Source organism: Hippocampus guttulatus, chromosome 14 (assembly GCF_054856545.1).
Source record: "Hippocampus guttulatus isolate MCC_2025c chromosome 14, RoL_Hgut_1.0, whole genome shotgun sequence".
In the NCBI taxonomy this organism is placed as follows: domain Eukaryota; kingdom Metazoa; phylum Chordata; class Actinopteri; order Syngnathiformes; family Syngnathidae; genus Hippocampus; species Hippocampus guttulatus.
This window is the reverse complement of record NC_141274.1, coordinates 7,340,928-7,544,891: the sequence shown is the minus strand read 5'-3', so window position 1 is coordinate 7,544,891 and position 203,964 is coordinate 7,340,928. Positions and strand designations below refer to the sequence as shown.

The window sequence follows — 203,964 nt, the reverse complement described above, 5'->3', positions numbered from 1 at the left end:
TTTGTAGTTTGAAGCAGTTATAGATAAAAGACGAGCGTATCAAAGTGTCCTTTCACCAGTGGATCAAAGACGTGCTGAAAATGTGCACACGTCTGCTACAAGCTCAGTTTGAAAGCGAACAAGAAGCTGTAGCGTCCATTGACGAAAAAGAGATTGGCTCATATCTCCTGTCACATGTAAATCCACTTCAATTCCAAGCCGCGACTCCCAGTTCCACATATGCATCGTCGCTCTGCGCTAATTTCTTCTCATCGTCGGCCCCACAAGTCGTCCATCCATCCGGCCGCAGACTGTCCAACAGCACCGACATTACCGTTGAACAAAGCGGGGCTGTGAAAAACGCTGCCCATTTCAGGCGCAAAAACACAAGCGCCACGGGGCTGTCCAGCAACGACAGATGGCACCGACATTCCTCCCAATCAAAATCAGTGCTTGTATACGCATGCTGCCGAGAAGGCGCAACCACCAAGCACAGATTCTTAGTGTTTGTTAGAGCCCTGTAGTTGACCACAAAACACCTTCTTCAAACCAAACTGGCAGACTTTTCAAGAATGGGTCCTTGAATTTTTCATACATTGTTATATTAGCTCGCAACATGGAGTTGGGTGTACAAATGGAACTAGCTTTGGGAGGCAACATTTGTTGTAACTTTCCAGGGCTTTGGGGGTTCATGTTTGAATCCCTGGCTGGCACGGTGGTTGAGGTCCTGGTTAGTCCGCCTCACAGTGCAGAGGTCATGCGTTCGATTCCAGGCCCTGGATTTCCTGTGTGGAGTTTGCACCTTCTACCCGTACCTGCGTGGGTTTTCTCCAGGTACTCCGGTTTCTCCTCACATTCCAAAAACACGCACGGTAGGTTAATTTAACACTATAAATTGTCCCAAGGTGTGATTGTGAGCGCATATGGTTGTTTGTGTATGCGTGCGTTGGCTGGCAACCAGTTCAGCCAGCTCTAATTGAACTAGAACATTTAAGGGTCGAACACTGAAATTTTGCCGTTAAGCTTCTCGTTAGTGAACAGCAACTTGTGCACAAGGTATTGAAACATTTACCAGTTGGACATGTGCATTTAAAAGCTGAGAGGTCACATCAAGTTCAGCTGTAAAGGTTTGAATGCATTTTAGGCTCATTCCAAAATTTCACCCAAAAGATCCCGAACCTTTTGTGAATGGTGGGTGTATTTTAGATCAATGGTTAGAATAATGGATGGGTGGTCTTTTCTTGTTGAACTGTTTTTTCAAGTAAAAGACCAGAGGCTTTACATTTTTGAGAATTGAGTGGTGGGCAAAATTAAAGGCTCTCTAAAGGCCCACGTGCCATAGGTTTCCCACCACAACGCGAGTCCCAGAAATGATCCATATCGCACTTGTTTCTGTTATGACGTGTTTTATTAACCGGAGAAGGAAACTGCAATTCAAAACAGATACACGTCTGTCACATTTCTCAACCATCTGGACGTTGAAACGTATACTCGGCGACGGAGACGGGTAGTGCTACGAGGGGCTGGCGTAGAGCGGACACATTCAAAACCTGCACAGACTCATTCACAACATTTCCTTGGCGTCTTGCTGATGAAAAGCCTTGTCAGAGCTTCGATGCGAACACACACAAAATAAAATACTGATATTTAATGTGATTTAAAAAAAAAAAGCATTTCAAGTAAAAATGACAAAAACAGAATAAAATCAACAGAGATCAATAAACATGGCCCGTGTTTGTATTTAGTGGCATACCTGATGGAAAATCCATCGACAGGAAGGTTAAATAGTGCACACGCTGAACGTTTCTGCAGCCTCTGTGAGGAGTGATGGCTTTTACTTCATAAATAAAAAACAAAAAAAGCTGGCTTCAATTATTTTCATTAAAAATGCTTTAAAGTCATAAGGCAGTGAAAGCAACTTGCTTTAATGATTATTCTTACTTAAAAAAAATTGTACAGCTTTTTATGAAAGAACCTCACATGGGTGTCCGATGGTAATAATAATAATGCCATATTGTGTCCTTCGCGCATGCGTTCCATTTTTTTACTTTGCAGGTTGGATGGTTGCGACTAGCGGGCAAGCTGGAGGATGAGGAAGGGAGAGGAAGAGTTTCAGGTCCCGCAGTCGAATGTGGAATTCGGGGGTGACGCGGTTACTCCTGGAAAAGCAAAAGAAACCGCAGGTCAGTGCGCGAATGTCAGCGCAATGCCACTACGGCAGCCATTTGGGTCGCAAATGGTGTGAACAATGCGGAAAATCCTTTCCACAGGGTGTGCGCAAAATGGCCGCATCAGGGGTGAAGGTGATCTGACATTCGGCTACAAGATCATAAGATGATGCCAGAGCCACCATCGGTTGTGGCGCGTCAACATTTGGCCGCTGACCCAGCAATATTTTGACCTCTGACATAATAACAGAGGCAGGGCGAGGTCTTGTGTTGAAGCGTGTTCCACAATGCCGGAACGAGGAAAATGTAACATGTAGCACTTACTTCTCCAGCCAAACTGTGTTGAAAGTAAAGTCAGCGTCACGGCAGATGCCGGAACTTCCTTACAATTCTTAATGCGGCAATTTTGCGGGCTCTCTGTGTGAAAGCGAATACTGACATAGCATTGCACAGAACACCAGTGTCAAATTAAGACAAGTACTTGAAATGCATTTTGTTAGTTCCACCAGGTCAGAACAAGATGGACACAACAAAGCAGAACCTCTATAGTCAAACATCAATAAGGTCGAAACGTTATATTCTATAGTACAATCAGGTCATTGTGTTGATGGTTTTAACTTCTTTTTACACTCGGCAACATGTGCTGAGAAGTTAAAAAACAAGATGCGTGAGACACACATCAAAAATTTGTTTTTTTGTCTTAATGCGACCAACACTAAATATCCTTTCCGATATTCCCCCAGGTATGCATTTGTTTCAGTTTCCTTGATCGACCTTACGAGGTTCCACTTTATGAGGTTGATAGCAGTGTTGAGCTTTCAGGTCTTTGAAGTAAAAAACAAAAATCTATTCAGCAGAGATAGCACATGTGTCTGGGGCGCTGGGCAAAGGTGGCATCAAACCAATTTGACATTTAGGCGAGTATGAGACAAGTTAGCTCATGTTTGTTCATAATTAGATGACAAAATCCATCAATGCGGGGGTTGAATTTCAAGTTGACATCAGCTCTTTGGCCATTCTTTGACCGCCCCGGCACCCGTGTGTGCATCTATGCTCTGCAAAGGAAACTTTGAAGATCAGGTTAGTAGATCTATTTTGAAGTCAACAGACACTATTGCACCGAGCATAAGGCAGCAGAGACAAAAGGCAAACATTCCCATGTGTTGAGTCACTCTAGCACACGCACGCACACTGGCTCATCCCAAACCAGCAACACATTTGAGATTGTTGCTGTATTCATGGTTCAGGAAAGTTGCACTAAAAAAAAAACAGATGGGACAAAACAGGACTGAGTGGGGTCCACACATATTGGGTTCAAAGGAAACATTTTCTCCCTTCTCCCTCTCAGTTAGCAAAAGCCTGATTATCGGATATCTGAAGATTATCCCGAGCGCTAATCCTGTGGTGTGGGCTATGTTACGAGCAACTTTGTTTCTGTCCACGAGCTGCTGGGAAAATGGTCAGCAATCATTAATGTTAAACCTGTTCAATATTCACGATCAGAAATCCTTACGTTTAGTTAAAATGGTACAGAGTATGTGCTGACTCCCGTTTAAAATTGAGTATGAATGTGACTGGTTGATTCTGGAGCTGCCCCCGTCTGATCATTTAACTCATAGGTGTCAAACTCAGGTCCTGGAGGGCCCGCTGCCCTGCATGTTTTCCAAGTCTCCCTGTTGCAACACACCTGATTCAAATGAACAGCTTCAATGTCAGGCTTGCGCAGAGCTTGCTGATGATCTGATCATTTGAATCAGGTGTGTTGCAACAGGGAGACTTGGAAAACATGCAGGGCAGCGGGCCCTCCAGGACCTGAGTTTGACACCTATGATTTAACTCATTCAGTACCAGCCAATTCTAGACCAAGTCTGAAAAGACGTTTAAAAACGTCTTTGGGAGTGAATGAATGAGTTAATCGGAAATTAGGGCTGATCACGTAATTTCCATCTGACCGGCTGAAAAATGTAAATGTTTTCTTATTTTTGGGGTTAACAGCTGGCTTCATGCCTTGGTGTATGCATCTGCTCAGTGCTTTGTAGTGGACAGCACCTTGGTCCCCAAAAATGTATTCTGAGGGAGAAAGATATGGCCACATCTGCAGCTCATTTAGAAAAAAAGAGGCGCAGAGTGAAACGTGCAAACGTTTCGCTTACATGTCCAACAATTAGGACAAGCCGGAAGATACTACACATGTCTGCAGACCACAGCGGGGGAACAGGATTGTCAAACAGCTCGCTGAGCGGCATCGTCGGAGTTGGAAGTGACAGATAATGTGATGCATTTAAATAACTTTGGATCAAAGTATTTTAATATGTGCAAGAATATGATTAGTAGTAGATACAACTGAATATTTTGTGACCAACAAACTTGTGCCGGTTGCATTTGAGGAGGCCAAAGAATGTTTGTAGATGAGCAGAGTAGGAAACCGATTTCCCTAAGAGCAAACAGTTAAAAGCAATGCCGTCTTTGACTCCATTTTCCTGCACCGTAGTTTCCGAGACAGCTTTTGGCCAACTGAGGCACGCCCGTGTGTGTTACAGATCAGATTCTGCTGAATGTCGGTATGTTTGCAGGAGCCGGTCGAGCAGGTATTTTATCTCTCAGAAACTGCTGGTGCCTCTTTTGGCAAAGCCACACAATCTATGTCAAGAAATCAGTACTTTCAAACTTCTCTCATGTTTATATGAACAAAAAAAGTCATTTGGACTCAATCCTTAAATTGCGAGTGAAGTGTTCTGCGGTGTGTGGCGTTCTATGCGTTCTATTCGTGTCCAGCTGGGGGAGCGTTTCCCACCACATGGGACTGCATGAGAAAGACAGCGGCATTAGTAGAGAGGGATTGTCGGGCTTGTCGGTACAAGTTTGAGAGCGTAATATCCCTTGTGTGCGTGCGCCCCGCCTGACCTCTTTCTATCCCGGCATCAACAACAAAATGCATTAGCATAGAAGCGCTATGGAAAAAAATAAAAGGAAGAGAGCGACTGCTGGGTGATGGGAGAAAAAGCGGGCATGCCAGAAGCGGGGAGCAGGACTGCACTGGCTGGCTTACCTGGGTCAGTCCTCCCCCTCGTCTGGCGTGATCTCTGTCTCTTTATGTACCACTACTTTGGTCACTGACATGTCAGGGTGCTGCTCTTTAGCCTCCTTTATGGCCTGAGCCAGAGCCTACATTCGCACGGGTGCAGCGCCGCAAGTGGGGGGGATCACCAGGAGGGCGGCAGAGAACGGTGGGTGGGGTAAGGTGAGGGGGGTGGGGTGGTGGTGGGTAGAGCAGGGATAGGAAGTCACTGTTATCCAAATTTTAAAATCAAAAGTGAACAAATTCATTCGTTTTGAGGCTGCATGCTCTGCCCCTTTGATTGCAAGTGGCTCAAATTGGGCCCCTGAGAAGGACTGATGGCTTCATTCAAAAGCCGTTAAATAAATCCAACAAAAATGAGCATTTTAAAGGAAAATACCTCATCATGGTCGATATCGGAATCTCCCGTGATGACGATCCTTTTCTCGATTCTTGTTTCTGAAATGCCTCCTTTTACAGTCTGACAGATTAGAGAAAAAAAACTATTTATTTTGTCTACATTATATCACAAAACACTAAAGTCAGTCATTTTACTCGATGCTGAATGTCAACGATGAAGTCCGACCTTCGTGATGTGCGTAGTGGTGGTGGTGCTGGTGGTTTCCGAGGTGATCGTCTGGGCGCTCAGCAACACGCCGGGGTCTGTGTCGCCATTCATGTCGCCCTGTTGACAAAGTAAGGGACAAATTTCGAGACGCAACCCGGGCCAAGTTTGAAGGCTAAACAGCGAAAGCTATGAGCCAGCAGCATTTGATCATGGAAGATCGCAATTAGCACGGACCACTCCAGATTCATATGTGATGGTCTTAGTCTCTGTATGAACCACGGGCATCTCTTTGGTGCAGAGCACGTCCTCTTCCGTACGCTGCCGGACAAAAAAAAAAGATATCACCATCTGAGCTCTAGGTGGCGAGGCAGCAACAGCATATTTCTACATCGCGATTCTTAACCTTGTTACCGAATCCAACCCGTTCATATGCACGTTCACCGAACCCTTCATTAGTGAAAAATAAAAATAGGATTTTTTTTTTACATATTCAAGACATTTGTAAAAAAACACATTTATTAAAAACAGAAAAAAAGTAAATAACATTTCAAGACATAAGTATACGTTTTTTTTTAATTTTACGACTATCACGACAGTCACACGGTGACGACTGAGCAAAGTAAATTTCCCGCAGCACTGATTGGACAAGCAATGTCATGTGATCATCCGCAGCCAGCCGGCGTGTCATAACTATTTGACATCTTGAGTCGGGTGTGTCTTAACCTCCATGGCAGAGGCTTCGTCGAACGCCTGAGACGATTCACCGAACCCCGAGGTCTTCTATTCTGGTTTAACACCATTATTAATTTGTGCGTTGCCATCTTTGTTTTGGATACTCACTGCAGATTTTTCCGGCGCTGTGTCCATCTCCATGGCAACAGGTTTCTTTTGCTCCGAGTCAGGTGACGCCTGTGAATGAAAATGACGATTGTGTGATTGAAGTGATTTGCATCATCAAAGTGGATGATGCATTCGGAACACACTGAAAAAAAAAATGACTTCAATATGTGAAAAAAGTTGTAATTTCATGAACGAAGTCAAAAGTTTAAAGTAAAGATGTATACTTTTATAATGAAAAAAAGTTTTTTAAAAACCCAAGTCATAATTATATATATATTTTTTCACGAATAAAATGAGGATACACATTTTGAGGGTAAAGTAACAGCTTCACAAGAAAAAAGTCAAGACAATCTGCTCGATTCTATGAGAATAAATGATAATGACAAGTTGTACTTTAACGAAAATTAGGGAAAAGTCAAATTGTCATGACTGAAGTTATATTGCAACAAAAATTAGCAATTTGAAGTGCTTACGATAACATTTTTTGTGATTGTAATCCTTTGGGGGTTGCAATTTTTCAACTGAATGGATGACAGACTAACACATGACTATTTGTAAAAAAAATAGTAATGTTAACAAATAGTTAAGTGAGATTCCCCCCCCCCCCCCCCCCCCCGTAACTAATAAAAGAAATGTAATTCAAAAGAAAATCTGAATTTACAAGAAAAAAAAGTTAACATTTTTATGAGAAGATATTTTTAACCAAGTTTTTTTTTTTTTTTTTTTAAATAGCAGTAATTGAAACAGAATACAGTCATAATATTCTGGGTCACAGCCTCTTTTATTGGGCTCTTTACTTCGGGAAGAGATTCTTTTTCAACACCAGCGTGGTCAAATAAAAACACCTGCTCATTTCCACGCATCACCCGCGAGGGAGATGAGATGCATTTTGATGACAAAACACATCAACGTCAGCTCACGACCGACCAACAAAGTGTGGTCACCTTTTCGGAAGTCACAGAAGAAGAAACCCATCCGAGAGTCGACTGGCAAGGACAAGACGAAGGATACGAGGAAAGAAGGAAGAGACAGTTGAGATGGAATATCAGAGCAATGAGAGGAGACAAGAGACGGGGGGGGAGAACTGAGGAAGTTTATGGTGGATTGTATGAAATAGCAGAACTAAGCACTGTTTGATTTGTGTCTTCTTGCAGGTAGAAAACATTGTTATACAATGTTTTCAGGGACAAGGGGAGGTGAGGTGGGAGAAAAGCTGCAGTGGTGGCTGCGGGCCAGGTGGCGCCATTGAGTACGTCAGAGTGCTGCTTCACAAAATAAATAAATAAAAGTAAAACTGAAGGGGGGGGGGGGGGGGGGAGAGATTGTTGCAGCACAGCAAAAGCGTGTCCCACCTGACCGCCCAGCCGTTTGTTTTCTATCTCGGCTGTGGGAGCAGCTTCTAACTAGGCAAGTCCAGGCGTTTTGAGCCAACCCAAAACAAACGCGGGCTGTCCAAAAACAAGCAAAGGAAATTGGTGGCGTGAAGGTAAATGGTGGATGTTAAGGGACGAGATAGCGAGTTGGCCATGCACAGCACCGGATGAAATTCTTATTTTTATTATTGTTATTATTAGTAGGAGGCTGTGTTGGCTGCTGCCGGGGGCAGGGGAGGTAATGAGTGGATGTTTTTCATACAGTTACCACTGCTAAGGGCGCGGTCTCCGAGAGCGTTATCGGAGCCATGTCGGGCTTTGGTTGCTCAAAGGTCTTTGTCACCTCCTCCGTCAACACTCTGAAGACCTCCGACTCCTCCGCTCTCGCCACCTCCGACACCCACGAGGCCATGGCCTTCTTGGGCGAGCCTTTGACCTGAGACATGTCCTCAAGCAGTGCCTCCATCTTGGTTATGGGGAGCTTTTCCATCTCTTCTTTCACTTCTGTTTCCACCTCGGCCTCCTTCAAGATGATGAGCATGCCCCTTTTGTCGGTGATGGCCTGGGACACTTCCTCCCTTACGGAGCCCGGGCTCATCCTAGCCGCGGACTTCTCAGAAAACTCTTCTTGGGAGTCGGGGGTTTTCTCCTCCGCTGAGAAAACGTCATCATCCAGAGCGCCCAGTGGGCTAATCCCCTTCGGCCCTGTTGGGGGCGCTCTGTCCACTAGGGTACTATCTGCAGCGCAATTCAGCAGATATTTCGCCGCCTGGGGAGACACTTGCCTTATTGGAAATGCTATTGAGAAAAACAAGGCATCTCTGCAGCTATATACTTTTAAAGATCTACCTCGAACAAATTTAAAGGAGCGTTTTTTTTTTCTTGTTTGAAACATGTCTGTCATATGATTGTCTGTTTGAGAGGGATGAAATTTCATCTGTGCTGTATGTTGCACATACTGTGTTTTTTGCATATTATTGAAATCGTAGGGTGTGAAATAATGAACACCGAAACATGATATTTTTTACGCACTGTCCCATTGAGACTTTGAAACAGCACATGTAAGCTTTTACATGTCATTTTGGAAAACAATTCGGGGCAATCGATGTGCATTTAAGTCTTCAAATAATGCTGGACATCCATGTCTTGACACAGTTCCGCTGCCGAGCCCCCCAACCCCCCATTTTTAGTACACAACGAAGAGGAGAAGGAACGTAACAGAGCCAAAGAGAAGAAGACAGTGCCAGCTTTGCAGAAACACAATGCAAAAAGAAAAAATAAGTCAGGAAAACAAATATGAGCAAAACGTCACCTCAGTGGCTTTAGGCTCCGCCTTTGTCTCGTCTCTAGTGCCGGGCTCCTGATCTTCTTCCTGCAGAAAAGGAAAAAAAAATAGGTGAGACATAAATAAACCCTGCGATTGGCTGGCAACTGATTCAGGGTGTCCCCCGCCTACTGCCCGGAGATGGCTGGGATAGGCTCCAGCACCCCCCGCGACCCTAGTGAGGATCAAGCGGTTCGGAAAATGGATGGATGGATAAATAAACACTTGGGGATCCGGGAAACTCAAAGTGTCATTTTTAGACTGACAAGTCTGGTGTCAGTGATCAGGAAATAGTCCAGAAATAATGCCGGAGTGAGCACAAGAAGAGATCAATAAAATAAAGATGAGAACCATCGAGAAATGTCATCAAGCCACTGGTGCTAAAGACTCGTTGGATTTAATATGCAGCGCTCTAACCCCTGTCTGTTATCCAAGTGCCTGTATTCTCATTTCATGTGCACCGACATCAAATATATTGCTCCAGACACACACTCCTCGCTTTAAACACACACGTCATTATTATTCATCCCATGCTTACATCCTGCAGGTCCAGAGGTTCTATCATGGGCGGCTCATCCATTCGGGGCGAGCGCGCCGGGGACGAGGAGAGCCTCCGCTCCCACTCGGTGAGGCCTGGGACGCCGGTGTCCGTCTCCAGGAAGGAGCGCTTCAGCTCGTTGATGTTGGTCTGGTGCTTGACCATCTCGGTGGGGGGCTCGGTGTCCTACAGTGTGTGTGGCCCAGTGACCATAATAAGAGGGGTAAGGGCCGGGACCGAGCAGCATTGCCATGCTTCAAGTATGTCAAGTCATCTTGCAAATGTTTAAAAAAAAAAAAAAGGCAAAAATGGGGATCGGAAAAACAAAACAACAAAATAATAAAATGGGAGTCAAAATGGAACCTGAGTGAAGATGCTTTGTAAGCTACTCATGAAATACAGTGAAACCTCCCAATGTCAACCACAATTAGTAATGTTAGCCATTGCCCTAATTCTAAAAAAAATAAATAAATAAAGAAAACAAATCGGAATTTCCAGTTTGTTTATATTTTGCAACAAAAAAAGCTGCAATTTTACCAGGGTAAAAGAAACTGAAGAATAGTTTCTGAGCAGAGTTTTGACAAAATAATTGTTACAAGTTTGATTTTTTTTTTTATGATAAAGAGTTTTGTGAAGGGAAGTTTACAGGAATGATCAGAAAACACGTAATTTTAAGAATTGATGTATATTTTTCACATGTAAATTTCTGACAAAGTTCATTTGTAATTTGATGTAAATACAGTTGAATGAAAAAGTATGTAAACCCTTTGGATTTACCTGGAATTCGGAGCAGACTGCGTTTGTCCATTGTTGTGATTTAAATGAAGATTAAAACAATGCAGAAATCCATTTCATTCCAAAGTGTTCATACTTTTACTTACAACTGGATGTTGAATTAAATCATTTTAAAAGAATGACATTCATTTAAAATAATTAAATCAAAAATAAAATGCATATTTTACGGCAGATAATTATACAGGGAGGGAGGGAAGTTGTAATTCCTGCTTAGAAAAGCTCATAAAATTAAAAATGTAAACCCTGTGAAATTACTGAGTAAAATACAGTACATTAAATCTGATCTTTTTTGCATTTATCTCTACAATCAACCAGACTTCAGGCCTTTTAACCTCTGAACTTCTATGCATTTTTCAGCGTTGAATCTTCCCAAAAACAACTGGCTTCCAGATTTTACAACTTCAGCGTAGAGATTCCGCTGTAGTGTGAAACCAAGAGTATAAATTCAACAAAAAGCAGCCACAATGCATTCAAACTTGGACTCGATGCGATAATAAAACACATGCAGTGAGTCACAGAGCAACAGACACAACACTCCCAACTCCTGTTAGCGTTATAACGAACGATTAAGTTCCTGGCGTTTCATCTCTGAATGCTCACAGGAGCAACTCGAGATGCTCGTATCCACAATAGGGAATCCGAGACACTGCACACAACAATGCTGGAAATTAGTACTGGTAGGATGAATACGATTTTCTTACCAACCTCCAGCATCAGATTACTGTGCTTGACAAATACGTTTTCCCCTTTCACTGGTCTTACAACACTACACTGCCGGGGGGGGGGGGGGGGGGGGGGGACAAACAGTAGTGGTTGGTTTCAGACTCTGGGAGGTACAGCATGGCTACAAACCAAACATGGATGGAAAAAAACTGCAATCAGGAAGCCCGTTTCATTGACCAAAAACAAGGCAAGTCAACTGAGTCGACTGGTACGGAAGAAGCCGAAGTGTGGGGAAAGATCATGAATTCAGGCAGTCAAGTGTGTGGCGCAGTGGCAGCAGGCAGCGGAGAGACGCGACGCGGCGTTACCTGTGTGGGCATCTCAGAGTCGTCGTCTGCATCCGACTGGACAGCGAGTGAGGAAATAGTGACGGGATCAAACGGGAGGTGGTAAATGGTGGTGACAAGATAGGAAAAGCAGGATATGGGAATAGGTGGCAAGAAAGGTGGTCGAAGAGAGGAAAGTCAGTGTCCGCGACGTTTTCGTGAGAAACTGTGCATTGATGAATTGTGCAGTGGAGAAGTAATGAGGCCACACTGAAGAAAAAAGAAAAAGGTACGAAACGCGACCATTTTTACCAGATCTAGCCTCAAAAACAACTCATCTTTTTTTCACAAAGTTACGACGATCTCACTCATTCCAACCTTATTCCCCTCACTTTTCTTTTCTCTAAAATTGACACCATGATTTTTTTCCCCCACATGGTATCACAACTTTTCTGATAACGTTATTCCCTTAATAAAGGCGTTTCTTGTAATCCGACGATGCAATTATCCAACTTCAATCTGCTAACACTGAACGTTTCTCTCACAATATTACAACTATTTTCGAACAAAAGTCCCAGTTTTTGTTTCCCAAAAATTTTGATTTTTTTTTCAAGTCAAAGGCCGCCCCCCCATATAAATCTTTCTACTCACAATATATCAACACCATTCACAACTAAATTAGGGCTAATAAATTGAATCTACTGTATTATTTTTTTATCATGAACATTAGTTTTTATTTTCAGTGTGGCCCTTTGCAGTTATCATGTGTTGGGACTCATACCCAGTCTAAAAATATTTCACGTGCATTAAAATCCATAAACGTCAATTAAAATGCAACATTACAGCAACAACAGTACATGGCTTATTCATGTGCAGTGTCCCCCTGCCTCTCTCGACATACAGACCTCCGTGGCAGTTATATCTCCATCGAAGGCAAAGTCAGTTTGTTCGCTGTCTGTCTGCTTTGTCAAAGCCACGGAAAGCATTCCGAGCGGCAAAAAAGGAGGAATACAAACAGAACAGCACCCCAACATTGTAAAAAGCGCTTTGAAACGACACGCGTGTCTTCAGCCTTTATAACGACAGATGGAAACAAAATGGAAATGCACAGTTTGCTCTTCCGAGTCAGACAAACGCTCCAGAGAAGGTTGGCAAAACGGCAGCGAAAGAAAATTCAAAGAAGAGCAAATAAAAACAACACTGTAGCAAGCAGAACAAACTCGGAGAAAGCAGAGACCTTCAGTCAGTCGATTTATGTGGCGGAATTGAAAACCTGACTTCCAAGGCTCTCCTCTCCGTGCATATTTGACACTTCTCTGCATTACATCACGGAGATCACGTGAGATCCAAGGGCTTGCCCTTATCTTGGCACTGCTTACCGTCGGGGAAAATTAGCATTTCAATCCGGAGCAATGCAGAGAGTCAAGAATAATGGAAGTGTTTTCATGCGGTCTATAAGGAAAGGAGTCATGGATCGGAACAATGACACAGAGACGGACGGTTAGGCACAAAGCTGTGTGTTTAAATGGGATTTAGCCAGGGATTAGTAACTAAGCATAGGGTACTCAAAAGGGGACATATTATGGAAAAGTGACTTTTTGATGTTTGTGTAAGAATCGGTGGGTCTTTGGAGTGTATGCCCATCCATCAGGTGTGAAACCCTCAAAGACAGAATAGGCAAACAGATTAAAATTCAGCGCAGATTAGTTTGTTAGGATATGATAATAAGGGAAAAAAGCTCGGTCATAAATGGAGGAGTCCCTTTTGCTCGCTTTTTGTCTTCACATTTTGAATGGCGGCCTTCACGCAAATAGTGGCCACTTGCCTCGTGGCAATGCCTTAGCTTCGCTCTGGTTGTCATGATAACAAATGACACACACACACCATTTTGGCAAGAATATGTTCAGCAACACTAAAAAGAAGAAAAAGAAATAGTGCCTGATAATTCTTGATCCTACGGGTATGGACACAAAAGCGTGTCACAGTCATTAGTTAGACATGTGAGAAATGTTTTAAAAACTGAAAATGCATAATATGTCTCCTTTAAAGTAAAAAAGAAAAAATAAAGAAAAAGCTGGCCTTGAGTGTCTAACTCTCTTATTAGGCCAGTCAAACATGAAATGGTGACTTCTCTGGATGACGATGAGCGATGGAGAATGTGAGGTTCTGAAAGTAGGACAGACACTGGGACACCACAAGTCTCCAGGTCGGCTCTGGACTGGCGAAAACAGCAGAGCGCCGTACGGGACAGGCGCCAAAGGGGTTCAACTCTTACACACCTCCTCTTCCTCTGAACTGTCATAGTCATGGTAGCCCTGGGCTATGCAGGCGGTCAGCGAGGCTGCCTTGGGCTCCAGGTAGCAGAGGCACAGCGCCAAGGGGAAGGAAAGAGTGAGGGCGTAGGGCACAGAGAAGGAGGTGGAGAGCAGAAAGAAGAAGATGAAGAGGAAGCAGGGGATGAGCGACGGGGACTTGATGGGCAAAAAGTTCTGCGCGCACTCTGGCAGGAAGCGCATCTCCGACAGGTCGGGGAAGCTGAGGTACCCGTCCTCGTCCAGGACAGCTGACAGGTCGGGCAGGTGCAGGGAGAAAGAGAAGAGCGTGCCGCCGCGCACCCTGGCGCTCTGCTCCAGCCGCTGCTTGCGGGCCGACAGCAGAAGCGCCCGCTCCGCCAGCAGGGCCGCTTGGCGATCCGAGCGGGCCTGCTGGCGGCGCCGGCCGGCGCTGTCCTTGACCGGGCTTACCGAGGAGGCCCGCTTGCGCGTGTTTTCCCTGCACCGTCGCCGCACTTTTGTTGATGACACGGGGGATGAGGGGAGTGAGAGCTCAGAGCCAAGCGGGCTGGTGGTTAAGGCACAGGGGGAGCACTAATGGATGGAGAGGACGCGTGGGTGCGCGTGAGTGGCGATGGGGAAAGGAGGCCAATACGCATGAGCACACATGAGTAAAAGTGTGGGGTTAAAAGGAAGGACAGGAGGAAAAAGCAAATTAGTAAAGCATAGAGAGGATGAAAAGCAAAATCTAAGCTAGAAGCACGTGGGTTATTTTCATCAGCCACAAGGAAATCTCCAAACGGAAATGGATTTCAAAGTTGTGGAATATAAACACTACCGCGGCCTCGAAACGCTTCTTTGTCTCATGGCGCCGAGCCTGCTGCATGGCGGTGGTTTACCTTTGCTTCTTGTCTGAGCGGCGTCAGGGTGCCGGCGGCGGCGGCGGCGGCTTCCGTCGTCTCCGCACGGGCATCCTCCCGCTCCGCCTTCTCTTCCTCTGCCTTCTTCTCGGTGGTCACCGTGGTGATGATGTCTCCCCTGGCGTTGGCGGCGATGCCGCTGTCCTTCATCAGAGTCTCGTGATTCTCGGTGATGGGCGCTGGAACGGGCAGAAAGACGGATGAGATCTGGAAGGTTGTGGGCATTTTGTTATCGGGATGGAAACAGCACAGTGGTGAGAGCTCAGCAGCTCCCGCGATACCAGTTTCCCTTACTCACGATTTCTTAGGCAGCTCTATTATGAGTTAGACCCATATAAAAAAGCTCCAAAACCTATTCCTGAAAAGACACATGGAATTTGGAATTTGACTTTGAAGCAACCATTTAACTCATTCACTCCCAAAGACGTTTTTAAACGTCTTTTCAGACTTGGTCCAGAATTGGCTGGTACTGAGTACTGGTAATGAGTTAAAGGCATCCTGAAAGAAGCCATTTTGGCTATTTCCAGCCCCACTTCAAAGACCACTAGACTTTGTCCGATTTGAACCACCTGAACTGGACAGATGTGCGATAACTGCATCATTTTTCTTTTTGTCTTGAGTGTGGACAAAGCAAGGCGACAAAGTCTGAAGACCCGCCGCAAGTCTCATGCGATGACCTTACCTCCGTCCAAGCTGCGTGACATGTTGTAACGTTTGCTGGCGGAGCGCTCGAAGAAGGGGGCAGGGCGAATGATCTGCGAGCTGGCCCTGCGAGTTTGAGCCTGCGTCCTGCCGCTGTAGCGGAACTTGGAGCCGAGGGTGAGGAACTTCTTTGGGGGCGCCTCAGGTGACACCAACCTGTTAAAAGTTACACGCTACAAATCAAAGCCATAGTAATGTCGAAAGCATTTGGTTGAGTGCTTAAAAATGGTCTTCGAGTGACCAGGATGTGTCGAATTGCTTGCAAGTCTTACCTGAAGAAGGTGTGGTGTTCAACACAGACCTTCCACAGCCGTTTGGCAGCACGGTGGTTGGGAAGCTTGAAGCCGATGGTGCTTTCAAACTGCTCAAACTTGAAACCAAAAAAACGATGATCAGATCGACTAAAACAAGTGAAAAGCGTCTTATTGTAGAAGTTAGAAGAGTTCTTTACCTCGCCGGGCCGGATTTTGATGTAGAAGTTGTTCCTCTTGTAGGAGATCTTGAGGATTTTGGGCCAGGCGAAACGGTTGATACGCAGCCTGTCCCTGTAGATGAGGAGACCACTGGCACACACTCCTAACATGATCTCCACGCCTTCCGAGTCCTAAGAACAAACACACCGGAGGACGATAAATGACACACAGTACCACACTATGTATAGGACAGCACTGACTGTTATCAGGATGAAGCAGGCAGGTGGCGAGTGGAATCAAGCAAATGGTTCTGCTACCTCAAAAGTAGGACTGGAGGGGTGCCTAAGCAAGAATGGCGGATGACATTATGCTCTCAGGTGGAAGCCATTTGCTAGGGGAGAGCCGATCCAAAGCGGGAAGTCTTACAGGGATATTGAAAAGTGTGTTCAACCACATGCACATGTGGAAACTGCACACACGTACACACAATAAGCAGCCGCTTACCTCTCCCTCGGCACGAGCCAAGCCTTGATAGAGACGCCCTACCAACTTTGCATTCGGTGAGAGAGGAGACAAAAGAGGGAGGCCGGTCTCATACACTGTGTAACTTCTTGTCATTTATTCAACAGGATAATACTGGACCGGACATTGACAGTGAGCAACGACGCTCACTCGGTCTCATCAAGACTACTTTATCGACTCGGGTCGTCTTGATATAAATCCGCGAATGTAACAATCTCTCGCTCGGTTGTACTTGACTGGTGATAAGAGATCCACGTATGATGGCATGGTCTCAACAGATGCCAACTCGGCTCCTCGCAAGCCAAAGTAGAAGAGGTGAAATGATGAGTCAGCAGTGCAGTAGCGGTGGTGGTGATGGCGCAAGTGAGGCATCGCAGTGGCAGCCATGACTGCTGATAGTGTGCATCAAATGCATTTGTCTCATGTTGCCTTGAATTAATCATCATGTATAATCAAGACAGAAACACACCTTACTCAAACCAATGACCCCTTTTCCACTCATCAGGAAAAAAAACCCAGAAATGAACTATCACTCCAGTAAGTTAGGGACCGCCCAGTCTTCCACGTTTCTTGACATGTCGCCACAATAGTGTTTAACTTGACATGAATTGGACAGTATTATTACTGGTAACGTTGTCCGATATTATTCTCAAAAAGCTCTGACCCATTCACCCCCCGCTGCAGTTGAGTAAGTAAAACAAAAATGCATGAGCCCCCTCCAGTTGTGCACAGTGACTAAAGCAAACCTAAGACTATAATCGAAGCATTCTGGTTACCTTGGCGTGGTGGAGATCCACACCGTACATGGACAGTTTCTTTGCATTTTCCAAGAAATGCATTTCGGCTTCAGCCGGAGTCATCCCCCTGATTGAACGACAACAGCACACACGAGGAATATTGAAGAAAGGACTGTGAAAAGCAGATAACACTGTAGAATTCAATCAATTTCAACAGGAAGCGGACCTAATTCGGTTGTATCGCATAAACTCCAAAGTGAATCAATTTCCTCTTGTTGTGTTTGTGGATGTTTTCAGTGGAAACAAGCAGCTGTGACTACATCCATTTTTAGTACGGGCGGCCTTTTGTGAGAGCCTCACACTGACTGCTCCTGTGCTGCGCCCTCAACTGCACCAAATTACTCACAAATCGTTGCGATGCAGAGGGAATATGGGGCTAAGATGCACAACAGATGCCCCCCGCCCCCATTTGTGGAAAGACGCAAATCCATTTATGAGGAAGGTGTGGTGCCTTCCTGAGCGTTATCACAGATGCTAAAACAAAACAAAACAAAACAAAACAACAGCATAACTTAAAATGGTCCAGTTCTTAAGAAATCGCATTGGACTAGTTTACTAATTCCAACAATTCCTCATATGGTGGTTGTTACAGATTTGTTTTTTATTCAACTAAGTGCTCGGTATTTCTTGGAAATAAACCATATAATGGGGAGAGGCTTTATTTATACAAAAACAACCCAAACAGAGGTACAATGAGGAACTGATTAAAAACTCATTCACTTCCAAAGACGTTTTTAAACGTCTTTTCAGACTTAGTCCAGAATTGGCTGGTACTGAATGAGTTAATCAAAATGAAAACTTTTTGGGGGATCTGATTCACTGATTAACCGACATAACAATCACCGGTAGTTGCAGCCCTATAATTTACTATCAAATAAAATTTCCTCCCTGACTGAAGGAGGCGTCTATTTGCGGTGCTGCATTTAGTTATTCACATGGTCATTATTAGAGGAAATACGGCATTTTACAGCCCTTTTCTACTGGTCCCAGTATAGGCAAACGTATCATTGGACCTGAGATTGCATTTGCATTTACCAAAACAAATGGAGAAAGGTCATTCTAGCCAACTTTACAAGGCAAAAAAAATTGGCATCAGAAGAGTGCCGATGATTCATTTACTGCAAGTGGGCACTCTTTCAGGAAATACTTGATGACGGCTCTTTTGTCACCTAGCTCACAAGACTTACTTGTAGGTCTTGTGGAGCTCCATGACTTTCTCCTCCAGCTCTTTGGTCTGGTTGGGTGCGAAGCGTAGTTCGCTGATGTAGTCGCTGCCCAGCTCCTCCGGATCAAAGTCGCCCAGCTCTGACTGCGCGGTGTACGAGCCCAGAACGGTGTGGGTGGCGAAGGAACAAGGGAGACGGCCTGAAACGACGTCATCTCGAAGCTGCAGGCACAGGTAGTACCTACGAGGATGGAGACAACGGGATTAGAATGTCACTTAAAAAGAAATGAGATTCTTATCATGCTGTGCCAGTGACAATCAAAGAAAATGTCAAAAAAAAAAAAAAGAAACAAGCCAATGCACCTTGTGATATCCTCGGTCAGCTGGGAGGGGTCCGGAGGGTAAAACTTCACGTTAAAAGCAAAGTTCCAGGGGCCGGCTGAGAAGCAGAAGGAAGTTTGGATAAATTTTATCGAGCAGCATTTACAGTCTTCGTCTGCTTGTCCCTGTAATACATGAGTTGTGCTATTGGAACATGAGCTGTGTTATTGTTTTGGAAATGGAGTCATGAAAAAGCATTGTATTGGATATACATAAAGACACATACTCCTGATCTGCTTCTTTAGGTCCTTGGTGGGATCCAGCCAATTCTGCCATAGACAGAGAGGAAAAAAATAGATCACGTTCTATTTTTGAAACGGAACCGACACATGGGTCTTGACATTCACGGTTGTCACAATACCTTCTGTTTCTCCACATCTCTGTACGTAATGCCAAAGTAGTCCTTCTCCAACAGATTAAGGTGATCACAGACTTTGTCAAAGAGAAATTGGCCTTTGACCCGCTTCTGTGAGGGGAGAACAAACATGTAAAGTCAAACGTCTAAAGTCAACCGATGAGTGCAGTGATCCCTGGCCGCTTTGAGCGTCAACTTTTGCGGCTTCAGTGTTTCACGTTTGTTTGTTTTTTCAAATACCAAAATTAAGACAAAAAATTCAAAAATTAAGCTAAGCTGCGCTCCAACCCCGCCAAAGCAATGTGTACCGACTGTGGGGGAGAATGTAAGGCCGCTTGTCGGCAACGGGAGGTTGGTTCGCAGCCTTGACTGTGTTGGGAGTCTTATTTTGAAGGTCTCATAATTATATATATGTTTTTGTCAGCGGCAAATCCTACCTTGCAGTTTTCATCTTTTGCCGGGGGGTGAAGGGGTAGGGGGGGGGGGGGTCTGGTTCCCATCAACCGTGACAAATAAGGGATTCCTGTATACATATTTCATCTTACTACGCCATCAACTGGGACCTTCGATGCGGGTTAAGCGGGACCCATATATACCGATAAAGTGAGCATTTTCTTCTCTTTCCGATCAAAGTCAGCGATGGCCCGATTATCGGATGTCTTTGAAAGGTCTCAGGTTAGTCTTTTGAAGGCCATGGATAAACCTGTGGCGAGGGGTGTGTTTAGAGGGATCCACGCTGATCTGCTGAGTCGGGACTGACATTCATAAAAGTTAAAGCGGTTCGAATATTTACGATATTTAATTCCTTATGCGGATGGTGAAGACCGAATTAGTCCGAGCCGGGGCTCCCTGGATGTGCGGCGAGACGTAATAATAGTAAAACAGGAAACATGTGTACATCTATACGGTTGTCTCATTGTAGCAGTCAGTTGAGCCATTAGCTTAGCACCACTCACGATCGTAACCACACTGAGTGCACAGATCTCCTGAGAACTGTGCAGTGTTCCTGTGTGATCGTGTAAGAGCCACAGGAACAATTGGTGGGAAATTTAATCCCACCAGGATGTCTCTGAGAGTATTAGCAGAGTCCTGTCAGACTAATGCTTGCTGCTGCGGCATTGATGGCACTGCTCAACACTTTTAACCCACACACCGCACTGGCATTGCCTTCACGCCCACACAAGGGTTTTTCAAGAGCTACTTTTGTTGAATATTTTCCTAGCACAGTGTTTAATTTACATAAACCACACCCACACCAAGTTTCGCTGCCCATGACATGGCAACAGGCCGGGCAAAGATCCAGAGCTACAATCAAGCGAAGGCTATAGCCCAGCATACGGACGACACTGTCTAAAACACTCTCGCAAAGAGGTACTGTCATGCAGAAACATATGCCTCTTGGGATAGTCGAATCACCGAAACTTCGTTCCACATTTCCTAAACCTTTGTAGAGAACGTCGTCGGGCTAACATTGTTGGTCATGAATTATCTAAGCTAAAGTTGCATCATAGAGGCAACTCTACTAAGCATTTTAAGTATTTAAACACCCTTTCTTTTAAGTATTTCCAGGCCATCTTGCTTAGATAAGAATGTTCCGAAGCATTAAAAAAAAGAAAAAAAAATTCAAAAAGGTCCACATGCTTTCACCAAAGCCAAGGTAAGCAGAGCTGTACTAAATTTTGTTGGCTGAATGGCTTAGCGTTAACAAACAGCATTGGATTCTGATAATTGGCCCACATATGATTGCTTGGTTACGTTGTCCACACAGTGGAGGTGGGGAGTGTTTGATGATGTGTCCAGTCGCACCACATACACACGATAGAGTGTATGAAATGCTGTTTCCATGAGTAAAAAATGCTTTTATTGTCATTATAAGCACTATAAATTGTAAATCACAGGAAAAGACTATAAATTCATTTGCGTCCCTAACTCCATCCAGTGGGTCTCACCTCCACATTCAAAGTGTAGTCAGAACCGTCCAGTAGTGTCACCTTGCATTGCATGATCTTCACCTTCTTCACTCCTTTTAAAGGAGACCTAGAGAGACGACTGGTGGATGACTGGCGGGATTCTTGGTCGTCTTCTTGCGTCTCCTGATGGGTGAAGATCATACATATTTTAGTTTCTCAAAATTAACACACATAAAAAAAACAACAACAACAACAACAAATTCTAGGAGGGGTAAACTGAAATCATGAATATGTGTCACATTGTATAGAACAAGGGTCACCAGTGCGGTAGCCGTCAATGACCACATGACTAGCTCAAGGACTTTTTCTACAAATAGATCACCAATGAAAATGTAAACACTGGCTTGCCTGTTCATATCTATCCATTCCCAAATTTCAGTGAGAAATTGTTAACATGATCACAGTGTCTTCAGAATAAATTAACATTTTATAGCAATAAAAATATTCACGGTAACTTGAGAAAATTTGCTTTTTCAAAAATCTGTATCAAAGTGGTAGTGCTTTGCATCAATCAGTCCCCAAGAAGTAGCTCTCATATTCAAAAAGGCTAATGACGCCTGGTTGTTTAAAAAAAAAAAAAAATTGTACTTTCGTTCCAATATATTTAATGGTTCTATCAAATTACTATTTGGATAATAAAAAATTTTTAAACATGCATATCAGCAAATCAGGGGACCATATAATAGATGACTGCAGAGGGGAAAAAAACTTGCGTTTGAAAGGTGATTTGAGGAAGAGGGTGAAATATCTCATGGCATGTTATTGTTTTTAGCTGAATGAATGACTTTACATTGCGAAGAACAATGACTGGCGAACAGAAACCCGATCCAACTTCCACTTTCATGGCGACGTCTTAAACTTACCACCAGTTCTGTCACATGTCTGCCAGCTAAAAATAGAGCGCGCTTCTCCAAATAAGTTTCTGTCGCTACATGATAATCAAACACTATTCACAGACGCTTTCAATTATAGGTCCAGGCCAAAACGTCTGGATCAATCACAGAAAACTACCGAGGCCTAAAGAAAAAAAAAAAAAGGTTCGTATCAAACTTGGATTATGTAAGTATTATAAGCCTGTGTTCATTCATATTCAAGGCATGAAAGCAACTCTTCCGTAATTCCGTCCTGGCAAGAAAAGCCACATAGCTTGGGTCAGTGGGTTTGAGCACCAACACTTTTTTTGCATTCAGCACTTAAAATTGGGACACTGACCAAAAGAAGTCATGCTGTCATCATTCTTGTATTTTTGCTCAATCTTCAGCCAAAATTTGACACAAAAAGGGAACAGCTGCATCCTCATAGCAAACGCTGTTAACCAGGAGTGTGCATTTCATTTTGGCAGCTTTGGTAAGGATGATAAAATACAAGCTTGAAACCAGCTGTGATGGGTGAACAAGAAGCCACAGATGTACAACATGTTCACACATTTGTGCAGCTGCTCTTAACATGAGCTCATGATTGAATTAATATAGTCAGATGATTGGAAGAAAGTATACAAAGGGGTGGAAATTTTGTCGAAACTCTCTCGAAAATGTTGGTACATTTTTGGTAATGATTATTCCTAAAGCATTGTTGTTGTTTTTTAAATGTAACAGATACAAATATAAGCCAATATGCGAGCAAACAAATGTTATCTTTTTTAAATAAAAATGTGTGAGAGCAACAAACAAAAAAACTATTTTTGATGCCTATTTAAGTTGGTGCTATTTACAATATAGACATGCTCATGCCCATAATTATGATAAAATACAAAAACACTTTGGGAATTAATGATACAGGAACTAAATAGAAATGTCTTGTATATTTTACATTTTTAGTTTAAATTTTAATACATACATAAAACACAACAAGCATAACTTTGTTAAATGTTTGTTAAAAAAAGAAGAAGATAATGCTATGACATTGTAGTCCCATTTATATTATTCACTTTATAGAGTCCTGTTTGAGTTTGAAAACATTAAAATTTGAAATGTTGTAACTCCAGGCAGTTTGCATTTGCACCGTGCGGAAAAACTTCTGGATTCGTTCGCCAGTCTTCTAACAATGTTGCAAGGTAGAATTGAGAGGCGGCTGGGTTTGTAGGGAATCCCAACAACCACGAAATGCACTAAGGTAACTTCTATAGGTAAATTCTATTAATACGTGAATCTCAATACTAAAGTGTGTAACCGAAGTCATCATTTACCAGTGGAAAGCGAACACCTCCCCTCTTTGTCATGTGTTCCTCTGCATCTGCTCCAGGCAGAGAATGATGACTTTTCCCCACACAAAGGCACAATTGACTCAGGCTGAGCCGCCGGGATTTACGAGCAAGATATGATAGAAGTCGGCCATATGACCTGTTCTTTCCTGGACGGCGTGCTGTGTCCCACGGCGGCCGGAAGCTGCTCAAGCTGGTTCTGAGGCGTAGTGGGTTCAGCGGCTTTCGGGTTCTCCCTGGGAGTCTCTGTGCTCTCCTCTTGCTGCTGCTGCTGCTGCTTGGCCTCAGAGTCTGCGCCTGATTCGGTTGTCATGGTAAATTACGCTGGAGCGGAAGAAGAAGAGGATGAGTCAGCTGACTACTTAAGGGGTACGGCGCACTCCATTTGTTTCAGCTCTGTTAACCGAACAGAAATTCGAGACACAAGCAAAGATTTCGAGATAGGGCTGGAGAATGAACAGGTGATATGAATAACCCATAGATGTTTAGTACTGCTTTGTTGTTTGTTTGTTTGTTTCTACTTCCCGTTTTGGTTCTTGTCACCTGTACTGACGAACAGTTTGTCAACAAGAAGACTTCCATTTGGATATTGTGATGGATGTTCAACATTTCAGTTCACATGTGGTTTTATTTTGGCGGGTTTTTATAATCCCCATTTTGGTTCACATTTCAGTTGGTTTGATAGGAAACCAGAGCCGGTATTGACGAACATTTTGTGAACAAAAGGACTTCGATTTTGATACTTCTGATTTCGGAGTGCCATTTGTTTTTGCTGTTTGACACGACAGAAAGAAGGAGACGACTACATGAGCTTCTTGCACAAACAGTCGGCGGGGCTCCCTGCCATAAACGTGTCGCTTGTGATGAAATCGTGTTCCATGTGTGCATTTAGTTTTGTCTTACATGACAGCAGTTGAGTTTATTTTATACTTTTATACCCATGTTAAAAAAGTGGTATGTGAAGTTTAGGACATTTTGTGAGATCTCACAAAGCTACCTCGGGATTGAAGGGCAGGTCAGAAAAGAAAACCACACGCGTTATGTCCCACAGGTCCTAATCTGAGCTAATGAGAGGAAACAAATGACGGCACGTTTTGCCAAACAAGAGTGACAGATAGTATTTGGTGCTCTGGGGCCCCACTGATGTTAGCTAACCCACGGTCTGTGCTCGAGAGATCAGAGGGCATGTGTGCAAGATTTGTGGGTGTCTTGATGTTGCGGGGGTTGCTAGTGGTGGACGATTACCATTCTGCGGCCGCCCTTCTCTTACTCCCTTCGGCTCTATTTATAGGGCTCTGTTTATTCCGGGCTCGGGAGGATGTCGGGGACACCGGATCAACAAAGGCAGCACTGTCGTGTGAGGTATTCCCCCGAAAAATGCTTTGCACCAAAGATCAAACTCAAAAGGATAACGAGATTGCAAAGCATAGCGCTATATAAAGAAACAAAACTAAAAGTGGCCCCCACGACTGCTTTTTACATTAACAACGCTACCATATGTTTTAATGCTATAGGCATAAACCTTTCACGTTTCAGGCTTCCCGCACGGGTCCATATGTCCTTCAGAACCTGGACCAAAACGTAAGGAGCCTGGCTGCACAGACAGGTTACACGATTACAATAACGCTGTGATTCAGCAATAATCAAGGACGACACTTGATATCAGCGTGCAAAAATATCTTTGCTCAAAACAGAAACAATCTAACAACTCCAAACTGTAACGATATTACGTACTGCACAGTTTACTCAGGTTTCCATTTCTGGACTTCAGCTTTGAATTATTTAGTGCAAAAGTACATAAATGACTTCAAATGTGAACTAGAAATAAGTATACAGGAATAATGAAAGAATAACTTGAGATCAGAGAATAGTCCATATATTCACACACATTGAAAATAATATTGTGAAAATCATAAACGGTGGTACAAAAATCTCTGTTGAAAGGCGTGACTACGTGATTAACTCATTCAGTACCAGCCAATTCTGGACCAAGTCTGAAAAGACGTTTAAAAACGTCTTTGGGAGTGAATGAGTTAATAAAGTACTTTATATTGACATATTGATAGCGATACTAACGCCACTGGTGTCAGTATTTCTTTTTCATGCGATAATAAAGAGACTAAACAGATCCCAACATGAGCTCACACTTTAACAGCCTCTTTAACTCCCAAACTAAAGCGCATTACACGTGTATATCAATGTCAAGGGCTACCAAAACAAAATGAACTTCCACTCCTGAAATGAACGGTAAGGAATTTCAAAGCGGCTGTAAATCCCGCCTCAGGGCATTTATAGCAATTCTGAAATTGCTTTCCCTGAGTGGATTTAATTTTGGTCCTTCCAAACATGCTGATTGGGTTGCTTTCAAATACCCAGACGATGTATCACACCGCAAGGTTGCAAGGAGTTGATTAATAACATATCATTTACAAGCTTCTGCAGCAGGAAGTGATCAAGTCACATGATCCAAATGGTAGGGCAGCGAACCTTTGCCTTCCACAAACTATTAGGATAGAGAAAAGTGGATCTCAGCATGACAGAAATGTGGAGGAAGAATAGGTTCAGTCACACAACCCAACAAAGCACACAAGTCGTCTTGTGCGTGGACCACTACAGGCATTATGCGTAAAAGAAAGATGCCTTCACCAGCCATTTTAAGATGGTATAAAGAGAGGAAGGCGATCCAATTCAATCACAACAAAAGTCACTGCAGTCTTACGCTTTGACAAGGCACTTTTAGAAATTGCTTGAGTGTGTTGAAATCAGAGCTCAGCGTTTATCGCATTTAGAATTTCAGCATGTCCAGATAGCCATTGGAGTGTTCAACAAATGCCAGCTTTGCTTCATTTGCTGTTTATTTGCGCGCCTATCACTTGATAGCTCGTACAGCATACTTCCTCCTTACATTCTTATGACTAATATGTGATCTGTAGGTATTTTTTTTCAACACCAGAATTGATTTTTCTTTGCCAACTACATTTCAAACTATTCGAATAAGAGTCAAGTAGGCAAAATCAAAAGCACAATAAAAGCGCTCGCATGTCTCCCCTACATATACAAAGCATGAAGTTTTCACCAGGGCCCAAAATAATCCCAACGATCGAAATATTCAAATATATCAGATATCTACCAAATACAGTGAAACTCCTCTACAACGAAATCATGTTTGCAGCAAGACATTTTTCACAACAGGGGACTTTTCACGTTAGCAAATTTATCTCAGATGTAAACACAAAAAAAAAGGGAAAGAAATTGCGAAATTTACGATCAGCATTCACTTTCACGTACATCAATTTCTTGCATAATGACTTTTACTTTGCTTTCTCCATCTTTCATTTTTATTGCTTTTATCCTCTCTTCGAGCGTTAAAGCTTTTCTTTTCTTCACTCCTTGGTCTGCAAAGGTATGTTTTTGTAGCCATTTTAGCAATGCAACGTTCGTGCTGCGTCTGAAACTAACAATAACAAATACTTCCTGTACTACTGCGCATGTGTAAACCACTGTGGTGTTTGCTGTTGCCATTTCCGAGCTAAGCAGTAGGAGTCGCTGTAGGCTGAGGTTGGATTAGACCAGTGATGGGCAAACTACGGCCCGCGGGCCGAATCCGGCCCGTTGGTCTTTTTAATCCGGCCCGCCGAAGGTTGGTCCACAATTAAGGTTCGATGTGAATGATTGCATTCATTTCAATTGGACTTGTAATGACAGGCACTTCACCGCCAGGTGGCGCATTGACTTGAAGTTGCAGAACATGGGGGGGGGGGCAATCTTTTCGACCACCTAGTACCTCTGTATCGATCTACTTCTACTGGTCTGATCACAACCCATCTGCAGCGATGCACAGGCTAAAATAGGTCATCAACAACACTTTTGTCATTTAAAAAAAGTATATTAATACCGTACTTTCATGCTTTTGTTCTGTTGATGTTTGATATGGACTGTCAACAAATGCATTTTTTTTTTAATGTACCATAGCTCGTGCTGACCTGGCCCTTCTGTCAAATTTTAAAAGTCAATGCCGCCCCCGAGCCAAAAAGTTTGCCCACCCCTGGATTAGACTCTTGCGGAAGGCTTGTTTTCATTATAGCGAATCTCGTTGCGGCAGAGAAAAATATTTCGTATAACGCAACAGGGGGATTTTTCTTTGTAGGGGGAGCAGAAAAGTGGGAATGGCTTTAATGCATGAAGATTTTTTTCACACTAGGGGGTATTTTCACCCATGTAGGTTTCGTTGTAGAGGAGTTTCACTGTATCTCCCAACAGTGCAGGTTTATGTACAGTGTATGGCTACATTACATCGGTGTCACTGAACGTGTCAGTGCTAGTGAATGGATGGACATTTTGAAAGTTCCATTTGAGATCACCTCACATATGCATGCACAGGATGAGGCATGGCCATCTGTGCCGAGTGCCATTAGCCCGTGTACAACACAGCTGGGCCCCCGCCCCCCATACCCCTCACTCCCAAGCACCCCGGAGGCGCGCGGGGTTTGCATCGCCGGCGTTTTTCTGACACATCACTCCAGCTGAATGGCAAGCCGGCCCCTCCCCGACATGGCCGCTGGGGGCTGACAGCTGCCGCGCACAATCCTAGCCACTGTAACAGGAAACCATGTTGCTGGGTCTGGACGTTTGGATTAAGAGTTTCCAGATCCCTAAAGTGCTTTTAAGTGGCCTGAATTGCAAACAGAAGGGAGGGCTGCGCGATTTGATTAGTTTGGTCCGAAACGACCTGTTTTCTTGTCTGTAGTCATGAGACTATCACACAATCTCCATTTAAACCCAGTTAATGTCTTTTTACATTGAATTTGAGATAGTCAACTATTCTCCATCTCTAATTGCGATGCTGGTCAACTTCAGATTATAATGAGACGAGACAGAATTTAACAACGGGACTGGGTGATTCCAGATTTAGGAACGTAACGCGAAACATCATGTAAGGTACCAACCAAACTGAATGAAAACATACGCGGCTATCTGAATGGGTCAGATAGTTATGGAAAAAAAATACATGTACCACACCGCACTGTACTGTGCCTTACTTGAATGTCAACAGTGCAGTAAATGTTCGTATTTACATCACAGCTATACCCATTGAAGTGGACGGTGGGCACTTGTGACATCAATTTTAGTCGACAGCAGATGGTAGTACAGGACAAAATCTCAGTCTAACCTAAACGTGGCAGAGCAAGGACTGAGATCTGGGGGTGGTTAAGAGGGATAAAAAAACTCCACAACAGTCTGCCTCAGTTATGGTGATCCGTGACTATTTCATGTAAGTCTCGGTCCATAATCAATTCCACTCTAAGAAGTGTCACAAAAACAACGATGACTTTTGCAAGCATGCTGGCAGTCAAATTCAAAAGTTGATTCAACTTTGAGGGCATTTTTTTAAAGGTACAACTTTGGGGAGCGTTCAACGGATTGCGTTTCGGCTTCCTTTCCAAGAGGACATGTGTAAAACATTGCGGGGCTACGCTTTCAAAATCCTGCTGCTTAGCGCGATGCGTCGTACCGGCCTTAACAATTCCAGCTATCCAAACAAGCCGTGCTTTCGTCTTCAGCGTCTTCTGCCAGGACACTCAAGTCTGCTCTCAATCCAAGTGAAACCGTATTTCACACACGAAAAGTACAAGGTCGTCCAAAAGGTCCAAATCTCCCTCATTCCCTTTTTGCATGCGCAACAAAATACCACCATATAAATATCGGCAAGTCGGCAAAGGGGCTCTTGCGGATGCCTCGCCAACCTTGCTTTGGTCTATCTTTGTGACAACCCAACTTTAAAATGGAAACTACAAAGTGGCACGCTTTGATCACACAACGCTAGCTTGCTGCAGTAACAACATCACAACACCACGTCCTCACCTGCAGTGATAAAGTGGGCCAGGCTATTTGGTCACCCTTTATGTTGGAAATGCATACAGTGCTGAACTCAATTGTTTGGTGGAAAATGGGTTTACTGTACCTCCCAATAAAGCAGTTTCTTGGGAGGCTGGTACAAATGACTGACACTTAAATTCCTTTCAAAATTGGAAAATTAGTTGTTATACGAGTACACTGGCCAATGATCAGCCGGTCACAGAACAAATGAAACTTGTAAGTCAAGGAACTACTGTAGTAGAATATAAAATAGTTTAACAGTTTATGCATCACGATGTAATGCTTTACTGGCCATTAAGATTGTGCTCATTCTCATGTACGTGCCATCACCATCAGGGGGCCGCACAATATATACATGCTACGAGAATAAGAGGTTCACAACTATTGTTTTTTTTCCGCAGAGGATAAAGAATGCATGCCATTGAGAATTGTTATATCGTCTGCCTACATGTGTGCCTGTGCCAGTTGCTTGTTGTCAAATACTACGGCAACCTAACTAATACTTTTGTTCGCCCGTCTATGGCATTTCCATTGCACATTAAGCAAGAAGACCTTCAAAAATTGGGTCTAATCCTCAACCACTATTTAGTTCTCGAAGCTGAAAATTTCGATTCCCTCTCTGGGCGACCCCCCCCCCCACACACACACACACAATAGCCAAGTCATATCAAAAACAAAAAATAAATCTGAAATTGAGGTACCACTGTATAAGGAGTCAATCCGATGAGACTTAATTATCCTAAAAATTGAGCACATCATTCCTTTTGGTTTAGCCACAAAATGAGAATCCACAGACATACTCATTAAGCAGATGAATGGAAAACAAAGCCTACAATGTTGAACATCAACAGGCCAGTGTGCATTTGTCCACTGACTCGAGATCAGCTCCTGGGAGGATGCGAGGATGCAAAAGCAGCCACACCGAGTGAGTGTCACCCTGACCACGCCTACCCGCACTGCAGATCACAAACAGCCCCACAAAATGTGTGTCGTCCTGGCAGCCGATAACCTTGCACATTACACCCCCCCCCCACACACACACATTTACACACACCACCACGCCGAACCACCACTGGAGACGTCATTTTGAATCAAAGTTGCTGTCGCCAGTTGTTTTCTTTCACTTATTTTTCTTTCGCCTCGAGGCTACATCAAACAAGCTAGCTCACCTTTTAACGTACAGCCTTGTAGCTTTAGCCACACATCAACTTTAGCTTTTTATGCTAACGTTTAGACAGCAAAATGACTTATTTGAACGCAGCTCTCCTGACAGAAACGTCACTGTGTGTCACCAACGTACGTCCACGACCGTGAAAGCGGCGGATCTGACGTGACGACGAGCACCCCTCCCCTATTTACCGTGACGAAACATACAAAAAAATGTGACAAAACTGTTTTCATTACCAGAACCGTTCCTCGCTGGGCTGGTTACGCGGGTTGCATACGCCGTGCGTAGGCTTGTGTTCCCTGACAGCTCCGCCGATCTACCGCCGTTCGCTCTCCCTCCGCCCTCAGCTGCGTCCGTGCCGCCCCGAGGAGAATTGTGGGAAATCGAGGCGCACGTACGCACACACTGGCGTTGCGTGCGCACGCTCACGCGCGCTGTCTCTCATCTTGCGCGCGCGCGCCCACGCACGCACGGGTAATTAATGGACGAGGCTGATTTTTATTGGGAATGATACAGCACTGTTCAAAAGGAAATGCGTGACGTCACCAAGTGGCCTCTCGTCAAACGGTGCGTTGAGTGGGCACAACAGTGGAATATGCACTATTAATGTGGTCATTTTCATCATCAAAAATGTAACATATAATATAATATATAATCAGCAAGAATTCCTGTCATATTTGCTGTGTTAATTTTTCCTAATTTTTTAACTTGATAAATGCAACATTGATTTATCGAGAATAATGAAATAAAGACAGGTAAAATAAACTGTTACATTTCATTTATTAATTTGAATTTGATTAATTACACCAAATTTATGAAAAATAATTTTAATAACACTTAAAGCCACAACATTATGACCACATTCAAATGCAGTTGTGGCCAAAATATGGCTAGCGGGCCACGTATGGCCCACTCTGTCTTTAATCTGACCCACGGAGGAGTTAGCAAGAGTCGCTGTCATATTTGTTGTTTTCTCTAAAATGGATTCATTCAAATGTACAATTTTTTTTAAATGTGTTGTCTTCATTTATTTCATTAAATATTTGGTAAACGGATTTATTGTAAATAAAACAATCAATAAACATCACGGTCCTAAATGGCTAATTAATTATAATTGAATTTATTGGAAATAATACAATTTCTACTGGTAGAATATGGGCTGCTGCCTTCCTGTGTAGAGTTTGCATGTACTCCCTCCCATACAGTGCTTGCATGGTTTTGCCCCAGGTACCCTGGCTTCATACCACATTCCAAAAACATGTACTCACATTCACACCTATGGAAAAGATTAGTGTCTTAAATGAACCAAAGAGGCATATTTTTAAAAGCTGGGGGGAAGCTGGAGTAATCCCATGCAAGCACTTGTATAACTCCATCACAGAAGGTCAGAGCCAAGATTCAAACCGGGACTGCAAAAATGTGAGGCAGACATGTGAAACCGCTATACAGTTCACCGTGCTGCTGACCAGAAGTTCCAGTGCAACAATACATATCACACAAAATTTTTACTCTGCGTCCAAATATCACAAATATCAGATTTCATGTCAGCATGTCAGTGTTTTGCTTGTTGATAGAAAACCTTCAGAAGTTCACTTGCAGAATAACAACTTCTATATACAAAATATAGTCATTTGTAGATCATTCAGAGTAGCTTATAAGATATGTATGACATTCTGGGCCTGTGGAGTCAACGCTGGCAAATGTAAGTAAACCACAGGCACACAACTCGGCCAAACTAAAAGCAGTCATCAATCACTGCTGCGTCCCTGGAGGTGTCAGGCAATGAGGTTGACCACAGCTCTCGACTAGAGTGCCTCCATCACGCCCATGCATTATGCCTTTGCCATTCAACATAAATTTAGACTGGGTGATTGATTGTTTCCCCTCCCCTACATTTGACAGCGCCTAACTTCTTTTTACACTTGTGTGGCCACAAAGAATGTACCGTACACTACAAGTTATGCGATTATAGCCGGAGGAAACCCAGACAGGCATGGGGAGAACATGCAAACTCCACAAAGAAAGAATTGAACTCTGCACCTCTGCACTGTGAGGTGGACATGCTAACCAGTCGTCCACCGTGCGGAGGTTTTTATTATTATTATTATTAAAACCAGGCATGAGAGTAAAAAATGAGGCGAGATCCGGAATCACGGCAAAATAATCTCGAAAAGTTTACTTTCATCTATGCTTTAAACATTGTCAAATTTTGTTAAGTGCACCAAAAAAAGGTTTTGTTTGAATTGACTCAATTTTATTTCATCAAGGGGTTAAAAAACTTTAAAAAAAAATGTATCTGGATGCAGATGATTTTATTTCGTGCACCAACTTGACGAACTAAAATTCAGTCACTTCAACACACAATTTTTTTTCAGTGTGTAATTACCAGATTGTGTGTCACTGCTGACGCAAAATTAACCGCACTACTTAGTTGCAACCAGCAGAAGTGCCGTTGATACAGTCTTGCTTTCTGAATGTCACCGGATTCTTGTGATGAGCGCATGCATGAAACACGACAATATTGCATCATTAGAAACTCATGCTTTGAAAGCTCATCTACATGTAACTTTCATAAATAAAGCAAACCACTCAAAGTGCTGCTGATGAACTTCAAAGACACACTCAGAAAATCAAAGAGGTGCGACAAAAATCCTATGTAGAGTACACAAACGCATCGCCATCATCATCTGCTGCTGGCCAGAACATGTGCACGATAACACACAAATACACACAGAGCACGTTTTTAATTAGGTTGCTCCCTCTGGGTGTTTTTGTGCCTTTTTGCCTCCTGCCTCCCAGAGGGAACCTGACCAAACTGGGTCAAACGTTTGACTTTTATTTCATTTAATTGCTGACATGTTGCGTGCCAGCACATACTCATGTCGAACACATTACCGCTCCACTTTAGAGCACAACTTCAGTGAACAGCAACAAAGACGTGCTCGAAATAGGTGATTCCTAAGCAGCCGCCGAGCTAATTGTAGCATGCATCATAAAGCAAGGAGAGTGCGAGGAAGAGCTAGAAATGCACAGTTGTACAAAGATATGAACACAATGCAGGGGCTGAGTGGGACTCAACTTCAGTCTTGGAGTTTCAGGACTCAGACCAGCCCACTTTAGTTCACTGTGTTTTAATCAAGTGATACACTTTAACCTTTATTAGTGTATCAATCTGAACTATCTTAATATTCTCTCTAATGATATTTATATGGTATTTGATCAGAAATCTAATTTACAATTGCAATCACGATCGGTGTTTAATTGAATAAGTATGGGAACAAAAATAGTTAAAATGGGCAAAATGATATATGACGATAAATGATATACATAACATGACATGGCACATTTTACAATTAACAAGGCAGATAAACGCTGTTAACGCTGTTAAAACGGTACGATTAAGGGAGCTGGAACTGCACTTCCTGTTTGTGTTTTTATTTTGAAACCTATTCACGTCACTTCTGGTTTAATACTTAGCTGGTTGATGCTAACCCTATGACAGCTCCAGTAATCGGAGGAGACTTACCCATCATGCTTTGTTGCCGTTACAAGTAACACTTGTGCCTGTGCTGTGCTATGCCTCTTTAATGTGTTATTTTCGCTTGTGAGTACTGTAATGCCGATAACCCAAAATCTTCATAAATATGATGGGCTATTTCTCTACGTGGTTCAGATTTAGTAGCAATCACAAAATAAATTTCATTGTCGCGTCTGTTTGAAGGCAAGAATTCAACTAAAATGTTGCTCAATGAAACTGGATTCGGGGACGTTTTATGGAGAGGCATCAAACGTTACCGCTATATTCAATTTCATGGCAATCTTGAGGACAACATTGTCTTCGAAGGACCCCTTGAAATGGCCCAAATGTCATTAAAATGGTCGCTTCCCATCAAAAAGGCGTGTCATCAAACTTCACCCACAGGCAATGATGAAATTCTTGAAAATACAAATGATAACACTTGTAATAAAGTACACGTGTCAGCTGCGTTTATGTGCGGCGTGACTACGGGGGGGGGGTGTGTACGTGCGCAGATCACTGCCTCGTCACACATGCTGGCTCAGCACAACGACACAGGACATGTGATGTTCGGACTCTGTTAGCTTATGTGGCTGCTTAAGTCGTCATTTTTTTGTTTTATGCTGCATACACACGCTTCCCTGTTCCTGTTCCTGCTGTTCAGCAGCCAACCTTGACCTAGTTTAACCCCGAACCAGTCCTTTTTACGGCAAAGTCTCGGTGCCGATCAAACGATCCATGTGGACAACATCACACTGAACAACAGATTACACAACCTGGTTAAACAATTTCACAGATGAACCGGTCGCAGTTTCCTTTCAAAACCATCACACCAGACCACCAAATCCATCCCCCATGACAAAAATGTGCCATACAGTCGATCACACCCCGGCCAAAACCATTCGCAACACCTCCGAATAAAATTTTTACAACCAAGGACCGACTGTGCCCTGCTGTGGCTGAGTTCTCTGAACATCAAATCACACCCGCCTGGCTCACAACATTGTGTCACACTGAACATATGTTTTATGTTCAATAAACAAACAAACAAACACCCGATCCCACACCCCCGCATTAACTTCACATCTAATAATCAATCGCACCCCCCCCCCCGTCAAGAACTATGTGCCAAAAAAAAGATCTCACCCTGATACCAACTTCATACCGATCACACTGAACACCCGCCCACACCCATCTCGTTGCCAATTGTGGGCCAAACTACTGGTCAAGTTAATTCTCCAAAAACCCTTTGTGAGCGACGACTGAAAGAAATCAATCTGTTGTGGCAAAGAACAGATCGCACTCCTGTCTACAACTACAGTATTTATTTATAATGTCCAAGGTCATCTTCCTCCTTGTTGTACACAATAGCATTTTTTGGGGGGGAGACTCTGAGTGTCATTGAGCTTGGAGTCTGGAGCTTGAACTGGATGAACCCCAAACAAGTTGGCTCCCAGCCTGCTTGTTTGTATTCCACCTCCCAATTAGTCAAAGCTACTGCCCCCTGCTGTCCAGCTCCATTCAGTAAGGCAGGTCAGCGAGCACACAAATGGCAACATTAAAACCTGATTTGGATGCGACAAACTGGGCCAAAGGTCCTGCAGCATCCCACTGCCGCTTCGGGGGAACGGGATGTGAACACACAGTCAGCATAAGGAAAGCGTGTCTTATCACAAAGGGTTATAAAGAATGTTTTTGCAACCTTTGGAAAGTGACCCGCTCATGAGTGTGATTGTCAAGGAAGCAGTTTTGAAGGAAAGGGCGGTGCTGAAAAACGGAGTACTAGGAATCATTTGATCTTCAATCAAGGTTACGGTTATGGAGGAGACAAGCCACCAAGTGTATCACTACATCAGCGACTCTTCAAAAACACTTACAAATAATCATACTTATTGTCCTTTTCCGTTAACATGTAAGACAATAAAAATCTTAACTGAAACTCAAAAATATAGAGCTCGAAGTTTTTCGTGAAATCAAAGACAATTCTAATCTTAAAAAAAACCAGACAGTTTTGAGTCTAACATGGAGCTAGCATACTTTTTACATCAGAGAAAATTGAAAGTCCTCAATGAACTTAGCATTGTTTTGTTTTGTTTTTTAAAAACAAAAACAGCAGCTGTGTCCAAATTACAAAGGCGGCGTCCTCGGAAGTAACCTTCGCACGCTGGGGTGTAGCCTCCGCGGACCACATAAACAGTGGCGAATTTGAACAAGCCTTACTGTTGTGTTATTTTTGTTATTTTGACTTCAAAATGGCGCCGCGAGAGTGGCTGCCTTTCCAGCAGGTCCTATATTTTGTTGTTCTACTTCTTCCTTTCATAACTTTGCTGCTGTGAATTGGGAATTTATCCATTGCGAGACTAATAAAGGTTTTCTTATCTTATCTTATCTAATTTAAACTCAGCTGCGCGTGTGTTCTTCGGGAGCGGAAACAGAAATGCAGAGTCTGTCACTTACTCGTGATTCATCGCAAACCACCGATCAGCAGCTAGCGTCAGCGGACGGGATGGGTCGTGGGGTGGACTTTACTGAATGGACTGCCGTGCTATTGTCATTGCCAAGTCAGCGTAGAAGAAGAGCAGAGCGACGCAGGCTGCGAATGTGTGCTCCGAAGCTGCCTTCGCTCAGGGCCCATCTCCATGGAAACCAAAGCCAGATTTGAAGGCTGTGTGAATCTGGACCACGGTGTGCGGTCGAGGCGCACCGGAAGTTACGTCGTGTGGCCGACAAATTCGGCCTTTGGGAGGACGCGATTTACTAATTCGGACACACCCACTACTGTACATTCTTCAAGATTAAGCAGGGATAGTTATGAATCTTGAATTTTTTTTTAATTCCAAAAACAATTTAGAGAACCTTGGATAATTTCTCAAAAACATCCAAAGTCTTAGAACAACAAAAACCCATGTTGGTAAACTTCAAAAGATTTTTTAATCTTCAGTGAATCAAAAAGTTTTTTTGTCAACATTCAAAGAGAGCACAGTGTCAAACTCAAGGCCCGGGGGCCAGATCGGGCCCACAACATCATTTTTTGTGGCCCGTGAAGGCAAATCATGTTCATTGACTTCATGTTTCTTGCAAATTGTCTTCAGTTTGTATGTTGCACATACAGGGCATTTGACAATAAAGTTGTACTTGACTTGACAACACTGACATATGAGATACTGGAAACTTTTTTTTGTTCAGAATCCTCTTTTAAAATAAACGGAAGCATTGTTGAACAAACAATTTACTGGCTTCTGATTTCAAAAATTCTTATCCATCGATTAGTTGTATAAGTGATAACATCAGGTGATCATACATTTATATGGGTTCACAGACATAACGGCCTTCCAAGGGAAACCATAGCTACAGTGTGGCACCACTGGTTTGGAGTCTTTGCTGGAATACTTCTCATATTTTGTTAAAATCTACTTTTTAAATCATCAGAGACATCTATGAGGAGCTAAAAAACCTTTGGTAAACATCAGAGAAAAGTTTGACACTTCCAAAAAATAAACGTGTGTCGAATTAAAATTATCCAATCCCAGGCTAATCCTCATTCGCGCTATAAATAAATTACTCGCACTGTCAAGTTCCGTAAATGGCCAAACTTTTTATATCACCGTCAAGTGATGAGACCTACGCAGGTGGTGAGATAACACCTCTCACAAATGGCTTATCTCACCGCTCGCCAGGATTGAGTCATAAGCGTTATCTCCCACGGGCATTGAAGGCATCCCGCACACCAGTTTGACTTCGGACTGCTTTCTATTCACATTTCCAATACGCCCAGTGGTGTGATCAGGATGACAAACTGTTGATCACTTCATTAGGTATGCACTATTCACGACTATTTTGACCCATTTATGTCATCAACGTATGAATAACAATAATAATAATGATACATCATAATAAAAATAGCAAATTTGGTAGGTGGTACACACAGTGGACGACTGGTTAGCACGTTTGCTTCACAGGTTCATGTTTCGATTCCAGGCTCTGGCATTCCTGTGTAGAATTTGCATATTCTCCCTGTGCCTGCATGGGTTTTCTCCAGGTGTTCCATTCAATAACCTTTATTTTGTGCGCCGCGCTACGCCTCCTCATTTTCCTTCTCCTCCACCTCCAGCACAATGGCAAACGTATTGATCGTGACCTGACGTGACAGCGGTATTGATCGGCATTCCCGAGATGAGCGGTGAGAGACAGGCAGATCGCCTTCAATGCTGACAACATCGCAGCAAAGTGAAAGTCTGTAGACATCCGGCGGTTAAAATGCGACAAAATACCGCACTGCAGGCCAAAATGGGAACCAGGGAATTCCCTGATTTCAGTCCCCGTAATTATAAAACTCCCTGTGTCTCAGTGGACTCCTTGGGAACGGGGAAAAAAACTTTAATCCACCTTTGCTTCCGTCGCCTTCATTTTCTCTGTGCTTTATTTCTTGTTTAAACATGAAATGTGCTAAATGTATTTTTACACTTGCATGAGTGTTTAAGTGCATGTGACTCAACCCCTGCCCCGATTTGAAACCCAACAGCAGCGATGGACAACTGGCGGCCTGTGTCCCCACCTGGAGTGGCCCTCGATTAATTTTTGAAAATAAAAATAGCAGAGCAGTTTTAAGTTGTATTAACAATGACCACGAAATTGAAACCCTGACTTCAAACCCTATTTTGAAAACCTAACCCTGGATTCAAATACTAACCTGGCTTAAAAGTCTACTTTTTGAAACCCTAAGCCTTGCTAGAAAATTGAACCCTGACTTGAAACCCTACTTTGAAATGCTAAGCTTTGTTAAAAAGCCTACTTATGGCTTGGAACTGTTTTTAGAAATTGTAACTCTAATTTGAAACCCTTAACCTTATTTAAAATCATAACACAAAACCCTAATGCGAAATCCAAGTAATTGCTTGAAATCCTACTCTGAAACCCTAACCCTACTTTGAAACCCTAATCTTGGTTTCAAACTAACACGGGCTGGAAGTCTTCATTTGAAACTTTAACACTGAGTTGAAACACTAAATTGAAAAGCTTAACCCATTTGAAACCTTACCTCGCTTGAAACCTTAACTCTAGCTTGACACTCTAATTTGAAACCTTCGCCCTCACCAAACTATTCATTGAAAACCTAATTATGTGATGAAAGGCAGACAAACTAAGAAAAAGTCTCTCCCACCAGCACACCCTAACTCAAAACTCAAATTGTCCACTGGCGAACACTCAAAGAGGAACAAGCTTGACAGAGCACAGATGGGTGATGGGTGCCACAATAACTCTCACGGAATTTGCACCTCTTTTATCTCTCTGGCCCTGTACATTCACCTTCATCGGTTACTTCACTCATAAACTAGCAGAAGGTTCACGTGTCCATGGACACATCACCCAGCAATAAAAAAATGTTCAGTCAGTCAATAACTTTCTTACTTTTGATCCATTCACAGTTTCTATGGTAGCCAGCGGAAACACACACGCTGAGCAAACATCCCATTTCCACAGGAAACATCTGATCAAGAATGTGTGTGTGTGTGTGTGTGAGAGAGAGAGAGACAGAGAGAGACACAGAGAGAGAGAGAGAGAGAGAGAGAGAGAGAGAGAGAAAGAGAGAAAACAAAAACCGTCCACTCAGTACTGTCAGTCACCAAAGTATTTAAAAAAACAATGCATTAGACACTAGAAAGGCAAGTGTTGCTAATATTTGTTTCTCCAACAAATGTTCATGGGTCAATATGACGACACGCTACATTTTAATTGTCATTAAAAAAAAAATCCCCTGAACTGGTTGCTAGCCACTCGCAGGACACATATAGACAAATAACCATTCACTCTCACAATTATACCTAAGGACTACTATGTTACATTAACCTACTATGCATGTTTTTGGAATGTGGGAGGAAACTGGAGTACCCGGAGAAAACCCACACAGGCATGGGGAGAACATCCAAACTCCACAAAGGAAAGCCAGGACCTGCCTGGAATCGAACCCATGACTTCTGTGCTGCGAGGCAGACGTCCTAACCAGTCGGTCATCTATCTATCTATCTATCTATCTATCTATATCTATACCTATAGATATAGATTCTCTCTCTTTCTATATATATATATATATATATATATATACTGTATATATATACATATATATATATATATATATATATATATATACATATATATATATATATATATATATATATATATATATATATATAATTTAAAGATCAGTCATAACATCAGAAAAAGTTTTTCGCCCGTTACCTTTTATGCATGTTTAACACTGCATGGCCTCGTAAAATTGTATATGGCCACCTGTTGACATGGCGTGACAAGTGCCTATATGCTCGAGTCTATTTTGCTCCTGTGAATAAATGAGGACTCACCATTTCACATTCCAGGAGGTCAGGAAGGGTGGGCCGGCGAGAGTGGGGATCGTAGGTCACATTATGCAGGAGAAGGCACAGCAACAGAAGCACACATTAAAAATAAAGTCAGAATCGGATTGTGTATTCATGCCCCCAAGTAGAATGGTATAAAAACAGCTAGTACAGCACCTCTACATGTACTATGATTTATGTGCATAAATTAAACAGACGAATAAAAATATAGTTTGTACCTGACTCTTCCAAAAAAAACCCCCCTCCGGGCTGTGTTGGGGTCTCCTGGCAGAAGAAAGGAGTAGGCACCTGTAAAGTCAGCTGCATTCACTTTACAGTCAGGAGGAACCAAGCCGGCCTTAACCACGCCCCCTCCTATTCTCAAAACGCCCCTCTGCGGTGCTCCAAAACAGGCACTCCCACCCCCCAGTCACAGCGGTACAACTATTTAAAGGCGACTTGAAGGAGCGCTGCAAAAAAAGGAAAAAAAAATCCGCTGCAGATTTTGTCCACTAGAGGGCAGTCATGCTGCGAATGAGATATTCATACGCCATGGAATAGGGAAAAAAACTTCTCAGACACATTCATTCCATTTGCTGTTCTATGGTTGTGTGACACATTAAACAACAGTTAGCAAGTAATTTCATTGGCAGAGTCAGTCCATGAATGATGATATGCAGTACAACAGAACTGAGACTTGAAGCATATCACTCCGCCTCACAGGTTCTCTAGTACTATCCCCAAAATGTTTTAACTCTCCAAGTAACACGACCATGACTAATGTTAAAACACATTAGCGTAATTCACCTAAATGTCCATAAAAATGAGAGAGGTTTTATTCTTAAAAAGTATTAATATTATTGTAACTAACTAAAGTTATGCAGTTTGAAGATTAACACTGCGCTTGAACATAAAACCTGGACATAAATGGTTGATGAATTAAAATCTGTGTCCCACATTAAAAAAAAAGTACCCACATAAATGTTGAAAACCCCCCGAATTATTACAGATTAAATGCTAATTCACTTCAATTGAAAGTTAAAAACAACTGAACTGTACTGTACTTAGGCAGTGCTTCTTTCACATACCACTAGAGGGAACCCGCGGACAACTGCCTATCTTGACTGCACTAAGAATCTCTGTTCTAAACTGTTAATTTGGCCTACATCAACATTGGGTTGTTAAAACTTAGCATTGCAAAGGTGATCCATATTTCCAGAAATAACATTTCATTTGGAGTATGAATGTTTGCAGTGAGATAACTGCAAACCTCCGGGTGTGCTCATGTAATTAAATGTTAAAAAAAGTAAATTAAATATTAGGTGGAAGAACAGGAGTGGACACTCTGCTAACATGCTAATGAGGCTAACAAGTACACACTTGCCACGTCAGGTGGCTTCCCTTTGCATTCTTTGAATCTATTGCTTGTTGTGAAGTGCTTGCAAAATGTAAAACAGTAAATAAAGCATTTGTTTCTTTTTTTTGTTGTTAGTTAACAAGTCACGGCAATGGCTAACTGCTAGTTCCACGGTTTGCTTCTATGTGTATGCATAACTGATTAAATAAACACATAATTACATAAACAAACAAAAAAAAATCAAGTCTCTCAAACTTATTTTGTTATCTTTTAATGCTTTTCCATGATGCAAGTGAAACTATTTGGCGCAAACAATCTACTTCGCATTCGCTTGTGCACAATAGGACGCTAGTGTTAGGAGAAGAGGGGCCAAAAGGGGAGGGTTGGTGGGGATTGTAGTTGTAGTTCAAAAGTTTGTCCACCATGTAGTGAAGTGTGCAGAGAAGACGCCGTCCCCCTCATGGAGGTCCACGCCGGCTCCTAAATCAAGCGTCTACCTGAGTTTCATCTTGACAAGTGTAGACTTTTAAGTTTGATGCTACAGGTGCTTCAGTCAGTCGCCTTCCAGTAACGTCTGTGCTTGTAACAAGCTACAGTCCGCCCCAACCTCAACTGCAATACCAAAATAAAAGGTAAAATCCAATCCTGCATTTTGTTTTAAAGTCCATTCAACAATCATTAGTATTGCTCTTGCTACATTGAAAAAATAGAAAACTCACATCTGAACGGTTGAGTTGTGGTGTGTGCGGAAAAGGAGGTGCCTTGCCCTTTCAATCTTCATGACGATGATGTCAAGTCTCGCTTCCGGAAAATGTGAAGCAAAGACAGACTGTAGCTCCTTTCACACTGGCCATCTCTGCAGGCATTTTCTCGCTCTCCTCCGCGTCAAGTACAGTTGTGTCATCTGCGAACTCGCCAGCTTCGTAGTCTCAACGATTAGTGGAAAGGACCACCACTTTGTGTCCAAAGCCCGTTACACACTGCCCATGTCAACTGTTTTCCCAGCTCACTGCTCTTTGTGTAAGTTACTGGGATAATCGTCAGGTGAGGTAAACCCACACATCTGATGGCATTTGATGTAGTAGATGAGTGGCAGAATGGCAGCTATGTGAAAAGGACTATCCCCTTGGGTTAAAATCTCTTTTAACACTGGCCATCTATGGTAATTTTTTGTTTTGTTTTGTTCTGCTTACTATTCTGTATGTTGGGAACTGATGCTAAATGCAGCGGTGTTGATGTCAACCGGAAATTAGTTGGTTTCAGAGACCTAAAGGTTCCACAAAGCAATTTTTGTGTTGTCTTACCCACTTCAATCAGCTTTATTCTAAATTCGCTATTCTATGTTCAATGCATCTCAGATTGCAGTTGTCCCACAGATTTGTTGACTCCTGACATAGTATCGAAGGAAGCATTCCTTTGCGTGAACAGCCCCATTCACAATGACAATCTCAGCCTTTTCCTGGCTTACTGTCCTGCGTGTAGGCTACAGATGCTGGTGGGTTCACCTCAACTTGTGAATTTGTCGGCTCAACAGTTGGGCAGTGTGAAAGAGGCTTATGAGAGTTTTTAAGGGCTTTGAACACAGGTGCCTAACTCCGGTTCTAGAGGCGACCTGCCCTGCATGTTTTATATTTCTTCCTTCTCTAACAACTCTTAATTCACTTGACTAACTAATCAGCAAGCTCTGCAGGAGCCCGATAACAATCCTGATCATTTGAATCAGCTACGTTGGAGAAGGCAAAACATTCTGGATAGTGACCCTCAAGGACACCTGCTGCTTCGAATTTGCTAGCTTTCAACAAAATATTCGAGCTATAACACCAGTTGTGTATAAGGATCAATACCCGAAAACCACTGGCCACACTCCCTTTTGTGGTGAAAGAAGTTGTATCTGTCTGATGCTAACCATGCATCTAATTATCTGAGGGTGTGAACCTACAGTGGCTATGTGGATATGGCCATATACCAGAGCTGAAGAAATGCCGTTTCAATGGTTAACAGTGTGAAAGGGGCTTCTAAGAGTTTCTTAGGATTCTGTAGAAGTGCTGGGTATCGCTTGTCCCTTGCCTTCCTGAGCATCCTCCTCCACGGTTGCCGCCGTGTCCGTCACTGCTACTTCCTGCTCGCCGTCCCTCTCTAAAGAAGTGTCGGGTGCTTCGAAAGACTCGCCCCCAAGATCGCTTAGTTTGAAGTAGCCCTTACTGTTGGAGCGCTCCAGGCGAGGACAGCTGAAGCGCCTGACCCGCTCACTCTGGTGGCACACGTTCACCGACAGGCTGCAGCGACGCGCTGACCTCGGATGGTCCGTGAGTGAGTTGAGGGACAGGCGTGAGCCCATCGCCCTGACAACCGGGGACGGTGGGAACAACTGGGGCGGCTCAGGGGCAGGTACGTCCTCAGGCAGAGGAATCGTCTTTTCTTCGTCACCCTGCGCTTCCTCGTGGTTATCCTGCGCCTCGATTACCACGTCTTCCTCCGCCTCGCAGTTATTGAGCTTGATGACCGGCAGGGTGAAGGCGTTGACCGAGGAGGTGACGATGGAGGTGGGGTCCCACTGGCGGGGCTGAGGGGCCTCTTCGCTGCCGTTGCTGTAGTCCTTGTAGATGCTGTACACTGTGTCAGTGAAGGTCTGTACGTCCTTGGACCAACTACGCGACGGACGCCGGAACACCTCGTCACTACCCAATGCGGCAGAGGAGGGCCAGGAACTGCGGCCCGGCAGGTGGCCCCCCGATGAACCCTCTGCGCTCTTGGACTGGGTGTAGTTTACCAAACCGTTGAGAGGTGAATACTCCTTGGAGCGAACGCTGTGCAGGTCTATAACCGTGGAGTAAATATCCCTCAGGTTGATGATTTTAGTCTTCTTGTCACGGTTCTCGTGAAGGACAGCATTGGCGCAGATGAAGAGGAAAATCCCGATGCCCATCACCAGTGGTCCAAAGACTTTGAGGTTGTCGGAGTACAGGTAGTTGTCGAGGAAGCCGCACAGAAAGCCGCAGTGGGCATGGGACGGAGCCAGGTCGCTGCCGTTGGAGTGGCTCTGGTTCAGCAGGTTGAGAGAATCTCGGCCTACGTTGGAGGATGCGTTGGGGCTTTGGGAGTAACTCATCCTGCCATGGTGCACCCCCGTCCGGCGGCGCTCTTGATATTTCGCCTGGTTCTGGCTGGGCCAGTACCCTAGAACAGCCATGGAAATGCCCACCATGAGGACAAAAAGCCCGACGGCCGCTACCAGGCCAGCAGGTGAGCATAGGTTCAGTTTGCCTTTCACTACCACCACGTCATTCTTCTTCTTCTTCTTTGATTTCCGTTTCTTCTTGTTCTCGGCGCGGTTCTTGGAGCGCAGGGAATCCTGGCGCCGGTTCATACGCAGCAGGCCGCCCGTGGCAATCATGGTGGCGCTCGGGGAGCGGGCTTGTCACTGGACCTGGAGGGGGCGGCACAAAAGGCAGAACATGAGGGTCGACATCGAGCAGATGGCAGACGCTTGCTGTAAACTAGAGATTATATGCATAATCCTGATTTATCACAGCGGATGGATGGATTAGCAAATGAGGTTCCGCCAGCAGATGTTCAGAGGGAACTATTGTTTATTATACTATATATATTCTACTATTATTATTGCTATTGTAAAAAACATTGTATTTATCCATTATAATAAAAAGTAGTGCATAAATTGTGATTTGCTTTGGTCATCACTGAACTTCCCAGGAGCACAACACACTCAGACTATAATTTGGCATTTACACAACCTTCTGGGCAGCATTCACATAATTATGCACATTTTGTCACTGACAAAGCGGTTACGACTCTGAAGCCCCATTTGTAAAATGATTACATATGAAGCAATCTTGATTCTTACAGCTGTTTTTTTGGAGTGACTTCCAATGTGCTTTTGCCCCATGGTGACTCACTCGCTCCACTGCCAAGTGATTTTTAAAAAAGAATCATAAGTAATAAAGAGCATTACTGTTTGCCATGAGAGATCATCAACTTGGCCGCGGGAAATGATCCAGTTTCATTTAATTGGTCCAAAATTATTTATTTATGACCAACTGTATATCTTTGTCAATATCTCCATGCGAGCAACAACTGGTGACAGGCAAAACAATTCAAAGCTTTTCCACTAGAAGACAGAAGGTCCAATTAACCTGGGTAACCATTTGTTGCCAGTTATACAACGGAATGTGTTCAACGAAGCCGGCTCAGATTTTACATTGAGTAACTTCATTTGTGAGTAAAATGAGATGAGATCATTGATTTTGAAATGTGTTTTGAAAGGAAGATTAGCCCTCCTTTTTTGGAGTAACATATTTGTCATTGCAATCCTTGAGAGAAGCATATCAGACAGTAGGTGGTAGTACTACTGGGTCACCTTCTGCTCGGTGCTTTTCACACAGAATGGGGAAAAAAAAAAAAGCCTAGCAACCAGTGACTCAAAAAAAAAAATCATGTCGACCACCGTTTTTTAAATGTTTTACATCAAGTTCCACAAACAAATATAACCGGTTCTTCAAACACCGCCATCGAGCAATATTAAAAGGCAGTAGCGTAGTAGGCCTAAGTGTTCACTCCCTCCCAATAAAAAGACACAGAGGTTTTAACCAGAAAACATCCATTCAATAATATTTTAAGCCACCGTAACACTAGTTACAGTTACTAATCAATTTTCACAAAGCCTACATAATAATAAAATTTATGTATACTGCACATAAATGTTGAATAAAAATTGTACTGAAATTCATGCTTAAGACCAGAGAATCCTGACAGATGCAAATGTAAATGCAACTTAAGTTAAATACATCTGAACTGTATTTGGATAGTGATTTTGTCTCAGCATCACTTGAGGGAGTTGGCATAACACTGCGGCAAGACTATTTATCGTCTGTGAGATTGAGTACATATGATAGATTGGGGGATATGGATGGGTGATTCCACAATTACTTATACCGATTCAGTAAACTGTTCCCGATACCGATACTGATGCTGATACTTCACAACATGTCTCGTAAGAAGAGGATGAACCACAGTGCTCCCATTACCCATTATCATCTTTGTCATTATAGTCCAATATCAGGAATGCCAGTATCGGCTTCTTGACTCACTCTTGTTTTGATCAACGCTATTGGCAGAGGGACAGAAAGTAGGCTCGAGATTTCCGGCAACCATTGACACAAAGTCAACAAGTACAGCCTCAGGGAGCGCTTTAAAAGCGTATATCATGCAAAAATAGAACTGCAAATGTTTATTTTTAGCTTTCGTGGGCGAGTCACTCCAGTCGGGTTTAACCTCCCCGGCGGTAAACGCACCACCTCAGCTATATTAGTCATCAAAAAGCCAATCTGATACCACTGGATCTGTATGGCGAAAAGAGGGAACAAGGAGTGCTTGGCTGTCTGGCTGCTGCTACACGTCTATCTGTATGTTTATCTAAATATCCAAGTCGGGCCTTGGCAGCCGTGAGTGGATGTGATGTGTCCAGACAGGAGGCCAGCGGGAGTGTTGAGCCCACCTACGCCCTTTACGCCCTCCCACCCACTCTCCTTCCTAGTCTCTGAGCGAATCAATCTCAGCACCAGGTTGCCTTGAGATGACACATACACACACACACACACACTGTATACCCTCACAGAACAATGCTCATATGTTAGGGTTACGTCGCAACACTGTCGTATTGTAATTCGCGAGGTTAGGCCACATTATTAGGTACACAAGCACAACCTGATGCAATGTAAATTATATATATATACATTTTTTTTTTTTTACAGTGGTAATACTGCTCACTTTTGACCGGCGCTGTCATATGTATTTGAGGCTTACTGGGTGTGGGAGGAAACCGTAGTGCCCGGAGAAAACTCACGCAGGCACGGGGAGAACATCAAGTCAAGTCAAGTCAACTTTATTGTCAAATGTGCTCTATGTGCAATATACAGCACAGATGAAATTTCTTTCCTCTCAACCACAGGAGAGATAGGAGCCACGAACATGCAAACTACACACGGTAAGGCCGCAGGCGGAATCGAACCCTGCACCTCCGCACTGTGAGGCCGACATGCTAATCCAGTCAACAGCCAGCTTTTCCTAATAAACATAATAATTTGAGACACATGCATGCACACGCATGCAGTTGTTTGTAGGGCAATAATAATTGCCACTGCCATGCATTTCCTGTGCCCTTTCTAAAGACTGAGATCTGAGGACGCCCGCACCAGAAGGAGCAGCAGAATTTCTATTGAATTGAAATAATTTTTTTTTTTTTGTGTGTAGACTGGAACAGATTAATCGCACTTCCATCAATTTCTATGGGGAAAGATTATTTGAGAGTGTTTCAGGTTACGAGGGTGGTCAACGTGCGAATGAAACTGGCATCTACAATTTACAAAATGACAGAGATCGCTAAACTTTTTACCAATCGCCTCCTTCATATCGTGTCTTCTCTCATTTTGCCCATTCTCATCTGCTTACCACGTAGTCCATGGACGATAAGCACACTTAAAGCAGCATCTCCGTGACATCTGTCAATCAAAATCTAATTTGTGAAGGCAAATTATTCACATTTGACCTCATCAGCTTGTGCAGGCAAATCTAATGGAGTGTCTCATGCACACATGTAGGGGCGTAATGACTCTATATCAACCTTATCTGGTGATTACACCATCATAATTAATCTGGAGGTGGGCAAACTACTATCCAGCTTCCCGAAATATGTATTCATGTTTTTTTTTAATTGACTCGGGGGAGTTAAATGAAGGGGCATCTTGAGTGGGTGTGGACCGTTTGGCGTGTCTGCAACGCGGCTTGGTTCGGGTCGGGTCTATATGTTGGAAGACGATGAAGAAGAGGAGGAGGAAGAGGAGGAGGGTCGGAGGGGGTCTTTAATTTAGCGCGATGTTGCACGCGTATGTTCTGTTGACATGACAGCATATCTGTTTCCCCTCCGAATGTGCTGTATATCTGTGAGCGCGTGTGTGTCGAGCTGAAAATGTCCAGAACCGAGGCTCCAAGCACGACCGAATTTGGGAGCACAAGACGCGGCAAAATAAATAAATAAATAGATAAATAAAACCAAAACAAAAAAAAGCGTACGCATCAGCTGCACGCGTGTGAAACATTAAATGCATGATGAAAGAACCGCAAAAAAAAAACAAAAAAAAGTTCGGCTGCATCGCTCGGAACCGCGGTGCATTCAAGGTCTTCCATAAATGCGGCACGGGCACTCCAATCCAACATGGTGTTTCTTTTAAAACCCCAAATAAAAATCATTAGAGTAGCTATTCGAGATGGATGTAAATCGGGTTTACCTGCTTAGAAATTGGGGACATCCTCAAAAGGTGGCATCATCGTCGATGTGCGCCACTTTGGTGGCGGCGGAGCTGCAAGGCAGAGAGAGAGAAAGGGGAATCGAAGAGGGAGCGAGGGAGAGAGCTCCGTGCTCGCCACAATGGATGCGCCTCAAGCTCAAAGGCAAAAGGAAGCAAAGCAAGTCAGGCGAAGCAGGGGCGGGCCGAGCAGGAGAGGAGAAGAGAGGAGCTGCTCTCCGTGATGCCCATTTGTCATCTTCGACTTTTACGTATGATGGCAAGAATCCATTGTTTTGTCTCAGTAATGCACAGTTAGAAACGGGAACATTTATTTTGTGAATGCAAACATCTTCTTTCTTCTTTCTACCCACAATCTTGCTGCTGTAGAGTGTAAATTTCCCAACTAAAGGATATCTTATCTTATTTGTTTATTTATGAACTGATATAGCATTTATTTAGTACTGTGTTTCCATTATTATCATTCATTTGTTTATAAGCCGACAGTATATTTATCCATGTGTTTTTATGTTGGAGTCTGTTTGATATAGCCTACTATCCCTTATAATAAAAATGATTATTAATATTGTTATTATTTTCATTGGGCGGCCCGGTAGTCCAGTGGTTAGCACGTTGACTTCACAGTGCAGAGGTGTCGGGTTCAATTCCAGCTCAGGCCTCCCTGTGTGGAGTTTGCATGTTCTCCCCGGTTCTGCGTGGGGTTTCTCCGGGTACGCCGGTTTCCTCCCACATTCCAAAAACATGCATGGCAGGCTGTTTGAACACTCTAAATTGTCCCTAGGTGTGCGTGTGGGCGTGTATGGTTGTTCGTCTCTCTGTGCCCTGCGATTGGCTGGCAACCGATTCAGGGTGTCCCCCGCCGACTGCCCGAAGACAGCTGGGGTAGGCTCCAGCACCCCCCGTGACCCTAGTGAGGATGAAGCGGTTCGGAAAATGAATGAATGAATGATTTTCATGATTATTTTCATTGTTATTATTATCCTTTCATCCATTTTCTAATCTGCGTATCCTCACAAGGGTCGCGGGGCGCGCTGGATCCTAACCCAGCTCTTTTCGAGCAATAGGCAGGAGAGACGCTGAATTGGTTGCCAGCCAATCGCAGGGCACACATCGACAAACAAGCTTTCGCCCTCACAGTCACACCTATGGACAATTTTAGAGTGTTTCATTAACCTGCCATGCATGTTTTTGGAATATGGGAGGAAACCGGAGTACCCGGAGAAAACCCACACAGGCACGGGAAGAACATGCATACTCCACACAGGAAGGCCGGATATAACTGAGATTGATGGTCAGCCATATTCAACACTAGTGAAGAATTATGTGGAATTGACTGACAGGTTCTATCATTTATGAGTCAATAAAGTGAAAAAAATTTGTCATTTGGTACTAGGTCGCACAGTAAGAATACATAACTTGCATTACTTTCGTTTTTATTTATTTTGGACTCTGAAAGATGTTTTATTTTGAAAAATTACCGGATCCTCTGTTACATCCGTCAACAATGTCACTTATGACGCAGGTCAAGGCACACTTCTAGGTCACATGATACCTTACCGCTAAAATGAAACCCGGGAGCTAGCAAAATGAGTAAAAAAACAAACGTCTTTGGGAAGGGGAAAATGCCTAGCCAGGAGACAGAAGAAGGCTAAATTTAATAGACAGTATAAGTCTACTTAAAATGCGGATTTATCTCAACAGGAGATTCCCACTCACCAACCCTACTCTGCGTAACATGTGGCGATGGCGAGTCGCATTTTTCATGCACTTTGTATTTACGGCGTATATTTTGAAAGCACGTTTAAACGTTACCATAGCGACCAGAGAGTGTTGCGGCCAGATAGGACATTCCTCGTATTTATTATTATGTTTCGAAAATACCACCGTTTTCATGCGGGTCATATCATATTATTTTGTTGTATTTATCCGTCACACCTTAAAGGCCGGCTCCTGAAAATATCGTCTGACATTAAACCGGTCTGTGGGGCAAAAAAGGTTGGGCACTGCTGTTCTAGACTAAAATATAGAATGGTATTCCCATTCATTTCAATGGAAAAATAGGATTGAGATACCAAATCCACACCCATCACACATCACGCATCATAATGGGACATGTCTGCTCCTTGCCGCATTCCGTTTTTTTCTCTCTAACCCAATTACTGCCCTGCTCCATTTCCAGCCGTGCTCGCCTGCTGTCAGAGACGCATGGCTGCCCCCGACCAACCTCCCCCAAAACGTCTACCTCCCTCCGTGGCCCGCATCGCTCGACTGGCCCCTCTGTGTATCTCATGAAGCCGGATGGAACTCGCAAGGACTTGAGGTGTTTGATTTACGAGCAGGTTACACAGTGAGCACAGATTGCATGCGGCGATGAAGGTCAAGCCTATTGAAGTGCTTTGGTGAAGCTACTCGCAGACATTTATGCTCGCCTCGCGGGATTTGTTGACACATCCAGGAATGTGGCACACTGGGAAATAATCACTGGGAGGCTGGCGTTGACTTATCGGACTGCCGCTGCAGCGAATGAAATAAATCCACAGTGTGAGACGCGTGTGACACAATTAAAAGTTCCTTCCCCGGCGAAGGCCTTACTTTCTAGGCCGGCTCAGGTGAATGTAATTACACCGGGACGTCTCGCTGTAAATTATTCAAAGTCATTACGACAAGTGGGAAAAGTCCACAGAGTCAAGTAGTCCTGTTCTCTTTGCGACTGCCGCAAGGCCCTTAGACCGATGGTCTTTTTTTTCCGCCAAGGACCGATTCATGGTAGGAAAGATTTTTTGATTTTTGGCAAGCCCGCAACCAATTGTTGACAGCCAGGTGGGGTTTGCAGACGTATATTTTCGCCACTAATGTAATCGCGAAGAATGTTGATGGGGGGGGGGGGCAATGGTGCTAACACATATTGTAGATTAAGCCGTATAAACTGTATATATGTATATTAGTGCTGCCATGTGATTAGGTTTTTTTTTAGCGAATAATCACACAATTTTCCATAATTGTGGTTAATCACATTTTTCTACTTCTATCTTCTATGAAGCAAATATTTTAGTTTTCTAAAACCTTGAAATTAATGATCAACGAGAAAGTATTGTGAGATTCAAAAACTGTTCTAATCTTCTTCCCTGATCCTTGAATGCAATTCTCCTGCAAAACTCAACGGCTGAAGAAAATGATCAAAACTGACTGACAGCTTTACTGGCATGTTACTTGTACAGTATTTTTCTCAGAGGAACAATTTTTCAAAACCTCTCACATTCAGGTTCAATTCTGCCCATAAACAGCACACTCCAGAAGTGTTGATTTCCTGCAGGGTATTTCTTTCTCTTTCTCTCTCTCGCTCTCTTTTAACTGCCCAAATATGACTTTTCTTGTAAAACTGAACGTAAAAGTCTATCCATCTTAGTGAAGTATGCTGTGGTGAAGAGATGGTGCTTAAAAACCAGACAAGCAATATCATGATTTTTTTTGATCAGAAGAGTGCTTCATAAATTGGGAGGCTGAGTCTGTATTTTTGGAATTGGGGACGGAGATTGGGCTAGAGAGCGCATCCAACTTTTGCGAGAATTCTCCATAAAAGCTGAGTTTGCGCAGACTAATTAGAATCCTCATCAACAGGATTCTCTTGGCCATGTTTTTGTTTCGTTTTCTTTGAGTGCAGCGAGGCCACACTTGTGCAATCAGGGAATTATTCTCGCCTGGCCGCCAAGACGCCAGTGGAAAAAAAAATAGAGTCTTCTTTCATCTCTATATAATATAGGTCATCTCTTCAGGGATAAACAACAAACATCAAATGAGACGGGGGGGGGGGGAGACTTTTCCACATGTATTGTATGTGCACGCATTCACCATCTGCCTCTCTTCATAAATTCCAAGTTTTAAACTGGCTATACCAGTGGGCCGTTTGCATGTCGATAATGACGGCTGCGATAGTCAAATAAAGAATTTTGCATGTACATTTAATTTTAAAAAAAATGTTAGCTGTCAAAATAATTGTACTAATGCATCATAAACAATTCTATTTTAAAAAGGAAATTAATTATTTTATGATTCAAAATAGTTGGTTTTAACCTGAAATAAATAAAAAACTTACTGCATTGCAAAAATTTATATATATATATATATATATATATATACACACACCCCTCCGTGAGTCGTCACCTTACCGTGGTGGAGGGGTTTGTGTGTCCCAATGATCCTAGGAGCTAAGTTGTCTGGGGCTTTATGCCCCTGGCTGTCACGTAGCGAGGTGGTGGTGGACCCAAAAAAACAGGCAGGAGGGAGGAGCAGGGTGTATTTGACGAATTATATTTAATAAAACAGAGAAAACTGAATCCAAAACAAACAAAGTGCTAACAAGCAAAACTAATCCAAAGTAGCAAAACAAAACCATGACAAAAAACTAACAGGAACAGAACCATGACAGTTGCAAGCAAACAGCAACACACATGACAGTAGCAAGAAGCAAACACTGACCCGACACAGAGTGTTCGGGCAGGAGTCCTTTTATACAACTAATTACCAAATGACCAACAGGTGTGCAGCTGCCGGCGGAGCCCTACAGTGCCACCCGTTGGTCCCTAAACCGAATCATGACAGTACCCCTCCCTCAAGGGACGGATCCCAGACGTCCCAAAGTTGTCCAAAAGCTTGCCTCGCCGGGGAACAGGAACTAAAAGCGACGGCGACCTTCGCCTCGCCGAAATACAATACAAGAAGCGACGGTGACCTTCACCTCGCCAGGGAACAGGAACAAAAGCGATGGCAATCCTTTGGCTGGGCGTGGCCTGACGTGGACGGAGCTCGACGTAACGGGGGACAAGAAACAGCCGGACATGAACAGGGGCTCGGCCTGACGGGGGCGTGGACGTGGCACGGCTCGTCGTCAACGTGAATGTGACTCAACTCCAACAGACACGTGACGAGCCTCGGCTCAACGTAGACGCGGACGGGGCTCGGCCCACCGTAGACGCGGCTTGACGAGACGAAAACAGGACAGCCGCATCACCAGCGCTGCCTGAAAGGGGAGAGGGGTGTCGGCCGCAGACGCACTCCGCCAGGCACATGGTGGAACAGGGACCAATCCGTAGTACCTGCGGGGTCCAGGTGGTCGGGTCATTCTGTCACGTTTGCGAGGTGGTGGTGGACCCCAAAAAGCAGGCAGGAGGGAGGAGCAGGGTGTATTTGACGAATTATATTTAATAAAACAGAGAAAACTGAATCCAAAACAAACAAAGTGCTAACAAGCAAAACTAATCCAAAGTAGCAAAACAAAACCATGACAAAAAACTAACAGGAACAGAACCATGACAGTTGCAAGCAAACAGCAACACACATGACAGTAGCAAGAAGCAAACACTGACCCGACACAGAGTGTTCGGGCAGGAGTCCTTTTATACAACTAATTACCAAATGACCAACAGGTGTGCAGCTGCCGGCGGAGCCCTACAGTGCCACCCGTTGGTCCCTAAACCGAATCATGACACTGGCAGGGTCACCCATGGCAAACAGGTTCTAGGTGAGGGGCCAGACAAAGCACGGCTCAAAGACCCTTATGATGAGAAAAATATATGGACCAAGGTTTCCCTTGCCCGGACGCGGGTCACCGGGGCCCCCCTCTGGAGCCAGGCCTGGAGGTGGGGCTCGTTGGCAAGCGCCTGGTGGCCGGGCCTACACCCATGGGGCCCGGCCGGGCACAGCCCGAAGAGGCAACGTGGGTCCCCCTTCCCATGGGCTCACCACCCATGAGAGGGGCCAAAGGGGTCGGGTGCAATGTGAGCTGGGCGGCAGCCAAAGGCGGGGACCCTGGCGGTCCGATCCTCGGCTGCAGAAGCTAGCTCTTGGGACATGGAATGTCACCTCTCTGGCAGGGAAGGAGCCCAAGCTGGTGTGTGAGGCAGAGAATTTCCGACTGGATATAGTCGGACTTGCCTCCACACACAGCCTGGGTTCTGGTACCAGTTCTCTCGAGAGGGGTTGGACTCTCTTCCACTCTGGAGTTGCTCACGGTGAGAGGCGCAGAGCAGGTGTGGGCATACTCATTGCCCCCCGGCTCAGTGCCTGCACATTGGGGTTCACACCGGTAGACGAGAGGGTTGCCTCCCTCCGCCTTCGGGTGGGTGGATGGGTCCTGATTGTTGTTTGTGCATATGCACCAAACAGCAGCTCAGCATACCCACCCTTTTTGGAGTCCTTGGAGGGTGTGCTGGAGAGTACTCCTGCTGGGGACTCCCTTGTTCTGCTGGGGGACTTCAATGCTCACGTGGGCAATGACAGTGAGACCTGGAGGGGCGTGATTGGGAGGAACGGCCCCCCCGTTCAGAACTCGAGTGGTGTTTTGTTATTGGACTTCTGTGCTCGCCACGGATTGTCCATAACGAACACCTTGTTCAAACATAAGGGTGTCCATATGTGCACTTGGCACCAGGACACCCGAGGCCGCAGTTCGATGATCGACTTTGTAGTTGTATCATCGGATTTGCGGCCGCATGTTCTGGACACTCGGGTGAAGAGAGGGGCGGAGCTGTCAACTGATCACCACCTGGTGGTGAGTAGGCTCCGATGGTGGGGGAAGATGCCGGTCCGTCCTGGCAGACCCAAACGTATTGTGAGGGTTTGTTGGGAGCGTCTGGCGGAATCCTCTGTCAGAAGGAGTTTCAACTCCCACCTCCGACAGAGCTTTTCCCATGTTCCGGGGGAGGCGGGGGACATTGAGCCCGAGTGGACCATGTTCCGTGCCTCTATTGTTGAGGCGGCCAATCTGAGTTGTGGCCGTAAGGTGGTTGGTGCCTGTCGTGGCGGCGACCCCCGTACTCGCTGGTGGACACCAGCAGTAAGGGATGCCGTCAAGCTGAAGAAGGAGTCCTATCGAGCCTTTATGGCCTGTGGGACCCCAGAGGCAGATGACGGGTATCGACTGGCCAAGCGGAACGCAGCTTCGGTGGTTGCCGAGGCAAAAACCAGAGCGTGGGAGGAGTTCGGTGAGGCCATGGAAGCCGACTTCCGGATGGCTTCGAGGAAATTCTGGTCCACCATCCGACGTCTCAGGAGGGGGAAGCAGTGCACCACTAACACTGTGTACAGTGGGGATGGGGCGCTGCTGACTTCGACTCGGGACGTTGTGAACCGGTGGGCAGAGTACTTCGAAGACCTCCTCAACTCCACCAACACGCCTTCCTTGGAGGAAACAGAGCCTGGGGACTCTGAGGTGGGCTCTCCTATCTCTGTGGTTGAAGTCACCGATGTGGTTAAAAAGCTCCTCGGTGGCAAGGCCCCAGGGGTGGATGAGATCCGCCCGGAGTTCCTCAAGGCTCTGGATGTTGTGGGGCTGTCCTGGTTGACACGCCTCTGCAACATCGCCTGGTCAACAGGGAGAGTGCCTCTGGATTGGCAGACCCCCCACAGTTCTGTGGGGGGTGCTTCGTGGGTATGGGGTACCGAACCCCCTGATACGGGCGGTTCGGTCACTATACCACCGATGTCAGAGTCTGGTTCGCATTGCCGGCAGTAAGTCGGAATCGTTTCCAGTGGGGGTAGGACTCCGCCAAGGCTGCCCTTTGTCGCCGATTCTGTTCATAACCTTTATGGACAGACTTTCTAGGCGCAGCCGAAGCGTTGAGGGGGTCCGTTTTGGGGGCCTCAGTATTGCATCCCTGCTTTTTGCAGATGATGTGGTGCTGTTGGCTCCTTCAAACAGGGCTCTCCAACTCTCACTGGAGCGTTTCGCAGCCGAGTGTGAAGCGGCTGGGATGAAGATCAGCACCTCCAAATCTGAAACCATGGTCCTCAGTCGGAAAAGGGTGGAGTGCCCCCTCCGGGTCGGGGAGGAGATCTTGCCCCAAGTGGAGGAGTTCAAGTATCTTGGGGTCTTGTTCACGAGTGGGGGCAGGAGGGAGCGAGAGATCGACAGGCGGATCGGTGCAGCGTCTGCTGTGATGCGGACGTTGTATCGGTCTGTCGTGGTGAAGAAGGAGCTGAGCCAAAGGGCGAAGCTCTCAATTTACCGGTCGATCTACGTCCCAACCCTCATCTATGGTCACGAGCTATGGGTCGTGACCGAAAGAACGAGATCCCGGTTACAAGCGGCCGAAATGAGTTTTCTCCGCAGGGTGTCCGGGCTCTCCCTTAGAGATAAGGTGAGAAGCTCGGTCATCCGGGAGGGGCTCAGAGTCGAGCCGCTTCTCCTCCACATCGAGAGGAGCCAGATGAGGTGGCTTGGGCATCTGATTCGGATGCCTCCTGAGCGCCCCCCTGGTGAGGTGTTCCGGGCATGTCCCACCGGGAGGAGACCCCGAGGAAGACCCAGGACACGCTGGAGAGACTATGTCACCCAGCTGGCCTGGGAACGTCTCGGGATCCCCCGGGGAGAGCTGGAAGAAGTAGCTAGGGAGAGGGAAGTCTGGGCTTCCCTGCTAAAGCTGTTGCCCCCGCGACCCGGCCCCGGATAAGCGGTAGATGATGGATGGATCGATGGATATATATATATATATATATTGACTGTAGTTGCTGATGCTGGTCTGTCTCTACATGCGCCCCGTGAATGACTGATGACCAGTCCAGGGTATGCCCCGCCCCTCACCCCAAGTCAACTGGGACAGTTTCCAGGTCACCTGTGACCAAATGTAGATACTGTAAGCACTTGAGAAAATGGATGAATACATTTTCCAAATGTTGCATGCCTTCCTTCTCTTCTCTGTTGCCTTTGGAATAGGAGATGGGTGCTGGGTTACCATGGCAACCGTTTCACAATGCTCGGCAAACTACCTCAGAACACGTTGCCTTTTTATCTGGGCCTCGGGGCATAAGTGACGGCTGATGAGGGGGGGGGGGAGTTATTTCTCTTGCTCCTCAACATGCACACTGTGCAAAAAAAACAAACAAAAAAAAAAGCACAGTGGAGATTAGGCGGGAAAAGTGATGATGTAGGGGAAATGTCGGATTGACACAATCTGCTGCTGAATTTACATATTTTTGACGGCTTGCGCAGGAAGTTGGCCAGGAAGCCTGTCTATGTAAGTGTGTGTTTATGCTCATACTGGAAAAGGCCCAATAAGCAGAAAACAGAGCAAGATCAGGCCCTGACGAGGGGTGGGGTGGGGGGGGGGCTGTGTGGAGGAGTTGGCTGCCATGGATACGGCGTCACCTGAGCAGGTTAACTTGTTGCTAGCTGTGACCTTTGGTAGCCTTGCACCTGTGTCGTTTCGCACGCTTTTGAATTGAACCTCATGGTATCAAATTAAACTGTGTCATATGGAATTATATACAATCAAATTGTAGCATACCAAATTGTACCGAATGTATCAAATCTTGTCGAATTGACTTTTATGGCAGCAAACTGCATTAAACAGAACTGTGTCGTATCAATTGGAATTGTATGGCATCTTCTTGTAAACTGTATTGTACTGAAACTGTGTCCTACCAAATCAAACTCGTTGGTATCTACTCGTAAGCCTGCACCTGGATGGTATCAAATTCTAATCTAACACACCCTACTGAATGTAACTGTTTTGTAGCGCATTGAGCACAAGCACATAACTTATGAAACATTTAGACAGTAAAAGTTTTGTATAATCATTGAATAGGCTAAAAGTGAAGTCACATTGCACCATGCGGTATCACATTGCATCGTACTGTATCGCTGTATCTGTTTCTCAAGTGAACATGAATTGCAAATTACATATCTTATTTGATAGATTTGTGATGAGTTTTTTTGGCCGTCTACGTCGCGGCGGTCGACCTGACACAGATTCTTGACTGCTTTTATGCGTAGCAGCTTTTAAGCTGTGGCTCATCTTTTCACATGCTAATAACTTCATCAACATTAAAGCTCACCAGTGTTATTAACCTTCACGAGTGGAAGGACACTGAAATTGCTAGGAGATACTGTCGCGGGAGAGAGCCTTTGTCAGTGTTTGACAAGGAGTACACATGGTAATACTGTCCAGAGTCTCAAAAAGCTCATGGCAGCAGACGGCAGTGATGTAATGCTGCACTTGACCATATCCGCCACAGTGGCAGCACATAATACCTATCGACTATCTGTCATCTACGCACCTTCATGGGGTCACGGGAGGGTCGATGCTTTCACTGGCACACGTAAGGGCAGGAAACACATATATTTATATATATGCTGTTGAATTGTGTTTACTTGGTATGGTATTGAATTGTAGAGTATGATATCAATGATAACGAACCGTATCAGAAAGTAACTGCATATATTGTATTTCCCTGTATCGTATTTCAAATGAATGTATCAAATTCAACTGTATAGTTGAAGGGACTGGTATCGAACAATAATATATCGTATCAAAATCAAGTGCATGGTATCTACTTGTATTGAACTCTGTCTATTGAATTTAATCGACTTAACTGTATCGTGCTGGAGTGAAACAGACGGTATTGAGCTTAGTGTATGACACTCCATGTACCACATGAATTGTATGGTATCAAATCGTATCGAGAGTAACTGTACTATCTATAAATTTGAAGTATATGGTATTAGCTGTATGGTACAGAATTGAAATGCACGGTATCAAAATGTATCACACTGAACGGTGTCAGACCAAATTAACTGCATGGAAATTAATTGTGTCCTATTGAACTCTAAGGTACTGAAATGCGTCAAATTAAACCGTATGTCCAGGGATGCTACTTTTCCCCATGCTGGGAAGAAGACAAATAGTGGTGGCGGGAGGGACAAATCAACAAAAACAAAGGAAGGTGACCGTTAGCTGGCACAGGCCCAAATGCCGATTCATCACCTTTCGCGCCGCCCTCAAGAACGCAAACCAAGCAAGCAGGTGACGCGTGTCTGGCGGGGGGAATGAGCGATGGGCTGCGTCACCTCCACTGCGTAGGGAGACAACAACATCGCTTCTCGGCAGTTGACGACAGCGATGCATTGTAAATGTTCCGAGGGCACCAAGTGGCCTCATAAACACTTTTTGTTTGCAACATGACTTTCTTTGTGGTTCCGACTTGTTTGCCAAAAATAAGGCAGTGTTGTAAATGACCAGGCTACATTGTGGTTATCTACTAGTGCAGATATCGGGCGGCCCGGTAGTCCAGTGGTTAGCACGTCGACTTCACAGTGCAGAGGTACCGGGTTCGATTCCAGCTCCGGCCTCCCTGTGTGGAGTTTGCATGTTCTCCCCGGGCCGGCGTGGGTTTTCTCTGGGTACTCCGGTTTCCTCCCACATTCCAAAAACATGCGTGGCAGGCTGGTTGAACGCTCTACATTGTCCCTAGGTGTGAATGTGAGCGTGGATGGTTGTTCGTCTCTGTGTGCCCTGCGATTGGCTGGCAACCGATTCAGGGTGTCCCCCGCCTACTGCCCGAAGACGGCTGGGATAGGCTCCAGCACCCCCTGCGACCCTAGTGAGGATCAAGCGGTTCGGAAAATGGATGGATGGATACTAGTGCCGATATCAGGTTGATAAAACATCCGCTAGCCCTTTAAAGAACCATATTTGCAAACCAATTGGGCTGCGACAAGAAAAATCTGAGTGTTACAGAACTCACTGAAAAAAACCCCCTTAGATCTACACAAAATACAATCATTGAATTCTATTTTATATAATTTATAGATAAAACGTGATGGAATTGTTTGTTTGTGTGTGTGTGTGTGTGTGTGTGTGTGTGTGTGTGTGTGTGTGTGTGTGTGAAATATTCACAACTACAAAAAAAAGTACAAAAAAATTCTTGCAATCTACCTCAATAATTGACTAATTAAATTTTAATTTTAGAGCGATCTAGAGAGAGACACGATTCTAAAAATCAATGATTAATGATTCAAAATGAGAAAAATAAGCCACATTATAAATTATTTGCCGATAAACTCCTTACTCCTAATGAACACAACATGAAAACTAATATATCAATCACTTACAAAAACATTGAAAAAATATTCTGTAAACATATATGAAAAGTATGCCCTGAAAAAGGCCTCACCTGTAATAATAATAATAATAATAAATAATAATAATAATAATAAATAATAATAAACACCTTCTGTCTATCAAACACCTGATCAAAAATAATACAAGAACAAGAAGCTGCGCAGGAAAAATAAATGAAATCATATTTTAAATGACAGACACAAACCTCGAATTACTGTAGCATGACTAATATAGATGCATCATAAGTGTGATCACAAAGTAAAGTAAATCCTAATCTTTGTCCATGCAAGTAATGACAAACAGAAATAAAAGATAACAATAAAACGTTTCAGAGCGTTCCCTGGGTCGACTTTTCATAAGGAACAACGGTGTTGTGAGAGGCTCATGAATGCGCCATGGTGGTCATGCGGGTCACTTGCATGCCGGCAAGTTTCAGGCAACTGAACAAGCAAACGCGCTTCCGCATCGCCACCTCGCCCGATTGCACTTCCTCTCCTTTGAAGGCCGCTTGCCAGATCAAGAAACAGACTCCTCATTGCCGGCCGCGATGGATCTATCGGTCAAAACGCAACGCTTGTCGCCCTGGCAACAGATGAATACACGCGGTCCTCGCCGGATGAGGGGGGGCACTGCTGGTTCACCCATCAGAAAAAGCTCGGCGGGGCTGCCATGGCAACAGACTGATCACACGTAAGGGAGGAAGAGAAGGCTGGCTACCACGGCAACGTGGAGGGCCGGGCAGGAAGTGACATGAGCTTCGACAAGGACTTTGACCCCGGCCGTACTGCCGCCACGGACAAAGCGATGGAGAGAGATGCATAGAATACGAGTGCCGCAAGTGGCGACATCTCTTGTTGCTAGGCAGAACTTTTGAAAAATAGAAGGGGGAGGGGGGAAAAAATGCTACACTAACACTCCTTGTCCTTTTTTTTGCCACATTGGGCAGCGCAGTCCTGTGCCCCAGATTGCAGGAAAAGGACAAGAGCACGCCTGCCGGAGAAAAATGACAAATCTAGATTATATAGATGAGCACCAATTAAATATTCAATGTTTTTTAATTATAAAAAAATATTCACAAATGTCATACAATTTTTGAATAAATAAAATACTAAAAATGAAGATGATCACTGATAAACATCTAATTAAAAATACATATACAAACATTATTTAAAGATTAGAAAATGTTATGAAAGATGGAAACAAATGAAATATTCAAAATGAATAAATCAACACTACCTCGAATAAACACCGGATTAAAAATGTTTCCATATAAATCTAAATAAAATAAAAAAATAAAAATGCCATTGAAAACGATCTGTCAACTGAAACTGACCTCTAATAGAAATCTGGCTAAAATAAAATAATAAATACATCTTAACTTTGATGTTAAAAGCGCCTTTTTGCAAAGACCCTCTGCCAAATAAACACCTTACCCCTAAGAAACACCTCCTGCTCTCTGTCTCCGAGTACATCAACAGGCCATTTTGAATCTTGCCTCCCGTGGGGCAAAAGAATTGATTTTACAGACATGTGAGCACTTGATGCGCTTATTGTACATCTGCACCGCATGAGTGATCCCACTCCTGGCTGCCAATCGCTCGATGGCAAGACTGTGGGCCAAAGCGAAGACCACGGAATCATCGGAAGGCGGCGACCAGCACCTGCGACCGCCGTCTGCCCAAAAGAGCGGCCTGGTCTTTGGGGAATCAGGCGATGCTATTTGCAGGTTAGGCTGGATCATGTGACCAGTCCAAATGGGGAAAATTGGGGCAGTAAAAAAATCCAGCTTGTCATGATAATCCGCAAGAAAGAATGGCATCACACATTACATACATTATCTAGAATGTGATCTCATTATATAAATGTGTCATTATGGTGTGGGGGAGGGGTTGGGGGGTGTCTCTGCTCTTGCACAAGTGAAATAAACAATCGAAATAATCTATACTGTTAAAAAAAAAAATCAAAGGCACACCATGTACAATGCGTCTCATATACTAAATGGGATGTTCCACAATCGAAATAAACAACCCGAAAAAACAATCCAAAGAATAAGAAAAAGAAAAATAACTCGACAGCAGGTAATGTGCAAATTGTATCACGTACGTGATGTCTCCTTGGGTCATTACTGCCAATTTGCACACTAGAAATAAGCATAACAACTAGAAATAATCCATAAAGCTAAAAAAACAACAACTCCCTTTCACGCACATGGATCCGCTCATTAGTTATTCATCATAACATCTACCACGCACAATAGAAATAAACATGACTAGAAATAATCTATAAAGTTAAAAAAAAAGGCAATGCAAAAATTGGACAGTACGTGCCATGCAAGAAATGTGACGCTTCCATTTGTCAGTCATTCATAACAACCACCTTGCAACATAGCAATAAACATCAATGGAGATTTCAAAGAAGAAATAAATAATTGGCACCCAATGTACATGCTGCATCATTAACGTGATGCCTGATGATAACAACTTGCACAATCGAAATAAACCTTACTAGAAATAATCCATTTAGTAAAACTGACAACTCCCTTATGGGCTCTCACGAGTTATTCATCATCACTGCCACCTTAGCCCAATAGAAATGAACATAGTGTGTGTGTGTGTGTGTGTGCGCACACCAAAATGAAAAGCATCGTAAGCCACTTCCTCTTTGATCGCTCAATTATTCATGTCTGGATTCATTGCGTTGGAGAGGAGAGCGCGCGTGTGGAAATATCCTGTTGTGCCCATTAAATCTGCACAAACTCATTCGAAACACCTCACTTTCATTGTCAGCCTCTTTGCATATTTGAGGGTATATGCAAATGAGGGCGCAGAGACTCAATGCACCTGATGATCTTAATTTGACTCAATGCTGTAAAATCATGAAAAATTCAGCCATTGAAGTCATGACGGCTATTTTGGGAGAAAGTGGATTGTTGCAATGGCAAGGGAAGGCGAAGGTGTCACCTTTGTGAGTGTTTTCGGTTCTATGGTTGTCATCACAGAACCTAGTATTGTATTTCACCAATTAATTGAGTATTCAGATAAATATGGATTTGCATTTGTAAACAACAATGCCACACGTGAGATGCAGGTATTCACCATCTCCACTTGATATTGGTGACTTTGAATGTGTATGGCTACAAAAGGCGGGGTCAGGAATGGTGAGTGATGTGGGTGTCAAGGATTTCAATTAAAAATGACAGTTGGCTGGTTGTTTAGCTCTGATTAGTCGCTGTCGGAGTACCATTTCCTGTTCGGTGGTTATCATCATACTTCCAAACACCCTTGCAAAGACCACATTTTCATGCTCACTGATGTGAAGTTTTGTGAGGATTGCAGATTAAGTCATGGTTTTTATATATATACATATATTCATTTATATGTACAGTATATATATGTATTTTTGACTTGTTAATTAGTTGGATCCGAGATCGACTTCCTGTTCATTGGTTATTGACATAATTGCAGCATGGATCCAAACTGATGTGGTCACTCAGCTGGAGTCTCACAAGCTTTGATCAATGACACAACATGAATAGCTTTTTTTTTTTTTTTTTAACCTGTATGTATTTTTACATTTTAGTTATGAGTTCAATAGTCTGTTCCATGGTTACTGTCACACAATAAAAATAATTTCCGAAATTAATTCACATTTCCATTCTCGCTGAACTGCAGTCTTGTGATAATTACAAACGTGATGATGGGTTGAATTCCAATTTCTTTAATCCTTATAATTTTCCAATTTGTTGGTTCTGCTATTAGCTTCCTGTTGTTAACTTCACACTTGTGGTATGGAGCGAAATTGACGTGCTTGAGATTTGCAAACAAACTGGAACGCTTCCCGTGCAGAAGCATCCATTTGTTTCCTGGGTTTCTTGTGGACGTACAGGCTCAGGCAACATTTTGTCTTTTGCCCCTTCTATCAACACTTTCCTCATCCTCTTTTTTGCCTTTTGCTTCCTGCTCGCCATCTTCCCTTGGGTTCAGTGTGCGCGCATAATAATTCGCAAAGCAGTTCAGCGATGAAAAATGAAAGACATCCGCGCGGCAGCATCTCCGGAAGCGGATGGATTTAGACAAATGCGAGAAGTTTCAAGTTAGCGCAACAAAGTCAATCAAGTCGTCGGTGGGCATGGAAATAGAAAATGGCCGCTCATTAGCAGCATTCGGTGCAGCAGCCGCATCCTTTGCATTAATACACACGCTTCATTAAGCACCCCGCCCAATAAAACTGGAATAGCATTGTAGTGTGGGGTTGTACTGCCCTCCTGTGGTGAAATGGCTCACATCGGCTTCCAAATTCTTTTTCCAAATGTAAATTAGGCCAGTAAATACACAAACATTAATATATTATCTCAGAATAAATGAATAAATAAATAAGTTATAAAAGTCAAAGAATAATGAAAAAAAATTCAAATCCTGAAATGTAATTAGAAAAATACGAATAAAACATAATTCAAACCTAAAAAGATCTCCAAAGCAAAACTCGGTTGTTTCAAAGTTTCTCAAAATAGTTGAGTTGAAGAAAAAATGCAATAATGAAATTAAATGAATCATAATATATAAATCATAAATCATGTGCAGTCCCAAAATTGTCCAACAGATGCCCTTATCATGCCATCTTCCACACACCGACAAAAAAAAGACACGTGACACGCTTCATGTTAGAGAACATGTTATAGAAGTTTTTCTCTTTACAAGCAGTTATACAGGAAGCCCAAAAGAAAACACACGATACGGTCCGTAAACCCAAAACTATGAAAACATATGATTGTCACTCACTTACTGCCAGTCACAAATAAAGTTGAGAAATAATAAATAATCTACAGAAATCTGTACAATATGCATACAAAGAGAAAAGAGAGTAGCTTTGGGTCCCCCGTACAATGAAAAGAAGCGGACGTACACGAGTCGCGACTTCACAGCAACATTCAGCCACTTATTTTTCCTTTTGCTTCTTTTTATTTTGACCTTTTAATCAATTCATGGGAGCTTGAAAAAAGCAGAAAAGGGCGGGGGGGGGGCAACATGATAATAAGAAAAGGAGGACATTTCATTATTTACATGCGGAACAACCTGTTCCCATTCCATAAATGTTTGGTGCTTGTTGTCTGGTCGGGATCAAGGCAACAAGCGCGGGACGATGAGGAGAGGAGCAAACCAGTGTGTAAGTGTGTGTGTGTGTGCGTGTGTGTGTGTGTGTGTGTGTGTGTGTGTGTGTGTGTGTGTGTGTGTGTGTGTGTGTGTCGGCTTGCTGCCGAACAACACATTTGGCACGTCGGACACGTCGTCAAAGTCTTTGGAGTGTCACTCTCCGAATTAGCCGGAATTCAAGTATTCCAGGGCCACTTCGTAGCAGAACTTGTACTGCTCCTGCAATGGGGAGAAGGCGTTGAGGGGGAGTTGAAAATCAACAGGGTTCTTCAACCGGTCGACACAACATGGTGACTGAATGTGTCATTACAATTTCTGTGTTTAAAACAAACGGGCCACTATCTTAATGCTAATGCTAATTAGCATCTACGTCGCAATGCCTGTTAAACCTTTAAGCAACGAATTGAATGGTGGTTCATGTACAACCTGGAGGTAGACAATATATAAGGACTCACGGCCATATACTCTTTATCCTCTGCATAGAACAACTAATTTTAGTCCTGCACGAGCAGTGTACTACTTTCAACAGGAAAAATATACCTTGCTGAATAATGACAACGCTCTCCTCTTCTCAGTAGATGAAAGCAGGGAAATGTGTAAATAATGTGCATGAAATAATATATGAGAATGTAATCATACCATCCGAATTGAGTTCGCAAATACGCAAATACATTTTGGTAGCAACACACTAATAATGCACTCCTAACAATAAAATAAACCTCAAAGAATAAATATTTGTACTTACAGACATTGCGTCTTAAAAGATGCAATTCACAGAGAAAAACGTTCTGTCAGCCATGCATGTCAGTATCGGTGGCTGGTATCGGCAGTATTCATGAGCCTCGATACATTGCAATAATGTTGGTACCAGTAGTCAGGGTGCGCGTCAGGTGTATTAAAAATCCAAAGGAAAATGAAATAAATGAAACGATGAAGATGAGTTTCAAGTCACATTATGGCGCGGCAGCTGCTCTGATAATGTTGATTGCTGCAAATCAAGAGGTTTCCCGCCGTCATTGCCCTAATTTAAAAGTGTGGAGTTGAGGGGCGGGGGCCTCACCAGCAGGTCCACCATGTTGGGCTTGTTGTTCCTCAATGTCTTGACAGCATGAAAGACGTCAACGGCACGCTGGTGCTGCAGCATCTCGCACACGATGCTGATGGCGCAAAAGGTCCCGCTGCGCCCGCCGCCGTTCCTAACAGAGAATTCGTCAGTTCCACGTTCAAACTGCCGCCATTGGAAAACTTGAACGATGTCCCGTAACATTTTCGGCACGGCCGATCGTCATCGTTGCCAAGTGTGAAAAGAAGAAAAATATCAATGTAAAGGGCAAATAGATTAAATTAGCGAAATAAATTCACTTGATAAAATTTGATTTACCAATGGTAAGAGAGATATTTTTTAATTAATTAAAAACCAATAGTTTTTATTGGTTTTTAAATAATAAAATATAATAATAATAATAATAATCAATAGTTTTTATTATTTCTTTTCTTATTATTGTTGTCTATTATATACTATATATTTACTTCTATATCTATATGTATATAGATATAAAATTTGTTTTCTGTTAATTATATATATATATATATATACAGTATAGTTTACAACACAGTATATAAAATCTGATATTTTATTATAAACCATGTATAATTTTTTATTACAATAAATTAATTGATTTAATTTGACATCATGCGTTTATTATTTTACAATACTATAATACATTTGTATTATGGTTACATTTTACTTATCGTTACATGTCACTTGGATAGACAAAGTGCAGGTGCAGTAAACGTGTACGGCCACTAGATAGAGCCGTTTCCTCTCTAACCTGATGCTGTGAGTTGATGAACTTACAAACAGTGAACCACAGTGCGTCCCTCGCCGCCGTCGTATTCGTCCTGCCACTTGTCCACCTGCCGGATGAGCTTGAGGAAGGAGCGCTTGGACATGGGCGTGTCTCGGTACATGGGCCAGCCCAGGAACTGGAACTGCTGCACCATGCGGTAGCCGTCCTGAGGCTGACCAGGCCGAAACAGCAAAAAAGAAGACGGGTCAGAACCACAAAGCAGGTGTGAGTGTGGGGCTGCTTGTAGACCAGGGGCGGAGCCCCAAGTGAGAGAGATTTTGGTCTGATTTTGGTCATGTGCCATTCTCAAGCTGAGCCCCTTGGACTCAGTGATGTCAATTTCAGGCGACAGCAGATGGCAGCACAAGGCAAAATGGCCGCCCTCTGATTGAAATTGATGGATGTTACTGTTTCATTCATAATCTACAAAGATAATATAAATCAGAATGCTGTGTTTAGACTAATGCAAGCGTACAGAACATATTGTCAAGTAAAATTTTGACATGACTTCCCTTTTAAAATTTAATTTTAGGCCCGTCACACGACTATTATGGAAAAAAAAATGAACAGTTGGTGGACTCTTCGCCATATGCCAAGCAAGTGCATACTGCACATTGTCCGGTTTTCTGGCTCCACAGACAAAAAACTATTTCGTTTAAAAATTTTTTTTAATTGAACCACAAAAACATGGCACAAATTGTCAAGGAGGGAGCGTATGAACACAAAGAAAGAAAACGGGTCATAATGAAGGTTTTGAGAACTGCAATTTGCGTAACAGTGCAATATCGGAGCATTTTTAACAATACCAAGTGCTGGATAAATGTACAGTATCCATCACGATACTGGTATCAAAATCAGTGCGTTCCTAATATGGACCAATAATTACCGATTCGTCTCGCAGGCCCCAATTCAGCTCAGGATGCGAGGCAATTGTCTAAGTTGCCTGACTTGTTAGGTCACGTGCATGTGTGTGTGTGTGTGTGCGTGTGAGAGAAATGCGAAGGCTAAGTGCGTCGTCTCTCCTGGGAGACGAACATTGATGGATGAGCACGGTTACTGCGGGAGACGCGCAGTTAAGCAATCAGCAAAGATCCAGACGATCTAAATCGCACCCAGACACGTCGATCAATATCTGCTGTCAGCGATCGCATGTGATTGGATGGGCCCAGACGCAGCACGCACGCACAGAACGTTTGGTGTCATCAAAGCTTTTAAACAGTGGACAGGTCGCGTGTGAAGTCAGCTTTCACCGTTGTTGATGGACATGGAAGTAGAAAAAGAGGTTTGAAACTATTTTGGGGGATTTTGCTATTTGGTCATTTCAGTCAATTTCATGACGCATCTGCACAATCAACTGGATTAAGGATTCTATTTAGAAAAGAAAAAAAAAACATGAAAATTAGAAGAAAAAAAATGTTATGTTTTTCCAAGTAAAAAATACATCTTGAAAGTATTTTTTCAAGGGAAAACCCCCCCCCCACGAGCAAGCGATCGGGGTGGCGCCGTCAAAGAACAGAAGGCCTCGGCCTCTGCACAGCTTGAACGGACAAATGGTGGCGACTGAGTGGGACGTGTGAGGTGTGTACGGGCAGAATAACTTGCTGGGAGAAGAAAACAAGCTCATTGGAAAGCCGGCAAAAAGACACGAGAGAGAAAAAACGAGCAACTTTTCTTGCACTTACCCGTGCTGCATTGTAGATGCGGAATATTCTGCTGATGATGTCCTCTTCCAGGTCGGCGGACACAAATTCCACCTGGATGGGGCCGTGACGGTGGACGCCGTTTTCGGGCCAATACTGCGGGCACAACTGCAAACAAACGCAACACGAAGCGAGTCGAGACATTTGTCAGACAAACTTGCTTGCCTCCAAATGGAGAGTTTTGGCGAAGAGATTCAATTTGTGAAAAAATACGTAACGTCGAGTGAAACTGACGTCACGTTCTCCGCGATTCGTCTCGCGGCCGTCATGGCTCACCCGTCACCTGTTTTCTCGGTCTGTTCACATGACTTTTGGCAATGTGATCCCATGGGCTCATTTCAACAGAAGGTAGCAGTACAAGACAAAACGGGCGGTCCTTAAAGTTGATTTTGCTGCTTAATTCTTATTCTACAAACGCAATAATAATCCAATTACAATATTTAACCCTTTCATGCACCCTATAACCTGATAACATGATAAGCTGTCCACTGTAGTAACCGCTGTCCTTGAAAGGGTTAAACTAGTGGGGGCACATATAACCTACTGTTGCAAAAATAACTTTGGACTTATTTTTACTTAAAAAAAAATAGCTCAAATGAAGGCATCAGTCATATTTGTCTGTTCCAAATTAGGCTTCCATCGCTTCCCAGGAGATGGCTGAGTGTGTGTAGGTTGGGCGTGTGTGTCCCACTTGTGGATCACTTACACGCGAACGGCCAATACTGAGAGATGCTCGGTCACACGGCGGCGAACAAACAAGAGAAAACAAGCCCACTTGAGAAGAGTTGACAATGCACACACTCCCAAGCGCGGGTATAATGTGTGTGTGCGTGTGTGGGGGAGAGAGACAGACACCAATACAGACAGTGATGGTGAACACAGTACGCTGCCTCGCCGCCGTCGACAGCTGCACTTCCTGCCTTTCCACATTGGTGGGCTACAGTGAGAATATTGAATGAAAGATATATATCCCCCCCCCCCCCTCCACCCGCCACCCCCGTTTCACTCAGGGAGGGAGGAAGACACGAGGAGGAAGAGTGGGAGGAACGCTGGGCTTTGATGGGCGGGTGTTATGACAGAGCCTCGGGCTGAGAAATATGGAGAGCGACCGGAGTTGCTCGTTCAGCTCATTGACAACACACGCACACCGCTATTTTCCCACAGTGCACTGCTACACAACACGCCGAGGCCTCCGCTGGGACCACATTTCCAAACTTCTCAAAATGTATTTTGACCTTTTCAGATTTTAAGATCAATTTTACTGTCTTACATATCAACATTTTTATATATATCTCCCCTCATTCAATATCAAAATCATATTCACACATTCAAAATTATTCAACAATGTTGACATTAAAAATGAAGCCTCAGACTAAAAATTAACGTTAAAATTCCCAAAAACAAAACAAAAAAAAAAGTTCAAAAAAATAAAATAACTATTCAAGCTGACGCCTTACTCAGGGATGGGCATGAAAATTGATTAGTAATTATAAATCATTCAAATAAACATGAATAAATACCCGAGATTACAAATTAAATTGAAACCAAGCCATTTATCTCTTCGTTTCTTTGATATCACAAAACCTTGGGGTGTGTAGATTTTTAATATCCACTTGACCTGATGCCCCGTCTCCATTACGGCTCAGACTATGTGAAAAGCGCTTTTTTTGCGTACCTGGGCGGGGTCGACGTCATTGAGCATGACGATCGAGGTGCAGTGGTAGTCCAGCACCAGCCTCCAGAAGTCTTTGACCGTGTTGGGTAGAGGATGCTGCGTGACGATGAACGCCGACGGCTGCTTGTAGCTCTGCCGGGATTGGAAGACGGCAACAGATAGATGTTTGAAAGATTTCGGACAAAGTTGGAAGAACACAAACGTTAGCGCATAATGTACAAACTCCATAATGCAGTGTTCAGTTGGATGAGATGTGATGTTTCTCCAAAACACAGCCACCATCTGGCAGTCAAAGCTGACGCGCCAGACGGTCGCTTTGACCAAAGCGACACGTAAGAGACAGAAACCTCTTTCCAGGCCATGACTGTTCACCAACTCTTTTTTTTTGCTATCTTTTATCAAGTCAAGTCAAGTATCAAGTACAACTTTATTGTCAAATGTGCTGTATGTGCAACATACAGCTCAGATGAAATTTCTTCCCTCTCATAACATACAAGAGGAGCCGCTGCGGGTGCCCGCGCCGCCATTTTTAGCTCAAACTGCTGCTAACACACGAGCTACATTGTTTCAAAAGTCTTTGCTCGTCTTTACGTATAACACATACCCCCCAAAAAATGTTTTCATTGCTGCTCGCTGCTAAATACTCATGCTAACCCCCCCGGGGCTACCAGTCCTTCGCGCTGGTGAAAAAAGTCACGTCTTACGTCCATGAGGGCGGCGTTGATGTAGTTAGAGCTCTCGCCGTCTATGGTGATGAGGAAGGGCAGGCAGCGGTCGGGCGGCAGCACGTCCATGCAGCGGTTCTTCTCGTGGTTCCTCGGCAGCAGCGCGATGCTGCAGTCCTCTACCCTCAGCGTGGGTGTCACCATGTTCAACGTCTGGACCCATGGAAAGAAAAAAAAAATAACTAGCATGCTAACAGTGTGCAGTTATTGGGAATGTGACAATTTGGGCCTACCCGGAATTCTTCCTTGATGGGGCTGGAGTTGGTCTGCGGGTCAAGGCGGTTCATGTCGTAGTAGACGGAGCGAAACTGTCCGGCGGGGATGGTGGTGTCGCCGCACAGGCACGCTTCCAAGATGGCGTCGTGGATGAAAACGTACTGCTCCTGCGAGACAGGGCATCCTCATTGCGAAGCCGTCAGGGAATCGAGTACGGTACAGGATAGCGAGCCCAAAACTGAGCGCCTTCTTTAAAATGGCGCAACGATGCCCCTTTCGAGACCTTTCCATGAACCGACCATGTTGGTCCCCGTGCACATCCCCAGGCTGTTTACTCTGACTAATGTTTGTCTTTGGTTGCATTTTTTAAAGGTCACATGACATATTTTGCTGCGCTTGGTGATCACTGCAGGACCTACAGTACCGCCAATACTTTGACCTTTTAAGAACCCCCCCTGACCCAAATTCACACTGACAACCAACCCCGTTGCTAGTTTGCATTTTGAGTGCCTCTCTTACTGTTCTGTTCAAGGCCACGCACCCACTTTTATATTCGACAGTTGGTGCACCCCCTCTACGCCTGTTTAAAAATGATAAAAACATGAAAATAGGGCAATTAAGGGATAAAGATGATTTTTTTTTGGTTTGTTTTGAGGTATTCATTAATTAAACCAAATGTTTATTGTTGTGCTTGTAGATGCAAATAAAGGACAGGGAGATGCAACAGGAATACAGTCAGGATTTTTAAGCATTTATACGTGATTGGTATATATTTTTTATATTTATTCATTCATATTATTCATTGATGATAATCAAGGAAACCAACAAATCAAGGGGACAGTACAAGAAAATCCAGCTTTTTAGGGTCATTTTTTTGGGGGACGTATCATCTTTAGAGATGTCTTGTATCAAATTGAAATTTGAACCCAGAAAGCAAAGCAAGCTTGTTTTGCACAGAGCATAAATGAACATTTTCCTGATTACATTTACAAAATGTTCGAAACATGAAAAATCTGTTCTTAACCCTTTCAGGGACAGCAGTTACTACTGTGGACAACTTATCATGTTATCAGGTTACAGGTTATCATTATTGGTGCATGAAAGGGCAGATTTTTGATCGAGTTTGAATATGAGGGTGAACCTAATGAAGTGGCCCGTGACAATAGGACGCAAAACACGTTAAAAGGAGCAGGCTTCCTTTTCCTCGTGCAGCCATCAGTCAAGCCGCTGTCACGGTGACAGCGCTCGGGGCTTGATGGAAATCTGCTCTGAAGTGACATTTTCAGCCGACACCCGCTTGTCGTCTTCCGGTAAAATCTGCACGCACGCACAAGGTCGGCGATGAGCGGGATTCACGAGAAAACACGTGTCGCTATTTAGCTAAACCTCATGTGGAATGCGACCTTTTGACCGCGGCGCAGTTGTCGCTGCGGCGCTCGAGCCGCAATCCACCGAGCGGCACATCGCTACAAACTAGCTAGCAGCCAATCACGGTAGGGCAGGCAGACGAGTGACAAACACCTGCAAGGCTGAAGGAAAAAAAAAAAGACTTTTTTGGTATACTTTGAAGGTCACTGAACATGAGGAGTTAGTCAGCATGGGTGCAGGAGCACCTCTGAAACATTTTTTCTGATTTTGTTTTTTTATTTTGTGTATTTAAAAAATGCAAATATTGCAGGAATACCAGAAAACGATAATAGATAAGTAGATCAATAAAAACGTAATACATAAATAGATAAAAAATAATAATGAAAATAAATATGAATTAAATTCAATTATTTTGATAAATTTACACATATTGTTAAACATTGGAGTTTTTTTATGACTACTTTTTATTTAGAAAATCTAGAAAAAAAAGTATAGTTTTCTACACTATTTTATTTTGTTATTATTTCATACTTTTGCCTTTATTCTACGATATTATATATTCCAAAACTTAAAAATGAAAAACCTCAAAATAAATATATAAATCAATATACAATGATTAACAAAACAAACATTTTCAATGTGTTTTAGATAATGGTATACATTATATATTATTACTTTTTTATTATATATTTTATTTTGTGATTTTCTATACAACAAAAAATGAAACAACACAAATCAGAAAAAAAGCACTATAAGAATTAAAAGCAAAAAATTCAAATGCAAAATATTTTGCTTCAAACTCTGCGCATGCCAGTGAAGAAACGGAAAATGGTAGACGGGGGTTCACTTTGAAGGTCACTGAACTTGAAGAAAAGTGAGTCGGGGCGAGCGGCACTCGGGCAGCAGCGGCGCTGACACGTTTTGCCATTAAGAGCAACGACGCTTGCCGATTTAAAAGGGAATTATGAGCTAACGATGCGTTCAAGTGGTGCCAGATGGCCAACGTTCAGGAAAGTCGCCTTATAAGCCTCGAAAGCTCTTTTATGACAGCGGGACATGCCAAGCGAGCGTGAGGCGCAATAAACACTTTTTTTGTGAGGTGCGTTCAGGTAAAAATGGGAACCCACATCTATGTGAATTTAAAAAAATAAATTCTGATGAGGTCATGAATTAATTATGTAAAATTGATTTGTCTCTTCCCTGTGGCCATTTCACATGTGAGGAACATGGAGGAGATGGTGGAAAAAGCTTTCACAATATTTTGTATTTAATACAGAGTAGTGATGAGTGGGTTCCTTCCGGTTTTCCCTGTTCTTTCTCTGCTGTGTGGGCCAGCTGAGCCCATTGCCCCAAGTTGTCAATCAAACCGTTCTGTGCATCACTCAACATTAAAAAAAAAATAAAAATCCATATATATACTGTATGTATATATATATATATGTATATATACATACAGTATATATATATGTATATATATATATACAGTATATATGGAAATGTGCCCCATGATTTCCACCTAGCAACAAGTGACATTTGAGACATAAATGCCATTTCACAGCAGATGGTAGAAAAAGCTTTGACATTTTATCTTGAACGTATTGTGAACATGACTGATATAGTCTCCTTTTTCAGAATAATTAAATGGCGCCTCATAAATTCTGCCCAGTAACAAGTGACAAGGCATTGAGCAGATATGGCAGCATTTCATTGTCAATGGTTCTGAGCAGGAACGTGGTGGGCATCGGAAATTTGGAGAAAATATGTTTCCCGAACGGCCGGTGTATTTCCGGGTGGGTCCCGGCCACTAGCGACCCTCGTGCCCCCCGTCGACGATTATGCCACAGTTTCAGCCCAAGATGTCCGAATCCCCACATACCCCTCTCCCTGGGTGCTTGAAGCCGCCTACCTCGGTCTGGACCATGTTGACCCGACGCGATCGTAGCTCCCGGACACAGTTGTAGATGTCCACCACGCCTTCGCGCTCCGCCATGTCCAGCATGATGTCGATGACAATGAAGCAGCCCGTCCGACCGGCGCCGGCGCTGAGAAGTGAAGGAAAACTTTCAAGCCAGACGACTCGTGATATGTTACCTCAAAACATGAGCGTGAAATCGTTTTTTTGAAGGTGACCTGGTGGTACTGACTAATTGCTGGTTGACATATCATTTCAACATTTTGTGAGACTTCCACTTACACCAGAGCAGAAATAGCAGAAGGTTGCCTCTCAAGCAAGACAGAAGGAATGTATCTCGCACGAATGGAGTTGTATGTGTCCTACGGTCCAGTATTGACTGTTTTTCAAACACACACTTGAGTGTTAATTGGTGACTTTGCTCGGCGTACCTGCAGTGCACCACCATGGGCCCGGCATTGCTCAAGGTCTTGGACTTGACGCGGCGGATGAAGCCCAGCAGCCCGGTGGAGTGGTATGGCACGCCGTGATCTGGCCAGCCGGTGAAGTGGAACTGACGGATCTCCCGGATCTCGTGAGCGCCTCGCTGAAGAGACGGTGACGGACAGGCGGTCGCCATGGTAACACACACACGCGCACATGTGGACACCCGTTTAAAAAAAAAAAATAGGCCTGCAGTTGTGAGTAATTACACTGGTCAAGAGCAAATTTTAATCAGGGAAGACTTTGTGACCCTAAATTTTAAAAACGTCTTCACCTTTTTCGATCACATCAGGTTTTTGAGATATCTTCATGTTTCATCTCTGAGTGGGTTAACAACAGGTGAGGGGCGGGGCCAATGTGGTCGTGCAGCATCAAGCGTAAGGTCGACTCTTTTTGGACTGTGGATTATTTATTCGCGTTCTGTTGATTTCGACTGTGCAAGTTGGCGTGAACCCTTGTCGGGGCGTCACCGTACCTTCTCCACGGCGAAGGTGCGGATGACGTACTCTGAGAGGAGTTCGGTCTCGATGAGCGTCACCTTGATGTCTCTGTAGATCTCTGTGTCGTCCGGCCAGTATTTACAACACTTCACCTAAAACAGACAAAGACGCACATAAATCGCATCTGATGAGCGCAGTAAAGCCGCACAGTGCGCCGGTTGTAAAAAGGATAATTGGCACGACACGCCGCCGCCTGATGTCTCGGCTCTTCGGTCACGTCAGAATGAGCCGGGCGGCCCCTTGTAAAACCCCATCAGCAAAGAGGGGGGAGGAGGGGGAGGAGGTGCGAGGGCGTCTCCATTCGCACGTTATTGCTTCTCATCCGACGGTGCTTCGGCCATGGCGAAAATGAGTTAAATGGTACAGAACTTGAGCGGCCGGGGAGAGAGAGGACATGAAAAAATGCATGAGGGAAGGGAGGTGGCAGTCCAATAATGATGTGAAATAATAAACCCTGGGTTGTTAAGAACAGATTTCCCTGCAGGAATCTAAAACACTCCAGTGGAAATATTACTGGTATTAGCCATAATAAGAGTGCAGAGTTACCCGCCCTCCTCCTCCTCCTCTTCTTCAATTAAACTGTTGCTGGTGAGGGAGATGGAGAGATGACGAAGACCCGCGTTCACTGCTCCTCTGAGGAGCCCGTGAACTGGTTAGCATTGAAATGAGAATTTGAGAGTATGCGCACACGCACGCACGCACACACACTAAAGTAGGGGGTGACTAAACCCTGCGTCGACGGCCACTTACAGCCATTCAGATGTCGCAATGACCTGTTCCACTCGGTAACAATTGGCCTCATTAAAGGTTCCATCCTCCATCCGGACTGGATTATTTCCAGTCATTCTGCTTGTTTCTAACCAGAAAGTTTGTAGTGGTTATGAGTGATAAGAGGAGGGATTGCATAATGGTGCCATTTCCACATGCGACCACAGTGTTATGGATCATTGTTTTATTTATTTATTTATTTTTTGCGCTGTGGATTATCTCCAGGCATTTCGTTTATTTCTAACGTGCAAGGTGGCCGGTTATGGCAACTAACGGACAAGCACAGATCACGTCCCAGTAACTGAGAGGGTGTGTGGGTTTAGTTTGACATTTCCGAGTGACTCTCTTATTTCCACTCATCATATTTCTTTCTATTGAGCATGCCGATTGTCACGTGTTGAGAGCAGCAATCACAATTGCGTGACATGGATTCGTGTTTATTTGTATTGTGCAAGCTGGCTGTTATCATTGACAACTAGACAAGAAATGACTGTGCTATAGTAACTCTGCATGTGTGTATTACTGTTTCTGTTGCGAATTCTAAAGTGACTGGATTATTTTTTTCCCTCGAATAAACGTGTGTATTTCTATTGGGCAAGGTGGCGGCTAACAGATTATTTCCTATGGGGTCAAAACTGCGGGAATGAAAGTGATATTTGCTTGCTTCTTCCAAATGAAAATCTGACTCTCTCATACATCAAGGTGCACCACGGCCCGCCTCCTTGTGCCGTGGAGTGTGTGCGGCAGGATTTCCCAAAATCCATCAGGCCAGCGCAGCGAGCAGATGGCCCGTCGCGCTACGCTTCGGCAACTTTACGAGCAAGCCCGACTGTGCGGCGGCAGCCGCCATTGGCCGGGATCATAGAGCAGAAGCTCATGGGACCGCCGCGGGGCCGCAGAGGACGCCGCCCGACGCCGCTAAGCAGGTGTGCAAAAAGGTGAGGGGCGGGGGCTCGGCGGGCGCGGAAGCGGCCTAATGAGGTACCAGGAGAGCGGCGGGCGGGCGCCGTGAATCATAGAGCAGCTCTGCTCCGCTGCAGAATCAGCAGAATGGGAAGAGGTGCACTTGTTTCTCAGCACCTTTCGGCCACCAGGCGCTTAAATTAACTGCTTTATGCCGCTCTTCGACCCTGCTCAGCGAGCCAAGTCCAACACATTAAGGCCGGGGGATATAATAACATGGAGTGCAATATTTAAAGAATACCAATTGTTCTCCTCACTCAATGAGAACGCTCCCCGGCTGCCTTCAATTTGGTCACACCCACACCAGGAGCCCAGGAGGGGGCACGTGACCAGAATTGGCAGTGTAGCATGCATGCTACTCACCCGGCCGACTTCCACCAGGTTGGTCACCATGACGATGGCCGCCGTGTTCTCCTGCCACACCATCCGCCAGAAGTCCAACACCGTCTCCTGCATGGGGCCTGCAGATGCAGAAGAAACTCAAGGAAACCGACCACAAAAACAAAACAAACAAACTAACAAACAAACACCCCCCTGCAATTTGCGTATTTGTCCAGGAGATGGCAGTAACTGCCATTCATAGCATTTTTCCCCCCCCAATAACTTTTATCATGATTGAAGAAGGTTTCTGGTACAACGATTAATGGATTCACTGCCAACCAATGGATGATCAAATAATTGGATAACTACTTTGATAAACGATTAATCGTTTAGAACCCTCGTTTAATTTAAAACGGCCAAAACCCTCGGAATGTCAGCCTTTCAATAGAAAACAGACTGACTATCTTTGTGTGCTTTTTTTTTTTTTTTGTGCAGACATCAGCTTTTACTTTGGAAAACAATGTTCAACATATTTGCCAATTTTCGGAAATTTTACAGACCAAACCACAACCTGAAATAATACTTAATTTATGTATGTGTTTTTTCTACACTGTCAATAAAAATTGAAATCATTTTCTGGTTTTCAACAAAGAGAAGGAAATTATATATTTTTAAATCCGATTCATTAATCAATCTCCAAAATCATCAACAGATTAATCAATGATTAAAAGCGCTCTATCGTGTAGTGTTTCATTCATTCTCGGCAAGACAGTTTCCATGTCATCAATTGTCAATGAATGAGGAGCTCACACTTTGGAATTATTCAGGTTAATTAGAACGATGATCATTAGTTTAATTGAATATGCTGGTTCGAAATTATTACAAATTAATTAGGGTATGCAAATCAAGTCAATGCGCAAGGCCCCCAATCAACAGCAATTACCTGGAGAAATGAGTAAAATTACGCAAAGTTGATTATTAATGAACTGATTGTTTTACTTGTAGACAGCGTGCATATTAATTATATATGATGAGAACCGGGGGCAAAATGTGACACAAGATCTAAATAAACACACCATCGTCCGACACGTTCTTGGCCAGGACCTTTTGCACAAACCAGTAACAAGTGTGAAATGTTGCTGCATGCTTTACATGGAGGGGGAAAGTACCATTTGGTTGATAAATTCAAGATATTGATGATTTTCATGCTTCCTGAAGGTCAACATCAGCAAGTATATTTAAAACTCATTCAGTACCAGCCAATTCTAGACCAAGTCTGAAAAGAGGTTTAAAAACGTCTTTGGGAGTGAATGAGTTCATGTTATGATTTCAATTTGAAGTGCCAGATTTTTTTTTTATTACGCTCCGCCATTCAAAGCATGCAGCAAAACTGTTATGCCTTGCTGTGTTTTCTACAAGGCTGCCTCGCTGTATGCCTTTGATCTGTTTGCGTGTCACACCTCTTTTTTTTGTGTACTTCATTGTCACACTCCAATCTGTCACTTTTGTGTGATATTTTTTTTTTTTTACTCCTGCCAGCGTGTGCTTTTGAAAACCAAATTGAACGGTTATATTTTCAAAAGACAAGCGAGAGGTGACCTTGTGTTTTATTCTCACTTTTTTTTTAAACCCACATATGTAAAACAAACACCCTGTGCTCATCTTCTTCTTCGTCTTCTTTTTTTAACAACAAAAGAAGAACTTTGGACAATCCGCAGCGTCGCACCCGACTACCTCCCACACTTCTCATGCCCGTGGGAGGGAGGACGAATAAGGAGTTTGGGCGACGAAGAAGCGAGACAGCTGGTGTGTAGGTAGCACATGAGCACTTGGCATTGTTATGATTATTGCAAAAAATCATCATCATCATTCAGTGTGGTTCTGGTGCCAAGTTGTGACATGGAGGACTTTATTGTTCCATATGCGTGCGGGGACCGGTAGAGGAAGACTCTTTGATATCAACAACTCAAATGAGATTTTATTTTAATATTATGAGAAAAAAAATGAAGTTACTCATACTCCTAATATCTCGCGGGCGTTTTGAACTCTGTTGCTCATTAAAACCGCAGAACCGTGGTAAGATCGCCTTGCAACAGAAAACAATCCCAACGGTCACCCGTGACCTCGGTTTCGAAGTGATATTTTTGCATCGAAGAATTAATGGCTGAGTCCATTTTAACTCTGTTGCTAGCCAAAACAACAGCACCGAGCAAGTCATGTGAACGGCGTCTCAGGTGCCTTAAAGCAGCAATAAAAATGAAGTGGACGATGACGTGGGGTCATGTGATTTTCGGGCTCGAGTCATTGACATTTTTTTGGTGGGTCACATCACGATGGACGATGCCGTCAAATCCTTCCTTGAGGACTTTGATGGACACGATGGAGCAGGATATTGGGCTTTGCCCAAGATTTATGAGCAGACAAAACCATCGAGTACATCCACTCCAGGTTCCAGGAACAGTGGAATGTGTTCCAGGAATGACTCACCAAAAAAAAATCCATGCCTGAGAAGATCCAGAGACATTTTGATCTAAGCGACCATTTCAAGATTTACGTGTGGTAGCAGCCCCTGAAATATTTTGAACAATTCAACCTGAGAAAACAGTTTTCCTCAGCAACATAAAATTTACAGGTAATCGTAACACCTATCATGAGAAGACCCACCGAAAAGTTTCAAGAGGCTATGCCCGGAAAGACACAAGGAGTCTGGTTTGCAGAGATGCGAAATTGCGAGGATTTTGAGTTTTAGTTATTGCGTGTGGCCTTGGCATTGAGCCCAAGTTTGATGAATTTCTTTATTTCGGGTGAATTTTTCAGCGATGAAGTCAGCCCCGCGCTTATGCAAGCACATTAGTGCCACTAATGAAACACGTGTGCCTATTTTGCTCTTTCTCAGTGGAGAACCTTGCCGACGGGCCGCTCGCTCACACTCTCTGAGATAGAAGAGGAAGAAGCGGAAACGTTTGAACGCTCGCTCGCTTGGGGAACGCCAAGGTAAGAGCGGCAGTTTTTTTTTCCTGCTAAGTTTGAAGATAACTTCCTCTCAACTGGGAGGGCTGTCGTTAGCATTGTGAGGGATGCTGCTACGTTTTTGTTTTTTTTTTCGTCACAGGCAAGGAGATGTGACGGCGGTGCAACTAACGGTAGCCGGCCTGGTACGGCAGTGACATGGATCAATGATTTTGACAACACTAAACTAAACCGCTGGAGGTCGTTAACAATACGGCCGGCAGAACGTAGCAATGCAGAGATGTTTCATTCATATCGGAGGAGATATTGTACAATATGTACAAATATCTGAACTCGACAACGGGGCTTTTTCTTGGCATTTCCGTTCCCTCTCCATTACAGTGAATCTGTTCATCCTTTAAGAGTGAGCATTTTTCTTTTTTTTTGTTTTAATAGATAGTAGTATCAACAAACTGCCAACCTCATGAGACCTCCGTCAACGGAACAGCTCAAACTGGAAGGGAGTGAACATGACAGATGGCACTTTTAATTCAGTTCACTGCCTGGCTTTAGTTGAAAAAAAAAAATTGTATCAGGTAAACTGGAAGTAAGTCTGACTTTTTGCGAGAGGCGCAGTACACCCTGATTTAGCCGCCATCCAATTACAGATGAAAAATTTTAATTGCTCAGCACACACAATTACACTCCACGACCATGTGTTGAATTTCTGGAATCCATATTACAAATTTCAACTGAAAATAATATGCAGTCTTCTGGGAGTTACTCTTGGTTGTTCCCCAAAACTTGTTGGTGCCATGACCCGGATTTGAACATAAACACCTCTGGGCAGTCTAGAGCAGGGGTCACCAATGTGGTGCCGGCAGGTACAAGTTAGCCCCCGAGGACCAGATGAGTAGCTCGTGGACCCGTTCTAAAAATGAACATTGTGATTTCCTCGGAATCTTGTAGAAGTCATCGTTTGAAAATATGAACATTCGAAGACATTTTTAGACAGAAAAAATGTTTCATCTTGATGTTTATCTGTTGCCTTATTGTGAGAACTCAGCATCGTCAGTGACGTCATATTAATGAATATCGGTCATTATTAATAACAACATATAATAATACCATCAATAACAGTGATTAAAATTTTTTGCCAAAGTAAAAGTTTCAAACATGCATTTCTTGGATTTAATGCAAATGTATTGTTCTCAACAGTTAAAACTGAATAGTGCTTAAGCAGTGTTTCTTTTGCATTCCACTAGAGGGAGCTACACTTTGAAAATCACTGGAATGCTCCAAATTTGTGCTGATTTGAGGCATTTTGTCAATACTTCCAGTCCATCATCCTGGTCGATGGATGAAACTGATACAAAAGAAAGGAAAAAAAGGTGGTGGTGTGGTGCTTGAAAGGATCCACACCGCATAAAAATGGAACAAGGTGAGAGACATTTACCGTGGTGGGTAAATGAGCCGCAGTGCGAATACATCAAAATACGTAATGAGCAGGAGAGCTCGGGCAATGAGGACTTTTTAATAGAGTGACAGCTGCTGCACCTGTCGTCATCACCTTGACGCCGCCGAGGGACTCGTCGGTGGCCCCCGAAAGCTAATGAGCGACGCTCTTGGCAATTATTTGGCATTGAGCTTTGTTGCCCCTTTTTGACGTTTTGCTTCTGTGTCAGGCTTCCTCATTGCCAAAAATTCCTAAAATGAGGTTGCTATATTTCTCCCGCAGAGTACAAATGTCTGCATTTGTGTTGGAGGCAAAAAAAAGACAAATTAACGAGCAAAATAAGTCGGGCTTGAATGAAAAGTGCTCGACATTTTGCCATTCCAATTTCATGCACTCCATAATTACTTTGGGTTTTGATTTCTAGAGCCCATTTCGGCAGTCAGCTAGATTTTTTATTTTTAATTTTAAAAAAATGTCCCCACTCCAAACCTTACTCGCATCCTTTTCATTTTTCGTTTCGAGTTCTACATCAGCCCATTTAGGCAGCAAACTAGTCTGACGCCAATTCAACGTGTCGTTCTTTGCATTCTTTTAGCTCAAAATGTTCCCGTAGCAAATTCTAATTGGTTCCTTTTTACCTTTCGATTTCTACAGCAGCCCGTTTAGGTGGAATATAAGTCAAGTCCAAAATGTTTTTGCACTAAACTTCCCTTACTTCCAATTCCGTTTTAACTTTCACGGTGGGCTGTTTAGGCGGCAAATACACCGCAATGAACAACTTGTCAGACCCTGATTGAAAAGTGCCTTCTGCCATGTTTTTTTTCTTCTTCTAACTCAAAATGTTGCCGCAACAAACTTGAGCCCTACAATTTCACTTTCTGTATATTTGTCCGCCGTGAATTAAAAGCTCAATATTTTTCTGTGACAAAATGTCGCCTTTCGTTTTAGTCTAACAAATCTGTTAAGGCAGCAAACTAGCCAGGCCCGAATGAAAACTTTTTTGTTGACAACTATTTCAGGCAGCACACTCGTCGTGTTGTTGTTCTTCTTTCAGCTCAACTTCCCCACCCGCATTCGATTTGTACAACAGGCAGTTCAGGCGGAAAACCACTCGTGCCAACACCACATGTCACGTGATCGGCCAAATCTCTCAAGCCATCAAAAAAATCGATAAATTGATCCCGAGGAGACGGATTAGTCACGTACGTGTGTTCGGCAGGACAGTCAGCGTGATGCGAGCACGTCTGGTAAGCAAACAGAGGCTCGGCTTTAATTGAGACGCTGAGGAGTAGCGGCGCCGCGCTAATGAACAGCTAATTATGCAACTCCCAGCACCCCCCGAGCAGCTTGTGAATGCATTAAGGCCTTCTCTTCGCTCAACAACAAATGAAAAACAAAAACCAAAAAAAAAACCCCGCCTCACTATTCTTTCTTTATTTATGTGACTTTTTTATTTATTTATTTTTATTATTATTAAAGTAGTGTGCGCAAACATCCAAACGTGGCACGCAACCCAGCACTGGCTACATGAGGGACTAAATTGGTAACGATTGAGCATCAGTCAATGGTTAACCTCCAGGGTGGCGCTAAGTGCTCGTCGCCTTGCAAATCCACCAGCCGGAGGATCACAGTGACAAAATGTGCCCGCACATGTCAGATAATCCATTTTATTTATTTATCGTTCATCCTCCAGCCCGATTAATTGCTCCTGCCACACAAATGGAAGAAAGAGCTTGACAAGGCATGCCGCAGCGTCCCTGAGTGCTCACGCACAAGACGACCGAGCATATTTTCATATTTTAGATGGATTTCGATTTGCCTTTGGTTTCATCATAAACGTTTACGGCCACAAACTAGTCGGATCTGAATCAAAAGTGCCCTCCGTCATGGTCAGCTCAAACTGGACCACTCATTCACTTGCCGTTTACTCTTTGGGTTGATTTGCGAAACAGCCCGTTTAGGCAGCAAACTAGTCGGGTCTGAATAGAAAAACCTCCGGCTATGCTCATTTCACCTTTTAGCGCTAAAGTGTTCCAACGTGAAATCTTCACTCACTTCCTGTTTACCTTTGATTTTTACATTGGGCAGATGAGTCGCTTTTAGCCTTTTTGTTTCAGCAGCGACCTAGTCGGGGATGAATTTAAAGGTAGCCTCAGCCATTCTGTTATTTTTACTGAAGCTCACATTGTTCCAACATCAAACTTACTTAACTTTATTTCTTGCTCACTTTTGGTTTCCGACAGCAGCCCGTTTAGTCAGAAAATTAGTTGGGCCGAATCAAAAGCGGCCTTTGACATGTCATGTAAAGAGCAAAGTATTTGTGCACCAATCATCATTCACTTCTTCTAAACCTTCGGCTTCTATTTTGTTTCACTTTTTTAAGCCTGCTCTTTGAAGCAGCACATTAGTCGACCCTGAATTGCAGGTGCCTTCTGCCGTGTTATTCTTTTTCATTTAGCTCAACATTTTTTAACACCAAACTACACTCATTGGTTTCACGATTCTCAAGACAGCTTGTTTAGGCAGCACACTAGTGGATCAAAAGTACGGCGATGGTTATTTTATCCCATGCAGGCCGGACCCTACTTTGTTTATCTTCCACTTGTATCAGACGATACAAGCGCCGACTAGTTGGGCATAAAACAAAGGGGCCCATTGCTATTTCAAATACTTCCTTTTACATGTTTCAACACCAAACTTTATTGACTCTACTTCTTTGATTACTTTGTTTTGATTTCTAAAGCAGCCCGTTTAGGCAGAAACTGAATCAGGCCTCAAACAGAAAACCCTCTTTTGTTATTTTCTTTCCTTTTAGCTTGAAATGATCCTGCCCCAAACTTTGCTCAACTCCCCTAACTTGCCGTTTCAATGTTTAAAACATTGAAGCGGTCCATGAGTCGGGCCTGAATCGAAAGTGGCCTCAGACAGGTTATTTTCTTTTTAACTTGTGATTGTTGTGCAACCAAACTTCACTCCCGTTCCATTTACAGTATATATCGATTTTTGAAATTGGCCATTTAGGAATCATAACTGTCAGGCTTGAATCAAACATCGTCTTACCTTGAGTGGCAATGTAGTGATTTGGCCTGTGGTATCCCTGAAGAGAAAAAAAACCCATTAGAAAAACATTGTTTTGTTTTCATCTGGTAATACGTGCATTTGTGCAGACATGGCCAAGTACACATCTATCATGAATGTGTGCTTACACACACACACACACACACAAACACACACACACATATACGCGCACCTCTGGAGCGAGGCGCCAAAGTGTCGATAATCCCTGCGATACGACTAAACAGCATCCCTCTTCACAATGAGTTTCCAATCCGCGAGATTACGCTAATCCCTTCAAAATGCGCTCGCCCAATTCCTTGTCTTCTCCCCGGAGACGCCAGGCGGGAAACAAAACATCAGGAGGACTTAAAGGCTTCCTTCCCCCATCATCATCATCATCACCTTCCTCCCTCATATACAATTGAGCCTGGACTCTGCCGAACGCACGCGGACGCAAAAAAGGATGCCTCCCTTTCTCCCCTTCCATTTTTAATGATTTCTTTATCCTGTTTGTGCTTTCATGTGACGTCCTGTCAGGCGGCGTTGCCGCATTAGACACTTGTCAGGTGAGGAAATGGACGCCAAAGAAGAAGGTCATGAGTGGAATAAATCAGGTGTCGAAATGGGAATAAAACAAGTTTCATGGTTTGTTTGTGTTTTCTTGCACTGCTGTGATCATTTACATGTTGTTTCTAGTATCGCCACGCATTTTTGCCAGTTATCAGCGCGGCCTGTCTGAAACGTTCAGCGGGCAGGAGCGTCCACCCGCAGGGCTTTATTTATTGTTGGGTTTTTTTCTGACTGAATTAGCACATGTCTGCAACTGGGAGCTTCAAAGCCGCAACCGTAACTGTTACATGCATCTCACTTTTTCTACAAATAAACGCTGGAAGGAATGGACTAAATAAGACTACTGTGAACGGTCACAAAAAACTGCAGCGGTGGAAAACGAGTACTAGATAATATGAACTCCAAAAAAGCTACACTGGTTAAAGTAAGATTGCCTTGAATTAAAAAATATTTGCGCAAGCTAAAATAGGACTATGGGCAGCCCCCGTTGGTCGACTGGTTAGCGCAACAGCCTCATAGTTTAGAGGTGCAGGGTTCCATTCTGGTTTTTGTGTGTGGAGTTTGCATGTTCTCCTCGTGCATGTGTGGGTTTTCTCTGGGTACTCCAGTTTCCCCCCACAGCTGGCAACCAGCTCTGGGTGTACAGACGCACAACCAATTACAGTCACACCAAGGGCCAATTTAGAGTGTTCCATCAACCTGCCATGCATGTTTTTGATATGTGGGAAGAAACCGGAACACCCAGCAAAAACCCACACAGGCATGGGGAGAACAAGCAAAAACTTCACACAGGAAGGCCGGAGGCTTAATCAAACCCTGCAACTCTGCACGTGCTAACCAGTCGACCACCGTGCTGCCCAGGGGTTAATTATGGCTACAATAAATTCTTCAAGATTGCACTAGTTGAACTAGAATTAATTTAAATCCCATAAAAAAATTGTGCGGATTAAAATTAGACTACCATAACTCACCCCCAAAATTGGGCAGGTTAAAACAAGACCATCATTAATGCCAGACGTGTTCTCCAAAAGTTGCAATACTTAAGACGATCCAAAATTGTTCGAGTTCAAATAGGACTACCTTCAATTCCGTAAACCTTGTACAGGCAATCATTAATCTCGTAACCAATATTAGCAGAAGTAGCCCGCATGCTGAGGAGATGTTTAAGGAATTTATTTATTTATTGTGGCAAAATATGACTTAGGTCATTATTTTAAGAGGCTGACAAGATGCTAAAAGAAGGCTCATCATGTAATTGCCCCCAAAATTCCACTGGTGAATGCTAATGCTAATAATGCTAATAAGTAGCCCATTTACACCAAAATATAAAAATTACCAACATGCTTGATTTAAGGCGAGTGCTTTTGCATTTACTACTACGTATGCTAATATGCAATCAGAGCGCCGATGCTGTTTCTTAGCCTAATGTTTACCGGTATATTGAGTCGCTTACTACCGAGCCCTTGCTAAGACCATCATCATTATCATCTGGTGGCTTCGACGCAATAACAAAAGCAGCGGGGACGTTGCCCGCACAGGTTTTTTATTACCGCGTTCTGATGAGTTAAAGAGTAAAAAAAAAAAAAAAAAAACCCTAACCAACAACAAAAACAAACAAAATAAAAACCATCGTTAGCCATCTGTCTGCACTCTCTTCAATATGCACGTGTTCATGACTTTAAGTAGGCGCGGCTTTGTATGGTGCAGCATAATGGACCATAAAACCAATAGCAGCCAAAGGTAAATAATTGAAGGCGCACCTTGCATTATGAATTGATGTGAGGAGAGCATAACAAGAAATTACAAATGAGCACATCGGGCAAGTACATCACCAGGCTATTAGCGGCCCATCTTCCTCATGGCGGCGTTTGAGGGGGGGAAACGGCTCATATAAGCCAGTTAGGATGCTCCGCAACACGCTTTTCATGTGTCTTTTTTAATGACTTTAACGGAGCATAAAAGCTGCGTCGAGACACTGGAGTTCATGTCAGTGCTGAAATACAAGTGCGGCTTAGCATGCAAGGGATGGCTCAGACAGATTGGAGAATCCTGTGATTCTGTTCCAAATTGAACATGTGGATGTTGAAAGTACGCCTGGACAAGTCATGTCCACTTCCCAACCCAGGCTAAACTTGGCTGCCTCTACAACAAACAAAGCTTATCTCTCAGTGAAGATACAAACTGTACATCATCACAACGTACTTCCTTGAGACCAATTTTCTATTTGGAGAGGGATTTGGATTTCAGCGAATAGCTGCAGATCGGCTCCCCATGACTACTTTGTAAATACCGTATTTTCCACACTAAAAGGCGCACTGGATTATGAGGCACACCTTCAACTAATGGCCTATTTTGTAATTTTTATCATACTTTAGGCGCAATCTACAATGCATCCACTAGATGGAGCTCCGCTCAAGGAAACTCCAACAGAACGATCAGATGTCAGTAAAACGTATTTAATAAAGCAGCGACACAGTTCACTTAACCAACAGCAAGTTATAAGATTGACTCGTTAACGGTGAACTCTCTTGCCGCTGCTCTATTTCCGTGTTCAACTGCGTAACCGATTGCCTTAAGTTTGAACTCTGTTGTCAGCATCGGATTTTAAAGGCGCGCTGTGAGCTTTTAAGAAAATGGAAATGGCTTTTAGGTGCCTCCTTTTCGTGCGGAAAATACGATAGTAAACCGTAACTATGTGAGGGAACTCTGAACATTACATGGCATGTCGTACTACAAATTGCAGTGACTTTTGTGTTCCAGGTAAAGCCTCGGTGGAGGTCCTCTTTCTTCCCCTCTTTAGTATCAAGCTCTTTTCCTAGCATGTGTTTGCTCTTTTTTCTCTCGATACGAGTGCTGTCATCCTCTGATCTTTATTGCTCTTAATTTAACACACACACAGATAGAGCAGGTTGCTACAGTGTGTGTGTGTGTGTGTGTGTGCGTGTGTGACCAGTCCCGTTCCCTCAGGGGCCCCTGTGACGGCGGCACCGGCACCCTCTCTGCCACCCCCAAGAGGAAGCGCGGTGACCTTTTTGTGTCGGTGGTGCTGGCTGGTGCATGTGTCTGTGTGTGTGTGTGTGTGTGTGTGTGTGTGTGTATGCGTGCGTGGGTGTACTTACATCAACGTAATTTGCATTAATGTAATCGGAGCTCTGTTCGCCCTCCAGGGCCTGCAGCCTGACACGCGAGTGATCATCTGGAAAAAGAGAGGAAGAAGAAAGCAGCCTGGAATTAATGACATTAACCAGGCCACAACATGGTGAGGAGGAGGAGGAGCAGGGGGAGGAGGAAGAGGAGAAGTATGACTGACCGCCACTCTCGATGGCTTCAAAGCATCGTGGCCACCTATTGCGAAGCGGTTTTCTTGTCCGCGCTCAAGTTTGAGGCCTGCTGCGTGACGAGCAAAACCGGATCTGTCGTGCAGTCTTGCCACCCAGTTTTGTAATGTCGCTTTTAATGTCTTATTTGTTTTCAATGTATCTAATCCTGACAAATAAGGCCCGTACCATTTTGTAGGAATATCTACAAAATTCAACAAGCATTTTAGGGGAAGTAACTGCGGCAAGATAAATATGCAACCATGGAGCAGAAAGGTCAAAGCTGCTTTGGCTGTGCTGATAAAACTCTTTTGTTTCTTATTTCGCATCGCAAAGAGCGTGTCGCAATAAATCAGCCGGCAAGGAAAAAATAAAAAATAAATCCTGGGCGAGGAGGAGTTGTGGGGTACGCACATGCAATAATGTTGCCGTATCGGTTTTTCATGCGGTTCTCGTCTTTCTTCGCCGAGTCCCACGGCGCCGACTGTCCCTCGAAGAAGCGCTGCAAACAAAGACACAACAGCAGGAAGTGAAACACGGTGGCGGCATCGGGAAACACTTGAGTGCAAAAAGACAGTCAGTAGAAATTGTATGCTATAAATCGTATGGTATTGGGATTGCTTTTTAAAACATTGAATGTCTATCAGTGGTTTTTGAAGATTTTTTTTGGGGGGGGGGGGAGTGGTTCAACCCAAAAAAATCCCACGTGCATTTCAAAGGACGTCAATTATATACAGATTTTTGAGGAGTGTAGTCGGTAAACAAATAGCGGCCCCCTGAAGCGGATAAAAACGGATGGATTTTGTTGCTTAATTCATATTCCACAAACACAATATATCTCAAAGTTCTGTCTTTAGACTAACAGGGGGCGAATAGAACATATTGTAAGGTAAATTTGTGACTTGACTACCCCTGCTCCCGCAAAATGGATGACAGCCAGAAGAACTTGGCGAATTGCTGGGCTTATACTTTGACCAAGATTTACTTGGGAATTCGCCAAAAATAAAGCTAATCGGAATCAGGCATCCTCGACAAAGGGTCGACACTAAATTCTGAAGCTTTTCCTTGCTAAGGCGGGGGGGAAAAGCATCAAAGCTTGAGGATGATTACAATGAATTCATTTCAAAAGCTTTACACTAGCACATTTGACATGGCACAGGTGTCGCACATTCCAACCATTAAAATGCGTGTGTGTGTGTGTGTGGGGGGGGGTGAAGTTGGTTACTTGGTAAATGCCCTTTTACTTGTGCATCTGCTTACATTTGCCATCTACTGCACATTTAACATGATTTCAAAACAACAACAATAACAGCAGTGGTCTTACCTCATTAATCTGATCCAAAGTTAAGGTACAAGAAAAAGCAGGGGGTCAGAGAGAGATAAAAGTACAATGTTCAGTCAACGGGCGCCACACGCTCCAGTTCACTCATCAGTAAAGAAGATGGGGAAAAAGGGCATTAACCCGAGGACATGATGATGTCATGGTGGAGATGCAACATGCAAGCAGGGGGGAGCGGGTGGGGGCGTAAGAGTTCTTTTTTTTTCTTTTTCATGTGGAGGCGGCAACATGAAACCAAAACACGCGCCTGGAGGGATGCCCATGGCGGAACAATGATCCTCTTGGCACAGGTGGTCACGTGTGTTGTTGAACCCTCTAAAGGGTCATTTTCTGAAATATGCCAGGGGTTAAAAAAATATATATTTTTTGTACTTTTGTCGTTACTTTTTTGTCTTAATAGGTAATATGAGGGGGTGTAGTTGTGAATGCTAAAACAAAACAACAGAATAAAAATGTTCAAAATATGACATACACAAGTTACATACGAGGACCGATTTTTATATATGAATAAATATTTCCAATTTTTTTGTGTCTTCAATTTATTGTTCATCTTAGTGTTGCTATATTTAACTTACTATTATTCACTAGCCTAATAGTAACAATTGCGTGGGTATTTTTTTTTTAATTTACTGTCAAAAGTTCAATCAAAAAAAAAACCCCAAAAAATGTTCAAGCTAAATCTTTTTTTTTTCCCCCCTGTATTTCGCATTCATCCAAGTCACAGGAAGCCGCAAAAGTGGACTCAAGTCAACCTGACACTTTTTGTCCCTTGGACTTGTTGCGTTTTATATTGTCTTGTCTTCTCTTCTTTTGTTATTTTAGTTACCGGTAATTTTTTGTTATTTGTTTGTAGACTTTTAACACTTCCAGGCTGACACGAAAAGAGTCTATGAACTATGACAAGCCATAATAGAGCATATATTTAAAACATCGGAAATGTTTTATATGGGCCTTGGCACTCTGGTTTTGTGAGGCTATCTTGATGTTGATTTTGGGGGAGATTGGATGATTCAAGGCAGGTAAGGACACAGTTCTGCAAGGGGAAATGGGAAGAAGGCAGCATTTGACACAAAAGTGCACAAACACTGATAACAACGAAGGAAAAAAAACCCCACAGACAACAAAAGACAGTGTAAACATACTGAGCCAGGAGAAACATGAACAATTCATTCTAAAAGTGCAGCTACGAAAAAGTAGGCAACACAGAGAACACAGATGAAGAGAGGCGGACACGTTTTCAAAGCATGACCGCATGTCCAGAGACCCACACAAGGCTTTTTAAATAGGTATTGTATAAAATCATATTTTCTTTAATAATTGTCATTTAATAATCATTCAAGAATGGTCTTGAATTTTTTAGTAGAATTGAGTTTTTTGTTTGTTTTTTTACATTTTTTTTAGAATGCATTTACATATTCATTAGAATAGCATTATGACTACAGTATTTTGATTATTTTTTTTAATGGAATAATGTTCAGGTGTCTTCATTTGTTCAACTGTTGTGAAATTTGTCTTGATTTTTTTTCCACAAACCTTTTACTCAGATTTCTATAGATTTTTTTTTTCTCGAAAAATGAACTAAGGTGAACTTGCACCAAAGAGTTACTTGGACCCGTTGTGTAACTAACCGAAAACAAATATTCACAGTGAGCTTCCTTTCAAGAGAATAATTTAGCTAATGTGTTGGAGTGTCCTGATGATTCCATGGAACTGAGTGATTACCTCAAATTGTACACTGGGTATGGGATGTTTAAAAAGTCTCTGATAAAGGTCAGAGGCAGAGGTGTCAGATCCAGGTCCAGAAAGTTAAAAACCCCGCCACCGTTTGGCTTTAGCCACAGATGCTTCCACGAAAGAGCTCACTTACCTGCCGGTTGAGGAGAAACCTGTGGCTAAAGCTAACCTGTCGCTAAAGCCAACCTGTGGCTAAAGCTAACCTGTGGCTAAAGGCAACTTGTGGCTAAAGCTAACCTGTGACGAAAGCCAAACTGTGACAAGGCTTTTATTTTCTGGACCTGGATTTGAGATTTCTAACTGCCCGTGTTTGTGTTTTATCCAGCCATTTATTTATGCAGGACACTTGCTTGATGATTCCGACTGGCTAATGGTTGTTATGGTGCCTTTTCCACAAATTACTATCTTCATGATTGTGATTGACGAAAATTCCTTATTTTTAGTTTGTAAATTCATCAGCATACAATACCCCAAGACATCACTTTCTTCCTGATCCTGATTGGTTTATTGTTTTGCTACGTTTAGCCTTAAAAATGCTTTTAAAGATGCCGGTAGCCATGTGGACATGCGGGCTTGGCTTTTGGGACAGCAGTCCACCGACCTCGTACTCCTCCTTGAAGCCGTAGCCCTCGGCGCATTTCATCTGCGTGATGTGCTGAAGCAGGTCGGCCACGCGGATGGCCGGGTGCAGCTGGCCGCTCTGGTACGGCACGTCCACCGCCTCGCGCTTCCTCAGCGAGTGCGACTGCACCAAGCTGCTGGTGTCGCTGCCCATGTTCTGGCTCTCGTCTGCTTCGCAAAGCACAAGGGACAAGGCCCGCAAGTGAGCGCCAATGCGGTGAAAAGCAAAGCAGGGCGACTGGGTGACACGACGCTTGAAAGCGGTAAATGTTGTGACATTGCAGGTTGCTGCAGATGGCCGCTTATCTCATATACTGCTCAGCATTGTCACCAGCCTCCAGATTGACAAACAACTCTCCAAAAGTAGTAATCTGCATGTAATGGATGGTCACAACAACACAACGCCATTGAGTAAGAGGATGAGTCATGTGGTGGGAAGGTTTAGGTCCATCTGTTTCAGAACACAGTTTACGAACCGAAAGCAATCGCGTCAGCATTTAGACTTTTGGTTTGATGAAATATGTTGTACTACTATTCTGATAATGGGTTTCGTTTGGCCATGTATGACGACGACCGTATGAACCCTCGTGCGCTTTGGGTCACTTGAACTTCATGTTGTGTCTACATTGTTACATGATCTGTTAAAAACAAACGATACCATTTGTACCATTGCTTTGCTAGCGCGCTTCATTTGGGTGTGAACGAAGCTCGGTGTGGTCACACTTTTGGTTTGGTTTAAAATGCTTGAAGTGGTGCTGTCAGTTCACTTGACCACCAGACAAGCTTTTAACACAAAAAAAAAAAAGTTGCGTCACATAAATAGTCAAGTGTAAATCATGTGTATCACCTGAACCCTATTGTGGTTTTGGTTCAGTTCCGCTTAAAGGGGAAGTCAACCCCCAGAGTTTGTTTTGGTTCACCTTTTAAACCAGTCAGTGGCAGACGTGAGGCACAGATGTAGTTGGCGGGGAGGTGGAGGTGGAGGTGGTGGTGGCGGTGGCGGTGGGGTGGGGGTGCACCCAAAAACATGGAGGAAGGGGAACTGGTGGAGTGGTAGTGGTGCGAAGGGGTTTTCGTGGGAAAGCATCACACAAAGACAGCATTGATTCCACCCCAGCTGACCTGATCTTCTGATAAAAAATAAAATTAAAAATAAAGAAAAGAGCCCGGGAGGGAGGCGGAGATGAAAATGACGCTACCATATGGCACTCAGCTCATGCTGTGTTAATGTTGCTAATGACGGCATAGGATGGAGAGGACTTTTGTGGGTGGGGGTGTGAAATGCTAACACTGGTCATGCAAGGGATGTCACAAAACGTCAGAAGCGCTCAATCGCAGTCCGACAGAACAACGACCCCATTCCCCCAACCCCGGCCCACCCAGGGGCCCGCATGGGAGAACTTACCATTAATGGGCACTTTTTAGATAGCAGATACATAAGAGGTGATGGATGTGGGAAACGAGAGAGCGAGGGAGAAAGGAGGAAGGAGAGAGAGAGTGAGAGAGAGAGAGAGAAAGAGGGCATAAGCAACAATCCAGCATGAGAACCTGTTACAGTGTTTGAGTGCTACGCTATACACGGACCAGCTTCGGTCCAGTCAGGGTGGGAGGAGGTTGGGGGCTGACTGATGGATGGTGGGGCAATATAAATGACAAAAGTAAAAAGAATCAAACGAGGGAATCGTGGATTTAAGGGAGGGGGGTGGGGGACGAAAATGAATCAAACAAGGATATCGTGGATTTTAAGGAGGGAGAAGAAAATGCTGGCTTTGTGAAAGAGTGCCACATAAATTTAGTAGGAATTTATTAAAAAATGGAGCGTGTTTTGGGGTTGGATAAAGATACACACACACGAATAATTATGTCGCTTATCCTTTCCCGCTTTGAAAGATTTTTTAGGGGCTGGGGTGGCAAAATATTTTTTTGCCATGCATATCGGACATATTTGGGGACAAAATGGCAGATTTGGGGTTGTGGGAATTGTGAATGGTGGCATCAGACAAAAATGAATGGCAAAGTTGAAGAATAACTGAAAAATGACCCTGCAACGCTGTCAATTTTCAAATGATAAAATAATAATAATAATAATAACCTGCCATTTTCTTTAATGGCAAAATATTTGTGCTTAGCATGTCGCCATATTTGTGGAGCACGTCTTCAACGACTTAGCGACCTGCATATAATCATGAAGAGTTGTTCATTTAGTTGGACACTTCTATGACAAATAATGTTATTTATAATTTAAAGTAGAAGGAGTAACATGAGCTTTATGAAGTATGGTGTCAAATAATTTAGGTGGACTTCTTTGGGATAATGGTGCAAGTATATTGGAAGTGTCTTTGGAAGTAAAATATTTTTTCAGTATTTTTTTAAATCTTAGCATATACTGTATTTGCGGAAAATGGCGGGATGGGGAATTTTTGGAATTGTGAATGTCGGCTTTACCATAATTTTGTGGCAATTCATATAAAAATGACGGCATTTGGGGGTTAAATGAAAGTAAATATCCCCTCTCAAATTACATCAACAAAATACTAAAAATAGCTTATCATGTCGCGTCAATTCTGTTCACCAGCAACAGTGGTTAACTCCTTTTTGCACTTGTTTGACAGTTAAAATTATTTCTATAACATTTTTATTTATTATTATTTTTTTTAATTTGACAAAGTTGTATTTGACTTTACTTAATAAAACATTTGAAATGGTGACAGTTTGAAGTCTGGAACACATTTTTTTTCAAATTCTTGATGCCATTAATTTTCTTAATTACTTTGACAACTGTCACCGCTGCAACCTCGTGCCAAGCGGGCCCCGTCCCGCTTCATTAAAAACTAACGGCGGCATATGGCGGTGATGAAAGACGCCCCTTTAAGTTACGCGCGCTGTTAAACTCCCCTTCTCTTTCTTCTGGAGAACTCAAAAGTGTGGCGCGACGCCCCCAATTTGTCATTGTGTGATGCGTTACGGGGGCCGCGTCGTTTTATCATTCCATTTCATCGGGAAGCGAGAAGCAAAACACAAACAAGTAGGCCGCCGACGGCGCGGGCGACGATGACATTAAAAAGAATAATAGAATAGCTCGTTGTGTCGCGGGGTGCGAGGGGGTGGGGGGGTGTCTAAATGAAGAGGAGGGAGGGGAAGACATGGATGTTTTTGTTGAAGGGGAAGGTGGTAAGACTTGTTTCCGCCTCCCAAGCTGCATTTACTTGTGTCTAAAAAAAAATAATGCTAAAATGTCAACCTCGCCCAACCCCGCCTCACACACCTGCCGGTCCACACGTCTGTCCATGCATATGACAGGTCAAACACATATGTGACATCACACGCGGATGGGATGCAGCAAAGCCAGCCACCCCCCCCCCCCCCCATCCCCCGTCCACCAACACGGGAGAGACACTGGTTTGAGCGGGAAGGTGGGGATGAGAATGAGGACGGGTGAGCAGGCAGCTATGATGAAGGGGAGGATATTTGGAAGAAAATAAAAGAAATCAGGAAAAAGCTCAACAAAACTGAAATGATGGTGTGGAGGGGGCGGGGGGGGGGGGAGAGGGGATAAATCTGTGCTTTTCAGTCCCCAATTGTGTAAATGAGTCATTGCAGGTGTGACAACAAAGAAACAAGATTCACTGCCAATGGGCTAACTGTTGATGTCAAAGGTGTTGCACAACATCTCGCTCTTATTCTGCAAGCACAATGATCACTTCAGCGCTTCTTCTACTGGCATTTGTGTAGCGCACAATTTCCACCCACACTGTTAAGACTTCTATCACTCTTACAGATGAGAATTTGAAATTTTGGTACACATTTTAGCAAGCATCATGCAAGTTGATTTGCTTTCGCGGACCACATAAAATGATGTGGCGGGCCAGATCTGGCCCCCGGGCCTTGAGTTTGACATCAATTAGTGAAACAGAGCAACAAACCCACTCGAAAAATTAATCGAAACAAACTGAAGTGAGAAAACAAAAGTCAAAACCAAATATAAATAAACGATAACGAAAATCCTCAACTATTACAACCCTGCACTGGATCGATGCTCAAAGTCGCCTAACCGATAATCAACCTGTCTTCAGAATCTCGTCTTCCCATCGACCAATTTACAAGGGACTCAAGACTAGCCCATATGCTATCGTCCCCAGACTATAACGCTCTGTGCAGCGGCGAAATGTCCAGCCAACAAGACACCAGTTTTCATTTGTCAGCGTGGGGCCGAAAATAAGAAAATCGTGGATGAGGATAGCGGTTAGCCACTGATATATTTAGCTAGTCTTTAAAATACCGTGTACGCCCTTCCATCACGGGTTCCGGAGAAAAAAGCCAGAAGGAAGCTTGAGAGAAGTGAACAATTTTCTTGAAGAACAACAGCGAGATGTTGTCTGGCGTTTCGGTTGTGACGTCTAACACAGTACATAAAACGGGTCCTCAGTGTCATCTAGCAAAATGGCGGAAAGGAATTCTCACCTAAAATGGCAGTCGGCACAAAGGGGTCTGAGGGCGCGAGTTTGAGGAGGAAACAAATAGTTGCAGTCAATATCAATCCAGAGTGGGTTTAGCTTAGCGTCTCTAGCGACAAATTCGGTGTGGGAAGGTTACCTGGGTAGAAGGCGCTGGTCGGGATGGACGTGCTCAGCGTGTTGGCTTTGGGCAGCGTGAAAGAGGAGGGCGATGATCCCGCTGCAAAAAAAAAACCCAGTGGGATTTAGGAGGAAATTGTAAAAACAAAACAAAACATTAAAAATAGGAAGCGTTTAAATGCTTTATGTTCCTTTTTCAGGGTTTTGTGTTGGACACCACCATCGCGCTTTGTATGTGAGCATCTTTTTCAAGCTTTTTTGTAGCTTTCTAGTTGTTATTCTTTTTTGTTTGTTTGTTTGGCTTAACACTGTCAGGCTTTGTCACCGTCTGTGCATCTTTTTCAGGATTTTATTTAAAACCAAATCGGAGTAATGGACTGCTCAGATTGACCATAAATAATTTTTCATGACAAGGTGGTCACATGATGAGCTCTGGTTTGTGGTCTCATTAACTTTAATTTGGCGTTGGGTGACTTTTCCATCTTTTGAAGGATTTCAAAATGCATACGCCTTCAATGCAGCACGCGCTTATCTCACTTTGCGTGACTCTGTGCATTGTTGCTCACCACTGTCTCACGTTGTCTTGCTCTGTGCTTCCTCTTCGTCACACTCTGTGTGTATGTCACTTAGCATACCGCTGTCCCGCTTTTGTCACGCTCTCATGTTGCGCTTCTTATTCAGGCTCGGTGCATTACTTGAGAACATCCTAGAAGCTTGTTAGCCTCTGCCGTCAAGGTTGATTTGCTCATTTTAAGAAGTCAGCTAAGTGGCCACAGTCACCATCAAGTGAACATGTGGATTTCAAAAGGGCATGTATGGTCGAGATTAAGCACAAAAATAAAGTGGATGGCGGATCAAACTAAATTCCAGAGTCAATATGCTCAACGTTGAGGCGCAAACACTGTTATTACGACTCGTGTCTAATCTATCACGTCTTAATCCCAAACAGCACTGTCACTTAAGGTCGCCGGCAGCGACGCCGATCATGAATCAGCCGTTTAAACCTGAAAAGCTAGCAGACAACAGATCTGCAGTCCACCCCGACAGACAGTTAATCAAGGTCAGCGCATCATTGGGGCTCCTGCCTGGCAGGGGTGTGTGTGTGTGTGTGTGTGTGTGTGTGTGTGTGTGTCTGTCTATGTGTGCTGGAGGAGGGCTGCTCTGGTTGCTTAATCTGACGCTCAGGAGGCGGGATTATGGCGAGTGGAGCCCCCCCAGGCGCCGATTTAGCCCAGCTGCCCATCAATGGAGGATTAAACGGACCCTGCGAGAAGCCGAAATGAAGAGGTCACCGCATTGTGATTGTGTGCGGGTGTCATAGTTTAAGGGGCAGAAGTGATTTGAAAAAGTGCATCCCTGTTCATTTATGGAACAGAATTGAAAAGGTGTGAATCACTCGCTGTGCTCGGAAAAAAAAAAAGTTTAAATCCATAGTAGAACAAAACATATAAACATTCATTCATTTTCCGAGCCGCTTTATCCTCATTAGGGTCGCGGCGGGTGCTGGAGCCTATCCCAGCTGTCTTCGGGGAGTAGGCGGGGGGACACCCTGAACCGGTTGCCAGCCAATCGCAGGGCACACAGAGACAAACAACTATCCGCACTCACACTCACACCCAGGGACAATTTAGAGTGTTCAATCAGTCTGACATGCATGTTTTTGGAATGAGGGAGGAAACCGGAACACCCGAAGAAAACCCACGCAAGCACGGGGAGAACATGCAAACCCCACACAGGAAGGCCGGAGCCGAACCCGGTACCTCTGCACTGTGAAGTCGACGTGCTAACCACTCGACTACCGGGCCGCCCGATATATAAACAACTATACTATAATATAAAAAGAAGGACAGAGGGATAGGAGTCAACAATATTAAACTTTTTCTTCCTGTCGTACCTCGGCCATTGAGGGTGAGCGCGCACTCGCTGCGCGCGTTGAGGGTGAGCGCGCACTCGCTGCGCGCGTTGACGGTGGTGAGCACGCACTCGCTGCGCGCGTTGAGCGTGTGGCTGTGCGTGTCCATGAAGGAGAGTGCTTCGTCGCAGTTGGTGCCCTGCTCCGTGTAGCTCTTGTCCATGGAGTTGACCATCACCGTCATCTCCTGCCGAGTGCTGTTCAGCGTCTCTTTGCGCTTCTTGGCCAGTTTCCTTCCAAAAAAACAAAACAAAATCAAAGTAAAGGACTGCTCCCATCGACCCGTAAAGTCATTTTTCATGAGAAGGCGGCTGGCATCATGAGCTGCGGTTTGTGGTCACAGTAACTCTTATGAGGCGTTAGATGACTTTCCCTCATCTTTAAGATCAACAAAAAATGCGTAAAGATGTTGAAAGGGGTTGGACTTCCTGACCCAAATCCATCAGAGGTCATCATGATTGAACGTCCGTCCACCATCTTGGACATCATGATGTGAACTCACAACATTATGTAGTGACCCACTTTGAGCCCTTTTTTTTCCTCACTATTACAACTGCCATGCACTCATTCCCCCATAATGACCAAGTCCATATTTAATTCATATTTTTTTTAAATGTGGCGAGTTATTTTTCTTTTTTATGTATCCTAAACCTCAGATGGGTAAAAGCTCCAAATATTTCTTTTTATGATCATAAAAACTTGGTCAAGTGATTTATTTTATTTATCGATACAGTGGTGCCTCGGTTTTTGAGATTAATCCGTTCCAGTAAATCGGAGTAAAACAGAATCGTACGAAAACTAAAGCAGTGTTTCCTATCAGAACATCCCCCAAATTAGCCTCAAGTTGGCCAAAATCGGATCAATCCATCTCAGACATTCATAAATCAACAAAAAATACATTCATGCAGAATAACTGTGGTTTTGCATACAGATAAGTGTGAAATGAATACGAATAACTAATCAAGCGGATGTTTCCCTTTAAGACTTGATGGCGTAAGGAATGCAAGAGGAGTAAAGAAAGCGAGTTCGTTTCCTGAGGTTTTTTTTCCCTTGGATTCCATTGTGTTTCTGAACTTCTTTATCAAACGGCTGGCACTCAGAACTTTCTGTTATATTGTGTAAAAAAAGGGTTGAACACAAGGCAAGGCTCCTTCCTCAATGCGAGTTTTTACAAACAATTCAATCAGCCAACATTCTGTCAAAAGTCAGGCCTTCAACTACCTTTGCTTGTCTATTGAGTAGAACCGCTAAATAAGCCAACTTGCGGCCAAAGAAAGTGAGGGCAAACTGCGTTATTACAGTGTGTGCTTTTATTTTGAAGGTCGGACATTTGACAGGATTTATCATAAATTTTGCCCGAACGTCAATACACCTCGGTGCTTCCAAAGACTACACATCAATTCCAGGAAATCAATGGCCGAGTCAGGCATTTCTTTTTTTTTAAATATATTTTTGTTTAAAAACAAACAAACGGATGTATGAAAATTGAAACAAAATTTTGATGACATTTTTTTGGTGACAACTGAATCTTATGAAAATTAGGGAATAGGAAAACCACGGTTCCATTGTAACTATATGATAGTCATTACATTAACGAATTAAGTTTGCTATTTATTCCATATTTGCTGTGCAAAAAAACAGTTTAGATTTTATGTTGTTTTTTTATAGCAAAATAAACTCTCAAAATTAATAAGAAACTATTTTAAAAAAGCAAACATCAAAGTAAATGTGACTTAAACTGTGTCTGCATTACATTTTGTATGTGCCATCCTGTCAATGATGGTTAAAAGTTAAAAGTAAAAAAAAAAAAAAAGATGAGTAGACCCACCGAGAGCGAATAGAGGAGAGGGATTCCTTCCTTAATCATTGTCATTTCTTTTGTTGCATTTCTTCTTTTTAATTAGAAATGCTGATTGTTTCCCTCTTTGATTTCAAGCCCTCAGCTCCTCTCTTTCTGAATATTTAAATGTGTTTTTTTTTCTTCTTAGCTAATCACACCACTCATACGTGGGAAAGCTTAAAAAATGGAAAGTCATTCGAACTTCAAAATGTGGAATTTCTTTCCCCCCCTTTTTGACAGAGTAAAAGGGAGATTTCCCACCGGAGCATCTCTCTGAAGCAGAGCCTGACCTCAACGACGAAGGAAGAAGAGAATAGAAGAGCGTCCCCGCGGTGATTAATAAAACATGGAGTCAACGCTGCGTTATTCCACGAAACGGAGCTGGGATGCCGTCTGGAACGATCGCCTCGCCTTGATGACCCCTCCGCTGTGCTCTCCCGCTGCTTTTGTTGCCGCAAATCTCCTCTGTTTGTTCAATTTCCTGGCATATGGCGCCGTATGGGGAGACCCCCCATGGGCCCCCTTGCTCCGAGGGCCTCGGCGTGACGCTAATGGCGCGAGCCGTTTTCCTCGGCGAGCGAGAAATTGACAAAGATGTGACATTTTGACGCCGCCGGATGCGCTCACTCTTTTTAATCTCCAATTAAGTGAGCCAACAACAACAACAAAAAAAAAGAGGTCGTGGGTAAGTGCGGCGCAGGGGGAGGTGGCGGAAGAGCGCTTTCATAAAAAGCTAGTAGGCTTTACACAATCGGGATTTTGGAGTTAAAAAAAGAAAAAGAAAAAATAAACATGATAACCAAATCGATGAGTGAATTGGACCAATCTATCTAATCTATTTAAACAATTTATTTGTTTATTCGAAAGTCAACCACAGGTTATCATGGGAGATTGGGACCAGCTCGGAACCACCAAAAGCCAAAATTCTTGGACAACTGACACCCACTAAAATGCACTGGCGAAAAAAATAAAACTAACCAATACATGGGAAATGGAGGGGCGAAACCCAACACCTGCCCCAAAAAGCTCCAAATGATTGAAAAAAATTGGAAATTACTCTCGACTGTATATGATGAGAAATCTTGGATTATTGACGAGAGAGCATCCTCCTTGAGTAGGAGATTGTTTTGGGTGTAATGCCTTATTTTTCAGATCTCATCAATGATGTTGGTGATCGATGTGCCAAATCAACTATTTTGTGTAAAATGCGAAATATCTGCTGATCTTGTCCAACTGATCAGACCTGTGTAAAGTCTGGAAAATAGCACTGCAATATTGTATATGATAAAAAAAACATACAATGGTAACATTTACATTTAAGAATGAAAACAGTTTTGCCATAATTTTTCCTGTAATTCGTTGCTTGTCTTGGTCATCGAAGGGCAAATATTACAACCACACATTGATCCGCTCCACAGTACCCAGCTGTAATATTAGTCATTCTTTTAATTATCTGTCTACATGTGTTGCTCCATAGTTTATGTTCAAATATGCGTTGCTTACCCCTTTCATGTACCCTGTCACCTGATAACATGATAAGCTGTCCACTGTAGTAACCGCTGTCCCTGAAAGGGTTAAAGGGATATTTGTTAGCCCATCAATGGCGTTTTGCACTGTTAGCATTTTGCCAAAAAAAGACTATATGGTTGTTTCAGGGAGGGTATGTTCTTAGTGCCACGGGATGACACCCAATTCAGATTAATGTTAAATCCGGTCTGTTTATATCATTGTTCATATTACAAAACCAAACGTGACTTCTAATGTGAATGGAATATGAAGTGCATGCTCACAAAACGAAAAACGTCACATGACACCGCTAAGTGACATTCTCGTTTCGTTTCAGCATCTGCTACCAGTGGAAGAGGCGCGGGGCGGCGCGGCACAGATGAAGGGAAGCTGCTTGCTCGGCAGCGCGGCTGATGAAGATGAACGACGGCGCTAATGCTGCGCTAATTTATATGAGGGGGGAGTTTAATGATGGATGACTGGATTAACGACTTTAATGTGCCACCAGAGATAAGTTGGAGAAAAGTGTGCAGTAAAATGTTTGCGCGACTTGATAAATGGGGACCATTCGTCATGTCGCGATACCAACAACAAGAGCACTCAGATGAGCGTCAATCTGCGTCAGGGATCGTGAAATCCATGTGAGTGAACGGCAACGGTCTACGCGTAACGTTAGATCATTTTTAACGCTGCCCATGCTCGCAATAAAAACTTCATACTACTTGAAAAGGCTGACGTATGTGGTTGTGTAGGTGTTGCTGTTTTGGTTAGCGCTATAGAGATAATGGGAATAACGAGTAGTAACCTGCCAGTTGTTTATGTGAACTGCAAATTTGAGCAAAATAAATAATGACTACAGGTAATCGACTACAGGTAATCAACTAAGTCAACCCCCCCCCCCCCCCGCCCCCAAAACGTCATTGTCATTGTATGTCATACAAATGCAATGCTAATGACAGGCTACTGTCAAACTAAACATCAACTAAAGATAACATGCTTTCTATTTAAAGCGCCCGCAGCCCCCGCTACTTGAATGCTAGCAAACAACGGCACATTCAAATTTGCTGACGGCGGGTCGAAATCTCCTCATTCACAATTTGGGCAAATTAATGTTTTTCTTTTGGGGGGGGGGGTTGTCCACATGTGTGGGTGTTAATTTTACAAATTACTGACAAATCTAAAGTGTTCCAATGGCTTGCTCTCTTTAATGATGCAATGGTCGTGGTTGAACAACGCGGTTTTTTTTGGGGGGGGGGGGTCTCCTGAGAAATGAATATTTTGGAGGTACAAGGTTTCGGCCCGACGCCAGCAATATTACATAAAATTCCGGGTTCTGGTTTTAAAGAGGCTGGAAGATTCATGGCGTTTCCATTCATTTCAATGGTGAAAGATGATTTGAGATACAACTATATTTAATTCAGAATGTGGTCAGGTGACTCGTATCTCAAGGCACCACCGTCGTCAGCAAAAACATTGCTAAAATCCATGCTGAGTCGCAGGGATTTGAAGCTCCGCCTTGAAAGCGTCATTTCCTGCTGTCGCCGTTTCCCCCGTTCGTTCAGTTGTGGGCTGAACTCCTGCAGCTCCGAGCCGCAGACACTGGTGCTAATGAGGCGCGACTGATGTCATCGCCCGTGGCGTTTTTTTTATTTTGCCTCCGCAAACACCTCTGTGCACTCTCACGCTTGTCTACTGTTATCCATATACTTAGTATGATATATATTTTTCACCTCCGCCAAGTAAAGTTTGTCTTGATTAGATTCGTTTTGATTGTGTGCGAGTTCCAGTCGTTTAATTTAGACGACACGTGGAATTGATCACACCCTTGCCAAATTTTGAGATGTTTTTGAGCCCGTCATAAAAAATAAAATAGAATTAAAAAAAAACAACATTCGAGTGCTTTAATGCGGATTCTTTCCATTTCAGTGCGCTCTCACCGCTTTCTTTTTGGGCGTGGAACGGGCAAGTTCCGAGTGAATTCATCTTTTTATACGCACATTTAAAATCTGCAAATGAACTATAGAAATAGAGAGACGATCTAGAAATAATCCACACTAAAAATAAAATATTCATGCAATGTACAGTAGGTGCCATGTACTTCTTGCATTGGGTCCTCTTGCCAGTTGTTCCAAGATAATGGAATGGCCATATTGTGCAATGTGAATAAAGAGAAAGATGAATCCAAAGGCAAAAAGCACACCGTTAGATTGTGTCACACAATTACAGTAATGCTGTTGTTGCACAATGGAAAGAAACAGAACGACTAAAAATGACCCTGCCTGTAAGAAAACAAGTCCACGGTCGTTCACAATGCGACACGTGTCCTGTAATTAATGTGATCACTCCTCTTCTTTCTCCAGTTATTTATGTTCAACAGAGATACTTTCCTGATAAATAAGGTACCAATTGTCGTTCCTGTCCCCTTTCACGATGAACCAAATACAGTGGTACCTCTACTTACAAAATTAATTGGTTCTGGAAGAGATTTCTGAACTCGAAAATTTTGTAAGTAGAGACATGTTTCCAATGTAAATGCTCTAATCCGTTCCAAGCCCCCACAAAATTCAGACATAAATGTTTTCTAAAGCATACAAATGCATCAAAATACGTCACAAATATATGTTACAATTAGATCATTGTACAATAAATGAGAGTTGTGCATCATTTAAAAAACAGAGAAGAGAGTAAAGAATAAAAATGATGGTCATTTAACTTTTAACTGCGTCCTCATCGTTTTTTGCCCTCTTTAGTCCATGTTCTCTCTCAGAAGTGGTTTTTGCCGGTAAAGAACTGATCCAAGGACGTTTACTTTTGTCGGCTTTTAACAAGCCTTCAAAAATGTCCAAGGCAAACGTCAGCATAGTGAGCGATCGCCCGGCTGGTGAACACTTTTTCTGCGTGAGTCACATTTACATGAAACTATCGGAACACTTCATGGCCCGAGGGGCGAATAACGAGGACGCTGCAGATACACAGATCTATCTATCTACACACAGACACATACGGTAGAAGTCCCTCTTAGCCGATGGGATGCCAGGATGATGCTCGGTAACAGCCAATGGCAGAGCAGCTATAAGTATGTTGTGTTCAGGAAACTTTTTATCTTTCGTATCTTGAAATTTCTTTCGTAAAAAGAGGCAATATTTTCCCGTTGAGATGTTTCCCAACTTGAAAATTTCGCATGAATGCGCTAAATTTAATTCATGACCAGTAAACATACCAAAAATTATGGATGGGTAAAGAACCAAAATGGCTCCCTTCCTCGTGCTCCTATGATACATAAGATGCCAAAAACTGTTTTTCAAACTAAACGATCACCATTTAACAGTTAATAAAGACGGCAACATCATAACATTGTTCATAACAAGAACTCAAGGCTTCCCTTCTAATAAACGGCTCCCCGCCACTGTCCCACAGGCTCGGGCCCCTTCCTTTCCAATTCCTCGTCCTGCCCGCTCATCATCATGCAGTGCCGCTACACCACTGGATCTGCCAGGCTGCTTGTACCAATTAGCGCGAGTCTTACTGCACGCTCGCCGCGCGCCGCCTTTAATGAAGGCGTTTGCTCACCCGCCTCGAGCGCGCTTGGGTTTCACACACGCAGCGTTTAGCACACCTCCCGTCTCCCGACGCTGTACTACCAGTTGTTTATGACATGGTTATGTACGAGCGCTGTAAAAACAAAGCAAGGGCATAAGCTTGAACTTGCCGCTTGTGTTGGTGTCTTCAGCAGTCAGTTACTCTAAATTAACAGTATCAAGGGGTCTAAGAACATTGCAGCCACCTGAAAGTGGTAGAAAAGTCACAGATATCAAAATCACCTCCTTCCAGGGGGATGGCCAGAGCGTGGTGGTCATGGCCACCCTTTTTGCCAAGATGTAACTCCACCCCTGGCCGTGCCAAATGTTTTTTGTTTTGTCTAAGCTGCTGGTTTCTCAAAAAAGATGGCGGACTGCAAATGGCCCCCGGGGCCGCAGTTTGGTCATCCCTGATCTAAAGGAATCTATACATTCAGATAAGCTTTAGGATCACTCTTCTTGGAAAGCAGTTAGTTTCGCTACTGTTTGCTCACGGGGCCTCGGCAGCCCTTGAACGTCCGACTGCCACGCTACCACGCCAATAACGCCCCGTGCGCCGGGGGGCCGGCCAGTTGATTAAAGGCCACGCTTTTGACACCGCATATGAGGGCACATGTGAACGCATGCCTAACGAGTATGCCGAGCGACTTCAGTTGGTTGCCACCTCTGGCGGCATTGGCTGAAGCGCATATTTTGGTGACGGAGCCTTTGATGCGTGCGTAGAAATATTCGCGGGATTCATCAATCATACAGATGACTGCTTGCATGTAGGGAAGAAAGACCCCCTAATAGCTAGTTTTTATTAATTAGGCATTAAAAGATTGATAAGAACAGCTGCCATAAGGCAAAAAGCGTCCATCCAATAAATTTGTCAAGTAATGCGCTTGCCAGCACAGCACGCCTACTCTGGGAGCGTCTTAGCTACGACATGCTAGCTAGTTTAGTTTTTTTTTTAAAAATTAAGGGTAAAAAAAAAAAAAAAAGAATAAGAACAGGTGTCACAAGGCAAAAAGTTTGGATTTCATCAAATTAACCAGACTGTGCGATGCTAACATATATCTCCACGGTCTCATGTATAGGGTGATGGCCAGCATGCAGGGAAAACACACCCAGAGAAGGAAATGTATTCCGTTTTTATTCATTTAAGAAACATGAATAAGAACTCACATGAGGTAAAATTTAGCATTTCATAAAATAAAAATGACAGTCCAATGCTAATCACATAGATTCATCAAATGACATGTACCATGACGGCCAGCATGTAGGTGAGATGCTAATCGTGAAGCGCCTGTAGCTGTTTATTAATTATGCGTTGAATCGTGTTCCGCATATGTACTGGCAAAAGTCTGTAGCTGAGATACCAATGAAAAGGTGGTTAAAAAAGTGAATGTTTTGAAAAAGTATTTTCACTGGTGGCCAGAACTAGCCTGAAAAACATTTAGACTGGCGATGATGCCCCAGAAAGTTCGTCATTATTTATTAGACCTAAAAAAGTTTGCATTTCATCCAAAAAAAATACATATGGTCAGCGGGAATCTGCCGTATGATGTGTCATGTAACTGCTATCATGCAGTGAAACTGCTTCCACAATGGCCTGTAGCAATTTTTTATGAATAAGGCGTGATCCTGACTGTAGTCACTTTTAAAAGTGTATACCAGTTAGCTGAAAATCCAATGGAAAGGTCGTTTCTAAGGACATTTTTTAACAAGTGGTCCCCAGAACGGTCCTTAAAAACACATAAATCCACTTTAAACTCGGGAGAATCCAGAGGAGGACCCAGTGATGGTTAAGAATTTGCCATTAACCCTTTCATGCACCCTGCAGCCGGATAACATGATAAGCTTTCCACTGTAGTAACCGCCGTGTCTGAAAGGGTTAAAAATGTGCTCTCCCTGGATGTTAACCGGCCATAAAAAAAATGAGTTAAAACTGTCATGTTTTGAACAACAACCTCCATCGGCCACCCTTAAATTCTTTTTTTTTTTTAGACTAGTCATGATGCTCCAGAAGAGGTTCTCTTGTAAATTCTTTAAATTATTAAGTCGATTTTAAAACAGGAATGAGAGCCTTTCAGCCAATAAATGCACAGAATTTCAACCAATTCACTTCAGCAAGGCAACGTGAGCGACATGCCGAATGTATTATCTGCAGGTGCATTGTGGGATGTCCTTTTGAAGCGAGGCAGCCACTGTGCCATCTCTGCGATCACCGCAGATTAGCCACACACAAAAACAAAACAAAACAAAACAAAAAAAACCCCGCTTCGCTGCAAAACGTAAGCCTCTTCACCGCATTCGCTATTTTGGATTGTTTTTTGCCTGTATGTGACATTTAAACTAGAAACTGGAAGAATAAAGTCACGAGTACACGTGCAGTAAGTCGGAGTGTGGTGGGGGGGAAAAAGAAAATCAGGTAAGCCAAACAAAAACGCATGAGATGGGAAATGTGGGAGGATGACGTGGGGGAGGGGGGGGGGTGAAGAAGAACTGCATGCTAAGTATGCGAGAAGCGCTAAAGCGGCTAATCCTGAAATGAAGCGTGGCACGTCCAAGAACGTGAAATAAGGAGGGTGTGGTGCCACTAGCATGCGTGCGGCTCAGAGAGAAAGCATGGCGACGAACATGGACGCCGAGTTTGGTTACTTACAGGTAGTAAGTGTAGGAGTGATAGGTTCTTCTGCCGAGTGGGGTGGTGGTGGTGTTGGTGGTGGAGGTGACGGTGACGGTGGTGGTGGTGGTGGTGGTGTTGGTGGTGGTAGGTTTTAAGCAGTGGAGGACGAGGAGAGAAAGGGGAAAAGGACGGGGATGGAATGGAAAGAAAAAGTAAAAATAGATTAATGTTATTGGAACCAAAAAAAAAAGAAAAGAAAAAAAATCAGGCATGGTGGCAACACGAGGATGCTCGGCTTTGTGAGGTGAGCGCGATGATCGCCGCGCAAGTTCACCATCGTATCGCTATTTACCTGCCATAGCTGTCCTTAAAAAAAAAAAATGGATATCCACTTTCAACAAGGCATAGTCATTGTGCTGATGATGTTCTTGGTTTGATTAAATGGAAAAAATAATGAGCAATTGTTCTTGTGTATTATTTAAAACTTAACGATTTTAACGAGTATCGCCACACTGTAAAAAACATAACTTGTATTCATTTGCATTTCGGTGAATTGCCCCAACTTAAAATTTCTGAATTTTGTTGCCTTGAAATTTTGACTTCAACCATTTTTTAAACCGTTTTTTTTGGAGGGGGGGGGGGGGGGTTATGAGAACTGTTGTTCAAAACATAAACATCTGAGGATTGAGAATAGCAATGAGCATTTGACGAATCCCCTTAATCGATTCGATGAGCAAATGAATGATTGACTGTGATCACTTTTAAGATTTAAAATGCTGCATTTTGCACAAATCGCCATTGGCCATCGTCTACCTCGTTACGGATCGTCATTCATTAAAAACATGAATGAGAATGCCTGTCATGATTTCACCCAATCACAATATAAATCCAGCATATGATCCATTTTTACTTCTGAACATCATTTGACTCCTTGCTAGCCTAAATGTATTATTTCTAGCATGTTGCTGAAGAACCAATTAAAAAAAAAAAGACGTCTCATCATGCCGTGCTTTTAACAAGTCTCCTTTTGGCTTGCCAGAACCATCCTTCAAAACTTGCATGGCAGCGAAGGCATTACTTTTCTCGTGTACGTTATTCTTTCTTTTTTTTTTTCATGCAAACTGTCGGACGGAAATGTGATACACACATTATTCATAATAATAAAAAAGGTCCACATCTGACCTCCCAGGTTGGAACTTAACGAGACGCTTGCATGTCACCGCACGCAACTTAGATTCGCCTCCCCGACACCCTGGATGGCCCGAGTTATTTGCGGCAAATTCTCCTGCCTCGGCTTCGATTGAGCCTAAGTGAAAACAATTACCGCTCGGATGGGAACCCGCACGAAAAAATGAAAACTCTTCATTAGCGGCCGACACAACACAAATCAATGGACGGGTTCCATTTTTACCTGTCTTCTGCTATGTTTCAACCCATTTAGCGCAAAAGGAATAAAGAGTTCAAGCACAAGAGAAAAAAAAAATCTCCCGTCCCTGTGGTACTACACCACAGACGTAATTTGGCAATTTAGATTGCTCGTGAGTAGTTTTTCTGCTTCCAGTTGGAGCTCATCAAGGTGAATTTTCTCATCGGAGATGGTGAAGCTCAAGTTCTGAAATTGGCCCAAAATGGCTGCTTTAAAACAAAATGGCCGACTTTCTGTTAACTGTGGCTTTTTCATGTGTTCTGTTATGATAGACACATCCAGCCAATTTTATGTCGATCAGGGAAACTTCTTGATCTACTTTCCATGGGGCGCGACTGAGTGATCCAGGGTGGTCGAAGATTTCAGGCATTTTAAGGTCCTCCTTACCTCTTTTCCAATGTATTTCGCCGCATTTATGTCACCGACATCATCAGAATTACAGAACATGAACAAATCTTCTGTCCCCGGCACAACGTGACGACACACATGGCAGCAGGATGGGAATAAAAAGTATAAACAGTCACCGTGGAGGGGAAAAGACGCTTGATATTTGCAGAGCTTTGCGTCTTATTATCGCAGCCATATGAGCAAGGGGCCTTATGTAAACGTACCCTTTAGCTACGCATCCATACACTTTCAGAATATTTTATAGACGGGATTTTTTTTTTTTTTTTTTTTTTACGGCTTATCTCCCTCGCAGGGCTTCTCAAGCTCCCCGCCGACGGCGTTTGTTGGCGGGTACGGCGTAAAGCGATTAATATTTCCTCAATGGGGCGTGACTGCCTGATTGAATTCATTCTTCACACCAAACAATGCAGTCGCACGAGAAATGACCGCTTACCTTTTTTTCATGAGGAGCACCACGCCGAGGAATATGATGACAAAGAGCAGGATGCCGGCGATGACCCCGGCGATTTTCACCGTGTGGTCTGTCTGCTTTTCTGGCTCTACGGCGTCGGGTTTGCGGGTGGCGGCGCCTGCCAGCCCAAAAAAACAAAAACGTAATTATATGAATTTGGTGGCACTAAACATGATCACCATGGTTGGGAAATTTTATGTTGCTCACGGAAACTTGCTCATTAAACTTTGCCACCATAGACATGACCAAAATGAACCTAAAATGGCCACTTTGTAACCAAAGTAGCAAACTTCCCGTCTCATTTGGTTCTGATTTCTTTGAGACATTTTGTAGGTCTCCTCATGACAGACATTAAAAGCAATGAGAACAGACCCTCCTTGGTGGAGGTAATAAATAAAAAGCAGATCTTGTTAAAATTCCGCTGGCTTCCCACTAGCTGCGCGAGCCGCTCGGAGAATCTCAATCCCGCCGGGTGGGGGTTCGAGATGGGAATACAGACGAGCCTCTTCCACTTTCCCGACGAGCTCAAAGGGTGGATTTGTCACACGTTTGTGGTCAAGGAACCCCCCCCCCCCCAAAACCCTGATGTGTGTTATCAGCTCCATCTATTCGCATCTGATTGCTAAGATGTCAATGCGACCAATGGAATGAGGAAAAAGAAGAAAATCTATTGATAGCGTCGCACCGAAGAGAGAACAATATGTCAGTGGGATGGATATGCATCTTTTGCCTTGATAAGGAGACAACACCGAGTCACGATTGACTGTCGTGACAATTCATCATTCTAAATTTAGGAACACAGATAATCAGGTGCAAGACGCATTGCGTCTTATCACCTTAAAACTCTATTCCTCACGATTGAGTCTGGGCAATATCTCGGCCAAGTCCGGCTGACACGTGGTGTTTTGGTTATTTCAGGCTTTAAAAAAAAAAAAAAAAGTAAAAGTATCTTTTGGGGTTTTATCTTTCCCCTCCCACTGGTCTGCCTCCAGCATCTTTTGTCAAGTGCGCTCGGAGAGTGCCGGCCGCAAACGTGATTAAGCGAGGGTGAACTTATCTCGCATTGAGCTTCGCGCAGGATGCGGCGAAAGGTTGCGCGTCTCCAAGAGGACAATACGGAGTTGCAGACATTTATCTAAGCCGCTATAAAGCTTTGAATATGTTTGCGGTTTTCAACATAAATGCGTGTTGACTGTTTCACCTCAGCACATTGGCGCACAAAAGAGATGGTTAAAAATCTAAAATGCTGTCTCATTTCAGCAATTTTGAAAGATATATAATGTCGCAAATAAATATAATAACTTGTCTTGCGGGAAATTTTCCATTTTCACCTAACCGGGCCAATATTTTGTGTTTATTTATCACAAAGGTGCTTAAGAATTTTTTGTGCGTCTGCTTATAATGGAAAACAATCAGGCCAGTTTTGTGAAATTGGAATCACTGGTCTAGGTCATCATTGTTCATTTTGAGACTTTTTTTTTCTCGTGTGTATTGTTATAATAGACTTGTCCCACCCAATTTCATGTTGTGAAGTGAAACTGGCTTTGGGGGATGAATTAAAAAAAAAAAAAAGTCATAAGCCTTTTCATGGCTAATCCTGAAAACGACAATCATCTTCGACACCACGCTCTAAGGCAAAAGAGTTTCCCAATTTAGCATTGCCCACCGGACGAGGATGCCTGCTTGGAATTGATGCTCAGTTGGAAGAATTCCTGAGGAAAAGTTTGTCAAACTATGTGAGAGCCAGTATTGAGAATATTTTGGGGAAGGGGATCCTGCTATTTCATTCAGTGAAATTGCTTTCGAAGCAGAATTTCCCTCAAAGCGAATCTTCAGCCCACGTGACCAACTTGAATGCAGGCTGTGCCATTTCTGACCTGTGAGCTGGTGGTCACCGGCCGCTGGGGCGATGCGGAGGTACGGCGTGGTCAGCTGAGTCACCAGAATGGCGGCTGAGCGTGACACGGGGTGAGTAGATCCACGATGTCATGCAGCAGGTAGAGAGAGACACACACGCACACACACACACATGCATGTAAAAAGAGAAACCACAACTCACAACTCTGCTGAGGTGTCCTCATAATTTTGTCTATGCAATGTAAGGCTGCTGAAACGAACATTCTGTGGCAAATGGAAAACGTAGTTGTTCTCCTTCACAGCAGCCTGCCTGCTTTGGCATGGACGAGACAATTCTATTGATTTTTCATTTGACAAACAACACAAAACCAAATTGGCTGTGGGTCAAACGTTGCGTTTAGGGTAGTTGGGAATATCCGAACTAAATAGATGCAAGCATCCTTGAGAATTTGAATGATAGCTAACAGTGGAGGGTTCAGGAATCGTGAAAAATCCATTGGGCCCATGAACCGTGAAGGCACGTAAAGCGGGTTGACAACTGCCAAAATATGAACCATGTCATTGATTAATCAAAGTCAACTCAACTATCCTTGCCTTAAGTGTCGACTAGTGGTTCAACTTCTACAACTGAAACATCTCTGTTCAAATGTGTTAATTTGTTAGAGGCGACCACACACAACATTTTAGAACGTGGTCCTACCTTTGGTAGCGACTCGGACGCAGTCGATTTTGGTCTCCTGTACAAAAGAAAGAAAAGAAGGTCAGAAAAAAGGGATTACAAAGAATGACAAAAATGCATCTTAAGCAGGGTACATACGGAGCCACTCACAATTCGCTCAGAGACTGCGACAAAGGCATGTACTTGAACAGGAAAACCTTTGATGCACATTAGCGCCAGCGAGCTAGCTGACAGCAACGTGTGTTTGGTTCCTGCGACAGACCTTGTGTTTGAATATATAATAAATAGCCAGTTATGACCTCGGCAAAGTTTAGCCCTCACAGAGCAAGTGAGCGAGAGCGAGAGAGAGAGAGAGACGTTTACAAAAAACACTTGTGCTAAAAGGAAGAAAGGACACATGCAGGGACAAGGAGGTTTGTGAGCGACACAAAGGACACCGATGTTGTGTCCCTGAGCTGGGCCTGCCTGCTAAGGTTGACCAATGATGAGCCAGACACTCACCGGCCACTTTAATAGCCAAGCGCAAAACATTCTGTCCTTAAAATCAGAATTGTAGCACTTAATTGAAGTTGGTGCTTCATGGCGGGAAAAATAATCGCATATTACATCGCAGTAGAGGTTATTAAAAAAAATAAAAAGAATGATTTTGTATTTATTTATTTTTAATTGTCCCTGAATCAGTTGGTTTGTGGTTTTGACACTCATTGACTGGTGCAGGAAAAGTTTGAGTACGCGTTGTATTCTGGAGTGCCAACTAGCTAATTGAATTCAACCCGGGCCTCACACGTTATTACCGCTGCCCTCCCGCAACGAACGTGCTGCCGCTGCTCAAGGAGGCCAGCGGTGGCACATTCTCATTCAGCTCTATCGACTGGCGTGCTCTGCAAATTGCTATCGAGCGGCAAGCGAGGAGGGACGGTGGAGTGAGGGTCACGTAGCATCCACTTGAAGACAGGGGGCTGGCGACCTGTACGATCGGTTGGCTGGCTTTCCTACCGCCGCGCTCGCAAAGCCACGCGACGATTACCGGAAATCCAACCAATGCACTAAATTTAAGTCTGGGATTTGGCAATAAATCCAAAACGCAGACACTGCTAGCTCTGGGTAGTATGGCTGAAAAGTGTATCATGATACAAATATTTCACATGAGGCGATAAATCTGCACGATATATCAATAAAATAACGTCACCACAATAACGGCACAGGAAATATGCATATCGCTGCAGCAGCACATGTAGACAGACAATAGAACAATATTCAAAGGCATCTATTATTTAACCTCTGTGAAGAACAAATAATTCTGCATATGACTGTGTCACTTACTTTAGTTGAGTGAAATGCTTTGTTTGTCTGCATGAGTAATTTAGACTGCCGCTCGGCGGACACACACACCAGAAGGCGCCGCAATGAATTCATCATGAAGTTCAAACTGTTTAATCCTACTATTCGATGTAATTATGTTCTTATTACAATGTGTTTTTATGAACCGCTATTTTCCCCTGGTCACCGGCACTAAGCATCTGCTTTGTCGCAAAATGTCGGTCCCACTGAGTGACTGTCGTTGACATCAATGCGTCTCACCCCGTTCGCAGTGCTGACGGCCTGGTAGTAGATGCTGTAGCTCTTCTGGGGCAGCAGTGGCGCATTCCAGTATCCGCTGTAGGTCTTGTTGTCGCCCACAGTGAAGGGTTGCGGCCCGTGGATGCCGCCGGCGGGGAACTGGGCGGCGAAGTAGTAATGCGAGTTGAGCTGCGTGGCGTTCTGGAAGTGGATAGGCACCGGGTAGCAGCGCAGGATCTCGGCCGTGCCCCGCACCCGTCTCGGACGCTCCTCCTCCACCACCATCTGGTAGGCACTGCGAAAACAGCGCAACACAGACACCAACATCTTCACAAAGAGCAGGGGGCGGCAAGACAAAATGTTGAAAGATCCATAAAAACAAACAACAAATATGTCTGGAGCCGCAAAAAATTAAAAGCCTTTTGAAGCCTTATAATGAAGGCGACACATGCTGTATGTATCTATTTTAGCTATATTAGCCTACTGTCAAAATGACTACGTTGGCTACAAATATACAATGTGACTTCATGATTCAATTTTTTTCTCCCTGCTGTTCATCCTGTAGTGCGGGAGTGCCCAAACAAATTTGACCGAAGATTTACTTTTCGATCTACTAGGGCGCCGCTAAAGAGCCGCATGGGGCTCTGAAGCTGTCGGTTGCCGACCCCCGACGTTGAGAGATCGGCATCCATGCATTTACATATTGGCGGGGAAGGGCGGTAGTTTTTAAAGGATAATAAATAAATATTCAACACATGTTGAATATTTATCCTTCATTTAAAAAAAAAAAAATTTGGTTTAATTTTTCAAAAACAATTTTTATGGATTTTTATGAGCTGCAATTACATGCGCATTTGCTACTTGGGATTTCTCCCAAATAACCCCAGTTGATAGATCCTGGACACATGAGCCGTCTTGCCTATGCCATACATAGGGCCGGAACATGGTCTCAAAGTTGGACTATCACTTCACTGGCCCCTTCAGTTGCTCCCGTGTGCAGTCCCTCTTTACCCTTTGTCCCGCCCGCCACTGTAATTAGAGGCATAACCCGCTTTCCTGACAGGATTAAATATTTCATCACATATCTAGCCACCGCTAAACAGGCAAGCCGCTGTGAACTTTGCCAATGGCGGCGCGAACGAGGGCCCTCGTGATTAAATGTCGGGTGAAAGCGTGCATGCTGTAAACGCTAAGGCGCACTTCATCATCCTCGCACCAACCGCAGGGAACAATTGATCATCTGCGCTGCGTGTTTGCCCGTGACCATCCGAGAGTACCTTAGCTAGCACATTCTGTTGATTTGATTCAAATCTGTCGCAGAAACCATTCAGCTATAAAGATTGATACAAATGCTTCAGTTGTGCGTCAGGATCCGAATATTGCATGCTATCAAACTGCCAACCGCAACAGAAGATCGAATCATTCGTAGCATTTAAGTTGTTGTTGTTGTTGTTGTCAAATAATGGACAAGTTCAAATGCCAAATAAACTATTTTAGAATGTTCAGCCCGACAAAAAACAATAGGGCACCCTTATTCTGAAATCAATACAGGTTAAGAAGGCGCTGCACATTTTGTTGTAAATTACACTTGACTCGCCGCTAGTACATTTTATCTACAAGTGCATAAAAATGCCGAGAGATGTTTTTTGGAAAATGTAAATGCCAATTCAATAAATATGAGAATAGTTTCAGCTCGTTAGATTTGAGAAAAACAATAGGGCACCTGATGGAGGAGCTATATATTTTGTCTTAGATTCAATTTGACTCTCTAGAATGGTTGCGGCTATTATACTTTTGAGCAATGAGTCCAACTTGTTTTTAAGTAATAACAAAAAAAAATGCTTAGAAATAAATTAGAAAATAGTTAAAAAAATAACAATAGCTCACCTATATTTCTAAATCAATAAACATTTAGAAGAGATTACATTTTGACTTCGTATAATGAAGGCTGCCTGAAAAGGTTGTAGTTTTTTTTGTTTTCGTGACAGGCATTTTTGTTATTGCGATTGTTAACATTCAAAAATCACAAATAATTTGAGAATTTTGGGACCAAGTAACGTTTCATCATAACACTCGGTGGAAGTTTCACACACTACACTGTTAAGTGGCACAGTTTCACAACACAAACACGTTTTCATGCATGTAACATTTCCGCATTTAACATTTCGGTAGTCATGAAGCCGTAATCACGACCACGGCGCAAACATCGGCGGCAGCTGCGAGCGGGCTCTTTGTCAGTGGGCAGCTTGCTGACCTCCGTTGGCACGCCGCACGCATAATAAACCGGACCGTCGACGAGACGAGCAAGTCTCTGGTCCGACCCCAGTTGGTCGACCCAGCGGACAAAGTGGTCTCTGTCAGACGTACAGAGGCTCCGCAGTGGTGATCCAGTTGGATACACCCGAACGTAAGGAAGGGAAGGAGAAAATGCAAAGCAAATAATACAAAGTTGCAGACATAGTTGACATTCTTTTGACTTAGCAACGGTTGAGATTCTTCATGCAATATGATTTTTTTTTTTTAAATACACGTGTTAAGGGAAAATTTACTGTAGTGCCTACATGAAAAGTATTTCAAAAAAAACTATCCCTGCATCCATTTTCGGATCCGTTTATCCTCACAAGGGTCGTGGGGCGTACTGAAGCCTATCCCAGCTGTCTTCGGGCAGTTGGTGGGGGACACCCTGAACTGATTGCCAGCCAATCGCAGGGTACATCACACCTAGGGACAATTTAGAGTGTGCAATCAGCCTGCCATGCGTGTTTTTGCAATGTGGGAGGAAATTGGAGTACCCGGAGAAAACCCACGCAGGCCTGGAGAGAACATGCAACCTCCACACAGGAAGGCCGTTTAAAAAATAAACATGCATCATGGAAAAAAAAAAACAATTCAAATAAAAGTGTGCTGGGGTAAAATTATTTAAATTTTTATTATATAAAATACAAAACAAATCTGTTTGGACAAAGTAAGTATAATATATTGAAAACAGACTGCAATGCAAATAATATTAGCGGTAAATATATCCAACTGTTGGAATTCGTTCACGGGAAAAAAACTAAAACTATCTTAAAAATGTTGGTATCGCAATAAATCAGGATGCTTTTCAGTATGTTGGTGGCATCTGAGAGTTGCCTAAGGACTGTTGCAATTGAAAGTACGAATAAACCAAGACCGCACGGAACAACCGGATGTTGTTCTTGTCAGGTAGTTTAAACCAAAGACACATCAGTTGGATACTTGTGAAGGTTTGGCTCGGGAAATGAATTTCTACTCTTGCTCGAATGACTTCATCCAACGGTGGGCATATAACAACTCTTTCGAACAAAACAGCTGAAAAAGACGAAGTGAATCTGTACTTTCTGTTCCGCCTATCTGCATCTTGCAGGGAGGGGCGGGGGGGGGAAAGACAGCCTCAAAAATAAAAATGAGGCTCCCGCAGGTGTCTTTCTCTGCTGCTCCATGCGTCATTTAATGCTAGAGCACAGGGAAGGCAGCTTTTCCTTTCCCGCGGCAAAGTCGAGAGCGCCAAAGGCTAGGAGGCTCTCAAGGTTAAGAACTCATGTCATGTGCAAATCTCAACCTGCTGCTTCGCGTCTGCGGCAGCTGCAGACGCAAACGTACGATTTCGGAAGGATCGGGGACAATGATGACAAACCTTTTTCAGGAGTTTGTTTACATGGAAAAGCAACAACTTCACGAGACGATTTGGGGGAGGGGGGTGGAGGATGCACATATTCTGCTTTTGTTTTTCAAAAATAATCACTGCTGTCATATTCATGTGATTTGCTTGTCATCAGCTCACAGTTGCAAAGGATGACTCACTTGGACAGGCCCGAGGCTGAGGACACAAACACAAGGATGCCGGAAGACATGAAAACAAACAAGCCTCATAGCCCCGTTTTTTCATGGTGAAGTCTCCCCCCCAAAAAATCTAATTGGCACTCATATTAGCTGAGCCAAAATGATTCAAAATTCCAAGGTTGGGGATCGTTTGGCTAAATTACTTTGAAAGAGTTCAAGAAATTCGCAAAATAGATTCTTCAAGGCAAAATGGCTGACTTCCTGGTTCAAGTTCAAGCGTGGGTCTTTGAGATTTTTTGTATTCGTCACCTTGTCATAGACACATCCACCAGATTTTATGTTGATCGGTGAAACGACAGGTGGGGCGGATTTCTTTTCCAACTTTCAGAGGGAGCATTAGAGAGTGAGTTTTCGGCATGGTGTTCAGGACCAAGATTTTTGCTACTAACAAACAAAAAAAAGTTTTGTGGGTCAATTCATCAGTCCTTGCAGCCAACAAGAAGACCAGTTTCACCAATGAACATGACATTTGGTGGATGTGCATATCATAACAAAACAGAAGAAAATATCTCACGGACCCATGCCAGAAATTTAACAGGATTTCAGCTATTTTGGGGTCAACAGGTCAGGCAAACTTAAAGACCTTTGAAGTACTTTGGGGCTCATTTGGAAATCAGTCAAACGGAAGCAGGTATCCTTTTTTTCCCCCAATGCCTTCAAAGTTTGATCATTTTGACATCACTGCTAATATTATTTTGTTGATCTTTTTATTCTTTCCTGATTACATTTCCTCAATTTGCCATTGTTACTTTCCTGTGTGGCTGAAAAGGACCTAATAGTTAATAAGGCATTATAGCAAAATCTTAAAACCATCATGTGTATACGAATAGATTTATTTGATCTCAGCTGTTAAAAGTGGCCTGACGGAGGCCCGAATGATACGGCCACAACCTGCGCCGACACCAATTAGCCCCCCTAGCCTCTCTACACAGCTCATCGCATAGATTTCCCCTCCGTGGACCCATTATGCCGGATTGACTCGCCATTGAGCGGACAGTGGCCACGGGAGTCAGATTTATTTTTCATGTGGGCTGATAACAGGGGCGCCGGCCTCTCCATCACCATTTTGACTCACGCTACTGCTAACGGGGGCTGATTTAAAGCGGCCGTAAACCAAACAACTCCGAAACCGTCATCGGTGCTGCTCACAAGGTGCGAGAAGACGATGATTTTTGTCACGTGTTTAGTCACAGCTCTTAGTGCGTGCCAAGCCTCCGGCAAAGAAAGTTATTGCTCATTTTAGGGGTGTCTCAAATCACTTGCCGTGCTCTAGTGCAGATAATCTGGTGCTACAGGGCAGGCGGGGGGGCGGGGGGGTGTTACGCACATGGCGCACATTTGCAAATCAAAAGGAGTTTAGCATGATTAAGAATATTATTTTCAAAATATAGCAAGGTAAAAAACACATCTGTTAAGGAATTCTCTCTCTCTCTCTCTTGATACATATATATCATTTCAATTGGAAAATTGGTTTTGATTTCAAAGATTTAATTGCATCTAATCATTCCACACAAATATAACGAGATGTTTTTTTTTTTTAAAACTGTCACACCACAGTGATTTATTTTATTTTATTTTTTTAAGCACCGAGCATACTCCGGTGCAGATTATCTGACGCTGCAGGGGACAAAAAAAGCATCTCATTTGCAAAACCACGCATCGTATTTGAAACATCTCCGCTGGCTGGAGGCAAAGGTGACGCCGGCAGAAGAGGTCTAATTTCGTGGCAGCAAAGATAAGCGGAGGCATCGCCAATCATTTATTGCCGCACAAGCTTGTAAACATTTATTTTGATGTGAGGTGGGTGGATTCTGGCCGCTGACGAACGGGGCAAACGATACAGCGACATTATTGATAGACAGTCGCCTTAATCCTCTTAAAGGAACACTGTCCCCTCTGGTGAGAAATGTTCCCGGAGATTAGCGTCCCAATCCAAGCGGTATATATTTTACATATGATAGCAATTAGCTTCTCCTCGGATAATCTCCGCTATGACTTGAAATCCGGACGGAGTGGCGGATGCTTGACGGACAGTCATCATGGCGTTATCGTGTCATCTTCTAGCGGACTTCCTGCAAAACATTTCGAAAACGCCCGCCAGCGCTATCAGCTAAAATAACCAAATCAGCGTGTCACATGATCAAATCAAATCTGCTTCTGCTGATTCTGCTGCTGCCGCTCTGCGTTGCTGCTAGAAACATCACGGCCCCCCCCCCCAAAAAAGTGAACAAATCCCTCTCACTCATCTTCCCTCACGAGGGCTTTAAAAGTGATTTCCTAAAGTGTTCCATTTCAGAATTGAATTAAACATCATCTGAATGAAAGACCTTTTCCAAAATCACATGCAAGGTCTTCTGTTTCACCGAGGTCATTTTCTGTTATTGGGTTTTTGTGAGGGTGACGCGAAGTTTGTGAGTGTAACCCCCCACGCTAAGATGTCTATGTCTTTCCTTACCATGGCAACGAGGGGCGACGTTAGATTTGTAAAATTGTTTTATATTATGAACTTTGACAAATCTATTTTAATTGCCTATTGATTTCAGAGAAAAATAATTTCTAGCTTTAAATCTGCACATTTTTAAATATACGAAAATATTTATACACTATTTACATTTGGTTTTGCTGTTTTTTTGTTATATATTTTTTTGTTTTACATTTTGTAAAATCCCGAAAAAAATAATTTCACATAAAAAACAACGAGATCATTTGAAAATAATAATAATTTGCATTTGAAAGAAACTACCCAAAGAATAACAACTGATCGTGACCGACGAGGTGTCAATAATCTGCGGTGCACTCGCGTGTACGCTCGTAGCCCCCCCCCCCACCCCTCCCCTCTGAGAGCGGTGAATTCAAATCTGTGCAGCTATGCCTAATATTGGAGTCAAAGAATATGCTTGGACAAAGATTATGAAGGTCTGAAATCAAGAAAAGAAGAAAAAAGTTGGCCTGAGTCGGCTGAAGTTAGCCTCTCCAAAGAATTTTTGGTGGGCTGGCTGTAAACAAAAGCAGCAGCCTGCTGTGCTAATTAACGGAGGTTGCAATTCACCACGCGCTTTGTCATCATTTGAGCTTTGTAATTGGCCCGCCGAAGAGACGCCAGGCGGAGCGGGTCCTCCTGGACGGTACCTGCGAAGCGATTAAAAAGCCATCTTTCTTTCTGCGAAGGCACGCCTCGCTAAACACTGAAATTGTCACGACTCGGAACTGCAACTTTGAGTCTCTTGAGTTTTGCTGCCTCCCCAAGAGGGACTGTGCTGCTGGGCACTCATTTGTCACCCGGTCCCCGCCTCAAAGTCTGGTTCTTCAGAGCTTAGTGCCGAGCTAGGCTTGCTCAAATTGTTGCCCACCGAGGACAGGTATCACTTTATGCTCACCTACACCTAAAAAATAAAGAATGTGGAGCTTTCTTTTTTGTTTGTTTGTTTTTTCTATTTTATTTTAATGAGAGGATGAAAAGACTTTTGGATCTTTTAAAAAATGGTTATCGCTGCATTCACATGCAGAAGACCGACTGTAGCAAGTTCCATAGACTGATACCGTCTATTTAAAAAAATGATGAAGCAGGTATTTATCCTTCAGCAAATGAAAATGATGACTTTGCTTAAGTCCCGCCACAGAGGCGCTAGCTAACAATGCCCTGTAAACGTTCCAACAAAACGAGTTCAAACGAGTTCCTCGGCCGCTCGGAAGCCCATCGAGGTTCAGGGTGAGACTCCCCGCTAACATAAAAGACTCGCAGAGGCGAGACATCCTGCAGCTAGCTTGCCGAGTAATTCTTCTGATCTTCAAAGCCAAAACGTTCGAAGCTCCAAGGACTAAGTTCTTTGATAATTTTCCTAGCGTCGTCATAACGTGTACTAATGTGGTTGTTTTGGGGTTGGAGGTGCTTTTACTGCCCTACCTGACTGGAGCGCCTCTGCTCTGGGCGGGCTTCAGCAAGACAGTCACTGTGCTGTCCGTCTGGTTTAGCGATGTCTCCTGGTCGTACGTCGGCATGGACGGAGCTGAGGGAGGAAGCCAAGATGGGTTTATATTAGTGCATAAGCATACAGCAGCATGAAAATAATCATTAAAACATCATACAATTTAATCTTGCGCTTCCGTGACTTGAACAGGGGTTGGAAACTCGCGCCATGACTTATTCAACAGGCCCACAGAAACTGACCTGAAATCTTGGTGGTGAACTGGGTGGCCACGGCGGGGCCGTAGCCCTTGGCTGTGCTGGCACGCAGTGTGAAGGAATACGTGGAGCCCGGGTGAAGGCCCGCAAAGGCGTGGGTGGTCTCGTTGCCCGCCTTGGCCACTTTGCCGCTCTGGTTGGAGAGGTCCAGCTCGGGGTCGAAGGAGCTCACCGCCTTGTAGGAGATCTATGAAGGAGATGAATATTCAGTGGGGAGAGTGTGTTGCTGCTGCTGCTGCTGCTCCAGGGTCTGCGCTTGAAAACAGCTCCTACCATTTAGCCTGTTCTTGTGAGAATCTAGTCGGATTGAGAAAAAACAAACGAACACACAAAAAATCCTAGCAAAAAACGGCACTCCATTGCTTTGTGAATGTTCAACAGTTTATATAACATATGTATTTATCTTAATATTTAAGCATCCATCCATTTTTTGTAACCAAAGACAATTTAGTCTTCGCATATTTCCATCCATCCATCCATTTTCCGCTTTATCCTCACAAGAGTCGCGGGGGGTGCAGGAGCCGATCTCAGCCGTCTTCGGGCAGTGGGCGGGTGACACCCTGAACCGGTCGCCAGACAATCGCAGGTCACACAGAGACGAACAACCATCCGCGCTCACACTCACACCTAGGCACAATTTAGAGTGCCCAATCAGCCTGCCATGCATGTTTTTGGAATGAGGGAGGAAACCGGAATACCCGGAGAAAACCCACGCAGGCCCCGGGGGAACATGCAAACTCCACACAGGAAGGCCAGAGCCGGGATCGAATCCACGACCTCTGCACTGTGAGGTCAACACGCTAACCGCTGGACCACCGGGCCACCAGAAATCAAGTATGTCTTTGCAGATGCCGTGAACAGGATTCGAACCAGGATCGTTCATACCCACCACAACGCTGGGTACGAACCACTACACGATGCACATTATATTGGACTACAAAATGGTGTCATTTTTAAAACTGCTCTAACTGTCAATCAAAACTTGAAAGGCTTCCTATATGCCGACAAAGTGTGGCTAATGAAGCCGGTGCCGCTAAGTGCTAAGCTGATCGCTCCCTGCTCATTTTTTTCCGCCATAAGTCACTGCTTTACCCGACTCGTTTATTTAGAGCATAAGTGGCGAGGTTACAGCCCATTTATTCACCCCCCCCCTTCCTCCGACACCGCACGCGCCGAAGGTGTTGATGATGGCATACGTATTTATATTTTATGCATTTGAGATGCTTCATAAATCCCGAAACCCAGCGTTGAGGTAAAAAAAAATTGTAAACCAATATTACGCGGAATGGGATTTGCCGACATGTTTTCCATTATTTCTGCTGTCACATTCATTAAGGACGTCGGGAGAGGCGGTGACGGGTAATTTCAAACTGAAACATGGCGATATGCGCTTGGGTGGCGCAGACAAAAGGACTTAAATGAGAGAAGGCTTCCGAGCATTTCCAAACTTGATGGACACAAATTATGAGGCGCTCCCAACTCCCTTTTGTGTGCCTTAATTGGAATGATAATGGAGCTTTTTCCTTTTTACGAGCGGCGCGTGTGGTGTTTTCTTGAAGTGGGGACTTGAGTTATTCTGAATGGATATTAGTGAAAGCACTTGCCTTAATGCCTCCCCGCAGAACCCACACAAAGAAAGCCACTGCCACTTGCAGGACGCCGAAACTCGTACCTGACAATCACAGCGCCGTTGCCGCCATAACTGGCCTCGTTTCGGGGATGTTGGGGAAACAAAAGCTTCTGACATTACGTTTGCGGCTGATTGAACTTTTAAACGCTGTGGGCAAGTCCGGAATATATGAACAACAGATCCGGGATTGTTACCAGGAAGAATAGCCAGCAGGCTTGTACGTTATGGAAAAAAAACCCAACAGAATATACATATGGAAATGGACACTACCTCACTGACTAGAGACGGAAAGGTGAAAAGCCGCAATAATAGTCAGAGGCACTACCATATTTTCCGCACTAAAAGGCGCACTTAAAAGCCTTCCATTTTCTGAAAAGCTCACAGCGCGCCTTAAAATCCGATGCGCCTTGTGTACGGTCATTGCGGTAATATTTGGACCCAAAAATGACTCCTTGCTCGAGACATGCTGACAGAGTTCAAACTTAAGGCGATCGGTTACACAGTTGAACACGGAAATAGAGCAGCGGCAAGATAGTTCAACGTTAACGAGTCAATGTTATAACTTGCTGTTGGTGAAGTGAACTATGTCGCCGCTTTATTAAGTAAGTTTTACTGACATTTGATCATTCTGTTGGCCTTTCCTTGAGCGTAGCTCCATCTAGTGGATGCATTGTAGATTGCGTCTTATAATGCGGTGCGCCCAATGTATGAAAAAAAAAAGACAAAATAGGCCATTCGTTGAAGGTGCGCTTCATAGTCCAGTGCGCCTTTTAGTGTGGAAAATACGGTACAGTGACTGCAGCACAAAAAGTTCTACATCTATCAATAGCGACGGTATTTGCTATCGCTATACATTCTGTTTACAGTATACGAATCACAAACCGCGCATGAATATTCGATACCATGCATACCCGGAGGTCGGTGTGAAAAGCAAGAATCGGAAGCGCCGTATGTCGGAAGCGCGAAATATATGAATTTGCATCATAAGCAGATATAAATATGAACAGCAGAAAGAATAGTCAGCAGCATTATAGGCAACAAGGAAATAAAAGACTGAATTGGGGGTGACTATACATGTACAATAATAATAATAATAATAATAATATACAAACAATGACGCTACGCGGATGTGAACGTGAAAAGAAGGAGGCAAAATCAGTTAGCTCGATTGTATTAAATTAAAAGCTGTGTTAACAGATTTTAAGGGGGGGTTTCCAAGCGAACAAATGAACAAAAAGCCTATTGTTTACGGGTAGTAGCAGTAAGTGGTGTGTTGTGAGAGCCGGGAGGCGGTTATGTTCCATAAAGTGGATCTCACACACACAAACACGGGCACGCACGGGAACACACTTCCCATTTACGTGTCGTATGAAATTTTAAAGAAGATAAACAGCCGAGAAGTGTCGCTCTTGAAGCCATTAAGCCAACCTGCTGCGTGTGGTGTATTTTTCGCTCTCCTTTTTTTTTTAATTTTTTTTTTTATGGACATTGTTTCTGCATCCACTCGACTAAACAAAGACCCCCGCCGCCGCCGCCGCCGCTCAATCCTCGTTCTTGTCCAATGAGAGGAGACCCCCGCTAACCCAGTCAAAATAACGTAGCGCGGTGAGCAAACACCAACCAGAGAGGGAATCAATCTGTGGGAAAGGCGGCGGGATTACTTCCCAAACCAAAGGCTTGGTTAAGATCAATGTGTGTGTGTGTGTGTATTTGCCTTGTGGAGGCGTGCACAAGGGTGGCGAGCGGTCATGAGTCAACATTGACTCGCCACCGCAGCCTCGGCGAGAGAGAAATTGTGCTTTCAATACAGTTAGTTCAAAGAGCGAAATACGACTTGATACACAGTATTGTTTTTACTGTCAGTCACTTGTACGTGTGTCTTCATTTCACAGGTTCGGGTTGAAAGTGGTTCGCTTATATTTGGACTTGTATAAGTGCATTTTATATTCACGCATCACACTTGAGAGTGTCTTTTTGATTTCGCATGTTAATAACTGAGGGTTGATCACTTATTTTTAGACTTGGACTTATGCCTCATTGTTTATCTTATCTTATTGTTGCACAAGTACAAGAGTGTTTCTATCACACTTAAAAGACTGTCTTACTGTTTTTTAGCGACGCAAATGAAAGTGGTTAGAGTGTCTTATTGTTGTTAACGCCTAATGATTGAGAATGGTGAGCTTATTTTTGCACTTGCACAAGAATGAATGACGCCTTTTAAAATAAATCATTAAAAAAAGATTAGTGAACTTTTATTATTAACTATAATTGTGTTTTATAAAACGCGTGGACCTGCCTCCTATTGATAATATTATGTTATTTTATTCGCAACAATAATAATACATGCGTTGGAGCCTAATTGGACAAAAATGAATTGAGACGAATTTTTGGGGGATGTGCGCGTACCTCATACTGCGTGATGACGCCGTACGTCTGCGCCGGTTCTCGCCACGTAACCACAATCTTCTCCTCGTAGGCGCTGCCCTGGATGGAGTCCAGGGGAACGGCGCCGGGCACTGCGGGGGACACCCACACGCGGCACAGATTAGTGACACCGATGAATAAAAGTGGCACGCATTGGCTTCGCTGTGATTTATCCCGCCGTTGACAATCATCCAAAGAGCTTTTCAAGGACGTCCATTACACAAATGGCCGACGGCCAAAGTCAAAGATATTTTAATGGGAATATTTCAAGTCGTTGACAATAACGATACGCATGCTGCATGTCATATGGCGGAGATGAGTGGCATGCGGGCGCACATAAATAAAAGGAGACCGAGCGCCATCTCTGACGGGACGTTGACGGGGGTCCGTGACATTGTTGTAGATTTTTTCGCTAGCTACAAATTTTGATCCAATATGTTTATCAATGGGCTGCTTCTATAGAGGGGGTGTCAAACTCATTCCACATTGTGGGTCACATACGGACTCGGTAGATGTCAAATGGGCCGAACCATTAACATTATACCATATTGTGCTATAAATCACCAAAATATCATCACTTTCCTTTGCTTTGGAATTAAGAGGCATTGATTGGCACTTTCCTATCATTTGCTGCGTTAGGTCTATCTCAGTGACAGACTGAGACTGCTGTTTTCGCCACTAATCAAACCAATGTTGTCTTCTACTGTGATCAAAACAGTGTGCCCCCTAGCGGATAATCCACAAATTGCATTTTATTTAAAATATTCATTCTGTCTTTAATGCATTTTTTTCACTTTTAATTTATCCTGCAGGCCGGATCGAACCTCCTTGGGGGGCCGCTTACGGCCCGCGGGCCGTAGGTTTGACACCACATATTCTATAAGAATGCTGAAGGGGAGGCGTGGCTAAAAGGTTTGGTTTTGAGCCACTAAATTAACAATCAAGTGTGCCTTGCTTGAGGTAGCTAATTTCTGGGACTCTTTTCAGGGGGTGTGTCATCTCGGACAGGAAGTTGTACGTAGCTTCAAAAGTTCCTCAAAAAAAAATTAATAATTTAACTCTGCTGACTCTCCGAACAGGCTCTCGAGCTCACCGTCTTCATCCGTCTGCACCTCCAGCTCGGCGCTCTCCTTGACGCCCTCCGAGTTGCGCAGCACCAGCTTGACGCTGAGGTTGGTGTAGGGCGTCAGGTTGTGGATGGTGTGCTGCGGGTCGCGGCCCTGTGCCTCGTAGCACACCTCCTCGCGGGTCTCGTCTTTGCCGCCCACCCGCGAGCGGTACTGCGCCGTCAGGTTGTAGCTGTGGCAGCGCGTCACGTTGTAGCCTAGCGGCTCCCAGCGCACCGTCACCTGCTTGGATTGGATGTCCAGCACCTCCAGACGGCGCGGCCCGTGCATGGGCTCTGCGGGGACGAGATGGAGGGGAGAGTGTGAGGCCACATGCAGACAATCAATTAGGCCTCATGAAACGCCAGGTGGTGCGCATTAGTCTCGGCGAAACTAGGCGAATGGATGATATGTATGCGACCGCACAGCCTCCGCCGCTGTTCTTTTCTCTTTTCTCAACGTTTTGACACCTGGTCAAATTTCATCCGTTTGAAGTCGATGCGTTTCCTGTTTCAAAGGCGCAGCGCAATGGGGAGCAAAGAGGCAAAGGCACATCCCATCGCGGCGCCGCGTGCATGCCGACGCACCGGCAGCACTGCTGCTGGTGCAAGGCCTCTGCAGGGGGGCGCGTCATCCCTTCAGAGAACGCCATCTTTTCAAATGGCAGGTGGCTATTAATGGCGCCGTGCCGAAACGGAATAGGTCACTCGGACTGGAGGTACATTATCACAAGGAGTGTGCAACCCCCCCCCCCCCCCCAAAAAAAAGACGATTCAATGCGTTACATGAGGTGCGATAGGATTCATGCAGGGGTCATTGAATGACTCCATTGGATTTAGTGGAATTACGCTTCGATTCAATATGGGATATGTACATACATTCATTCATTCATTCAGCCGTCTTCGGGTAGTAGGCGGGGGACACCCTGAACCAGTTGCCAGCCAATCACAGGACAGGGCACACAGAGACGAACAACCATCCATGCTCACGCTGACAATTTAGAGTGTTCAATCAGCCTGCCATGCATGTTTTTGGAATGTGGGAGAAAACCGGAGAACCCGGAGAAAACCCACGAAGGCCCGGGGAGAACATGCAAACTCCACACAGGGAGGCCAGAGCCAAGACCTCCGCACTGTGAGGTCGACATGCTAACCACTAGTCCACCGGGCCGCCCCATGTAAATACGTATATCCATAAATACACAATGTGTGTGTGTGTGTTTGTGTGTCTTCTTGATCCAAATGCAAACCTAAATGACGTGATGCTTGCATATAACCGAGAACATCACACATCTGTAAAATGGCTGTTGCCACGTAAATACCAGTTTGGAATAGATCACGTCACATGCACGTAAACAGTTGAGATGAGATCTTCAGTCAGAAGGATTTCTGTAGCAATGACAAAAAGTCTGCATGTCAATATTTAATGCTGGTATGTAGATTCTGTGCCGATACTGGTATTGATATTTTGTCCCTCCCCTATAGGACAGCACCAGTCACCCTTCCTTCCTGCTCCATCTCTTGCTATTCATTCCCGCTGATAAGGAGTTGGTGTACCCCGGGATGGGACATGACTCCCCCCCCCCCCCCCCCCCCCATTCCTATCACCTCTAACCATTCTTGCTTTAGCCGCTGCCTTTTCCGTGCCTTTCCCCTCCATTCCTAATCCCTATTTTGCTGCCGTCCCGCCTCTCCGACAAGGATGTGAAGGCGGACGGCCTTGAGATAATGGGATCAATTTCCATTCCAGGTTAAATTTGCAGCCCATTTTCTCTGGAACTTAACACTTTAGCAGCTATTACGGAGGAGACAGGGGCTCCATTTCGGCTCCCATTCGCCCCTGGGGATACGCAACCCTGGCGGCGGATTGGGTGGGCGGCCATGTTTAACATTCATAGGGTGTATCCAGGTGGTTGATTGTGTGGAGGAATCTACGCCGAAAAACACTTTGGGACGCCTTCGGAAGGAACACGGCAACATCTGGAAAGAGAAGTTACTAAACACGGAGAACATCGAGGGTAACGTTGGAGAAACGAGGTCATCACGTTAGCTCGGGAGGCGCTAACGCTTGAAGAAAGGCTGAGCGACAGACGCAACAGCTGCGAAGCGGCGGATGCGTTCCCTCCCGAAAGAGAAGATGAAACAGCTTCACAAACTACCACCCTGCGGGCGCTGTAGCGGCACAGTGACGGTGGTTCACGTTGAGCTAGAGCGCTACAAACGTACCAGTCTGCATAGTGAAAAACATCTGTCTGGAAGGTGGGGGGGGGGGGGGGGGATGTCTGAGCCAATGATTTTATATATCAGTTTGAAAAATAGTTTGAAACTGAAGTAAAAGGCAATACTGCGAACAGTAACAGTAGCCTAAACTTTGCAAGATATTTGAGAAAGATCCAGATTGCGGTGGTGAAGTTAAAAGCTGATCAATTATGTATCACTTCCGCCGTTTTCAGACGACACAAATGTAGTCCAATTTTGAGCCGACAGAAGTGTCGCAGACAAACGTGGCGTCTTATGGCCCGTTTTGAGTAGCCTTGATGCGTCGTAGCGCATGTAGTGCGACATACTCAACGATTGGCATGTCAGGATTTTTTTTCCCCCGTTTTGCCGCATCGTGTGACACGACCGAGGTCGTTCTTCGATCGGTTCTTCTTAGGAAGACAGCGTCTTCCGACTTGTGAAGAGAGAGACTGAACGTGGCCCCACACAATTATAATGTGGTGTATTGTGTTTAAAAAGTGACTGGAACAAAAGGGGGAATATTACAAAAGTATGGGTATCATTTCTAATCATGCTACGTTGGCTAATTGCAAAGCTAGAAGGCGATTAGCAAACATGGTGCCGAAATGACTACAGCTGCGTGGCCCACTGAATTTTAACCTAAGCATGTGATGATTGGCTGGGGTCTGGTTGGAGATGGACTGACTTGTAGCGTCCAAGACGCCGAATCTTGGTTCGCTGACAGCGCGGCCATTGGGAATGGCAAAAATTGTGTCGACGTATGTCAAAAAAGTCGTAGTAAAATTGCTGGAAAAGTTCCATCCATCCATTTTCCGATCGGCTTATCTTCACAAGGGGGGGAGCTGGAGCCGATCCCAGCTGTCTTTGGGCGGTATGCGGAGGGACACCCTGAACTGGTTGCCAGCCAATCACAGTGGGGCGAGAAGTTTGAGTTCTTAAAACTGCAAAATATTTTACTGTAAATAGAAACTTTGCTTGCATTTATCAATTCCCTTAATGTACTTTTACTTGCAGCTTTAAAAACGTGTAAATTGGGTCACTCGTAACTCAAGGCACCACTGCATTTTTCATTTAGTTTTTTTTTTTGCATTTTTCTTTTATCGATTAAAAACAATCCCAATAATGATTTCGTATTTCATCTAATATTTTAGCATTTTTTTCTTCAATTTCTCACTGTCAGCATGAAATACTGTCCTGTTATTTTTTAAGAAAGGGATGAAAATGAAACATGTTTTTCAATCCGATTCATTGATGAATCGACAAAATAATGGACAGACTCATCGATTGACATCATGCCGAGTGCCGTCGCACAAGTTGTTCAGAACACGGCTAATAGCTCTCTTGACACCGAAAAGCAAACGTTCAGCTCTTGTGATATTTCCTCCATGTCTGCAGTTTGTTGACACACGGGCCCATTTATCAGAGGCGTTCCACCTAGATGCAAGTGTGACACCCCGCACAAATCACAGCGCCCGGGCTTGTCGGCTTGAGATTCACACGTTGCCGCTTTCTTCCCTTTATTTATTTATTTACCCCCCTCTTCCTCAAAGCGTTAATTTGATTTGTGTGGCCGGCCACCGTGCAATTTTGCCGCCGTTAAGCGCGTCCCTTTTGGCCCGCCTGAGTGCAGCCTCCAGATAGTTCCGCAAATAAAGGGGCTTAAAACTTGCATTTTCTGCTCGACTCACCGCGATCAGACGCTTTTGAATTCCGTTTTTTCCTTTGTTGCGTTTTAGACTTTGTCTCTTTTTCACCGCATGATAGCAAGCTCGAGGTGGTACTACTTCTTAAATTAGGCTAGTGGACAATTTTATATTGAGATTTATCAAATTGTTTTCAGTCAAATTTTTTTCTTTGAATATTGTACTCTTTTTTTCATTTTTATTTCCATCAATTTTTTTTGAATATTTTTTTAAACACCGAATAATTGTGTATTTAAATTATACAGCAAAAAAAAGCGAATATTTTATATTACAGGTACTTTGTTCCAGTTTATTGTAATTGATGTAATGCTCTATTTTGGTCAAATATTTATTCTAATTGGTTTCTGTTTTTGTGACTTGAAAAGTTCCATATATTTTGAGTAGTAGTAGTCTATTAGATTTTTCTGTTTGTCAAGGTATTTGTGTACTGTTTGTCTATTTTTGTCATTTTTCTAAGTGGTATGTATTTGTTTGTTTGTTTGTTTATTGAACATAAAACATATATACAGTAATAATTTGACAGAAAATAAGGTAGATAAAAAAAGTAAAAAGAAAGAAATCAATCTTCATTCAACACAGTTATTATGTTCAAGGGAGTCAATTGTCATATGTCACCGAATATGCTTCAAAATGTTCCTCGCATGTGTACAATTTTGATTTACTTGAATACAGTATTTCTTGAATGAATTTCAGAATTGTTTACTTTTTGCAGGATTTACAACTTAGCAGTTTTATGGAGCACTTTCCAAAAAAAGAAACGTTTTAAGCCGTTTTATCCGATTTTTTTTTTAAATTGTTCAATAAATGATTCACTTCATTTGTGAATTTCATTTGAATTTTTGATTTCATTGTGGCCCTCACTATGTTCCTCGTTAGATCAAAGAAGCCACTTTTTATGGTTAGCATTTTGTGACCTAAAATACGATTTTTACCATTATACCCCAAATATATCCAAGTGTACCATCGATATAATTTTCTAGTCAATTTTTGAAACCCCAGTGAATCTTCTTTCACATCCCATACAAGCCCCGTAGGCTTCATCGAAGTAAAAGTACTGACAATGCGAGTGGAATACATCCCAACATGGCCTGAATCGTATCTCTTCTGACAAAGACCACAAAGGTACAGACAAGAACATCTTCGGGTTTAGAAAAGAGCTCCAGTGAACAAATGTTATCACCGCCGCGTCGCTGATAGAAGTGAATCATTTGAATTTGGCATTTACATTCCCCCTCCCTCATCGCCACCATCATCATCATTATGGTATGACATTTGAATCGCGTTTGTCACAAATTAGCGGCACATTAGCGCACCCTGGTCAAACAATTCCCCAACCGCTCAAGTTTGCGCACCTGTTTCAAAGAACGACAAAGCTTTAAATGTGATGACACAGGTAAAATTAAGGAAAGGAAAAAAAACCCATTTCTTTCACGGATCTTTGCCGCTAGTGAACTTAAAGCGCTCTCTGCGTAGCATCTGGTTCTGCCTGGATTTTGAACGGAAGAGCAATTAGCTTATCAGATCATCCTCGGGCGCCACAAGCACACGGAGTCTTTATCGGATCCGCATCGATTAAGTGCAGAGACGCCGTCGACTCCCAAACAAGGACGAGAACACTTTGCCGGTGATTAGACAACAGTGTGCAGTCGAGACAACAGCTCCGAGGCTAGTCGCTATCTTGTTGCTAGAGTAACGACGCGCTGTTTGCGTATACTGAAATACGACACCATACATTGCAAAACAGAAGAGCAGAAAGGTCTCTTTTGATATTTGTCCCTGCAGCAAATGAAAATGGCTCAGCGTTTGTCGATTGATACTGTATTGTGACAGGACAGGATGTGACTCATTGCTATCTATCAAGCGACAGAATCAATCCATCCATCCATCCGCCTACCTGCGCCCTCTCGATTAATATTTAGTGTTTATGTCTATACCGCATTAGAATAGAAACAGTACCATAATCGACACCAATATGATACATTGCAATATCAATATTTTGCTCATCCCCCTTAATAAACTGATAGTTGACACTGTGTCATAAAAGAATTTGATGTCACAAAGTCATTATTTTCCTCTAAGTTAAAAAGGAGTAAAAAAAATAAAATAAAAAAAGATATCACACGTGTATCGTTACATTGATACAATATATTACGATACAAGGATTATGTACTACTGCAGTGTACTTATTCGTGACAACATAGCAATAGTTTGTTCCACGCCTGGCTAAAAATGAACAACATGAGATGAGTGTATCAATACTGATACAATATGTGAACTAGAAGACGAGTGTGCATGTGGCTTGCCGATGGGGAGGGGGAAGAGAAATTGGATGGATTTTGCATCCTGGCAGGAGCAGAAAACATGTGGATGGGCAACATTAAATCACTGTCAGGTTTTTTTTTTCACCGCCTTTGGTGAATATGAATAAATGTTCAAAAAAAAAACTAATGACCCCCACCCACTCCCCCCAAAGAAAGGCTTTGCAGATTCGATTGCACTGCGGTGGTAGCAGCGGTGGCTATTGAGGTAATGACACAGCTTGAACACTCAGGAAATCATTTTCATATCCCACAGAAGCGAGACACGATGATAGCCTGCGATAACCGACAATCAGAGCACCCATCACCTGTCTTCGAGTGCTCAAGAAGAGGCTCAGGCGGGTGGGGTGGGGTGACGAAATGGAAGTCACGAATGCTTACGTGGATGAAAATATCATATGATGTGATTTTCTTTCTTTTATGAAACAGTAACGTGACGCAAAGGTAGTTTTTTTTTTTTTTAACTGGGGCCGAGACCAAATATCAACATTGGGGCGCATCATTTCATTTGTTATGATACATCGAAGTGGGATAACTTATCCCAATTTGAGGGGTTATACAATAGTGATACACAAATACGTCCGCTCTGCTTACCGTATTTTTTCTGCTTATAAGTTGCTAGTAGAAGTCGCACCAGTCAAAAAAATAAATGCATCATGAAACACAAAAAAACAAAAACAAAGGGCAACTTTTAGTTCTGAATATGGAGATGGGATTCGGCCGCTGTTAAGTGCATAGCTGGATCGAGACAAGTGAGACAGAGGCCCGCAGGTCACCAAAAAGTCTGAACACCCCCGTTTGACCGTATTGATACACAACCCCCATTTCCCCATTGCAGGATTCACTGAACTGTGTTTGATTGTCTCCCCCAAGGACAAGGTTTGTGTTGGCATCAACGGCAACAAGTGCAAGCCTTCATTCAGCCTGACAGGCGTGCATGTCTTCTAACAGATGGCATTTAGGAAGGCGGCGCATGTGTTCCTGCGCGGCTCTTACATCAGCCTCTACATCCATTACCAAGTCAAAGACAAATGCTCAGCAGTTCGGGGGGGGGGGGGGCGGCAGTACACCCCACCCGCACACCTATATACAATATCCATATACACACAGAGGCTGGGCGGTACACCTTGAGGGCGGGGATAATCACCAGGATTTATTGAATGGTGCCAGCCGCTCCTCACTCTATCAAGTCCTTCTTTATAGGCCCGCTGATAAATGACACTGCCACCCTGACTGAGGTTGGCGGAGGTGTTTGGAGGATGGGGGTGATATGGGTGGGGCGGGCTGGTGGTGGGGGGGGGGGGGGGGGGTGCTGAGCTGTCTGATGAGCCGTCCCCCTCATTCCACCCACCACTAAACTGTGAAGGTGGCAATGGATGGCTGATTGTCTGCCTTCAAAACAATCGAAATGGACCTCAAGTCTTGTTTTGACACAACACGTGTCACCAGATCAGTGACTTCGCGGCACAGGGATTATTCATCTATTTTGTCCCACCCCTATTTTGGGCTGAAAAATCAATCGAGATCAATCAAATGTAATACCACGACATTAATGTGAATCATTTATGGCGTTTTGCATTGTGTGTTAGCACCTGAGCTGACTTTTTTTCCAAGACAACACAATGTGGTTGTTTTAAATAGACAAAGTGTGGATCTCTTTGTTTGATGTTTACTTGGACAGTAAACGAAAACTTGGGAGTGACATTAAACAGCTTGACGCCTCTGTTTTGCGCACGGCAACTTGTCAAACATTTCTCTGATACTCGCGGCAAACATCGATCACTTTTAAGCAGGGAAAATATTTTCTGTCGTCATACAGGATCGACACGGCATTCAATTTTAATTTTAACTCGAGGTGCTACATAATGATGTCATGCGAAATCTGGGCCTTTTTTAAGACATGAAAATCTACAAGTGAATACGCGGTTTAGTTGTACCGCACTTTCTGCTATCGAGGGGAAGAGCGTTTTAGTGTTCTGCTGTCACTATATGTCACTGACATAGATGGATGAGCAAAGCTACATTATTTGTAGGAGATAATAGTTTTTGGACTGATCAAGAAAACTTGGATCTTTTCCCGCAGCAACCATGATGAACGCACAGTGGTTGCAAATCACAACCTTAGAGAATTGCTTCCATGACATTTTACAAATTAGCCAACAAAATTCCCATGTTGCACTGGGGCGGGGGGGGGGCACGACACTCCTCACGTCATCATTTTTAAGAGGCTGCAAGACTATTTTGGTGTCCGCGCAAAAATGAGATTTCGTTGCCTTCTCGCAGGCGCTGAAGGTCACGAGATTATTCATGTTTAGTCGGGACAGATCGGGATGGATGGCCCCAACCTGAGCCGCCCCGCGAAGCCCGTCGGCCGGGCCGCCAGTCAAACGGCGCAAGATGGATGACGCCGGCTGCCGAGGAAGCGGCTCTTGATCTCGTCCGGCTTCTCTCCCTGACAGGGCCTAGCGTCAGCCTCGGCTCCTAATTGAGCGGTTAGGACTGGCAGGGTGGGGTACGATACATCACAGCGGCCCAAGACAGGACGGGACAGTTCCTCGCTCTCCCTCTCGCTCATCTGGGACGCGCTAATGAAAATCTGCAGGGCCGCATCTGTCGCTTTGCAAATTGAGCAATGTTTGTCAGGACAAAAAAGAAATAGGACGCTTTAATGCCAGGGCAAGGACATCCAACATTCACTAAGCAGGGCGGCCTTGAGAGGTTTCACCTCTAAAGCGGGGGCCCACGCCATTGTTGTCTGCCGCTCTTTTTTTTCTTTCCTTTCAAGGGTTTGCACGAGTATTTTATTCTTGTTATCCTCTTCGCTTAAGTGCACAGATTTCACAGCTTGCTAACATTTTCCAAATGCCTCCATTTTTCAGCATTTGGCAATAGCACTCTCGCCTCCATTTTCCTGTGAAGTTTAACAAGCCCTCTCTCCACAAATGATCAGGCGGTGGCCCCGGCAGAGCAGCACCCGGGGTGGTAACTCACACTTTTTTCGGCAACACTGTCGAGGGGCCGTCGTCGCATGGAGGAAACCATTTCCAGCCCCGAGCGAGGAGGCGTATTAAACTTTTAACAACATTGCAGTGGAGTTGTGTTGTTGAGTCCCAGCAGCGGCAAACATAAAACCTCACAAATACAAAATAGCTATATAATATACAGCGGTGTCTTCAGTGACCCAATTCGGTTTTTCAAGATACAGGCCCTCGTCGTATGGTGACACTTTGGCAGATTGTAAACACTTCATCAAAAAAAGAGGCTTCAAGTTGTGTATTGCCACTCCCGGTCGAAGTTTACAGTCAAACCAAAAGTGAATGATCTTGTGTATTTAAGACAAACTCATAACTTCTTAAAGTCTGTTTAGCTTAATGCTAACAAACAATGCACAAAGCCATTGATGGGCTAACAGTTGTTAAAACCTTTTAACTCATTCACTCCCAAAGACGTTTTTAAACGTCTTTTCAGACTTGGTGTAGAATTGGCTGGTACTGAATGAGTCGCTCCAAGTATATTTTTAGGTGGGGAGGGGGGGTTACTCCCACGCACACTTTTTGAGGAAAATGCAAACCGGAGATGTTTTATTGAAGGGTGGTTAAATTTAAGTTCCCCCAATGCAGTTCAATAGGCGACAATTATCGGCCGCTTTTCGCTATTTGCAGGTTGGCCATATCCCCACCTGCGGCGAATAGCGAAGGTCCACGAGAATATTATTGCAGCTTACTTTGTGAGTGTCGATTTTTTTACTGCCACCATATGCGGCCAAGACCACAAGGAGCAGCGAAATGACCACTAATTTGAAGAAAATAGGAAGCGTCGTCACAAGGTTTGCCCTGTGACATTTTGAAAGGCTTGAACTGTTTTACCGTGTGAACACCAACCACAAATGTTGACAAACTCATCGACTGATTCAGAGCAGAGAAAACGAACCGCAAGCGTGAAAGCAGCCGAAGTCTGCCTTCCCGTGTAAAGGTTGGAGATGAACTCCATCCATCTACTTGTTGTCTGCCCGGTGAGACGTGTCTAATTAACGCTGCCCTGAATGAAAAGCCTCCTCAACGTCCACGTACAATGTGGAGCGGCCATGTGACATCACATTGACGAGATGGGTTGAAAAGACCCTCATAATTTATTGGCCCTGGCAAAAAAAAAAAAAAAAAAGCAGGCGAGATTGAGTTCTGTAGGAGGTTGTGGGAGGACGACAAAAGTCTATTTTTTTTCTAACTATTATCACAGCCAGTAAGAAGTAGAAAGGAGAACTGGGCTCCTATAATGTCGGTTCTGCAAAAAGGTGATTTGCGCATCACTCAAGGACGCGTCTTCAAACAAGCGGCGGCGGAGAGCAAACGGTATAGACTCTGCCTTATTGTTACTTCCCTCCTCTTCAGACGCCAACTCATCTGTTGACTTGAAGCTGAGCGACCCAGGCAAGCACATGTACGACACTCAATGGATTAAGTTGTTGCCGTTTGCAATTCAGGGACCAGAAACATTTCAGCAGGTCTCAAAATCTTTTTTAATGGTTTCTATGGAAGGTAACATTATGGGAAATATCACGTTTCTGTGCATACCTTGGTGTCAAAATCACAGTTGAACTCCTTGAATCAAGCTTTTCCTTTTAGGAAAGGGCAACATCAATAGTTGGTGTTCTTTTTAAGAAAGTTATGCACCTTTTAAACCTACGTGTAACATGTTTTTTTTGGGGGGGGGGGGGTCAACGTCATTATTTTCGGAAAGAACATCAGTTATCTGTTTTTTTTCTTATGAGGAATTTTTGTTAGTGTGTCACACTGTCACACTGCCAAAAGCATTATGACTAACTGTCACATCCGCTAGCCAAAGCCTGAGCTGCACAGTGTTTGTTTTCAGTTCTTACAAATACACATTTTGTTCGACTCCTACAGTTCTCTGTCTGGATGTTTCAAGTGATTGTTTGTTATTAAATTATATTAAATCCTGATAGGAAGTGACATACGTTTGGATTTGAAAAATAGATAGCATCAATGTTGTTTTGGCTAGTCCTGGAGCCTAAACATGCTAACATTTGAAAATGTTTTTTTAAAAACCATTTGTATGTCATTTGGCCAAGAATAGAATTGTAAACTACAAGGACAATTGTGGATTTACTGTGCATACATTTGGGAACATCTCAAGCACATTTATGAGAATTACTAAAGAATGATTAAAGCCAACGACTAGCCGAGTATGCACATGACATCTTTTTCAGGTCTGCCGTCAAGTAAGATGGTACACATTCTTGCTAGCTTCTTTCCAATCATGCTTGCTAAATAAAACTCATCACGGCAGCTGTTTGTCACCTCAACTCGGGAGCCACCGGAGAACTCAAGTAGCATTAATTTAGTGGCACTCCTTGGTGCCATCTCCTCATATTTATAAATTCAAACAGAAGAGCTTCTCAAGGTCTTTAAATGTTTTCCATTCACCCCCTTTAATTATTCATGTGCTATCTGCTGTAATTTTTCAGATTTTTTTTTAACCACCCCTGCCTCTCCCGCCATGCTTTTTGCTAAATTATGGATGTTGCGCTCCCCTCGCTCGCTCGGAAGCTCTCATTCAGTCGGCTCGCGTCGCTCATAACATCTCCCCAAACAGGCCAGCCGACATGCGATTTATTCGCCGTTTTTCAGTCCCACCCATAAAAGCTTTATCTCAGATTTCACGCGTCTCCTGAGTGGGGAGGCGGTGAGCGCTTGGCAAAGTGCTTGATTTTGATTTACGCTCTTGACGGGGCGGATTGTTTTTTTGTAAATGACAGTACATGAAGAATTACACCGAGTGTGGTGTTTGTGTCGTGAAAAATAAGGACTTGTTGGCATCCCGAGTTTTTTGACTGTTGAAGATTTCACGCCTACATTAGTTACTTATGTTAGTCCTTAACTAGCTAGCCATCTCAGCTTTTGAACTGATTATGTACAACTTCACATGAGAAGTGAATATAAAAGGTTTTGACTGAGTGAAGATGTACTCAATGTCAACCAGAATAGTGATTTTTGACATACAGCTACCCCCACAGAAAAGACTCTTTCCTTGTACTCAGCCTTGTGACCTTTTTTGTGGCAGTACACTACATCCACGCTGACTCCAAACACCTGCTCAGACTCCACATCTATCACGCCAGTGACTTTGCTCCCATCTGGCTGGGCCGCGCCACGTGGGAGTCGGCCTCATCTGCTTGTTTTGGGGTTTGGCGTCAAAGGCGATGTGGGAGGGAATCTGCTTTTTAATCAGGGATCGGACCTCGCTCGGAGGGAGCGGATGGAGTTTGTGGTCAGTCACATCAAACTGGTGACTTCAACAAAACATCAGTACGTCACACGTGTTTGACAAAATGAAGGCACAAACCGTGGTGTTAGCTTCTCAAATGACTTGCCACCATAGCCGCTAACAAGCTAGTCATGACAGCCTTTGAACTGCAAATGGACGACCAGGCCCAAGACATCAGTGTACACCACAATTTTTTTATTAGCTGCTAACTAACTAGCCACTTCGGAGATGTTAGCATACATCCCATTTTTTTTGACCGAGTAAAGACAGAAAACCATGAGTTTACTGCGCTAACTATTAAGTAGTTTGCCATTTCATGTAGGCTACAGCCTTGTGAGAAACAGCAGCATATTTCGCAAAGTTTTAACAGAGTGGAGACAAAAACGGACTAGTTAGATTCTTACATCGGCCTCTCATAGGTAGCAACTTTATGTACGACCTATAGCGAGACAACTCCGTACAAGTCTTTGCCAAACAATCAGACAAACGTTCTCACAAAGTGACAGTTACAGGAGTGTAAACTCACCGGCACATTTGGTCCGCGCCCTCAGGGGTGGTCCGGGTGCACCGGTGCCACCCTCCAGAGGCCTGGTGAGCAGAACGCTGATCTCGTATTCAGTGTCAGGGTCCAGGTGTCCGATTTTATGCGTGGTTTTATCAACAGGCTGCAGGTCGTACATGGTGCCCGACACAGTGCGGTATTCAACCTCCCGGTCAACGATGGGGCCGTCGCCGTTGATGGAATTGGCGTTGAGCTGGATCCACAGGTAAGTGGCACCCACGGCGGTCAGCTGTGGCGGCGCGATGGGCACCGGAGGCTCTGGAGGAGTAAAAGGGTTTTAGTTGGATATCTGATGACCATCTTCACTCTTGTCACCCTTTTGTACCAAAAGCATTTGTCACTGATTTGTCCTACAACTATTTTATACTTCACACCAGACACTGAAAACATTCCTCCTTTGGAGGTAGTATTGGCTCTGGAAGACAGAATTAACAGAGGATGGATAGGTTGAACAGCAGTGCAAATTTTAACCCAAGACTCTGGCTTCTTTCGCCCCAGCGCTTTGAAAGGAATTGTTGCTGACCAATTTTAAACCTTGACAGGTAGTATCAAAACCTGAACAGGGGTAGGAGAGTGGAAAACTAGAACAAAGGTGAAAAGTTTAACTCCTGACACTCCCTTCTTGGGCCTTGTTGCGTTGAAAGCTATTTCTGCTGTCCAATTTAATACTTAGCAGACACTGAAAAGTTTTCGCCCTTTGGAGGTAGGATCAGAATCTTAACGGGCTCGACACCGTCTGCCTGTTAGTGGATTCAGCAGTGCTGGGGCAATGGTGCACCTTATGCTCACTTCTCCTTCCTTTTTGTGTCAAAACAGTTGTTTTTTAAAAATATATATAGATTAAATGTTATACGCCACACCACATGCTGCCATTTAACGCCTTTGGAGCTCGTGTCAAAACCACAACAAAGGCGTGACGCGACCAACGTGTAAAGGTATGCCGCAAAGCCGGAACTGGAGTGTCAAGTTCAAATTAATTTCTCCCACCCTGTTGTGATGGAAGCAATTACCGCTGCCGGACAATTATTTCATCCATCACGGAAATATCCAACTCTGTCGGGCTTTGTGTGAAAGACGTGGTAGTAAACATATGACGACTTTGACAGTGACTTTTTACTCCATCGCATTCCAAATATTTGCCTAATCTGTTTTAAACCTTATGGCATCTCGGCCTTAATGAGCCTTCTCCACATGCCAGCACAGGTCCTTTCATCTATTTCTGACATTTTAATGTGCCAACATGATATCATATTCAATTTTCTATCCAACTATACGTAATGTCGAGACTTTTTTTTTATCACATTGAACGTTCTATACAAATGTTATGCACCTCTAATTGACCTTTCTTACCTCAAAGAATGTTCTACCGAATACAACTCTAATCTACCATATGTAGAACATATTTAACGGTCTATACAATTCTAGAATACCATATTTAATTAATATTGAATGTCCTATACAGGGGCGGCCCGGTAGTCCAGTGGTTAGCACGTCGGCTTCACAGTGCAGAGGTACCGGGTTCAATTCCAGCTCCGGCCTCCCTGTGTGGAGTTTGCATGTTCTCCCCGGGCCTGCGTGGGTTTTCTCCGGGTGCTCCGGTTTCCTCCCACATTCCAAAAACATGCATGTCAGGCTGATTGGACGCTCTAAATTGTCCCTAGGTGTGAGTGTGGGCGTGGATGGTTGTTCGTCTCTGTGTGCCCTGCGATTGGCTGGCAACTGATTCAGGGTGTCCCCCGCCTACTGCCCGAAGACGGCTGGGATAGGCTCCAGCACCCCCCGCGACCCTAGTGAGGATCAAGCGGTTCGGAAAATGGATGGATGGATGTCCTATACAGTTCTAATGTGCCGTGTGTACACTGTACATCATATACAGTGGTACCTCTACTTACGAACATCTCTTCATACGAAATTTTCAAGTCATGAAATGCCTCAACAGGAAAATATTGCCTCTAGTAACGAAAGAAATTTCAAGATATGAAAGGTATGAGCTGCTACTCGCAGCTCCGAGTTTCCTGAACGCAACATACTTGTAGCTGCTCTGCCATTGGCTATTACCTAGCATCTTCCTGGCATTCCATCCACCGTATGTGTCTATGCGTGTAAATAGATATGCGTCTATGCAGTGTCTTGAGGCGTTCTGATAGTTTTACGTAAATGTGAATCTCCCAGAAAAAGTGTTCACCAGTCAGGCGATCGCTCATTATGCTGATGTTTGCCTTGGACATTTTCGAAGGATTGTTAAAAGCCGACAAAAGCAAACGTCCTTGGATCAATTTTTTTACAAACCACTTCTGAGAGAGAACATGAACTGAAGAGGGCAAAAAACGATGAGGACGCAGTTAAAAGTTAAATGACAATTTTTATTCTTTGCTCTATTCTGTTTTTTACATTATGCAGAAACCTCATTTATTGATCAATAATCTAATTGTAACATGTATTTGTTACGTATTTTGATGCATTTTTATGCTTCATAAAATATTTATGTCTGAATTTTGGGGGCTTGGAACGGATTAAGGCATTTGCATGGAAAACGCGTCTTTACTTACTACTTTACTTACTTTTCGAGTCAAGAATTTTTTTTCCAGAACCAATTAATTCCGAAATAGAGGTACCACTGTATTTAATGTTCTGTACTGAACAATCAGTGCACCAAATTTACATTACATTTAATGTTTGACACAATTGAATGTCATATTTAAATCGCATTTAATGTTCTATAAAACTAATGAACTGCGTCTAACCGCGTCGTGAGAAATTGCATGCATTTTTTTTCCAGGTCTCAACTCTCATTTGCATACTTAAAAATCTTCCACATTCTCGAGTAGAATCCTCGAGGATGACCTCCCACGTAGTCATCACAGAGTTTGGTTGGTGGAGGTTGTCCCTCATAGGAAGCAGATGGTTCGCTCACACTGACCTCAAGTCACGGGTCCCTAAACTGCGTCTAATCCAAGCTGTCCAACATCACCTCGAGCCAACCAGCTTAGCCAGCAGACTGTCGGAGGTGTCCGAATCTGGCTTTGTTTTGGTGGGTTTTCGGGTCAGATGTCTTTACATGTCTGAGTCTTTTTAAACCACGCCACCCCATTCAACATCCCAGACAGAAATGGCGCAGGCCTTCTGCTCACATGCTTTCAAAAACAGTTTTGAAATCGTTGGGTGTCATCTCGATGATGCGCGATTGGCTCCTTTGGCGGGATTTGCCAAAACCTTTAACAGACTCGCAAAAGAAAACAAGGCTAGGCGAGACGGTCGAAAGTGTATCGCATGGTATAAATCGAACCCCAACGCGGTCAAACCGCAAACTCCGGCTGCCTTTCCCATATGTTTCCTGCCATCCTGACAGAGGTGCTGCAAGCTTTGTCCGCCGCTCCACAAAAGCGCAAGTAGCTTACGGTGATGAAAGCATGTAGGTGCACTAAGCCTGGCGTGTTGAAAATGACAGATTAACGGCGTGAAATACGCTCAGGCGCGAGCACACGTGAGGGGTATTAACAACTTGCTTTTTCGACCGCGCGTCGGCTTGGAGACGGCCGACGGTGGGCGTGCGACACGGCCGGCTAAACGCGGGGGTCGGCGAGCAGCTGTCGTCGCGATGTTTGACCACACGGCCGAGCGGAAAGGCAACAGCTGCGTCCTCCTCGAATGCGGCATCTGCGGACTAACAAATTCTTAGCCTACATACGTGTCGAATGTGCGAAAATAAACCATATTATGCGCAAGCTGGACGACGACTGCAGCACAAATTTTACATTTCTCAGTGACATTTTTTGTGGTTATGAATCATTTTAAAGCAACTTTTATTGACATAATATGAAAACATTTTTTAATGTCATCCTATTCCTGCATTTCACTGCCCCCCCCCCCCCCCAAAATTCACAAAAATAAATAAATAATAGGTGGAACTCACTGAATTCCAATAACAGTAGTAGTTGTAGTATGCAACAGTCAACGGGCAAAGCAGCTGTGTCACTGTCCTGTTGATTGATGGTAATAATAATAACAATAATAATAAATCCTGCTTTCATTTTTTTTTAACCGAGAGCTGCCTCCTCTCTTGTTAAAATGGGAAAGGTCCTCGTTACGCTCCTAACCGAGCTGGAAAAGACAATCGATGGCCTCTGAGAAGACGACTGACGAATCTGGCTTCGATTTCGATTACCTACCCCCCCGCCCCCGGTCCCTGTTCTCGGTGGCTGTTCTCATTAGCGCCGACACGGGCCAGAATGCTCAGCTGGACTTCCGTGAACCCGAGGAAAAGGAGCCCGGGTCTAGACGGGGAGAATAATTATCATCCCTTTCAGAATCACTACGGGAGAGCCTATCACCGGGATGGAAAAAAGGAGGAAGGTTCAAGCGGGCCGATCCATATGGCACGCGCACTTCCACATAAAACTGGAATGAAAATCAGGAGTGATTATCAAGGATAATCAAGCGGTCATTCTCCTCCTGTTGACCAAGGCGGCGGCGTATTGTAATGAGGCGGAATGAAAAATCCACACTCGCACTTAACTGTGGTCACTCCCATACACATTTAAGGGAGGATTTACAAGTCGTGGCTCCAAGGAGTGAGGAGAGGTGGTGTGTGTGTGTGTGGGGGGGGGGGGGGGGGGTGCATCAGGGGTAGAGCACTTTTAAGGCAGCGGATGTGGAGATAAGACAAGATGACACTCAGACGCGTGAAAAGGCCGCCTTTTTCCTCCCTCGCAGAGATTTTAAAGGGGAGGACGCATTACGACCAGATCAAGATAATGACATGAATATTTACGATTAAAGTGCTGTTTGGAGTGCAAAAGGTGGAGGGGGGGGGGGGGGGTTGTATTTGGGGAGTGAGCCCTCCCCTCGATTCCGCGACACAGTACAAAAGTATAAAATCCCCACAAAAGACATAAATCTTGTTGGATTTCTTTATGAAGGAGCACTTTTTATCCGAAAAACAAAATCCTGAGAAATGAATATTTATTTGGCTATTGAAATCAGCACAACTAAAACCCGTGTCAAATTTAACCCTTTCATGCACTCTGTAACCCGACAACATGATCAGCTGTCCACTGTCGTAGCCGCCGTCCCTGAAAGGCTTAACACCAAAACTGAAGAGGGGATCAATAAAATGATCACATTTGACAAACGTTTAAACTGGACCAAAATCTCACGAAAGGATCAAATTCACACAATGAATAAACCCATCCATGCATTTTGTACAAAATTCGACAAAACTCGCATCCGTACCCGATGCTTTTGTCATATCCAAATCCTCACATCGAACAACGGCTTGCACCAAATTCTGCTAAAACCTCACAAGAGGTGAACTTTTTTTTTTCTAATTCGATTCTTAACATGGGAAGAAGGCTGATCTGGGTTAGAAGACATTATCTCCCTTCGCCCACTCTCTGTTCTGTCCATTCTGGCATGATTGACAGAACTCGATCTGCAGCAGCAGGATTAAACCTATCAATCACATAAGGCTCGGAGACAAAAAAAAGGGGGGGGGGGGGGTGGGGTGGGTGAAGAGACAGGGCAGAAAGTGTGGGGGGGGGGGGGGGTGGCGGGAAATCAAGGCAGTAAATTCAATTGAGAGCACACGGAGAAGATTGAGGTGAAGAAATATAGGAGGCCATTACTGGACGACTATAGGGGCTGTAAGGAAAGTGAGGCCTTGCAGCGAGAGACGACTCCATAAATTCATATCAAATGACTGCAGGAGTCAAACATCAGTGAGGCTACTGTAAACCCGCCGGCTGCTTGCCTTTGTGATCCTTTAAAGCGCCATTGTGCTCAGTCAAGGACGGCCCCCATTTTACAGTGAAAAAGTCCTCCAGATAACAGATCACCATAAAAAAGAGAAGAAAAAAAAAGGGCGGGGGCGGTTAAAAGTGCCCTAAAGTGTGTTTGTGTAGCTTTTGCTTCTTGTTCATCTCCCTCCGACTTTGCATGAAGGTCAGTGCAAGGCTCAATTTAAAGAGCACCCAAGTCCCACAGCGTCAACCAATGTAAAGCATCAAATCGTTATATGAAATGACACTAAATTTGGAAAAGGAGAATGAGATTTGGATAACGATAACATCCTCCCGACAGCATTATTCAAAATCCTACTAAATCCTTTCGATAAAGTTTACTTTGATTTATTTGGCGAACAATTTAGTACGAGCAACATTCAATCGCTGTTGTGACCAATTCAGCCATTATTTTATTTGATTATGTTCAAATCTGGTGGCTGAGTGGTTAGCACGTCAAACTCACAGTGCAAAGGTCGTGGGTTTGATCCCGGCTCCGGAGTACGCATGTTCTCCCTGTGCCTGCGTGGGTTTTCTCTGGGTACTTCGGTTTCTTCCCACATTCCAAAAACATGCACGGCAGGCGAGGTGTGAATGGGAGCTTGGATGGTTGTTCATTGGTAACCGGTTCTGGGTGTCCCGCCGCCTACTGCCCGAAGACGGCTGGGATAGGCTCCAGCACCCCCCGCGAGCTAAAGCGGATCGGAAAATGGATGGATGGATATTTACAGTCACCCAAATAATTTCATGTTTTCAAGAAACTGTACTGGACATTTATGTGTGTGTGCAAAAATCCAACTCAGTTCTTACCAGGGGAGACAATCAATCACATTGTCCTCTGTGAAAGTTGTCAAATCGACCCTGAAGTGGCTGCTTGATAACAAAAACGGCAGTCTCTTGGGACATGGACATTTTTGCACACCAAATTTCAGGCTGCAGAACCCGAATCTGTCATTGGGGGCTGAAATGGACAGAATAACACTCACGCTTTATGGTCAGCTCCCCGTAGTTGGACACGCCGACCCCTTTGTCCGAGTGGACGATGCATCGGTAGCGGCCCGAGTCACCCTTGGTGGTGTTCTCCACGTCAAAGGTGCCGATGAACCGACGGTTGTTCCAAGGCTTCGTGGCCTTCATCGGGGCCTCCCGTCCGCCCATTCCCTGTTTGAACACACGAATACCATTGGTTTCACCTCACACGTGATTTTTTTTTTTTTTACTTTTGTTTGTTTGTCTCAGTCCCAATCGTGAGTGATACATAAATCACACTGCAAAGCACGGAGAGGCAGCACCTTCTCCCCAGCTGTCACCCCTTACAGCGGGCAGATGGGGTGGGGGTGGGGGGGAGCGTTTGTTCATTAGAAACGTTTCTTCATCGCTGTCATCCGGCTGGGATTTGGCCTAATGTTTGTTTTGCAGCTCACGGTGCTAATGACGACGCATTTGTGAAAATGATGGAGTACCTGGCACGGGACCTTTAAGCCCGCTGATCACACGACTGACGTCGCATGTTAGCGTCACAGGCCCGAAAAGGCTGTGGCTGCCAGATGCACTACCTTTGTCGCTCGGATCAAGGTCGTCCGCAGGCTGCTGTGTGCCGGAAAAAGAAGGCACTCTCCACAGAGCCGGCGTCTATGTGGGTTAAGAACATACGGCAGTGAGCTGACACCTGTAATCCCCTGTCTGCCAGCCAGCGGGCTACATCCAGGATGCAATGAAGCAATGTGTGAATGTCACAACTTGAACTTTCGACTTGTCACTCAGATTTGGAGATGAAAAGAAAATAAGGGATCTTGGAGGTTGTGTTTCAGTCGAAATTATAGGAACAGAGAAAGAGTTCAGACCAAAATGGAGGTAAGGTTAGAATGAATTTGGGTAATGTGAGATTGAATCAAGACCTCGACGGGAGCAATGTCAGGACCATGACAATGCGATACCAGGTAAAAAAAATAAAAAATAAAAAAAACGAGACCAAGGCAAGAGTAAAACAGAGCAAAGACGACGACAATGTCACACCAAGTAATGTGAGACCAAGTAAAGACCAACACAATATAAAAAATATATTAAAAACTGAAACTAGGCCATTTGAGGCTAAATCGAGACCAAGACCAGTTTATTCCGAGAAATAGACAAAGACCAAGAAAATGTGAGGCCGCATCAAAATGAAGACCAAGACGATGTGAGACAAAATCACAATGACCAGACTAAAATGTTGCACTGACTCAAGACCGAAGCAGAGGAAATGTAAGACCATTTCACGCTTGAGACTGAGTACAAACTAAGACCAAGGCTCTGTTATGATGCACAAGTGAGACGAAAGGATCACCTTGTGCAGGTAAATGAAGAAAAGCCTCACCTGAAGCCAGAGCCGGAAATTGTCTCGCTTGCGTCCGTTGACGGTGCAGTGAAAAGACGCCGTCTGTCCTGCGTTGACCTCCACCCCTTTTATTGTCAGAAAGTGTGGCGTGTTCACTGAGAAACAACAACAAAAAAGACATGATTTTTAATTTACTAGGATAACATCACGAGCTCAAAAGTAATCATTCCGTATTAATCCACTGAGTTTTTGCTTGCTGATACATCTCCAAGGAAGAAGCATATTTCCAATTTGCTTCACTTTGCCACATCCAATATGGTTGCCCCGTCGACATACTCATGAAGTGTGATTGTACATTTAATGTAAAGGATGTCTGTCATAGTACAGTGGTACCTCTATTTACGAAATTCATTTGTACCGGAAGACATTTCTTAACTCGAAAATTTTGTAAGTAGAGACGCGTTTTCCATGTAAATGCCCTAATCCGTTCCACGCCCCCAAAAAATTCTGACATAAATTTTTTCTAAAGCAAAAATATGCATCAAAATATCTAACAAATACATGTTACAATTAGATAATGTAAAAAAAACAAAGAATAGAGTAAAGAATAAAAATGATGGTCATTTAACTTTTAACTGCGTCCTGATCGTTTTTTGCCCTCTTTAGTTCATGTTTTCTCTCAAAAGTAGTTTTTGCCTGACGTTTTGTGAAACTGATCCAAGGACGTTTGCTTTTGTGGGCTCGGAACACCTCATGGCCCGAGGAGCGAATGACGAGGGCGCTGCATAGACACATATTTATCTTTTTATCTATCTACACACATAGACATACGATAGAGGTCCCTCTCAGCCAATGGGGTGCAAGGATGATGCTCGGTAAATAGCCAATGGTAGAGCAGCTCTAGGTTTGTTGCGTTCAGGAAACTCTGAGCTGCGAGCAGCAGACCACACTGTATTTTTACCTTTCATATCTTGAAATGTATTTCGTAACAAGAGGCAATATTTTCCTGCTAAGGCGTTTCGTAACTTGAAATTTTCGTATGAGGAGACGTTCGTAAGTAGAGGCGCCATTGTACTTGCGGTTGTCGCAAAAGGTGCCATTCAAGATGAGATCAGTCGTGCTCCGCGAGTGTATGGAGCAAAAGTAAGTGCTGTCGGGTGGTAGGACCCCAGCGCACGCTTATTTCGGAGAGGGGGGACGGACTGGGACGGAAGTGCTTTAAAAGGACGAGGACGGACAAGAACGGAGGACGATTACTATATGATAAGGATGGCGAGAAGATAACGGATGCGCACAGACGCCGGACCGGCAAAATAGGGTAAAGTGTCCATCACAGCGGGTGTCCCTGTGGCGAGTCTCGCTGGTAAACGAGAGTCGAACAGGCAAAGCAGACTTAAATGGATGCCCGACTTACACTTTTGTATGTGCTACCTCATGAAAGTCTGAGGCCCGACTCGCTTCGTGAGGAAGAAGGCGACCACCTAAATCTCCAGAACGAGACACAAGAGGCCGTTCTGCTGCTAATTGCATTGCCGCTTTACTTCCCCCGCACAGGGAGTTAATGATACCGAGTTTCCAAAAGCATTTTCATGTTGATCGTTAGCGATTACGGCTAGGGGTAGGTAGGTAAAACTAGGCTTCAAGGCTAATGACTAAGGTGATCATGAGGGTTACATGGATTTAATTTAGGTTTTGGTTTAAGGGGCAAGACATAGGAGCTTGTGTGCCGTGTTTGGGTAGAGCTAGTTTCAGGAATTAAAGTTCTGGGATTGTACTTGGTGTTTGGAATTAGTGTCACTGTGCTCCTAATCCAAAAAAAATAAAGTTCTGGAGCCCTGGGTGGGAGTTAGGGCGTGTTAGTATTCTAGTAAGTCAGCTGGCGTTGGTGTTCCGGTGGATATTTTTGAGCAAGAGGCTTGAGCAAATTAGTGCTGCTGTTTCACTGAATCCCAGCCCTGAATACAACAAAGCGTTCTTACAAAAAGCATTTTTCTTCATTCCAAACGGAGCTCATTATGATCAGCACATAGGATATTCCGCGGGATTTTTTTTTTTTTTTAATGTGGAACATTTTTGATGAGTGCAGGCAAAAAATAGGGCAATCTCACCAAGCGACCTTGATTTGAAACATAACCGAATCTCTTAAGACTGTGGGAGAAAAAAAATCTAATTCTATTGCTTTCATCGCTAAGAGTTCCACTTGTGCTTTTATATATACAGTATATATATATATACCTCATCCTTCAGCCGCATCTTCTGTCAATCGAACCCCCCCCCCCCAAAAAAGGTATTTTTCTTCATACATTTTAACCCTTTCAGGGACAGCGGTTACTACAGTGGACAGTTTACCATGTTACCGGGTTACAGGGTGCAAGAAAGGGTTAATGATGGGGGAGGGTCACGGCATAATCTTGGATATCCCTAATGGTGGGATAATTAAAAAATAAATGCCTTCGTGGTTTTGCCTTTCAGTCAGAGGGAGAGGTGATTGCCCCGAAGAGGAACATTGATTCCATCTTAAGCCACCACACACACACAGACAAATTTAAACATTCATCACGTTGCAAAACGAGTCATCGATTGCCTTGGATGCATTCAAATGCAACACATATAGTTGTACGAATCCATTGTATTGACACAACAGTTGTAGGAATTGGGCCACTTTCAAATGGTTAGCAGGTCATTAGCATTTAACAATCAGAGTGTGATACTTGCTGCTAGTGTCCAAAGGGCAGAGCAAAGTTCCAATCAATGGATGAACTCATGCAAGTTATTGATTTAGACTTTTAACATCCGCACATGCGTGTGCGCTGCTCAAACTTGGATGATTTCATGTGTTTTGAATGACGTTTGCAATGACTAAACATGATATGACGTTTGTTGACGTACCTCAGTGTGACATTTGCGTGGGACAGAGGGTGCGCTAACTCTAACCATGGGTTGAGTGGCTTAAAAATTTTCGGGAGACTTTTTATTTTAAGGTTCCCATCTGGACTAACAAGACTCAAAAAGTACACAGATCCTGACAAGGCCTCCTAGTCCCAGAAGCAGCGGCCCAAAATCTGCAGACGGAAAATCCCAAATATGATCGTACTTGCAGTATACATCCGGAAATACTGAGAGGAATTTGAATGCCTGAGAGATGAGCCGCTTTACTGAAGATCCTTCAGGGATGAAAGAATGAAGATGGGTATTTGTTTTTCGTTCGACTTTCTTTCCGCAATCTCTCGCTCCGACATCCCAGAGCGAACCGTATGCTGGTAAATCTTAAGGGAGCTACAAGGAGAACGTTTTCCTGCTGTCCTTTGTTTGAAGAGTGGGCCTTGAAGAAAACAACAGTGTATATTTGGAAGGGTGTCATGCAAGGGACAATGGCTTTTTGATGATGTTTTATGATGGAGAAGAAGAAAAGGGGCGGACTTACTGCACTGATGGCCTTGGACCAGGACGTCTTTGACGGCCAGCATGCCGTGCTGCCCAGAGGTTACGGCTTCGAACACGATCTGGGGAGCAGAGAGAAGACTCATACGGCAGGCAATAAAAATATACGTCGCTGTCTGAGTGCTTAGGAGAGGGAATGAATTGCATTCTTTTTGTAATATGTCCACGCTGATGTGCATTGTGACGTGCAAGACGATTGTTTCTCTTTCTTTCCTTAATAGCGCTGTTAGCTTTGTAATATAGTTTACGTTTGGGTTTGCTAGTCAAGCAAGGTCACCTTCCATCAGGTTAGGTAATTGGAGTTCCCTGACGTGTTTATATTACAAATACAATGACATTTTTTTTTTGTTTAAATAAAACAAGAAATACCGGAGGGATGTGTTTGTAGAGTTTTGGTGAGGGTTTAGGGCACTGATGTCAAAGTCAGGGCCCGGGGGCCAGATCCGGCCCGCCACATCATTTCATGTGGCCCGCGAAAGTAAATTATCTGTGTCAACTTCCATGATCCTTGCTTAAATCTGTTTTGAACTCTCAAATTGTCGCACGTAATAGCTAACAGTGACAGTTTGCAATAATGCTGTTACCCTGTTTACACGCACTAAGCAATAATTGAACAAATACTTCAGACTGACTTCAAAACTAGTGAGTCATCATTTTTTTGTGTACAAGTAATAATGCGATTTGATAATTAAATATTATTTCAGTTTCGCTGTCTTAACGGCCCTCCGAGGGAAGACGTAACTCCAAAGTGGCCCGCGACAAAAAATGAGTTTGACACCCCAATAAGAAATGGGAGTTGCAGTACATTTAAAGTTAAGTGGTTCGATTTTGGGCCTACGGACTTCAGGGTCTTTCGGGTCTCGTGGTGATGGTTTTGGTTTTATAGCTTGGTAGTTGGTAGAGTTAAAATTAGGGTTCAGGTAAAAAAATGTGGCTAGTGCTAGCATTAGCGTTAGGATTCGGTTTAGGATTTAGGTGACGGTGAGAGGAGTTCGGGTTAAGGTTACGCGTTTGTATTTAGGATTTAGGTTCCTGATTTAGGGTTTGGGTCTATGTATTGGGGGCTAATTGCTAGCTAGTGGTTTAGAGACTGACTGTCGAATTTGGTGGGAGACTTTAGAACTAGTGGAGAGGCTTTACAGGTTAGAGTAAAGGTTTAGGGCTAGGAGCATAAAGTTACAGCTAAGCTTAAAGTTTTCAATTTAACCCTCATCTAAATTTCACAACTGAACATCAATAAAGCCTTGCGGCGTCTGTCTAGTGACACATTTGCACAGCTGCTACGTCAAGTGTTGCTCCTCTATATGGCTCGCTATCTCAGTGACCAAACTTCCCAAGAAAGCATACCACATTGTCAAATTGGAACCCACGTGACCCCGTTCCGAGGCACAAGCTGTCGGCTAAACTATGAATGGTCCGCAGGCCTGGCTGAAGGCGTGTCTCTCCAGAATGTCAGAGTTATTTACTTGCTGGTCTACACTTGCGGTAAAAATGGAAACAGATTGTCCGCGCCTTGACAATTTCAGGGTGGGGCGCACTGACGCCTTTACACTCCCTGCTACTACACATGTCCTGCATTCCATTAGTCCACGCGTACAAACGTTTTTATCAACCGGGCATGTTATTGCATTACGACGACGCACTCAAAAGCTGCTCTGAGGCTTTCGCCGAGCATCCCAAATTCCTTTTATAGCCTCCAAATGCGACAGTGGAGACGCGTACCGCTGTCATGGACGGGGGGAGGCCGGATGCCTTCAGATAAGGCTGCCTAATTATTAATTCCGCGTCGAATGTGAAAGCGAATATCTGGGGCCGCCAATGATGGCCTCATTACGGGCTAATTTAAAGGAAATTAAAAGGCCGCGCACTTCACGCATTGCCATCAGACAAATGAACTGGACCCCGCCGCCTAATTGAAATCCTTTTGTTTGCGGAACAGACATCAGTCATCCCGTCTTAATAGCCGCGATATAATTGATTCCGGCGTCGACGATAGCGCCTGGCGTAATTGGGCCTGACCTCATATTCGCAAGGGGGATTGCGAGCCGCAAATGACGTTGCCTCCAAAAAGTTCCGCTCTTTCATTTGTCAAAGGGATGGGCGACTCGCCAACGCCACCGTCGCCCCACCTCCCCGAGGGACAATGCTAAGTAGTACATTACATTGGCATTGATTAGCTCTGCCATTGACCCTACTGTATTGAAATCAAGACGGATGAGCACGTGGGGGTTTTCTTTTCCGCAACGAACGACGGCTCAACACACGAGCGAAGATTGTTTGAGATGATTGACAATTAAAAGTTTTCTGCATGACCCAGCGAATAGGTAGTCACCCAGGGCGTGATATCCTAAAAAGCCTTGCTGGTAATTAAAAAATAATTACGAATCAGGTGGCTTCCCTTTGACAATTGTGTAGGTTACCAGGCAATTAAAGATACCTATAATTAGTGCCATGTTGTTAATTAGAGACGGTTTCAAGTTTCGTAGCCACGGGTTGTGTGGAGATCATTACCCTCGCCGTTCCATCACGCGGCGTTTGCAGCAGACGCGGTTCATTTTTGATTCATAGTTTGGTCTACAAATAGTGGAAAATTGGGTCGAACAATTACTGTAATGTGATTGTTCCTTGCCAGTTCATCATGATAATTGCCACCTTTCACATGAGAAGTATTCAACCTATTTAGTTTTTTTTTCTTTCCTGAATTGTAACCTATTCTTGGCTCTCTAAAGCCATGGCTAATAAGAAGTTAGTAGTCGGTTATAAGACTTTTCAAGACCAGATTTAGCGTAAGTCACGGCGGACAAAGTTACGGCGATCCTTCGCCCGATGTGGATGTTTTTGCTCTGCCGAATGACCTTAAAGAGCCCAGTCTACACGACAGGGATCTCACCGTGTCTTGCAAATTGCTATTTTTAAAACAAGCAAAGGCGACACACCATTCCCCCCCCCCCCCCAAATCATCCGTGAGCTTTTCGTTTTTAGGGGAATTGTTGTAACATGAGTTTGAAATGACGTGAAGTGTTTTGGCATCAAATTTTGTGGTGTGACATATGCGCAATCTCCATTCAAAATAACAGGTGAAAGCATTTCCCTCTGGCACAGGTACAGTAAATGACAGAAAGTTATAGCTGGGGCACAGGACAACGCTCCCGTAGCGATTTTAAACACCTACATTGTTCTTTTGTCTGCATGACCCAGCGAATAGGTTAGTTTTGCACCATGGCCTTCAGTGGGGACTGAAATGACCCAATCCAACTCTTCATAATACCATTGCGTCACAAAATAAAACACGGGAAAAACACAAGTAAATTGCGTAACCAGCTTAGTCGGGGAACAAATATAACTCGTAAGTCAAGGCACAACTGTACATGCAGCTTGCTCTTATCTCAAGCTTCATTCCGGACGCATTTCACCAGGCTGTGATTGCATTAATTCGTCTCATAGGTCTGAGGGCGCTGTAAATAGTCAAAAGCTCTCAACGGTTGCCTCCCGCTCTCTCGTGTCCATGCACCTCTCATTAAGTGCCCTCTTCTATCTCGTGTTCAGCAGCGAGAAACTCAGCAGTGTCCCTTGTTAACCGAAAATATCAGGCCGCCTTTGGTTTTCCCTCTTCACCACCGCCCACCCACCACATAATGAAATAATTCACAGACGGAGCAGCCGGCCCCACCGTCTGGAGGTTCAGGGGTCTCTCTGCATCAATTAACATTTGGTGGGCTCGGGGAACAAGCCCGGCGAAAGACTAATAGGGAGGCGAGTGTGAAATCACACTGCCCCGGCCGCCGGTGATGCGCACCGGTAAGTGAAAATGAGTTTCAGAAATAGGGCTGAGATGGAGGAGCGAGTGAACAGATTACCATGGATACAGAGATAGCCTCAGGAATCAATACGAGGTGTTTTCAATGGGACGCTATTGTTTGGGTCTCCTCAAAAGAAGCACTGTGTCTGGCTCGGTCTTGTTAAAAGGCTTTAATGACTTTGGCATTACCACAAAAGCCCTGTGCAATGGACTCGTTTTTATTTATTTATTTATTTTAAATCATATAAGAAAAATACTCGAGTTTCCTCACCTGGTAGTAGTTGGGCCAGTAGGTGCTGACCGCCAGCTCCACCTGACCCCAGGCGCGAGACGCCGGGGCAGAGATGTTCCACACGGGCATCCCCATGGGGCTGTTGTTCTCTTTGATGTAAACGTTAAGGTAGCCCGGGTGGCTGTTGTCCCGACCGCCGATGTAGTAGTGGAAGATGACGCAGTGGGTGTCGTTCTCCCGCAGCTGCGGGGTTAGCAGTAAGGCCTTCTGCCCGGAAAAGCGTCCAGAGGTGTTGACCATCATGAAGGCTGCACCTGCAATGTGGATGACAAGGGACGTGAACACCTTGATCGGTCTTGGACAAACACCTTGTTTCTCACCTGATACTTGACGTTTGGTACAGCGCTAACCTTGTAGATTTGTGTTATTAGACTTATTTTTTGGGGGTCATCCCATCAGCCAAGCTCAAATTTGGGAATAATCAGACACTCCTTGGCCAAGATGACCATGGACTGGCCAAAATGCCAGAATTCCAAAATAGTTTTGGTTTGATTTTGAGATTTTTTTTTGTGGGTCTTTTCATGATAAACATGCCAAGAATTTTTTTTAAATTTTTTTTTTGAGAGTCATCGTACTTCCCTGCCAGTGTTGTGTTCACGTGCAACAGTGAACACCCCAAATTCTCCCAATCGGTCTAATATAAGCAGTGAAAAGCTTGTCACAATTGGATAAAATCTCAAGAAAAATTTTGTCTTTGCTAGTGATCAAAATCACTCTTTAATGGCCACTTTAAAAAAAATAAATGTTCAGACTTCCAATGTCTTTTCAAGTATGGCTTCTGGAGACCTTTTGTGGGTGCACACATGAGAAAGATGGCTGCTACGACATGCTACTAAAAGAAACTGTCTCAGGGGTGTGTTTTATGTACATTTTACATGCTCCAACCACACACAATGGCAAAAACATCCAATTCGCACAATTTTGCGCCGCCCACCTGCCTAGTAAATGAAGTTCTGATTTGGTAGCACTTGGACAAAATCTCAAGTACAAAAAAAAAGAAAAAAAAAAGAGCAAGTTGCCAAAATCTGACCAAAATGCCTTTTTCAAAACAAAATGGCAGACTTCCTGTGTCTGTTCAAGAATGGCTTCTTCTCACGATAGACACACCTAAAAAATATCGTGTTGCTAAGGGAAACTGGTTGAGTGGGGGTGGGGGGTTTCTATGGCGAGGCAGCAAACATCACTCCCATTATTCTACCCACACGTAACAATCAAAACCCCAAATTCTCCTAATTAAACAAGACCCATCTGTCTCGTACAAGCAGATCCGATTTGGTTTTAAGTGGACCAAATCTATAGGAAGAGTCCTTCCGAAGAACCTCTGGAAATGGCCAAAACGACTCAAAAAATGGCTTCTTCAAGCCAAACGGGGACGCTTTCTCTCTCTTGACATGCATCGCATCTTCAAACTTTTCAACTCATCTGCTCATGATATACAGTACATGCCAATTACATGCTGCTCTGGAAAAATGTCTTAAAGGCCATGGGACGGGGTGGGTTGGGGGCAGGAAATAAGTTGACGACAGTCACTGTGACTGCCTTCTACAGCCTCCTCTCACTCCAGCTTCCTCGCGTAAACATGCCGGAACCCCCTCCACCCCCCACCCGCACCCCACCCGGCTTGTTATCTCAAGTCGGAGACAGATGGAATCGTCGAGCGTTACAGGCGCGGCACAACAAGACAAGCGGGGCGTGCTCGACTCATTGACTGAACAAATAGGCTATTGTGAGAGAGCGCCGGGCCGAGGCCGACAATGCATTTGGTGTTATTTCGCCGCCGCTTTTAGCGCCCGGAGTGCCCAAGCCTATCGCTGGATGTTGACTTGAAAGTCAACAGAGATTCTAAGCGTTCGGCTCCGCCTCACACACGCCTGGCATCGGCGTAAAAAAAAAAAAAAAAGGGACGATGACAAAAAACAAATGCGTCGTCTTGTCAGTTTGCCAGCATAATACTTCTCACTTGTGTTTTATTGGCACCACACGAGGGGCATTAGTTTAACTTTTAATATCCAACCCAAGCAATAAAAGCTAAATGGGGGCACGTATTGATTTTCCATCACATCCTCCTGCTCGCTGGCTAAAGGAAAACAGTCCCCACGAATATCTTTCATCTTTAGGCCGGCCTGTTTTGTCTTCTTATTCACGGTAATAGTCGGAGAAGTCAATTTATCAAGAGATAAGAGCATTTTCTCATTAAGGCGCTCGGTTCTCGGGACGTCTCTGCAGACTGACGAACAAGCTTTCTGTATTTTGCTGTAATTGGAACAGCTGAGATTAGATGGTCCTTTCTTCGGTGCATGTACTGTAGGTACAGTTGAAGTCACAAATGGCCATCGGTTGAAAGATAAAACCAAAATCTTCAGTTCACATCTGTAATCTTAGGTCTGGTAGTACGCCACTAAAAGCTTTTTGAAAATACGGCCCGAGAAACATGACTTGGAGTCAGGAAATCAACTCATTCACTCCCAAAGATGTTTTTAAATGTCTTTTCAGACTTACTGTACGGTACTGAATGAGTTTAGAGCAATTTCTAACATGAGTTGACCCAAAAAACTCAAGACCCTATGACTGAAAAGAGAAAGTCTGCCGTTTTTGTTTTCTTGAGATCCTGGAAGGGGGTCAATAAAGACCACGACTATTCACATTTGAGAGATTAGGTGCCCTTTAGTAAGGCAGCTGATATGGTGGGGGTATCACACCACTTGTCCAATCCCTCTTTGGTGGGCAGTTTGTCTTTTTTTTTTCCAGATTTGATGGATTTTGGGGATCTGGAAGTTGCTTGGGTCAACACCTGGAGGAGAAATTTAAAAGATGAGGTGCCCTTGAGCATGGCATCACATAACTTGTTCAGGTTCTTTTTTTTTTTTTTTTTTTGGTGGCCAGACTGCAGGGGGGGCTTTGCGAGCTGGAGGGTGGCTGGTTGAATGCCCAGAAGAGCAAAACCTCTATGAACCACAATAATTGAAATTTGAGAGATGAGGTGCCCTCCAGCAAACCTCGACGACACACACGACTTGTGTGGACCCTTCTTTAGCTGGCAATTTCTGGCGTGTGACCAGGAAGTTTGTTGGCTCGACCCCCAGAAGAGCTAACGAGTCACCAGGGACAACAATTTTAGTCATTTGAGAGATGAGTTGCCCTTTTGTAAGACAAGCTATTTCTTGGGGGCTTCACGGATTTTGCATGGTCCCTCCTTGAGCAGCAGTTTCAAGCATGGGGAACCGGAAGTTGGTTTGTCAGAGTTGAGGACCCACTCAGGACTACAGTTATGGGAATTTGAGAGACAGCTCTTCTTCTTCTCTGACGAGGTGTCCTGGAGCAAGGTGCCCCCACTTTTGCAAGGGGGTGGGGTTGGGGCGGGGCATCACATCACTCGTGCTGCCTCCTCATGTCGCTATGCCTCCCTGGGGTTCTGAGTGTAAAATGTAATCACCTCAAAAACTATTAAAGATAATTATTCTTCTCTTCAGCGGATGCTTTAATGGGAATAAATAAATTGTGCTACTCAACAATGTACGCTCTGCGCTGTTGGGCCACTTCCATGGCAACCGAACAAACCGCAAGGATGCTCCAGCTCCAGAGATGACCCAGAGCTGGAGTTAGTTTTTTTTTCTTTCTTTTTTTATGGCGAGGTGTTTGATGAATAAGTTATGTAACAGGTGCAGCGCAACTCTAGGGAAACGGAGAAGGTTGGGACCGGCCATCTGGCGTCGCGAAGGTTGGATCTGGATGCTAACTAAGCATTTTTGAGCCTAAAACCGCAACGCCGGTAAGCGCTCCCAATCAGCGAAGCCGCCCAAATTGCGATCGCCCCTTTATGGCTTATTGTTGTCATTCGCGTTGAGTTTCTCTCCGATTAAAGCGTCATTATTTCTGATCCAGGAAACGGAGCTCCAACGAGGGCCGGCTGAGGCGTTTCGGGTGTCCCCTAACACGCGATGGCGGCTGATGTTTCGTTAATAACGCTCGGCCATCTGCCACGAGGTGAGGTTTCAACACATTTCGCCGACTTGATGAATTGTTGAGTTGCGGCGTGGAAACTCCACGCTGACACTTTAGCACGGCGGCAAAGCACCTTTTGTATTTTAATTAGGGTGGAAAATATCACAGGCGCACGCACCCTTTGCAAACATTTTTTTAATCATCCTCTTCATGAATAAATAATACAAAATAGGTGCACATAGGAGTATTAAAAGCGTACTTTTTAATTAACAAGTAGTTGGGTCTGCGGTGTGCCTGCCCACCCGTAAAAGATGAAATTAACCATCAGTGTGAGTGCAAAGGGTTATTCCTCATGATGTGCCCTGCGATTGGCTGGCGGCCAGTCTAGGGTGTATCCCACTTGAAAATGGACAGATGGATGGTTTACTTAGCCAGTGAAGGCTTTGTTTGAGCACTATTCATTTGAATAAAGAGGGGTGTCTCAGAGTCTCCAGAAACTTCCAATAACACCACCAAGTACACTACAGCAGTTGCCAAGCTCAGTTGAGCAGTCGGAAAAGTTACGTTGGCAAAACAAAGAACCTGTTAGGCCAACAAACTTGGCACATGGCAACCTGTCACGATTCACAACGGTGCAATTTTGGATCCTGATGTGCTGCAATTTTTAATCCTTGTGTATTGTGATTTCGTTGAATTGCAAATTGTGTTTCAACATTAATTATTATTATGTTCGAGATGCAAATTAGCTTTTGGAGAACCGGATTTTTTTTTTTTGCGTCACTTATGTTCACAATGCAATTTTTGGGATATTTCTCAGTGACTCTTTCCGAATAAAAAAAATAAATTAAAAATCCTCCCTCGTCAAACTTCAAAGGCACACATTTCCCTTCAGTTTCTCACATTCATGCGCGAGGAGCGCCGACATTAATGTCAGTCTCATCTGAAGCAGGGACACTTCATTTTCTAATCTAATTCATTTTTCATCACCCCCGCTGTGTGTTCTGCACCTCGTCATTGTAATGGAAGGTGAAGGTGGCCTACATTTGTAATAATAAGAAATCTGACGGTCCGAGTGGCGGAGTGAGGCAGCCTTCAGAGCATGCTTTATTTTTAATTGATCTTCAACACGCCACCATTAAAGGCAAAAAAAAAAAGATACATAAAAAAATAAAATACATCTGCGCCGCATTAGCACAGCTTCAACATAGTGTCTATCTTTTGCTTGCGTGCTTTTTTTTTTTTTCTTCGCTGGCTAATTAGCTGGTGGTGGTTGTGGTGGGTCCACACAGTATGCGTGGTCGTGGGGGTGGAAGACTGAATAGGGAAGGTGACGGTGGTAGGATGGCGGCTAATTGACGGGTGGAAAAAAACATACCTTTAATTTATTTTCATTTTTTTTCTGAAGTGAAATTCTTTTTCAAAAACGCCGTCTGGTAAGAAGTTGGGGAAATGACCAATCAACCACTGAGCCCAAAATTGGAATGACACCATAATTTGGGGGAAATTGCATCTCTAGAGACGCACACAACCCTTTGTCACACAAGACGACGGTCAACTTTAGAATTCCGTTGTGTTCTGTGTGTGTTTTGCTTTTTCTTTGGATTTTCATGCCATTCTTTTTAGGATTGTCACTTTTCTAGATACCCCCACCATGACCGAACTGTGCAAAAATGGCATGACAGAAGTGGTGCATCTTTTTTTTCTGTATTGATACTGTTTTACTAGACAAGCATTAAATATTGATAATGTTCAACTAGAGCACCGTATACTTTTGATATTGCACTATAACATTTATGTTCAGCAAACAGAACAAGAAATAGGGACAAATAATCGATACGGCGATGCACTTCCTTCATTTATTTGCGATACAGTATCAATACGTGAGTCAAATGTGGTCCCGCTTGAACTGGGGTTGTGTAAAAAAAAAAAAATAATTCACTGTCAAATGGTTTTTTTATTTATGATAAAATATTAATACTCATCAAACCTCAAAGTGACAAAATATCAACATTGAATTGCGCTGTATCATTTTTTTTTTGTTTGTTTGCTACAGTATCTATGAGAGTTTTTCTGCACATGAAAACGGGGCGCTCATATTGAACAACAAAGACGAAAAGATTTAATTGCAATGATCAACGTGTACTGGTAGAAGAAGGTATTTCGTTGAATTTGGAGGCAAGTGATGCTCACAGCAGAAGATATAATTTGCCATAATGACGAGCACTCATTATTTCTCCCGCACTCGGGTCCTGAACTCGGCAAAAATCATTAAGTGTGTGGTGGTGGGTGGCGGCGATGATGAGGAGGAGGGCTTGAATGAAAATGAAGGGGCGCTCTTTAAACCCCAAAAGCTTGCAGGTCTCATTTGCTCATAAAATTCAGTGAGGTCGCGGCGGCAGAAAAGCGCGCTTGCCACTCGGGAAATGTCAGTGAAGACGAGGCAGTCCTGCGTGCCAGCAATCAAAATGGCTCGGGTTGCTAATGTGGACCAACATGAAAGGTGGCCTGATGAAAAAGACGGCGTAGGCGCTCACCTCAAACCGTCAATCAGGACCACCGAGACAGCCTGCTTCCTTCATTCGTGAGCAACAGTTCACAGCTCAGTGACATTCTAACGGCGGACTTTCCAAATCTGTTGAAGTCGTGCACCTGCTTCAACATCCCCACAGAGAAGTTGCATTCCCTACATCCCCACAAAAAAGTAACTTAGAATTGAATCGAATAAAATGCCAGCACCAACCTCATATTTACAATTCTTCCCTTCATGAGCCTTTGGTGTAAAATTTGACAGACAGTGAACACCTCTTCAAAAAGATGCCACGTATGCATCTTTTTTATTAGAAGCGGAAGCAAGTCATATACGTGCAAGTCCCAAGTCACGGTGGAATCGAATCAAGCAAGTCATGGGAGTTCGACACCAAATTTCAAGCAAGTCAAGTCGTAAAGTGAAGTCATAAAATCTTGCTCAGTCACAACACATATTGGAATGATGAAGTCGTTTTTCACTGATCATAAGAAAAAAAAAAGTTTTCCTGAAAAATTAACTGAACATTTACATCCCTAAATGGAAACCAACTAAAAGGAATTAAATGAATGTATAGACTTAAATTATTTGGAATAATGAATGCCATTTTTTCAACTAACATTTATTTACGCCTCTTAATGTAGCGGTAAAAATATCCAATCATCAGATTTCAAAACTACGTTCTTTGTCTTTGGTACCAATCTGTTTGTCAAATCGATAAGTGGATGTAAAGGGATAAATGAGAGATTTGTACACTTTGTCACTTTTTGGAGTTGAATGAAGGTATCGTCCATTCGTTTTTTGGGGGGCAATGCCACATCAAAGATGGCGGACACGCTCACGACCAGAAAAGTATATTACAAGTGGCGTCTATGTATTGATGGCAATGTTTAAATAATTACTTTTTTATTGGGAAAATTACACTTTCCATGGTGTCTAATCTGTGCCTTTATTGTGTTTTCAATTAAATGCAGAACCGACATGTCGTTAAATTAATATTTACCCAGCTACCGGAGAGCTAAACTGTAGAGCTAACCTAGCTAGCTTAGGCTCACAGCTCACTCAGCTAGCTAGCCTGTGACTGGCAGATAAAAGGAGAATTATACCAGTCGACAGTATTATTACAGTTCTATGTTTATTTTCAAACTCAGCTTGTCGCAAATGTGAGTGATGTCATGCACGTTGTAATCACGTCAGCCAAGATGGTGGTGCCCTCACACTGGTAAACGCAGTCTTCAATCTCGCTCCTCTCTCATCTACAAACAGGTTGAATTAATATGTGCGACAAGAAGGAATAAAACGCTGCATCTCCTATATCCATCCATCCATTTTCCGAACCGCTTGATCCTCACTAGGGTCGCGGGGGGTGCTGGAGCCTATCCCAGCCATCTCCGGGCAGTAGGCGGGGGACACCCTGAATCAGTTGCCAGCCAATCGCAGGGCACACAGAGACGAACAACCATCCACGCCCACACTCACACCTAGGGACAATTTAGAGCCTCCAATCAGCCTGACATGCACGTTTTTGGAATGTGGGAGGAAACCGGAGCACCCGGAGAAAACCCACGCAGGCCCGGGGAGAACATGCAAACTCCACACAGGGAGGCCGGAGCTGGAATCGAACCCGGTACCTCTGCACTGTGAAGCCGACGTGCTAACCACTGGACTACCGGGCCGCCCGCATCTCCTATATGTGAAGTGCCAATGTGAAGGGGTGTTTTGATTGGAGAATTTTGTGGCGGGTGAAAATTGATGATCGCGCTGCATGGTTGAGTTCAGTTACAAAATGTAGTTCCCGAGCAGCCGGCACTTAGGCGAAATGGCTGACTGTTCAACTGCTGAGCAGCTCCTCAGACATGCTGCAAGCCATTCTCACATTAAGGCAGATACAATGACATCATCAAGAAGCTTTACACGATAGGTTGCATCTCAATCTATACCACAGGCCAAATTTAGAGTCTGCACAGCCCTATTTTGTCCCACCCCTTGTTAATACAGATTGATATGCGATGCTCCTTTTTTTTTTTTTTTGTTATTTTAATGGCTTCAATTTACCATCTTAAAATACAGTCAGGCCAATTGCCCCGGCTGCAATCAATGTCTCATCAATGGCCCATTACACAAGAGAAGCTGCTGCAAGCGAGTTACCTGTCTGCGTCATTAGCCACGGTGCATACCATGAAGTCGGAATATGCAAATAAGTCCTCCACAGTAACATCGCGGCGTGCAGTCTTAATCCTGTTTGTCCAAATCCAGTTTGCCGCCGCTCTTTACGCATGCACAAACATCTCAAATGTCACAGCATGCGTCGCCACACGGGAAATAATCCACAAATGTATCGAGATGACATAATTTGACGTTCCGTTTGGTCCTCTAATCGTATAATGGGCTTTCTCCTTAACCTTGCCAACTCTGCGGCGGGACCTCACACAAACTTGTGAATGGCTCTAAAAGCAATTAGTTTAGTTTGTGAAACGCAGTGCGCCCCCCTCGCCGCTCCCCCCCCCCCCCCCCCTCCTTGTCCTCATCCCGCAGTGGCAAATCCCATCTTTAGCTGATGTGATTTGAATTCTGATTCAATTCAGGATGCCCTTCCCGTCGTCCCTCCTTCCACTCTTTCACTTCAAAGTGCATTCGAAACAGCGGCAGACAACCTGTTGTAAGGGACAGCATGTTCCTTTGAGATTTGGGAGGGCTTTGTACAATAGGTACATTACCAAAAAAAAAAAAGAAAAGTTTTTTTAAAGACTTTTGGGCGGGGGGGTTAAAATACTCTTTGTAGCTAATACCTTTTAAATTAATTGTTTACATTATTCGTTGTTACATCCTGTTCACATTCAATTTGGTAGGCTTTTGTACCAAAGTAAATCAATGCAATTGGAAAGAAATTTTGTTAGAATGTTGCTCAAGGGATATCGGTACAAATTTTTCTCGTAAAAAGGTCACGTGAAGTTTTCAAGGTGAGCCGTGATTGGTCGTTACCCGAGCCCTGAGTACTTGTGATTTCGTGTTCAGCCGACAGCAAATGGCAAAATGCGTTTTTAATAGGTGTTCATTGTTACATGAAATAAAATGATGATCGGCAAAATATTAACTTTGTACTGCTGAAAATGGCAAAATTAGTAAAGTGTCCCTTAAACGTATTTTCGTGACCTCTCTGAATTTTATGAGCAAATCAAGTAAAACACAAAGCTTTTGCATGTAAACTAAAATGTTTTAGAAATAATAATAATAATAATAATGTGATTATAACAATTTATGTGCAAAAAAATCATTATGATCGTCATGAACAATCCCTTTACGCAGAGTAAGTCACTTAAAATTGTGAAGGCATAAAAAGTTACTTGAAATTAATGTCTTTATTTCTTAGAGAGCATATTAATAAATGTATATATTAGTATAGTAAGAAAAAAAAGTACGAATTTTATGATTTAACAAATTAAGTGCCACTAAAAAAATTGGCAAGCTAATGTGAAACGCACTCCATAATGGGACGAGAATTTTCCAATCTTTTTCAATTTCAAAACCAATTTTTCCGTTGGGACGATACCATTTCATGTATTTTTTTTCCCATTCATTTACTCTGCCAGTTTACATCTTCCCAAATTGTGCCACTCAGCCCGGTTGGTGTAAATTTAGTTTGTGCGGTGAATGCTATCATCCAAAAGAAACGGGGCATGTAATTCCGTCCTCTTGGTAATTTCCTTCGATGTGTTATTCTACTAATTGCCACATGTGACTGGCAAACGGCCTTGTTGATGCCTCCCTGAAGCTCTGATTACAAGCACGGGCATCTACAGGATGACTCGGACCAATTCGAAGGCGGAAAAAAAAAACCCTGCCCTTTATTTATTTTGTTTGGCTCTTGAAGAGAGAGCGCCAGCTGACTCTCCAGAAACCGCTGCCTGGCCTTCCCGTGGGGCTCATTGCAGGGAATCACAAGCAAAAAGAGTCTCAAACTGAGATTAATTAGGGTTTGTGTATTATGCCGGGCACAATGGAAAGTGCGGCTCTGGCTTAATGACTAATTGTCTCGCTCTAAATATGTTGTGCGGCTGCAAATTGAACGTCCTCGTTGGGTCTTTTGTTTTGAAAGTGCAGCCGTGTGGGAGAGTGACACCTAAGATAGTAGTGCAGGACTGCTTGCAGAATCACACGTCATAAACACCAGAAATAATTCACACAGTAAATTAAAAAAATAAATAAAACAAAATATACAGTGATCCCTCGCTATTTCGCAGTTTGTTTATCGCGGATTCGGTGCATCGCGGATTTTTTCAAACATATTCATAAAAAAAATAAAATAAATAAAATAACGTTTTTTTTCCCATATACATGGAGTGCAGTACTGTATATGTTGCTCTATGTGACTCGCTGTTGTTTTGCAGCTTCTCCCGGACTGTTTGCGGACTTTAAATTTTATTTTATTTTATTTTTTACCTGTATATGTTAATTGGTCGCTACTTTGCGTATTTTCGTTTATCGCGGGTGGTTTTGGTCCCCATTAACCGCGATAAACGAGGGATTACTGTATGTCCAACAACATGCACTGACACACACACACACCTTGCGCAATCGAAACACATTTATTTCAAATAATCTACACGGTTCATTAAAATAAAAGAAGTCCAAAGCCAAGCATGAGGAAGTGGACACATGTGAATCGGCCGTTGAGCATGAGGTTAAACTCCACTTCGCAACCTCTCCACTTGTATCAGCCACGTGGGCTCCCTATAGTGATATTTGAAATTATAATAAGACAATCAATTTTAATTATGTGAGCCTTTCCATCAGCCCGCACGCACGCTGGAATTAATTAGAATGCATTGTAGTCACCGGTACTGCTTAAAATGCACAGACACTGCCAGACACCTGAGGAATAGCACTAATGGAACAGCAAAGTTTTCATGTTCGAACAAAGCATGTGATGGATGTTGTTTTGCTTGCCGAAGGATGGATTGCAGCGGGCCGAGATGATGTCGGCTGTAACCTCGGTGACACAGTCAATTAGCAGGATGTTGGCTAATTTTGAGCAGACCCCACGTTTGCCGTGTGTGGCCAAACGCTAAAGAGAAATTACTTTCCACTTTTGATTGTCGGGCCACGGGAAAGCCGGGCGAAAGGTCGGAGCGCAATTGGGAAGAGGGTGACCTACAAATTAACACCACGCATGTGTTCTAAATTTAACGCTTAATTAAAATGTGTCGTCATTCATGCCACGGCTCCACTTGCCAGTTAACGACCACGTTGTAAAAGAACAAGTAAAAATGATCCACAATAAAAAAAAAAAAACATTTAAAAAAAAAGTTGGCATGTGAACATACATTGGCTGGTTACCGATTTCAACGTTCGCTTTTTGGGGTACTTGGTTAGCTCGATTATGGGAAAAATGATTATTTTGATAACGATTGAAATCAAAGGATCGTTTATTTTTTGGAGGCACAAAACAAGAAACTGTTTAAACGTAAACTTTTTTTTTTTTTTAGGAGAAATCAAATCCTTTGTAACACTGTCATAATGTAAGTTGATTTTGGACAAAACACAATCTATAAAATGAGTTATTTCAACATTTAAAAAAAAAGTCCAAATGTATACATTTCGTATGGTTTTCTTGTATAAACACACAAAAGAGCATTGCCGTTTACGTGCTCGACACTTTTGCCACGGAACTGTTGCAACATTTCAATAATTTCAATAGATCACAAGTGCAAATTTTGAACTCAAGAATGCTCACTGGACAAAAAATGAATACTATTTTAACAAGGGTTGATATAGATAAATCATTTTTTTTTAGGGTTATGTCAATTTTGTAATCTTTGAGTGTAATAATCATAGTCGTAGCTCGAACTTGGGTGCTTCTTTTTTTCTGTTTTGGTAGAGGAAGGATATGCAAAAGAACTCGCAAAAAGAGGCCGCGAGAGCAGGTAATACTTCCAACACGAGGACACATTAACACAAGTGTCAGCCATCACTCTTCAACAAATTCAATGTCCTTTTCATCGATGACTATGACGCTGGCTTGAACCGAAAGTTGGCGACTAGCTAAGTAGCTCGGCTAACATCAGATCGTTTTCGCTCTTACTTCACATGGAGACGAGCACAAAACCAAAATTTTATTCGGAAAAAAAAAAAAAGGCCACTTCGTCACATCCAACCGTCTTGTTTGAGTCTCATTCGATGACGTGTTCACAGTACCCGTCTTGATTGATGCGATTGTAACTCGGCAAATTGCTAGTCTCAATGCCCACCTTCCACAAAAGAAACGAACGTACGATTCGAAATAATCCACGGTCAAATCAACACCTCAAGCAATTTAACAAGCCATTCTGTGCAGACTTGAGGCACCGCCCCATCGATCTAACTCGTCCCTTTTTTTTTTTCCATTTCCACCGCGGCGTGATTAGCATGTTGCACTTTTTTCTCAGCACTCAACCTGCCACGTCAAATTGCCACCTTCCACTTTGTCCGCTCCGGAAAGGGACGGAGAAAATGCAAGCTCGCCTGAATGCTGAAATTGTCTGACGCCCCGAAGGGGTGGCGCAAAAAGCTATCTCGCCTCCAATTGCCAACTTTGCTCTTAACCCGTACTTAGGAATCGCCGCAAAAAAATGTCCTCTCACAAGAGATTGTTATCCTAGCTCATGTCTGTGCATTGACAGGGAGGTTGTGGGGGGGAATTGAAGGCATCGCCGCTTGAAACGCTTTTTTTTCACAATAATTGCTCGTAAATGTCGTGATTTGCCCACAACAGAGCCTTGAGAATTTGTCACATTTTGACACAAAACATTTCTAGTCAGGAATTGATCATGAAAATCATTTGTGGTGGACAATTTAAGACCTCCCAGGTGTTAGCGTCTCACCCTGAGACTTACCGGTAGGTTTTCTTCTACGTGCAGGAAATGGGGGATTAGCAAACAATAAAAAGCATCTTCACTCATGGAAGCGCTTCACACGTGACGCAGCGATGAAAAATCGACTTACATCTTCTGTTTTTAAGTCAACGCAGCTCTGCTTACCTTTTGGCTCCAACATGACAGTAGGCTCGTCACACCTGACGTACGTGTGTGTTTGTGTATAATGTGGGTGTTTCTATATGATAGCACATCCGCATAGTCGTGTTTTGAGGAGTCACCTGAAAGTGGCTCTGGATATTATAAGAGGTGGAGAAAATTTGGTTTGGGGTGCAGTTAGTATGTAAATTATCCCCAATTTTAACAATGTCCCACTCCCTTGTGTTCTTTTTCTCTTCTTATCACAAGAATATAAACAAGAAGCTTTCCCGTACAGCCTAGCGAATGAAACCAACTGGGACTTTTTTTTTTTTTTAACCGGCTTACCTGAGGGCATCCACGGATCAGAAGAAGACTTCTCTCTGGTGTTCACCTGCTCCCAGTCCAAGTCGTCGTCTCTGCCTTGGCTGTAGCCGCATGCTGCCAGCGGTTTCGCAAAGTTACAGTCACCTGCGACAAAGATAAGGAAGTTAAAAGCCGAAGAGAAATAAACACATCGACTCGAAATAATGCAGAGTATTCTTGCTCAGGCACAGGCATAATGTACACTTCAATCTAGTTGTTGATTGCTGGTAGCTATCACCTTGCCAAATAGAACTATACACAATGACCAAGAAAACAAAAACAAAAACCAAACACCCACTCTGTCACAATATTTTCACTCAATGATCTATATATCTTTAAGTTGGGGTTCAACAAAAAGGACGACCGTTCTGTTTGTTGTGAAATGCAGGAAAGTCAATCTTCACAACAGCGAAACATCAAATATTTCGTTCAGTTGTCCAACTTAAAATGTTTCTTGGTTTGAAATTTTGAGTTCGCCCAACGCTTCTTCATACAGTGTAGAAATGAGGGTAAAAACAAAACAAAACAAAAAAAAAACTGTCCCACGCCAGTTTTGGTGGCTGATGATGACGGACACATCAGACAATTGAAATAATCTACAAAGAATAAAGGTTGGGGCAGCCCGGTGGGCCAGTGGTTAGCGTGTCAACCTCACAGTGCAGATTTCGGCTCCGGCCTCCCTGTGTGGAGTTTGCGTGTTCTCCCCGTGCCTGCGTGGGTTTTCTCCGGGTACTGCGGTTTCCTCCCGCATTCCAAAAACATGCATGACAGGCTGATTAAACACTCCAAATTGTCCCTAGGTGTGAGTGCGGCGCGGATGGTGTTTTTTTTTTTTTTTTAAGGCATTAATGCAGTGACGACGGAACACTATTGTACTCATATGATCGATTCCTACAAACAGTCTTTTATTCCGGGGACATTGAAGGCCACATGGTGTACTCGAGCTGGTTTTCCGGTCTGAAACGGGCTTTCAATAGATTTACAAATCGACCCCAAAGAAACCCCACATTAATTCATCCAAATTTCCATCTTCCAGTTCCACGGTTGCTGTGAGACAGCAGGCCAAAACAATATGTCATCTCTTCTGACATTCTGCAGCATAAAGGCTACAAGAGGATGGGCTTCTTTTTTTTTCCCCTCCATGTTTTCCAATTCATCTCGGCGGTGACATTTTCAGTACAACGTGCAAATGAGTGGCGATCACAGGATAATTAATATCCAGCTACATAGGGCAGCCACTAATGATTTATTTGCCAACTTGTCTGCTTTCGGCTGGCGGCGGCGGTGGGGGGTGTTGTCGGCAGACGTACGAAATGCCAAAGTATCAGAGGTAACGTGTTGAGGAATGGTCCAAAGGATTTTTTTTTGGTGGGGGGTGGTCATTAAAGCAAAGGGCTGACTTTGTGCAAGCTAACTTTAGTTGGGTGTTGTTGGCAAGAATGCACTAGCTCCCAAAAGAAATGTATGAAATCAGTATGAAACAACAACAAAAAAACGTAACCCCCCCCCCCCCCCCCAAGACGTCTGACAATGTTGTGGCCAAAAAACGGAGTGGGGAAAAAAAAAAAAAAACTACATGGATATTATCGGTGGTGAGCAGTCAATAGCGACAGAAGGTCCGTCAGTCTGTCACTGACGGACTCCTGTTTTGCTGGCGGACTGACGGAAAACGCCAACAGAAGGGATTTTCGGCTCTCACCCGAACCATCGCTACCCCGAAAACCAAAACGACCTTCGGTACATGATGTTTTGCGGCGCATGTTTGCAAGTAGTTCCGAAAGCGCGGAACTGCAAACGTGCGGTAAAAATTTTTGACTGGCAAACTTGCAAATATGTTTGAACACACCCGTGGGGCAAATGCTAACAACAAAGCATTTCCCATAATTCCACGGGGTGTTGACTTGGAGAATGATGAACCGGCGAAATTTACCGACGGGTGCAACAGCGTCGCAATAGAAAAATTTGACAAAATTCAGAGTCCGTGAAACGTCACTCGGAAAAAGTTTGTCAAATTCAATGAAAGCGTTAATACCTTTCCCAACTTCCTTTATTTCATTTAAGAAAAAAAAAATCACCACCAAAATGTCCCCTGACACATCGACGGAAATTTTGATCAAACTCAAAGCAATTATTTCTAGAAATGTCAAATCCAGCCAACAAAATTCACCATGGACATTACGAATTTCCCCTCCAACACCCTGACAAAATTTCAGTCCTTACCGATTAACAAAAGGGCATGTACATCATACTCAGTGTTTCAAATAAATACAAATGTACGCGTTGCAAAGATGCAAGTGGGAGGGCATTTGCGTGGTTCCTTGGCCGCAGCTTCACTGCCACTGGCTGGCTTCCATCAATATTTGCACTCGATAGTTCCAAGATCCCCTCGCCTCCACCCCTCCCTGCGTCTCCCCAGGCCTCCCACCGTCCTCTCATAGCACGACCGCCTTCAAAAGAGGTGGCTTTTATCGGTTACGGTTGATATTCAAAATCGATGGCGTCGGCCAGCAGTGAAATGTATTCCGACTCGGCGGGGAAAGACTAGGTTGAGATGGAGGGCGGGGGTGGGGGTGGGGGGTAAAAGTCATCAAAAAGAATACGCACCAAAGCGGTTAAGTTTGACGGGTTGGGGTGGAGGGTGAGGGTTCTTTTGAAATAAACTCATCGCATTTAATAATGAATCAGAAAGGTGTCGCTCGTTGCCTTCAAAGGACATCACCGACACTTGTGGGCTATGAATGATTCACTGGCCGCGCATACAAGAAAACGTCGCTTCATCAGACTTTATCTCTTTATGAGATGAAATAATATACAGTCGTACTCCGGTTCTCTCGTCAGGCAAATGTCGCCGTAGTGGTCAGTCAAAAAGAAGAACAATGAAATACTTCAACCTTTTCAGGCACAACGGTCACTACAGTGGACAGCTTATCATGTCGTCAGCTTACAGGAGGCATGAAATGGTTAGATCAGGGGTGCCCAAACTTTTTGGACCGAAGATCGACTTTTCGATCAACCAACCTCCCGCCATCGATCTACCGGTCGATCGCAATCGACGTAATGGGCACTGATAATTAGCAACTGATTTCAAATGCGCTTAGCCCCCGTTAGCCATTAACTCATTCAGTACCAACCAATTCTGGACCAAGTCTGAAAAGACGTTTAAAAACATCTTTGGGAGTGAATGAGTTAATGAGAGCATACCACACAGTTATTCATGGTGAACAATCAAATTATTGGCAATGATTTTGATAGGTATGGTTTCTGGTCAGTATTGAGAAAATTACCAGAGCAGCTTCTTTTTTGATCTGTCTTTCTGAATCTTGTCACCTGGAAATGACGCAAGATTTCCGGTGGCCCCAATCCATCAGTGAAAACAGGGGGCTGAAGACGCGCCACATTCAAATGAAGACATCAATCAATGGGATCGGAATGCCACATCCCCCAACCGGGTGGTTGATGTCATCTCCGTTGCGCACCCTGCAGAAAACGGCAGCCCCGCTGGATGTTCCGCGAAACAAATTTATACCCGAGCGACAACGCGCAGCAGTCTTTATATTCTAACACTGAGTACATTTCAAAGAAATCTATCCATCTTTCTCCCCGGACGGAGCCAGAGGCCACAATCAATATGTCAACCCCTGTGCGCCGCCGCCAATTTCTCCTAAAGATTTTTACCCCCAAGTCAAACTTAAAAGGATCTTTTTTTCCAGCACCTGTAAGAAAAAGTCAACTTTTTTTTTTGCCCTGAAAGTTTGGCGCTGTGCTGCGGCGTGCTACAAAGAGGACAAACATGAAAGACATTTCAATGATGGATTTTTTTTATTTGTTTTTTTTTTTATTTGTGTGTGTGCGAATTTTGTACATGTGCAACCTAATATGATCGTGCCGCTTTGTAGCTAAGAGTTTGTTTGTTTTTTAAACCACCGTGCTAAATCCTGGATGTCGATTAATATCTTCTCGAACAAGAGTATTGAAAATTATGACACATTAGAAAAAAAAAAAAAATCATGGGCATTACTAGTACCTTCTCTGTTGCGATATCAAAATCTATCCTCCCATGTGTTTTGGCTTTAGATTTTGTTTTTAAAAAATTGTAGCGGATGTTCAATATTTGTCTCCAAAAGACAAAACTAAACAAAAAGAAAGATGCTGGTCGGACACAAGGAAAAAAAGCCGTTGTCAAACTGCCAAGTCATGCATGGCAGCCTGTTGTCGTGCGTTCAAACAGATTCGATCCGATCGCTTCGCATTTGATATGCTAACTTTTTTCTTTTTTTTCAAAACCACGACGAGCCGTCACTCAACGTGGAACTCCAGGAAGAACAAATTAGCATCATATCTGCAATTACCACCGCAGGCCTCCAAGAAATATCTCACGAAGAAAATAGTCATCACCGAAACACTATATTTGTCTTAATTGGTATGGAGTGGAGATGAATTTGAAGTTCCAAAAAAAAAAAAATGTCATCCGTCAAAATGTGTGCGTATCCGAGTCGAAGGCTGCCTGTCATTGTCGGCTGCCGTCGAAGGCTGCGTGTGATGTGTTGCGCGACTGCAAAGTGCATTCATCAAGTTGATTGCAGCGATTTTGACGTGCACAACACAATGCTGAAGGGCTTCCTTCACAATCATGAATTTCAACCGCTGCATTTTTTTTTGTTTTTATTTTTGAAAGAGGCCTCAAAACATTCCGCCGCGCCGATCGCTTTATTTTCACAAAAAACGCCGACGACGAGCCGGCCGCTTAGCTCGGCAGATTACCCGTGGAAATGTTCACTGCCGTCTTCTTTATTTCCACGGCGAATCGATGCGGCGAAAAGCGAGACGTGATTGATAATGATATTGAGATTGATTGTCTAAATCCCCTCCCCGCAGTTCAAAGTCCCCAAACAGATAATATATATACATGCGATTCAGTGCAGAGATGGCTCTTGGCAGGAGCTGCCAATAGATAAGTGAAATAGGGCCGGAGTGAAAAGGCCTATCAGTCCCTAAGGGGCTTAAGCTGCAGGATTCCGCAGCTCCGACGCCGGCCGCGGTAGAGGGAGATAGTCGACATTGGTTTTAAATTACCCGAGATTGCCTTTCGCTCTCGGTCTTCGGGGGCCACCGGCAGCAGACGAGATGTTTGTTAAAACAAGTGTCGACTTGGAGGTGGATTGGGCCGACGGGCAGAGCCGGCCGGCCGCTTTCCTTGGCAGGTTGGATGGGTTGGAAGGCCGGTAATTGGCAGAGGTCTTTAAGGGAGGTCTTGCGGCAATGATATTTGCCACGAAGACTCAAGTGCGCTGATCAACATATTTTCTGCTCCTCGGGGGGGAAAAAGAGGGTTTTGATTTGATTCCTGCAGCCTCTTCCAAATGTGGATGAAAAAACATATATATACTATATATAAAACCTCTACTTACGAATGTCTCGTAGCAGCTCCGAGTTTCCTGAACGCAACATACTTATAGCTGCTCTGTCATTGGCTATTACCTAGCATCTGCCTGGCATTCCGTCCACCGTATGTGTCTATGCGTGTAAATAGATAATGGTCTATGTAGTGTCCTCGTCATGCGTTCCTCGGGCCGTGAGGCGTTCCGATAGTTTTAAGGAAATGTGAATCACCCAGAAAAAGTGTTCACCAGTCGGGCGATCGCTCATTATGCTGTTTGCCTTGGACATTTTTGAAGGATTGTTAAAAGCCGACAAAAGCAAACGTCCTTGGATCAGTTCTTCAGATGCACAACTCTCGTTTATTGTGCAATAATCTAATTGTAACATGTATTTGTTACATATTTTGTTGCATTTTTATGCTTTATAAAACATTTAGATCTGAATTTTGGGGGCTTGGAACGGATTAGGGCATTTACATGGAAAACACGTCTCGACCTACACAATTTTCTGCTCAGACATTTCTTCCAGAACCAATTAATTTCCTAAGTAGAGGTACCACCGTATATAAAAAGCGGCCTTGCCTAGTCTTTCATAACATATCTGATAATTACATTTTGGAGGTAAATTGCCCAACACTGTGGTTAAAAGAATTGTCGCCACGATCAGGAAGTCTATTGGTAAAAACGCATCAAGCCAATCACGTGAGAATGTCCTGCTGTCCGCCAAATGCGGACACGGAGATGCTTTACACCGAAAGTAGCCTCCGGCATTGATTCCCAACAGCGCTAAACTCAATACTCCGAGGCTGCGAGTCACCGAAACTTCCTCCACTTTCACATTTGATCCAGGTGCAGCCCGGCGTCAATCAATGCTGGGGAAGAAAAAGAAAAAGAAGGAGAAGTAGGAGAGAAAGGAAAAGGGTTTCTGGTGAATAATAGATCCCGGAGTGGGAGATTTCAAGAAGACGGAAGAAGAAAGAGCTCTGTGCTAAATCCCCCCCCCCCCCCCCCCCGGCATCCCCTAACTCCCCGACACCTCCTCCGCCCCCCGATTGACAAAAACATCCAGACCAGAAAGTCAATGACCCTTCAGTATAAGGCACCTCAACACTCCCAAGCTCCGCTTAATCAACACTCCTTTGAATTCTGCCGAGCTGCGCTACAAACGGTGAAATGCTAATGTTGCTATCAGTAGCTTCGCTCTCTCACCCCCCCCCCCCCCCCTCCGCTGCCTTTCCTTTTTTCCATTCTTCCTTTTCTGTGTCATTCGCAGTGTCTAATTTGTCAGACAAGATGGTAACAATAGCGTAAATTAGTCCGGAGGGAGGAGTTCAAGCAAAAAGGAAAGAATTACCACGTTTGATCACGGCGAATAAACAAGAAGATTCTTTTGTTTTGTGGAACAATCGCTAATAGTTATGTAGCAGAGTGAAGGGGGGTAAGGGGGGCGAAAGATTCAAGGTTGAAAGTCAAAGAAGTCGAAACGGCGAGGCTAATTAGAAAACGACAAGAATGGTGGAAACAATTTCTCTTGAGGGGAGAATCTGGGTTATCGTATGATCATCTGGAAACACCAGAAATTCCAACAATCTGCATTTGTGGCCTCGGTTATTGCCTTTAATTGACTTTACACCCAATGCTGTCCTCAATAGCTTGCAAACAACTGCGTATTCATTATTTATTCATGTTTATAGTCACGCTGATGCCGAATGTAAATTTTACTGGTTTCATTCCATTACATATCTTTAGCTCACCTCCACATCTTCAAACATCACAAGCTATGCTACAGTGTAGAATTCTGTTTGGAGCTGCAACAATTAACCGACAGCTCCTCGATTATCAAATTCATCGATAGTCATTTTTGATAATACATTAAAATTTTAGACTTCAGACCTTGCTTCATTTAAAATTGTCCAAAAATCCTCCGAAATCCAACCTTGCGAAAGCTGCATGCGTTTTAGATGTTTCCCTCCTCTCACACACCTGATTCAGGACTGCCACAGGATAGCGCTAACTACAGCCGAGAAGGATTTACTCAATATCAGAAATTTTTGGGCCTCAAGTATCAGTGGTGGGTATCCACAAGAATTCGATACCTTAAAATAAAACTGATATCGGCCCGATACCAATACCTCGTATCGGTATTCACCCTAATTATGAGTGAGCCAGTTTTCGTTTCAAGGTGCGCACTGCAAGTTGACTGAAGAAAATATAAATGTCATTGATTCATCAAAGTTTATGCGACCATCGTCATTTTGTTGACTTCAAAAAATTTTAAGTCCTTTTTGCGTTGCTCCAGTGCTAAAAGCACTGCTAGTTTTTATGTCATTGTTGACCTACTATTTATCGACACGTAGAATTTTTGTGCGACAGAGAACCCTGCTGACTACACTTGCTGTTGTTTGCATTCACCTGTAAATAGTTTGAATTTTTACAGTAGATATTTTGGGATGTGGGATTCTTTCATGTCATCCATGAGTAATGCCACTTTGTAAGACCAGAATTTACCCCGTCGCTAGACAAATAAAAGGCTTTTATCGATTCTATCCCGATTGGGCTGCAGAGTCAACACATGCCCAGACAGGTGCCAGCTTGGGTCAAAGGGTAGCAAATGACGTCGCCTTGACAGATGCAGCTGAGAAGATTTCAATCCCGACGAGAGAGCGCTCTCAAGAACCGCCGTCTTAGCGTGCCCACCTGCCAACCTCAAACATGTCAGGGGCTTTTTGTTTCTCGCGCTAAAGTGCCATAAATCATCTGGAGCCTTGGTTTTCATGGGTTCAACGTTGGAAGCGCGAGGAGTCCTTTCAAATGGAGTCACTGTGCTCAACTCTTGACAACAGCTTCATTCTCTCTCTACCTGTTCCCTCACAAAGTAGCAAAGCACAATTAAGACCTCTCAGACAGTCAAGCGGCATGAATAAATCACGCCGAAGAACAGAATTCCCCGAATCGCATTAATAGTATTAATTTTTTAATGCAATTATTGTTCAACGGATGGTGACCTATTTTCTCTTTTAAGTGTCTTTTCAAACCCTCGCACATCACAGACCGGCTTGATTTACTGCGTGGTTGAAAAAAAGTATCGCCAAATTTAAAGCAAACATAACATTGCGGAGTCACCACATGTGTCCCGCATGCAGATTGTTGTCTCTGGATAACATGGGTTAGCTTTTCTACTTTGGTTTAAGACTGCGAACTTGGTTTTTGTTGCCTTGTTAGGGGCTCCTGTTTTGATTAGCAACAGAGTTTAAATTTGCATATGGGCGTGAACAACGTTGTGGAGCCACCACATGTCAGAGTCAACAAAAATGTGAAAGGTGATCTCTACATAACATAAGATGACATTTTATACTCGACCCAGGGAATTTTTTTTAACGAAACATAAATATTTTACTTTGCGGTTAAATGTGCTTTTTGATAGGTGCTACTGCTTTGATTTAACAACAGAGTTCGAATTTCAAATGTACGCACACAACATTGGTCCTTGTGAGTGACATCTGGGATGGGAATCGTCTTAGTGGGACGTCAAATCACCTTTTATCCTCACTGACATCTGGTGGTGCGCCACACTCGACAGTTTCCGTGCTGCCGTGTTGGGTCGCGACAGAGTTCAAATAAGCTCAGCTTTTAATTTCACTGCGTGAACTGAGCTGATAACAGTTACAAAAGAGACGGACGTCATTTTGAAGAAGGCAATTATTTGTCATAAATGGGCGGCGACAAACTGGTGGTACAGGTGTTTCACGCAACAATGACACCCCATAACTCTATTGATTGATTACAAGTACAATCAAAAGAAATCCCCGTTGCCTATCGCTACGACGACACTTGAAAAATTTTTACATCGGAATTGATTCCCGGTGCTTGTGGACAGCCTTGGGTCTGTCAAATCTAATCCTTCATGTCTGCGGAGAAAACGGCGGCTGCAAAGGTCATGCCACGTATAATAATCATACATTTGAGGAAATCCGGCCAGGCGTCACTCCGAGAGCTCCTGCTTGGCCGTCTTAGAGGCTGTTTGGGCTTCTATCAGTTTGGCCATCGGCGGTGAATCAATCACGGAATGAGGGAGAGCTGCCAAAGTGCTCTTTCACACCCTCGGCGTGAGCCGCTGTCATATATCGGAACATCAAGGACATGAATAACGTCGATATAAAACACAGTGTAAACACACCAAATTATCCACTCAAGCATTGACATGATTCATGTTGTACCTCATCATTGGACTAATTTTTTTAATGTATCATGATGAAAACAATTAATTAATTTAAAAAAATACTGGTATCAGTTATCATGTCCTCGTATTCAGTTGGTATTGGATCACGATCAGCAACTAGATGATCGATCGTTCTGAAGTAATAAAAAGTGCCCCTAACAGAAAAAAAAAAATGGTCCCTGTATCTGCTTAAAATTGAACTGCGATCATAGAATTTGATGACGCATCCTCCATTATTGTAAAGTATTGACATTGGCGATACTGGCCTCATATTTTGTCGGCATTGGATCATAAAAACACTTGCCGGTCATGAACGTTCATTCAGAGTTTGCAATTTGATGATGCATTAAACATTATTAAAAAGTAATGGTCAGACTGTCGCTCATTTTTACTTGGTACTGGAAACTCAAAAACAGTCATGAAAATTCATTCACATTTATCACTTTGACGATGAATCCGCCTTAAATCAATTTTTTAAAAACTTAAGTGTTAGTATCAACGTTGGCCCCTGTAGCAATCCTACTTGGATGACCCCCCCCCCAAAAAAATACGGTTCTGACAATTCAATTAGTTGCAACAAATGAAATACTAGAAAGTGTCGGTATCTGTACAGTATATCAGTATAATATATGAGGGCATCGGTATCGAGTCAAGTCATATCATTATTGGGATCGGCGATACCGTCCACGTATATCCTTGGAATCCCACTTTGAGCTTTCACAAACAAAATGTGAGAATGTGTCCTCTCGCACTCACGCAGGCGCCCTGTAAATATTATTAAACTTCAGTTCCTTCCTTGCCGACATGTAACAAGCACCACACATGCTTTAGGGCAATCGGACCCGTGGCTAATTACTGGCTAGCACCACGACAGAGCCACTTAGACGGGCGAGTGACGGAACAAACCGCGACGACTCGTGACGGCGGCCGGGCTAAAAGAGACTACACGATATCGGTGTGATTCAACGCTCCCGACGCGATCACGTCTTCTCCGTAACATGTAAGGAGACACGAGACAATAACAAGTCGGCAAATTTAACAGTCGCTCAGATTTTAAAAAAAGAAAAAGAAACAACATGACGGCAAAAAATAGCATCTTTACTCTTTTTTTTGCAAGACGGTTTTAAACGCGCCGCTCGAGGAATCCGAAGCAATTTGTCAGGTTGACAGGAGTGTTGCAACACTTGCGTGAGGCCTGGCAGCGGGCCGCCAAATGGTTGAAGGTCTTTTTTTTTTTTTAGTTAAGCCTTATAACACGAGCATTTTGATACCTCGCAACGATACAAAATGGTGCCCTGGTAAATATTTGAATTTTCTAGGATTTTTGCGGTAAGAAAAGAAATAAAGTAACCTGCGTGTCATTCTAGCAGCTGGTGAGGAAACTCCAACTACATCGAGAGCATCCAGAAAGCATGTTGTTGTTATTCCAACAACATTAAATAAAATCATTTGAAAATAAAAATGAGGAACAAAAAATACGATTTGATGTTGATGTAACCTTGTCGGCAATTATAGCCTCGAGTCTTTTTTTGGATTGACGCCACAAGCACACCTTATGGCAGTTTCCTCATTCCTCTTTACATTGATGGAAATGTTATTCCTTAGTCTTTTTTTTTTGTCAATTTGTTAAATTGGAAATTTTTTAAAACTGGCTTTAGAGTGTAGAATTCTGAGGGTAAAAAAAATGAATTGCACAATAAGGCTATAACCTAAATGTGAAAGTGCTGGAGTTAGATTCAGATTTTTCAGTCTTGTACGGAGGCGCGCATATTAGGTAGGGGACAGAAAGTGTAAATGTCTCCCGTTTGAAACACTAATCCACTCGTCTGTCAACAAATAGTGCAGCTTAGCCTCTGGCTAGGAGACTCGCGGCTCACATTTAGCATCATGTCAAACGAGCAAACAAATATTGGTCTTTTTTCAGAATTCAGTCTGCTCAAACCATTGCACTTGTCCGAATGGACAAACGACTCCACTTTCCTCAAAACAAAAGATTGAGATTTCATTTTAAATGTCACCACAAAACACATTGCGTGTGTTATTTTGTTACCCGATTGTACCCAAGGCACCCAGTGAATCACTTCAGAAAAAAAAAAAACCTCCGGGCTGATTTTCTTGCGTTAATAGGCCGACAATAGAGCTGGAACGACAACTTCCTGAATATATTACACTTTAGTCTACAATTCATTCCCATGTGAATTGCCTTTTTATTTATTTATTTTAACGCCCTGGACGAGACCTTAATGATGTGACCTGAAGTGAGAGGAGGACAATGGACATGTGCCGGCTTGCCTTATCTCTTCCTCTGCACAACCGGTCTGCTTTATTGCAGCCATGCAACTGGGCCTTTTTCTTTGGAGGGGTGGTGGGGGGGGCGAGACAGCATCAGCATGGTCTTCCAAATCAAAGCTTCACAAAAGGAAAGAAGAATGGGAGCCGGTGCAGAGTTATCTTCACCAATCTCGTATTTTTCTTCTCTTTATCCACCTGTCAACTGAGTGTCTGCATTTTCCAAAGCGCTCCCTTGCCCGTCTTTAATTGAATTAGCTTGCGAGTTCTTCTTTGACCTTGACAACCTAAAGTTTCTTCTTCTGGCGTGACTGAGGTAAAACAGCAGAGCCCAAATGATTCTGTTTATTTTCTTTTATCTCTGGTCACATGCTATTCACCCCCCCCCCCCACCCCCATTTTTCCTCGGTAAGGAGAGGGGGAGATTCGCTTTCAACGACACGCGCCGCGAATCGGAGCGACGTGTCGCGTCGTTCCGCTGACAAGTGACGACCGCCGATGCATCCGGGCCGGCTGCCAGCGCGCTGGGGTAGGAAAAGCCGGGGGCGAGGTGGAGGAGGAAGACGGGAAGGAGTGGGGGTGGGGGGGTGGAGGGGTAGTCTTCAAGGAGACGGAGGTTTAGCAGTGACTGACTGCCTCCGTCAACAAAGTCTCCTCCGTGTCACATGCAAAGATGTGACAGTCGAGCCGCATTGATTTGCGGCCTAATGCATGTGACGGGCAGCGGTCATGTGAATCATCCGACAGTCGTGCCATATCCTACCATCCTTGATATGATACCAAAAAAAAAAAATGCCATGTCGCAAAAAATGTCGGACAGCCAAGCTAAACAAAGGTCCTCGCAGCTGGTGATATATGTGAGCACCAAAAGGGAAGAAATAAGTCAGTAATATAAGCATCAGTGGAACACTCCTTAGAAGGAGGGTGTCACATGACTTGACTCGAGTCACGTGACTTGCCTCATGTCAGACTTCAGTCGATAATTTTCGATGAATGATGGATGAACGACTCGCTTGAACGTGGACCTGGTAGTCAAGAGACCATTTCACCTGAATTTAAGACACGTGACGAGTCTTGCACGTTTGCAGTTTAAATTTGCATTTTTAACACGCTAGCAGTTTTAGGTTGGATGACTTGATTCATGACTTAAAACCCATATACAGTAATGACCGGACTCCACTTTAGTGGGGACTCGACTCGCTTGATATTTTCAACAGTATTTTGTGACTTAAAGGTTGACGTTAACTCGATACTTGAGACTTGCACATATTTGGCCTACTCCCACATCTGCTCCTTAGTGTCACTCGAAATCATCTGAAAGTAGCGCTCTATCACACTGTGCGTAAACCCGCTTTCAATATTGAGACAAAACAAAGAGGCATCATCGTAAAAATGACCATATGCAGCAAAAAAAAAAAAAGAACAAAAAAAAATGCCGTCCATCTTGAAAAACAGTTCATATATAATTGAATAAGAATAGGATCTTGCAGTGGGTGGATACCAGCATATGTGTTGATATCGATCGATACCAGTCCAACCTATCAATCACTTTGCTTCATTTTGCGCCACAATACAAAGATGCCAGGAACCCAGAAGAGTGATCCAAAGTAAAGATCCTCACTGCTGATCATTTGTGCACCTCAATTACCGGTATTGGCCAAGATCTTAAAATAAACCTGCTTTTATTCATCACATGAATCATCCAACAATCGTGCCTTTATGATATAGTCCAAGGATTATAAACAAAGACATAATTTAAGAAGACGTACTTTCTAAATAAAATTGTAAAGGTCTTTTTGGAAATTCCTCATGTTTTCTAGACAATTGTCTCCCCCCCCCCCCCCCCCCCACCCCCACATCTAATTTGAGTCCAACCCTCAAGGTCAGACAGGTAACTGAAACTTGACGTTCCCTCACTAGGACGAAAGCAAAACACACAGCGGTCATAAATAAACACTAATTGGTTGCTAATTTTCTTAGCCTTGCCTTGCTTGATTCAGCACCTTTGGGCAAGGCAATGACTTATTCATAGACGTTCGCAAAACAGTTTCATGTAGACCCCTACGAGGCACCGCACATTCATTACGGTGTCACGTTGCGCGATTCCAGGCACCGACGGCTGGTATTAGAATAATATGCATATTGGTTCCTCTTCCTTTCTTTTCCCGGAGCGTTTGGCAGCTAGCAATAGCGCTTCCGCTGGCAGCTACTGTGAGGGATGCGGTGGCCCTCGTGGCTGACAAAACCTTCTTGTTTGTTGAGGAAGAGGGGAGAGGGGATTAAATTGGTGGTGGTCGCGACGGCAGGGGGGTGGGTGGTTGGGGGGGGGGGGGGGTGCACGGGACCCCGTAGGCACCATACACATGCCTGGTTGGGAGAGTGGCTGGTTATTGGTGGAGAATCAGGAAGTGAGCGTCGTACCCCTTTGACACTGCCATAAAACTGTGTTGGTGTGTGTGAAAGTAAAAGACATGAAATGGGAAGACGGCCCATGAATTTCCTGGCTTTTGAGGTCGTATCAGAGGTGGTGACTCCTGACCTACGGTAATATCACAGGCGGAACAGAGAAGGTAGGAATCCGTTAAAGCTAGAATTTTCAGGTTTCCCATGTCATTGTTCTTTGTGAAAGGTCTAGCAAAATGTTCAAGAAAGACCAGCAAAAGGCAGCCGGCTAGTGAGATCATAAATAAGCTGCCCCACTTTGTTTTTTTTACATCCACATATGACTGTTATTACTGACAGCTTCACCACACTGTACTAAATGTCACCCACGAATGGCATAACGTTGGTAAATGGCAGGTGGCGCGGTGTGAGGTAATTGTCGTCCTGAGTGTTTGGTCTCCTCCGGAGACATGTCGTCCCCGGAGAGACACCATATCATGCCATATGCTCAGGCTGTGTCGACATTAGTGTAACAGCATTTTCAAATGATGTCACATGTACGGCACAGTAACTCGCAGAAGCGAATACACCCCCTCACATTTTATTTGAATATTCATTTTTTTCCAAAAGCCAAAACTATTGAAATGACAAAAAATGTGAAGGAGTCAGTGTACAACTTGGATGATGGACCAAGTTTACCGTCTGAAACAGCCACAACTTGACCAGCTATCAAAACAAATCATAAGACATTTACATCTTTCGACGACAAACTAAAACACTCCGAACAAAAATACAATGTTTGAGACAATTTGAATACACTGCTTGAAACCCTGACTTGAAACCTACATTGAAATGCTAACCCTTCTTGAAACCCTAACTCAGACAGGGAAACCTTTACTTGAAACCCAAAATCTGGAATAAACCCGTAGTTTGAAACCTGAACTTAACTTACCTTAACTGAAACCCGAAGCCTGATTAAAAACGAACTCCAAATCCTCACCTTGGCTTAAAACCCTAACCCAAGATTGAAACCACAACCCAGGCTTGAAACTGAAAACCTGATTTAAAACCGGAATCTGAAACCCAAAACATGGCTTTGAAAAGCACACACCCCAAGCTTGAAACCCCAATTAAAAACCTGACCCTAACCTTGACTGGAGACCCTAACCCTGCCTTGACACTGAAACTCTGGGTCGAACACCTAATTCGAAACCCTAACTCAAAACCCAATATTTGGCTTGAAAACCAAATGTAAAACCTTTTCTACGGCTTGAAGCCCATGTCAGCTCCACTTTAACACTGTTAACACTGTTAACCCTGATTTCAAACCAGAAACATGACCACGAAACCCGAACTTGAAACCTCAACCCTGGCTTGATAACCTAACCTGAACGCCGAAACCAAAACCCCAGGCATGAATCCTTAACTTCAAACCTAAAACTGTGAATTTCAACACTAGCTTACAACTTCAAACCAGGCTTGAAACTAATTTTCAACCCAGAATGTGGCTAAAACCCTACTTCAGCACCCTAACCCTAGCTTGAATAGACCAATGGATTTTTCATCCCATTCATTTTATTATTTTCTTGACAAACAAGCCATCTGATAACAACAACGAAAGAAAGTATTTCAAGCTGCATTTCGAGCACCTTTTGGATTCTCACAGGTTTGGGAAATTTCTCGAATTTTCAACAAATGTCGACTCTTCAAGTATCTTCCGGCAAGAATGTTATGTATGCTATGTCAGTAATGAGCAGTCCTTCAGAATCCTCTAAAGGGTCTTTTGTGCTGTCAATTACACGCACTTGAGCGTCGCTGGTTCTGCCAAACACTCGAAACAATCGGAAACCGCCGGTCTGATTGCGCGCAAAGTGCCGAATGGATTTATCCTCAGTCCAAATTGGACGACCCAAAGTGCGGCTGGCAATATTAGGCGGCGTTAGCGTCAACGCGGGGCCCGGTGAAGCGGAAGCCGGCCTGATGTTGGACCCCGGATGGAAAGTGAGGTCGGCTGATTAGCAACAGAATTTGTCGCCTGGGTGTTGAGAGCTCGTGGCTGCTGATTTAAGGAGGGGGTGTGTTCAAGAGCGCTGCGCTTAAGTTTTTTGATTGCGCGGAGAAAATTGCGGCTGACAAATGAGAGTCATACACGAGATGGCGAGAAGCAAATCGCAACATATTACAGAGAAGCCATCAAGCGGATGTAAAGCCGCAACTTTTCTTTGCGCTATCTTCTATGTGCATTCGCTAGACTGGATTTTTCAAATTTAAATCGGCAATGCTAACCTCTGGGAACCTAAAAGCCCAACGCTGGCCTGAAGTTTAAAACCTTAATCCTTATTTGAAACCAAAATCTAAACATGAAAACCTCCTTTTAATCCTTAATTTGAAACCCTAACCTGTATTCACCACCCTAATTCGAAAACCTAATTTGAAACACAAACCTCGTCCGTAAACATCCATTTGAAATATGATCCCTGACTCAAAACCCTGATTTTTAAACCTGGAGCCATACTTGAACTGTAATTGAAAACAAACACCAAGTCCCTTCCGGAGTTTGGGATAGACAGAAGTGGAGCAAGTGGGGCGAGACCTTAATTAAGCGTGTGTCTGGCAGCAGCTTGGCATGCGGCCATGCAAGCTAACGGCAGCAATGTCAACGCATGTCTGTCTCCCCGCAGGTTTTAAAGAAACATCAAGCACGCATGGCCTAGCGACTCCGCGGCTCTCCGCGTCGGAGGGCGAACCTTACAAGGCGTGACGGAGTAAAACGGAGCGATGAAAGCTTGCGATAAGCCACGGAAGATGTCGTCGATCCAGATGAGCAACACCGAAAAAATGAAATATCAGAGGAAATGTCAGCTCCGCCCACTGGGTAAGAAACTTTGCCACCACAGCTGGCAAGTGAATGATTCCAAGGTATATCACATCATTGGCTGTTTCAGATATCCATACTGTCGCTTTACACATTTGCCCATTTAAAAGTCAAGTTCAACCCGACCCCTGGCTTGAAACCCTACCCCTGCTGTAAATCCCTATTTTGCACTAATCTGCTACAAATCTAATGTCAAACCGTACCCCTATTGCAAACCCAGTTCCGGGCTTGAAACACCTAATTTGAACACCTAACCCTGGCTTGAAACCTTAACCCTTTTTTGAAACCCTAGCCCAACCTGGTTACGCTAAACACGACTTGAAACCCTACCTTGAATCTTCAACCGTGTCTTGAAACATTTTACTCAAAAACCTAAACCCTGTTTGAAACATGTCCTAACCCTGTCTTGAATCCCTTCTTTGAAGCTATAATCTGAGCATGATGGTGTAATTTTAAACCCTATTCCTACTGGTAACCTCTACCGAGGCTTGAAACTTCACCTCTTATGTGAAAATCTTAATTCAAAAACCTGACTTGAAAGTCTAATTTGGTAAAAATTTAACCCGCGCTTTGGCTTCCAAATCAATTTTTGCAACCCGAATTTGAATCGATACCTTCCCATATTGAAACCCTAATCCTCGTTCAAAACCCTAACCTCGTTTTAAAACCTTAACCCTAACCCTGTCTTGTAAATCCAATTTGAAACAATAACCCTTGTTTGAACCAATTATTGTGACTTGAAATCCAAACCCTAATTTCAAACTATAACCCCAGCAATTGAGGCTTGAGATCCCAATTTCAACCCCTTCCTTGAAATTCGACTTCAAACTCTGATTCATTGCAGATGTTTTTCTCCAGATCTGGTAGAGTCTTGATTCCCCATCAGAATGCTGTCACTTGAAACATGTGTCATAAAATCCAGTTTTAGAAGGACAATCCCATTCACGATGAACTCCCACCCTGCCGACAACGATTTGGACAGTGACAAAGAAACCACAGACCCCTTTTGGTGTGGGCAAATTGCCTGTAATCTTCCTGACGCGTATGAAGCCTTTTGACACATCTTCAGGAAAATTGCCGACTTGTCATAAATACGGTTCGCTCTTTAGCAGAGAATAGGCAAAGCGTCAACATTAGTCATCACTCACAGGGGTGCTAAAATGGACATTTGAACTAGCGGGGCTGGCCTTCAAAGTGAAACATCTCATTATCTCCCTGGCAATGAATGCGCATGAATGCATTAACCCAAAAAGTAATAATTAATAAAGCTAATCCTAATCCTTTTTTTTTTTTGAGTCAGGTGCCGCGGGACTAGCCGGGCCACCTTTGGGGATTACATCCAATTAAAAAAGTGCCGCTCAACCTCGACAAACAGAGCCCGCCTCCTTGTCGGGAAGCGGCGTTCCACCTCCACGTTTCATCTCGCGGATGAGAAAACTCACATATTTTCTTGTTGTCACTATTGACTGAGTCTCTAATTAAGCACTCGCACTTAATCTGGTATGGAAATGTCTTGTACCTTCTTTCATGTGTGCATGTAGAGCAGGCAAGGATCATAAACGCACACACTGAGCCACTTGAATAAACCTCACTTGATGTAAACGCAAGTCGGAGCGGGGCAGTGTATGCTTGGATGCGACGTGGGTGACCAGGCAGGATCTTAAGGGCCAAACGAGTTTACCCAAAAACGCACAACAGAGAGGAATTAAATATATTCCAGTCTCGGAAAATGAGTATGTCGGTTATAGGTAGCTGGAAGTAGTGTGTTGAATTTCCCAGTCCAAAAAAATAAACACGGCTGAAATTATTTACCAAAAAAAAATTACAAAAATAAAATAAAACTCGTAACACTTATTGTTATAGTGACACTGCATTACGAATAAGTCACGCTACCCACGTGGGCCAATGCTAGCTTGATTCCAGTGCTAATGCTATCTTAGTATTGATAGCGCTGCTATTTTGGAGAAGCTGTATATGGGTTCTCAGAAACTATTTGTCCATGACTTTTCACATTCGTTCTGACAAGACACTATGGACGGCCATGTTTGAGAATAGCGCTCATGCGGGTAAGTGAGGGAACGTCTTTGGTCAGAGACTCTAGGGGTGAGGGATAGTGAAGTGAGGCTACGTTCCAAATCTTGCTAGCAATTTTAACATGGCAAACTCTCCCTTAACAATGTTAACAACCTCCTCGGCGGAGATCATTCATTACCAATGTATAAGTGACTTTTTAACTGAATTCCACTTTATGTATTCCCCTCACGAACGTGCACTACGGGACATTTTTAAATCAAGCTTTAGGTTGACATCATTAGGCACAAACAGCTGCCGTCCGGCACCTGGCGCAACGTTCTGACGGTTGCCATGGAGTTTCTAACGCTCAAGGCTGCCTTGGCATTTACCGTACATGAAAACGGCAGGAGATTTTTCACTGTGGTTTTTCTTTTCTTCTGACGCTTCCTGTAATTATTAGTCCAAAAGACATTGGAACACTGACACATTGTTTGCACCTCAGCATGTACAAGCAGCAGTGGTTAGTGACAACATGTCGGCTTATTATCTTGGTTGCGACAGAAAGCGGTGGCGGCTTGGAGGCCTCGGTGAAAGCACGCACGGGCCTGGCTAATTGGCGCCACCCTGGCGCTGGAGATTGATCTGGGTGATAACCAGACCAGCAGGTCTGGACCTCATACCAGTAAATTAAACCTGATCAAGTTCATTTATAGAATGACAAGAAGAGAGGAAGGAGGATCACAATCCACCAAATGTAAAGACTCCACGCCGGTCAAAAACAGGCCAAAAGGTGGGTGACAAAGTGGAATTGGTCAAAGCGAGAAAAAAAAAAAACTATCCAAGCCTGAAAACATCAAAAGTCAAGCCACCTCTTGCAAAGCTGTGCTTGCCACCTTCTCCAATACAACCGAATGTCATCAAGTTATTGGCATATACTGTAAAATCATCTCCAAACATTGGGGGGGGTTTAGGATACAAATCCAGCCTCTCGTGTCCCCGGCCTCTTTGAATAGATTCGGCTGCCTACCTCCAGCTGGAATCCTATTATGACTAATTCCACATTAAGATCTACGAGGAATGGCAATAAGGGAAATGCGTGGTTAGCCCAGGGACTCGCTCAAAGACTTGGATGAGGAAAGGAAAAGATATATTTACATTCGAGTCAAGCTGAGGCTCCGGCTGCAGGTTAAATAGAGGGAAAAAAATATATTCATAAGCGACTTCAAAACACTTTAGGTGTTGGAGAGTACCAAGCCAAAAAAAAAAAAATGATGGCGCTCTCAAATGGCTAGTTTAACTGGTTTCATTCCGTTCTGATATCTGATATCTAGCAAAACAAAACTAAGCCTGGAGGCGACGTGCATGAACGTAAGACATGTTACACTGACTAAGTATAAAATGAAGAAAACCATCAAAAATTATATATACATGTGAAGTAAAAACATAAAACGTCTTTCGCAAAAACAAACAATTATGAAGTGGAAACACCAATCAAGGAAAAACGAAACATTAAATTAAAATGTAAAGACTCGAAACTAGAAATAATTTAATAAAAATATAACAAGTAAACATGTATAAAAACAAAAACGAATACTATCAAATAAAAATAAAAAATGGGATGAATGTAAAAATGTATACCATAATACAGTGAAACAATAATAATGTTAAACGCATTAAGTAAAAAAAAAAAAAAGGAAAATGAATCATGGCAAATTGTAAAGCATGTTGAGTAAAAAGATCAAACAAGTACACAAACCAAGACTATGCAAATTCACGCCTGAATAGCAAAAGAACTACGTGATGTCACATTTTGGACCCTTCTCGGTTTTGTTTACGCAGATGCACGTTCCGTCGACAAACATTTTCAACTCTTTTTTTTTTGTTATGCTTGTTTCTTTTAGTCCCTCCCCGCTCACTCCGCACGTCACATGACTCCGCGGCCCTATAATTTCGCTGCGTGATTACAGGCCGGGAGCGCAGCACTGGGCCAAACCTCATCCTTCCCTGGTTATTGTTTGGCCGCGCAGCTGTTGGTCGCCGACGTAGTGAGCGTTCGAGGCAAGTGAGGGAGTGTTGGCGTGTTTGGCATCGCCTTGTTGTACTCAGCCAGGCTGACAAAAAATTAACTTGACACTGCCGGCGTTGACCACCAGCATGATGAAAGCAGCATTCGGGGATTCAAATAACTGCTCTCAAACGAATGTGACATCAGGCTAACGTGTAATCAAGAAGGTTGCCTTTCATTCAGCGTTGCCTCTTCCTGCGCTTTGTAATTAGGGATTGAGCCAAAAACCGATCATAGGTACGAAGCTTCTGTTTCTTCATTACATAGATAACGATGTTTTCTACATGGTTTATTTCCCATATTATTTTAGATTATCGCTCAATCAATATTTCAGCACGTGAATTATCTCCCTTCAAGTATAATATTTTTATGACCGTGAGAAGCCAAAATCAAAATCACAGTTCAATTTCCATTCGTTGCTCAGCCCGAGCTACCAGTGTAGTCGTAATCAGAACAGCAATAGCCCAAGGGCGGAGCCGTGAAGCATTCCTTATTTAGAATGCAACAAAGGTATCAACACAAACAATACGATATATACACTAATGGCATTTTAGTTCATTTCAATGTGCAATTTTGCAAGTAAATTGAGTTACGAGCTTAATGACAGAACCAATTAAACTCAAAAGTAAAAAAAAAAACACTTCAGTAGTAGTAAGAACAGCCATAGCTCTAGGGTAGAGCCTTGAGGCACTCCTTATTAGGACACAAGACGGTTAGCAACATAAAAAAAAAGTATTCATCTGTATCCATATATACACTACTCATGTGCAATTATTGAGCCACATAGTACGCCACACGAGCTGCGTGACATGCCTGAAGCAATAGCATGGAGTCCCGCCTTTGCAGATAAAACAGCTTCAACTCTTCTGACACTCTCCAAGATTTTGGGGGGTGTTTCAGTTTTGCCCTTCAGGCTTGACTGCAGTTGCTCCTGATAAAATTGTGCCAGAGGAGGTTTGGAACTGTGCCGTTATTGAGCCGTTCAAGGGTGGGGGACTTATGCGCACAGCATTCGACAACTTTCCACTGTCTGTCCACTTTGCCGTGGAATTACTGTGGTTCTGGAAATCTTCCGCTTTATCGGAACATCACAAACCATTTTCACAGACATCGCTGTGTGTTGTATATTTTGTTGCGCAAGCGGGTTTTCTATTCATGTTTCTCTTAGCTTTTGACGATAAATAGCAGAGTATGAGAACATGTTGACATAAAGGCGATGATGTTCTGGAAGTATGGCCTTTGTGTCGTTTCAAATTGAAAATCAGCACGATTGTAATCACCTGTTATTCACCCACAATGCATCCATCAGACTTAAGGCAATTAAATATCGATTTAATCATCGGTATATTTTCCAAGGTCGTCTGCGCTTTTTATTAAAGCAAAGTAGCCACAGTAACGGAGGAGCCAAGTATTCAAGAGTGCCTGTAATAAAACTGCTTTTCATATGCGCTGTTGACAGGACACAAACACAAATGTGGATATCGGATAGCAAAAGCGGTGAGACTTAATGTTGCAGCGTACTCTACCGTGAGCAATAACGACCCGACGCGAGACTGAATAAAACACCCAAAGGATCAAGTGAGAAGTAGAGTCGGCATTTATTTGCCAGTCCATTTCAGATAGAATTTGGCAGAGGGACACTTCCACATCCTAAGTGCCTTTTCAGACATTCATTGCGGATTCATATTGTGTCTGTCATTTGTTTGTGGGATTTTTCTTTTTTGCTTCCAAAGGGCTCAATATTGACTATCTCCTTCTTCGTGGAAGGCGGGATAGTGACCACCCCGGTGGCACGCAGTAACGCCACTAAAAGCATCCATGAAGAGACACAGGGCACGAGGAACCCCGACAGAGAGAAAATAATCAGTGGTGTTGGTCGATTATGCTTCATGTGTGCCCTCTCATGAAAATGTAATTCCCCCCCTCCCCCCCTACTTTAATCTGATGCCCCACTGAGGCGCCATTCATCCTGGGGCATGGCTTCATTATTGAACAGTTAAATGGTCAATAGGTGGAGCGCCGGGCGGCGTTTTTTTGGCACAAGGGCAAACAGCCCCCGGTGCAAATGGCTGTCGGGCCAGCAAGATCCTAATGCATTAATGAGCGCGCGTGACGTGCGCTAATGTGACGGCAACAGATTCACGCTGACAGTAATGGAAGATTTTGCCCCTGGTTACACTCATAAGTGCACCCCCCCACCCCTCTTACACACACACACACACACACAAGCCCAGCAGCCCCTCCTCACCAAGCCCAGCGGATGGAGGGGGCGGAGTTCACCTTGCCTGCCGCCGGAGCCTTGACACATGCTTAATAAATAACAGGAGACAAGGTGGAACAAGCAGTAGCGGTGCACCCCTGCCCGCCCGACATACACCCCCCCCCCCCGAAACCCCCTCTAGTGCCACTACTTGCACTGTGACTAGTTAACAGAAACACTGGCAGCTTTTTGGCAAGTCTTGTACCAACACAGAGTGATTTAGCACAGCCATTCCTAAATATAAAAGCCACGCAGACCCTAAAACGTACCCCTCTCCAGCACACAAACATGCGCAAACCTTCATTAGAAATGTCGATTTAAACAAACCCAGTTGGGGGGGGGGGATTTTTATTTTTTAAATTAAACTAAAAAAATTCTGAAGTCATACAACAGCACATACACCCGCTACAACATCACAAAAAAAGAGATGGCGCACCCCCTCTCAAATGCACCAACCCTGGAAAAACAAAAGTGAATTCGGAAAGGCAGAATTTTATTCAGGCCAAACAGATGAAACATCATACAACATTGTTAAGCCCCGCGCCTGCTAATTACTGAAAGCAGGAAAGCAGGGTTTTTTTCCGGTAAAAAAAAAAAAAAAAAAAAGAGAGAATCTACTCTTTGTTTTGGTAGCTTCGGTAGTTATATTGTCACAGAACATCATATTCTGTGGCACTTGACAGATCAGTCAAAAGGCTCTCAAGCGGCTCGCAATACGAGGAAGGAATCAAACGTCGGACAACAACCATTTCAAAAACTTTTTGAACAAGACACCCCCTTCGACAAACCCACGGAGATGCCGTAGCCCTTTCAGATTTTCATCCTCCTCCTCCTGGTCATCATTAGTAATAAATAAAGTGAGGCTCGGGGCATTGGTTAGTGCACTTCTACTCAACAACCAAGCTACCTTACGATGCACACAGACGCCATTCGCCGCATACCGATTTATTTTTCCCCACCACATTTTTTCCCCCCTTACACGTGTTGGCGCCATCGTACAATTTTTCAAGCGTGCTTAGCAAACACACAAACAGTCCCCACGCCGCTCGCTTCATTAGACGGCCCTTGTGTCGGCCCGCGTGCAATTCATTAGCTTTCAACCCCCCCACCCCCCTGCGGTTCCTTCCTCCCTCCTCATTCCGTAATTAGAGCGCCTCTGTTTGTCCGGCATCCTTCACTCAGCCGCATCATCTCAAGGCCAATTATCATTCCGCGGCAACGGCTCCCTCATAACGCCGCCGCCGCCACCGCCTCGAGAGTCGACTTCAAAACTATTACTGCCTCTCAAGAATGTAAATAAAATGGCAGGCAAATCAGCGGCTAATGATCGAATGTGGAGTGGCACCCGCGGGACCCGTAAGATAAGGACTGATGAGTTTGCGGCACGCTTGCTTGGAAGAGCTCAGGATGGGCCGCGCTTATTTTACACCACCGTGGCTATTTCTGGATGGGATTTTTTTTTGTCGGGGGTGGGGGGGTCTGTGTGTGTGATGACACTTAACTTCATAGCGACTTCACATTCTTTTTGGCTTGTTTCTTCTTGTGTCAATGCAATACAGTAGAATAAAGGAACTTCAACCCTCAAATACGCCTGTAAAGTCGGAACCTAAAAGGGCTGCTGGAGTGATTGTGTCAGGAAGTAAAAATGAAGTGAGCAAACGTACGGCATCGGGACAACTTTCAAAATATACACTATTTGGGCGGACCTCATTTCCCATAATTGTACATAACATTATGTAACAGCTCGTTACATAATTGTAACGTTCTTAGCTCTTTGCTGCTCGATGATTCAACCGCAACTTGGAAGCTGTTCTGTTCTCACACGGCCATATTAAGCAACCTCTGAATTGTCGACAGTGCACATCGAGGAGCAAGGATCACACGTCAAAGAGCCTATTACAATTATAAAGTGGCCATGTGTTACGGCGGTGGTAATTCGGCCATCCGCAGGTCCCGTTGATTTATGACACACGTCAGTGACATGACATCACCTTTAAATGGCGTCTTCACGAGGGGTTCTTTGGTCGGAGCCACTAGGCTATGAACAGAAGAGTGAGAAGCGAGGAGGTTTTGAAAAATGAATCAATGAGATCTGGCAAATCTTTCACGACTTGGTAGCAAAGGAGAACTTTTGACGAGGTTTCTGCCTAAACAGGCTGCGGTTGTGATCGAAATAGGAAGTAAACATAAAGTGAGCAAAGTTCGGTGTGGGACTATTTTCAAATGGACTGTATTATTTCTTTAGCGTCGCGGCCACTGGTTAGCACATCCGCCTGACAGTGCAGAGGTGCAAGGTTCGATTTCGGTTTTGGACTTCCTGTTTGGAGTTTGCATGTGCTCCCTGTGCGGGTTTTCTCTGGGTTCCATTTCTGAAATACTTGATTAGCGTACAAACAGTCCCACACCAACCCATGTTTATTTTCCCATTTATATCCATATTGCAGCCTGTTTAGGCAGCAAACTGGTTGGGCCAGTGCTAATGGTCGATTATGCTTCATGTGTGCCCTCTCATGAAAATGAGATAACTGCAACGTGGCTTTCAGCTGCCACGTTGCAGTTATTTGTTTGGCAAATAGCCCCGGAACAAACTGTTTAATTCATGTTTGCATTTGTAATGTGGCCCGATAAGACACCAAACCGGCTGTGCCTCGTTTACTTTGCTTTTTGCCACCAGGTCGTGAAATGTATTCGTCGAAATTGAGCTGCAACAAATTTGGCTTATTTCTTCCTGGGATCACAACAGCAGCCCGATTAGGCGACACACTGGTTGTGTCTGTACAAGTTGCATGCTGTGCTTTCTGCTGTTGTGTCACACATTTTTTTTCCTTCTTTTTCTGAAAGAGGACCACACAAAACTTTGCTACATCTTCCTGGTGCGAACTCAACAGCTGCCCGTTTATGCAGAAATCTGTTTTGAGCCTGTACTCTTTATACTCTTTTTTTCTCCTGCAATCCTGCAATTTGGGTTTTCTGAAATAGCCGCACGTCAACATTTGCTCGGATCCTGTTTACTTCCTGTTCTGATTTCTACGCTAGACCATTCAGGCGTCAAACTAGGCGGGCCTTAACGAATAGGTTGCTCTGCTTTTGGTACCAAAGTCAAACCACAACTCAAGATTTAATCCTTTGTTTGGATTTGATAGCATTGCCTGTAATTTATGGCGGTTTTTGCATCCTGCATTTCTAAAGCTTCCAAACTAATCTGCCTCAAATACGGTTTTTATTCTTTTTTTTATTGATATATTTCAAGTCAGAATACACATAAGAATGGTGAATGTGCCCCCACCCCCAAAAAATACAGTCCTATTTGTCATTTAAGATGAAGGCAACAGACACTATATAATATGCAAATGTAACATATTTACATCCTGAGTGTTTGTGTCGGGCCTCTCCAATACGTCCCCGCCAGCCGTCGCATCAAAAGACACATTTAAATAGCAGCACTTAGCATTTGAGAAGTTCTTCAAATTTCTCCTCAGGAAGTGAAATCAACCGGTTACAATCAATCTCTTTTTTTTTTTTCGAGTGAGGTGGGAGGGGGGGAGTCACACCACGAACGCCGCATTGGGCAAAAAAAAAAAAAGCGCTTTTCCACCGCCTTCATTACCATCATAATAAAAGTGTCTGAGAAGCAAAGTTAGAGAAGAATGTCGACACCTCACTGTCTGCTTTGTACTATCATCAATCCTCCAACGTGGTTAGGATGAAAAAAAAAAATGAAAAAAAAATCATGCATATTTAAATTAATTCTGCACCGGTGCCCACAAAAGGAAGCTGCCATCCGTCAGGACACCTCGCGGAAAAACTCTATTAAATCGGAGTCAGCTGGGAACCGGGATAAAAAAAAAATGAGTTGAGAACTAAATGATTGCTTCCAATTAAGTTGTTTATCTCGCCGAGAAACGTCTGTGCCGGTTCTCTTTGGTCCGAGTGCGTATGCCAATCAGGCCCGACTGAGTCACTCAGGAATGACGAGCCGTGGTCGGCACATGGCTCGTCGCAAGAATAAGGATGGGCAATGTAACAAAACACAAGAATCGCTAGAAATTTAATGTTTCGGGTTCCAGGGGATATTCTATTCAGTATGAAGTTCGTTAAATACGAACTGCATAAATGGGTTGCTGTACAGATGTGAACATGAAGCAAGCAAGAGGAGAAGGAAATTTGATGCAAGTAGATAGAAAAATTAATTAAGGCCCAGCCAAGTGTACCGCCTAAACGGGCTGCTGCCGATCTATCGAAAAAGCAAAAGAAGCAATATTTGGTGAAAGAACATTTAGAACAAAGTTAAATATGACTACAAATCAATACTTGGCAGCAGAAAGCAAAGTGCACAGTTTTGACATGCCTGAATGAACAGGTTGCTGTAGACAAACCAATCAAAACGGGAAGTCACGGAAGAAAGATTTAGTGCAGGAATAATGGGGGGGGGGGGGGCAAATGATTTCTACTACTTGACATAAGAAAGTACAATACACAATTGGTACAAAGTTAACCAGCATTGCGCCTTCACGCGCTCATGTGGATCAGATCAACCCATTAAGCGGGCAAAGTTTAGTTTAGGAGTTGTTGAGTAAAAATGGAGTCCAGAAAAGTCGAGTTTGGTGCTGGATCAATGTAAGGGAAAAAAAAGTTGGAAATTCAAGTGGAAGTGAAGTAAAAAAAATGTCTACAGTACACGGTGCCGTATAAACCCAACCAGCCTGTCGCCTAAACAGGCTGTTGTACAGATTAAAACAATAAAGTACATGCCCAATGAGTCTGCTGCCTAAACAGGCTGCTTGGAGGCAGTGAAACAGGAAGGACCCAGGAAGTGGCTTTCCCTATTTGACGGTAAAGTATCCACTTTGTTGCCGAGGTTTTCTCTTGCAGAAACAATTATGGGAGCGACTCCACGGACAGTGACAGAGACTGGAAGTAGCGCTAAGCCGTTTGTTACACTGAAGTCAGAATGGCTCAATGCTTATTGTCCCGTGTAATGTCACAGAGGAATTTTGGGGTGCTAACACGGCAAGTCCAAGGCGTACTGTGTAGGAACTGATACACCTCCGAGCTTTTAAAATTGCTCATCGAGTTCTGAAAGTAGCTAAGCATACGATGTATACATCGTCGCTGGCAATTTTTTTGCCATCCCCTACCCTGCTACATTAGTAGGAAGCGGAATTGAAATGGGTTTTTGTTTTGCTTTTAAGTTGCGACAACTAGCACTGCCACATTGTTTATGACTGTAAATGTCATAGAGAGTGAATCCATGCAGCCAGTTAAGATGTAAAAAAAACGCCGGTTCGGGTTCAAACAAGAAGTTGCTCCGATGATTCATGCTCAGCCTCATGGGGCGCAAGAATAAGGTGGATGCAATTACGACAGGCCTGCCTAAAAAGGCTGCAGATGAAAATAGGATGGAACTACATTGAGAGCAAAGTTTACTGTGGAATTATTTAGCAAAAATGGTTTTCACTACTTGGTATCACAAAGCAGAAAACAATATTAGCGCATGTGCCAAATGTCTGCCGCCTAAACGGGCTGCAGTCAAGGCCAAAAAAAGCATTTTTTCCCCCCCACATTCCTATCCCTAATAGAGACATCAGAGAAAAAAAAACTCTCAGGAGTAAAAACAGTCGCCGTCGGTGTGTGGCGACGAAAACGCAGCCAGGCACAAGTGATTTATTGTTGTCTCCTTGCATCTTGGGCATCAAAAGACAAACATGGAGCTAGAGGGAGGGGGGGGGCAGCAAAAGGTGAAATTTAAAGATGACTTCCAGGAGCTCAAACTAGGGAAGGGGTCCTAGTGAACCAACATTGTGCGTGATCTGATTAGCACATGAGCTGTTAGCACGTCCCCTCCAAAGCAAACACCCGAGCCTGCCGCGCGGCTAATCCGTCACCTCGCAGGGGAAAGAGTGAAACATTGATTTCTTCCTGGTTTACATATTTACACACACACACACACACACACACACACACACACACACACACGCCATTAGGAGGGTGTTTATCGACAGTTCCAGCACCGCCAGAGCTCTCGCTAATAAATCTCTGCACTTTTACTCAAGTGGGAGAAGATGAAGAGGCACATTTATATTGCATGACCAAATAAATAATCGATTTTAATAAAGAATATCATATGATTTAACAAGACTTTGTTCAAAGTTAACTTCTGATCTGCATCTTCTACATCCATTGATGCTGCATGCGTGTGCAATACTGCCCTCTACAGCACCCCTGAGGTAGCGTTTGTTGTATTCAGTCAACCAACTTTTAAATAAGAGCTTATATTTGTGAGTCTGATCGATTAGGTCGGTCATTCATTAGTGCTCATCAGCGGTAGAACGGATTAATGCGCTTTACTGGTGTCAATAAGAGTCCTTTGGGGACCGTCGGGCATTACCATACCGCACATTTCTCCACTTCAAATACATTTTCATTAAAGTTATTAGTTAGACCGGCAAAACAAGCATTAACACAATATGCACTTAATTGTGATCATTTCATGAAAAAATAAAATAAAAATGTTTTAGCTCGACTCGACTTTTACCTTCTTATTTTTGCAGGTGACACGGGAATCCCTTTGAGGTTAATCACATTAGACAGGGCAACTTATAAAGATAAAGTTAGACCCACACAAACAGTGAACTCCCTCAACTCGACCCCCGTCGTTGGTTAACGTACGCGGAGAGGTGATCGCACCTGTTCGGAATCTTCCACCTATCCTCGTGTTGACAAATCCTCGTTAGGAAGAAAAAAACATTGTTTTGGGCTACACGGAATGTCTCAGACGCGTTCGCTTACCTTTAAAAACTTCTCCCCGGGCGGATAGCAGCAGCGTGACGGTGGCGAACCACCAACCGACAACTTTATCCATGTCGACGGCGCCGAGGCAACCGCGGTGTTGGCAAAACAAAACTATTCGGCGCTTGTCTCACAACTTGCACGGCTCCTTCAAATATAAACGAAAGAACCTCCGTGGTCGGCCCTCTTTTTTTTTCCTCCTTTTTTTTTATATGACTTGTTTATAGGCAGGCTTTCGTCGCTCCAGTGCTGCTGCTGCTGCCGCTGCTCCTTTTTCTTTTCCTCCTCCTCTCTCCGCGTCCACATTCGTAGGAGGACCGCGAGTGAATCGATTGCACACTTGCGAGTGGATGGAGTGAGTGGTGCCTTGGCTGGCGGCTGTGTACCGGTCGCGTGGCCGGGAGAGGGCGTGTGTGAGTGGGGGTAGACGGAGAAGCGAACCGTGCCCTCACAACCTTCAAACTACTCCACCCTCCACTTCACGTTCAACTGACGCGGCTTGTTTGAACATTTGCGCACGCCTTAACAACCACATATCCTTATGTTACTTTTTTTTTAAAAAAAAACTACCACGTGTATACGGGTATTTTAAGGAGTTGTGTTGCTTCCGGTTCGATAGGCATGAATACACACCTGTGGTCGATCAACAAGCCGGAGAAAAATGAAAGTGGACCATGTGTACAATAAATAAATGTGTGTCGTGGCTAATGAATAATTTTATTACTAATACGTGATAAAGTTAACTAAGTTACGGTCATAATAGATACCATGAATTAGTATTAAAAGAATACCCCTCTGAAACACGTCAATGAAAACTGAGCATTCGCTTTGTAAAGGAGGAATTTTTAAACCAGCATATAATATTTTGGTGTAATAGGTGTTGAAACATAGTTCGCCCAGTGACAGTTTTATTTGAGGTTTAAAGTAATAACAGAGGAGAAAACCTCAACTTTACGAGCATCAATATTTGTCATGATACCAAAGTCATGTGACGCTAGGCAGATATGATGTCATTGTCACGTTGCGTGGTGGTGGTGGACCCCAAAAAGCAGGCAGGAGGGAGGAGCAGGGTGTATTTGAAGAATTGTATTTAAAACAAAGAAAACTAAATCCCAAACAAACAAAGTCCAAAGTATCAAACAAAACCCATGACTAAAGCTAAAACATAACAATGAACTAAACATAACAGAAACTAAGAGCAAACAGCAACACACATGACAGTAGCAAGAAGCAACAGCAACACACATGACAGTAGCAAGAAGCAACAATGACCCGACACTGAGTGTTCGGGCAGGAGTCCTTTTATACAATTAATTACCAAATGACCAACTGGTGTGCAGCTGCCGGGGGAGCCCTACAGTGCCACCTGTTGGTCCCTAAACCGAATCATGACAGTCATTGTTCTGGCCGCCGCCTCTTTGTGCATTGTCATGTCTACGGCCCTTAAAATGACAAGGAATGTACAAAAATACCAGCTGGAGCACAGTCGTCTGCTTTATGCGCCGCGCTGACCAATATCCTGTGCAGCTGAATTACTGATATTGACATCGACATCATACAAATCCATACTTCTTCATCATATTTCTCCCCAACAACAGTGACACAAATCCATTTAACAGACATGATGAGCTAAACGAGAGTGTTAGTTAACCTTGTGCTGTTTGTCAATAGGTGTCATGTGAGAAGGGTTCTTCGGCGTCTTGCGGAGGCAAAGGTACAGTTTCACTCCGTGAACAGGGAGACGTGCATTTTTATTATCCTCCTTGATTGACAAACGCTATGTGTGGCACTGATGAGTTGTCAAAAAAAAAAGCCAATGATAATAAAAAAAATTTAAAAATAATTCTGTCATATGCATACCTGTCAACCTTTCGGGGCGCCAACCTGTATAAACTACCAAAAAAATCCTTATAAAGAGCAAAAAATCCTTATAACATCCCAAAGCATTTTATATGTCAAAATAACGGCAGAAAAAACCCCACGAAATTTTCAATGATATTTATTGTAGATCTTCATAATACAATGTCCGGTAACTTTCCAG

General features: G+C 43.7%; 3 protein-coding genes and 1 long non-coding RNA gene across 22 annotated transcripts; 1 reads left to right on the top strand and 3 right to left on the bottom strand.

Annotated features, from left to right (window-relative positions):
- Nucleotides 1-1,365: 1,365 nt before the first annotated feature.
- epb41l3b (erythrocyte membrane protein band 4.1-like 3b) lies at nt 1,366-36,521 on the bottom strand. Of its 13 annotated transcripts, none has more exons than XM_086128577.1 (26): nt 36,350-36,521; nt 23,470-23,654; nt 21,110-21,253; nt 19,167-19,271; nt 19,032-19,074; nt 18,788-18,863; nt 18,447-18,665; nt 17,239-17,326; nt 16,445-16,489; nt 15,979-16,131; nt 15,800-15,897; nt 15,508-15,683; nt 14,805-15,004; nt 13,912-14,499; nt 12,538-12,594; nt 11,675-11,710; nt 9,849-10,034; nt 9,299-9,358; nt 8,255-8,755; nt 7,558-7,599; nt 6,614-6,682; nt 6,008-6,091; nt 5,792-5,890; nt 5,606-5,686; nt 5,197-5,312; nt 1,366-2,138 (listed from the first exon to the last, which is right to left on the bottom strand). In XM_086128577.1, exons 2-25 carry the CDS (start codon nt 23,641-23,643, stop codon nt 5,202-5,204), a joined length of 3,435 nt encoding a protein of 1,144 aa, XP_085984703.1. In that variant the 5' UTR covers nt 23,644-23,654; nt 36,350-36,521; the 3' UTR covers nt 1,366-2,138; nt 5,197-5,201. The 13 variants fall into 13 exon arrangements, with proteins under 13 accessions (XP_085984703.1, XP_085984702.1, XP_085984705.1 ...); XM_086128576.1 differs by lacking the exon at nt 36,350-36,521 and adding an exon at nt 30,612-30,756; XM_086128579.1 differs by lacking the exon at nt 36,350-36,521 and adding an exon at nt 30,612-30,756 and having other exon boundaries at nt 12,538-12,591.
- A 5,330-nt stretch (nt 36,522-41,851) lies between these two features.
- tmem200cb (transmembrane protein 200C, genome duplicate b) lies at nt 41,852-49,088 on the bottom strand. 2 transcript variants are annotated; one of them, XR_015102949.1, is made up of 3 exons: nt 48,904-49,088; nt 42,322-45,029; nt 41,852-42,214 (listed from the first exon to the last, which is right to left on the bottom strand). XR_015102949.1 is itself a non-coding variant. In XM_086130196.1 (2 exons), the coding sequence occupies exon 2, from the start codon at nt 44,994-44,996 to the stop codon at nt 43,629-43,631; it is 1,368 nt and encodes a 455-aa protein (XP_085986322.1). In that variant the 5' UTR covers nt 44,997-45,029; nt 48,904-49,088; the 3' UTR covers nt 41,852-43,628. The 2 variants fall into 2 exon arrangements, 1 of the variants encoding a protein (XP_085986322.1); XM_086130196.1 differs by having other exon boundaries at nt 41,852-45,029.
- A 16,384-nt stretch (nt 49,089-65,472) lies between these two features.
- LOC147194769 (receptor-type tyrosine-protein phosphatase mu) lies at nt 65,473-202,285 on the bottom strand. Of its 6 annotated transcripts, none has more exons than XM_086128948.1 (34): nt 201,924-202,285; nt 171,636-171,758; nt 157,812-158,086; nt 153,725-153,803; nt 150,340-150,455; nt 148,970-149,144; nt 142,171-142,464; nt 129,086-129,394; nt 127,975-128,084; nt 123,924-124,125; nt 123,660-123,762; nt 115,916-116,189; nt 114,356-114,392; nt 113,676-113,750; nt 111,781-111,916; nt 109,550-109,579; nt 99,961-100,211; nt 98,086-98,166; nt 97,954-97,980; nt 93,473-93,663; nt 90,213-90,300; nt 89,601-89,677; nt 85,915-85,951; nt 78,492-78,589; nt 76,373-76,489; nt 75,846-76,000; nt 75,409-75,544; nt 72,152-72,301; nt 71,898-72,071; nt 71,194-71,325; nt 69,501-69,626; nt 67,827-67,990; nt 67,029-67,164; nt 65,473-66,187 (listed from the first exon to the last, which is right to left on the bottom strand). In XM_086128948.1, the coding sequence occupies exons 1-34, from the start codon at nt 201,994-201,996 to the stop codon at nt 66,134-66,136; spliced, it is 4,605 nt and encodes a 1,534-aa protein (XP_085985074.1). In that variant the 5' UTR covers nt 201,997-202,285; the 3' UTR covers nt 65,473-66,133. The 6 variants fall into 6 exon arrangements, with proteins under 6 accessions (XP_085985074.1, XP_085985076.1, XP_085985075.1 ...); XM_086128950.1 differs by having other exon boundaries at nt 72,152-72,295; XM_086128949.1 differs by having other exon boundaries at nt 93,473-93,660.
- On the top strand, nt 113,705-121,034 carry LOC147194770 (uncharacterized). Its single transcript, XR_015102817.1, has 3 exons — nt 113,705-113,766; nt 116,017-116,182; nt 119,692-121,034. It is a non-coding gene; the product is annotated as an uncharacterized LOC147194770 (long non-coding RNA).
- Nucleotides 202,286-203,964: the final 1,679 nt, after the last annotated feature.

What these genes read in the sequence shown, in the direction of transcription:
- epb41l3b (XM_086128577.1), bottom strand. Translation starts at nt 23,643, where the DNA reads ATGACAACCGAATCAGGCGCAGACTCTGAGGCCAAGCAGCAGCAGCAG. An exon ending in GTCACGCAGCTTGGACGGAG is followed by an intron (nt 15,005 to 15,507) that starts GTAAGGTCATCG and finishes TGCCCGTTCCAG; the next exon opens with CGCCCATCACCGAGAATCAC. An exon ending in CGGAGCCTAAAGCCACTGAG is followed by an intron (nt 8,756 to 9,298) that starts GTGACGTTTTGC and finishes GTGTCTCCCCAG; the next exon opens with GCGGCGAAATATCTGCTGAA.
- LOC147194769 (XM_086128948.1), bottom strand. Translation starts at nt 201,996, where the DNA reads ATGGATAAAGTTGTCGGTTGGTGGTTCGCCACCGTCACGCTGCTGCTA. An exon ending in GCACCTTCGCCGTGGAGAAG is followed by an intron (nt 76,001 to 76,372) that starts GTACGGTGACGC and finishes CCGTCTCTTCAG; the next exon opens with CGAGGCGCTCACGAGATCCG. An exon ending in CCATCAAGGAAGAATTCCGG is followed by an intron (nt 72,072 to 72,151) that starts GTAGGCCCAAAT and finishes CCATGGGTCCAG; the next exon opens with ACGTTGAACATGGTGACACC.
- tmem200cb (XM_086130196.1), bottom strand. Translation starts at nt 44,996, where the DNA reads ATGATTGCCACGGGCGGCCTGCTGCGTATGAACCGGCGCCAGGATTCC.